The following is a 202,873-nucleotide window of genomic DNA, read 5'->3' on the forward strand; positions in this document are numbered from 1 at the left end:
GAGCTCTCTGGGAAATAGGAGATTCAAATTTAAATGTACTATCTCGATTTAAAGCTGCATTATCCGGGTTGTGGCTCAGATTCTTGTTTACCGATTTCGTTGTACTCGACTCGTGATTTTTGCATATCTGGTTCGATGCTGCTCTTGTTGTGGGTGTGCTTACAGCTAAGGTCTTATAACATTTTAATATTCATTCCCTAACAACTAATAACTGATTTACGCTAGGTAATAATGGTAGATGCGGTGATCTACGCCAATAAATAGACATACATATAAATCCATAATCTGGGGGAAACCTCATAAACTGAGACCTCGTGAAATGGTGTCAAATGCCATACTGTGTCTTAGAACTACAAAATACACCGACTGGACTTTATCTAAAATATGTGATCTCGACTTCAAATATCGGCAATCCGCTCGACTATCCTATATAGACTTTGAATATATTGTAACTTATGCAACATTATGTACTTTTCATGGGAGGTATATCTAGATTCCAAATTTGTAGCGGGTTTCATATATTTGTATCATATCTTTGCTTACGTTCTATATTTCATTCGGTTTTTGTTTTGGTTTGTTTATACTGTGTGTTTGGTTTGCGAATGTGTAAATAAAACGCATGCACAAATTGAAATAATAATTTTATTTAAAAAATAAAAAATAATCATAAAAAATTGTTTACAATGAACAGAGTTGAACTCAAGACTCACTTTGTTTATTTGCATCATCAATCACCAATCATCATAAACAAAATGATATATTGTAGATTTCATCTTCACGTACACATAATAATAATAATAATAGATAAAGGTACTTAGAGAACGCAACTATTAAAGAATTAGATTAAAGAACTAGGAGTTGGTTTTATTCTCTTTCCTATTCAAGGTATCCTTTCAAGAGATTGCACGTTTTGGGCAGTGTTTGGAAATTGTTGTTGAAGTTGTCGGTATATTGCATTGAGGATTGCGGTTGCAGTATTGTTGAAACTATGGGTCAGTATCTCGGTTCGGTTCGATTAAATGTCCAGATCTGTTCCATTATGTAAGGCTTGTTTCGATTTGTGGCAGTGTGACGTTAACAAGAATACGGTACTTAGGCTTTATGCCTTATAAATAAACTTCAGATCGAGAGAATTGAGTTTGGTTTGGTGTTCTAAGACTGCTTAAACGAGGGCTCAAGGAGTGCCTTCTTCGGGTTTATCCTGTGAGCTTTTCTGCTGTTGATGTTGTAAATATACAAAACTTATCAAATAATAATTACAAGAAAGTTTAGACCACCAGTTTGCTGGGTTCTTAGCTCCAGTTAGGATGTGTGTGTGTTTTTGTTGTTTGGGGGAAGTTTCGGGGGATTAGCTGGAGAAACACTTAAATAAATAACCTAAACGTAGTCGTACAAATAGCTAAAACTATGAAATAATAAATTTCCATCTCTCTTCGTTTATAAAATAAGCAACAAAAACAATTAGCCCAAGCACAGACACCCGCGCAGATCGTTCAGATCTGCATATATGTTCATACGTAGACCCATATCCTCTGCACTGAGCTTGTCCTTGGGCAGCGGGTTGGGCTAGGGGACAGTTGAAAGGGCATTAGGCTAGGCATATACATACTCATATACATTTAGATTTAGCATTAGATCAATAGAGATAGAGAAATTCTTGCAGCTATAGGGGTTCGTACTCATTTACATATTACACACATCTATCGAATATCAATATGAATCAATTCGGTCGTCCTTCGTCCTCTTCCTTCCGCCATAGCAGTAGCAATAATAATTATAATATTAATAATAGTAATAGTAATAATAATAATAATAACCAATAATAACAATATTCATTACAGTTACAGTTTACAGTTAAATCTACAGTTACAAGTACAACACTAACGCCCATGAATAGATCATTAATTACCGCCGATTTAGCTGGGTGTATGTATAGGGTACAGGACACAGGGTGTGAATATATATGTATACATATATATATAAGTATATGTACGCGTATTGGGACTATCAGCTATGTGTAACCTACGCTTATCGCTGGCTAACCAAGAAACTCAACGCATGTACAAAGAAATCCCCATCTCGCGTGGCCTTCAGCCACTATTGCCGCTAGCCGGTTGATTTATACCCCACCCAGAACCTATTGCCATTCCAGCTCGATCCGCCTGCGATCTGGGATCGAACTATATTTACAGGCCTCGTCGTCCTCGTCGTCCTCATCACTTCACACACCGTTGCAGTCAATCTCGACGATGTCCTTGGGCACATCCACGAACTGGTAGACCAGCCGCTGGCCATCCACCTTGGCCAGTATGCCGCGCTGGTAGTAGTACCTCAGCGCCCTGCCCATCGTCTCGTAGTTCATGTCCGGCTTGTTCTTGTGCATGCCCCACAGTCGGGACACCGCCTTCGAGTCCACCAGCTTGAAGACGCCCTTCTCCCGGTTCGTCCACTTGATGAAGCGCGGACAGTATTCGCGATCCTGGAGCAGCTTGAGGAGGAACTCCCACAGGTAGGTGGTGGATCCCTCCCGGCTGCGCCGCTTTACGCCCATCTCCAGCTTCGGCTTGCGCGGCTTCTTCGCCTTGCGCTGCTGGAATCCGCCCAGCTCCAGCATGTAGGAGAGATCGTAGCTGACGCTGGACGTCGCCGGTTGGATAACGCTCTGGGATCCGCCCGCCGCAGCTGCCGCCGTTGCCGCTGCCGCTGCACTGGCGCTCAGCATGGCTGCCGCTGCAACGGCGCTGCTGCTGCTGCTGACGACAGATGCTGCTGCTGCTGCCGCCGCTGCAGCGATTGTGGAATGCGTGTGCTGGCCCGCGTGCGGATGCGAATGCGGATGGGAGTGCGGATGTGAGTGCGGATGCGGTCCGTTCAGCTGGGAGTGCGGGTGTTGCTGCTGTTGCTGCTGCTGCTGTTGGTGCGACAGTTGCTGGTGCAACGCCTGCTGCTGCTGGTGCGACAGTTGCTGGTGGGCCAGTTGCTGTTGCTGCTGCGATTGCTGCGACTGCTGTTGCTGCTGCTGCTGCTGGTGCAGGGAATGATAGCCATTGATTGTGGTTCCTCGCTGGGACGCCGCTGCCGTTGCCGCTGTCGGTGCGTTGAAGTAGGACGTTGTCAGGTAGCCAGGCGTTTGGGGGTTTCCCGGACCACCGGGCTGGGTGCCCCCACTGCCGGCGCCACTGCTTCCGTAGTAGTTGTCAGGCACTGCAAGAACAAAGTCAAATATATAAATGAGTACTAGAGAACAAAGCGGATAGCTTCACCAACGGATATACAGGTTTCCGCTAAAAACTTTGGAGTCAATGACTTTGATTTTTATATATAATTATATTATATAATTATATATAATTGTACGTGCCATAACACATTATAATGTCAATATGCCATCATAGCCCACATCATCACCTTGCTCTTTATTAAAGTTCATAGTTAAAATAAACCCTATTCACCGTGCATCAAATTAAAAGTTTTCCTGAAACTATTTTCGTAACCATCATTCTAACTGTGTGCTTTGCAAATAAATTTTTCAAATTCGTGTTGCTTACTTAAAAAGTCATGTTAAAAAACATGTTACTTTTGTGATTTTCAATGCACATGTGTAAATATATTGTAGCATACTTTTAGACTTTTTTTTTTAACGAAATTATTTTATTTAATTTTAGACTCAGTTAAAAGTTATTTTCGATTAGTATTTTTCACTTCTTCACTTAATAAATATATAAAAAAATAGTATAAATAAAGAGCCATAACTAAAATTTAAACTTTTAGGTACAGATTAAAGTCAGAAGGTAAGTACACAAATCTGCAACATTTAAGAACAGGCAATCTCAACTTGGGTAATCAATGTTATTGCATTCCACTTAACATTCAAAATGTAAATTGAAATTATATACCCTGATGAATTTGCCTGGTTACAACACGTTCTGTCCCATTGTACCCAGATCGCAGATCGCTCGCGACTATTTCACACTGTTTCTGTTTCTGTGTGGTGGCACAGGTATAATTTTGTATGCTATTTAGTAAGTTTATTTTTTTTTTACATCCGGCGTTGGCGTTGCCCAATTTCGCGGCTCAGCCAGTTGGCAGTCGGTGGATTTGGATTCGCATTCGTCTTTGGATTCGGTGGACCATTTTAGACGGGGGGTGTGGCTGGGGGGCACAGGGGCATGGGACAGGAAGAGAGTGGGGAAAGACTGGGCTGAATCTGAATAAAAACAAAAGTAAGCAGCGCCACTCTCTCGCCAACTCTCTCACAGACACTTCGCACAGAGAGCAACGCACGCTGTGTTGTTCGTGTGTTGCTCATGTGTCTCGTTCGTGTTGCTGTTGCATTTGCGTTGGTGTTTGGCACTCTTCCACTCTCTCTCTCTCTCTCTTTATCCGCCTCTCCGGGAGGAAGAGGAAAAGAGAGTGGAGCACTCTCGCGAGCAGCATTATTGCCACATTGGCGCTGCTGCTGCTGCTGTTGCTGTCGTTGTCGTTGTGACCTTCACAATTTGCGCAAAGGCAATGTGTCGATGACCACAGATTTTATACGGCAACGCGGACTCACACACACACACACACGCACTCAGTTGGCAGAGAGCATAAAAGCAGCGAGTGCAACACAATCGCATTGCAATTGATTGTGCTGTACGTACACAGGTATGTGTGCGTGCGCCTTGCTTGCCTGACATTTTCGTAGGAAAGAGTACGCTGGATTAGGAGTGCATTATGTATGCAACAGATTATACCAACTTCAAATTGATTGCAATATGCAAAGTTCCCCATTAGGTCATATGATTAATTGGTTGAGATAAAACCGTTCTCAGCTTAGATCGAATCCCCGAAATAAGTGTGCGATTTACTTTAAATTTAACTCATTGCCAATTAGGGTTAAAATCCTTAATCTAAATCGTAAACATTCAATGCACTAAGGTAAGTAGCCAGCAGGGTGCAAAACGTAAGTCTTACAAATGCACATTTAAATATAACTGCAATCAAAACTCTCACTATAAGTTGACGTCTAAAAGTTCCTTCACCATCTTTAAGATTACGATGTTAGCCCTTGAAGTTCAAGCACTAAACTTAAGCACACAGTTGGAATTGGTTGCGTTTTTCTCAGGCATACTCGATACTCACCCCCAACACTGCGGTTCCATATGTTCCGCAGCGAATTCGCCGCATTGTTCTGGTATAAATTCGGATGCAGAAAGGTGCCCGTGTGCAGGTGTGCCGCTGCCGCCGCCGCCGCTGCTGCCGCGGCCGCTGCCGACGCCGAGGTGGCTGGTGGCATCCCGAGCCGCGCCTTCAGCTCGTCGGCGCAGGGCTGGCCGCCGGAACTGGAGCTGTCCACGTCGGAGACGCCGCTGTCCGCGGGACTGGGCGGAAATGAACCTGCGAACGGGATAGAGCCGCGCGGAGCGAGGACGAGCCAAGAAAAGGGGCAATTAGCAATCGATATGGCTCGAATCGAGTCGAGGGCGTGTGCAGTGGTTCACCTTGCTGCTGGACACGCTCGCCTCACTACTGACTGCACTCGAAAAAACAAGATCTCTTTCAACTTGAAACTGGCATTGTTATAACAAATGCATTCGAAGCTATAAGGACGTTAAGTTATCTATTAAATGTCATTTAAAATGCAGCGTTACTTTAATAAAGACTTTTGAGATTAATTTAAAGTAGCAAAGTTAGTTCAAATATAGGTGCGTATTTAAGGGTTGCAATTTTGTACATATGTATGTAAATATCACATTGTAGCTTAAAATTTTAAAAAGTTCTCAAAATGTATACTTTTTTCTCGAATAAATTTAAACAATTTGTTGTAAATATCCTTTAAGATCAAGTTGCTTTTAGGAAGTGACATTAATTTGCGTTGTGTATAATCACCTGTTGTGGCCGTCGTGTAGTTTCTGTGGTGCGGATTGTGGATGGCACCGCCGCTGAGCAGATTGTGGAGCAGCGGGCGTTGCGGGATGGCCAGCGGCTGTTGCTGCTGGTGGGCATTGTTGCCGTTGCTGCTGCCTCCGTTGCCTGCCGCACCGTGTAGACCCTGCTGCTGTTGTTGCTGCTGCTGCAGCTGGAGCGGAGTGAGCAGCGCATTCTGTTCCGTCTTTATGTGGAGCAGAGCGGTGGCGCCGGCGAAGGTGGACCCGTTGTGCGGCTGCTGCTGCTGCTGTTGCAGGTGGTGCTGCTGCTGCAGTTGCTGCTGCGGTGCCGGACTCGTCGATTGTTTGACAATAGGAATTTCGGTGTCTGAAATGAAGGAGCAAAGGAGGAGGTGGTTGAAAATCGATGTCTAAGTTAAGAGGTTGAAAATGTGTCTAAGGATTTATTGCCAAGTTAATGTTATAAAAGTGGATAGGCACTTGATGTTATATATAGTGGTATCTTTTACAGTAAAATCTTATTATATATTAATATAAATACACTAGTTTCATAAATTGATTAAAAAAATGTAATTAATTATGCATTTCTTGGCAAATTAAACTAAAATTAAAAATTGTCATTGCTTTAATGGCCATAATTATGCATATATATAAAAAAATATCCACAAAGGTAATAGCTAAATAATTAAGCATCCTTCAGCAACATCAGTTTAAATTTGCGATTGCTTCAATCACCAGAATAATGCCTACTTTCGAATCCCCAGCCGCCGTTGCTGTTCCAATTAAACGAATACTTGGCCTCATCACGGAATGCTTTGCAGGGCCCTCAGCCACCTCAACCCCCTCAACCCCCTCCGACCCCCTTTAATCCGCCCACCAACCACTTGGCTACGCCCCTGTCCTCTTCACAGCTGTCAAAAATGCCTATCCAACGAGCTAATAATACAAAAATTCGCATCATAATTTCATAGAAATGTCATGTTGAGCGAAATATGCAAAAAGGAAAACGAATACAACGAAACGAAACGAAATGAAACAATTGAAATGCCCCAATTTGGTGAGCCATGAACTCGCAAACGTTAAAAACAACGCCAGAGGAAAGGCAAAATAAAAAAAATTAGCTTCTCACTTTCCTTTGGCCGCTGTTGTTGCAGCTGAAAAGTAAAAGTGCATTTTCACTTATTTCATGCAGCGGCAGCACTGGCAGCAGCGGCATGAAAATAAGCAGAGGCAAAAAAATTGCATTGAATGTCAAGCGGTACGCACACACACACACACACATTCACACGAATCAAATCCGCGGCAACTGCAGTGTGCAGGAAAACGTCAAAGCCAGCGGAGCAATGAAGCTTGCAAGCACACTCACTCTCACAGATACGCGCACACACACAGCCACGCCAAGCACACACACACAGGCCCAGACGAGTGGCAGCAGAGAGGAAGAGAAATCAGGTCAAGGCTTGTCGGCAACGGCGACGAGTTTACAATTTATGCTTTGCTGGCTGCATTATTGCATGTTGCCGCTGTGTGCGAGTGCTTTTTACAGCTTTTTAAATACACGGCGGCCCGGCCGACTTCGCACACTGGCCGATACTGCCTGTAAAGCGGTGTAAAACTAAACATTTTCCATATATTTGCAGATATATCATTTCCACCAAGAAAAAGAGAGGTATCACTTTATGAGAGAAAGTGGCAAGCATAAATACTTGAATACCCTTTGTTTTCAATAACAATACAATCTAAAAAAATATATAAATATATTTTGAGTTATTTCTTTTAAAAAAGGTTAATTATTTTACTCCGCCCTATAGCCCACTTGGCCCACTGTGCGACGCAGTTGTCTCGTTTTGATTGCCGCTCCACTCGTCGTGGGTGAATGAGAAGCATGTAAAAATATATATATAAATGTATATACCCATATATTTTCTTGATATGTAAAAAATTCAAAAGCCGCAGCACAAAAATAAAAAACCAAAGTCGTGACGGAAATCGCGCGGCAACAAAACAGCTGTGCGGTTGCATTGGTTAACCACCCACCCCCACTCCCCCCTCGACCAACGACAATTGGCCTGCTGCTGCAACAGCAGCAGCTTTTTTAGCGGAAATTATAAATATTATTTTCGCCAAGTTTTCGTTGCGAGAATTTCCCTCTATTTACTTGGTGCTTTAATCGCTTGTCGAAGTGAAAATGTCGGAAATGCCCGTCACTTGCCTCGATTTTTTTCGCTTGTCTGCGTTTTTCTTTTAGTTTTTCCGTGGGGAAGTGCTCACGTGTTGTTTTTTACTGCGGCCAACGCGGCGTATGCGTAATTTGTTGCAGGTGGCCGCCGACAAGTTAAGGTTCTAAATGGTAAACGGCTGACATGGAAATGTCTAAATCAATTTACAGCAAAATGAAAACATTCATGTTCATATAGTTTACTTTTGATTTTTTAAAAATCAAGGTAAAAGTTTAATTTATAATTGTAAAATGAATTAATTATTGGGCAACTTAAAAGCTGTAAGTCGTATTTAAACCGTGCTTTTAGCACATATTCCGCGTGTCAACAGCTTGTATTTTGATCGTATACTGCAGCATATGTATTGACTCTAGAAAATTCCTGAGAATTCAAATGTAGATTATTGTATTTATTCCCGTTGAAATAGTTTATTGCGCAAACGAAACGTGTGCGATTACTTCCTGTGCGGCATACTAGGCGTATGAGTAATATACGAGCGTTCAAATTAAGTATACGCCTAGGTGAACAACGGAAGGAAGGCGAAGAATTTAGATTTCCTGGAAGAAGTTCATCGGTTCTCCCCGCGTTTATTCCGCCGAGCTTTCACTGTACCGCATCTGTGGCGCCACCATGGAAAAGAAAACAACGCCATAGAAGCCGACAATCAGACCGCCAGAGGTTCAGCGTTAATGGTGCATAAACAAACACAAACACGGCAGAAAGAAAGACAAATAGCCAGTGGTAATAGAGTCTACAAAACATTGCAATGCTGCGCCAAATGTGCGCTGACCTCTAAAAATGCGGTCTAATAAAACCAGCAGAAACTAACCAACCGACAAAACACACAGAAATACAAGAGAAAAAAATTAAATATATTACGAGAAAACAAAGCAAAATTGGCAAACAACATAAAAAAAATAATAATAATAAAAAACAACTCACACACACAGAGACATGCCAAAGAAATTAACGGTAAAGTCATGTGCATGTGAGCTGGTGGGTTTTGCTATTTTTCTTTTGTTGAATTCGAATTTGGACTTGAACCGAACTGGCTCGTTGATATGTGCGCGGCATTTTGGGACAGTTACATCACAATTCCGGCGGATAGCGCAGCATTTGCCGCAATAGTAGGTCAATGTAGGTACGAGCCATCGCTGCCTGCTTGTTACCTCTAAATGATTAGTTCGCCTTATAGAGCCGATATGCTTTTTGTTTTTATATTCAGTTTGCCTGGCTTCGTTTTCGGCTGTGCGGTGGATAAGGCGTCATCCGTGGTGCTTGAGTTTTGTTTACAATTTTTCGTAGCATTTCCGAAAGCCGTAGAAGCTGCCCGCCTGTCTGTCCGACCCACAACAGCAATAACAATTGCACACCAGCAGCAGAAACAACAATTTGTAATTGTTTATGGCATTTTGGTTATTGGCCTATTTTTGATGTGCCCAACAACCGACATTTGTGAGCTTGTGAGTTGTGGGCGGTTTGGTAAGAAACGGAAAGTGATTTCTGTGTGGGCCCAGCTGAAGGGGGATTTACCTATTGAGCTCAGCCTTTATCACCTATCCAGTATTTTCATCTGACATTAATCAGTGGAAAGTAGGCAAATGAAACTGTATACTTCGGAGTTGTTGGCTGAAATTATTGCTTCGGTTTTGGCAGATCGAATTACGGGGGAAACGAGCTGAAGGCTTGTTATGGCCAACTGAAAGTTCACTTTTTAACTATTTTCGATAAATATCTAGCTTTAACTTTTTGTTTTTTTTTGAAGATTTCTAGATACCGAAATCAGTTTGCAAATTATGCATTTTTATGTTGTTTACATTATATGTGCGCCCTTCCTTTAATAATCAATCATAAAACTAGCCTTGCCCCAATTGTTAACCCGCAAAAAACATATTCAAATTCTATTTAACAAAAAAAAAAAAAAAACATTAAAAAATACCAGTGACGGATGCCAGGCGAATTCCCCAAATAGCTGAAGCCAAAAACGACAGCCACTAGAAATTGCTTTGTATCGATAATTTCACTTGTGCGGCGCAATAATGCGCCAAACCGGAATCAAAATGTTCCCCAACTGGGATATATTTATTTCTTTATTTATTTTCAATAATAATAATAATACAATTTATGGCAGTGCAAATGCGAAAAAGGCAAAGAGAATTATGGGTGTGGAAGAAAGCAAAATTCAAGTTAATTCGAATGCAGCAGCGACAGACGAAAGTAAAATGCACAAAGAGCCGAAAGCAAAATCAACAGGAACGGGCGACACAACAACGCAAAAGTTCTATATTTAAATATTATAATTTATGTGTTTGTTTGGCAATTGTAGTATTTGTTGTTGGTGTGAATGTCTCTTCCCCAATTTTTTATGTGTACGTACATATGTATATATTTTTTTCGGGTTCCGTCTGCCTCGCTTTTGCACGATCCCCATTATTCCCAGTCCCATATTCCCGTTCCCATTCCCATTCCCCTTTTTTCTCTCCCTCCCTCTCTCTCTCTTTCTCGGCGGCTCTCTGCTGCTCTCTAAATTCCTGTTCTGCCGCCTTATTTTTGCTTTTATGCCGCTGCCAACTTCGCTGCTTTCACGGCTGCCTGTGTATTGGTGGCCAGAATAAAAGCCAGTTGTTGTTCTCTCGCTTCTTCGGCGCGCGTGTGTGTGTGTGTGCGCTTTTTGGAAATTCAGTCTCAAGTTCAAGGTCTCGCGGATAACGCACACCAGCAAAGACACACTGCTCACACGGACACGGGATTCTCATTGTTTACGCACACAGGCGCAGGCAGCGAGACATATGCATATCAGGCAATTTCTCATTGTCGTACGAAAATGTGTGTTTATTAGGGCTACATATGCAGTTAATACGAGTCCACACACAAACGCACATTATTCGTATTTATATAGACAACAGAAATTCTTCTTCAATATTTCCGCATTAAGAAATGATACGCGACTCGGTTGCGATCTGTGTGATTTTCTGTTTTTTTTCTGTTTTTGCTGTGCCCGTTTGTTTTTTGCATTTTTTATGACCGCTATTTCTCTATACTCGAAAATTTCTCGTATCGCACAAAAGGAAATATAATGTAATTTTATATACTTTCCGATGATTTGTTTTTATTTCGGCTGAATCTTTCGTTTTAATTTGTCATTAAGTACTTTTACTTGTTTTATGGTGTGGTATAATATGCATATAGATTGACGCATTTGCCCCCCGAGAAGATGGTTTTATATGCCTTTCTAATTTGCTGCGATTGCCTAAATGAGATTTTGTAATGCGTTTTATTTTATGCACTGGGTTATGTTTTAAAAGATATGTTAATGATATGTCGTATTCTGAGCAAACGATTATTCATTTTATATTATTAACATACAATATTTTGTCGCATTGGACATTCTTTAAATTTGCATAATTTAGTATCAACGATTTCGACCAATATTTGTGTTTTATAAATTTCGTTTAATATTTGTATTTTATATTATTTCTGCTTGACTATATTATTTATTTCATTTCAAAATTTTTACGTGTTCAACAGTTGAATACTGACTCAATTCTCGTAGCTTCTGTTTGTATTAACACTTTCTATGCGTGAAAAAATAAACATTTTTTGGTCACGCGCCAACTTTTATGGAGTTACAAGTGCTAATTGGCAGTGAATACTATAATTCTACTCAGATATTGTCAAGATAATTGATTTGTGTTTAACTAGCTAATCAAGAAGTTTAGAAATATAATTTAATAAAAGAATGATTAAAATGAGTGGCGTCTATATCAATATACATTTAAATTTAAGTATAAGTATCCACATTGTAAAAGCAAAATATATTAAAAGCTAAATGCTTGTGGTGTGGGCTTTAGTTGAATTTTGCAGCTGGTTTACCAAGAATCCGCGACCGCAGCCCCAAAAACGGAAGTTTCGGCTAGCGCAGCAAGTTCTAGGTAGCCGCATTACGTATACGACTCGTTGTCGCGAATTTCCCAGCAACAAGTCTTGGGCCTTGACCCGACCTATTGGACTCTCGGCTGTGGCTATCAAGTGACCATATGGCCACACCACATCAGCTGCACTGCGAACGGGAGATATTTGCTCAATTCGATTTTCTGCATTTGCTAATCCGATTTTGTAATTGAGTTACGTTGCCCGACTAGTGACATAATCCCTGCGACTAGGAATCGGGGACTCGGCGTCTCTCCTTGTCTACCGATAAGGAGATAAGTGGCGAGTGAGCAGAACCTCCATTGGCCAATTATGCGGAGAGCAAGAGCGATTACAAAATCTGAACCGGAGAAAGATACTTGTGTAAGTATCGCATAGGCCTACTTCATATATGGGGCATTGGCTTACATAATTCTAATGCGAAAAAATCGCCACTGCCGTATTTGGGTTAAAAGACAGAAAAAAAAGGCAGAAAAAAGAGAAAAAATGGAAAATCATTTGCTAATTTCTTGCCACGAAACGAGAAATTTAAGTTTTTCCGCGCACGCTCTCTGTGTGTGTGTGTGTGTGTGCGATGGCATGTAAGTGTGTGCGTGCGCGCAGTTGTTGCCAATCTATTCCCAACCTACCTCAAAATGTTTTGCGTTAGGCCTGAAAAAAAGCAACAGAGCGCTGAGTTGGGTGTCGGGCGGTGGGCGGCGTTCGGAGGGGGCGCTCTTTTTCACTATTTCCCACAGCGCACTTACACAAGCGAGCGCACACACACACACAGAGACGCCGAGTGAGCAAACACAGACGCTCCAAGCTGGTTTGTCATGTAAAGAAACGCCGCGGAAAAGGGGCAGTGGCAGCGGCAAAGAGAGGAGACCGCTCTCCGCCGCATGTCGCAATTGAAAGTTGCCTCCGCTGCCTCAATGTGTGGGTGGTTCAATATTGCTGCCGTCGAAAGGTTGAAGGTAAGACCAGAAACCAAAACAAAGCCCCACAAAATGAAGTCATGAGGAACGCACACAAACAGCCACAAAAAATGCAAAGAAAAAAACAAAAAAAAAAAAACCGCAGAAAAAGGTTAAAACCCATATAAATAAAAGATGAAAATGCTCGTCGTGTCGCAAGCGGAAAATATATATCATCTAGGAATTTGTGTGCGAAAAATAAATAATAAAACTCCGAAACGAAGTCTGTAGTGAAAAGGAAGCCGAGAGATTTACTGACGGACGGGAATGTTTCGACAGAAGTTGCAAGTTTTTGGAGCGAGGCGGTCAAGTGGGGTTCCAGTTGAAGATTTTGCGTACTACCAATCATTTTAAGCCATGCAATTTATGGGGAATCGAGCCAAATGCATTTGTATCCATATTAAAGGGTTGGGTTCAATGTGCTCTAAGAAAAACTGAACTTTCCATTATAACATCATATAATTGCTTAAATTGTTATATTTCATTATTAATACTTTTCAGTTCTTTATAAATATTTATAAGCATATACTGCTGAAAATGTTAACTAGATACTTGTTAAACGAAACCTGCAAACCAAAAATATATATTTTTTTTTTATGGTTTCTCTGGCTGGGAAAAGTAGTTGCCACTTTCAATTTTACCTTAATCAAATATTATTTTAGATAATATTGGCATTGGATGTACTGCTAATAACATGTCAATTTGCTTAACCATCTTAATTTATTAGCACTCAAATTGTTTTGTATATATACTCAGAACATTTACTACTACATTTAATGTGTATATTCTCCACTTGATTTAGGATTGGGAATTCTACTTTCGTTTTTTGCCATTTGCCAAGAAGAACATTAGCTTGACTTGCACATTTTTCCCCAATCCCCATTCCCACACTGCATAAATCTGTTGGCGACGGCCACTTTGGCCAGATGTGAGATGCGAGAGGAGCATTTCCGCCAGCCACTTGGCCAAGAACTGCAATTGGCAGGCAGCGTTTTGTGGCGGTTTAGTGTGTATCCGAAGCCCAGGGCTCCAGTCGAGCCAAAGCCAGAGCCAAAATCAAAGCGAAAACCCAAACTAAAGTGGGGTAAACTTTGGCAAAAGTGAAGGCAGCAACAGCAGCAGCCCGGGAGTCGTTTTGCTGACGACGACGCCCCGTGTAAAAGTCAAATAGAGGAAACAAGTTGTTGGCTAGGGTTACCAGATATATGTATATATATGCGCACATATATAGGTGGGTATGTAACAAGTGCAAGACACAAACACACGCACACACGGATACAGATACTGCTAGAGATGGAGATACAGAAGACCAAGTCGGAGTCTCCAGCTCATTTAGCAGTTGCCAGTCGCGAGTTGGCGAGTTGCTGTGGCAGTTTTAGAGCAAGTGACTGGGAAACTATTCCACACCACTACATACACTGGCGTCGAAAAGCAAAAGCAGACACACAGATACGCGTTACAAAGCAGCGAATGCAGCGAGCGGAGAGCCAGATACGGATACCCATACACACACACACACACAGGCGGAATCAGAAACCCAGCCAGCTGAGCGCAATAGTTTATAGACGGGCCGCTCTCTTTTCGGCTCTCCGTGTGGCGTTTGCCGCCTCAAGTAATCAATAAAATTGTTGAGGTGGGTTAGGAAACTGTTACGAAGCCGTTGACGTAGACTCGCTGCTTCTACCGCCGCTGTCTCTGCCGCTTCTACCGCTTCTGCCGCTTCTGAACGCAGCGCCGGCGGCGGAAATTGCGCTATTTTAAATAATGTTTATTTCGCCTATGGCTGCCCGACTCTTTTTCTGTGCATTGTTGTTCGTTATAAACATTTCTGGGTCTTGCCAAATTGACATTTCACAATTTTGGCCAGTGAAAGATGGGGGAGTTTCAGACGAGGCTGATTCATTGCCACTTAATGGCCCGTTTGTATGAAAACAAAATTAATAGTCAACAGAAATCGATACAGAATTTAAATGGAAATACCATCTAAAGAGATTATCTCTAATCAAGAGTTGTTTCAAAATAATTTAATATGCATTAAAGTTTTAAATAGAACCATTACGAGGAATATGTTACATATATTCTAAAATTATACGCTTATAACATATATTCCAAATTACATACAAATCATAACATATATTCCAATTAATTGATTAAATGAATAATTAATCAATTTCGAATTCGCGTATTTCTTCTATATTTTATTACGTCAAAATGCGTAAGAAGCATATCAAAGATGATTGTTATTGTTTCAATCAGAAAGTTATCCTTTTTAAGTATTTCAAAGATTCCAACGAAAGGCTTTACAGAACGGAATGATCTATTTCCTCTATCGGAACAATTTAGTTTAAAAGCTTGCAACTTACAATATCGCTTCATCAAGCTCTTCTTGTAGGCCGCCGATCTCTCCGCCTTGCGTTCCGGCTTGAGTCGCATCCTCGCCCGCTCGCACTGCGCGGAGTCGTCGGATTCCGTGCCGGAGTAGGTGCGTCCCCGTCGGCGACTGACCGCCGAGGCGGCAGCGGCAGCTGAGGCGGCTGCACTGGTGGCTCCACCCAGCGACAGATCCAGTGGCGAGTCGTAGCCGTTCTGGTACTGCTCCAGCAGCTCCTCGTCCTCGGCGTCCGCCTCCACGTCCGCATCCGCGTCATCAACATCCTCTAGAGTCTCCTCGTCCTCGATGTCACTCATGGGCTGTTGGTGCTGCTGCGGCTGCAGAGTGGGCGCTGCGGTAATCACTGAGCTGCGCTGCAGCTGCTGCTTTCGCTCCCAGAGGATCTTGGACACATCGTCCAGGGTGCTGCGCGTCTTGTCTGGCGAGGAGGGAGAGTGGTGGTGTTGCTGCTGCCTTAGGTGATTATAGAGCACTTTGAACTCGCGACAGTCGGAGGCTACGGACTCAGACTCCTCTTCATCCTCTTGAACGGGCGGCGATTTGTTGGAAATCTCTTCTAGTGACTCGGGGACTTTGGTGGACGCAACTGGACTTGGACTTTGCCGCGCCATCACTGACTCGGTATCAACTATGGCACCTGGTTCCTCCCCATTAACTGGATCCTTCACCTCCTGCCTCGTCTTTTGCAGCTTGACTTCGTCTTGCACAGTAGGATCCTCCAGAGTCTTGGACTGCTGCTCATCCTCCTGCAACTCAGCTCCTGCTGGCGGTGAGGCTTCTGCGGGTGCGGCGGCTGCCGGCGGTGGAGATGTGGGCGTCACGGGCGAGGCCACCGGCGTGGGCGTGGCCGAGGACAGCGAGGAGCTGGAGGAGGATGAAGACAGCGACAGCGAGGACGAGGAACTCGAACTGGAACTAGAGCTGGAGCTGGACACATTGACAAGCGATGCCGCCGCCTGGCTGGCGAAGTTGTGTGCCGAGGCGGCCACCAAATGTTGCACCATAATCATTTTGCACGACGCGGCGTATGCGTGATGTCTGCGTTAATGGGTTTGGCGATATTGCGTATACGCAACGTTTTACACTCTAGACATGATTCTTATGTCTGGTTTTTTAGGGGCTTCAAATTTTCTTATTAAAGAAATTGCACTAAGTTTTTGCACTCGGTTCGTTGCTTGTTTGTTTGTTTGCTTGTTGGTTTATTGTTACTTCTTTACGCTTGAGGTATTTGTTTGATTTCGAAAATTGATCAGGTTTTGAACTTTTTTGCACTAATTGTGGACGTTTTTATATGCTAACTTTCTGGCTTAAACTTAAACACATTTTGCTACATTAGCTATTACATTTTGTTTTCCCGCGGGTCAAACATTTGCTTGTTGCTTGCTTCTGTTTCTCTGGTATTCTGTGTGTGTTTTGGCTGTTCAGTTTTTCTCTGTTTTGGGCCGCTAATTCGTCGCTCGCCGCGGCACGTCATTTATCTCTTACGGTATCAGCAAAACTAAAATCTAAAGTCAGCACAAAAACCGCTGCGAGTGTTTGTTAGGCGCAAACACCGAACAACAAACGTCGGCTTCGACGTCAGCGCCAGCAGCGACGCCGACTGCGATGCTGCGGCTGCAAAAGCGCGCGCGCGCCCCACTCACCGATGCCCCAATACCAGTGCACCAGTTCCCCGCTCACGCACACACACTTACACGAACGCACGCACCGCGGGAGAAACACACACTTGCACAGGTGCAAAAGAGCCAAATCGGCGGACTGAATGGGGCTCGCTCGCTCGACTCGCTTACGCCGACTGAACGACTGAATCGACGGCACGACGTTGCTGCCGCTGCCGCTGGTGTTGCGAAAAACGTTGCGAGAGAGCGCAAAAATGGCAAACAAACGTAATCGCGGGGCAAAGACAGGGGGAGACCGAGAGAGAGATAGAGAGCACGCGAATGTTTGGAGCTCTCTCTGCTGCGTCTTCCTCTTCACCCCCACCACCTCGCTGTTGCATCGGTGTGTGTGTGCATGTTTGGGGGATTTGTGTGCCACATGCGCATTTGCATGCAATTCTCGAGGGGAATTTGGCGGGTTTTGCGGGGTGGGGATGGAGGAGGGAAGAGGGACATCCACAGTAGCAAGTCCCTCAAGAATGTTGTCAAGTTAGGATTACTTTCAGCTGCACAGCGAAAAATGCATTCCCGCTTGTGAGACTTAATCTTTAATTTGAACCATTTTAAGTTTTTAGTATATGACTAAAGGATTTATGTCATTAACAGATTTTGCAGCCATTGAAATCTTAAGGAATCTTAAAGAAAAACAAAAGTTTTACAATGCAATACAAAGAAACTATCCGAAGTCTCTGGAATCTCCTTCAAGTCAACGCACTAAAAAGGGGTTATCAGCAACCCAAGATTACCTTTCTAGATCCATCCGTAACACTATATAGTGATATAGGCATTATTTCGAAAAATGTCCAATATAAAGTTATTAAATAATTAAGATTGAAAAATAAAATATTAATACATAAACAACGATATCTAAATATTTGCATGTCAGAAATATGTTCATTTGTGAATGGAAAAAACCTCTTTATTAATGTATTAAAACCTATTTTAAGAAATATGATCATCTTAATTTCAATTAACGGAATTACAGCATTTTTCCCGATGCCCCAACAAAGGCTGATTATTTCCCCTTAAAGATCATTACACATCATCGGGAGGGATTAAAACTAAAAGTAACACAACAATCACAACAGCCAGCGACCCAGACCCAGTGCTCTCCACTCTCAGGGCTCCACTGCCTCCCTCCCCCCTTTCTTCATCGCGTCCTCTCTTCTTCTCCGCGATTCTCTGGAGAAGGCTATCGGTGGCTCGCCAAATGGGTCAGGCCCCGTCAAAAGGGCTAAGCGATCATCTGGTCTGTGTTTTTGCACAGCGAAGAGGAACTGAGACGGGGGATGAGCGAAAGGGAACGAAGGACAAGGGGGAGCAGATTGGGTGGCTGCAGAGGATGAGGAAGGGGAAGGGGTGCAGGAGAGCGGACGTCGCTGCTGCAATCGACACGATTATGACTCAATGCAAGTGTATGTAAGCGCTTTTCTCTGTCTTTGTGAGAGTGCCAGCAGCACTCTCTCTCACTCACTCGCTCTCACTCTCTTCTTGCTGTCTGTCAGTGGAGCAAATTTTCACTTTCCGTTTGCTTAGTGTTGTTGGGGGCCTTTCCATTTACTTTGCCGATTGCAATTCAAGTGTGCGAGCGGGAAGGAAGCCCCGCTTGCCGCTTGTTCTTTCTCTCTCTCTCTTCTTTCCTCCGTTGGCATATAATGTATGTTGCAAATAAAGGAAGCAGAGCAAGTAGACGGCGAAGAAGAAGAAGAAGACGGAGGAGCGGCAGAAGGAAGAGTTTTGTTTTTAGAAACAGCGAGGGCGTAGACGCAAGGGGGGTGGGTCGGCGGATTTTAGGGGGCAGGGGGCGAAAAAGGAGGCAGCAGGCAGAAGAAGGAGAAGCTAAATGAGGCGACGTCGACACAGACATACTTTTGCAATAGCTCTTTGTCTGTGTGCGCCCGTTTAAGTGCAAGAGTGTGTGTGTGAAATGAGTCCAATGTACCCACAACTAGGGGTGCACTCACAGAAAACAGGTATGAGATTAGAATTTTAATATGACCTCGTGATATATTGATATTTTATTCATTTCGTTTTATTTCCTTGCAATAGTCATTGTGAAAGTTCTTTTGAATCTATCCCATATACACATCGAATATTTATTATTTGCAAGCACAACCAAAAAACAATTTGACTAAGGAGATTTTGTGAAGAATATACCCAGTTATTATGATAGGAATTATAATTGTTTTAAATATTCTCTTAAAAATGTTGTCTTCTCCGTATTGTATTCTCTCCGTGTAAGATTTAGCAACAAAGGCAAGGGTTTGGGACTAGAAGAATGGATATGGGGGAAATGTTTGGGGCTTGACTGCCGCCGACGGCTCCTTTTGCCAGAAGAAACAGCAAAGCGAGGGGACTGAGACAGACAGACAGCCAGTCGTAAAAGAATTTGTTGAAGAGGAAGCGCATTAGGTGGCTCTGCTCCGCCTGCTGGAAGCTTCCACCTCTGCTGCTCCGTGGCCACAGCTCCTTGACTCCTTCGGCATTGGAATAGGCGGGCTTGGTTTGGGTGCTGACTGTGTAGTCGATTCATGTTTCAGCAGAAGTCATTGAACAGCTAACGACAAATGCTGCACACTGGTTGATTCGAATGGAAACTAATCAACGCGTTGGAGATAAGCAATAGCTTGCTTTAAAGATAAGTATCTTCTAAGGCTGTTAAGACAGTTAAGTATGCTGGAGTAATAAGCCAGAGATAAATTTATCGTGTGAAGTAATTAACGTTGCGTGATAAAGGATTGATAGCATTGAATGAATTAAATTTTAAGCCACAACCATATAAAATACAATGTTGAAACACATTAGGATTAATGCTCCGCACAACAGTTAATTTTAAAATAAATTTAAGTAAATTATTAACTATGATCATAAGTTATCAGTCTTAGTGTTATATCTAGATCCCCTAAATTTGAACGACGGAAGAAAATGATCCTGGCGCCACTGTGCTAAGCTGGACGACAACACAAGCGCCACCTACCGCCAGACAGGCGGACAATGGGCAAGGAGGATGTCGGAAATGTATAAGCAGGGCAACAGTTTGGGGTTTCGGTTCGGGTATAGCTTTCAGCACAGCCCCACCAACACACACACACACACACCAACAGACCGGACAAAACCAACTGTATATTGTATATGGTATATGAGCGCATCGTCATCCAGAAATTTCGGCAACAGAGCAGAGAAAAGCAGCGCAGCAGCGTCGGCGAGACGGGGTATTCGGTGTTCGCTGTAAACAGCAGTGAATGACCTCATATCATCTAATACACGCGCCGTGCACTCAAACCCACCGAATTCTGTCGCACTGGCTGAGTGACAAACCGAACCGAACGACCCAGCGACTAACTGACAAACCGACTTGACTGACTAACCTGCAGACTGGAGCTAAAAGCTGGAACAGAAACAGAATCACAATCGCAATCGCCGCGCCTCCCGCCCCCATCCCGCTCCCATCGCCAGATTACGATGGCAACGTCGAGGCGACAAAACCTGCTGCTCCTCCTCGCTTTCGCACCAAAGAAGTCTAAGTACACAAGGCGAAATGTCAGCCAACAGTTGCAATCAATTGGAAGTTGATCTTGAGTAATTAAGCAGCTATCTCTGAAATATCCATATGTATTTGCAAACTTCAAAGGAACTACTATATTTGCCTATATAATTCTATTAGAATATTTAAAATCTACTTTAAATGACCTGCTAAGTTCATTTCATGTCTAAGATCACAGTCACTTTGTATAAATTATTTATTAATGCGTTCATAAATCCTAAAAATTTCTTTCTAATTCTGTATTTATGTTTTGATTTTTGCCTGAGTGGAGAAATAGAAGCAGAGCAGACTTTGTAATTGTTACGGCTTCGCTTGGGGGAAGTGGGGGCATCTCTTTGTTCATAGCTCGTAATCTTGCCGAAAAATTGTCCGTGTAGTTTCTTTGTCTCTTCAGGAAAAATGGGATGTGATTGCGGGGCAGAGGGATCCTTGTGGGTTAAACGAGCGACGTTTATAATGTCGTCGAATTGATGATTGCGACTTTGATGCTTGACGAGATTAGGAAGATGCTGCAGTCTGATGGATACCCGATATCAACTGCAAACACGTGACCTGTTGTCGAATGGAACTTTAACGCTCGATTTGATGGGAAACTAACATTGTCAAAGAGCGTTTGTGATGAATTGTAGACGAATCTATAGATGGGCTAAATTAACTGATGAGTCATGCATTCTCTATTGAGTCTTAACTGCAACTGCACTTTAAATCCGAAACGAATTGCATATTCGGTTGTCGTTCACAGCTTTCTACAAATCTTCAGGAAGTTTCCACTGCCCTCAAGAGAAAGAGTGAAAACATTGAACACATGTTTAAATGGCATTCACCTTTGGTGCAGAAAATTAAAGCAACAACCAGAAACATCTCAATTCAGCGGTTTTTCATTATCACTCCGCCATGGCCTTCAGCCAGTTTCAATTGTTTCCCCATTTTCAGCCATCAGCCATCAAATTGGCAAAAAAAAAAGCCACAATAGGTGCAGCATGCTCTTGACCATCAGCAGAAGCAAAAAGAATTATGCACCGAGACCGCAGAAGCCGAAAAGCAGCCGCAAGTGTACATATACCGCTGCATCTTTAATGGCGGCAGCCACGGGGCGTATGAGTAATTCGCTTGTTTAATTTGCATGTAAAGCGGCCATTACAAGTGTCAACTCTTTCGGGCCGCCAGCAGCAGTAGACCAAAGCCTTGACCGCGACTTAGGCGTGCGAGTTCTTAACTTGTTATTGAAATGACGTACATGGAAAGAAACATAGCAAAAAGATCAGAGTGCAGTGCAGACTTCTCATCATGATTAAGAATTATGATGATGACAAGTTTTTTGGCGCTGATGCTGGCAAGTTTCGGCCAGCCAATGTCAATGATAAGAAAACCACTGTTTTTCGCTGGCTGTCTGTCACTGCCAATAACGAGGCAAGAGATTGTTGTTCGTCGGGGGCCATCTAAAATCCCATCCCATCCCATGCCATCCTAGGCAATGACATCTACATCCAAGATGGAGTCAACTTTTATGCGTTTTAATTAAACGAAATCGAAAGCGCCAGACAGACAGACAGACGGACAGGCCAGACCGACCAGACGGACTGGACGTACCCGACCGAAAGGAAATTGCTGATTGTGCTGCATGCAACGAACGTTATTCCGCTGTTCGCCGTGGCAGTAACTGTTTTACTGCTCATTTGACCAGCAAAACCCAGCTACACTTGCACTTGACAACGAAAATGGCACAACAACATGAAAAACTCCGAGTGGTAGCTGGAAAAACTCGTCGTTGTCGTCAGCCGCAAAACAATGGCATTCATCCTACATTTTGGCCCGAAAACAAGTTGCTCATACGCCCCATTGGCATTGTTTTGCTTTTCCTTTCTGTGAGCCACCCCCTCAAGTCCCGCCATTTCGGCTTCAGCTGCTGCACTTGCACTTTCTTTTTGCATTATGGTCTGGGGAAAAACTTTCGATTTTCTCGCTTATAAAAATAGTGAAAAAAAAAACATGAAAATATTTCGCTTGGCAAGAAAAAGAAAATGAAAGCGAAAATGCGAAATGGAAACGCGCAGAAAAAAGCAGGCCAATCGATGGGGCAAGGAGGGAAGCTGAAGCTGCAGCTAAAGCTGAAGACCTGAAATGTGTTAGTTGGCGACTTCCAATTGCAGTCTGTCTTGGCCTGGGACCTGCCGTCAATTGCGCTAAATGGCAGCGGCAACAGCAACAATAGCAACAACAGCAACACCAACACCAGCAACATGCAACATCTATGCTCAGCGCAGTTGGCCATTTGATTTGATGTGGCAAGCATAATGGGCTCCAGCTGAGTGCCACATGCAGGTCCATGTAGACAGGCCCTCGGGGCAGCGTCATGAAAACTAATGGAACAGCTGAAGCTCGGACGTAATGGGGATACGGATGGAAGTATCTGCAGATCGGGTTCTTTAGGAAGCAGCTCGAGGGAAACTTTAGAAAAGCATTGCTAGTAAGGATAAATAGTTGCCAGTTTGGGTTACATTGTCTTAAACTTTATTGGAGTAATCAAAAACCAAACAGTTTCTTTGATGTGGAAAATGAATTAAGTTCAATAAAATCGGAATTTAAGATAAAAAATTTAAAGAATGCATAACTATTCTCAAACCAAAATCAGTTAGCAACTACTAATTCACCTCAAAACAAGTAGTTAGTTTCGAAAATCTAAACTTATTTTTAAACATTTTCTATAAAATTTCCAATAACTGACTATTAAACAAATGTAGTTTATCTCTAATCATGTTTCCCCAAGTCTCCCAACTCGATTAGCCGATCAAATCATAATCACCGTCAACTGCAGCGAACTTGGCCCACTGAATGTTGCCGTTGAGCCCGTCAATTAGCGGCAGCAAGAAACAGCGGTAAAAAAAAACAACCGCAGATGTGAGAGAAAGGAAAACCCATGATTTGGCTTTGGCCACCAGGTTGGATGACCAAGCCGCAACTGCAGTGGCCAGCGATCGCGAATCTCGAGCTGCATTTGTATGCAGCGCCACTCGAGCATTCGACCGTTTGGCCATTCATAATGAAAGTGAATTTCGTACGGGTTTCCTCGGTGGCTCTCCGCCGTGTGAAGCCAAGCATCGATCTGCTGGCCAATTTCTAATGCTGTACGTTGCACGGCATGGCTCGGTGTCTTTTGGCCAAGAGCAAGGCAAAACCAGTTGGTAGTGTTGGCCGGGTAAAAGTGTCTTAGTAGGACGCTTTTGGCATCGTCATCGCTCGGATCCGATGGATACGATGGATCGTCTTGGATCGGATCGGGTAACACTGACTGACTAACTGAGTAACAGACTTCTTGGTCATGCAACGAGCGTATGCAGAAAATCAAAGGAAAAGCGAAAAGAAAACGCAGCGGGCCACATGTGGAATGGCCAACAGTTTCACATTCGCCGATTTTCTTTTCTTTTCGTTTATTTTATTTTGTTTACATTATATTTGATTTGATTTTTTTTTGGCACAATCATTTGGCTGCAATGTCCACGTCCGTGGCGGAAAGTATTTATTTTAATTAACAAATCGCGTTGGAGTGCCGAGAGTTGGTTGCTCGATTTTCAATTGATTTCCGAAAGCTATCAATTTGAGTTTTTACTTTCGCCCATCTGACAGTTGATTTGAAATGTCAACTCAGTGCAATGGTTGAACAGAAATGCAGTTTTTAATAAATTCGTTAATGAATCTAAAAGATAAATGTGTTTAGGTATTGCTTTTCTGAGAAGGGAATATATCTCTCTGTTCTACTTAGCATTTTGAAGGATACAAATTTGAACTGTAGGAGTAAAGCTCTTTTGTACGAATATTAGATCCTCCAATGAGGAGGTTTTTCATTTATCCTTATTTGAGAACTTCTTTATTTGAGTCTTTTAAAAGGGTCACATTGCTTTCCAAAAGTATTCTTCGAATGCATTCTCGATTCTCCCCGTTGTATATCCGCAACCTTGTCTATAAGTCTAACAATTGACCCCGTATCACCCCGGCCCACTACAATTATATCCTTCCCAGTGCGAACCCCCCGTAGATGGTTGGCTTCTAATGAATATTGAAATTCAATGGAAACACTTTTCTCGAAGTCTCCCGTCTCCGTCGCTCCGGATTCGTTGTCTCGCTCAGTGTCAGTCGCCAAACAGACAAAAGTTGATTAAACTGCACAATAACAAACGGCAACAACAACTACAACGGCCGTTTTCAAGTTCAACCTATTGTGAGTCCGCCAGATACAAACGTAAATTCAAAAGAGCATTTCGACTGGAAAATTCCCAAAAAAAAAATCAAAAAAAAAAATAGAAACACAAAATAAAGCAAGAAAAACAAAATAATTCATACTAATAATCGAAAGCAGCCAACGAAGCGGGATTTGCAGCAAAAAGTTACATTTGCACAGGCGAACAAGTGCAACATAAGTCCCAAGCGAAATTCTCACACATTATTAAGCGTTGATTACCATCGAAAAGTGCAAAATACGACGAGCTTGTTTATAAAAACTATTAACTAAAAGTGCAAACTCAAAGCCTCTTCTGCTTTGTATCTTACAGATACATCGGTGTTGTTTTTGCGTTTGCCTTTGCCACTGCATTTGCCTGTGTTTTCGTGCGTTTTCATTTTCATTTGGCTTTTCGGTTTTTGTTGTTTGTTTACGTGTTTTATTGAAAACGATTTTCAATGCCATTATAATGCACTTTGTCTGCGTGTGTGTGTGTGTGTGTCCGTGTGTTGTAAACGCAAGCAAAGCAAACGTCCGTCTAACTGTACGGCCGTCAACCGCAGCCATTGGGGCAGCGGCGTTAGAGGCAAGGCGGTACGGGGCTTTTGCTGGCAACGGTGGCGGGGATGGCGGAGGGGGAGGGGCAGCGGCAGGGGTTGGGGCGTACATGACGACGTCGACGGAAGCAGCGCAGCGAACGGCCACGGCGACGACAACGTCGACTGCAACTGCTCATCCGCCAGACGATTGGCTAGTGACTACTACTAGAATTTGCACGAGGGTCGCAGGGAAATGAAAATGTATCTTATCAGTTGTATTTACTACGGAATATTACGTTCCAGAGATTTGTAAGTTTTAATTTCATTTATAATATGTTAGCAATATTCGGTTATCTCCCTCTATGTAAATTCAATGTTAGATAACTTCCTAACAATACAAGGACCTTTTATAATATATTTCTTTGTTCATTTGTGGTTCTTTGAAGCACAATACTTCTTTTTAAATACTGTTCCAAATTCAAACTATTTTTCAATTTCTTTGCTTATGTCTTACTAGCTTAAAGTTAGATATATGTACCTTCATTTATAAGGTTAAATTTTAACACACCTATATATGTGTTATGTACAAATAAGTTAACAACAAATAAATGTTGGGTTAGGTTATGGCTAAGTAAATTACTTAAAAAGTCATTGAGGTAGGTCAGATCTAGAAAAATGCACAAAATAGTGCAACTGCAATCAAGAATTGAGGTAGGTTGCATTCAAAACAAGTGATATATTGTGCATCAAAATGTTGTAGTCGCCAAAAGGTCAACGTATCATTAACCATTTTCCGAATAAAGTTTTTTTAATGAGTCTAAAAGTTATTATTATATGCTTAGTGCTATTTTCCAGCTCTTACTTTTTAGTATGCAGCTAATTAAAACCTTTTCAATCGGCGTAGGATGTTTCTGGATGTGCCACCATCCACTTTGCTTGCCCCACCCAGCAGCCAACGCTAACCGGGTCTTATTAATATGTTGCCAAAGGAAAGTTTTCACCGACATGGATGGCCGGCAAATTGATCGTGCAATAATTACTGCATAGCAGCCAGTTCAGTTGCAAGTTGCAACTTGCTGTTGCAGCAAGCTGATGTCGATGTGGATGCTGCGGCTGCTGCAGATGCTGATGATGGAGTTGTTGCTGCAAATGGAAAGCAACGAGAGGGAAAGTGTTGCCGCTGCCAGTTGGCAGTTTTCATTTTCCATGGCATGCCGCTAATAATACCAATCATAATGGCGCATAATAGACACACTGACATTGAAACGCGGCGCACTGGGTGTGTGGGAGTGAAGGGGGTGGTGGCAGCGGAGTGGAGCGGCAGACAGAGTCTGCTGCCAACACGGTAGCCCCAGTGAGATCGATTGGCATCGTCGATCATAGCCAGCAGCAAATAGCAAACAGAAAATAACAAATAGCAAGCAACGCAGCAGCAAAAGCAGCGCAGCGGCAGCGTCAAATTTTGCAATTGCAATAGCAACTGCAACGCCGACGACTGCAACGACATTCAACCGATAGAAGTCAAAGTTCTGAGAGAAGGCGACAGATAACACGTCACTTGACTCGAATGGGGACATGGACAACATGCGTGCCTCCCCCCAGCCCGTTCGCCCCCTTCCGTTCCGTTCGCCAGCAGAGCAGCAACAACAACAACTGCAGCAATTGCAACTAAAACAGCAACTACAACAGCAACTACTACGACTGCGAAAACGACGAGTCCGGCACTCGCCGCTGCCACTCGAGAATCGCAATGAATTGTCGTTAGCTTCGCCATTACCCCACGGGCAGTTCACTGGGTTCTCCTGGCCCCCATGGACCCCCCCCCCCCTCCCCCCTGACCACCCCGCCATTACCCCCAATCAGGGCCGTTCGCATAGATCTCAGGCACACTGCAAACAATTTTAGAGCAATTAGAGTGCATAACTGTTGGAGATGTTAACTAGTTGGCGAGAATTAATTTAGAAAATATTGCTAATAGCTAATTGAAATATTATAATTTGTTCTTAAAAGATGACTGTTGTATTTTAAAGTATATTTCGTCTGTTTCAAATATTTCCAAAACTTTCATTTTCAGATTAGTTCAATGATTTTTTTTCATTTAATACTGACATTTTTTGAACTGTAGTTTTTGAAAGTAGTCTTAAATGCATTAAATATAAGCTTTTATGTTGTTAAAAATATAATATATGTTTGCTTTTTAATGTTGGTGAACTTAATGTTCATCTAATTATACGAGTAATAGTTGACCTTTTTTCTGCCAGTGCACTTTTTGTTTGTAATTTCGCATTTTATTTGAGATAGAATGTTGCGCGTATCGAACGCTGCCACCGCAAAATGTTGCAACGGGCTGCAGCTGAATCGCGGCGATCGATCGCATGGCAAAAGGGGCGGTGCAGCTGGGGGCGGGGGCGTGGCGCGGTTAGCTGCGTTTATGGCCGTTTGTCCGACGGTAGCAAAAAAAAAAAACATTTTTTTAATTTAAATTGTTTGTTGTTGCTGTTCTGGGTTGTGTTTCGATCTTTTTTTTTTTGCTTTCGGTTTGCCTTTCTATCAGCTTTGTTTTATTTCGAATTCCCATTGCGTTGCAATTGCAGTTAAAGCCAATTGCTGTTGTTCCTACTGTGTTAGTCGCAGTTTCTTGACGTGTATTCAGTAGCCAATGTCTCTGCCAGTCGGCGATTTGTAAGGATAAGGGGTGCCACAAGCACTTTGATTGATCAGGAGTTATGGTTATGACGGTTTCAATAGGATATCTTTCAAAATTCAAGGATCATTCGTAAACCAAGTAAAAGTAAGGTTGGGAAACTTCCGGTAATTCAGCTGCACTGCGATAAAGTGTCATAAAATAATAACATTTTAATGACTGAACTTTAGATATTGGTACTTTTTCTGAGTTAATCAGTTTCCTATTTGGAGCACCTATTAAGTAGCTTATAGGATCGAAAATTGGGAGTCCAGCAGATTAATGCATCATATTTTAGCGGCAAATTGGTAAAATTTCTTGATAATGAAGAACGACCTTAAATAGATATGGTAATGGAATATTTCCCAACCGAAATCCTTGAAAAATATACTTAAAGATACAAAAACTAAAAGCATGCTTTAATGTTTAATCATGATCAAGCATTTTCTGCACATATGTTTGCAATACAGCCAGCTGTTACAGATAGCTAAATACTATTACTTAAAATTTTAAATTAATTTATAACCAAAAGAGTTAGAAGACATTTCCTTTCTGTTAGTGATCCCTGTACCAAAAAAGCACCCTGTACAGTGCGAACTAACGCACAATTACCCACAGACACAAAATGCATGCCAAGAGTCGGACGAACAGCAGTGCTCCTATATGGACAGCGATATATATAAACACATTGAATGCATTTTATTTGCTTAGGCATATTTTTAATTTGCGAGGAAGGAGAACAAATAATGAGTGCCGCACAAAATGGCACACGGAGCGAAAGAGACGGAAGAGTATCTGGTTGGCGAGCGAGTAGCGAACTGCAAACTGCAAACTGCGAACTGCAAACTGCAAAATGCGAACTGCAAGCGAAACGAACGCGAATGCACGAGTGCGGGCAAAATAATAATAGCAACAAAATTTTCCTTTTCTAGGTCTAGGCCAGATGCACAATTACATTCTAAAATATGCACACAGCTGAGTGTCTATACGTATATCTCTCTCTCTTTATATATATAGATATATATACATATAAATCGGTGGGGAGCGAGCCATGTTGCTGACGCTTGGAGCTCCGGCTGCTTTCAGCGGCAACAACAGGTAACCGAAATGACAGCACTTGGGATTTAGGGCCCCCACTTGACTTCCCCATTATATCGGCTTACTGCATATGGGCATTTAGGTGCGGGGAATGCAATACAATGCGATATCCGCGATTATTCACCGACTTGCACTGGTCTCGTTCGCAGTTCCTGCAACCTATAAATATTAATATATGGGGGCACACGTATTTGTGGCCGGATTATAGATGCACACAATGTAGTCAGACATCCGCCTAATATTTTCTGCAATCGAAGTGGCTGCTGGCATTGGAGTTGCACTGCATTTTGTTCTTGCACATTGCTTACGCATAAAATGCTCGCTTTCGCTTTTCACAGACTACGAGTGTGCATACATACAAATGTATCTGTTTATTCGTTTTGAAGGACAAGCCCCGTGTGTCGAAGTGTCTGGGTGTCGATCTGCATACCGAGCTGCAACAAGCGCAGAAAAACAATCTATTTACGCATAGACAATGTTGTCGCCAAACGAGAACGCAATGGATGAAAATTCCCTATAGGTGGCACCTTTCAAAGTGCTAAATACACTCTTTGTTGCGGAAAAACTAAACTCCATCAAGAGTTGCACGTAAGAATTAGCTAACAAAACATTCCCTTGACTTTTACAGATTTCATCTCTAATAGAAATATTTCATTCTTTTCTCCCTTTGCCAGGATTATGCTATAGCATATTGCAGCTTAAAAAAAAAGTATTTAGTTTTTCCTGCTGAAAAGTGCTTTCAATTCGCCATTGCACAGCCAATTAGTCGTTTGCATTTATGACACACATACGATGCGAGACGGTTTTCCGCTTGTTTTCCCCCATTTCCCGACACTCGCTAATTCGCATTCGCCACAGCGAAAAGGAGAGTGGAAAGAGACATGCATATCCGCTGCCACAATTGCATATATGTAGAATATAGTATATAGTGCTTCGATTCCGATGTGTGTCGGCACGATCAGAAGGCTAGACGCACCAGATGACGGATCGTGTCCAAAGGTGGGGGCGTCGGACTGACAGGAGGAAATAATTAGGGGCAGCACGGTGATCAATTGGAACATGCAAAAACATGTCTGATGTTGTTTATTTGGGTAAGGATATCGAAATAGCATGCCTCGAAACAGAATGGCGACATGAGCCCATTAAATGTTAATCATTTTAGCAAATAGAAACATATGGGAGGTCGTGTTTTTATTAAATTGGTAGTTTTATATTAAAAAAACATAACATAAACATAAAATATTATATATAAAGTATTAGCTACATATTTATAATTGAGCATACTGGTAAGTTATGTAATATCATTTTTGGGATTAGATGAGATAACATAAGTGCTTAGTAAATGCCCCAATCGATTAGAAGAATTTGATTAAGTATAATATTTAAACAAATAGCGGAATTGAAAATAAGTGTGAGAAACATTTGAACAAACGGCTGGCGATAAGTGGAATACGGTTCTATCTCAATCGATTATTGAAAAGGTTAATATATGTATGTACATATGTATAATGTTTGAGCAACATGATGGCACCAATGCCACTTTGAACATATCAAGCGTAAAGAAACTAATTTCCCATTGATCATTAACTATTTTTAACGGTTCATAAAAATGTTTATTAAAAGCATTTGCCATAGGTCAAAAGGTTTTGTTCTCTTATAACAATACCCTCCTGATACTAGAAAGTTGAGCGTGCAATCAGCTTGTCACTAAGCAAATACCCCAATTGATCGTCAAATTTTTGCACTGTGCAGCAAACAATCTGTTTGGCAAAGTCGGAAAATGGGATATGCAAACAAGAAGCGACAACTCGGATGGCCCATGTTCGTGTGTTCACAAAATATATACGTATGTATGTATGTACTTTATAGCGCCGCAGTAGATTCTTTCCTTCTACGATTTCGATTGGGATGGCATGGGGTGTTGGGTGGCTTGGCGTGGCAGGGGAAGGGGCTTTGGGTGGCGGGGGGATCGACGAGCATTGCAAAAGGGGAGCAAAGCAGCAACGAGCAGAGCAGAGCAGAGCAGCACAGAGCTTTCGCACACTGCGAAACGCTTATATGGCACTGCTCCCCATGTGCGCGCGTGTGTGTGTGTGTGTGTGTGGGGTTCGCGTGTATTTATATGCGCCGTGTGTGCGTTTGTTTGTTTGTGTGTATGTACGGGCGGGTGCAGCGAACTAATTCAAGGCTGCATACCACACACGCTACGGCAAAAATAAAGCTATCACTGTGTTTGTCGCGCTCTCTCTCGCCGCCTCTCCGTGTGTTTGCTATTGCTTTTGCTATCTCGCCGTCTATCTCTCTGCGGCGCGCTCTCGCTCTCTCGCGCGAACTGCATCTGTGGTCGTGTGCAAGACAAGTTCAGCGCTAAACATTCAAAGTCGCTGCGATGGGCAAGAGCGGGTGGTCGAGCGGGGCTGGAGGGGGTGGTGCGGATGGGGGTTTGTATCGCACCGCAGTCTGCGACTGAGAATTTTGTAAGGTTGTATCATCATCATTGCTGATGTTGCTGCCGCTGCTGCTGCCGCTGCTTTTGTTTTCATTTCTGCCTTTAACGAGATGCGACGGGCGGCACACGCTCTAATGCAATCAAAGGGCCAGCGCAAACTGGATCCGAAGCCCGGTTTAGTTCAGGGACGGTCTTAAAGACCCAAAGGGCCTAAGTCTATAAAAGCTATATGCATTTTTATTAAATTTTAAAGACCCCCTTTTTATCTCTTTGGAAATATTTTCTTAAATACCATTCTTTGCTTGAAACACATTTGTATCTTTTAATCATTTCATTTAATGGGTATAAAAACAGATTTTGATAAAGTTCCTCATAAATCCCTTATTGAATGCTGTTTTTTTGATTCCTTGATAAATAGGAAAGTTTTAAGAACTACCTTTACCTTTACTTTCAACGCTTAACTACATATAAGATATATTATAAATGAAAATTAAGTTATTAATGATATTTGTCATTATTATAGTAATATTTCCTAAATGCTTTATATCGTATTAATGTAATTTGCCAAGTTAAATAAGCGAACATATTATGCTTATGTACATATTTTCCCCGCCACCATTCACTGCACATAAATCGCAGAGAAAATGCAAACATATGTATCTCGCTTCCCCCATCTTTGTCCTATTGCATTATTGTTTTCCTCGCTCTTCACTCGCGCTTTTCCGATGCGACTGCCGTTGTTTTTGTGGCTGATGAGGTGAAGGTGAAAATTTGTAGCCGGCCCCCTTTCTATGGGTCCCAGAAACACAAAAACAGACAATAGGGATGCCGAACTGGTTGCATGCGGCCACTGTGTTAATGGGTTACAGTGCAATTAGGACAGCGAAAGGGGGGAGGGGGGGGATGTGAATGTGGCAGCAGTTGTGTGTGTGTGTGTTTGTGTGTGCTTTATATTGAATCTGATTAATATGTAATGGGAGCGCTTATGTATGCAACGCCCAAGAGGAAAGTCCTGTGAATAAAGATTTCACAATGCCAACGAGATGGGAGGATTTGTTTTGGAATAATAAGAGAATATGCCAAAAGGGTAGCATTTCAATCAATTCTTTTCAAAAATTATCAAAAATACTATGAATGAATATTATGAATATTATTTAAAATACCAATACTCTTAAAGGATGCATATATTCAAATGTTTGTAAATACTTATATAGAGACTTAAGTGTTCCCTAAAATTGAGTTTTCATTACACTCGAAATATCCGAGCCCGTCCCAAAAACTAATTAAGCGTTTCCATCTGTGAGCTCAAAAGTGCCACTGGACCATTAATCAATCTGCAACTCGACAAAATGGCGCTCGGAATGACTTCATTGGCAGCACAAAAGAGCGCGGAGCCATAATGCCGCTTATATAACGAGGCTAAGGCGAGGCTCCTGCCAAAAAAAAAAAAATAACGAGAACACGGCAGCAACAACAAAGACTTTAGCAGCGGCTAACAGCAACAACTAAGCGATATCCGTTAAAACTTGAACTCGGCGGTCAACCTGCAATGCGTACGGCAGCAGCAACAACAGCAACAGCGCATTTAGATAAGTCGCAAAACAAATATACATATTTAAGAAATAAAACAAAAAATGGGAAAACACAACAGTAACAAAAAAGGAAGTTAGAACTGACAAGCCGACAGCTAAATACTCTTGCACGATATGTGCTTAACTTGCTTCAATTAGATATTATGCTATAAATAGCTTTCTAAAATCATAATAATAGATTGCGATTTATAAATAACGCAAGACAAAGCAATCATAAGCATGCAAATTTCAAAACATTCTAAGAATATAAGCTTATGGCAAGTTATTTATAAGCAGCTTTAGTAAATTTATAATCTAGATATTTCCTTATGTCTTTAAAAAGTAGAATTTAGATCCACTGAATGTTTTTAAAATATTCTTAAAAATGATTCAAGATGCATGCTAAGTCCAATTGCTTTTTTAAAATAAATAAAAATAGTAGTACTAATAAAAATAGTTAAAAGAAATTTCCAGGATCAGCGCGTAACAAACTGAAGATCATAACTAAAATACCCCAGCGATGTAAAAACACAAATGCAACAGTAACAACAAATGGCAAAGCAATCAACAAAATTGCAAAGTGCATTTTGCAGTGGCAACTGCAACGTTTGGCACTCAAATTTAAGGTGGCAAGAGGGGGCTTTCAGAGTTGACAGGGAGGGAGGGGAGGCGGTGCCTTTGGGGGTGGGCAGTGGCAAGTGGGGTGCAAGTGGGGGGTTGTCGCTGGTGACAGTGACGTGCTCGGCCCGGTTCGGTTCGGTTCAGTTCGTTTGCTGGCTGGCAATGGACAAATGAACGCCCCTGACATCGTTAGTTGTTTCTGTTGTTGCAGTTCTCGTTGTTTTTGTTGCGCGTTGTGTTGCTGCTGCAAATGTTGTTGTTGTCGCTGCTGCTTGCGTCGTTGTAATTGTTGTTAGACGCTTTGCTGGCCGGGGGCACGCAGAAATCCTGATTTGGTTATAACAACGCACATTTGAAAAGCGACAAAATAAAAGTAAGAAACGGCAACGCAGCAGCAGCGCGATTTGAAATTCAAATTCAAATTGGCAATCCAAATCCAAAGCCGAAAGGCAGCCAAGAAATGCGTGCACTGAGCTTTAGCCATGAGCCATGAGCTGTGAGCCATGAGCCATGAGCTGTAGTGGCTAAAACGCTGCATACTTGCGCTCGCAGTCGTAGAACAGAAAATGTCAGCCGGAGTAATCAAATAAATAATCTGGCTAAGTGCTGCCAGGGATGGCGAAGTTGGCCGAAAGTGAAACTGAATCTGCAACTGCAACTGCAACTGAAAGTGCAATAGCAATTGCAATGCAAAGAAAGTGAAACGCGTGATTGCGATGGGCTGGGAAAATGCATTGCAAGTGAAATGTAAAATTAAGTTGCATTTGATGTATATAGTTTCATGAAATGCATAAACAAAATTGATGAGCAGCAATGAATAACAAAATAATTCAAGAGTTTCCACTAAGACAGTGCATGCAAATTTATTCAGTTTGTAAAATATGAATAAAAACTAAATTAATCAGTTTTAAGGAAGCTTAAAAAACTCTATGAACTCTAAAAGACACAAGTTGTGTACTTAGGCAAGAAATCCTTCTTTATTGCTACTAATATGGAGAAGAGCCCAACGGCACATGGTTAATTAGATTTAAGATTTGAGATAATCTGCAACCGAATAGTAGTACTTAATCATTTAATCCCGACATCAAAACTAACAATTATTCTCTAATTGTGGTTAACAATCGGCACACAAATAGACATGCAAACTGAGCACTTGCAAATGAATTGCTGAAATTATCACCAATCAAATACAATTCTTGGCTAACAATCATGCTGTCGATTGAATAGATCGCAGCCAGCGATTTTCCCACAACACCCATCCCTCGAGTGAGCGGACTAACGCAGAAACTAACGCACTTTTCAAATCTAATGCCAACAAAAAGAACAGAAACAGAAACAGAAACGTCGGCTTGGTCGTGTGGAACCCCTTGACATTAATAGCGAGTCGCAAAGTCTGACTCAAAGAGAGGCCCAAGAGATGGCTGCAGGGGCACTACGAGTAGATGGGGTTCTTTTTTTGTCATAGGGGGGTAGAAGGTGTTTTTGGGGGGTAGCGGGTAGGGGGCTGGCTGTGGCCGCCGCAAAAGAACCTTGGACCGTCGCTGAACTCGCTGCAAAGTGAACAATCTTAGCCCGTCTACGACGCGTCGGTACCGTTGACGACCGCTCGCAATGTCAACGGCTCGAGCAGCATTTCAATGCCTGCCACTGCCACTGGGTTGCGGATCCGAGTTCCAATCCGACTCAGAATCTGTATCTGTATCTGAATCCGACTGCCAGTCCGAGTCCGGGGCGTTGGTGTATCCTTGAAATCGAGAGTTCAATGCTTGGGCCGTGCGGCGCTTGAACCCAGTCGGGGCATCCACCAACGAAAAAGGGCAGCGACAGGACCTGCTCGTCCTTCTGTCACACAAACAAAAAATTCGAGCTCAGTCGAAGAAAAAATATAGCACCAATCGCTCATATTTCTTGTAAATAACTGAGCCAATGTCAAGTTGCCAAAAAGGATATTAGTTTCCGTCTCTAAATTAAACTTAAGACAGTTCAAGAAATCCTAACCTCCTGATCTATTAGTTCAAGTACTTGAACATCTTTATTCAAAAATTGTAAAATCTTAAATCAGCTTCAAATATCTTTGAGCCCCAAAGTATGCAATGATATATTTTCAAATGAAAATCCTTTTGAACTGTAAGATCTCACGGTTCAAAAAGAGTTTTTTAAATATATAAAAAGTGTATAGCAGCAAAGTAGGAAGATATAATGTTGTGCATGTTTAAGGGAAGCTTAACTTTTTAAAAGCTGAAATAAGTTTTTCTTTCCGTGCATCCAAAAAAATTGGGTGGCTGCAGGGCGCAGGACCCAAAATTTAGCGCCTCGCTTACAGGCTGAACTTCAACCAAATTGTTCAAGTTCAAGGTTGCCGGAAAGCCCGATTCGAACCAAAAACCCAAAGCCCATACCCAAACAGTCGGCTCTTTGTCTGCCGCACGCACACACCCACGCCCACACAAACACACAGGCACACACACGCACACTCGCACACTTTATCACGCACACGCACAGCAAAATGGCCGACAAACGGAAAGGAGTGTGGGCAGCCATTTTGTCTGCGGCCCGAAATACCAATACAAGCGCACAGATAGGCAGACGGCAGCCTAAATACATGCACACATATACGGCGAACATTTCCTACAAGCGACCCAGCCGCCACCCACACAGACACACACACAAACGCACACACACAGAGGCAGCAAGGCGAATATCCTTTTGACCTTGAGCGCACAATTTCCACACGCAAAATTTATTGACCCGACTGTCTGACTTGGCTTCGCCGCATTCGGAAACTTTTGAAAACAAAAACGAGCAGCGAAAAGTAGCAGGCCGCCACGACTCCTCGCTGGGTCCTGTCTGGGTTTCATATATATGTATGTCTTTTTGTTTTCCCTTTTTTGCCAAGAAAAGGAAGTAGGTGCCCGCAAAAAAGGGCGGCGGCGCCCAAGGACTGTGGGTGGTTGTGGTGTGGGTGTGGTGCGGTGTGCCATTCAGACGCTTCCCAGAACCGGGGGCTCCGTCTGCCTTTCGTGTCAATAGACGGTTATTTGTCTGCCTCCTGGAAATCCCAGCCCCTTGTGAAATCCCTACCACTCAGCGGGAGGCATCCGCCCTACACCTACAGCACATTTTTTAGGCGGTACGACGACGTCGACAACGACGAGACAACAACCCGAGCGTCGACATTTATATTTTAGTCTGCGACTTTGAGTGGTTGAGTGGCTCGGTGGCTCAGTCGTTAGGTGGTTGACTGTTTTTGGGTGGCCATTGGGGCGGCGCCTTGCGAGGAGGACATCCTGTCGGGATTTAATAAACAAGTTACTGGCCTTTTTATTTATTTCGGGCAGTTGTTGGGCTGACAGTTTCGGTCTTTGGAGGACGAGTTTTAATACAAATTATCCCACGGCCAGATGGGAAATTCAATTAGTTGAAATACACATTTTCAAAGACCAATGCCCAGACTTTTGAGTAGCGTAGTAAAAGCATTGCATTTTTGCAATATTCTTCCATACTTTCATCGTATCTCTGTCTCTTATATATTAGGATATATCATTAAATCAAAAACTTTCAGTTCTTTATAAATTCGAAACAGTAGAATTCTTAGAAATCTGATTTTAAATTATTTGAAAACAAGAGCTTTGAAAGCTTTTAGCGAGCACACAAAATACTTGAGCTTTACAACACAAAAAAACTGTAAGCATGAGTTCAATGCATCTAAAACTGTACTGCTGTAGTTTAGCCTCTTTATGTAGATTAATGTAAGATACATGTAATATACATACAAGCTACATGTAGATATACACCATTATTATAATAGTTACATTGTACTAGCCCTAGATGGCGACACCAGCTTATGTTTGAGCTGTAAATTACTCATGTAATAATAACGTAGAAAAAACAAAGTGGCTTCACTACGAAATCTACGAAAGAGTGGCAGCGCTTGCAAACGCGCCAAATTTAAAAGATAGATTTGAAAATAATCTTATCTGAGCCAATTTAAACAATGAAATATCTATGTAAATTTCAATTGTTCACTCTTGGAAATTTTCGAAAATACTCTTTAATGTACTTCTTAAATTTTAGTTTTTCGTAGTGCAAAAAGGTAATGAAATTTTCGACTTACCGCTGAGCTTGTCCATCCGCTTCTCGATGTTCAGGCACTTGGACATGAGCTTCTCGACGAGCAGGGGATTGGCGGCGGCGCTGGTCACGAAGCGCGGCTCCTCCGCCAGCGGCTGTCCGCCCATGAGGGCGTACTCCAGCTTGGTGGCACAGTCGCCGGCTACTCCGCCGCCGGAACCAGCTCCTCCTCCCCCGCCGACGTGATTGCCATTGCCATTGCTGTTGTTGTTGCTGTTGTTGTTGATCAAATCGCCACAGAGGGCAGCAGCTGCGGCTGCAATCGCCGAGGCCGCCGAGCTGGAGGAGCCGAAGGCCAGTAGCGCCTGCTGACCACCGGCATCGCCGGAATCGGCCAGACTGGCGGCCACCGAATCGACCAGACCCTGTGCACTCAGCTGGGCATTCTCTTTGGCTAGCAGATCATCGTTGGCCACCACGGCGGCAGCGACGCTGGCGAAGTCATCATCGGTGATGACATTGTTGTTGTTCTCCTCCTGGGAAACAGTTGGTTGCAGCGGGAGGAGCAGGAGTTGTTTCAGCGGTGTGGGGGGAGAGATGAGCAGAAAACAGAGAGGGAAAACAAAACAATGATGAAAAATCCATATAGAATCGGCGGGTCTAAATATGATATGGATATGTATATATATATGTAGATATGTTTTATGACAGTTTGTAAACTTCTCTGTTCTATTCTTGGCGGATGTACATTTTCGACTTTCACCTCGACGGTGGCCAAATCGGACAGCAGGCTCTCGATCTCGAAGTTGCTCTCGGAGAAGCTGCGGAACAGCTCGTCGGAGGAGTCGCCGCCGCAGAGCGGTTCCACCACCACGTTCACGTTGCGGGCCGCCGCTCCATTCAGTTCGTTGCCGGCGGACTCCACGGATACCAGGACCTCGCCACCGACGCTCTGCTGCGGGTTGTTTGGATTGCCAGCTGATTGGATCGAGGGGTTCAGGTTTTCCGTTCCGTTCGCCGTAGAATCATCCTGGGATTAAATTAAAACATTTATATTATTAAAAATTTAAATATGTTATACATATATCACTTTCTATAGAATGTCTTAGAAGGGAAGAAGGTAAAATTGTCTGCTCTAAAAGTATGCAACATTATGGCTTTCAAAAACCACGATCTTTTAAATTTTTGATGTCATGCTCATTAGGAATCTTAAATGTTGCTTAATAACATATTATAAAATTTAATTGGATATAATATATGAAGATCATTGAGGGTCCATGAATTTCATAGGTATAAAAGTATCTCCAACTAATCTTTCTATTCCTAGGGAACGTCTAAGTTTCCTAAGGCTGCAGTTGTCCTTGTACTTACGGCTATGCATGTTCCCAAGTCTAGACCTCCAACAAGACGACCATCGTTATCTGGACACCAGAGCAGTGCATCGTCGATAAAGGGCATCGCTGATAGGGCAAAGCCTGCACTGCAAATACTGTTAACTGCCAGCGTGTAGCCGTTTCCTGAATACCCCTGCCAGTCGCGAAAGTTCTGCTCAATCTTGATGCCACCCAGGTCCAGGGTACTCCTCGCGTCTCAAACCAGGAAAGGGTATCTAGTGTCCACTAGTTCTTGGTTTCACTGCGGAAACACTGCTCTCTGCGAACTTGCAATACCTCGATTTGTATACCTATCACACTTGGTATAAAATTTCGATCTCCGTTCGCTTTACAATTTTCTCATAAGATTCGTGTGAAAATGTTGTTTTAGGCACTTTATTTAAGACGGTTTTGGTTTGGTTCTTCAAAATTTGTATAGAGTTTTGACTTCGCTTCTGGATATTAGATCGCACGAAAAGTGAAGTTATAAGGTTCCTTGTGGATGTGTAAAAGTTGTTAGTTCTTCGACGCACTTAACAGTGTAGGGATATTAAAATCCTCTTGTATATATATTTTTAATTTTAATATTATTTTGGCTTGGTTTTGGAGTCTGAAAAGGAAGAGAGAAGTTTAATAAGTATAGGCATACATAAGTAATAATAATAGAATACATAATAATAGAAAACAACATGATGTATAGACATAAAATCGGTAAAACTTCAAAACGTTTTACTTATTCATTAAGTAACATTATACACTGAGTGCATAATACATTTTTCAAATGCACAACTCCCTTCTTTTCAATTTCGCACCACCTTATCTAAAATCAAGGCGTTTTAATTGCACAGGCAACGTGCTTTCTTGGGGAAATTCCGGCCCATCTGAATTTTCATCTGCATCCCAACAATGCCGCATCATTGGGCATCCATTAAAATATCTACATTTATACATAGCCGATCCGATCTGCAGGCAATATATACATATATATTTATATACCGACATATATACATAGTTAAAAGGCGAGAAGAGGATGAAAATATAGAAAGTCGTCTCGTTGCATTGTTTCAATTTTTGCCTTGTGGCTTCCGGTTATAACTAATTTTCCTCTGAATCAAAGTTTTTCTCCTCGCGCCGCAACGTTTTTTTTCGGTTTTGCGATTGTGTTTGTGTTTAAAGTTCAATAACATTAGAAATTGCGAATTACAACATAAAAGCAAGAGCGGAAAGAAAACTCGGCGATCGGGGCAAGTTGCATCCACGGCGGCGGGGCAAGACGTGCGGCACAAATTTTGTGGCAAGCTAAAACTGAAAACTGCATACAAATAATCACAAAAAAAGAAAAAAAAGTGTGCAAAAAAGCAGGAGAAAAACGAAAATAGAAGCAAAGCTGGAAAAACGCTTTTTACATAACATGTTACTGAACTGCGGCAACAACAACAACAACAGCGTGGAGCGGCAACAACAAGTTTTGCACTCGCCAAATTCATTACAAGTGAAAGTCCAAAAACAACAGCAACACCAACAGCAGCATTTGCAACAACAACAAAAACTACAACAACTGCAACTGCAACAACAATCTGCATTCACGGCGCAAAAAGTTCGTTAACATTGAACTACGAAGCAAACGAGGCGGAATACGAAGAGAAAAATGCGCATAGGAAAAAATAAAACTGCAGCAAACTTGAAAGCACTAGCCAACAACAACAACAACATTTGCAGCTTTAGGTGCAAGCGTTAGCTGAAAAAAAAAAACATATTATAAAATAGGAGACTGGAGAAAAACAACATCTGCTATACTTAAACAGGCAGCCGTAAAAAAGTAACAATAGACTCGCAATCTTATTTTAATAACTTCAGACAAGAAGCAGCATCAGCAATTAGTTTTAAAGACCTTCAGCTAAGTCATAAGATTTTATAAAATATATAATTAAACTTATGTAATGTTTTGATTTAGAAAAGAAAGTAAGGATCTTAAATACAGTTCTAGATACATTCCATAAATACATTGACTATACAAAATGGCACTAAAAATATAACTTCATAACATTTGTACATCATTAGCTGAGGACTAAAGCGCAAAAAGTGAGAACAAATAAGATATCTACTATTATCAATAACAAAAACAGATCTTTCGTGTGTTATCTCAGCTGTTAAATAACACCGTGATATGTAGGTAACTAATCAAAAAAAGAATAACATTATTATAAATGTTACCTTAACAAAAGTTTAGTCTATACTAAATGAAAATAAACTATCCTAACTGAAATAAGCTAAGAGAATTACTAAATATTTAGAGAAGCAAAAACACAGAACAAAAACATTAACAAGTTAGTTAAAAAACTCTAATAAATTTATCTGAATTCATTGCATTTCATAAAAGAAATTACATCGGCTATACAAGCAATAGATAATGTTCATAAAGAAAAGCATTAAACATCTTTGCAGAAGCAGTATATCATGTAGATATTAGCATTAGAAGTCGAAAGAACAAAAACAATAGCAACTTTGTGTGCGGCACACGAGCAACAAACACATGCAACATGCAGCAGCAGCAGCATTATGAGCAATAGAAACGGCAGCAACATCAATTGCCGCAGTGCAACACAGGCAACTTGCAGCACAGACATTACAACATTGCGCTGCCTGGCACCCGCGTCATCATCATTTCTCTTTCTCTTTCTCCCTGCCTATCGCCACTTTGCTTTCGGCCTCTTCGGGTTTTCCACAGCTTAGCAGTTGTTGCTATTGCTGTTGGTATTGCCTTTATGATGCGCATGCGCGGCGGAAAACTCGTTTTTCATTATTCAATACAAGCGACTCCGGGCGGCTGCAACTATTTCACTTTCCAGCCAAACTGCAAGTTCAGGCGAAAAGAAAAAGCGAAAGAAAACTCGAAAGAGCTGGGCAACGACAACAACAAACGAGAAGCGCGAAAGGAAAAGCCAATGGAAAACGTCCAGCCTCAGTTTGAGTTTCAGCTGGCGCCAAGTTGGCCATTTGCCGTTTACTGTTCGCCGTTCCCCGCGGGCCAAATCATAATTAGACATTTGGCCCGAGCTGCTCAACATTTATGCAAAATATCGGTTGGGTTTGGATCCACCATCCCCCTTCTTCGATTTTCTTCATGCCTCTTTAGCTTGGCGAGTAATCACAGTGCCACAGTGCGTATACGCAATCTCTGATTAGCGCGGCAATTGCATAGAAAAGCTAAGTTAAAGCGGCTGGGCATGTGTACTTAGCCGAGAATCTACACTGTGCAGCCCGCATTCACTTCCTGGTTTCCCCAGCGACTAGCTGGCAATGAGAATTCCCGATTTGGGTGCGCCGATCGACGACTGACGATCGCCGACTGACCAGTGCTCCCCAATGCGCCCCAATGCTCCCCATCCCCAGTCGCCGGCTGATCGAGTGCTCTCCACAACGGGGTTCTTTCGCGAAAGTTGAAAGCTTTCCAGTTTTCCCTGGGTGTGGTGACCTTAAGGCGGTCATACTGGAATTTGGGTGTAGACCACAAATATATACCAATCACTCTTAATAATAATAATAATTATAATGATAATGATTTATTTATACTTAAATATCTTTATTTGTAGATCAAATGTGAATGGGTCACTCCTTCACCAAATAAAATAGTAAAAATTTTTAGTTTTATAAAAATAAATTTCTATAGAGATGATTTATGAGACATTTTGCAGTATGAAACCCCTTAAAAAATATATTATATATTTTTATTTCATTCTCACCTTTCGCTTTTTGTTGTCGTTGTTCGCTGACGATCCTCGACGTTGCTGAATGTTATTTTCTTTTGTTTTTTTCACTTATTTGTAAAAGGTTTCGTTGTTGTAAATATATAAATTTTGATTGTTTTTTGCTTGCTGTATAGTTTGTATATTGAACTACGCGTAATTTGTAAGTTAATATTTTAATATTAACGATTAATGTTAACCGTAAGGCAGTGTAAAGTTATCAAAAAGTGTTTTTCTGCATTTCTGGCTTGCTACACTTGTTGCACATTGACCGACGTGCCACTCGATGTTGTTGTATTTGCTTGGCCGCGCACTCGGGCGCATTTTATATAGTTTAGTTAGATATTTTGGGCTTTTGTAACCGCCGCACTTGTCACAGGTAAATGGTGGAGTTCGGGGTAGCAGTCTCACAGTTTGCCGACTTGGCCGATTTTATCTTACAGCGAATGCGATAGATGTATAAAGTTTTATTGCCATTAGCATCGATATCGATGGCATTGACCAAATTTGCATTAGTTCCCAGTTTGCTGCTTTTGGCACGCATTTATGGTGTTTGAAGGTGCGCTGGGGCATTTGGGGGCGGGCGGCGGTGGGCGTCGGTGGGCGGTGCCCCGAAGACAAGTGGATCCCGTGGAAGTGGCTCCCAATCCTTCCGATCTGTCGCCCTATGTCGGCTTGCTGTGCGGCCTCTGCAAGTAGAATCGAAGAAGAAACCACACAAGGCCAGAAAAGCCAATCAATAAATATGAAATAAACACAAATTCGCTGCATAAGTTTGAATTGTTTAAAAAACGCGCGAGACATTGACAAACCGGTTGACGACTGTCTCGAAGGCAGAGGCCAAGATAATCTGCTGCTGCGGGTGTTCCCAATAACTATTTTCGCCGGAGATCATAAATTTTACAGCTCGCTTTATTTGCATTTTACTTCTCGAGTTTTCTGAATTTTTCAAACCTAATACCAATTTTCTTAAAACCCAAAGAACGAGCCTTTTCTCAATCGATATTATTTTTTTTATTTAGTTTAAAGATAATAATCTAAAATTTACATTTCCCGGAACACCCCACTTCCGAACGCCCATTTCTGCATAGAATTCGAATGGCACTTGAAAAAAACATGAAAGCTTTTGAGGCCTGCAAATTATGGAGGAGCTTTTGCTATATAGACTATAGTAAAGCTATGCAAAATGCGTTAGTTGCAGAGAATGCGGAATAGAGATAGCTGCAGCGAGTGACAGAGACAGGTGGCAAGGGAGAGCGAAATGCGCCGGCTTCTTTGACTTTTGTCTATTTCTATTGACTGCGTAAATATGTGTGAGCTGTTGTTGCTGTTGCGATTAGCTTTTTGCATTGTTATTGTGGTGGTGTGCGTTCAGTTTCTGAGCGCGTGTATGTGTGAGCGGTGGTGACCTTCTCACACTGTCATGGCTACGAATAAAATAATATAAAAATAAAAGCTTCTGGCTGTATAATTTGTATGCAGCTCTCAATGCGTGTCGACTGGCGCGTTTGTGTGTGTGCGTGAAGAACATAAGCGAGTCGTGCTTAAAAAGCCACAACAAAACTATAAACAATAGCAACAACCACACGGCTTTTCATTGAACAAAATATTATTAACACTCCGCTCAAGATCGCTGTTTTTGCCAGCGCTTTTTATTATTATTGTTGTCGCTTGCGGATAGTTGAAAAACAGTATCGCAAAACTTAGACAAATTTGTCGTATTTCGTATTTCTTTTTGCGTTTTTGCTTTTTGCCAGCAAACTGGAGACACTTCCGATTTGGCAAAAAAAGCTAACGTTTTTCTATGCTTTGGTGACGAGCCTGAAATTGTAAAAACATTAACTTCGTTGGCTTCGTGCTTAATTAGTTTATTTAGTAACAGTCTCAAGGTCGCATTATATAGTTAGCAGTTACATTTCGCACAGCTGTAGCTTTTTAGGAACTATGCATAATTACAGTTCAATAATTTAAATCTAAAAATATTCGATTGCTTTATCTAACTATATAATATTTATGTTAAAGCTGTATCTATTATGATGTTTTATTAATTTACGATTTTCCCAGGACTTTATCCCCGATCAATGGATTAATTTAAGCCATTTCATTAGTCATAGCTTGAGAAACATTTTAGCAGGTGGGCAAATTTTAACCTTAGTTTTGTGCTTTTCGTTTTCAGTTGTAACCACAAAAAGCTATTGTTTTTGCTGTTGTATATATTTTTTTTAGTTTTCTGTTGACCTTCTTTGCTGCTGCTGCTTCTTCTTTTGCTGCCGTTTCTTGTGTTTTTGTTGCTAGTCCGATTCAAGTTTAAGGTCGTCGCTTTGGGGGTCTAGACACTAGACTACAGTCTGTAGACAGTCGCTAATGCCGCACGAATGGCCGAGCTGTAGGGTGCTTGTTGTTGCTTTTACAGGTAGCACCCCCTTTGCCGCCCAAGGGCGTAACGAATGTTGTAGTAATCGAGTCTCCTTCCCGCTCGCACCGATGTATTTATATACATTTAGGTTTAAATTCGGTATAGTCGCACGTCGAATGTATGTCCACGTATGTGGAAAGCAGAAAAATTCAATTGGTTAATGCACCTCATTATGTGTGACTAATTTGCATTGGACGAAACACTACTCCAGCTTAAAGAGGGGAACTAAATTTACCAAATCGGTCAGGGCAACTCACAAATAAGACCAACAAAAGCGGCTGAGAAAATATGTTTTACTAACTGATCACTAGAGAAAAGTAATTAAACTTACAACTTAACCTTTAATTTAGTTAGTTATTAAGCCATAGGAATTTTCCACGCATCAACGTCACATGAAAACCCTTAGAATCACACCTTTAATCCACATTGCGCATACGACCTGTTGGCCCACTGAGCCAATAATTTATAACGCCGTGTTAAATGATTGGGCATTGTCTCTCGGACCGCATTGCCCCCAAGAGCAATTACCAAATTATTATCATCATTATCGTTATGAACATAAAATTCATTCGCATCTGGCGCACGCGGCGTATGCGTTATATTCCAGTTAACTGCTGCTTCTTTCTGATGGCTCCATTGTTACACCAGAACACGAAGCATAAGGTTAAGCTAACCATGGGAAACAAACGACCTTGGGTCACTATTATACAAACTATAGCCGAATTCTTGACGGCTAGCAAACAAGATGAAACCAACAACCAAATTTAACCAACAAAGAGCCAACAACAGAAAATGAATTCTAATTAAATTAACAAAATGAGCGTAAACAACAGCAGCAGAAAAATGTTAAATGGAAAAATTATTCTGCCACCGCCATAAAAAGTGCGATCAAGAAATAGCAGACACACGAGACACAGCCATTATGCATAATGGATAATGGAGATGGAGATGGCGACTGCGCCAGCAAAGAAAAGTTGAGTCAGGTCCCCGAGAGCCGTCGTCTGATGCATTTGTCCCACTCACTGATCCCATTGTTCTATGCTGGCCTCTACACAACTGTAAATGCAGTGGAAAATCCGCGCGATTTTCGTTTCGAAACCTATTGCGTTCCTGTTGAAGTGGTATAACACTATCAAGACAAAGGAAAAAGTGCATTATATACAATATAGAAACAAAAAAAATGGAAAACTATATACTGAATTCAAAGATTGTTATTTTAATGTCGAAAAAATACTATAATATTAAAAATGTATAGTATTTACATAAAAAAAAGTGTTATTTAATCCTTATTACTCCAATTGCACTTTATAACACTTACTTTTTAGTTATTACATTTTATTTTCTTCACCAATATTATTATATTATTGAATAGTTGGGCAATAAATATAAAAATTAACAAATTTATGTAATGACAAGTATCCGAATTGCCCAACATTCATAACATATTCTAATGACTTAATTGAACCAATTAGGTTGATAATATTAGTCAATAGCTTTCTGTGCTTCTGCCAAATATGCATTCTACGCCCCACAAAGTGCATTGAAATATTAAAATAGAAGAACGGAAAGCAAGAGCCAAAATAAGAAACAAAAGCAAGGGGCATATCTTACTACGAAAATTAATGTGTGTCGTTATGTCTATTTCAACGTGCCCCACCGAAGTGCATGTGTGTGTGCGCGTGTGTTTGTGAATAAAATACGCAACCTTCAAAAAAAATCTAACAAAGCAAACTTGTTCAATAGTCATATGCGTATCAGGAAGTCAACATTTCAAGGATTGACTCATTGAAAAAGTCGAATGCGATGGCAACAAAAACAAGTTAGTCGCTGTTGCACGCACACAACTGCAAGCTCAAATACGCTCTCTCTCTCCCTCTCACACATACACTCACTAATGAGCATTAGACGAAAAAAAATAAAGCGCGCCCGGCAAAATGCAATGCAAAATGCGGCAACAACAAATTATTTACAGTAAAGCACTCACACACACACACGGACACTCTGCAAGTCTAAGTCTGTGTATGTGAGATCACTTGCAGTTGCATATTCTCTCCGAGCGAGCTTTCGCTCTTTATTTTACTCTAGTTCTCTTACGTTCACTCTTTGGGCTCGCTCTGATTTCATTCAAATTGTTTAACGCAAAAGTGCAAATACCGCAAAAGAGTTTGCTTGTTTATGTTATTGCTGCAGCTGTTATTGTTGTTTTTGCCTTTACTCCAGCCGCAAAATTTTACTTTTCATTGTGCGAAATTACTCACAAGAAACATATTACAATTTGTGAGGTAATTTCTGGCTGAAAAGGGCAGGGAACTGCAAACTGGCGGGCAAATACAAAAATCGAGTTAATCCTATAAAAGTGAAAATTAACTAAATTTGATAAGGTTTTTTTTTTTTAATTTTTTGTTCAAGAGATTTTAAAAATGGGTTTCTCAGATAATTATTTCTCAGATAAATATTCAATACTGAATGTTAACAAATTTTATGAAAGTTGTATTTAAAATTTAATAACAATACAATAACTATAAAAAATATTTGATTATTTCCTGTCTATTGATGATTTTAGATGTAATGTGTATAAGCAAAGGTATGAACATAAGAACTTTAAAATTTCCCAATAACATTCGTGCTTGGCATTCACAATTGGGTCAAAACATTTGTTAATAACTTAATTTATATTCCCTAAAGACACAACTTCATATCAGCAACATCGACATAAAAAAATCTTGAAAAATTCCCCAAAACTGTGCCCGTGGCCACAAATTTTCCAGTACATTTACACGAGCACAGTAAATCCTTCGGGCTTTAAGCCCATCCCTGACCTCAGTAAAGCGTTCAAAAGCCCCAAAAACGGCGAGGAACCTTCACTCTCGTCCGGCAGGTTCATTGCTCAGATTCAAGGCACTAACCTGGCCAAAAACGCCACTACTACACTTCTGTCAATAACGATAACTCCTTCACGCAAAGGCAACAAGCAGAAGAAAAGACAATAACAAAAACAAAACAAGAAACAACAAAAAATTAAGCGAAAATATGGAGGAGCAAAACAAAAACCCGAAAAGCTTTTCAGGCTTCAGACTTCAATTGAAATTCGCGTCGTTGTCGATTCGATCGCACTGGAAGGTCGTTGCATTAAAGAGTTTAATGACCAAGGAAACTTTTGCCGAAATATGAAACAAAAGCGGGGCCGCACCGCAGCAACAACAACAACTAGGCGCTGCTCTGCGTAAACTGCAGCGGGCAGAGGGCGGGCAGAGGGCGGGCAGCGACGCCGGCCGAGGCAGCGGCGGCGGCAGCAGCGCCCACAACTCACTTACACTCCTTTCATGGCAACAACACTTGGGAAAGGTCAACGAACAACATTGCCTCGTCGGTCAAAAGCAGAGTTCACACGACCAGAGCGGGATGGAGCGTGTGTGCGAGGGAGATGGGGCGTGGGAGCGAGCGAGAGGGGAGCAGATGCAGAGAAATAAATTTAAGAAAGTGCCCGTTATCACATGTTAAATGATCGAAGTTGCAAGGTTGTACTGCACACTATATCAAACTATAGATATTAATAAGAAGTTTTAAAAGTGCATAGGTAGCAATTAAATTTTTGGATGCTAAAAACAAACGATTTTTTTATTATCTACATACATACATATTAAGATTTAAATGAATATTCCTGACAAATTCTCGTTAACTGGGTTTTTAATTTTTATAGAACTGTTGAGTATTTCGTCTTTTAATGATTTGTTTTGAAGTTCAATGATTTTGGGGAATGGGGAACGATGGCCATCAAAATTTGTACAGTGCATGGGGAGTGAGAGGGCAATACGCGAACGCAGGCCGATGAATTTTGTTTTGCTTTTGCTTTCGCATCGAGTGGAGTGAAATGTGTGAGTGAGTGAAAGAGTGAGAGAGTGAGTGAGATGGCGATCGGGAGTTGCTCCAAAAAGTAAAAAGTACAGCAGGCCCCTCCCCCTTCCCCTCGGCGCAAAGACTCATGATTCAACGCAATTAATAATTTATTAATTGTTAGTCACATTCGAGCTATTTTCACGCCGCCGCCAAACGTAACCAGGCAGCGACGCCCACGCCAGCAGCGCAGTCGCGTCGCGACGTCACCGTTTGCATTCATTCACTTTTTCAGCCGAGAGATCAACGCACTTTGTGTTGATCCCACGAAACAATTTGCCGTTTAATGCACCCAAAAAACAAAAACAAAAAAAAATAACGCAAAAATCAAGAGCAGCAACAACACGCTGAACTCGTGCAAACTGCCACAAGAAATGCAGCGCAGCGCGAATTATTTCGTTTTATTGAGTAACTTTTATGGGGAATTTCACTTTTGATTTTAAAACACCCAACCAAATTTCACAGGGGGAAATGCTTCTGACTCAGCTATTTCTCAATTGAAATGCTAATATGCTCTGAAATTGTTAAACCACAAAAAATTTATAAAAAATGTATTAAATTATGTATTAATTTATTAAAGTAAATGCAAATGTTTAGCGCTATGATTTCAAACTTAAATGGTTAAGTGGGTATTTGAAACATTTTAGTTAAAAAGCAAAAAATCCTAAGCAAAAAGAATGATCCATATTTGATTTTGATCGATTCGATAAGCGAGTGAAATAAAATTAAGACTGCAGTTCCACTTGCATTTCGCTGCTGCACAAGCTGCCAGCGTCAGCAGCGACGCCGACTGCGCTGCGGCAGAGGTGCAGCGAATGCAGTCGAAGCAAGTTTTGTCACTGATAGCGCAAAACGAAATAAATAAAAATAAGATACGAGCACAAAGCCATCGAAAGTTGGCCGCTGAGACATTGAAAATATTTCGTCGCCATTGCCGAAAAAAGACCAAAATACCAAAGAAAATAAAAAACATAAAAAATTGTATTTAAGAAAACGTCGAAAAAATGCACAACATGGAAAAATGCATTGCGCTGCCTGCGGAGCAGATAAGCCCGAATAAACCAAATCGGAGTCCGAAAAAGAAACGAAACCATCAGCGTAAATGTGTCGGTCAAATTCCTTGGCCCCAGCGAGGATGCCCAGCCTGGCCAAGATGCCTTCGGACCTGGCCAAAAGGCATCGCAATGGCCATCGCCGTTGCTGGGTGCAAGTACTAAACTCGTTTGAAAGTTGCAACTGCGGATTGGAGGTGGAAGAGGAGGAGGAGGAGGAGGCTGGGGAGGATGGGGTGGCCACAGATCGAATGCAATAATGTCTTTCTTTTGGAAATTATGGATTACCTCAAGAGATGACGGCGGCAAATTCGCATGCAAATAATTTGAAATGTCCAAAAAGGTTCGCCCGTCGAAGGTTAAAGTTCAATGGAAATCCATATCGAAATTTGCGGCGAGCAGATGCATTTTTATACGGAGATGAAAGTATGAATTTGAATGGGTTAAACAAGCGATCGAAAGTGGTGTGGTTGATTCAAATGGTTGATTCAAATGGCCCAATAAATATGTACATGTTTAAATGGTTGGAAGGAAAGTTGTGCGATGTATATCAAACTAAACTTAATAAAATTACTTTAAATGGTTTTTGTATTTTAAATTTTCTAATATTTATATATCTTCCTTGTCATGCCCATTATTATTATATAATAAATAATAAAATATTGTACAACTTTGAGTTTTAAAAGCGGATTAGATAGATTGGATGTTGGTTATTGCTATATATTTATTAACACTTTTATTCATATAATATAAATTTATAGTGCTGCTCTAGTGTTTAAATAATATATGAATTAATTTGGTACGACTGTCTTGAAATCCTTTCCAAAGGGAAAGTGCATCCGATTCTGATCTGCATTTCATAGGCGAAAAAAGGGGAGAGGAAAACGTTTTTGTATATATTTTTGCATGACCAAAAAAACAAAAGCGAATCCAAATGCAGAAGAATACAAAAAATGGAGAAAAAAACCGAAACGAAAACGAGAAGAAAACATTTCTCATTGAAATTGAATGCAGCGACGCAAATAAACGCGAAAGGGACGGCCATAGGAGCGAGCGAGACGGGGCGAGAGTGCAAGCCAAACATTTGAAGATGCACCATAAAACCAGCCAACAACACACAACAGCTTCTTCCCCGCTTCCGCTTCCTCCTCGCGCTGGAAAACTGAAAACCCAACCATGCCCATTCCCAACATGCCAGGCAACATTAGAAAACTGCAACCCAGCGACGCCGACTGCGGCAGAGGCGCTGCAGCGGCAGCAGCAACGAAACTGCAGCGAAAGAAGCGAATGAACCAAGCGACTGCACAGTGGGCATTGTGCACGAAACGCGGGGAACTTTACTGAGATAGTGGATTTATGCTTAATAAGGCGTTAGAAAACAATTTAATGTTAAATAAAAATATTAAAACAAAGACTTATGGGAAAACAAACAAAAAAAGAATGAATATGCCTACATTGTTTCAGAAAATAAAATAAAATTTTGCTTGTGAGTTATAATTTGATACAATATTTTTGTTTAAGCATTTTTTGATTTATATGATTTAAGGACAATTTTCCAAAAATGGAAATATTTCTAGTCACTTTTTAATTTGTGAGTTGATGTTTAAATATAAAAATAAGTGTAATTTTATTCCCATAATCCTATATGCCTAAACAACTCTTTAAAAGGGCCTGAAAAATTCAGCACAGCACCCACTGTGCGGCCAGCGAGTGTATGCATCAAAAAAACAGACAGTAAATCTGATTGTTTGGGGTAATTGAACTTTCTTAAGAAATTGCGACATGTACACTTTGAAAAGCTCTGGATTTGCGAGCGGCGGCAGTAAGGCAGAGCTGCAGTTGCAGCGGCGGCGGCAGCAGCAGCAGAAGCAGAAGCCCAGCAGCAGATACAACAGCAACATCATCGGTGGCAGCGACGTCGCAGCTGAAGCAGCAGCAGCACACAAATGTACGCCAATGACCGAGTTCGGGTGAAAGACCTTCGATAACCATCGTCATCATCATCATCATCGTGTCGTTGTTGCAGTTGCAGAAACTCAGCCGCTGGCAACGTCATTATCATCATCGCAGAGTGCGATGCGGCCAGAGGGGGTGGTGGGTGGTGCCGAGCGGTGCCGAGTGGAGTAACGTGCTTTGCTCTCGGCGGTAGTCAATGCACTGTGCCCCAACAATAACAACAAAACAAAAACAAAGCGCGAGAGCGCGAGATGGAGAGTGAGAGCGCCTGCTAAGAGCTGGGTGAAATGCGAATTCATTGAACTAAATTTAGCATCTCTCTTTCACTGTCGCTCTCTTGCGGGCGCGAAAAAGCGCGGGAGTTGTTTTCATTACGCCAGCGCTCACATACACACACACACACATGACAACACATGCACGCATGTATGCGTGCGTTTCGAGGTGCATTGCATTGCATGGCGAGACCTCAACTAAGGCTAAATGCGCGTGTGTAATGGTGTGAGCATTTGGGGGCTATTGAGATAGGCGCGTTAGAATCTCGAATGTGGCTCTCAAACCGCGGAGCCTTGGCTGCTCGGAGCGGCACGTGTTTACAGTTGTGGCGGCACTGGGCTATCAAACTGCCAATGCAACTGTAAATCGCACGCGCTGTTGTCGTCGTTGTTGTTGCTGGCTCAGGGCAGCGGCGAAGGACAATCAACTTTATATAGTCGCGAGATCCTTGACTCTTCAAGAATATCTTGATATGGTCGAGGAACGCAGGCACAATTGAAATGCATTATGTGGGCCCCATTTTTAATTGATAGTTCTGGTGGAATTTAGTGGTGTTTCTTATTAGATAAATAAATGCTTGTGTTTATATGGGAAAGGAAATAAAATAGAGAAATGAAGGGCCATTTAAACACTCATGAAATAAAACCGTTATAATATTAATAAGAATTTTAGATGGATGTACCACTCTGCGGATACGTAATGTAATGCAACTTATAATCTGGGCTTTTGACTTTTAGTAAAGAAATACCGAAATAAATAAATGCAATTAGAGGTTTTTGGATAAAATACATAAGTTAGAACTAAAAATTTAATATTTCAATTAAAAGATATTCATTATTAACTATTTTTGCATTGAGAAAAGAAAGTCAGATGTACTGAATTGCAATGGATGAAACAATGATGAAATATGTACATATGAACTAAAACTATATAAACAATTTATTAAGCGCCACCTCACGAATGATTTTTAAGAATGGCCCACGTAATCTGTATAATTTTGAGTATTCTTACTTGGATTAGTATTTTTAACGATCTTCAGAAAATAATTGGGGATTCTAGATATTTCTAGGCTATCACTGTCATTATTTGGAGCTGCAGCTGTACCCATTTCTCGACAACGGACTAGGCTGAGCGGACCAGACCAAGAGTGAATTTTTGTATACAGTGTTTTTTTTTTTGGTTATTTCGGCGCTGAAGTGAATGTACGCGGCGTCAATGCACGCTCTGCGTCGGCTGAGAATGACGCGGTGGCAATGTCACTGATCCTGGCGTTGACCTCTGGCGGAGGTCTCGCTGCCTCTCGCTCGCTCTCGCACTGTCTCTCTCTCGCTCTCTCTGTTTCTCGATTTTGGGGGGCTCCAATATTTTTTACACAAAGAAAAATATTAATTTTCGTTAAATTGCATAGGCAATTCCATTATAAGGTCATACATTTTTAAATAATATTTATAAAGTGAAGTAGTATATATTTATATTGTAATTATATATATACATACATATATAATATATAAAAATTAATTGAGGCAGACACATATAATCAAGATATTATAGACAATATTTTCCATAGATTCATTAATTTTCCTCTGTGTATCTTTGCATTTTATTTTTGGCAATGACTTGGGCATTTTCAATTTCGTTTTCGAGCCTGATTTTCGGTTCTACGCGGCAGTGGCTTGGCCCAAGTTATTTAATTATTATGCTCGGAGCTTTTTTTGGGCAAGGTCATTGAAAACCGTGTTGGTTTCGCCGTGGTTGTTGTTGTTTCTGTTTCAGTTGTTGTTGTTGTTGTTGCTACCGGCAGGCGGCACTTCTCTTGCTGCTTCTACTCATTCGGTTTGGGTCTTAATCAAGGTGAGTCACCTTGGCCTTATTTTCGAGCAGCGCACTCTTTGCCTGCCCGTCTGCGAGTGTATATGTGCGCGCGTGAGTGTGTGTGTGTGTGTCTCACTCACGCATTGCCAAAAATACAGAAGTGAACAAAAAAAAAAGCTAGCTCGCTCACGCGGCAACAACAACGAGAAAGGCAGCGCAGGGAGAACGAACGAACCAACCGAAATCAACTCAACTCAACCAAACTCAACCGAACTGAACTCAACTGTTGCTGTAGGTTTTCTGCGCTGGCATTGTGGAAGGTCATGATTTTCGGCACTTGTATGGGTGAGCGACTTGACTCGCTGGCATTTGCCTTGTCTTTCTGCCTTTCTGACTTTGTTTGCCTCCTCCTCTGCTGCCTTTGCCATTCTGCTGCCGAAAAGTTAAAGTGAATCTGATACACGAAAGCGAACTGAAGCCGAATTTGATTTCCTTACTGCGGTGAGCTTTTTATGTGGCGAGTGCTAGCTGCCAAATCAGCAGCACTAAGAATGGTTAATAGTTCTTTTATCTATCGCAGAAAATTCACTGTATCTTGAGCTGTGCTTTAATCAACTAACTAACATAGATACATATTTATAAATAGTCAGCAGATTAAATTATATCTTTCTTAAATGCCCGTTGGAAAGATACATTTTTGAAGTGGCTAAAAACTAATAGTTCGTATGTTAAGTAATACGTCAAGATGTATTTAACTGGCCATTCAAACAGATTAAATTGTAAATGCCAATTTAAACAAAATATTAAAGACACATATTCAAAGTGTTAATTGATTGTGTAAGCTGCTCGTTAAAATAAATATATAAAAATAAGCAAAATTCTTTGGTACTCAGTGAACAGTATACCAATATTTTCTGAGGGAATAATGTTACTCCAGAAAATATTTATATAATTATAATAGCTTCGAAAAATATAAATATATATATAAAATATTATAAAATATAATATATGTTTATATGCTTCTAAAGATTTTGTTTTTAAGCCCAAAAATTTTTTGAAAATAAAAAGTTACTAATTTACTAAAATAGGGTGTTTAATTTGTAATTATAAAATGAAAAATTGTAAAATGTAATTGTAAAATGTAATTATTATTAATTATTAGGCTTGCATAATTAATAAAATGTATAAATATGCTGAAACTCCCGCCCGTTAAGCACTTGCCATATTTCATTGTGGCCTGGCTCTTTGATTAATCTTTTGCTCGATGGCTTTTTGGGCACGTGCCCCGCGATCCACCGAGCCCTTGCCATTTTAGGCCTATTGGGGTAAATGTTTGTCATGGCTACTCTTTATCTTGCGTGCCTCTCGAGCCGAGCAAATGCATAATTAAAACTGAAAACTGAAAACAGAAAACGAACGAAAACTGAAAATCATACGCGGCGTATGGTTAATCGAAAAGCCACGACTGAGTCGGACTTGGACTTGCACTTGGCCTTGCGGAGTCGAATGCTCCGCTCTGCTCCACGCTGCTCCACTCCGTTTTGTGGGGCCGGGGGCCTTGAACCTCAATGTGCCGAATTGTGTGTTGTGGGGGCAGAAGTTTAGCGTTGAGCCAGCAGTATGTGCTTTTGGCTGGGTTTTTTTCGACTGATGTTTTGTTGAACTTGCCGCAAGCGGCAAACAATAACAAAAAACATTGAGAGTTGTACGGCCGTAGTGCCATACAGAATGCCAAGAAAACAACGTAGTTACCAACAAAATTACGCGGTCGCAGACCCACCAAATCCAAACGTGACTTAAGGTTGAAAAGCATGTGTGTTTGTGGGTATCAACTTCATTGGCACGAAGCATCTGCTGTCGGATTTTTCATAGTCATTTTAATATCATTCACATAACTCTTAGAACTAGTTTTTGTCAGAAGGCCTAGGGCCACCATCACCACCACCCCCAACCCCCCTATTTAGACAAGGCTGCGATTGCCCAAGAGCACCCAACAAATATTTCAACAATTGGCCGGGGCATCAAGTGGATTTCTTTTGATTTGTCTAAGGTTGCTTCTGTGTTTGTTCTATTCGATTTTTATCAAGTATACGCCTCGTTGGCCGCTTATCAGTTGGCCAAAGCAAACAAGATCACGGAATGCCATTCACAGCTTAGCCGATTGGCCAGATTACTGGGGCTTTGGCCAAATTTTATGACTCTAGCAGCCATTCGAGTTTTGAGCTAACCGTAAATCATGCTGATGTATGGTTTGAGAATGAGGAAGTTCGAGTTGGGGGCTCAGCAAATAGACTTCAAAATGCACAAAACAGAAGTTATTGTTAGGTACTTTTTGGCTTCAAATGTAAATACATATGTATGACAAGGATGAGAGTTAATGCTTTTAGATAATTGGAAGAATTTCCAAACATATTAAAACATTTAAAATGCCTGCTATTTTCAAGGCTATTTTAAAACTTGAAACTTCCGCAACAGTATGAATAAAATAAAATAGATTTAAAAATATAGAATATTTAATAAATATTAAGCTAGTAATATCATGGGCTAATTTAAATAGCTTTTTCGAGTAATTGATACTTATTATTGATTTGCGATAAGTTACTAAATATCTTAGTGTTTTGCCTAATAACTAGCACTTTTGACTTTGTCACCAAAGAGTTTAGCACTTTCCGCTCCTGCACCTGTGCACCATACCACCCCCATCACTGCCACATAATTCCTAATTATCGGTATATATCCGAAACGATATCCAACGGATACCCCGCAGCAGCAGCAGCAGTAGATTTAGCATTAGTAGTGGAAAAAGGCAAGAAAAGCGAGTACTTTGCGTACAAATACGCCGGCAACTAGTATGATTTGGGCATGTGTGCGCGGACATAGACAATACCTAGTATATATTTTGAATGGTGCGCTTTGTATCGGCCTCCGAATGTGTCTAGAGCTTCAATAGCAGGCCAGGGTCATGCGACATGGGAGGAAAACTGAACTGAACTAGCGCGAAACTGAGCGAACTCGGGCGATTGTATCTGTGTGAGTGCGTGCTTATGTGTGTGTGTGTGTGTGTGTCTATTGATATTCGAGGGTTTGGTGGTGTGCGTGTGCTGTGTACGTAGTGCCCGTTATCGGAAGAAAACGCCAAAAGCTCGCGTTCATTGCCTTTGCAAACGTTTTCGACCCGTCCCTCTCCACTCTCCTCGCTCACGATCTCTATCTCGTTTTCTCTATCTGCCCCCTCCCTCGCTCCATATCACATTAAGATAGTTTTGGAAGAACTTTACTTTTTACTATATTTTTGTAGCTACTAAATTAGGATTATCTTTGATTCAGGCAAGAATTCAACCAATTTTAAGCGAGCGCTCTACCCGAAACTTTCTTATCAACAGAGGGCTATCGGGTTTGTTTGGCAAATCCCATTTGGATTTTGTTTTCAAATTTTTTTTTTTCCTTGTTTTGGTTTTATTTTTGGCAAATGGGAATGGGGGAATGGCAATGTTTGGTGAGGTTGGTCAGTGATTCTGTTGCTCAGCGGCAAATGGAATAAATTTTAGGAAGTACGTATTTTCAGGGCCCTCAGGTCAGGCAGTATTATTTATTGCCCCCTTCGAAGGCCGATCGCCTAACTTTGACTTGCAAATCTGAATAAGTTTTTTATCTCGGCTTGTGGTTAACCAAACGGAGTCGAAAAACGAAACGGATTGACATGTAGCATTTACAAAAACGTAATAAAAATAAAATAGCAAAATATAATTTATTTGCTGTGGCTGGCGCTTTTATTGATCGCTTCTTCACTTTGTATCGAATTCTGTTAATTGGCTAAAACCCAAACTGAACTCTTAACTGGGCCAGCGCTTTGGGCTACGAAATTCTAGAAGGGTGAGCATTATCCAAAATCAAACATGCAAAAAGTTTTCTTGCCAAATTGAAATTCAGCGAATTTGTTTTTTTTTTCCTCAATTCTGGGATTAGTCATGCCCGCATTAAAAATAAATAAAAGGGAAGAGGGAAAATGTGTATGACCAAATATTTATTTCAGTTATTGCAGTGTAATGTAATGCATTACAATTTTTAGATTCACATCTTAATTGCTTAAAAATGAAAAAAAAAAACGATACAAATAAATATGTATTCTTGTTGAAAAAGTTTGCAAGTCATTTCAAATTAATAATACATAATGAATTTCCTAAAAGTTTGTTATGTGTGGAGCCCTAATCAATGCAAAGTGTTAGAAAATTTAACATCACCTAAACTATATTACCAATTGAAAATATTATATTTTATATAATGCAATCTCGTAAACAAAGCAAGCGTTTCGCACATTTTCTTTAAAAACATGTCAAATACTCGATATGTTAACAAAGAAAAGCTTTTACTTGTACTATTCTATAATATAATTTAGCTAGTACACAATATGATCCTGCAGATGTTAGCTACTTTAGTTAAAGGATATTTTTTGGCTGGAGTCCTGGCACTCCTCCCACCCACTTTCCACCCCGATCTTCTTCCTCCAATCATTTCCAACACTTTCACGAACTTTCAAGTATGTAACTATACATGCGTCTATGTGCAATGTATGTATGTGCAGCGATGACGAAATAAATAGAGAGCTTTTTTTGCGCCATTCGCTTCCTGCATTCGAGGCAACTCCGCTGCCGCGGCGAATGCAACGCTGCGTATGAGCGATCTGCTGATCGAAAGGAAAACAAGGTTCTGGAATTAATCACTTACCATCTCAAGCAAAAGTAATCCAATTGGCGATATATCCATAGTGTTCCGGCAACAGCAGAAAAAAATAAAATACCCTATTGCTTCGAAGTTTCTATCAGTTTGCGATTTATCACCTAATTTCTAAAATTCTTGTGTAAATATGTATAAACTTTCAGGCACTTTTTCTTTATGTGGGGGGCGAGGGCGTGGTCAGGGGAGGGCGGGAAAAGCCGACCAAAGGCTGTCAGATGCCACCAGATATTTGGATTAATTAATTGACATTTTAATCAACATGCTAAGGCCACTTGAACAGCGAGATTTCTTCGCGCGATTTTTGCTGCTTCAGAACTCTTTGTAACGCATTTTATTTGTTTGATATTTTGGGATTGCACTTTTGATCGGTAGCAAAGCGTTTAATTAGCGACGCGACGGCGGCGACGACGACGGTGGGCGGGAAAGTGGGCGGGCAGGCGAGCGGGCGTTCGGTCGGTTGGCGCGAACGCTGCAGTTACAGTTACGTTTGAACAATTGATTTTTGTTGCTGCTATTTTGTTTTGTTGTTTTGTTATTTTGTTATGTGTGTTTGAAAAGCGAAGGTTTTCCTCTTCGCATTCGAATCGCTCGAATCTGAGTTGGGGCAAAATTTGCGACTGTCCGTTACAGCAGTCAAAAGACAACTAAACGGCGAACAAGCGTATTTTTGCACACAGGCACTGCGCTGCACTGAGACTCGCTCACGCACACCAGCGCACCTCCACCTCGCGACGACACCGACAGCGGCAACGGCAGAGAAACGCTCAAGTTCACGCTCTGAACTTCAAAGCTCGTTAGCGTAGAGAGCGCAAGCGAGGCTAAGAGAGCGGAATGCAATTGCAATTGCAGGGAGAGCCAAAGAGACTAGTGAGTTACAGTGCATCCTCTGTACGTCGAAATTGTGGGAAATACTTTTTGTCTTTGCTTACTTAATTTCCAACAATGCCTTATTTAATTTCAAGGCCAAAAAATATATCAACATTGCTTTGCGTTCGATTAACGCTAAATTCATTTCAATTACAATGCGGCGGAAACTCACTTAGCAAGTATTCTGCTTTCTCAAAAAAGTAAGCAGTACATTATACTCACTTTTAAGTTCAAAAACTCTTACTTAAATTAAAAATATAGTAATAAAGTGGCAAGCTTCTTCTTACCTGTTCTGCAAGCTCACCAAATTTCGTTTGAAATGAGTTTTTGCCTGCTCATTGACTTCAGTGTAAGTCACGTATACGTACAGTTGTACATCCGGTCAAAAATGTCAAAAAGGGTCAAACAAATTGAAACTATATTAATTGTTGTAACCGCTTTATAAAAAAGAAAGCTTTTACTTATAATATCTAAACTAATAAACCAACATTTCATTATTATAATTTTTTTTAAACACGAACCTTTTAATAAAAACATAATTTCTTTCCCCAAATAAAGTTTAAGTTTAAAGTTAAAATATATTAATGTTTTTACACACTATATCAAGTATATCAAATTTTAGAAATTAACCAATATAATGCGTCATTAGTGTGGCGTGATAACTAAACGGCTATTTATTGAAAAAACAAATGGGTACAAAAGTGAGACTTGAGAGGGAATCTTTGATGGCTCCATTACACTTAAAATATACAAAGCGTGCCCCAGGTTCAACAAAGGATAAAGAATGGAAACATGAGAGCTGGCAGCTGCTTGCCTATGTGGTCTTCAGCGACGTCGGAATCTTGGGCAAGCCGAACTCATCCGTTTCAATGGTGCTCTGTAAGAAATGAACTCGTTAGTAAGCAACCAAGCTACTATCCATATAAGCAGCATTATACCTTTCCAGGGACGATGCTGTCAGCTCCCGGCTCTCGACTCGGCGCCTCCGGAGCCTTGACCACGTCATCCAAATAGCTGGTGTCATCGTCCAGGGCAATCTCATCGCCCAGGGCATCCAACTCGGCCTGCAGGTCGTCGTCATCCACCTCGGGCATGCCGTAGGTGCGACCCAGAGCCTCCTGCACCTCGTCCGCCTGCTCGAACATATCAGCCATGTCGTCTTGGATGTCCTTTAAGAAAGAGGATGATAATTAATATATTTACAGATTTCTGGGATTGTGGTCGATAGCATTAAAGAGCTAACTATGCTTACCTCGATCTGGTCGATGTTGATCTTCTTGTACTCGGTCTTCATCTGCTTGACTCCATCCTTCATGGCCGCCACGGTGGCCTGAGTATCCTTCAAGGATTGCGCCGCGTAGTTGGCCTGTTCCATGTTGAACGACTGGTTGCGCAGAGATTCTGCCTGCTGTTCGTAGCTGTGTAGTAAACAAATAAAGTTAGAAATGGTTTAGAATACACATTTAGAACAGGCCAAAATAAGAAATTGATTGTGGATGTAAATTCCATAAGGTAATGGAACTGTAGATTGGGAAATGATAATTCCAAATGTCTGGAGCAAAGTAACACTGGAGTTATGGAAAATAATCGATACTAGGCATTGGGTGGGGCATTGAACCTACGCCTTCTTTTGTTTGAGCACCCGGAGGGCCTTCTGTTTCACGGAGTTCTTGGCAGGACCTTCTCGCATCTTGGACATTTGCTCGCGGTATTTGCGCAGCTCTGCCTCCAGTTTACTGATCTTCTCTTCGATGTTTGTGGCTCGAGCATCTACCTGTTGATTGTAATAAATCTTTATTTGCTTTTTTTCCCATGATTTCGACACTTACCCCGGCGATGCAATCGTTTAGACTTGGACCCGGCTCCTTCGGCTTGCCACGACCAAAAAGGCGATTCATATTGACTGCTTTATTATTTTTACTACAAAACGCAAAATTTATGGGAAATTTGTGGCTTTTCCACTTTAATTCGTTCTAAAAATTTTGTTTGATGACTAATTGTCTTCTTCTTTTTCCTATATCAATCAGCTGTTTGAACCAGTGATGAGCATTCGTACAGTGTTGTGCAGCGCTGTTTCGCAGGTCTGTTAAACCGAATATTATTGTTCTTAAATTAAACTGTTTTTATTGTAATTTGCAAAGATAATTCATTCGAACTGGACTATAAAACTCCGTATTTAAATTTTTGAGCAGTAGAATATACGTGTCATTTCTACACATTTGATTAGAATGTATGCGATGTACGGAGTAAATCACACAGTCAGAACAACATTTTAAAGTTTATATACAGTGTATTGTCTAATAAATAGAAACAAAGTTAAAATATCGTTAAATTTTAATAGATACAGCATAAATAATAGTTATTTTAACGGTTTTTATATTGTATAGCATTAGTATTTTAGCTTGGTATTTTCATATCGTACAATTGGTGTATTTTAGTACATTTTGGTTGCCCCGCTGGTTTTACTTAACGACCGCGCTGCGGTCCCACCATTCGCATTGCAAATTAAAAACAAAACGCATCGGCGGGCGCTTTTGAGCTCTTAACTACGTTAATTTGCGTTAATTAATCAATTCGTTGACTTGCCAAAAGCAAGTGCTGCGGACTCAAAAATCAGAAATGCGTCGTTCGAACAGATGAAAGTGAAATCAGCCTGCCGGGCATTGCGATTTTCTACCATTCTCGACTATTGAAGGAAAAAAGAGTGCTAAAAATACACAACAACAACCATAAAATTGGCAAAACTTGGGCAAACAAAACTGCGTAGATAAGCGATTAAATAATAGAGCAACATATTTGCAAGCAACTTAAAGTAAAGGTAGTCGAAAATCCAATAAATCCGCAGCTGGCCCTTTGACGTCACGGCCCATCAGCTGTTTGGCCACCGGAGCACCCCACTTTTTCCGCTATGACGCGCAGAGTCGCCCACCAACAGTGAACTCCCACGCTCAGCAGCCACTCCACAGTAGTCCTCAATGGACAGCTCCATGTACTACGCCAGCCAGCGGATAGCGGCCAGCACAGAGGCTAATGTCAGGGTCATCACCTCGACCATGGCCTCATCTTTGGCCAATGGAACGGCGGCGCCACGCGCCGACGACGGGGGCGTCTCCATGAACAACTTTTACCCGGCGTTGGTTCAGTGTTTCGGCATCATCATTTGCGGGTTAGTAGATATATTGGGAAACTTCGCACCTAGATAGTGGTCCCACGCATCCTTCCCCATACGATAAGATTACCCATATATTCCACCCCAAACACCCCTAAAGCTCATTTGCAAGCCTTTGTTTGATTTAGGTACAGTCAAACCGCCCTAATTCGGTTTTATTTACTTTATTGGACAGAACGTTGTGTACACTTTTTATTAGCAAGCTCATTAGTGGACAGCACAGTAGTCATAAACCAATTTAAATAAAAGGAGAATTATAGTAAGTAAAGTAAAGTAATCATTTTTTGCTAAAATATTATAATATATTGAAATGAGATAGTTTTAAGGAAAGAGACAAACTTTCTTTATAGTTCTAGGTATTTCTTTAAGGAATCTCTAATAATCTTGAAATAACACTCATTAAATGTAAAAAAACATTTCAGTTTGCTTAAATATATTTAAAAATCTATATATTACACCTGAACTCTGTAGATAGTTTGAGTAATAGGAGTTACAATGTACAAGCTTGCCACATCCCACGTAGGATCCTAACTCGAACGTATGTATTTTACCTTATCGCAACGATTATTGGGAACGTGCGGTCAAGAAAAGTTGTGTGTGCACTCACTTGTACAGTGACCAGCACTTATGACGGACACCGTCTCAATTCAGTTTCAATTTCTCTGATTTCTTTTCACCCACTTATCAATTGACACTCGAATTTTATTATCTGTGGCAAACTGCTGTCTCACTGTCTGTGCGTACTCCGATTCAATCGTTTGCTTCTTCAAACAAACTGAGCAATTATCCGAAATCAGCTAAATTAACTTTTGTTATTTTTAGAAACGGAATTACCCAAAAGAGATTTATTCGGGCTTAATTTGGCGTTTCCGCAGCAGCAACTAGCATAATATGCCCCGTAAATTTAATTCAATCTATTAAAAAAGATTTACCTATTGGTCAAAGATATACATTAAGATATTCCATAATATTTAAAGATCTTGTTGAACAGCTTTTGTCTCTATTTCTTTAATTTATGCTGCAGTTCTTTTAATTGCGGATGCATTGCGAAAGAATGTTATGCTAAATTTGTCGGCGGTTGCAAAGGTTATTTGAATTACAAAATTTCCGATTAGTCATTGCAAGTCGGTCGGTAACTGATATTGTTTGATCATTCACCTGAAAATCCAAGCCTTTGTAATCTTATGTTCCGGCTATTTAATAGGGAATAACTCTGCCGATGTTAGCTGCATTTTTTCCCAATGTTTACCCACCTATTTATAGCTATTATAATTAAAGGCGGCTTCATAAATCTGAACTAATTCCCGCCGGTCGTGGCACTTTTCCTGGGAAATTGCCGTGAAGCACCTATTAACTTGACACACAAAAAAAATTGCTCAATAACAATGGGGAGCGGCATATGTAAATTGTAAATTTGCTAGCTCCCATATCAATCCATTATACATGCATCTAAGCCGAAACTTAATTGCCAGTGGGCAATAATCGAAAGTAAAACGTTTAGAGAGTGCGAGAAAAACGTACAAAATCGGTATAAACAATTACAGCAATGACCTTGCAAAACAGCGTAAACAGTATCGAGCCACTCCACCTGAGGCAATATTTGCACCTTTTTTGTACGGATTATGCAACCGCAATTACCGATTTGTCTACCGGCCACTGCCAATTACTGGCGATATGCATGCCCAGCTAAAGACCCACCGCCAGGCAGATGCACCTCCTCCAACTGTTCAAGCAAACAACTACTGATATCGCCTATACAAACTCGACTACAAAGTCGGATGCGATTATATGTTATTTAACTGCTCTCACGCCGCGTTCGTTGGCATCTGACTTTAGAATTTCGTACTGCACTTGCAAAGCCGACTGAGGCAATACCCTGCCATTAGTCCCTACCATTATTCAGCCTTTAAAATGTAAATTTAATTGAGATGAGTAGATTTGTTTAGCTTTTAGACTTATCTACAACTTAAAGTTGATATTTGTAATAACTCAACTTCGAATGGTAAATGTTTCTCTTCAACTTTTAAGCTTTTAATACCTTACTATTTTCTTTAAAGTACAAATTCCTAGTATTAGCAAACGTAAATCATATCCCTATGTCAATCAAATGTCTCCCCAAATGCAAATATTTCTGAAACGCTATAATGAAAGGGTAGCAGCGAAGAGATGCACATCATTTCCAGTTTTAAGTGCTGCTCGTAATGCAATTAAAGTTTGTTTACGATTGTTATCACATTGAAATTATATTTAATCTTTTATTTGATGAATCTTTGTTGTGTGTGTTCGCTGTGAGAATTTGATTGACTTGCTGTGATCATTTTTCTTTGTGATTTAGGCTGGGAATAACCTGATAAGCGCTACCAATAATAAAGGGGCTATAAACACCTCGGCTCGTTATGGTTTTAACGGTAGCAATAGTTTAATAAATGCATTAATCGCATTCGTAGTAGCCGTTCTAATCAAGACATTCGCAGGTATTTCTTCTTCGGATTCTGGGCGAGAGTTGCCAAACAGGTCGGTCGCAGTATTAATAAATTAATGAACTTGCACTTTGTTTGGGCACGTAAGATGAATATTTGCGTGCCAATCCTCACAGTTTGCCAATTAAACTTTACTTCTTTTTTTAGAGGTATATATGTACATAAATGAGTTTACCCGGTTGACTAATTTGGCTTTCGTTTCTCTCGACTGAATTCTAGAACAGTTGTTTTGCTCAACAGATAAATGAGCGAGATAAATAAGGAAAAAGTTGTTGACTTTTTCTGTTTAGTCTAGCTTTTTGTTTATGTACAAATACTGTGGACAGACCTTACTCACAGACAACACTTGTTAAAACTTGTATTTTACACCCAAGGGAATGTTAAAGTGGAGACCCATATATAAAGCTTTCATTCATTACTATTTTTACCAAGTATTTCCCTGATTTCTTACCTATAAATACAAGCGAGATTTCTTAAAAGAAGGGCATGATGATTTTCTCTACAATTGCTCAATAAATAAACTATAATTTCATCTTCCGCCTTTATAGCTTTCATATAGGCACACTTCTTTATCAGTCATGTCTTGTAACCTAGATAAGGACTACAAGTGTTTCGCATTCCTAGGAATAAGCATTCTCACAAGAACCTATGACACATGGCGCTTCGCAAACGCAGAAGCTGAGTTCTGCCAATATTAACAATCAGCAGTCTCGCAAATCTTAAGAAGATAAGAGACTCCCAGGTTCTTCCCACAACATGCAATAAATGCAATTAATCGCGTTGAGTCATAAGAAAAGGTCGCTAAACTAGTTCGTATAAGGCAGGGGGAAGTACTCCCTACTCCAGATTAACAGACAACTTAATTTGTCTCGTCGAATGTGACATAAATACAGATACTCGCTCGAAAATAAAAACGTTTACAAATCTTTGTTAGCCAAGAGACAGTCCGAAATAAAACTGGTTTACGAGTGGATCACGTGTGGCTGTGGTGAATGTATTTTATATGCATGTAGTACCCTGTACATATTGATTAAGAGTTTCCGCCTTTCCGGCTGGCTGGGTTATTAGCATTAAAAATAAACGCCTTTTGGTGAGGTGGGCGTGGCCCGACACGCCTTTACAACATGATTAGTGTTGTAATATGTTCCCCTTTTACTCGCTCCTTTTTGCAGTTACATTGCCGGACGCTTCAAGATCATCAGCAATGCGGAAACCAAGGGTCTGGGCACGTTCGTGGGCACCTTCGCCCTGCCCTCGCTGATCTTCCTGTCCCTGGTCGAGCTCAACTGGAGCGCTGTCAACTGGAGCTTCCTTCTGGCCATGCTCGTCTCCAAGGCGGTGGTCTTTTTCGCCGTGCTGATCATCTCGCTGCTGGTCGCCAGGCCCCTGAACTACGCTCGCGGCGGTCTGATGGCTATATTCTGCACCCAGAGCAATGACTTTGCCATCGGATATCCCATAGGTGAGTTCAGGTCATAAGAACCTGAATTTTGCATTCAAAACTCATTTCTATTCAAATTTCTCTCAGTTATGGCTCTCTATAAGGATGTCCACCCGGAATACGCTTCGTATCTGTATCTGATGGCTCCCATCTCACTGGCTATTCTGAATCCAGTTGGTCTGGTCCTCATGGAGATCTCCAAGATCATCAAGAATAAGGAGGATGTGGTTGGTGTTTATCTAAATCCCCTTTCCTCCAAATATACCATAACTTCTGATCTTTTGTAGACCCGCAATCCACCACTGTGTCCAGAAACTTGTCCCGCGGAGCAGATGTCCAAACGGAATCGCTGCCTGGGTGAACGGTCTATACTGGTTTTCAACACCCTTATTGCACTGTTCTTTAACCCTTTGCTGCTGATGACCTTGCTGGGTGTTGCTGGAGGATTCCTGTTTCCCCACGGTCTGCCCGAAATGGTGTCCAGTACGTTGCGTGTTCTTGGCCAGAGCTTTTCGGCAACGGCCTTGTTCCTACTTGGTCTTAAGATCGTGGGGGGTACAGGATCGGAACGAAAGAGTACAGGCTTTCTATTGCCTGGTGTTTTGATACTGGTTAAAATGTAAGTTTCTCCATAACTATGAATTCATTCAATAGATCAACACGTGTACTCTCATTTCACAGATTGGTGCTACCGCTCGTAATCCGACAGACGGTAAACATTATGCAGTCTGGCCAGAACTTCAACGACACCACCGAGCTGAGCACTTTTGGCTTTCTCTACGGCACCTTTCCAGCTGCCCCCGGGGCTTTCGTCATTGCGACACAGTACAACATGGAGGTTGAATTGGTAATTGGATTGAAAGTCAATTCAAATCCCCTTCCCATTATTTATGTATTCCCATCGTTCAGGTTGCTCGAAGCATGGTTTTCTGTACATTCATCTCGGCACCGCTGATGTTTATATCAGCCAAAATGATATCGCTGACGAATCTGAAGCCACTGGACTATCTCCATGAGCTGGATGCCTTTTCGTTTGACATCAGCGTGGCCGGCGCGGCTGCCTGTTGTATTATGCTGGCATTGTTGATCGTGACGAAGCGCTTTAAGCGTATGCCCCAAAGAATAACTTTCTGTCTGGTGCTTTCTCAAGTGAGATATTATTATTAAATACTTCAAGAAGTTCGTTTTTAAAGCATTACAATTACAGCTCATGTGCTGCATAGGTGTAATCCTCTGGTCCAAGATGGAGCACGTGCACCGTTGGCCTTTGTACCTGCAATTTCTCCTTTTTAATATCGGAACCTACAGCACTCGTCTGTGGACTGGTCTTTTGGCCATTTCATTGCTCTTCCTGCAGTGTCGCAGCTTGTGTTTTGTGCTGAAACTATGGCCATATATGGTAACTATCTGTGATTATAATGTTATAGCCTGATTTGACATAACTATTTCTTCCTTTAGTTGGTGTTTGCCTGGGGTGTGCCGGCCGTATTATCGGGCCTTTTGATTGCCTTCGACTCGAATGTGATGTCGGGAGAGAAACACAATCCGAGCTTTCAGTACGGAAATGCTCAGGCGGCCATCTCTGTGTTCATGCTCGTTATGTGCTTTATAGGTAATTGAAAAAGTATTTTAAGAAAACCTTTTGAATCAAAAAATGATGATAGATCTATATGCATTTGAAGAGTTAATCAAAACCTGTCGGATCTTTGATTTAGGTTTGGTAAAAGTTATTTAACCATCCTGAACCACATAGACAGGTCCTAAAATGATGTACCAAAAGTTTTCAATCTGATACAATCAATGTTTCTTATCTCTATATAATCATATTTAATGTTTAAACTCATATCCTGCCTACATTTAAATTTCCAGTAACCGTCGGCTGTTTGGTGCTGCATCAGCGTTATAAGAAACGCTACGAAAAGTACATGACCTATTCACGTGAGTTGTCCAATCCGGAGTCGGGTAGGTCCCTGAACCCTAAACGTATACAAAGTCTTTAATGTTTAAATTGCTACAGAATCATCCGATCTGCACTCGACCATATCAACGACTAATCTGTTGAGTAACACGGATCAATCGTCCATCAGGCAAAGCGTTCGCACAGCTTCATATTCGTCTTCATCCGACGATGAGGAGATGATACCAACCGCTGCTGGATTGCCAACCAGTAGGTCGAATGGTGCTGTCAGTGGAGGAGCAGGATCAGGCGGAGGAGGTTGTGGGTCTGGCAATGGAACTTGCTGTTCGGGCGGAGCGCCGGTGAGCAATTCCTCAACAACCAGCACCGTGGTTGTGGACATTGAGGATCTGTTGAATCGCACACGACAACGAGCCAGTGGTGCCAACAATAAAGATCTGAACAAGATCGAAAGTGCACCTGCCACGGAAGAGTGAGTTATGACCAGATATTTGAAAAGTTAAAAGTACTAAAATTAACTATTCATTTAGAATTCGCAACCAAATGTGCAGCAGCTCCTTTAACTGCGGTCCTAGTACCTCTCGTCAAAGTTGTCAGACTATTATCGAGCGATATGAGGATCAGAACAGAAGGGGACTTGAGCCCCTGGAACACCCGAGCGACGCTGATGAGCATCAAACTTTGAAGCATACCGTCCTCTTAATCATTTTGCTGTGCTCCATGTTTGTCGGTCTGGCAGTGTCCATTTGGACATTGGTCATGGAGGGAATGTCGGGCATATATCTGGAACTCAGTTTCCTCGATGCTTTCCTCAACTTTGGTCAAGGTCTGATTGTCTTGGCAGTGTTCATCACCGACATGGGCGAACTTCTAATGCCAGTTGTGAAAATATGGCGCAAGTTATGGTAAGATCAAACATTTAAAACTTAAGAACGTTTTTTAAATTATTTTTCTTTAAAGGTATGGAGCCAATGTGGTTAGCCTGCCGCACTGGTCAAACGTGCGACCCGAAACCAAGCATATTTGTGAACAATTCCGCAATCATCATTTGGAGAACTGCAAAAAGGATATTGCAAAGGACCGAAGGTGGGCAACGCCAAAACTTAAGTTATTCTTAAGTTAAGCACATATAGGGAACCTTTAGCAAGATATTTAGTTGAGTTTCCTTTGTTAAACATTTTAATTTAACCCTTCTAATTAATGCAACCCTTAGAATAGTAAGCAGCAATAGGAATAGTCATTTGGATGACAATAATTTTTAATTTCAGTTAAACTAAGTAAGTACGTCTCTGTTATGGAATTTTTTTCATGGAACCTAAATAGTTAGACAGCAGCTTTGCATTTCAATCAGCTTAATCCTACCACTTTCAATGCTTATACAGCACAAGTTGCTTGAGCTTGACTAGAAAATCCCGATTTTTTAATCACATACTAAATAAATTCTGTTTTTTTTTTAGGTGGCGCATTCGAGTGTATCGCAGGGTGTTCTACGGCACCGAGTTCGTCAGCTGGCTCATCGAGGTGGGACTGTCCAAGGATCGAATGGAGGCTGTGCATTATGCCCGACATCTGGTCGATGGCCGGGTGTTGCGACACATCAACAACGTTTATCACTTCGAGGATAAGCTGCTGCTCTACAATTTCTGCAGTCGCATATAGATGCAGCCACTGTAGAAATGAAGAAACTACGCCAAATTTAGCTTGATTTCCTGTTTAGTTTATTTTGAATGTAATTTTGACTGCTGTGATTGTACGCCAAACAAGCACGCACACACAATGCAGTCAGTTGTGTGTGGGTAACGGTGATGGCGAGTGGGAGTGGGAGGATGAGCTAGTGAATTTGTTTATATTGCACAAGTAAATTGCTTGGCAAACGAAAGTTTATTTTTTAAATGTTTATTACTAAGTAGTTGACTCAGCTATCAGCTAGAGCTTTATATAGTGCAATATAGAGTACTGAATGTAACAAAATATGCAAGTTTCCTAAATATTCAGAATAACTTTGTACTTTAAGCGCAATTCTGTGTCACAACTAAATGGAAAACTGTGCATAAAACGCTATTAACGAATATGTCTACATACACACACATAGTATAGTAAACACCCATGAATAAATATATATATATATCTTGCATATATACCTCAAGCCGCGAGGCCCAAAGAACAAAACATTTACCATGCATTCGTGTCGCATTCAATTTCAATCTTAATTTGCATTGTTTTCTTTCAACCACCCCTTTTGATATCTGTTGTTTTGTTGACACTCCATCTGAATCTTCAGCTTTAGACATTTTCGATCGGCTTTTGGTCTTGCACGCGTCGCTCAATCTGCGTTTTGCGTGTCCGAAATACCAATCTCCCTTAATTCCGGACACCGGGGCAACTCTACTAATTGTTCGCCAGCCATCTTCGATTTATTATTCTGCTAACGATGCCTAGAGCTATTTTTTTGGTATGCGCCTGTCTTCCATAAACATTCCCGGAGAGAAGTCTCGCCTCTTCTCTGACCAAGTATCGCCAGTCCATTGAAGTTCTGGTTCGTTTGTTATGCTAAATGCAAGTGATTGTAATATGCGTTGGCACACTGACTACCAAAAGCATTCGCTGATAGCAGTTGTACAAGCATTTATGTTTCAACAACTCAACGGGGGCTTAACTCAATTGCATTCCACTTATTAGTTTGATGCATTTTATAGTGTAGCCTGCAGTTTTGCTAACAAACGTTTTGGCCTTCGAGAGAAGTAGTTTATGACAGCCACTGCTCTATATTAACAAATAGGAAGTACTATATATAACATATATGACTGCAGTTCGGCCATGGACAGCAATTATATAAATGCCTGTGCAGGAAATTAGTCATTCTGGGAAGTGTTCCTATCCTGCTAAGGGTCATATATGTTGTATGCCATTATAATTCAATATATACTCTTAGTCAAAAATGAAACAATTCTTTTAACTCATTTTCTCATGCACTTAAAGTTCTGCTTACTGATTTTATTCTGGTTGCAAAAATTTATTAGAGAAATTAAGACATTATTATAGGGCAGCCAAGGTGCCTTAACCCATTTTCTTCTGGTTTTATCTTGATTTTATATGTGCTTCAACAAATATTTAAGTTTACGCAAGCTTTTCAGTGGATGTTTTACAACCTTATCGTTATTGACAGATTAAACAGACTGTCTGGGAATTACCAGAGCCTCGAGGTGGACAATTCGAAACTAATTTGACAGATTGCAGAAGACTGCAATGTGCCATTACTTACTCATACCTCAGTGTCCAAAAATCCTGGCCCATTAATCAGCCGCTTTATGGCCGTGAGCAGTGCTCACTGAGTATAAGTGCAAATAGTGCGTTATTATTTATTCATTTAATTTTGCAAAAAACGCACCAAAGAGGGTCAGAGGTCAGTCAACCCTTGAGCCAGCAAAAAACATTTTTTATTTCTCCCAGCCATCCAAACCAGCCAAGTCACCCCACGCCGAGCAGGCCCAAATATATGAGCTGCTGTCCACGTTGCTTTGGGCATCCAATTTCGAGGCGTACAATTAATAGACACCAAACCAATTGGGTGACGCCTAACGACGATGCCAAGGGACACCCAATTCTGGGCCAGCATTCGCATTTTGCGTTTTGTTGCCTTTTGGGGAATTAACTAAAAATAGTCCGACCGCATGACGTCTGCAGGAGGCAGTGGGATGATGATACTCGAACCGCAATTTCGCACCACAAGGACATCGACATCGTATACCCCACAGGCAGCCGCAGGCTCGTTAATTTCATCCAGCTGTAGATGTAGCATTTTATTTGCAGTTCCTCATACGCCCCGTTGTCGCCACCACAAAGTTCCACCGACCATTCCGCACCATCCAGCCAACCCAATATGGATCTTCACATCGCCGATTGGCGGCTTCCGCCTTCACTCGCAAAATGGCTAATTTCCCATTAAATTTTCAATTTAAACATTACATTCCCAGCAATTTTTCAATAATTGTGAATGGATTCTTTATTTTAATTTGTTATTACAATTTCTTTGAAGAATTCGCTTCCGAAAATTCGAATGCAGCTACTAATCAAAAAAATTCCAACTGCAAGCTAATTGTAATTCCTTATTAAATCATATTAAAGGTACACATTCATAAATACTCTTTCTTTCATGAGAGTTTAATTTTTGCTAGGCAGCTTAAACTGAACAATAAACATTTTTGCCCAACAAAACAGTACTTACATCACAGTAATTAAAGATTATGTGCAGATTTCGGTTCATATATTCTTCAAAAATGGGTTTTCAAATGACACACTTTATACTAAATGTCGAGTGAAATTTAGAATTAATAGATGATGAATCTCAAGTCTCTTAATAATTATTTATCTCCAAAAAAGCTGTTTTTTTTGTTAATTTTGTTAAAAGAAACATGAGCAAATATATTACTAAAGTACACTTTTGAGTATATTATTTAGTTGTAATTTAATCAGCAGTCTAAAATCAAATAAAAACTTAAAAACTGCATAATTAGTTTTCCAGTTGAAAGTGAAATTGAGGTGAGCCGCATTTGGAGAGGGTATAAAACAATAAAATTCGTCGTGCTCTTCCGACCGTTCGCACACGTCCAAAAGGCAAAGGCGCTGGCACGAGCTGTGAATTTTCGATGGGGTGGTCGCCAGTGGGCGTGGATGTGGGTGGGCGCTTCGCTTTGGGGGTGTCTATGTGCTGTATGCTACATCCGATGCGATCCGACCGGCGGCGGCGCCAGCCGAGACGGAGCCGATCCAGAGCCGAACCCTGAGTGTTTGCCAACTGTTGAGCAAGGAGCCATGTCATGCCGTACCCCCAGCCATCCGCCTCGCTCCGATCTGCCCCAGCACCACCCCCACGTGTATATGGCTTGGATGGCTTGGAGCTATGGACAGCAGCCGACGAGTGCGCTGCTCGGCACGGCAGTCATTCTAAATCGACGCCTGGCTGACTGCGGACGCGCTCCTCGGATCGAATCGAATCGCCTTCGAATTGGTCGCTCGTTGGTTGATCAAGTGTCGCGCGCGCTAATCATTAATTAAGTGTCTTGGGGGAAAAAGATCCCAATTTGGCTATCGAAACGGGTTTCCAGCTACCAGTGCATTTGCGAGCTGCCTTGCGCTTTTGCGGCAGGCTCATTTGTGAAAAAGAAATATCGTTAGATTTTCACCTGAATCAGCAGCAGCAATCGAGCGCAATTATCATACCGGCAACATGGAAACCACAACACCTGTGCTCCACCTGTTGATGCCGCACAACTCAACTACTGTGGCGCCTCCGAAAGCCCTCTATGCAAATCAAAATCGCCTGATTATTGGTGTTATTATCATGGTTCTGGGCGTTTTTGGCAATTCGCTGGCCCTTTTCATTTTGGCGCGCAAGAAGCTCAACAAAAACAGCAAATACACGCTCATGCTGCGGTAAGTGCAGCTATTCGTTTAATAATTTATTAATGCAAAATGCAAAAAAAAATTATTAATAATTAATCTAATGTTCCGTAAAACAATTTACAAATTTTAGTAATTTATATTTGTGTAATTAACCAAACTATACAGAATGTTTAAACTGTTCATTCGAATATCTTTATTTGGCTTGCCTTAATATTAGGCATGCAAAACCACATAGTATTATGGTTAATAATATTATTGAGCTGGCATTTTGCATATTTTCTCAGCGTGTAGCTACCGATTTCATGCAGTTAATGTTTGCGACTGTTTGTGTCCAGTTCATGGCTATGTAGGTTTATTCAACCTGCTCTCAACTGCGGCCACTTTGGTGCTCTATAATATGCCTATGCGGGTCTGATTTGCATAGTTTGAATTGTTTTGCTTGGCCGCGGCATTGTTATTGCTGTTTTATTTTTGCATATCTTATCAAATGACGGAATTAGTTCGTTGGCCATGTGTTTTGGCAGTGAGATTTTGTCCATATTCCATATTCCAGTCTGTTTTCTGTCAATCTTATCGGCGACGTGGGAATGCAGCCAATTGCGAATGCATTAAAAGCTTTATGGTGTAACTGAAGACGGCGATCGGTGGTTGACTTGATTGGCAAATGTGCATACTGGGGAAAAGATTTATGTGAATATGTAGTTAAATTAACTTTGCTTAGGTGCAGAAACTGGCAGAACACTAAAATGATAATCTATTCCTTTGTAAATATGTGGGAATTCAAATAGTGTATTTAATTTGATTTTTTTTTTTCTTTTATTTTTATTTATTTTTTTTAAATTTTGTAGACAACTGTTTCTATTATAATAACTTATACTACAGTGAATCATAATTTCTAGAGAGTATATTTACATATGTACTAAATGTGTATTTCACCAAATTCGTTTTAATATTATTTTCTTATAAAATGTTCATATCTCAATACTAATACTCATAAAATAATGACAAAAATTACTTAATAGACTTTGTTAATCATTCAGTAGGGACTTTGCTGTAAGGAAGTGATAAAATCTATGACACACAAGGAAATTCTTTTAGTTCATGAGCCAAATATTTGTCACAATTTATATTACATTTATCAACATTGGCCCAAGGCAAATTCAGTGAGCTTGTTTGCCATTTGCTCCTTTTCCAACATTTTTTTTCTTTTTTGCTGAGACGACAGTGCGTATGCGTAATATGCGTAAATTGCTGTCGCCAGCAATTTGAGCCGTCGCGGAAGCATAAATTCCACTCCAGGCATCCAGGCCTCCTTCATGCAGAGCCTTTGAACTGTAATTTGATTGATTGAACGAACCCGGTGATTGGCACTTGAGCGGTGTCGATAAATCCAGGGTATCCCTTATTGCTTTTTGCCTATGAACGAGAACCGGAATGGCTGTGTGTATTTTCCCATTGCTAGAGTAAACAATGATTTTGCCTTTACAAGTTAGCAAAACGATTACGCATTTCGCACTGCAAATCGTCGAATTAAAGATTTAGACATTTTAGCCCTGTAATTAACAGTTCCGACGTTTTGGCGAAACTTTTACAATGCACCATAAAATACATTTTAATCGCTTGTTCGCTGAAATCAAGTATAAAGGTGCAATGTGCACAAACAAATAATGAAAACAAAAATGAATAAAGTCATTGCAATGCCTAACGATGCACGGATTGTTTGACCAATCCCCGGGAATTGTCAATCCCATTTTCATATTCTATTCTAAGCGTGCGTTTTATATTTATTTCCATTGGAAAAAGGCCTACCATTCATATAGTTTCATTTCAAACGGGAGACAAATGAGTTTCCTGTGTCAACGGCGCCCCAAAAAAAAAACAATCAAATCGAAACACATACGTGCCCCACAAATGCAATCTTTTATGATACCAATAAAAGGAAACACTTAATCTAAGTCACCATTGACAGTCTCACATATTTCACTAAGTAGATAGATACACAGGAATCTGCATTTTAGTTTATATCAGTATAAATACAAATTAATTAATTAATGTTAAATATTTAAACAAATATTTAGTGAATAAATACAATATTCAATGAAGAATAAAATAAAAATTTGTGGAGCATTTTTTATAATATAAACATACACATAAATAAATTAAATTTTTAAATATCCATATAATAGATATTTCCTTTTTATAATTGAGCATTTTGCGAACCAAAATAATTATTCATTGCTATTTGTCGGCATTCGAATCAAAGTGTTTAAGGACCGAGTCACGTCTTAGATAACCAAAATCGATAGTTGTACAACCAAATGGGGCAACTACGAGGTATCTTGATTGAAAGTTTCGGTTTATAAAAGTGGCAATTAATTAAAAGCAATTCGTTATTACATTTTATCGATCGCCCAACTTATATTTAGCTTATAGCTTATTGAAGAACCCAACGAACTGTAGGCAATTTGGGCGCTAATGGCTAGGAAAAGCATTTACTTTCCCATTTATGAGCTTCGAAATGCCATAAAGCTAAGCTTTGCCAAATTTACTGAGCTCTCAACTATTCCAGATGCCTGGCCACCAACAATCTGGTGGCTCTGCTGGGCATGCTGACCACGACGCTGCTGAAAATGTATCTCTCGAAGGAGGTCCTGCAGTCCTTCATCCGACTGGATTGCGTGGGTCTCGTGGTTTGGCGATTTTTCGGGCTCAGTTCTGGATGCATTGCAGCAGTTATGGCGGCGGAAAGATGGATGGCCCTAGCCAGACCCTTTATCTACCACAAGGTATGAACTTGATTGCATTTGATTTCTAGTGTAATTTAATTTTAAGAAATGATATAAGTGCACACAGGAAATCACAAACATTGCCAACTCATTCATTAAATATTCACAAATCTCGTTATAGCACATTACCTACGAGCTCATTCGCAAGAGCATCAACAGCATTCTGATGATCGCCGTGGTGATCACGTTCCTGCCATTCGTTGGTTTTGGTGCATACATCGATGAATCCAATCCGGACCAGCTTAAGTGTATACGATATCGCGATGCGCCGGGCGTGTGGAACAAGTCGTATGCGGTGCTCTTTATGGTCTTCGGTAAATTCCCACCAAATGGGTTACATTTAAGATATTTATTTGACCATCGATGTTATCCAGGTACCCTGCTGTGCATTGTAATCGTGGCCTGCAACCTCTTCGTGGCCCACACCTTGCTCTGTGTGATAGGCAGGAGTCGCACGGCCAAGCGGCACATGCACTACGACCTGGTTTCCAGGGACAAAAACAGTGCCATCAGCATCGATCCCGAGAGCAGCAGCGGCACCACACTCTACCAGACGCAGCTGAGCACCGGAAGCGGAAACAGCCATCGCAGTGTACAGCCGGCAAGGCAGTACAGGCACAGCGTTAGCGTCACAATGGCGGCCACCGACTCCTCGCCGGTCGAGATCAAGTTCGCCAAACTAATGGCGTTCCTCAGCATCTCGTTCGTCATCTGCTGGATGCCACAGATGGTGAGTACTTGGTGGATACCATCATAAGTGCAGATAGCACTTACCACTTACCATATGACCTATATCAACAATTATCTCCGTTTTAGATCGCCATCCCGTTGGCCATAGCTCCAAATCGGGTGCCCGCATCGAACAAGTTCTTCATCATCGCCGATGTTCTTACGGCCCTGCACTTCACCTCGGACCCGTATGTCTATGTGCTGAGTCGCTCCAAGTCCATCAACTGGTCCTTGCTGGGCTGCATCAAGCGCTGGAGGAGCGGATGGCGCCCGGGCGGACTTCGACGTTCCCAGAGCGACCAGAGCCGCATGCGTACGACGATGACGGAGGCGAATACTCTGGAATTCAACTGATTCCACTCGATCCTCATACCGCGCGCCCAAGTACTTAATCCCATTTCCCGACTCAATGGGATCTCACTCAAATAGCGTTTCCGCCTCCCTCGGAGCACTCCTGGGAGTAGCGCCTAGTCTCGTAAGCTGTAAATAATAAATATATCCCACTTTCCTTATATGTATGCTCACCTCACTTAATCTCTGTACCGATTTGTAGCATTAAATATAACGCTTGTGTAAAAAATATACACTGCTACTGAATCTTATTTTGCAACAGATTGAAAGCCAATTTCCATATCCCTCAATCCCTCAATGACAAACAGCAATCGCATTTGTTTTACAACTAGTTTTGTTTATTATAGAATTTATATGATTACATAAGTTGAATGGTTGGTTCGCTGGCTGGCATGGTGTGCGTTCTGGGAGGGGGGAATCGGGTAATACGTTTTTCGATTCAATCAACTTGTTTGTGTTCTCCCTCGTCAGTTTCAAGAAGCTTCGTCGTACAATATATTCAACTGTTTCAACTAAAAGTTGACTGTCTTCTTCTCAGTGTCCGTTCATTCAGTGTATATGCAAATTGGGATGCAAATGTCAAATTGCGGGAAGAGATCGATTTGATCTGTTCTTTCTTCATCCTCCTCCTGGGCGTGAATGTAAACTTTTCTTGTATATTAAGGTTTATGTTATGTTAAATTACGAATTCTTTCGACGTCTACTTAGTAGCGATTGTAGCGACCGCGTGCGCGTTGTCGCTGCGGCGTGGCCTTGGCTCCGGCGGCAGCGCGAGCAGGCGTTGCCTTCTTAGCCGGAGATGGAGAGGCGTCTGCCGGCGTTGCTGCAGCTGCGGGACTGGCAACAGCGGCTGGAGTAGCTGCCTTGGTCGGAGTCTTGGCTGGGGTCTTGGCTGGTGGTGCTGGTTCAGCCGGGGCAGGAGTCTTGACTGGAGCTGGCTCGGGTTCGGGCTCTTGCTCGCCCTCCTGGCCCTCTTCCTCCTGGGCTTCCATCTCCTCTTCGCCGTTGTCCTGGCCGGCGCCATCTTCCTCGACCTCAGCCTCGGCTTCCTCGTCGCCTTCGCCTTCGCCCTCGCCCTCAGCATTATCCTCCGCCATCTCTACGTCCTCGTCGTCGCCTGTGGCTTCCGATGGATCGTACAGCTCACCCTCAGCGCCCTCGGTGGTTTCCTCGGCGGCGCCCTCGGCAGCCGGAGCCTCTGCTTCCTCAATCTTGCGCTTCTTACGCTCATTCTCCTCCAGGGCGGCAGCTGCGCGCTTCTGTGCGATCTTGGTATCGCTTGATTTCTCGTTGATAAACTTCAAGAAGTTGCGGTGATGAGTCGCCGTACGCGAGTGAATCTCGGCGGTCACCTCGGTGTCGAAGAACTTGCTGCACACCGAGCACTCATAGCACTCCAGCTTGGAGATCAGACCGGGACCGACAGCACGCTGCCAGTTGTACTTAGGCAGGCGGGTATCCACCTCGCTGGGGATCTCATCGCCGTCGTTGAAGTCAAGGATGCAGTCCTCGGGGTCCACGGGCAGTGCCACCTCCTCTTCCTCTTGGCTCTCGTTGAGCTCATCGCCCTCCTTGGTCTCGTCTGCAGCTTCCTCACCCTCCTTGGCCTCATCGCCCTCGGCTTCATCACCCTCGGCTCCCTCGCCATCGCCGGCACCGTCCTTCTTAGCCTCGCCATCGGCTGGTTCGCCCTCCTTCTTGACCGGCTTCTTCTTGCGCTTCTGGGGCAGGCGCAAATCGCGGGTCTCCTCTTCTTCAGTGCTGATGGGCAAGGTCTGGCGCTTGCGCTCACCAACCTTGGTGTTATTCTCGGCAGCCTTCTTCAGATGCTCGGCGGACAGCAGATGAGTATCGTAGTCAATGCGAGTGGCGAACTCCTTGTTGCACTCAATGCACTTGGGGTGCAAGAACTTCTTCAGCTGCAAATGTCCCTCCGACTTGCGATGGGTCGAGATGTGACCATGGAAGTTCAGGTCGCACATGGTGCAGTAGTCCAGCTGACGTTGCTTGCTCTTGCCCATGCGCTTCAAGCGGTCAAACTCGATCGACTTGAGCTGCTCTGCGATCTTGGCCTCCTGACGGATCATGTTGGCCTTGAGGCGATAGCTCTCCTCAATGCCCTCGCGCATCATCAGATGGGTGCGGCCCTTGATGTGGTTCTCGAAAGAGTTGGCGTCCCACATGTGCTTCTTGCACAGATGACAGTAGAACATGTCGTTCGGCACACTAGCGTATGGAGACTCCTTGGTAGGGCTATTAAAATTGATCATGGATCATTCGATTTGTTCGAGAAGGAATAGAAAAAGAAAGATTCATTAGTTTTTGCATTTGAAATTCATAGACGGGAATGCGTCTGGTGTGGCTATTGGGAAGAGATTATTATATTAGAGGAGTAGAGTGGTTCTCGCTGCAATTTATACTTATGATACGTACAGTACAGGTGGCGATAGGTGATACAATAATAAATGTTTTTAGCTATGATAAGGATGCGTTACTATAGTGAGTATGATGAGTTTGCAAGGATAAGAAATATGCCACAAAATGATTAGGTATGTAATGTAGGGCATGTTTCTTTTCTTATGAAATCGTACATTTATGATATATTTATTCAACATTTATATTCTTCAAAATCAATCAAAAAGGAGAAAAAATTTAATATTATTCTAAGCTTATACATTTAATTCAAATATTTAAGCTTGAATATGAAGTTAAATTATAAAATTCTCTTCATTTTAACTTTGAAAATATTTTTAAAAAGTTCTTTTTGTGCACAAAAGGCAAAAGAAAGAAAAGGATATTTCTTAGCAATTTCTTTTAAGTTAAATGATATAAAAAAATAGTATGAGCTTGAATGAGTATGTAGTTTTAACACATTAATTTATACATTTACAATTCCCTACCCAAATGATTCCCCGCACAAGGTGCCCCACATACACACACAGTTTTATAAACAGCATCAAAAAATATACTATCCCTAATGAAGAACTAATTCTAATTAATTATACTTTTTTAGAGATGTATGAGGGAACGCAATTAGAGAATTGGAATGCCTAAGAACTTAAGTAAAAAGTTGTTATTAATTATTTGCCCTGCTAAGTTCGTTATTTGTTTTGGTATTAGTGAAAGAAATCAATCCTTTCGATTTTGGGCAGCAAAATATGTATACTTTTTGTTGTGGTTTTGGTTTGTTTGGAAAAGTTGTTGTAAGTCTTACCTCTCGATTTTCTTTTCGCCAGGAGTGGGTTCCTTCTTTTTATTTTGGTTGGCATTTTTAGCCAAAAGTTTCTTGGCACGATCAAAAGCATTTTGCTTGCGAATACCGCCGCCGCCCTGCTTTGGCGGGGGCTTGGGTCCACTACCAGTGGCGCCACGATTTTGGAAGCCACCTCCCTGGCCACGACGGTTATTGAGACGATTGCCGGCACCGCCGCCGCGACTGACCATCTATACATTGTTTCGTTCATCATTTGGGATTGACATTAAAATATTTGCACAATTCGAAATGCGCACATGGGGCATATGTGAATTGATATCGTTTTGATTTACAAACAGAGGCATTAATGATACAAAGCATTTTCGAAAGATCGGAGACAATATGGCGCGGTTGGCCATTTACAATATTGTGTGAGGGGCGGAGCGATCAGATTGAACACATTATAGATAATTGCGGGAATAAATCGTTGATATATAGTAAAGTATACATAAGTACATGGAGCACATGGTATATATATTGATTTTGGTCAGATCGACGGGGCAGTTGCGGCGGCCAATCAGTCGACGGGGATAGGTTGATATATATTTATATATATATATTAATTCGTTGGCGTGTGGCGGCGAGTGGCATTTGAAAATGGAAATCGGATTTTGAGTTTCAGAGGCAGGAACGTCGAAGAAGAATTGGCGATGAATTTGCATTAGACATAAGATATTAATAGGTATTTCATATTGTGGTTTTGGATGTAATTATGTTGCACCATCAAGCAGTACCAGTACCAGATCGGATCAGTTTCGGTTTCAGAGCAGAGCAGATTAGAAGATTGCATGGCGATCAATGTCAATCGATCGAGCAATCGGTCAATCAATCAATCAATCAATCAATCAATCAGTGGCGTCGCACGGGAAGCATCGTACAGTTTGAAGTATCGCATCGTTGGTGAAGATTCGCATATTGGCCACAACGTGTGTGTGCATCGCGTGTGCGTGTGTGTTGAGTGCGTGTGCGTTGCGTTTTGCATTCAATTTTATTTTGATTTTCGAAAATATTGTTGGCCGTCAATGGGGATTAGATTTTCGTTGATTGCAATGGATTATTGCAAATGGGAAGAGTCATCATCGACGGCAACAACAACACGCAACAGCGACAACGACAACAACAACCACAACGACAGCAGCGGCGGCAGCAACAACAACAACAGCAAATATATATGCCGGAGCAGCAACAACAATATGGAATGCATTATTCGAAATATGCAAGACGATGCGGTTTCGATATTCGATATTTGGAGGTGTATTGAAAAGCATCGAATTTTTGAGTTTGGCATTGTTTGGTTTTGGAAGAGAGAATAAAAATAGATAATTGATAAATTAGAAAAGCGTTGTGGCAAATTGAGTTCGGCCAAGAAAGTTTCTTTTACTTGGCAATGGAACTTCGGAAATTAATTAATCGAATTATAAATATGGTAAAAATGTAATTAAATGCTTAAGTACAACTAGTAAGAAAATATTGCATATAAATTACTTATGATTCAATCTTGACATATGGAGATCATCATCATACTCTTTTCATCGTTAAGTGGAACAAGTGTTGGCGGTACATGTTTTAATTGGTACATTTCGCTATCAATACGTGTGTATTATTTTATAAAATTGTCATTTCTTATTTTCGGTGTAATAAACAGGCTCTTATTCGTTTGTGCAGTTTCTACGAAACAAAAAAGCATTGCATTTTAAATGGAATAAATGCGTTTTTATTGAAATCCTCCTAATACCACATCAATCCTAATTTTTGACAACCTTACATCCTGATAACTACACTGCACAAAGTTCTTATTACGTTTTTCAATATTCTTTTTGCTGGTTTTCGTTATTTTTCAGTCGTCGGTTTAGTAAACTACAAGCTAAGATTAGGTTTAAGATCAGTTTTGATTTATCTTTTAAAGGAAAAGCATTAGCTACATTTGGCAATATTACGATCTAACTAAGGGTAAAACACAAAATAAAAGTTTCTGCTGTGGAGAGCAACGTAATTACAAAATCTTCATACGATTTAGACATCCTAAGTTGGGTATATATTGAATACATAAGGAAACAGACAAAATATTTAGATTACTTTGTGCTTTGAATATATTGTTATGTAGAAATTTTCAACTTATTTCAACCTATGACACTCCACAACAGAAATACGATTCGCAGGCCACGAACCCATAAATAATAACAACATAAGTAAGTAAGTATAACAATTCATTCGGTTGGCATTGTCACCATTTTGGAATTTGGGAATAAGTAAACTTTTGTACATACCGGGCCACCACGTTGGTTGCGATTTCCCATGCCACCTCCGCCGCGGGGCAAGTCGAGGAGCGATGGTGGATTCTGGTTCCTGAACAGATTGTTCAGCAGATTGTTGGCCAAGTTGATGGCCTGGGCGTTCATCTGACCGCCACCCTGCCGCATGTTGTTACCAAACTGTCCGCCGCCGGGATTCTGCGACTCCCAGGGCGACATGTTCATGCCGCCCATGCGGTTGGCGCCCATGGGTCCACCATAGTTGTTGTTGCCACCTCCGAAATTGCGGTTGCGGTTCTGGTTGCCACGGAATGCCATGTTGCCGTTGACCTTTGCGTTATTCACTGAACGATTCTGCGGGTTTCCGTTGACCTTTACACTGCAAAAAGACACGAATCACTTATTAGTTTGACTATAACTTTCTTTCAAAGTGGTAGGGGGAACAATTTATTCAATAAAATTACAATTTTCCAACAGACTGAGAAGCAGTTTACGATATTATTTTATATAGGCTGACAGATTTCAAACAAAAATTCAAGGAACAAATCGAAAATATTGGAAAAATATAATTTTACAATTAAACAGGTTGGAACTGGGAATTAGGGATACATAAATAATTTGGAATATTCGGGGTTGATGTGCAGCATACCTGACCATAATTTTGATGGGTTTTTGGGAGTGTTTATGGGATGTGTAATGTAGGGTTTGTGTTTAAGCGAGGAAATTATTTATACAAGCTGAAAGTAAAACGGCACAAAGAACAAAACAAATGTTGAGATGCAAGCGGGAATTCATGAATTTGGGTTAGTAATCGCCGGATCTTTTCATCCACATCTACGGGTAGTTATTTATTATTGAACCCCAAAGAAAACCGTAAAACAAGCCAGCGTGCGTATACACACACCACTTCACACATACATACATACATACAAACACGCAAAGAGATAGATGACATGGGGAAAGAAAAAGAAATGGGAACAATTTTGGCGCTACAGTCAGCAGTTTACATTAATCACTTGTAAAACTGGTTTGTGTGACACCAACACATTCACGCCTTTTGGCCAATTTAAATGAAGGTAACAAAAAACCCATGAAATTTATCATTGCGAGTGGAAAAAAGATGGCGGCCCAGACGGTGAGTGTGTATAAGTAATTGATTCAGCCAGAAAGCCGGCCGGCCATATGAGTGCGAGCGGGAGGGCAATGTAAGGAGTACAGAATAGGAAAAAAAAGCCAGAAATCCATTTAATCGCGATAAAAACATGTTTTGCACCAATAACGTATACTAAACGCATTTGTCTAACCTCTGGAATGCAAATAAATAACGCTTACGACGATAATCAACAATCAAGGCCTCGTAAAAAAGCAGTTACCTCATTATCACATTACTTCATGCACAAATACACGCAAGGAGCCCCAGCAAAATCAATAATTACTATTTTCAGACGCCCGGGTAGCAAGTGAAAAAGTACAATTTTCGCCAACAGATACATACATACGCACCAGTTTTTAGTTTTACACAAGCAAAGCACAGAGGAGCAGCGAAAATTGTGAAATTAGTTATTAACTTACGTGATTCAACGGCGATTTGTCAAAATGACTGGACTACTTGGACTACAGTTTTCCTCACTTCAGCAAGATGGCCGCCCTTGTCTAAATACTCGGCTATCCAAAATTACACTCCGATCCGAACGACGAAAGAAAATCGAATCACGCTTGCCGCTGACCTAGAGATGGTCGTGCGCGAAGTATCGATAAAAGGAATGTTCATCACTATCGAAAAGAAGCACATCGATGCTTTTTAAACACAAAATATCGATATTTTAATTGGCATAGACCGTAATACTCATTTTCAAAATTTGTGTCTTAGCTAAGTTAGCTTTAAACTAACAATTGTTTTTCGAAGGAATATCCGTTTGTAATCCTTGTATACACCCGTATAGAATGGCACTTTTAAAATTACTAATCTTAACGGATCCTTTAAGTGAAATATGCGCTTTAAGACATAAAACGTTTTTCTGTAAAACACAAAAAGCCTTAAAACTTAGTTCATAACTATTCACGCTCATACAAATTTGCTAGAATATTATTGGCGTATAATACCAGATATATAGAGCTCTATTCCATCACGATAGATGAAAGAAAATTTATCCTTTTATTAATATTTTTATTACAAATTTGATCAATTGCATGTATATTAAAAATTGGGTTTGGAAGAAAATTAGTCCGTTATGGCTTGGATTTCCGTTTGAGCGTTGAGTCCTGGATATGATAATCATCCTAAGTGACTTGTGACCTTGTCATGTATGGCCAAGTCCCCTCCCTTGCCGGCAAAAGTACATGTCCATTTATCCACCTTCCTCTCGCAATTATACTTGTATGTCTTGGCCAGAGCACTGTCCTTAAGTTGGCACTTTCTAGCATCGGAACTCGGCACGAAATCATTTTTACTTGTTCGATTGTCATATATCAAGTAGACCGTGCCAAGATGTGGATCGATGGGCGTTCTTGGGTTGTTTTGCCTAAAACGTTTGACCTGAGCACAGACGCCCATGGCAATCATTTCCCTTTCCCTTTGTGCCACGGGGTTATCCCTCTTGGGAGCAATATTTTCATCGTTAAAATATGCGACGTGTTTCTGAACAAAAGAGTCTTGCGGACATCCTTGCGTTTTCGTATAATCTGTTATCCTTCTTGGATCTCCTTGGAAGTTATCCCGCTTGCAGTCGTAATTGATAGTTAGTTGTGTGCCGTCATTAATCGCTGTGCTCATGTAACTCAATGTTTGCCGTGTAAATTTAAAGTTGCAACTCTGCTCCAAATCACACGCCATCTTCGGCGCATACCGTGCATTCTCGTCAAGCTTCCTGCCATTATAATACAAGGTACCCTTTTTAACCACGATATGATACCCTGGATTACACACCAGTCTGCCCTCTGTTGGAGGATTTGTTAAGTGAACCTCCGCATCTTTTGCAGATGTCTGTTAAAAGAATAAGAAATATTTTGTATATATGTCAAAATGCACTATACAACAAAATAATGACCTAGTTTCAACTTACAAAGTGTATCAATAATAACACTAGGATCGAGCCCAACGCTGTTGAAGTAACTGCCTTCATCTTACCCACGAACAATGAACACTGAATTATGTTTGCTCAGAAGAAGGCCTTTTATACTCATTGTCGCAATATGAGACCAATCAGAAAATCTGTTATCAAGCTATATATACATACATATGTACATAGCCTTTGAGTACCTTTCTGGTGACCTTTGGTATGAATTAGAATGTCTGAAATTTCCTAGCCTAGTGTTCTAGCCTAGTGTTTTGTGGTTAACTACGTTAAATAAAATAAATTAAGGTATAATATATTGATAATAATAAATAATAATAATAAATTGACTATACATGAGTTCCTTATCAATATTCCGATGAAATATAAGCATGCTAAAATAATTGCTTTTCTTTGTAAATTTGGTAATTGTTTTTGAGAAATCCATCTTATTCCTTAATCGGTCGGTATTGATAATAAAGTAGGCTTTGTTTATTAATAAAAATATCAAAAGCCAAGTTGAAGAAAATAATTAATTATTCAAGAGGAACACGATGGTTACTCAAACAAAATTACTATTCTATTTGATTCATATTAATAATATTTTATAAAATAAATAATAATCATTTTAGCATACACTCACACTCAAAAGACATCGTTGATACAATTTTTACCTGAAATTAGCTTTGATCTGAAAAAACCCAAAACCTTCTAGCCCTTGTAGTTCTCTAGAACTCGTACTGAAGAATTTAGGTAGTCTCGCGGACAGACAGAAATATATTATTTTACCTGTTACGACGGAAAAGGATACAGAAATAGTTGATTCCGAAACAGCTTGATTCGACTATTAGTTCATAATTTAATGATTCAACAAATTCAAGCTGAAAACTAACCTTAGACATGCGTAGCTTTATTCAAATTGACAGAAAGAAAATCATTCCGATTTTGTAGTGCCTTGTTTCCAATATTCCTTCATTTTGATCAGTACCAAATAAAAGTTCCATATTTGAATGACATCATTCGATTTTTATTGAATTTGCATAAAACTGGCGCAGATCTTGCGACTCTGCACCCTTTGCAATGCATAAGCATCGTTTGATTTACATACAAAGGGATTAAACATAGTAATTTAACGTTATAATAGGCAATAATCATATGTTCTAGCAATAGTTGTTTGTGTGTGTTTAGCATTCGTATTACTGCTGGCTCTTGTGTAGTTAATTAATTAAGTACCACAGCGTAAAATGGGCTCAACAAAAGATATGGGTGGCATACTTTTCTATCTCGACCCTTTATATTTTTGTATCCCATTTATTTTTTGGTTTGTTTTGTGTCTTTGTTTCAAGTGCATGGGCGCCACTAAAAGGCCTAGGGGGAATTTCTGGGGGTGTAGAGGGATCAATAAGGGTGAGATATTTATATATCCATACACATTTCACATACATTTACAATTATAATCGATTGGGGGGAGCAGGCGAAGATGCATTCGCCTTTCACTTTTCAACACACATTTTTAACGTCATTATCCTACAGTTGCCGGTTCCATGGACTAAGTTGCGCTAGTTAACACAGAAACTACAAAAACGCTAACCCACAAATCGGATAGCTCGCGAAATCGATAGGAGTTTTAAAAAAAGAATTGGGGTTTGTGTACGGTGCCAGTTTTCCTTTGCCATATCTAAGCCGCTGCACCGTTTACAATTTACAATTGGCTTAAGGTAAAAGTGTTCAATACATTTAGTTTTTAAAAGAAAATTCTCTTCAAAGCTAATGCAATAAGTTTGCGACTTGAAAGTGTAGTAAACGGATATACAAAGTATATTTTTGAATACCATTACTTCTTTTTTGAAGAAAGTGATTGACTAATACATTTGAGGGAATACTTTCAAGTCCATAGTGATTTCGAGAACTCTCCAAAACAAGTTTGCGTTGATTTTTCGTGTGCTGGGCCTGGGGAATAGAGGGTGTTGGGATCGGGTAGCGTTCGAGCCTCCTAGCCACCCACAACGTATTTACAAGACGGCCACTGGAAAGCCTCCAGGTGCACCTAGTAAAAGAATAGCAGCCGTTCCTGGGCAGAGGCGGAAAGAAGGCGCCACGATCGCTTGATGCTGACATACTGTATTAAGGCGCGTATGCTGATCAGAAAGCCAAAGGCGCAGATCAGCCACCAGAGCCAGGAGTTTTCGTGCGAGGCCAAGTCCGTCGAGTGCTTCACGATCAGCGTCCATTTGGCCAGCGACAATCCGAATCCCGACAATGCTCCATATCGGGCGGCGATTGTGTGACAGAAACAGGTGAGCATCAGGAAGCCGATCCAGTTGAACAAAAAGGCCACAATGAAGGCCGTGATGAACATGATGTCCGTGCCGAGCAAGTTGTCGGTGGTGGACAGACTATTTTCCGGATCGCTGGCATCGATGGCGATGAACGTGAGTGCCGGCTGGGCGGATCGCACAGAAGCGGCTCCATCGCGCAGCGGATTCGGCGGCAGTAGCGGATTCGGCGGCGGCGGTAGCTGCTGCGAGGAGGGCAAAGTCAAAAAGGCGGGCGGCAGCTCTCCGTTCAGCGACTTTTCCATTTGAACCTCCTCGTACGTAGGCAACTTCCCATGTATCTCTGGCGGCAGTTGTGCATTCATAAGGTCCGCCTGGCCCGGCAGCTGCACCTGCATCTGCATCGGGATCTGACTGGGATCGGGTGTGGCTAGGGCCAGCGGTGGCATCTGAGCCGGCAGTGCCACCTGCTGGCCATGGCCCACGTTCGCCTCGTACGGTGGCGGAGCACTGAAGTCCGCCTTTGGAGGTCCCAACTGATCATCCCCGGGAGACGGCTGGTTGTTGTGCGGCATGACTGGAAATTACAAACGAAAATCGGGAAAATTAATTCAGTGCTTAAGGGGTTACAAAGTATATACATTTTTTTGACAGCCTAAGGTGCCGTCTCAAAAAAGAAGATTCTTAAGAAATTCTTTTCTTTCTTACATACTAAATTTAAGATATCCTTTATTTCGTGTAGCTTAACATAACATGATAAGCTTTTCACACAGAAGCCTAGATCATCTGTTTAGTATTTACATGCATCTCTGAAATAAAAGGAAAATCAAGGCCATGGTGAATTCCCAATCAAATTATAAAGGAATTCTTAGAAATTTGCATTATCTAAATTGAAAGTATAGCAGGTGATTTAGTTCTCGCTTTTATTGACGATATTAGTTCACGCGTTTTTTAATAAAATTAGGTGTATAATAAATAAATGGGCGGCTAGCTGCCAAAATTGCATTGAACTATATCTAGATTTATTTTTATCTCTCTCTGAGCAATCAGTTTTCGTTCGTTAATACTTGATCTAAATGTGTTATAGGCACGTCAGTAGGCACTTAGAACTACGGCATTCGCCATCTCAATCAGATGGTAAAAATAATAGTTTCGTTTAGCAGTTAAAATAAACAGTTGGACATGTTAGACATTTAAAAACAAATGAGCAGCCAGGCTAATTAGTTAGCGCAAAAGTTCGTTGCAATGCCTGGGGCGATTGGAGGCTTTCGCTTGAAGGTGGGCCTCCTCCAGCGATAGGATGCGGCAAGGGCCAAAGGGACGTCTCACTGGGCGCAAGGGTTGCAAGCCATCCACCTCGTCCATGCCCTCGTTCTGACAGCCACCGTCGGTCGTTGTGGTTGTGGTGCTGTCGTGCAGTTTTTGTTTTTGCAGCTTATCGTGTCGCAGGTACAAAACCACACAGCACATGGCCATAAACAGAAGTGCCAGCGTTGCTCCGCTAACAATGCTGGCCTTCTCGAGCATCACACGGTTCCTGGTTGGCAGGTACGAGCCATCAATCTCCTTGTACTCGCACCTCGGTCCCATAAATCCCAGCGCACACTCGCAGTTGTACAGGATTTCATTGTGGATCTTCACCGTAAAGCAGGTGGCATCGTTCAGGCAATACCAGGCGGCATAGGTCGGTGGACAGGCGAAGATCGGGAAGGTGACATTCGGCCTCGGCGTTGTGGATATCTCCACATTATCCGGCGGCAGGATCGGTGCAGCTGTGGGCCGCGGCTTAGCGATGGCACGCGAGGAACAGGCGGCGGTGAGCGGTAGGTAAGCGCCGATTAAAGCGGTGGCAAGCAACAGCAGATCCTGGGCTCGCATCTTGATCTTAACTCATGGCAGCTTACTTGGGAATGTGGCAATGCAGTGTGAGGTGTTTTGTAATGTGGAATTCTTGGCTTTGGCTGGCAGGCGGCTGCAAAACAAAAACGAAGTGCAATTAAAAACAAATCAAAAATGTAAGCGCGTGTTCGGGTCTGTGTGGGTTAATTGCCTGCCTAGCACCGCCAGCCGCCTCCTTCTCACAATTACAACCTATGCTCCTCGACCTAAGTGAGAACGAGAGAAACAGAAAATCGAATTTCATAAATTTTTAACAACAAAATGACATCGTTTATTTACCTGGCCGGAATCGCGAGCGGAACCCAAGCGGCTGTGGCACTTGCACAGCCTGCATTCATTATCAATTGGTTTTTCTGTTTACACTCTCACTTAACATAACGTACACTTCCGGCACTTCAATATATAAAAACGGTTTAATACAAAATGTATTTAAACGTATTAAAAATTGACTTAACCTTAGGATTTTGAAACGCCTTGTTATGAACAAGTACAAGCTTCATTAGAATGTAACTGATCCAGTTGGGTATATAAACAAAATAATTAGAAAGATATTCAAAGCTGTTTATATCAACAGAAACGATATTGAGTAATTCTGCTGAAACAAATACATTATTTGTAAGCAACAAGCGACCATTTGAGTGGGCGTATAACAACATAAACAAATAGGTGTTTGTCTTAGTTGTGATTCAGCTTTCGCATGGGTATGTTCACAATAACAGTGTCGTTTTCAGAAACACTCATTTTCGGAATACCACTTAACGTTAATTAAAACTTTCCAGCTGCTCTAACAGATCAAAATGCTTTGAATAAACGCTAGGCATGCCAACTTAACTGTCTATATTTATATTAAGAAATATGTCAGTGAAATTTAACTATTTTATTATTCAAACATGCAATATATTAAATTATCAATCAAAACTAAAGTTATATTCTTCTACAGTTGACTTGGAAGTGAAGAAGTACAATTCAATCAATCACGAATTAGATACAAATATTAGTATTTAGCATTTGATTCCTAGGACTCTCGTCACTAGTCAGAATCTTAATCCACAGTGGCGAGTCCTTGGACTGAACCGAGTCCAATCGCTCTGTAAAGCTTTACGGAGCCCACAGCCCCATAAATCTTTCTCTTTTCCTCCCATCACATGTGTGGCACGCACCTACGTCTAAAAATAACAACAACAATGCTTACGAGTGAAAGTTGACAGCTGAAATGGCAGGAGAAGAGTGCGAGTGCGAGTAGGGCAGTGCGACAGTCGCAACACACAAATGCAATTAAGATGACCTTTCGGTCAATTGAAATAAAAACGGAGCCAAACAAGCAAAACAGAAATAGTTCAAGCCAATAAAGAAACTGCGTGAGTGGGCTTAAGTTGGCCCTAATTTTTGCGAGTGCATGTATGGGGTTTTTATAGTTTTTTTTTATATCTGTGGGTGTGTGGGTGAGCCGGACGTAAGCTTGAATAATGAGCTAATAGACGCCAACGAGCTAAATGAGCACCTGGGGGCTTATCAAAAATTGACCTCAAACAGCAGAGTACACAGAAATAAACTTTGATATCATATGCTAATCAATTGGATTGTTGTAAGTATCGCAATACAAAAGGATTTGGTTTTATATGGACAAAATAATTAACTTGAATAACTTTAAAATACTCCAATAAATATAGGAAAACATGAACAGTACTATCTGTATAATTCAATTTACGGGTTGCCAATTTTGTGCGCAGGAATATCTAAAATAAAGTCAACAAGGAGAAATCGTATTGATAAGGTGACGAATACCATCCACAGGTGCGGAAAGCATGTGGATGCTAGGCAGTAATTACAGTTACCTGTGGATGAGTCAGATGTGCGGGCATTTGAAAAATTGCAAAATTGCACGAAACCGAGAGATTGTATATTGTACAGTTGAACTTATCTGCGTTTTGCCAATACATTTAGCAATATCATTTTAAATTAGAAGATTTCGAGGATTTCACAATTAATCCCAATGTAAAGCGACTGTGCTCAGTCTTATTTCTTAACTATTCACTAACAATGGGGCTCAAGTACACTTATCGTTAACATGCTACAAAGCTGGCATAGAATTAATTTCAATGTAATATATACAAAAACTTAGGTAAGGTTCTCTGGAAAATACGCTTGTTTTTCCATTGCTGAGAATTATTATAGAAGTTTAAACGCGACTAAATCGATATTATTAGTTGTTCGTTTGCTTTTAATGCGTATGCATTCGCTTAAAACGCATTTTGATTCTTTAAATTAAATAAAAAAGCTAATTCATTTCCAAATGTCAACACATGGAATTATATTTGAAACAGATATGAGAATTTTTGAACCCGAACTGTAATTTCAAAAGAGTTTTCGTATTAAAAAACAAAAAATTATAGAACTATTTTTATTTGGTATCTATGGAATAATAGATTGTTTGTCGTAGCCAAGTTTTACTGTCTCTGCGTGTATGTAAAAAAAGGACGGGAGAGGGAGTTAGAGCGCTTGAGAGGGAGAAAGCAACAGGGCCGTGACAAAAGGCGTTGGAAATTAGCGAATTGCCGTGGAAAAGTAACAACGCAGTTTGAGCCAGGTTTTGGGTTTCAGCCGGAGTTTGTTCGGTGATAAGAAATTTAAGCGCGTGGACAGCTGCCAAGCAGCAGGTGTGCGCGAGGGAGAGGGCAATAGAGGAGGCATCACTGGAATAAAGCATGAAGTAAACCAGTTAAACGGGACCGGGAGCACAAGAGAGAGGATGAAGATGCAAGCGGAAGAAGCTGAAGAAGATGCAGATGGAGCCGTCTGAATGGAAGGTCTCTCAAGGGGCAATTTCCTGGATTGAATGAAAAACACACAAACACCGACAGATGCAGTGGTATTGCAATGGAATAGAGAAAGAATAAGAGCAGGGGCGAAGAGGGGAGGCGGGCGACTGCGAGAACGAGTTTCCAAGCAAACGGCGCTTGTTGTTATTGTACAAGGGCAAATGAATTAATTTACTAGTGTAAATATGAATTAAATAAACAAGTACACCGACACACAGGTAGACTTATCAGAGTGTGCACTTTTTTTTAGCATTTAGCACCTGAGTGGCGAAATCTAGCAGAATTAAGATTATTAATGTGCTAAACAAAACATAAACACATGTACACACACAAACGCACAAGTTGGGCTAAAGTGCTGAGGAGGGGGAGAGAGAGCCTTAAATCTTCAGGAGCGCTCCTGTAACGGTTATTTGTTTCCCTTTCTTCGCCCTTTCTTTTGACGTCTATTTCTGTACCCGATTTTAATTCGATTTGATTCTAGTTCGTCTTTTCTGTGCCATGTTCTATTTATTCACCTTGTTTTCTTCTATGCGTTGGTCGATTGCGATTGCGTTCGCTTTTCTCTTTTGCGCAGCGCTCTCTCACGTTTCCGTTTTATTGATTTTGTTCGAATTTTGTTGACTTGTTGTTGCCAAACACGCACACAGCTAATACTGTTGGTTTTTTGGCTGAACTGCGACAGTATGCGTTTCGCTATCGAGTGGCTTCACTGTACGCAATTAAACTAATTTAAAACTGGGCTCACTTCGCGAGCGAAGCGAAAAAAACAAATGCACAACCACGAATAATCTTCGATTTCTGAGCTAGTGGTGGCCAGCTGCTGGGGAGTCCGTATCGATTGTAGGGATGAAAGCGTGATAAGCTATCGAATCACAGGAAATTAGGCATTAACATCGGAAAATAAGCTTGCGTAGTTACAAAAGTGTCAAATTGCTGAAATAGATATCTAGAAATAATATTAATAATTCTTTTAAAGCTGTTGAAAAATTGGTTTAATTTTCCAATTCAATAAGCCCTATACTGAATACCCTAAACGATGAAAAGACAAGGCAAACCGAAAATAATCGATAAGTCTGAATAATGTTATTTTCCGTTCTCCACATCACTAAGCTAAGAAAATTTTGTAAACAACGACGTGGACGTAGTAAATTTAATTAGAATTTAGCCACAAAAATGCATAAATATGCGATATTTCTTCTACTGGCGTTAAGTGTAAGTTATGTCTGAAGCCAAGACACGTTTATAATCTATATTTTATTCCCTACAGTGCCAGCAAATCCAAGCCGAATTGACGGCCGCCGACTGCCGGGCGTTGGGTTTTATTAAGGCCCAGTTAATGTGCTCCAGTTGCGAGAAACTGGATGATTTTGGACTGGATACCATCAAGTGGGTTCAATAACATTTAATTAGTCGAGCTTGCTTTAATCATTCCATATATACACATGCTAATTGTTTTAATTAATCTCAAAATCTAATTAGATCAGATGCCCTTTTTTTATTAAGCCGATTTTAATATTTCAGACCTCAGTGCAAGCAATGCTGCACTTTGGACCAACAGCCAGCGGCACAGAGGACATATGCCAAGGCCATTCTGGAGGTGTGCACCTGCAAATTCCGGGCCTATCCGCAGATTCAGGCCTTCATTCAAAGCGGCCGGCCTGCCAAGTTCCCCAACCTGCAGATCAAATACGTAAGAGGACTGGATCCCGTAGTCAAGCTCCTAGATGCCAGTGGCAAGGTGCAGGAGACGCTGTCCATAACCAAGTGGAACACGGACACTGTCGAGGAGTTCTTCGAAACGCATTTGGCCAAGGATGGTGCCGGCAAGAGTTCGTACAGCGTGGTGGAGGATGCCGATGGAGATGACGATGATGATTACCTGCGCACCAACAGGATATAAAATAAGCATTCCCAAAACTGTAGATTAATAAAATCATAAACAAAATTATAGACAGTACCATTTTCTCTCAAAATTATATTATATTTTGTTAAATATATTCTGTCGAAGAGGTTTAACTTATTTAATAAAATAAAAACTTCTGGGATATCAAACCACTGAATTTAAAGAATAAAAACATCAAGATCAAGGATATAAATAAAATTTACTTGCAATATGAGAGATTATTCTATAACTTTACAAATTAGATTTAGTTTTTAAAAGGTTTTAGAGCCACTGCAAGGTGGCGCATATTTCCGAGCTTTTCTACGCGCCACCGCGGAAAAGCTGTGCACACAGTTTGGGAGTAACTGGAAAGCCAGTTACTGCAATGCGACGCCGTGGGAGTTTTGGATTCATAAGTACAAATTAAATCATTTTATTTGTTATCTTGTTATCGATGGCAAAGGAAAGTTCCCGGCTGAGGCAACAAATTCGCGGCATTGTAGCCGAAATTCTTATCGCAAAGACATCACACCACCCCCCTCCCCCCTTTGTGGCCGTCAGCAGTGACGTAGTGGACTCACATGGTGGGGGTCCTCAAGTCGATCAATATTTGATCAGCCTGCTGGAGTAATTGTGGTAACTGAAACGGCAAACAGCATATTTCTGCCCGCCAAAATCGTAGCTGATGTCTATTTCCGATGTGTGACGCAGCCTTGACATCGCCGTCTTTCCGCTCTCTTAATCTTGTTTTTATCCGGATAACGCGCATGAGCAAACAGTTCCTAAGTCAACCACAATCATATTATAATGGGATCGGTGATCTGAGGAAACATCACCGATATGTAATGACAATTTAATAATAATGTTTTGCCTATCACTTTTACCTTAATAACTTCATCCTACTTTGAAATACTTGGATCAAATGTTTTTAAAGTAATATGAACTACAATGTTTTAAAAGCAAATCCTGAAAAAGAGATATATTTCTTAAATGTACTAAAAATGCTATTTGATATTGGGTTTGGAAGTAATGTAATGATGTAAGCTGTGAAAAGTTTAAAATATTGCACAATGTGGATCATGTTATAACTGATCTCCATCAAGTTAACTTAATATAAATTGTATTACGGCATGCAGTTTATTTGGATGCGATGATTATAAACAAATACAACAGTATTTATGCAAGTAAACGACTAGCTATATTCGAATTTTGAGAAATGCATAACAAATTCCATGATGCTCCTACAACTGATTACAGCATCACAAATTCAGCATTTCGAGCGGTAGAGCGAAAAGCAAATAATATTGTTTATAGGTCCACTATCGCCTGTTTACGTTTAATTACAAGTATACACTACTATACATTATTAATTCTTAAGTGCTGTCCTTGTTGTTTGTTGTTGCAATCTAAGACGCCTTTCATGATGCTACAATGGAATGTAGTACGTCGAGTTTGGAGAATGTTTCATCGTCCTTGCACCACTGTGATGGACCCTTTATCAACGCTGCCCTTGAAGGGACTGCAGCCAGTACGTGTGCCAATACAATCCAATCCAAATCCAATCTCTAACGTCAATGCTGGGCCCCTCTGATGCGTATAGATTATTTTTAGCCGCTGCTATCACACGCAGACCCCATCGTACGGATATATGTACAGTACAAATGTATATCCAGGGACAATGTACCCCCAAATGTACGCACTTTGGGCACGTGCCCCGCCTAAATGAAAAGAACAACAAATGTACTATTTTATTTTAAAGGATCTGGGGGGAAATGTGTTGGTGGCAGCTGAGTAGGATGTCAATATGCTTGCTAAAATCTGAAAGTATATGTAAGCTGTTCAAGAAACTAAAGCTAATTTGAATATTTTCAAATATTCTATTATATTTTTGAAACGGTTATAAGAATTTGGAGTTGAAGTAAAGAAGTAAGCCATTCTCACCTAAGTATGTGTACTCAATTTGGATGTCGTCTCCCAATTAAGTACTATTAAAAGGGTAATTACTAAAACATTGACGTTCTAGCAAATATAGCATTTTCTGTTTTGCATACTGTTATCAATCAATGGCGAGGCGCTGTAATCAATACTAATTATTTGCTATTATGATTACTCTTGCGCACGCACACACACACACAAACATACAAAACCGAGGTATGCATTACAATTGGAATCCGAGAATTTCTTGCGTTCTTATCAATTGTGTGCCATATAAGCAACTAGGGTGCATTCAACTGGTCCGTGTTGCAAAAACTACGATATATATGTACTTTCTGTATATAAAATGAATTTACAACTGGCATCAAGAAAGTAGCAAAAACTAAAACTAGATGCCTAAAAGCTGTAAAACCCAGCAGGACTTTCATTGTTAAGGGCCAATAATCGACGTTGCTATTGAAATATCTAATGTAAAAAGAAAAAAAAATTGGTGTTTATGTGAGCCACAATATCAATTTCCTTTACCGCTGCTTACTATAAACGTATGACTTCTCAAAAATAAAGTTACCTAAGATAAGTATATATATAATTTACGTGATTTAAAAAACCTATTTGCTTGACCGCTGCTGTGCCCGAGGCACATTGCCAGCTGGCTGCAGTAAAAGCAATAGCAACACAGCAATGTAGCATTGTAGAAACAGCAATGGCAATGTCCCCAAAGACCCCCCGGGAAGTGGAGAGATTGGAGGAGCATGGACGGATGCCGAGTGCTGGAGCTGAAGCCCCCATGCTGGAGGAGCTGAATAATGTCGGCCGATTCTGGGTGCGGATTGTAAACTGGGAATCGAATCTGTTGTTGTTTCTGCTGTGCGAATGCGAATGGGAATGCTGATAACATTTGCGCCTTTCGAGTGGCTTGGGGGTGATAACGATAATGACGTTATCGTCACAGCGTCATCACTTCCAGCTAACCACACACTCACAGATTTAATTTCATGCCATTTTAACACTTAATTAAGATCTAACATGAACACGAAATAATAATAAACAGTCAGCTATCTCGCCCTAACGTTTTCCGTTCGTTTCTGGCGCTTTCAGTCGGTACAGTCGTACCCCCCGAAAGATGAAGATGCTCGGTACGCTCAACCTTTGTTAACATAACAATTAAACATGCGAGTGTGAAAAGTAAACATAAGCAGCCATAAACGCCAGCGAAAACATTTCAATTAAAATGCTTCGATTTCAGGTCTAATATGGAGGCTTGACTGTATTGGCGTTATGCTTTTCGTTTACTACATGTGGGGATTGCCCTTTACCGTTATACCTCCGATATCTGCTCTCCCACGCAAACTGCCGTTTTGCTCTCTCTAATCTAAACTCTCTCTCTCACTGAGAAAACAAATCGTAATTTTTCAAATGAGATCTGGAGATATTTATGTTTCAAAACATTAGCTAATAAATCAAATACCAAATAAAATCTAAGAATTAAATTATTTGCGTTAACAACAGGTAAGTTTGTTCGCAAAAAATATATGAAATATGGAAAGACAGCTAAAAATGTTTCATTTGATACATGTTTATCCAGTTATTCAACACAACCTATGCTACTTTTATTAAGAGTCAATAGCTCTCTGAAGGTTTTATCAATATTTTTCAACGACACCAGTCAGATTCAATAAACAAAATCAAATATGTCAATATAATTATGGAAAAGCTGTATTCTAAATATTATTTCTAAATTGGAGTATAACTTTTCTTTCTGTGTGGTTCATTAGTTTAGTTCCTGGCTTGGAATCTCTCTCTCTCTCTCTAGCTTTGTTTATAAGTTTAAGGCTGTAAAGATCGAAAACTTGATTTTGGAATTACGAGCAGCTTGTTTAATTTATTAAACCCAGCTGACGTCTTGCGCATTTATGTGAATAATTTGTTATTTGCTCTCCGGATCCCTCGATCCGTGGCACATGTGCAAATATGTACCAAGCAGTCTGGAAAGGTAGTAGAATCCGAAAGAGGAGTATTTTGCCGTAGTGCCCCTCCAGTTATTCAATATGCCGCATTGAACTTTGACTACTAATTTAGCACACACAAAGCGCAAACTGCGTCGCGCCTTTTAACAAAGACACAAACTACTCACTAACACACACACACATGCCTTTTGGGAGAGCGGGCGAGCAATTAATGAATGTGCTCGATTACTATTTTCTATAATTTACATAATTTTACGTGCCATCATTCGAACACCAAGAAATGCAGTCGCCCACGTAAATGGAATTTCGGAGCAACAGGTGGTTGGCTTGTTCAGTACAAAGAAAAATTAGCTAAGATAATACTGATAATTCATCAAAAAAAACATTAGATAATATGTAAATTCATAACACAACTCTTGGTAAGATCTAAATAAAAACTCGCAGTTTTTTCTGGACTTTAAAATCAAATTTAAGATTTATTTGAAACAAATAACTGTGTTATTACATTGAATATAATCTTATGGCTTATTCTCCTCGGTTCTGCGGTATTTGTTGCTGTTGTTGATGTACCTTTATTTTTATAAATGTAATTATATATTACATACACAATTACTTAGTACGTATCGTATAATAATAATAGTATAATTTATAATTAGCATTTCTCTCTCACTTATCTAGTATTATTATAATTCTTCAAGATTTTCATTTTATTTACGTGTATATTTTAACACAAAGCAGCAGAGACAAATGTTATCGATCTATATATATATATTTTGCGCGTTTCCCACATAAATTACATTTTTAAATTACATTTATATATGTATTTTTCTTTTTCGTCGCTTTTTGTGTCGCTTGTAAAGTTTTTCTCGTCTCAATTAAGTTTATGTTATAACTAGAGTTTTACATCGATAATTAGAAAAAGGAAATTTTTTGTTGGGGCTGTATTAGCAAAAACATCTTTGTTACTAATATTTACCATTATTACGAATAGTTATGTATGTATGTATATATGTATAAGAAGTTCTGGTACTCGAATTAAATAAAACATTTTCTCTTTGCACTTTTGAAGCTTATTGGTTTTGTATTTTTTATCCCACTTGTATGATTTTATAACAATTGTTAAGTAGATTTAGACTCAATGATTTGTGTGTGTGTATATGTTTTACAGATTTCGTATTATTTATAAACAGTACATATTATGCAGGGTTTACGATCGCCTTATACTAACTATTTCATTCTCCTTATTGTTGGTTGGTGGCCATAAAGCTTTCTTTGATTTGATTCTTAAATTTTTGTTGACGTTCGTAATAAAATGATTTGAAAAAACAACGGATTGAAGTTGATTTGGGTATTATGGTAGTAGACAAAGTTTCATGCTTAAGTGTTCGGAAAAAGTTTTGTTTTTTGAAAATCCTATCTACTATTGGTTAAAGACTTGTAAAAAATTTCTTTATTTTTTGAGTTCGCTTTTGATTCTTGTTGATTTCGTAAAATTTGTCGGAGCAGAAAACTGGATTCCAATTGTGATCTGCACTTGTGCCTGGACTATTAACTCTATATGCATAGACATATACTCTATATCGTTACATATGCGTTTGTCTGTATGGTTATATACTCGATTAGTTTGTGATACTGCGTTTATGAAGAAAGGTCTCGAATATACATCTATCTATCGTTTTTCTATTCGAAATATTTTCGCGGGGGGCTCTGAAGACTTTGCAGCACTGAGGGGATCGGTTTCGTTATCGGCATCTTAAACTCTAGTAATTGCTTCCACGGCACATTGGGATTATAATATGGGTTGGGTGTAATTTTAATTAATGTGTAATTAGCTAACTATTATCTGGATCAAACAAACGAACGGAGACGGGTTGAATGGCATATCCGAATGGATAGTTATCAGGACTTCCAATGCTCAGAGGGGCTGGCTGTTCCAAATCCTCCTTCCTCTTTCCAGCATTCATCATTTTCGTTTAGAGAATATAATTTTGGTCGTTGGTCTAAGACACTTTTTGGTTTCAATCCTTTTCGCTTTCTTCCCCATAGTTATTGTATTATATACAGAAATTAGAGCTTAATTGTGTAAATTGTATAGTGACTTATGTGCGTAGTTAAGTAAAATCTGAGACTCGCTGTAAAATATGTTTCGCTTTTTCAGGGTGCTAGGGATTTTTGAGGAAAGAGGGTGTAAAAAGACACTCAAGTACACTTAAGGGTTAACAATTTGTTAATTTTTTTTATATTTTTTTTTTTGTAGGAGCTAGCTACGAAAGCACGGACGATAACGAGATAACAATATTGAGGACTGTTAGAAAACTTTCAGTTTCAGCATGAATTTGCGGAAGTGAATTTATATCAATTTTGAACTTTGCAATCACTCTCGTCAGCATTTCCGAAATTAACTTAATTCACATTAAGCTTGTAAATCCTGAGCTTAAGTAATATGGCATTTAATCGAGAAATGGCAAGTGAATGCGTTTAAGAAACTTAATTCACTTCCTCATCTGTGTTAAAAACGAAAATTCCATCAGTTGTGTTAACGACAAAAATGACTTGCTGCCTGCCTAAAAAAAGAAATTGCGCACTTCCTCGTCCAGGTCACTGGAGTCCACCAGGTCATCCATAACACCGGACACCAGAAGTTCCACAACTTCCAAATCTTTTTTGTCCTTGTCGCTAACTTGGGCTGCCTCTTCAACTGTTACTACTGCTGCTGCGGCTCCGGCGGCCTCGACTGTGACCACCTGTTCATCCGCCAGCGCCTCTGAACCGAGCAGCGCCTGGTAGTCCTCCTCCAGCAGCACTCCGCTCTCAATGGCCGCAACAGCCTCCTCATAGTATCAGTTGAGGTCGCGTCGAAAACTATCCTCGATGTTGGGATCGGCGATCATGATGGGGTTCTGGTCGGACAGCATCTGCAAGCCGGCTACGTCCATCTGGCCCAGATCCAGGTCGAGGGAGTCGAAGATCTCCCTGGTATAATCCGCGTTGGAGGAGTAATCACTAAAGATAATCGAGGGTATATTCGCTGTGGTCGGCGTGTGACTTTGCGAGGAGCCCTGATGATGATGTTGCTGGTGGTGATGTTGTTGTTGCTGCTGCTGCTGGTGGTTCATCACCACATTGGAGTTGGAGCAGGCATTGTGACTCACTGGCGAGCTGCTTGAAAGCGGTGAATTCCCATGGTGCGGCGAATGCATCGGCGAATGATGCGGCGAATGGTGCAGAGATAATGATAATTGCTGCTGCTGATGGTGTTGCTGCTGATGGTGTTGCTGCTGATGATGCTGTTGTTGCTGCTGCTGATGATGGTGGTGTTGCTGCTGTGGCGAGCTCTGCGCCGACATCGGAATCGGTATCGGCAGCGGTGAACTGGGGCAGCCCAAGGGTGAGGGCACAGGCGAAGTGGTTATTCCCAAAGGATCCTGCGCCGTGCCACCTCCACTACTACTATTGTTGTTCCCCGCTCCATTTAGATTTGTGCTGCCGTTGTGCGTGGACCCCACCACACCATTGCTCAACCCGTTGTTGTTCAGGTTGCTCACTCCTCGCCGCATGTGGTTGTTGTTCCCACTCGCCTCCGGGCTGCCACTCAGCTCGCTGAAGTCCAACATCTCCGGCTTATTGTAGCCGTTGGTCAGACCTCCCCCATTGCTGCCGCCCCCACCGCCCGGGCCACCACCTCCGCCGCCACTCAGGTCGTCAAAGTCAAGGGCCACGAAATTATTTGCGAAGCCCTGCTGTTCCGGCGAGGAATTGCTGTCGCCCAGCGAGAAAATCTCAAACTGATTGTGAAACGAGGTATTCAGACTGTTGTAGGAGTTATCAAACTGTTGCTGTTGTTGCTGCGCCTGTTGCTGCTGCTGTTGCTGCTGATGGGCCTGTTGCTGCTGGCGTATGGGACTGGCCGGTGCACTGGAGTGCAGATCCGTGGCCGATACGCTGCTCAGCAAGCCGGGCGAAGAGCGTGGACTAGGAGGATTCGGTGGCTGGCGGTAGTCGGTGGCATTGTGCGGTCCCAGCGTGGGAAGCGGGTTAAATGTGGTAACAGCTGCCTGCGTGGTGGCCAGATTGGTGAAGGACAGGTGCGGCGAGTTGCTGGGCTGTTGGTGCTGCTGCTGTTGCGTGTTTCCGGTGGGCGAGTGCTGTTGCTGCTGATAGGGCGACCCGGGACCTGCCCCGCCTCCTCCACCCGCCGGACTAAACGGACTGGGCGACTGATCCCGCTCGCGGCGGTGATTGTGCGGAGACATGACTGGCGACAGGGTTTGCTGCAACTGCTGTTGTTGCTGCGACTGCTGTTGCTGGGATTGCTGCTGCTGCTGCTGAGGTCCATAGTTCTGCAGGGCCGTGAGATCGGGCAGGGAGCCGGTGTTGGCAAAGTTGACCTGATCCTGCAGCGGCCGGAACACAGGATTCGTGAATTTGGCGTTGTTGTATGGCGTGTTCTGTTGTTGCTGCTGCTGCTGGTGCTGTTGCAGCTGCTGCATTTGGAGCTGCTGGTGCAGCTGATGCTGATGTTGCATCTGTTGCTGCTGTTGTTGCAGTTGCTGCAACTGCAGCTGATGGGGTTGCAGTATCGGCGACTTCCTCCGTTGCGCCTGCGGACTCATGGTCCTGTTTATCCCATGGTGCGGCGAGTGAGATCTTGGCTGGCCCGGTTGCTGATGTTGCTGCTGCTGATAGTTGGCGCCCATCGAGTTCACGTCGCTGTTGAAGCCCGCCACCAGCGCGCTTTGGTGCAGCGCCGAATCGGAGCTGGACCGCCGCCACAAACTCTCCGCCGTAGGTGGACCAAGAAGATGCGGATTTAGCTGGCCGTTGTCTAGGGTTTGTTGCGTGCTGCTGCTGCCGTAGGGCGAACGATCCTGCTTGCGCTCCGAGGGTCTGCGCATGGGACCCACACCCACGCTGCGTCCTCGGGATTCTCGATAAGCCGTCGGAGAACCACCGCCGCCTCCCAGGCCATCTGGCGAGGCTCCTCCGCCGCTGGCTCCACTGCCGGAACCACTGCCACCTCCGCCCGTCCCGTTGCCTGCGCCTGGCGAGGATTGGCTTACCTCCTGTCCGCCGACCAGGCCGTCTAGGATCTTTTGATTCGCCGGCGGCTCATCCCTTTTCGTGGCATAGACCTCCTTCATGATCCGCTCGAATTCCGCTGTGCCCTCCGCCTGCTTTTGCTTCTGCAGCGCGATCTTCTCGCTGAACTTGCGCGGATTGGCCATTGTGGAGATTGTGTCTGCGGTAGGAAGCTGTTTAGAAAAAGAAAATTATTAAAATAAGAACTATAATTTGGTGAAGGGATAAGATTCTTTGGGGTTTTTACTATCGTTTTGCTTTTGCCTACAACTTTATATATAATTTATTATTTAATATGGAATGCATTTGTTAGATACAGAAGATTATCTTGTATCTTAATATCTGCACGAATTTCTTATGTTTGAAAAGCGTTTATGATTTACATAATATTACCGAATTTACTAATTAATACATTTAATTACTAGTTTTCATCGAGGCTGTTTGGCAATCGACTATTATGAAGTTAGTTCACCGGTCTTAATTGGTGGTTTATTCTTGCTACTTTAACCAAAAATATTAATAAGCTATAATCTCGCTTTGTTTTGGAACCGTGAAAAGGTGTAGTATATGGCAATCTGTTGCCATAAACTAGCTCATCCATCTCAAGGCATTTCCGCTCCCCGAGCGCACACCTTTAGCCCCCTTTTTTTATCTGCCGGCGAAGGGCATGGAAATGTTTTGACAGGGGGGCGGCATCCAAACCGCCAGTAAAACCCACCCAACCCCCGCCAGCCGACTTGTTTTATCAATTTGTCAGTCGAGCGAGCGGCTTGCTGATAAGCCAGATACAGATACAAAACATTCGCCCGCTTGTTGTCCGATTCCCAGTCGGAATTCGCATTCGCATTCCCCCATTCCCATTCGCTTTCGGGTTCGGATTCTCATTCCGATGGCGATGCCGATTCGGGTTCAGATTCGGATTCGGATTCGGATTCAGGTCCACGCCATGCGTAGTAATGTTTGCCCGGTTGTCCCGGTCTCGGGGCCCTCTCTCTTTACTCGATTTTCAATGGCATTGCATAACGAGTGTCATATGTACGAGCATGTGTATATATGCGATATATATCTGCCGAGCGTTCAAAAAGGGCGGGAAAATGCGACGAGCAGGGCGCGCAAACAACAAGTTTTTATAGTTCTTTGAAAGCGACTGTTTGGGTTTGGGTATAGTCTTTGGGCTCCACGAATGGAATGGGGGCATTTATCAGGGGGGGGAGGGGCCGACTTTCGTCGCCACCTGCAGCTGCATTATGCAAATGTCGCGAATTGCGTAGCAAACGAAATAATCTTTCTCTTTCTTTTTGCTTTTTGTGTTTTTTCTTTCTTTTTTTTTTCAATAATTTATTCCGGTTCCGCGGCAGTGCAAAGTTGAAGCTCACAAGAGCGTTGTTGTTTTGGTTTTTATATGCGCTCACAACTGAAGGGCATTTTTAAAAACAACTTTTAGCCACGTTTTCCCAAAATTTTAATCCGATACATGATGCTCAGATTATGCTCCACATATTTGTAGCTTCGTTTAGAGTTTAGACTAAACTGATACCATAAACCAGTTTCGCAGCTTTTGTCATCTTTTCGATGAGTTTCGATCAATTATGATGATGATACTACTCGTGCGAACTGGTGACCAATAACCGCTCAAAAAACAATCTCAGCGAGCTAAATACAAAAGATACTCTTTATCATTCGCAGACACAAAATGTATCTACAGATATTTCATTGAAAAGTATTTGTTGCCGAGCAGATAGTTAATATACTTAGTTAAGAAACAGCAAAATAATGATATAGCTTACGATGTAATAATGATTGGGCTTAATGGAATGGCAACATAATTATTAAGTAAGGATTACAGAGACACGCACATTTTAACTTTATCAAATTGAAAATATTGCTCACAAATGCGGGAAATATTTTGAATGTCACTGGCATTACTCACTACCACGTTGATTGCTTTAAAAGCTGGGAAATTCAGTGCTTTCCCAAGACATTCCCCACTGCTAAGGTATTCTAACAATCTTATATGTATGTAACTAACTTATTGAACTCCACCCCTTCTTCAAAGCCTCATTAGTTTCCACCATTAGCTAATTTAACCTTATCGATTTCTTATTCAGGCTGAGAGAAGAATGGCTCAATTAAATCGATTAAGGTAATTCCTTTTCTTAGCTGTATCCACTGCATAACTTTTTATCGCAGATTTCTCTTTAATTCTAATTTATCATTTTGATTTGTTTGCTCGGGGGGTTCTTGGAACTAACGTTTGAGTTAAAATATTTTGCATAAAAGTTACTCAAGTGTTCGTTTGGTTGTTTTGTCGACGTGTTAATTCCAGCTAAATGCTTACTCATTTTATATATCGTAACTTTATATTTATTTAATGTGCGAAAACTTTGCTTAGTGATATACTCAGAAAGTTTAGTCTTTTACTTTACTGAAGACAAATCGTTAAATTATTTGCGAAATAAACATATTGAGTAATCATCTTATTTCTTCAAAACTTGTGACTTGAAAGGCGTTTAGAACGTCGAAAAAATTCAGAATCAGCTATTCAAGTTGTTTGTATCCTTGTACGGGTAAAAATGCACCCATAGTTTGCTTATCAATATCCAAATGAGATACCCCATTCTCATTCAAATGAGTCCCACTTCGTGACCATCTCTATATCTCTATATATATCTCTGTAGAACCCTATGCGATGACTAATCCAAGCAGATATCGGAAGTGTAAGGCCCATTATGGCTAAAACGCGATGCAGGAGCAAAGAGATTTGAATGCGGCTCACACTTTTGGCCGAGCCGGCAATTGCGGCCATAAAAAGGCCGAGCACGCCTCAAACTAAACAAAGGTAGATATTACTTTACTTTTTGGGAGGGACTGGACTTTTTTTTTTTTAGGGGGTAGGCAATCAAAGGGAGGGGTGCTGTTGGGCAAAGCGGAAATATTCCCACGAATCGATAATGACATTTAATAATTATTTAATATATTGCGGCCGATAAAAATGGTGGTCATTTGCCACAGGAAAAAACAGCTGTATATTTAATCGATAAGAACAGACAAACAAATACTATACTTTGTAAAGAATCATTTATTTATGTTGAATACAAATGAATTATAATTGTGTTAATTTACGAACATAAATCTTTAAAAATAATGGTATTTCCAACGGAAATGAATTATATATTTGGCTTGTTAAACACAATTAAATAAATAAATAAAATGCTATAATTTAATGTAATTATTATTATATTGGTCAGCATATTTCAAAACAAAAAGTAAGTTTTTTTTTCTTTCCGTGCAAATTTTTGAGTGTGAATGGCCCATTTTTCCGGGCGCTCTCTCTAGTTGTTCCTTCTTCTCCCCACTTATCCTTCCATATCTCTCTCCCATTCTCGTTCTCCCCGTGGGGAGATACTCCTGGGAAACCCTTATCAGCAGTTTTTTTATAGCCACTCGCGTTCCTTGGAATTTTTGAATAATTTCGATGTTTGTTTATTTATCGCGCGGCGCAACCGCAACAGTTGAAAGGAAAACTGAGAGGGAGGGGGAAAACCATTTGCAGAAACGTGTGCGAAGCGAAGAGGCGGCAAAAACAAAACGAACTGCAAAGAGGGGGCGGGCGAGGGCGTAACTTACATTCTCTCTCGTTCGCCGCTAACTCCGATTGGATCTCTTGCTCTCTCTGTCGCTCTTGTGCTATGCAAATTGGATTCTTGCTTGATTAAAATCTCATATAGAAGAATTAAGTTTTTGGCGCTTTTTATTTGTTGTTATTGTTATGGCCTTTTGCGTTATTTTTTTTGTGTTTTTTGCGTCGCTTAATAAAACCAGATTTGATTTTGAGTTGTTTGCGAGCCGAGAGTTGTTAAATCCAAAAATCGGTTTGCTGGGGGATTATTTTAACAACTGATTGTTTTTTGTGTGTTATTTCTCCTCGCTCTTACACACACACACACAGCCGCACGCGCACGCACACTTCGAGAGGTTTATTGTTTTAACGCAAAACTGCGACGTTGTTTTTTTTTTTATTTTGCGCTCTCAGCTGGTTGGCACTTTTTGCGCTATTTTTTTTTGGTTACCGCATGAAAAGTGAAAAACTTTCGTTGCGCCTTTGACCTCTTTTCACACAGACACACGCACACACACACTGCTAGGCGGACGAATGTGCCTCTAATTGGGTGTCCAATTGGGATTACAGCACGCAGCAAAAGCGGCGGCGTCGGCCGATTCTATATTGCATTTCCTTGATTTCTATATATTCTTTGCCCCGATTTTTTGGCTTTTGTTTTTCGCACACCAATGGAAAAGCTCACCAACACACGGACACACGCGGGCACACACACTGGCACGCGGGACTGTGGATTTTTGCGGGCAACGGGACTTCTACCGTTGTGCACACTCACTCCGCAGCAATCTCGTATTCTTATTTTCGTTTATTTCGCGTTTTTTATGCCCCTATTTTGCTCTGCTGCACTCTCTCACTCGCACAGAGAACAACTTATTATTGCTGCTGCTGCTGCCTCGCTTCTTCTTCTTCGCTCATCTTCGTCGCTGTGATGGCTCTTCACTTTTTCGCTTTGTTCTGTGGTTTTTCCGCTTTTCCGCGCACGCCGTTTTAATCGCGTGTTTGTCGTGCACTCGTTCAGCAATTGCGCGTCGCCTTTTTCAACGTTTTTTCCACGTTTGTTTTGTTATTTTTCCACTTTTTCTCATATTTTCCTCTGCTTCTTCGATATCAGGAGGTGTATTGGTATGAACCTATCGGGGCCATCGTTCTCCGATACTAGCCAGATATCGGCTATCGAGTTTAAAATTGGCCAGCCATGCAGTGTGACCAGAATTTGATTGAGACAAAATACATCGCTGCCCAGCGAACAGGTGATGTGTTGGAATTTCTACCAGATATTTACAGCCAGGGTTGTCACTTCTACTTTATATAAGTGCACGTATATGATATTCTAGACATATTTTTAAGTGCATCATATTGAATAAAAAATACAGCTAAGTGCGTATCAACATTATCAACATTTACTTTTGACTGATCAAATATAAAGTGGGTTAAAACATTATAATGTGTAACATAAATTAATTATAAATTGTTGGAAACAGCCTACTGCATGTTTATGTTACGCGTATATATTTCTTAATATAATATTCTTAATATATAATTTTAACGGGAATCGATATAAATAGAAAAATACGTTTGAAAATAACATATCTTGGGTTTCGATGTTTTTGATCAATCGTCGTGCTATCGGTGCGAGTCCTCACTTTTAGTTGCTGGACGGGGTTGGTGTCTTGGCATTTAGTCCAATATGGTGTCTCCGCTAATTTAGATTCGCAACGGAATTTTGAAAATAAATATTGATTTGATATAACTAAATATTAATTATATAATATACCTTTATAATATATGCTGTCGTCTTTGAAAATAATTAATATACACAACACCTTTCCTTAAGCAGGAACATTAAAAATAGATAAACAAATTTTATTATTATTTTGCTGTCTCAAACTATCCGTTTTGTTGAATTTGACAAAGCATATTTGTGTGGTTGCATTAGTTATTCTGCCAGCGTAATTAATGTATATTAAATTCAAAAGTTCTTAATCTATCATATTAAATGAACCAAGTGGGCGGAGCAATCATATAAAATTAAATGCAATTTAATATGCCCATTAGAAGCTAAAATAAATCATCAAAAATGATTTGGATTTCGTTTTTGGGCGCTTAAATTGCATCAACCAACACATTCAAATGGGCTTCGTTTGCGTGTGTGCGTGCGGGTGTCTGTTGTGTGTGTGTGTGTGTAAACGTCTGTTTCCCTTTCCGTTAACATTTTGTGTCTGGTTTCCGGCGTTTTGTGTGCGCCATTTAAAATTGTTTTCCACGATACGAATCTGCCCAACGCTCTCTCTTTCTGTTTCGTTCCCGCGAATGGCGAAAATTTTGCTTCTCGCAGACACTTGAAGCAGGAATTGGTAGCAAATTGGCGGCCTCGGGGTTACGAAGACATTTAAGGGCCGACAAGGAAATGGAGAAATAAAAAAGAGGGCCAAGAATAAGGCCAAGAAGTCTGAAGAAGTAGGAGGTACTAGGTAAATTGTGTGCAAGCGATAGAAATCTCTCAGAATATTTCCTGTTTTTTTCCTTCTTTCATTCCTATTCAAAATATTTGCCCCTTTATTTGCCTCTTTCCTTGTTCCTTAAACTTCTCTGTTACCATTCGTTTCGTGCATTTATTCCAAATTCTTTCATAAATATTTGCGCCCTTTGTGCGCTTAATTCATTCATCAAACTGTCAAATGAATGTCAAAACTAATAGAGCCACCACTTGCCCACTTCCTCCCCATAAAAAAACAGCCACGAAAAGGTGCTCAATTATTGAAATGAATTAGTGGGCGCCAGTGGGTGGGCTTAAGCCGATTTCTCCTCTTCATTTGCTTTTTGTCCAAACATTTTCCTACAGCACGTTTTATGACATAAAGAGTGGGTAAGCTCCTTCAATGAGCTTGGACACTTAATTGGAGTTAATTTCGATTTAGGGGTGCTCAGTAAGCAGTATTATTGGATTCGAAGAAATAATATATAGGTAGTCATATTTTATTTAATTAAAGTGTATACGATATTGATATATAATGAAATATAATATGATGAAAGTATTATAACATAACACACACGTTTAATTTTTTTGAAATAATAGGTAGTTTAAATTCAAATTTTAGGATGCTAGCTAAGCATTAATACAATGTAAATATACTGCAATATATATAATATATATATATATACTGCAATTTTCATAGGCAATTTTCTGTACAATTTTCCCCAAACAAATGCGATACTCACTAGCAATTTATTCAATTCTGTAATTACGTAAGGCTCCAATTACTCGATTCCAATTTGTTAATGGATATTTCGACTAAACAAGCGGTATTACCCATTATGGGCCCTGTTCTTCACCATTATCAGTTTTATTTTCGCTTTTCGAACAATCGCTATCTCAAGGACCGTTGGTGTTTAATTAGACAAACAACTCTGCGCATTTAACGCATATTAATTTTCAACTACTCCAAGCTCGTCGTTTCACTCTTGTGAACTTTGAACCCAGCGGCATAGTCCAAATTATCATGGTTTTGCTGGCTTGTTATCATCTGATATCATTTCATCGCCCCCGCACCGACGTACTTGACTCTATATGGCAATATTCGCGCATTGATTTCTCAGATTTCAATCAATGTGTTTTTTGTCTTTGGTTCTGCCTTTCGAATTCTGTGTGGTTCAGTCGAGTGATTTCATTTTTCGGCAGCGGTAACCATTAAAATCAACGACCAATTGGCCCAGCATTAAACGGTACATCTATATATATACAGATAAATACTATATTCTGAGCGGAACGTGTAATAAAAAGATAGCCAGCTGTGAAATTAAATGTTATTTCCAAGATAGCCGGCAAACAAATACTAATCGACGAAATTGGAAACGTAGAATCTGCAACTGACAAGGCAGTCAAATACAATTGTTTCAGTCGAATGGCAATTTAATTGCTAAAAATATTTAGCATTCAATTTAAATGAACAAGCATTTATTGGTCTTATTTACCTGTGTTATTTATTCAAGTGCTTTAAATACTCCAAAGTTGAGTGTGTGTTGATTCTGGCGTTTTTGTGTGCTTATTGGTAAGCTTTTCGGGTTTTTCACTGAATTAGGATTGTCAACAACTTTACGTGGCGTTGTCATGCGGTTGCTTAGAAAGCAAATCTAAATACAGATAAGTTGCTTACATTTATCAGGTATTTTTAAAGTAATTTTGTTTATTTTGAATTCACACACATATGGTCTAATGCTGTGCTTAGTTACTTGGAATTTATTTATTTAACCGCGGATATTTTCAAACAGAAATCATGACTAAGAGAGCTAATAATCCAGATTATTAAGACGTAACCATTTTATATGGATAACATAAATAGTAAAATTAAGAAAAATAGCTTAAGATCCTAATAATTAGCTAGACATTTAATAAACATCAATATATTTTATATCTTATTAACTACAAATCTACACAGATTTCACTTTCAACTTATATATGGTCTGTTAATTTGCTAGTTTTAAACTTAGGACAGACAAATTAGGTTCCCTGCCATTTTGGTCCTTTCTGAGCATTGTGCACCTATTGAAGCTCATTATCTTTTGTTGTTTGCCGAAGCTCCTGTTTTCCCCCAGAAAATGTTTTTTTTTCACCCTCCCTGTTTGCTTTTCCGAGGCCACAAAGACAAAATGGCAGTTGCAGTTAGACAATCGAGAGTGGCTTTAAACAGAGCAAGTGGACGAGTGCAACGAAGAGGTTTTCCTCCCCGAATGTTTTCCTTGTTTTGTCTGTGCATTTACGCTCATTTTCCCAGCCACACATCCCATTGACAGTGGCTGCTTTTCATTCAGTTTTTCACCCACTCATTAAATGGCGCGTTAAGCGAGAAGATGGCAAAAGTGAATGGTGGTAATGCTTTTTAAGCTGCTTAATTGTTGCCAAATACTTGCAGAATTCACTGCACTTAAAAAAAACTATAGTACTACTGGTACTAAATAAAAAATTTTAAAAGTTTTCTACGTGCAAATACTTTTAAATCCAAATACTTGGAGTAACTGGTAGCTTGTGCAGCTCATAAATCTCTGACCGCCGCCATTCAAATCGCCCAATTGATGGCGCTCAACAATGGCTGTCGATGCGAAGCCGCCTTCACTGTCTGCGGAAAAAAGGATTTTCCACATTTTCCATTGTGCTAGTCTGTCTGCTTGGCGAAGGAAATGGAGCAGGGTACATTCGCTCTCTGAAGCGGCAATGACAACTATGGCAGCCAATCTATGCTGGTTGTCAGTCTCGTCTTAGAGAAAGTAGGGTCAGATGTACCAGATTATAACCAATTTTCTGATTAACTCTTACTAACTCTCTAAGAGCCATAAGTTATTACCCTGTTTTAATTTTTGTTTTCTCATGTGGCTTCTCAAATCAAATAAGTCAAATAAAATTAATGAGCGTAATCAGGCAATGTTGCAAGTACACTATGAATATTCGCCCATCCGCTTGTCTTTCATATAAATTGACGGAATAAAGGCCATTCATGGAAATTGTGTGCCCACTCGATGCCTTTGTTTTGTAGTTTATGCGCCAGACAATTGCATTGCACCCCAGTCGGGATCGTGCTCCTTCGCACAATGGTCTTGCCAAGGAGCCCCTTCATTGTATTAATAACTTGATGCCGCCTGAATTGAAAGCAAATTTTCTAATCCTTCGTTGCAGCCCAGGATGGCTGAAATCAGTGGAAGTTGCCAGCCGCGTCTGCAGCTATATATATTCTTGTGCCTGCTGGCGTCGGTGTTTGCTTCATTACCGGAGGAACTGAGAGGAGTTGCAGGACCTGAATCGAGAATGGATGTTCTAGGACTCTCGCCGGGACAAAGAGTCCTGGCTGCAGTGCCTGCGTCAGGTGAGCTTCGTTAGTCATCAGTGCTGCAAGTCTGATTGTCTCTGCAAGACGTTGAGTGTAGCATTTAAGGAATTTCAATTCAATTTGAACATAACATTAAATATTTAGTACTGAAAGGAATACCATATATACTAAACTGAATATCATTATTATTGCACAAGTTGATGCCATTTTGTGAAAGGATTTAAATGTTTATACAGTAATCGCACAACACTATGTGATATTTTCAATCTTGCCAGCACTGTCCTCCGTTTGGGACTCTATATCTCTCTTGGTTTTCCAATTAGCGTTGTTTATCACGCATACGCACTGTGGTCTGCGCTGGAGTGCCAGGTGGAGTGGGAATTCTAGGGCGGGGAGTACTCCAAGTGGGAATGTCAACGCATTCTTAATTGGTATTTCGCTTTCCACCTTCACTTAGTTGCGCCTGTTCGCAATCTGCGCTTTTCCCATTCGGATTCCTATTCCGCTGAGAACCCGAAAATAACTCAAGTGTCACTGCCTCTAAGCTCACCACGACTCTTCAAGAAGCTGAGAACTAAGCGACGGGGAGCAAAAATGGGGCAACAAGGGGCTGAGGGGGCGTTTTGGGGACAGCAAGACAGTCAAGAGCAGCTGCAGCGAAACGTAGGCACTCAACCGAGCATGAATGCCACTGAAATGTGGACGCTGGCTAAGTAGCAAATGGAATATTTATGAAATACATTTCTCAGCGAAGCTATACTCAAATCAAAGTACGCCTTAGTTTTTATTCAATTCTTAAAACTTATATAAAGTCGCTTAGCGAAATACTTTCAGCACATTTTTAGCCAGTTTCTCTGGTCAATATTCTTTATTTAAATGGTACTAAAGGATCATTTTTAGATGCATTCTACCAATGAATAATATTTCTCTAAGCATCGTACTCAACTCCGTCAGCTTCTGTTAATTTACTGCTACAAATCACTTTGAACACTTAATCTCTCAGCTAATATTTATATACTTTTTTGCCACTTGTAGCTAGTCAACACTGTAGTTTTATCACTTGCCGAGCGTTTTGTGTGACACTATTATCCCTCTTCTTTTTTCCCACTTTCTAGTCATTCTTCTCCTTTCTCCTTGTTTTTTCCGCTGCTGGCAGTCGACAATCGCTATATCCGCTTGTTGCCTGTTCCAGTTCCCTGAGGTTCTCCCATAGCCCCCATTACTGGCCCGCATCCTCAATTCCTTGCCGCCCCCAGCAAATAGTTACCGCCTGAAGCGTTTCCGTTGCAACCAGCGTTGCAAGCGGAATTTGATGTCGCTGGTGTCATTTGTCACGCTTTGTCGCTGCCGTCGTTTGTTTGTTTACCGATGCGTTGCTTCTGGTTGCCACTGCTGTTGTTGCTCCTCTTGTTGTCAACACAGATGAACACAGGTGCACTTAAAGAAATGCTGCCCAGTTTGCATGCCAATTTAATAAATATAGGTACACAAATTACTCTTTTAAGTTGGAAGAAGGCATTTCAAATTATGTTTTCCTAAATTAAGACTTACATTACATAGCATGGTCACACTGCAATTTAAAAAACGCATTACAAGGTATCAAATGTATGTTATGTAATAGAATAATAAAGATAAACTGATTATTATGCTGAAATGTGATATTACGCTATAATAATAATATAATTTTTTTAATAATTTAAGGACTCGGATAGTTTCCTCGTTTTATAAGAATTTATAAGAAGCTTTTCGATACGTCGTGACGTTGCTCAATCTTTTTAGAGCTTGATCATGCAGATGCCTTTTTGAAGAACCCAAAGTGGATATTTAGTTTCAAAACTAAAAGATTTTCAAGTGGCGATAAATTCTTTGAGTTTTATGACTGTGTACTTTTTTGGTTTCTCACCGCCTGAACGCGGGCGCGCGTGTGTGTGAGTGTGGGCCAAGTTTATTCTTGGCATCATTAAGCGCCGACATCAACACTTAACACATATTGTTCCACTGGCCGTGCTCCTCCTTGACACCGCCTGCTCGACCTCTTCCTTTTTCAGCTGCCACTCCACACAATTGAGGATAAGTAGTGCCAAATGCCGGGGAAGCCATTAAAATGCAAATTTCTAGTGGTCACGTGATGATGCTGCAATTCAACTTGGCCCACATAAACAGCCAGCGAACACAAACAGGCCGCGAACAGCCAAGAACGACCGACTGACACTAACTCAACAGCAGAGGCACTGCATCATCGGCGACTTTCGCTTTTACAAAAAGTGGAAAAAGGGCAAAAGAAACGTTGTCCTTACTTTGTTTTGGCCTTTCCTCTTTCGTTTTCCCATTTCGCCGCTTTCCATTTGCCCATCTGACATTTTGGGTCAGTTGTCGCATTTGTTTTCCGCTTGCTGTTGTGTTTTTCATCCGCTTTTCGGCCAACTTTCAACTTTAAAATGTGTGATTTATTGCCGAGATGCCGCGGCGAACTTTTTTCGGTGCGTTTAACATGGCGTATGATTAACGTCAACGCGGCGTATGCGTAACGCGCAATTCTGGGGAAATGGCAGCAGCACTTAGCGACAGCTCAAAGCAGCGGAAAAAACGAAACGAAACGAAAAGTTCTTGGCCAAAGCGATTCGAAACTGCAGTTCAAAATTAGTTTCGAGTGACAAGCGCGTAATTCGTACACAAGTTAATTAAATAAGTTTGCAGTCGCAATGCGAACCGAGGTGGAAAACTACTTCTAATGAAATCCCCAGGAATGAAAAAGAAACGATAAGTTTATGAGAAAAATCTCTTCAAAAATAGTGAATTGCTTTTAAGAAAATATATTAATTGCACAGAACCTTTTTAAAAGTTTGAGAAACTAACTAAGATTATTATTGGAAAAGAAAAACAAGTTTTCCCCTTTTTTTCGCTGTTAAAAGCCCAAGTATTTGTAGCATTGAAACGGAAATTTGAGAGTCATTTAAAGCTCAATGGCATTTGCTCAATAAAAAGAACCCCTTTCAGACACTTTCGTCAATCATCGGCACTTTCCTTCATTTTCCCAGGTGATTGCTAAACAATTTGATTCTGTTCGTTTGGCTTGATGATTGGGCAGAAGAATTGTTCTCGTAAATGTTCAATTGATTGCCAGCTGCCATCGACATAATGGCATTCGAGCCCAAAAATTGTCTAATGACTGCACTCCGAGACGCTTATCAAAGATTCATGTGCGCATTTGCCAATCACCTGCAGAGCGGATCGCATTTCCCCCGCCCGCTTTTCCCATTTCCTTTGCCATTTTCCTGTTTTCTGTGGCGATTGCACTTAACTGACAGTAAGTAGCTAGTTGAACTCAAACAAAATGCTTAGCGCACAATCTGAGAACAAAACAGCACTCGAGGAGGCTTCAGATACTCGAGTACTTTGGGGTTTTCGGGTGGAGGCTTGGTGCTTTCGAGTGTTTTAAAATTAAATTTCTTGCTTAGTCAGACACTTGAAGAATTGGATGGAGTTAAACTGGGAAAAATTACGTAATAATCTCTAAAATTTAGAATTTAATTGAGTATTTTAATCGAAATCTATCACAACTCTATTAAAAAAGGTTGATTCATTTTTAAAAATAATCATTGGGCTTAATTAAACTTTAACTTTAAGAACAGATTAGTATTTAAAATTTATAAATTAATATTTATTGAGTTATATAAATTTCAACCCACTACTATTAGAATTAATTATTATTTCTAAGACCCTTTTCTGAATTTGGAATATAAATAACTTATTTTAGATTTTTTAATATAGTTTTATATTTTTTAATAAAAGCTTGCCGTTTTTTCTTGTGATTGCAGGACGCACGAGTTTTTTGCTGTACCAATTAGCTTTGGCAATAAATTCAGCCGCCGGCTTGGAATCGCCGACCATGCAGGAAGTGGAGGTGGTCGATGTGGTGGAGACCCAGGAGCAGTTCCTGCCGGCGAGCCCGGATCCCAACTGGCTGGCCGCCATGGCGAATGAGTTTCAGGTGAGCCGCGCCTCTTAGCCTTGGTCCCGAAATCGGAAAGCCAGATAACTCCTGCCAACATAAATCACGCTGTTGTTGCTGCTTAACTTTTTGGATGGTGTTTTTTTTTTAACTTGGCGCCGGATATCTGTCAGAGCCTGTCTGCATTTGGGTTGAGGGTGTCCTTTCTGGTGGAGTTGTGTAGGATTCGGAGGAGCGTCTTCAGGCACGTGACCGCATGGTGGTCACGCTCCACCGCCGCCGGATTTCATTTACAGCCAGCAGGCACGGCACGTCGCTGCCAAGGATTGAAAACAATCAGGGAGCAGCTAAGGATTTATCAGTCCCGTCAACTGCCATCGAAACGAAGGGCAATAACCGATTAAGCTCGGAGCCAAGTGCATCATTCGGTTTGGGATCACACCCACTCCAAATAATTGCTGCGGATTATACATCTTGACGGGCATTGAAGTTTCAATTTTGTAAACGATTTTAATGGTTAATAAGGTGGTATAAAATGTTAGATATCCATATTATGGATTTTCGAACTGATTAAAATTTTAAATCCTCTTTATTATGTATTATCATCCTCTATATACCATTCTATATACATGGTGTGGTCAAAAAGTTAGCTTTGCATTTAATTGAGATCCTCTGGAACAACTTTTCGCACTCAATTTTAAGGAGGATATCCGTCGGACTCCCAAGAAGCAGTTTGATAGAAAATTCATATTTTCCCGTAATAATCACATCATCAACTTGTCCGAAATTGCCTCAAAGCAATAACCAATTTTGCTGACCGAGATTGCAGCTACATAAGTCTGAAATAGCCTGTATTAAAGCATGCATCGAAAGTTTCCCATTAGCACTTGCATAAAAAGATGGTATCTCTTGCATAGCCAGCACTGGTCTATTTTCGAGCATATATTTTTCAAGGGTTTTGGCCAAAAAATTTAAATATCTGCTATGCAGCCCCCTCTGGGAACTTGGACTTCGGAGTCGATTTTGGTCACCCCAACTCCGATCCTTTTTTGGTATTGCATTTTCCGTTGTTGCCGCTGGTGTGGCTTCTGTTTTGGCTGGTTTGCTCGCTTTGAGACATCTGCTTTCAATTTCGCAGATTGTCTCGCACAAATAAATGCAAATTTTATGCAAAACAAGCGACACTGATAGTGGTAGATGTATGGTTTGGAGCCAAAGAGCAGGGAAGTTTGTTTCGTTTTTTAGTTCGTACTGATACTACTGGTCTATTTTCGAGCATATATTTTTCAAGGGTTTTGGCCAAAAAATTTAAATATCTGCTATGCAGCCCCCTCTGGGAACTTGGACTTCGGAGTCGATTTTGGTCACCCCAACTCCGATCCTTTTTTGGTATTGCATTTTCCGTTGTTGCCGCTGGTGTGGCTTCTGTTTTGGCTGGTTTGCTCGCTTTGAGACATCTGCTTTCAATTTCGCAGATTGTCTCGCACAAATAAATGCAAATTTTATGCAAAACAAGCGACACTGATAGTGGTAGATGTATGGTTTGGAGCCAAAGAGCAGGGAAGTTTGTTTCGTTTTTTAGTTCGTACTGATAAGCGTTTGGCTGCTTGAAATTACGGTATTTCATATTCGTAAGGCACCACCATATGGTCATTGCATGCATTTGTAGTCTCTCTAAATTTGATATAATATATGGATAATATTCCAAATTGGACATGTTCAACATTACATTACCTAACAAGAGTTCGTTAAATTTCTAAAAATGTACATTTTAGAACTTATCGTTTGAGTAACAATTGTGCCATAGAATTGTTTTTTCTATCCAGACAGCTTTTGCTTGAATATTCTTAATAAATATTGGTTGCAGACTTAAAATATATAAATGAAATAAATTTAAATGAATTGTTTATGAATTTATTTAGACATCTTTCCAAGATTTCAAAGTCCTTTGGATTTCTGTTTAAATTTGTTGTGTCAAAGTTACACGATTTCATCTTGAAGTTGCAGCCCGTGTAGAAATATTTTTTCTGTTTTAAATTCCATTCACAGTCTTGAGCTTTAGACTCTTAAGTATACAAGGCTTTATTATTTCTAACTAGCTTGGATACTTTTGAGAAGCCAAAACCACTGTTCATTAGGCTGTTGGAGGAAGCCCATCCAATCCGACTGCAACCACCGTGCCAAGTTTGCTTCTGAGGCCGAGAGAAGTAAAAAACAACGAGAGAATGTCCACTGGGGATTACTTTGCTTAATTCAACTGCAAATGAAAATTGTTTGTTCTGTAAATTCAATCTCTTGGTGTCTTGTTGACGTTGTCATTACGCCGATGTCTGGCTCAGCCGTTTGTCGGAGGCCCTGGGCCCTCGCTTGGCACCTCGCCAGCACCCCCGACCTCGGCAACAGCCAGCTCCCACACCTAGCCCCAGCATTTCCAGTGAGTTCATCAAAGCGTAATCTGCACAAAATGGCGTCACTTCCTCAGCCGGAGCGTCCTGGGGAAAAAACAAGACGGAAATGGCCGGGAACTTTAAGGCTAACTATGCTGGGGACTCTCTAAGCATCCGAGGCAGGCTCAAAAAACCCCTCCTCGCTCACCTAATGGAGTCATAATTCTTCAGCTCGTTAGCAATACATGCAACGTAAATATGCTTGCGCCGAAAAGTATGCCAGGCATTTCTTTTCGTCCTTTCCACGTTTTTAAGGACCATACCCTGCAGGCATTCTAATCGGTTGTGCCGGGGCTGGCCGATGGCCTTGTAACAGTCAGAGGAGCTCAGTATGGGAGATTAATTGATTTTAAAGGGGTGTTCGGAATAGGAAGGGGAGTTTGAATTTTGCGGATTTTTAAAAAAGGAAAATAACATAATTTTGTTGTTATAACCTTGCCCTCATATAGAGATTGTTTAGATATTTATTTATTTTGAATTTTTATATAAATGATTAATTTATTATTAAACAAATGGTTTATTGCATGCAAAAAACATCCTTTTACTTAGTATGGCATTTAAGTTATAGACGACTGCCCGAAGCCGTATTTTTCGTGTATGAAATTTGATGAATTTAATAAATATTTCTATTTCGATGCCATCAATCAATTGAAGTAAAAATGCCTGGCCAAAAAACACATATACATTTACCGCTAGAGGGTATCCTTTAGCTTTAAATTCTCAAAAGCTACCTCCATCAATTTGTTTGCCATATTCCCTTAGGCGACTTCCCTTTCGCATCTGTGTTTGCAGCGGTGTGCGTGTGTGTGTGTAGGGTGTGTGCTTTCCATGGTATGTGTGTGTCCGTCGGTGTTAAACCTTTTCGCCTTTCGGGAAGCCGTGGGCGGTGGGCGTGGTTCAACAGAGAAGCCGCCTTGGCAGTGGCCGCTGGCCTGACAAGTTGCTTAATTGAAAAGTGTTTTGTTTGGCATGCCTAAGGCAAGGCCATACACTTGTACACTAAGAAAAATTGGAGACTCCAATAACTTAACTTTACATATCTATTGAGAATTTGATAAGATAATTATGACTGTATTGAGTTCGCAGTCTCTTAGTTACAGAAATCACTTTGGTTCTGGTAACACAAAGTTTTCCCTTATGAGTGTATATTGCATTATTTTTTTTACTATAAGTGTAAACTATATTTTGACCTAGATAAACATGATATGCGTATATTTTCTTTTATTTTGTGTTTTACCTAAAAGAAAGCGAATTTTGCAAGTGCTTTTTAGCTTTTAGGACCTTTGCCCCAACTGCTGATTTGGCAACTTTTACGTTCAATAATTTGCTGCTTATTTATGCGCTTGCTTTAAACCCGGCCGAAAAAGCAACAAAGGACTTCCGCTTCTTTTTGCTCCCCCAAAGATCCTTCAAGGATTCTGTGATTACGCATGGGGTGGAGAAAAACTGCCGCATATTTATCACTTTCCTACTTTTTATTGCTTCCTCTTTCGCATGTCGCCGCCCTCCCTCGCTGTCATAAATAATTATGTTATTTTAGATACTGTATCTTTTTTTTTGGCCTTCTCGCGTTGAGTCGAGATAAATTGTGGCAATAATTATCGCACATTTTTCAACGACTCTCAGCATGAATTCGGCGACAGTTTTCGTAATTAAGTCGACATGGTGACTTAATGACGCTGCCACGCCCACTCGCATGATAACTCGGCACTTATGTTTATGGCTTTTATGTATTTTTAATTAACTTTGATGCTGATTTGGCAGATGCTTACGAGGCCTTGCAGCCAGTCAAATTAACTTAATCAAAAGCAACACTCAACTTTGTCTGGAAGATCCCTCAAGGACCTTCCGTTTTCAGTCTGTGTTTTGGGCCAGCTCGCTCCTTTGTGTCTCAAGTGTTTGTCTGTCTAATTGGTAAATTTAATTAGCCGGCCACCGGTCACCTGTTTGTGCTAAGTTCTCCTCGCTGCAGTGTGAAATTCCACTTTATGCTCAAATTTAATAAGCACGCTGCCAGATTTCGACCAGCTGCATAACATTTACAGACCCACGATCCTGGGGCAAACTCTGCCGTTCGTCCTTGCCTCGCAAAACGGAACTTTAGTTTACCTTTTGCTTTAACTCTGACGTTAACGGAAATGCAACACTCTCTCGGCCGACGTGCCACGCCCCCGTTTGGCGCCCCAGCCAGTCAACTGAGGCCATTCCAGGTGGTTTGATAGTGAAGTTTATATTGAAAACAGTTTGAAATTGTAAGCTCTAGTTATGCTATTAGTTTTCCTTATTTAATTTCCAAAAAATCTAAAAATAACATTTATCTTTGTAAAAATTAATATATATATATGCATTTATCTTGTGATTGCGATTAAGATTTGCATGAATTATTAAATTAATTAGATGACATATACTGACATTCTATTTTCCCCAAAAACCCTATATAATTATATTTTATTGATTTTAAAACAATAATTGAAGGCGGTAAACTTTGACATCGCCCCTCGTTGCCCATAAAATATATAACATGGCTAAACTGCTTTGGAGCTGTTTACTGCAGTTTTCAATTAAGTTGCCAATGTCCCTCTGCCGGCAATTTCCCTGTTCCTCAAGCTGAAACTCATCCAGGTTGCTGCTTCCCTTTTTAATTAGTTGACAAACTTGCACATTTTTATCGCCGCCCGTTCGTTGTACCTGTGCTAACTCGTCCCGGTTAGCACATCTCCTTCCATTTGGACGTCACTCTCTTATTAATTTCATTTTGCACTTGTAATTGCCAGTATATATCGCATCGCATCGCTCATACGCAGCGTTGCACCGGAAATTAATTTCCGTGCGCTTTGGCAAAGAAGGGGAAGAAGAAGAAATCGGACTGTCGAGTTGATTGCTTAACAATGTCAAGAGCAGCGGGGAAATAAGCAGGAGATAGATAAAATATACTTAGAAAAATTTGAATTGGTGTTTTACAGATTTAAAAAAACTAATATAAAAATCGGGGATTTATAGCACTTAAATCCAACTACTTAAGCTATTTTAGATCTTGCTTATTCTTGTTTTTCCAATTTTATAACTACCAAATGTATCCTATGGCCCATTTGTTTTCTAATTAGGATTCTCAATAATAATCGAATACTGATTATATTTTCGTATAATTTTTGTACCTTTTTTTAGTGTACTTGTTGATGTTCTGATCATCTGGTATACAATCCAGTTTCGATTCCCTACTAGCACTAGTAACCGGAAATCTGTAATAATAATCTTGTCGCTTTGATTTCAGAGTGTGCCTGTGTACGAGACCTTTCCGGCGGACTTGCAGAACTGGCTGATGGATGGCTATGGGATCAGTGCCACGGATTTCTACCACAGCTGGAGCAGAGCAGGATTTGGCAGCAGGAGCAGCTCCCGCACCCAGCTGATCTGTACGGCAGATGGCCAGTGCTACGAGGTCAACAAAATCGTCACTGCATGCTGTCCATTCTGAGCATCCAATAAAGGCATTGAAAACAATCGAGAGGAAATCATAAATTTGTGGCACACACGCAGCACGCAGAGAGTCATCGATTGACAGGCAGTTCCGGCATTGTCCGCAATGAGACCATTAAATACCGACGCTCCTGTGGCCGACCACGTGGTCAATGGTCGATAGTCGTTGGCCGGTGCATCTGGCCAACAGATTGGGGGAATGTACAGGGAATGGGGTCCGTAATCGAAAACGGAAGCTGCCAACTGCAATGGTCCCTCTGTCCGTTAAGCATTTTTTGCGGCACGAGTAGTTCAGTTAACTAACGGAGATTTTCCGTCATGCGAGCTGGTTTATTTTTTAAGTTTTTTTTTCAGATTTTACAATAGCACCCATGAAAGGAAAATATCTTTATCAGTAAGAGAATGTATATATATGTATTTTGGATTCACAGCAAGTTTAAAGAATTAAAAAAAATTTAAGGTCCATATTTAAAATTTTAAATGTAATTTGTAGAGATGGGTTTTTCAAAATTTTGAAAATAAGTTTTGAAAATAAGAAAAGTTTACATTTTTATTTAAATAACTTGTTTTTATTAATATTTCATTTGTGGCATAACTTCATTATTGATATATGTTCCTTACACCCTTAAACCATATAAAACCTAATACAATTTTGTTTGCCATAGCCATGCACACCTTAACAAATAGAAATTGATTTAGATTTAATGCTTCTTAGAGCCCACGCTCTTCTAAAATTGATGCCGTCTTTTTCCTTAAATAGGACTCATATACAAAATTATAACCATTTTAGCTTAAGTCAAGGGTATTACCACGTCGACTCTATTTGTATGTTTTCCACTCCCTTAGAGCTTTGAGCTCTTTATGCGTGTCTGCAATCAGCGACAACGAATGTTTCCATGTACGAAACGCGTGCCAAAAACAAAAGGAAGGGAAAAATGCAACAGCAAAAGCCGGAAAAGCGACGACAACAACAACGGGCTGCATCAGGAGGCAAAATCAACATGCAACAGCGAAAACGAGCAGCGGCAACAAATGTCAGTTATTTTCACATTGCTCTCATTTTGCCCTCGCCACCCATACTCCAATATTATTTTCTTTTTTTCGCATTTCATGCCCGAGACGAGACTTTTATTTCGCATCCCATAGTCGGCAATTGTTTCGCTAGTAAACAATGTGATTTTCAGCGTGAAATTTCATTCAATCGGCTGGGGTATATGACCATATCTGGCCATAACCCCTGTTAGCCCCTCTATACCACAGTTACCAACTCATTCGACGGCCTTTGGTGGGCAATTTGTGTGTGCGAAAAAGTGTATGGCCCAAAAAAGATGTCGAGGTGCCTTTTTGTTTCGATATATCCTTTTTTATTGCAACTATTTGAGCGAGTGAAATGCTTTTTATGCATATATTGTTCGAGGATTTGCTGCCTTTTTCTGCGCAAAATTGCTTTTAATTGATCAAATTGTTTAAATATACGGCATGCATATATGCAAATACGTATATGTGTTCTATGGATTCATGCTTCCTTTTTTTTATTGTTTTAGTATTTCAATTAAGGTTGTAACATTTTTTGTTTAGTTATTTATACTGCATAAATAAAAGAAAACGTATAAAAAATATGTTTGATGGAGTATGCACGTTTGACAATGTTATTATTATTTTTTTGGGATAATTATTAAAATGGATTTATGGGGTTATCATATTTAAACTACTTGATGCGATGAGTTCTATAAAATCGAAAAGTTAATAGTATTTTCGCATTTATATTTATGGAAATAAGAACTTATTTTATCAGTGCTTTTTTTACTCTTCGCATATAAAGTGATGAAGATGTTAAATTGATTTTATTGTACTTTTTCATACTCTATGGTTGTTCAAATTAAAGCTAAAAAATAAAAATAACGGAAGCAAACGAGTGGACAAAATGGATCAGCGTTTAAGTATCAGCGGTGATTAAGAACAAGTTTTTAAGTGCTGCAAAAAGAAATCAAATAAAAAATGCAGTCCAAAACTATAGAATAAAGTAGAACAGAACTATGTGCTTACCTAATATTTTAATATTTAAGATGTGCAATGGAAATTTAATTAAATTGTATTATTGACTAAATCCTTATCACATTTCTTCAGCCCTCTATCCTTTTGTATGTGCAACTTAAGAAATAATATAAAAATTTTTCATTAAGAGTTTTGCAAATAGCTTATAGGCCATGGAGTGGAAATACCATATCCAATGCCAACGCAGTTCTTTATTCAAACTGCGCTGCAATTTAATTAAAGACACATACCGATTCAAATGAAACACATATAAATACGTGAGGAGGCAGGCACTACCGAAAATATTCGCGAGCATAAATGCCAGCGATTTTCCGGCATTCATTCGCAGCCTCCCCGTGTTGCAACCCGCCCCCCCCACCGCCCCTCTTCCCAATGGCTTTAAAACTTAGCACGGGGCGCCAGTAGGAAAATGTTGGCTCAAAGCTTCCCGAATCTGGCCATTATGGCAATCTGTCTGAGTGCCCCACCCACCCATAGATCCGCCATATTTCCGCCCACACACGGCGGAATGCATATAGGTAATGCATGTAAACGATATTGCTTCACTCAACTGTCAGAGGGGCATTAAATAATATTTTACGCCGGGGAGACGCTGGGTGGCATCAACGTGGCCTGTGACATTTCTGACTGCAGGCTGCCCGGGAAACCAAAAAAGCCGCACCATGGCAACTTTTGCCGAATGGCAAATGGCAGACAGACGGACAGGCAGGCATAGATGTCATATGCAGAATTATGTAACACGAGCGGTATTTAATTTTTTAAGCAAACTAACATGTCCTGCCAGCTTTTGGCATCATCTGCATTCAGCATTTAGCATGTGTGCATAAATAGTTGCATCCTTTGCGGTTGCAGCTCTTCTATGGGTTTGATTACATCTGGTAGCCTAGACCCCGTTTATGGCTTAAAAGCTTGGCTTTCAAGTGAGTTTGGCTTATAGTTTTTCCACTTTTTCCTGTTAAAGCCCATTTGAAAGGCACTCAATTTGAGTCTTTAGTACGGGGCCTTTAAAGCTTTTAGGCTTACGCTTTTTACTATCAACCTGCATTCGAGTAACTACCATTATATTTATTTTACCAAACGAAATCCATGGAAACTTTGTAGTTTTACTTAATATGCATCGCCTTTCTTTTAGGCAAAGTAAAGATATACCTTTCCATTACAACTAATATTCATCAGCAATTTGATAGCTGACTAAATTTATAAGCAATGCATTGGAAAAGCACTTAGATGTGAAATTTGAGTAGTTTGCTAGACCTTTCCTTTTATGTTGGTCAACAAAAGCCCAAAAGGCGTCGTCCCTTTGGGAAGTTTTTCTATGCTGATGACACGAAAGACGTGTCCAAAATGCGGGCTTCAATAATTTGAGGTAAGTTTATTATGCAGATAAACAAAATGGGCTCCTGATTTTGGCTGACTCAGCATTGAGTTTTTCCATACCACACATGGATACGGGGATAGCCCAGAGCCTTTTGGGCCAATGGTCAACAATTGCCGGCAATCATCTAGGCAGTTACCTTATTACAACAACAATGGGCCAAAATGGAGTGGCTGGGAAAAACGTTGGCCATAACGGGAGTTATCTGACTGTAAATACATAATCTGCCATCAAAGTTGGCTGACTAGATGGCCCAAAGTGAACCCGTCGACGTTGCAGCTTCCTGGTTCCCAAAAGATTTGAGACGGCTTTTGCACCTTGAATACGGATTTGCTTTTATTGCCGCATCTTCCTGTTGCCCACTTCTGTGCACTGCAAAAAAAACAAAGTATTTGATACAAATATATAGGAAATATCTAAATAAAAAAATACAAACTTTTAGAGAAAGGTTTCAGTTCTAAAATTTCGAGCAAATATATCTTACTATTTTGGGTGATTTTATGACTATATATTTCGAAAGTTGTATTGTTGATACTTTAGTGAACATCTTTTTTTTCAGTGTGGCTTCCTGCTTGCGTATTTTTTTGTTGTGCTTTCCGCTTTTAGGGTTAAGCAGGTGCTTTATAAACCAAGCATCCAGGTGGGCGGCCTCGAACGGTAAATAAGGACAAATACCACGTAATGGGCAACCTGTGCGTGGCTGAAGCCCCATCGAGAAAAACTAGAGGGACAGAATCCCTTTATTCCAGGACCAGAAGCAGGACGCTGGTAGGCTGTAAAATTTTCACCTTTAAATGGGTCCCCCAAGCGCAATCAAACGACTCTTGTCAGTCGCATTTGTTATGTTTTCGAGGTGAAGACGGCAACGTGTCGCCCAAATATTGCTTCCATATTCATAATTACTTAAGCGGCGTGGTGATGTCAAGTCTGCCGACATCTTTACTGGGTCGTGAAATATTTATTAAGTGGCCAGAGTGGAGTGGAGTTGAAAATACTTTTCCCATAAATTTGACGCTATTGCGTTGCCTTGGATTTCGCATTCAAAGCAAAGTTCTTATGGCTTATTAAGGTCGAAAGTTTGCGATAGTTTCGGCTATGCGAAAGCTTGTTTTAAGAGGCGATTAGCTTGTGCGTTCAACTTTATAAATTAAATGAAAGTTTAAAGTTTTTAATTGCACAAATGTAATTAGATTACGGTTAGAATTCACATCTCATCCTATTTAATTACTATTAAATATAAGAATATGTGAAACTAATGCTCTTCCAATTTCACTACAAATGTTCAGATCATTTTAAATGTAAATTTTGTTATAATAATTTTATAAAATTAGAAGAATTTTAATAAAATATTTAAATACCTCTTTATTATGTTATATTACTATTTATTTTTGTTTATACCAAACTAAATGTGAAAATAATTATAAAATCTGCAGATATTTTTAAGAATTATCTGAGTATATTTTTTTTAATTATGTTTTGTACATTCAACAAAACTCAAGTAACACACCGTTCAACTGGTCAAATATCAACTATGACCCACCACAAAGCAAATATAAATTGCCTGGCGTAATCCAAACCAGCACAACCACTACCAACAACAGCACAGGCCACCAAAATCACATAATTCATACATGTGTATATATGATTTAGAGAGCACACATGAAAGACAAACAGAAAACATGGAGGAACTAGAGGGTAAGCCCGGCCGACATATTGAAATTCATAACTACATACAGAAACCAATTACAATATCAATTTAAAAGGGATTAAAATGGCCCGGCCGGAGGCTTAAGCGGCCACCCAACGCCACTCGCCATCTAAACTGCCGCTCCTGTTCGTTCTCCATGGTCAGAAGATGGCATACTTTGTGGCGTATTTAAGATTTGTTCCCTTGTAAAATTTGTGAAATTGCAAATTGTATTTGCCTGAGCCGTGGCGAAACCCACGCAGGGAGCCCAAAACTTTTAAATTAAATTCTGAGCTAGCAGATTTTCGTAATAAATAACGAGTCTTACACGAGCATAATCAGCCATAATGCCATTGTGTAATGTCAAGATACACTGTATTCAACCAATACCGGGGCGGAACTCTTAACAAGTGGCGAATTCTTTGCGATTCGGTGTGTATTTTTGCATAATTTATCTACCCTGCTTGTTAAATCAGAAATGCTGTACACAAAGAAGCGCAATTTATGCGAGAGTATTGCCGTCCGTATACTGGACCAGGCCAAGATGCAAATTGGCTAAGTAAAGATGCCGATAAAGTGCAGTATTCTGGTGTGCAAATAGACTAAAAACATAAACTGCAGACGAGGCTAAGCAGCTCTAATGCATTAAATTTAAACGCTCGACTAAGCGGTTTAATTTGGAAAGTAGCAAAAAGCTTCGCCAATCTTTCATCGGTCCAAGAATTCACGTCCTGCCCCTCCTCGACCACGTCCATTCATCGATTCGTCCATCCATCATGTCTATCAATGGTCTTAGCCATGAGACAGATAAATCAGTTAAGCATCGTCATGTCAAGTTAACAGGCGATTACAAGGGCTTTACCTGACCAGATACGCAGCTTAAGACCATTGCGAGAGGTCAGCAGGGTTTAAGAGGATGTTTCAGTGAACCAATCGCCCTGTTACGTATAATATGCAATAGTTGCTTAAACATAATGTTGGCCTTTTTCATTGCAGAAAAGAAGCACAAATTTAAAAGTGGTATACTCCCAATTAACTTAAGTAGATATGTACTTGTAATCAGAAGCGAGAGCCATGTATCACATTAGCTGGCGATTACAAAAGGACGTCTGCATGCGAATATACACCGATATTTGATAACCAATCGAGTGTGGGCGACGCAACAAGAGGATATAACGCAGGACACGAAGGATGGAAGCCTGCAGACCTCGGCTTGTTGATAAAAGAAATTAAACAGACAGCGCTGGAATAAAAGGGAAAACACAGAGGCAAAGGAGCATTAAGCCCACAAGACAATTGACAATGGGTGGGCCTGAAAATGGTTCAGGGATTCGAAGAGGGGTGTCCTTTTGGCAGGGGATCTGTGGCATTTGTCTCGACTGTCTCGTTGACATGACGTTGCGCGAATTGTGCGCCACGATTGCTGTTGTGCGTTCTGTAGGCTGTGTTTTTGGTTTGCGAGTCGTCTGCCAACAAAGTGAGCAACACGCGCCGATGATTATGTTGCCGCTGACAACGACAACAACCACGGGAACAGCAGCAACACCTAAAGCAACAGCAACACCAAAAGCAACATCAGCAACAGACTTCTCCGAAAACGAGTGCCGTTTTCGGAGTCCTGTTGGCGGCAAATGTCTTGTGGCACGAAGCTTTTCATTGACTAAAAGTGACGCATGCGCAATTGCGTCAGCCAACTTGGACTCCGATTTGAATTCAGTCCTCCGTCCTCAGTTTCAGTTCGTTTTTGTCACTCGTTTGTGCTGCACAGCACACGCGTCGTATGAGCGATATCACCTGGTCTTCTAAGACTGTTTTATTGGATTTTGGCGCAAGAAGGCAAAAAAGCCGGCTAAAGTTTCCCTCGTGGGTGTGTGTGCGTGTGTTGCCGGAAATACTTTGAGCAATCCAAACGACAAAAGGCGAAAAAAAAGATAGAAACCAAAACAAAAGTCTAAGCAAATTAACTTGGCCCATTCGTTGTATTGCGAGCATTGTTCTAGTGGTTATATTATGTTTGGGGTTTTTTGCCCAGCCCTCCTGCCAGCACGAAAGTAGGTTAATTGACGTGTGTTGTGGGCGTATCTACAAGGAAAATAATAAAAAAAAGCGTACCTACGAGTAGAAAAACAAATACACGAGCAGCCAGTGAAGTGGTCAATTGCCACTGCCAGGGGCCTCTGAACCCCCTCGATAAATCAAAAGTGTGGGCAGAAAGTGCGGCTAATTTAAGGTATGTCGTTGAATATTTTATTATGTCAAAATATAATAATGCTAAAAATACAAGTTTAATCAACACTGACCGCAGTGTTAATGCGTTTATTTTGACGTTTGTGCCATTGGCTTAAAATAAATCTACATAATGTGGCAATAGCAGAGGTTCAATGCACTAGCAAATATCTATTGTTTTTGAATTTTGTGCTGATTATTTGTTTCCACGTTGGCCAATTTTAATTAGTTTGTGCACTGAGCAAGCATCGATTAATAGGTAATATATAACCCTAAAAAAATATGAAGCACAAGTGTGGAAGTAATTTTAAACGAACGTCATTGTTTTATTGTTTAAAAAGCTAGCATATTAAAGCGATAAGCTTCCAATTAAAAGTTAATGGGATCTAGTGTTAAATATTTGTATTAATGTGATGTATTTAACATTTTTTTTACCAAGTTTATTACTCTCATGTGGTATGAGTTCTCAACTATATGAGATAAATAGTTTCTTTTGTTATTATAATGCGGTAATTTATGTATTTCTTTTGATAAAAATAAAAATGCGGTATATTTTTTCAAATTACCCATCGAAAAAAAGTTTCGCATGCCAGTGCGACAATTGACACTGCAGCAAACAGAAAAAAAGGACATAATGCAAAGGGGAATAACATTGCGTAAACAAAAATAAACATATGCAAAATAAACTTCAAACAAATGTTGCCGCACCGAGTTTTGGGCCATCAAAACAAACACAAAACACAGAAAAAGGATAAAAACAGAAAAAAATTAAACCGAAGTGAGCAACGCGGGGAAGTGGGTTCATGGTCGGTTGCGAATCGGTGCCTTAGAGGCAACTTTGTTGCACAAAATTTATTAATTTTTTTGTTCGCCAAGTGCGTGCTTGTGTGTGTGTGTGCGGTGTGTGTAGGGTGTGTGTCAAATTTAAAAGCATTCTTGCCAGTTGCCTTTGGACGGACGATGTCCTGGCAGCTGCCTTTTTGTTTTATTATTTTGCGGAAGCTGCGAACCAACATTTATAAAAAGGTTTTTCTTGCTCGTCCTGCTACGTGAGCCATGCACACACAAACGCAACAACACACACACACAACAAACATGCCCACACCCACAGACGCACATTGCTGTGCATTACCGTTATTTTATGACGGAAGTACATTTAAGCAGATTTTTTCTCACAGAACTCCCGCTCCCTTCAACCGAACTGGAAAAAAGGGCTGCCAAAAATGTAAAAAAAAATTGGGAAACCGAGGAAATTTAAATATTTTCTTTTACGCTGTGCTTTTCATTTGCCAGTCTCGCTAAAATTTATGACCAACAAAATTGGAATATTCCCCAAAACAACAGTAGCAACAATAAAGCCAAGACAAAGTTCGCTTCGATGGCCGTAAAAAATAAGAAACCTTTACGAAGCGTTTCGATGAAAAATAACCATTCAGAATTTGAATCAAGTAAAATAACATTGAAATACTCAATTAAATAAACAACTTAATACTGAAAATATAGAAACAGAAACCTTATAGGTTTCATGATTAGTTTTTAATGTTATGGTTAAATGATTTATTATGCTTTTAATTTGAAAACAGAATGTTTGATAGCATATCATAAAATGTATATAAAGCCATTCCGCAAATTGAACTGGAGAAGTTATGAATATGATAAGCATCATAAACCAAATACTTTTCAAATGCACTCCGCCACACCCAAGGCACATATTATATTAATTGAAATTTAATACAATTACCAGGCGAATGTGTGGAAAGCCAAGTGAAAGTCGGCAGCCAAAACACACATAAATTCAAGCCACACACACACACGCATTCCATGTTGGTAAGGCAAGGAGATTTCTTGCCAAGTAAGTGACTCAATAAATAAATTTAAAATAAAATAATAATAAAATAAACTTTTTGCCTTGCTGTTGCGGCCTTGGGGGACTGATTGTTGCTTTCTCAAGGTAGATTTGCGTTGGCAGGCTCTCCCCGTCGAAGGATCTGAAAAATACTGTAGCCGTAATAAACAACACTTGATCGAGGGGACGGGGGCACAAAGTTAAGTGTGTTTTACTGGGGCACGCGAAATAAATTTTAGGAATTTAACAAGATGAACGAGAATAGCAGGAGACAATTCTTGTTCTTAATAAGATGTTGTTGAAATAGAAACTTAAGTAACATGCTATATCAATAAACCAAGTAGTAGAGTATTTCACACCAACTGCCAATTTAAATCCCCGACTTTTCGCTTATTTTTCATGAGCCACTTTAAGCTGTGAATTACACCAAGCCAAGTATTATGATCTGATCTGAGTGTCGAGGGTCGTAAAGCGGAATACTCAAGAATACGAACTTGAATTTGCACAGCATTAGCACAGAGCATCTAGAAAACAAAGACTGGGTGGGATGGGCGTAGCTCGCGCTTTTATTAAGTAAGTGAGCTATTCAAAATCAAAGCAGCGGAAAAATCCGCATCGCCCAGGGGCGAACGGTGTGGCAAAATGTGTCCGCCGATTGTCAGGCAAATGTCAAGCTCAAGCTGCAGGCGGCTTTCAGCTTGTCTCACGTCTCGTTTCGGGCCCTATTCCGCATTTCCCGCAGATTTTCCCAGTACCAACACCAACACCAGCAGCAGAAGCAGGCACTTGCACCTGCACCTGAACCTGCACCTGCAACAATGTGCAGACATTTATGGCACCAGATGCCGCCGGCAGCAGGCAAATGCCTTGCCATCCTTGAGTGGCATTGCGATGGCATTTCCATGGCATTTCCGTGGTGCGTTTGCCGGAGCGATGAAAGCGCATTAGCTTTGTCATTTATCGTTGCATACAATGCGCCATCTTTGTTGCCAATTCGAAAGGGCAGGACGAGTGAAAGCTTTAAAGTGCACACAATCAGAGTTAAAGCCTGTATTTTTAAGTTAAGGCTAACTTTGACCTTACCCCTTTGTCTCTGGGGCAATTTACATCTGAATAGAGTAAATTATACAGTGGGGTATTTCATGATTTTTATGAACAGAGCTTTAGCTTATTCATATGGTTTAAAAATGTAAAAAAAATGTGATTTACAATATTAAAAGTCTATAAGATCTGTAGAGGCTATTATCGGCTTATTGCTATAGCTTTAAATCATCAGTTAATAGCCAACAATTATGCAGACTAATTGTAGCTGCCATGTTTGTTTTCAACTGTGTTTTAAGGATTAAATTCATTTAATTTCTGTAAAATTGGTTCAGCTTACCCCCACTGTCCGCATTAAGCGCATCTGCTATTATTTTCAATATGCATTGTATGGCGTTTCTTTGTGTCGTCGCCGTTGATGATGTGTGCTGGCATATTTTGCTTATCAAAGTGCCACGGACAGACATCGACCGTAGAGAATGTTGGTTTTGGCCATCGGAAAATGTCAAGGCTTCACATGCTTCGTTAGCTGCGTTTTCATAATGCATCAAGGCAATTGGCTGCAGGCTAGCCCTAATTAAAGGCTTGAATTTTCACTTTTCATGCATTCTAATACATTTTGTATGGACAAACGGACTACCACCACCCTTACACATTTTCACCTGTCGCCCCTTTGTGCATAAAAAGTGTGAGCAATTTCATTGTGTGGAAAATTCGCTTGCTCACAGGAGACGGTGGGTGGGGCAGAAAAAACACGTGCATAATTTAAAAATGCATGCATCACTCATACGCAGCGTTGCACGCTCCTTGTGGGCAGATATTCCGTGCCAGGCGGCCAAGGTAACAATGGAAAGGTCGCAGTGTCGACGTTGCCAGAGTTTGTCTGCCATTTTGTTAGCTTTTGGTTTTCCATTTTTAGTTTAGTCATTGTTTGCTTTTAAACTCTCTCTTTTTTTCTGAACGGTTGCTTAGCTTCTGGGATTGGTGTGGGATTTATAGAAATGTGTCAATTTTTGGTTTGCACAAAGTTTTGATATGACTATAAATCATTTCAAGTTGATGGAGTGGGCAACAGCCGGAGGTGTGTGGCAAATAGTTGAGGCTATTATTTGTTTCTGGTTGCAATTAAAGTTGAATTTGAAAATAAATCATCTTCTTGATGATTTTTCCGTGAATTATTTAAATCCAAGAGCTCTCTTTGGTTGGTCAACTTATCTTGCTAAAAAATTCTTTAATCCTCTTTTTGAACAAAGCCCAAATCCTTTTCAATTGCCAACGAATCCCCGAGTGCCGCCTGACAATTAAAACGCCCCGAAAAATGGGAAATAAGAGTGGTTAGTGAGAGAACCCCACTTGAATGCAGCTAACCATGAAAGCGCGTTAAAAAAGCATTGCATGCACATGGCCGTTTTGTAGCCCCCAAAAACCCCACGACCCCATCAAATATGCATGTAAAACACCGCACAGCAGGCAGAATGGAGCAGGAGCAGCTCAACAATTTCGCCTGCGGACAAGGTCCCGCAAAAAAATCGAGAAAAAATATAAATCTTAAATGCCTTGACATGTGTTCACCGAAAAAAGCTGAAGCTTATAAAAAATCAAGGAGCGAAAGGTAAACTGAAACTCCAAATACTCTTGCAGATTATGGAGCAGCTTAGTTTGACCAAAAATAGTGCAATTCAAGGGAATTGATAGTTTTTCAACACTTGCCACTTTGCAAACATTAAAACTTTTGGTTATATGCAAAAAAAAATCATGTTCAAAGTTAGTTTAATGGAACTTCATAAGTTATATATATCATTATTTATGTTTGATATTAATACGATAAAAGAGAAGATGCTAGTTGAATAGCCTCACATTTTTGTTATATAACATGATTGTATGTTAAAAATTAATGAGACTCTAATTAATATCAAATTCTTTATATTTATGTATACTTTATTACAATAATATTTTGTTTTGATATTAATCAATGGCTATTTCAAGTTATTTATTGAGGAGAAAGGAAAAGTGGAATACTTCAAACTACGATTTCTTGCCCATTGAATGGCTAAAAATAGTGAAATAATAGCCCCAAGCGGTTTTCTGGCTCTGCGAACCCTGTGAAAATCCCGACTCAGTGGGTGGGAAAGTGTGTGGGTGGGTCGTTGGGTGGTTTGCTGGTTGAAGGTCGTGGGAGTTTTTCGCCTTTTGTGTTTCGGTGGGTTGCTTAGCAGCAAATTACTTGCATGTCAATTGATGTTGATGACGCGTTGACAAATTTCGAATATGAGCGAATAGTTTCGTGCTGCTTTTCCTGTTTTTCCCATCGCAGCAGGTAGCATTTTATTTAATAAACCATTTTTGGAGCTGCAAGTATGGGCGTACATAGTAATATTTATGTGTTTATTTTGGTGCCTTGTGTATAATATGTAGATTTCGAAGGCAAAAACCGAAGCGGTAAATCAAAATACATGCATTGCGTATGAGTGTTGAGGCAACAGGAGGAGGGCGGACTTTCTTATGATTTATAAGCACTTACTCATGTTGCATGAAATTGTGTGTGCTGCAAGCAGTTTTCGGCAGCAATCAGTGATGGACTTAAGATTAAGCTTAAAAGAATAAGTCATAATCCATTTTTACCAAACAAATTCAAAATGAGAGAGACACATTCAAATTATTCAAATCTAAAAAGAAGCTTAATAAAGAGCTGTGTTCTTTTTATTGAAAAATATTAAATTTTAAAAAGAATGAAATCAATCAATTTCATTTAAGCATACACGTTTAAAAGTGGTCAACGTCTATTTTTTAAGATAAGATAAACTTTAGATTTGTTAAAGCCAACTCGGATTTCCCATCTCTACCGATGGCTTTGGTTGAATGGGCAAATTTCTAGACCTCTGCAGACTGTGACTACACACACAGAAGACTTACACTTGGCTGTCAGGGCACCAATACATTTGCATCTAGACAGCCTGGCAAAAATGCTTAGATATTTTTTATGCGCAAAATAAATTGAACTTGGGGCGAGGTGGTTGGATGGTTTGAGGGATTCGGGTCGGGACTTGGGCAAAGGCAAATCATTTGGAGTAGACGAAAAGCGACGAAGCGCATAAATTGTTGGCACACACACACAGGCGTACACCAGCGGTCATACATATAGGGCTCAAGAAGTTTGAAGCAGGCGTCCAAAATGCTTGAGTTGTGCTTCTGCTTTGAGGGATTATACCTGCCGGAATACTGAAGGAAGACCACATCCTACATTCCTCGGCCAAGTCGACGCTGAAAGCTCATCTCTAGAGATTTCTGCCTCAAAATTATGATTTATTCTTACGTTATAATTTTCTTTCTCTTTCGCCGTCTCTGCCTCGTTTTCCTGTAGTTACTGATACTGAATTTTGGATTTAAGTCGAAAATTCGTGCCTTGTCGTGGCCCCCAAGGCAGTATTTTACCATTTAATCGCCGATGCTATTTCTCTATATATATATACGAGTCCCGTTTGTGTGCTTGATATCCCCATAATGTGACGCAAAGTGGAACCAGAGGTGTTTCCTGTCCCTCGGAGCACATCGATTCTCCTTTCCTGTCAAGCGAAAAGGTTCGAACACTGCAAATCGATAATACACCTCAAGCTCCCATATACGTGAATTCAATTTTATTGCACGCCGAAGCACTCAATGTTTTTTTTGGATAACTATTCCCGTACTAAAACCGTTTTCTATGGGTGAAAGTTTTAACTTTTTGTCACAGCCAAATGTCGATATGATGATGATGTTGATTGCTAAGATGTTAAGGGGATGTCAATGGATTTGGCCTTGCCGAGTGTCCTTCCACGAACCGTTGACATTACTTGTGCATAAAGATCGACGTTTGAGGAGCACGAATACAGCGCACAGGTAACGATGTCGCAGTTAAGAGTGTTTACTTATGGAAGAAGATTGCATAAATTATATTAATATATGCACTAAAGAATAATAAACTATAGGGTATATTTATGGATCCTTTTGTGGTTTGTGCAATACAGTATATCTACTACAACTTACTTATTGTGAAAGTTTATAACTTTTCTTTAACTTTAGTTGTATGAAAAATTGTAAATAACCTTAAAATGAAGAATATGACTAATACAACCTTTAAACAACTTGTAACAACATACATTTTTAATCTTTCTTGTGTGAATAAAGAAGGGCAGTATGACCCCTTTTTGGGTCAATCAATTTGTGTACCTTAGGTTATGAGCAGCAGGGGTTGCCAGGCTGCCTTATTGACCAACTATGCTGACATAATGGAATCGGAAACTGGCCACCAATGGCGGCAGCATAAGGACACCTGTTTTGCCGCCGCTTGCTGAGCGGCTAAAATCGATTTGCTTAATTATTGCGAGAGTGGGGAACTGCAGGCCGATGCAAGTTTAATGCGCCAACTGCAATATGCCGTAATCTCTTTGGCCAAGAACTTTAAGGCCAAACAATGCTTTCTGTGTGTGCGGAACCACTTTCATTTTGTTTGTAATGTGTCCAATAATAGTGGCATTACGCTCATTGAACATGCACGAATACAGTCAAACGCAGATGGGCAACACACACGCCGCCGATGGCCGATGTGTGTGTGTGTGGGCGCACATACATAAAAATGTCCTTAACCCACTATCACTAGTGGGGGTAATATTAGCATAATGTGCGTAAGCTTTGCATGATCCTCTTTCACTCGTTGTGCGTGTGCTGCTGTATGTGTGCGTTTGTGGGTGTGTGTACGGTGGATAACAAACCCAAAACCGCTTTGGTCCTGCAAACTGTGCCGCTGTTGCCATAAACAGACAAGCCACATCAACCGTAAATTCCTTTGTATACCCTTTGCCGCAGAGCCTATATGACTAATTGCTGAAGTGGGTTAAGGGTTCCATTATGCTACTGAATGTTAATTAAATCTGTAATAGTAATATTATATAATTATAATTATATTTTAAGTAATTAATTACAATTGACTTAATTTAAATATCAAAAATAGCTAAAAACACTAAATGGCACTAAACACAAAATGAATTAAATTTCTCCTTCCTCCTGTTATCTTTTTTAAGGGTATATGCGTATTCTACCTGATGATTAATTTCTTGGATCCTTCGCCATATTTTCTCCATTATGCTGAGTCAAGATCTCTCATAGACATTTTTTGTGTCATTAATGCGTTAACTTGAGGACATCTTGTCTTCCGCCGATTCACATGTGGACACATGCATTTCGAGTCCTTTTTTGCCCGCCGATGTAACGCAAAATGGCAAAACGAGTTTGCTGCATCCGTTTTCCGGTGGCCATTTGTTCCATTACGCTGGCCCCCATTTCCTCCATCCCCTATCAATGTTATTGTGGAATTCGGCGATGTTGTGGCTAGGATACCATGTGCGGGAGCATGCCATTCGGGCCTGGTCGGTCAAAGATTAAACACATAATGGACGCGTGCCCGGGCGCTTCTATGGCCGCGTTTTTAATAACATTTTATGTCGAGCTGAAGCTCGAAACGGAGGCTATGTTCCGCAATAAATGAGCCGTTAAACGCTTTAAGTTGGCCCGGCCCACAAACACACACACACACACACATCAGCGAGTGTGTGTGCTAGCCGTTTTATTGCTGCTTTATTGTGCGGCGGCGGGAGGTTTCGGCCAACTTAAGCGTCATAAACGGGTTAATGACTTGGAAGTTGCCTTTAATACGAACAAAAAATGTTCACCAGTGTAGTTCCAACCACTCAAGTGTTTCTTCTTGCCCGCTCCTTGAGCCTGTGGAAGCATCTTTATTGCTGATCCGGTCCTCACATGCTGCGTTCTTTATTGGCGACCTTGCCCCTTTTGCCCATTGCCTTTATCAATTTAATGTCGCTTGTTTGTTTTGGCCCAGGCCGCAATATGATTATTTTTTTATGGCCAATTTTTAATTTGTTTACACACATTTCGGGGCCAGAAGCTCTGCCGCTTTTCTTTATCGTCGTTTGTCAGTGCTCGCATTTATTAAACCTTTTTCAAAGTTGTTTTTGCCCTTTTAAATTGACAACCAGTTGCGTAGTTTTTTCTCCACTCCGGATTTAGATTGCTTTCCCTTCCCGTACAAATGGTCCCTCATTTTTATTTAACACTTTGGAATGTGAGTCCCACCGTTTTGTTGTGAGTTTCGCCGAATGAGAGGGTGGGCTTAAATATTTAATGAAGCAAGTTTTGATTTATGCCTGCATGTGGCGGGCGTTTAGGTGCTAATAGTTGCGTGTTATTTGGGTAATGTTTCGTCCTTCTCGCCCATTGCGAATGTATGTAAATACCTTTGCTGGCTGCGGTCTGTAATTAAAAATAGATAAACATAATAGTTAGGGAGAACCAACACAGACTGGATTTTAATTGGCCTGCTGAAAAAAGGGAACTAGACCGCTTTGGCTTATCTAAATAATCAAATATTACACTTTTGCTAGTAAATACTCTATTTTTTGTAGTTTTGTTTAAGTGATGTTTAAGCATGTTATTTTTGTAAAATTAAACAAAGCAGCGGAAAGATTTTAGTTCAAAAACAAGAGAGACTGCTATACTCGAGTTCCCCGACTATCAGATACTCGTTACTCAGCTAGTGTGAATTCAAACGCGAAATTTCATCATTTTTCTGGAATATCGATAGATATTGGGCAATAAAATAAGAAAACATTTTAAAATTGTTCAAAAGTGTGGTTTAGCGGCTTTAGGGCGTTAGAGTCGTCTTGGCAACATGGGTGAACAAATTTGCACTGCTTCTATGTCTCCAGAATCTGTATGCTGAATCTCAACCCTCTAGCTTTTATAGTTTTATAGTTCTGCCTGTAACATACAACTTTTCAACGAATCTAGAATACCCTTTTACTCTACGAGTAACGGGTGTACTTAAAGTTTTCTGAGAAACTTGTTTCAGCATTAAAGTATATTCCTTTCCACTTTAAGAAATCACGGCTCATTAGGCAGGATATGTTCCTTTGCAGGTCGTAATAAGATTTCAAGCAATGCAAACCATATTTGAGAACCGCTTGCGGCGCGGAAATGCGACAACGGTAAAAGACAAATTCATTTGACGTCTTTTATATGAGCCATGCCGCCTGTCGCCTTTCAATCCCTTTCATTCTCATTTTATGACTGTCTTTTTATTTGGCTTCTTGCCGCCTCTCACGTGCACTTCATTTTGTAATTACCTCGGCCCAAAATGCGGCAACGTTCTAAAAATTTGTTGACTTAATGACAAAATGTTGGAAATTGCCCCTTATAAAAGACATCAGTGAATAAATTTACACATGCACATATATAGAAACACACACACACACAGACAGACAGACAGACACAGGACTTCCGGTTGCCATTTGCATTGGTGGATGGAAAGTCACGTCGCAGCATTTTGGCCCGGTCTTTTTGCTCGATTTTCCTTTGCGCGCCTAAAAGTGTGCACAAGTTAATTTGATTTCGCTGTAAGTCAGACACACAAAACTAAATTCACTGGGACCCTCGACGCCTTTGCCAAGTCGGGCGAAAAATCAAAATTTCCGCACATTGCCTATTTTTCAAAGCAACACTCAGACGGCACCAGGATGCGTCTGTGTGTGTGTGTGTGCGGGTGTGTGAGTGTGTGTCTGGGGGGCGAATTTATTTGGAGTTTTGCACACGTATGGGTCCTGTCTGTTTCTGGGCCAAGTCATTCCTCCTTCTGTCGCCTCGATAGCCTGCAAATATCACATGCTCGCCAAAATATTTGTATCTGCATGTGTGTCGATTTTACACGGAAAACTTGTGCTGATGAAATAACAAATTCACTTTTATCTAAGGCAGTTTCTAAGGTATTTTTTATATAAACGTATTGAAAATAATATGTAATAATTGGAACTGCTTCGTTAATTATTTATAAATATTAAACATATAATTATATTTAGAAATAGGAAGGATACAAAATCTTCTTCAGAGTGTTATCATTTGTGTCACGTGCTGCATGCCACTGTCGTCATTCAATGTTGTCAAAAATTTATACCAATCCGCCAGCGAAATAAAAAAGTAAAATTCGTTGGGGAAAACGCAGAACGAGGAACGAGCAGGGCACTTGAACATCTAAAGAAATGAATAAAAGTAAGGCATAAAAGCATGCAAATAAAATTAACAAAAAGGAAATACGAGCAGCATTTCCTGCAGTCCCCCATATTTTCGTTGCCTTCATTTCATTTCGCTCGTTTTTACGTTCGACAAGTTGTTCAAACTTTGGCAAAGGTGTTCTGAAAATTTCGCGGGGCGTGGGTTAACGAAACGAATCGGAATTTTTGTATTGTGTTCACACTAGAGGTGAAGTGATAAAAAGTTTTGAGCTAATAACTTGAAGAGAATATATTAGCTTAAAAGGAAATTATTAAAACGACTTTTATGGACAAGTGAAAATTTATTTCGGAAAAATTTTAAATGAAAACAAATGGAAGCAGTTCTAAATTCGTACTGAAGATTATAGCTTAAATGTTGGTTTTGAATATCGGTCTAATTATATATAATATAATAATTTATATATGTATTTTATAATATATTTATTTATTTATTTACAATAATTTATTTAATAATATTTAATATTAAAATATTTTCGTAAAATTCCAAGGAGATTTAGAGCTTTGGAATGGATTTCGCCAGGTGTGGGCAATTGCTGCAATATGTGGCTGGCTTGAAGTGGCAATTGCTGGCATATTTTCCGATGGTGCCGCCACATATTTTCCTGGCCACGATTTTCCCTTTTAATTTTTCTTTGGCACCTGCATCCTGGCTGGCAGGAATATTCTCGCATTTCCTTTGTTAGCATTGAAGATAAAAATCAGTTGAATTTTTTATGCAGGCGGCGCGCCATAAAAACCAATTACGGGCACAGTACAAGTTTATTTATTTATCTGCTTATTTGCCGAGTTTCGTTGAAAAATGAATTTCAAGAAATGAATTGAATTATGTCATAAATGCGCGCAGACAGAAAGACGCAGGCAGGGGCCTCGCCGCCGACTGTCAATAATCCCATTTAGCTCCATCAAATGGTTATTGATTTATTATTTTGGTAATGCAATTTGCCGAACCAGCCGGGTCCTGAATTATGAGCCGCAAATGGCGCCCAGACCGCGAATCCTGAAACGCTCAACTCGAAAGAGCAAACGTGACCAGTGGGCGGTGATTCGGACACTCAATGAAATGTCTGCGGTTTTGGGATTGGATTCGGTTTGCTTTTGGTTTCAGCTTTAACGGCAATCATATTGACCGGATTGAAAAGTTGGAGGGGGCAGCGGTAAACTGAGGATGCAATCAGTTACATCAGGTTGCATGCGTTTCAAATTAAATTATTAAAAATTGTACATCCTAGAAATGAGTCTTTAAATGCTTTTACATTTTATTGTTTACTTAAAAGAAGAGTTTGGGCATCCGCAAACTTTTTCCTGATAATATAGTCTTCTTCCCAATATGTTTGCCCACTTTTTCCAGCTTTCCCTTTTTTGATATCCATTTTCCAGACTCGTTAACATAAACATTTAAAAGTTCGACGGCCCTTGAAGTCGACCAGCAATACCTTAACAGAAATGTAAATTACTGAACAAAAATTAAATCGTGCATAAAAATATTTAAACGCAACCGACTCGAACCGTTTACACTGGGCGAAAAGCCGCAAAAACAAGTTCCTGGCCAGCCGCAAATCGCCATAAAGGACCACTCAACTTCGTAACCCTGACCGGAGACCAGAGTTGGACCTTGTCTAGTTGGCTGGGAAAACTGTCATTTCGGGACTCGAGTTCTCAATGGGCCGTGCAGGGAAATGGGATGATGGAGTGGGCGAAAGCCTGCAAGGACCTTCACCTATCTGCCGAGCTCTTGCCTCCGGTTAAATGATGTGTGCATTAATCCTTTCAACATGCTTTTCACATTTTTCTTTCCTGCCTGCTGCTCTTTTCGGCTGCTCGAGAGCCGTGAGCTGGAGCTCCATCAGTCAGGTCCTCGGCACCTGTGTGACAAATGTTCCGGGCAGGTGGATGGGCCAAATGGAAATGGTATTGGGCCATGGCAACAAAGGCAACGGCGCAGTCACAAAAACTACTCGCACAAGGTCATATATTTTCGTGTCGCTTTGTTGCTTTGCATGCTAATGAAAAATTAAAATTTCCACTACAAAAACTGTGATTCATTAGGCCGGAGCAGGCAGGCAGGCCAGGTCGGCAGTCAGGCATTGCCAGTGCATAATAAATAAGGCCGCTGGCTAATTAAGTGAGGAGGGACTGCCACCCCCTTCAGTCAACCAGCCCCTCCCCCATCCACCCATGGGGCACACCATTTGCATTATACTTTTGTAATTTACATGGCACACGTGTCCTGGAGTGTATTTTGGGTGTGTGTGGCGTGTCCTGTGAGAACAGTGCCCCGCTGCAAGGACCATTCGACTGAAATGGCAATCGATACACGCGGGAAAATAAGAATAATTGGTGCTCGAAGTAGATATATGCCCTTATTAAGCTTCTAAGTCTAAGCTTCATAAGATTAAAATCTGTATCCAGCAAAATATTAGTTACAATACTAAAATTCAGAATATAAGAATTTATAGGGTTATATAAATTTCCATGTCATGAACTAGTTGAGCATTATTGTTGCAAGCTATCCATTTTATTTACTGTGTATGGTCGCAAAATGAATGGGTGGCACTATAGAAAGCTTATCCAGTGAATTAACCATGACCAGCAGCTGGGGGCCAGCTGTTACCAAGTTGCTGCTGTGTGGCGTCAGCTGCTGGTAAGTTATGAATTATAAATTGCAATTCAACTTAATTAAATTCACACATTCGCCTATGAAAATGCAGATATTTTGCTGCATTGCCGGGTCTTAATTTATGTTAGTGCACTATTCCCTTCGAAATCAGAGCCGCAGAATTGCAGTTAATTCGCCGGGCAACTTTATTTGGTTCGGCCATCATCATTTGCTTTCCATTTGGGCCGGAATAGCAACGCATAACAGCATCAATTAGCCATAAATTCTCGTTAGCCAACAGGCAAAGTACTTTCATAAATAAGGGGCCTGGCGGGGTGGAAATGGAAGTGGGCCGATGGAAAGCCATCGCTCAGGCGAAGGCGGCAAACCGAAAATAATATCCGACACTTTTCACACCACAAGCCCAAAACGAAATAACTATGCTTATAAAGGATGAACGAGGACGTGGGTGCCACCACCATTCACAATTACAAATATTTTGGCTATGTAGTTTCCGAACCAACTGGCCCAGATTGGCGGCTCAGACGCATAAAAATCGCAGCTGTCAGTTCAAAAAGCCAAAAACTTCAGCAACAGCATCAATTTTCCACACGCCAGCGAATTTTTCGCCACCAAACCGGCAAATAAATACTATATACTCGCACACACAGACACAATTGCGGAAGACATGTGAACGCAATTTTCACGTGCAAACTTTGCTCTTCCAAAAGGCAACAAACAAGCGAAGCAAATAAACCAAGTGAAATGTGTATTTGGGTATTGATTTATACGAAGTCGGAATACTCTTTCCTGGGCGGAAATACCCATGGGGTTCATTTCAAGTCCCAGATGCACTCATTAGAAGTATAAATGGTAAATGGGCAAATTGAAATACTAAATCGTTTTGGCAAAAGTATTGTTGATGTTTTGAATATTAATCTTTCAAGAGTTTCTAGACATATTTATTAAATAAAATATTAAGTGAATTCACAATCAATGAAATGTATTTCAAAAGCGATGCAACAACTACTTACTTTAGTTCATATGTAAATTATGTTAATATGTAAAAAATAGAATAGCTTGCATTCTACAAGTTCCAAATCGGGAATGCCAAATGAACCCCAATGAACGCTCTTTGTCGTTGAATGGCAAACTTATGGCATTCCCCCACAGACTTAATTGCAGGGCATCCATAAAACAAGTGTAGCGCTGTGGCGTGGCATAAGTTGGCACGAATAAAGTAAAGTAAGCTGCACAATTTTATTTCGTTCGGTGGGAAAGCTCAGTTGGGGAGCTGTCAGCAGGAGGGGATTTTGGATGGGCGGGGTGGGACTGGGGAAGTGGGTCCTGGAATTGGGATTGGGGTGGGTGCTGCCAGCTAATCTCAACAAACAAAGCGTGAAACTAACAATTCTGCAAATACAGACAAAACCGCACACCCGCACACAAACGAGCGAGACAGAAGCGGGGTAGTGGGCGGAGACACGCCCACTTGGAGGGTGGTCATGGGGTTTGGGGAAAAGTTTGTCTTGCTCATTCGCGGGCCAAGATGAAACTTTATTTTAGCGCGGCTGAGAGCTACAGCCATCGAATTTATTTTCATGTCAGAGCAGAAAAGCACTCCCACTTCTTCTACTCCCACTACCAATTCCACTCCCCTTTAAGCTAGTCGCATTTAGGATTGGCGTTAAATTGGCAAAAGGCGATGGCTAAGCAAATAATGAACTTGCTAATTTGGCGTGGCAGCGTGGTTTGCTTTGGCGCCCGCTGCAACGCGGCGTTTGAGCGATGTTCGGGCATAAATTGCGCATACGCTGCGTTGCACATCTTAAGCGCGTTAAAGCCTCTTGAACGCGCTGCCCAAGTGGCCGCATAATAAGGCTGGAAATCTAAGGGCAAATGGACGGACGGGGGCGAGCAACAAGCGGCTGTGGCTCGAAGAGGCTAAGCTCTAATTTTCTCACGTACTTGTAAATTTTGCGGAAAACCGCAACAAATTCACTTATAAAAGTAATCTAGAAAGCGCGTACACAACCGGAAGCACGCAAAAGGCGCGGAAAGCACGGCAAAAATCCTGGCCAAAAGGGGATGCGAACAGAAACCTAAAAGCGGAGCAAGAAAAAAGGAAACAAAAAGCGCACAAAACTCGTCGTCGTGTAAAGAATTGCGTTTGTCGCGACACGGCGACAACTTTTTCTCCGCAGGATGTGGAGGGGGAATGGCACTCAGGACGAAGGACCAGGCTTAAAGCGACCTCCACTTTATCACAGATTTAAAACGAAATGAATGTAAGCACATTAAATGGCTTGGACTCGGGGCTCCTATTAAAGGTTCATAGTCAAGGACTTGAGAAGATATCATCCGCGGGGTGGCCTGTTTGTCCTGCAGGGCGAAATAAAAAAAAAGTTTCAAATGCAAAGTTAGCTTACGGAGAAAACAGAAAAGGATTTAATTGGAGAGCGATTTGTTGGGCGGTTAAGGACAAGACAAGTTGCTCTTATCATTTCGGTTGATTTCGGGCCCTCAGGGGAAAGAAAATGCTCAAATGGTTTGTGTTCCAGAGAACTGGATTCGAAATTCATTAGACATTTAAAGGCTTTGAACTAAATCATTCCAAATGTACCAAAAGTATACCACCAATCAAAAGTTCAAAGTATTATTTTTTCTACCCAATACGGACAAGATCAACTTAGTTAAGTGAATTAATTAATTTGATAAGGTGCTCTAAATATGAATTGGCTTACTGTTTAAAACATGACCAAATGATTTTGCGATTCCCAGCTTATATCTGTCGAAAAGTTTCGGCGTTTTACCAAAGTTTAACCCGCTTATCTGGGCTATTAGTGGAAATTCCATTTGAAGTCACACAATTCCAATTGTTGTGGCTTCATTGTGTGAATTGTTCGGACGGTATGTTTTCCTGTTAATTTCTTTGATATCTACGCACAATGGCAGGCTTTTGGGTAACTCGAAATGTTCAGCAAATGAATATTAAATAACCTGATAAAGTTGTACCAAATGATTGCCCCCGGCCGCGACCCACTGCCCAACCACGAAATATTCCCCCAGCCCCAAAGGCGACGACTGCAATTAGAAAAACAACTTTTTCTGCTGTTCAACATTCGTTACAAGCGTTGAAAGTCTGAAAGTCGGTCGCAACAAATCCAATTTTCAGCGGCGAAGAAAAAAGTTAAATTATCAAAAGAAGAAAATAAATTGTAGCTCAGCGAAAAGTTGGGACTTCATCCAGGACAATGCCAGGATAGGGCAACCAATCCTGTAGTTCACTTCACTTCACTCCATTCCATAACGAACCCCGCAGCTATGTGTCACAATTTTCCGGCACGGGCTCCTCCGTCGTTATTAACAGCTGATGGCGGAAAACAGGAAAACTTTCGGCTATGCTTTTAATAAACTTTTCCTTGGCATTTGCCATTTGGTATTTATGCAAATAGCTAGCACACAAATATTGAGTGGAATGGCCCCGGCCAATAACAACAAATTTCAATTATGCCATCAAATCTATTTAGGTGCATAAATATTTTGGAGTTTCCTGCCCCCAACTCCAATTCCATCGCCATTCCCATCCCACCCATCATGCTGTAATTGTGGCGTGTAATTTACAGATTTTCTTGTTAAGATTGTGGCCAAAGTTTGGTTCTGCTTCCTCGCCATTGTTGGTAGTTTTTTGGCCCTCGAGCAGGCCTTAATTGGCTCGCCGGCCTGAAGAGTCAATAAGCGGCATGCAAAGTATACAAGTTGCACATAAATTTCCCGTTGAATATTTTAGAACTCATTGTTCGAGTGTTTGTATTGCGGCAACCCTAAATTTAGCTTGATTTGATTTGGTTTCAATTGTACTCGAGTCGAGAATAACCGTCTCCCCTCAAGAGACTTTTTCAAGATCATTAACGAAATGAAGAAGGTCCTGGGCGAAGGGCCAAATAAATGTTGCCTACTTACAGGAGCACAAAATTAATCAATTATGCGTGTGTGTGCAGACTTTCGGTGCCGTACTTTGGCCCATTTCGTTAATTAATAAAAATCTTAACAGCAAGTAGACGGTCTTAAAAGGACACATTTTTCTTTTCTTAGGAAAAACATTCTTATATTGCTTACCTTTACCCAGAATTTAATGCCTTACTTACTTTATTTTATTTTACCCTTGCCATAAATGTTTATGCATTAAATATACTCTTTGCTTACAATTATTACTGTCTTCAGGTTGCGATTAAATCTTTATTGAATTGTTTCGTTGTATATTTAACAACAGTCTTTACAGCTAGAAATCCTGTTTCCCAATTATTATTAAATTCTAACAGTCATTACCATTTTCTGCCTATGTTTTGTCGAAACTAAAGCCAAGTTGATTAACTAAATATCTGGTGAGATTCCTTATGTTACCTTAAGTAGCACATCTCATCTGTACACTTCGTAACGCTTTTTCCACTCCAAGAAATCAATCATAGCAACACTTGGCCCATTCGCCACCACTGCCCTCTATTTGGCAGGATATGTTCTCTGGTCGTCCTGAAGTGCCTGGGTCATTTACTTTATTGATTACAACTTTCTCTTGTTTTTCGCAACTTATACAAGAACAAGAAGAAGAGCAAAGCAACAGCAATTTGAGTTAAGCGTGGCAGCTTCCGTGGATATATCCACAATAACTGGCAGGATATCCCCATAGATGACTGAATGGGGGTTGGGGGCAAATGGTATCTTCGTTTACACACAAGAACTTGCCACAAATGTGGGTTTGATTAAAGCTGCATTATTCCGGCGATAAAGGGCGGTTCGGTGGAAGGGTAAAGTACCTGTTCTGACTTCTGGTCTTATTATGTAATGCCATGGAATGGCATAAATACAATTTCAATTCGCTTGCAATCACTACAAATAAATAAAGCGTAAACCGAGCACCGGGAGAAGCATAAAACTGTCATAATTTATGAAGTTTATCATTTGGTCTTTTTTGCGGGGGCCACCAAAACGCATTTATGTCAATTTAAATTTATGTAAACATAAAATGGCCAACCAAAAAATAAAAACATCCCGTGTGAGGGATGTGGTCCTTTCGACTGGTGTATCCCATTTTTCATTCGCTTTTGGTACTCTCTTTTGCAAATGGGGTATCTTATTGCAATATTGTGATTGTAACTTTAAACAAAAATGGTATTGTGGTTTCAAACAAAAAAATATTACTAATTTGAGTTTTTAGTTATAAATGAACATTCATTTGATTTAATTTCTAATATTTTGATTGTACGACATTAATTTACATCCGCTTAAATATATTATATTTTTTATTGTGTCAATGGTCTCTGTTGCCTGTCTTATATGCCATTCCATAATGATAATCTGTTCCCGATTTTTAAAATATAACAATATTTTAATGTTTTTGATAAAACTGAAAAGAGTAAACAGAAATCCTCAAGCCGTAGAAATTCCAGGAAATTTGTGCCTCCTCAGTTATTCTGCAGCGAGCCTCCTTTTCTTCTTTATGATTTAATGCGCGCGGCACGCCGTGACGTTCACTTAGGCATGGACAACACAATAAAACTCCACAACAGCCGGAGGAATATCAATATGAGCCAGGGAAGGGGGGTCTGGAGCGGAGGAACCAGAGGAGCCAGAGGACAGGACAGCGGGATACGCTTTCCGCCTGCGCACTTTTGACATTTCATTATCCTGTTAAGTATTCAAAAGTCAAGGAAGCAGGCACAGCGAGCAGGAACCGGGACGAGATTGGGGATGGGGACTTGGTGGGGCAGACGAGGGGATGTCTGGGCCGTGGCCAAGACCTTTAAGAGGGGAATGTCCTGCTGCGTTACCAGCTTATCAGTTATGCCAAACGCGTTCTTTTTGGCTTTTAGTCGCATCCCGCTCCCTGGCTTCCTCCTTCGCCATTTGTTTTGTCTGCCCTTAATGCCATGCGGAATTGCCTTTGTGTCCCTGCCGTTTATGACATTGTATTCGAATCTCTGTCTCTGTCTGTATGGGTTTGTATAAATTACATTACATAACAAGCAATATAACAAACGATAACAAACACCTTGCCACACACACTTACACATGCGAAAGCAACAAAGGAAACGACAACGAGCAAATATGAAAAAATGGTGGCAGAAAGGCAAAAACAATTTAATGAAATGTTTCAACGACTTCGATTCGAAAAGATCTGCTTTATGGCCTGTCATTTGTTTGTGCCAAATGTTAATGATAGCTCAATATCTCATTTTTTGTGAGTGGCTGATAAAAAATCATACGACTCTCCTCCGGGAGTTTAATTTGCTAAATTTGTTTAAATAAGTCTTATATCTGTTGATTGGAAGTTAAGTCAGTAATTTAGTTAGACCGCTTTTTAATTGGGTTTGAATAATCCAACTAGCTTAGTTATAAATGGATTTATCAAGCATATAAAATACTTTTGCACGGCCTACTGATTTCAAGCCAAAATGGATCAACAATTTCTTAATTTAAACAATTTTACGTATGTCAGATGCATTACTTCTTTCAATGAATTCTGTTTCTATGAATTTTTACTTGACCAACCAGATTGTCTGCCAAGTGAATTAAACAATCGATTCAACCGCAAAAAGTCAATTAAAATCTTCACAGAAACTCCAGTTGATAAGTGGTTTCGGGCAATTTGCCGGCGCACCCGCTCAACGCCTCTCTATAATCCTCGATGAGTCCTGGAGATCTCTGGCCGGCCATCTCAATAAAGCAATCAGTGTGTACCAACTCGCAGTATAAATTTCATTTTCCCTTGCAGGTCACTCGGGGAGGAGCCGAATCCTTGGAGCGGGAGCAGCCAATGCAACCTGCACAGACATCATTAGACGTGAATAGCAACCACACGTGAGTAACTCGGGGCCTTTGCGCCCGCAGACAAACACAGACTATATCGACACTGTATATCTCGGACATGTGTCGGCCATCAACTTATGCAATCAACGATTTGGCTTTGACCGGGCAAACTGACTGCCTGCCGCTGGGTGCTATGTAAACGGGCCAAAGACGATGGCCCAAGGAGCAGCAGCAGGACGAAAGGCCCGAGCGAATGTTTATTTAAGCATAAAGCCACGTACGCCCTGACACACACATGCCCATCCCCACACTGAGACTAATACTAAAAAAAGGGGCTAGGATAATATAGTATTCAGATTCTAAAAACCAAAAGATGGAATATGTTAGTAGCTTTAATATGACAGTGGATATATTATTTAAATAGTTTTTAGAGATTCATGCTTCGATACCATCATAAGTTTGCTTATTATAAGGATGTCAAATAGATGAAACCAAAAATCTCTTACTCTTACTCTCTTAAATAATATTTAAATATATTCAGTTTATCTCAGCTATAAGCACTTTTATCAGAAATTCAAGTTCAATATTTTCAAAGAATTAGAGTGTGGAAATTGTGCTCTCTGTACTTCGACTGTCCTTTAGTGTGTTCTTTGGGAGCTATGTACTTAGGCACAGCTGTACTTGCAGTCCTTGCCTGGTAATTACATACAGACTACGGAAAAGGACTCCTCTCACTGCGAGCTCCAACCGAAGCCGGACCATTTCCCCTGCTCCTTGGGCGGCTGGATAAATATTTGGTTTAACCTTTTTCCTTTTGTGTGGCTTTGTATTTGCCTTTGGTTTTATGGCAGCGCCTGTGTCACTATTTCATTTCGATTTGAGCCGAGTTTGCCGCAGTCCTTAGCCAGATTTGTATCCTTAATTTATTTGTTTGCGATTTTCTGATATTTTGTAATTGAGTTTTTCCTTTTTTTTATGCTGATGAGGGTTTAGCCAAAACGCCATAAAAGATGTCAAGAAATAGGGAAAGCAAACTGTTGATATTCATTGGACAGGACACGTTCACAGGCAGGATATTTATATCAGGACGTGAATGTGAACGAAAATATGTCCCCTGGGAGGCTGGGAGGAAGTACTCAGCATCCTTAGTAGTCTTAATTTATCGCTATGAATGAATCACTTGGCCTCAGACTTTGTTTCTTGAAAGGACACGTACCTTTGGCGACAGGATATACTTTTGACTTAATTTGATTTCGCCAGAATGAATTTCAATTAGCTGCAAATGAAATTTCGGGTCGTTAAGTGATTCGCACTGAGATAAAAGGGTTTTTAACTAGCTCAAACGGATGATGTCTTAAATTAAAGGCAAATTTCTCTTTCTTCTTTGGCCCCAGATGGATTGTGATTTGTATCTCAGTAGTTTTCCACACCCTACTTCGTTTTTCCTGCCGTAAGCCTTTGTTAAGCACCAACACTTAACTGTGTCATGCTCGGATTTATGGCTCCATGAGGATCCTTCGCATCCTTCAGATACCTTCTCCACATCCTCCAGCTTCTGGCTCTGCACTCCACGAGCTGTTAGTTTTCCCATTCGGGCCCAGAGTTGATTGATTTCTGTTCTAGTCGGGCCAAAGAGCAGTCTAAGCCCACCCACTCACATCCACCACTTCACTAGTCTGACAGTATATTGACGCGCAGTCATAAATAAAAACACTCAGATATTCATGCCAATGATTCCTTCTATTTTTTGCGGCTCTGAATGCGACTATCGGCTGTTGTTGTTCGTTGAGTAGAGCCTGCGGCAGAAAACCCCCAACCAAATACAAATTGTATCACTTAATATTGGTAGACTCCAGGCTCCATTGATCTGCACCGAAAAAAAAGGATTCAAGATAGCGAGGCACTGTTATACATATATACGTATATTAATACCATTGTGATTGATTGAAGTCAGTTCGTAATACGTCTTACTTAATATTTTCTTGTCATTTAAATACTTTGCCTTGGCTTGATGGCATTTTAATTGACTTAATTATCTTTTGAAACTATTTGTATATCTTTACTTTAGTCCTTATTCTACCTGTGTAGCCTTGTTGCATGTTGACGATGCCTGCTTTTGATACATTTGCAGTGTGCTTGGGATGGGATTGGTGTTTTTGGCATCCTTGAATGCTGAGCGTTTTGTTGATGATTTGCGTGTTCGTGAATAATTGATGGAATGACAATCTTTCGATGTGTCAGCATTGTTGTCACGCGTTGTTATCATCCAGAAAAGCGGCATAAACATGCCGATGATTGTGTTCATCATCATTATGAGCCGAATGCCAGTGTTGTCATCGTTGACAGCGGTCGTTGGCATCGTGTGTGTTCTGAATAATAAGATGCCAACGTAGCAATACTCAGATACCACGGTTTATGACTGATGTGCAGTCAAACAATCAGCTATGCCCTCCCGAAATCGGGATTTGTACTGATTTGCATGAGAGTGCGGCATAAAATGGGGCATCAGCTGCTAATGCCTGGCCCATTATGCTCAACTTCAAAAATTAAACAAGATTAATTTGTTGGCTCGTTTAAAATGGCTTAACAATATCATTAATTTCATTGGCCAGGCCCGAACCGAAAGTAAACATATTCGGGCGGCCAAACATGGCTTAAAACCGCTTTAAACCGTCGAATTATGAGGGAGTGGGGTAAATGGCCATTTAAAGAGGTCATAAAATCCCGTCAGCAAAGCCTCAACTTGAGGTCAGATTTTTGCAAATTGTATTTTTAGTGGGTCAAACTTTTTGCTGCATAATTTTTTGGATCCTTTTGGGGCAGCTCCGTCATTGTTGTTATCTATTCATTAAATTTAATGATATAGCTCCCCAGAGTTGTGACACCCGGCTCTGTTTTGAAATAATCAGAACTCTGTGGCAAGCATTTTTAAACGGACTTGCTCATTTCCGAAGTGACACACACATTTGGCCCGGATCGCCTCGAGATGAATGGTTGGTCTAGGGTCTGGATCTGCTTCCTTCCCTTTCATCATAATTATAAACACAAAACAGGCAGCAGGATGGATGGATGGATGGCTGGTAAAATGGATGGGTTTTCAGTCGTTTTTTGCCACAACCCATGTTTTGCTCCTTTTTCCTTGCACTTTTCCCATTCAAGGCGAGCAACATGTGGCGATATGTGTTGGCCCACATTCGCCTCGCAATTAACAGATCAGAGAGTTGCATCCACTGAGCTCTGAGCCACATACATTAAGGGGTTCTTCTAGGACCTGTGATTCCGGCCCTCCTTTGTTAACTGCTCTCATGCGCCTCGTTGGCCTTTATTATTGTTGACTGTGCTGTCCTGCTGAAGTCTCCATGTCCATTTCCATTTCCATTTCATTCCCGTTCCCATTCCCATTGCCCATTTACATTTCCCCCGTCATCGTTCATTGTAATTGCGATAATTACGACAAGGACTGGGGGTAGCTCCTTGGAGCGACACCTTAATGAAGCAGCATTCAATGCAGTCCATTGATGCAGTGCCTCCTGCAACCGAACGGTCGTTCCACATGAGTATGCTATGAGTGATGGCCACTCATCCGTCGCCGTGCCTCGATGTCCTCGTCCTGTTTATCCACTTAGCAGCGCTCGAGGTCCGTGTCGTTAATTGAAATCTTTCGCATTAAACCACCTCCCCTTCGCCAACTGCCGCCCGCCCTTTTGCTTTTCCACTTTGTAGCCGACCGCTTATTGTTTTTGGTATTAAAGTTTAATTAAATACCTTTTCGAAATGCTCACGCATGAGTGGAAAATATTTTTTAATGAGCTTTTGCGCCTTTTGTGAGCAACATGAAAAACGCGCCGCTTCGAAGTTGGCCACACGGCGTATGCGTGTTCTTAGTGCGTAAATTGATTGCAAACAAAGGCGGCCACAGACAACAAGCAAGCGAAATAATTACCACTCCCAGACGTAAAAGATCCGCCATAAATATATAGCTTTTCACATTTTTCATTTATCGCGAAAGTGTGAAAATGCGGGTGACTTTTGGGGCGGCTTAAGCCTCGGGGAAAACGAGAAAATTATTAAATGTGTTCATCCGCATCAATTGCAGTTTCCTCTGAAAAAATATGTAACTTCCGCCGTTCGGTATATGAATACAAATCAATTAGCACTACTATTGAGTGTTGTTTAAACATTTACTTGTCCTCCAATAAAACTTTCATAGGAAAAAAAATGAATTTTTTTCCAGCTCTTTGATATTTGATGCACATAAATACCATTTGGCAATTAATCAATTCAACCTATTTGCGTAATGATAAATTAATTCTTAGGTTGAGGAATAATTAATTAACTGCAGCTTAAGTGATATAAGTATAACTACATTTTTAGTACGCAAAACCTATAAATTCAAAAATAATATGATAAATTTTGATTATTTTTATTCTATAATGAGTGTATATATTTTGTTAGAAGTATTTCATACTTTAAAAATAATTTTACTGATTTTTCCTTGAAGGCCAATTAAAAAAGAAACATACTGCTATCTCCTAAATAAGGCAGAATAAAAGCAATAAAATAACTATGCAAAAACTTTTTCAAGTACCTGTTCATTGAGTTTTTTATCCTAGTAACCAGATTAATAACCCCTCTGCCAGTCTGCCGAAACGAATAACATAAAAACTTCGTCTGCTGCCAGTGGAAAAAAAATGATTCGTGCAAATATTAAAGGTGGGTGCGCAGGTGTGAAAACCTGTGAAAAGTGTAAAAAAAGACGAAGGAAAGCCAAACTGAAATGCAAAACAAAAACTTGAGGCTGGGGTTTGAGGAGCCGTAACCATGGCCGTAGTCGTAACCATTAGCCGTAACCAAAAACCGAGCCAGACATTGAATTGACCTTAATAAAGTCGACTGCGACTGCTTCGACCTTTCTTTTACCTTGTTTCGCCAGCCAAATAATCCCATCTCTCTACTTACAGAAAATGCTGATACTGCTGCCGCTGCTTGGAATTTTTGGTAATGGTTTCGTTGCTGAAGTCGAGGCGAATCTAAGTCTGGGCTTTAAGGCCATCAAAGTGAGTTTTTGAACAAAAGCGACGCAGCCATGAAAATCTTTATGAATACCATTAATGCTCTTTCCTTAATTGTGCAATCCCATCCGCCGTCCATGGATCAGTTGCCCAGGCATCCGAATCCGGGTAAGTTCCTTAGGATTTTGGCAGTCCCCACGATTGAAATTGAATTGCACGAAGTTGATGCGTATTTGCAATTGATTTGGGGAAAAAAAAGATTTACGAATCACATTTTCGGTTTGCTTCATTTATCAAAGGCCTGCCATCTCATCATCATCATCAGCAGCGTTAAATGGTCCACACCAAAATGATTTCCTTAAAGTGCAATTCCTAGATACAAACTTAAAAGCTACAGGAAAATTTGATTTTTTCTGATATGTTCTTTTTTGTACCTAAATATCAGAATTTTCCCTTTTGGTGCAATTCAAAATTTTACTAATTGTTTATTGATTGTACTATTTTGCCACTTTGGAAGCTCTTTGGCAGTAAACGAAATAGAGTAACTATTTTGCTCAATAAAGTCAAACTTAAAAGGAAATAAGGGAATACCAAATAGCCGTGTGCAATTGAAGAACGAACCATTTCATTAAAACTTGCAGATAGGAAATGTAATTTTTTGTTCACATTGCCCCTGTGCTTTTGAGAAAGTTGTAGACCCGTTTCCGAACATTTATTGGGCACCTATACCCATTATATCCCGGCTTAGCAGATCCCATCTCCTGGACGAGAGTCCCACGCACACCGGCTCAAATGCCTAACTAACGAGTAAAGTGATTTTAATGGTTTTATGTTCGATTCTCTTTCTTCATTTTCCATTTGGCCCAACATTTTTTCGACGGGATGTGTGTGTTCAATTCGTTTCGACATGTGCCATTTTCCATGCTCTTTTTCTGTTCCCAATGCTTTCCATCCAGTGGCCCCCACCTCCCACCACGATGTCGTAGAAAGCTGTTCAAAATTAAACAGCAGTAGTCCGAACTGTGCCAGAAACTTTTCGATTCGAGGGCGTTACAACAAATTCAAGCCATATCGTGCTGCCGAAATAGCTGCATATACACTTGTATATGTATTATACTGGACCTTTATTCCCACCGCGCCCCCCGCTGGAGTCAAAAGTTTTGAGTTAAATGCCAATACAGTTTGTGTATGGCCGGCTCCAAAATAAAAGTTCTCCGACCAAGCTGAGCTGAGCTCCGGGCTCCCTGGCACGTAGTCCACCGACCAGTTGTGCCCCGGGTCCATATCAATGGCCCACACGATTGGCTGGCTTGAACACATTGAAAGAAATCACAGGAAACGAATATGCTGTAATCCTTTAAAGAATGTTTGTAGCATATTTCTTATTTCAGACTAAATCAAATATCGACGGAGCATAGTAGTAAAATATAATTGATAAATAATAAAAACCAGAATCCTTTATCTCAAGGATTGTACAGATTTGCTTAGAGCTTAAGCATTATTTTTTTGTAATCTGTATGTCCAAAAGCTTTGGTTTTGTGGTGATAAACTACAATTTTAGCGACTTTTTCGTCTGTGCAGACAACAATTGCTCAGATGCATTGTCCACTCAATGCGGAACAAGTTTATTTAAACTCAAGACTTTGCCCTTTACTCGCATCTTTTTTCCGGCTAAAATCGGAAAGTTATCGGAACACGAAAAATTTAGAGACGCTGCGAACTTTGCCAAACATATTTGCGAATACGTGAAGCAATGAAGAGTCCTGGCAAACAAGTCAGGAACCAAAAAGTTCACTTCGAATGAGCTGCAAGGATATCGTTTGCAGACGCTTCCACAGTAAGGTCAATTCATATGGAGCTAATGTTTAACAGAGTTCACTACCAGGGGAAACCCACTTTTCATAACTTACTTGAAATCATACAAATTTTGATTCATGGGTGTTAAGTTCTTCTGAGTGTAATGCACTTTAAATATATCTACAACTTAAGTTTCAGCTATTAATAAATTTCTGTTTCGTAAGACTTTAATTAAATTAGCCAATAGTGTTTTGGCAAGCTCTTTTGGGGTCGCTGAACCTTACAGTACTGGCACATACTTTTTATTCACTTCGGAAATCCCTGCCAAGTGTGTTCAAACATACCCTCGGGCCATTGGCAATCTTTAGTGCAGATTTTAGTTTTTGAAGTAGAATTGGGCACAGTTTTCAGCTCTCAATCACAACATGTCCCAAGCAAACACTCGAACGGCAAAAATTGCGCATACGCAGCATGGGCTGCAGACTGAAGCGTTCTTTTCGAACTTTTGTTCGGACTGCCTTTGCCGTCGTAGCCTTTCCATGATCCGCTCCGGGGCCAATGTCGGATGGCACTCAAAACTTGTCGCACACGCTCGAGTGTTGTAAATCTTTGCACAAAATGAAACTTTATTTGGTCATGGTCATCAACGACTTAAGTAAATCTAAAACTCTAAGTAAAACAAACACTGCACACAGCCAAAGATGGAACGAGTCCGAAGGCAGAGCCTCGCAGAGGCCGCATAAAACAAATAAACTGCGCACACGTGACCCCAAACAGGGCGCAGGCGGTGGGCGGGGCCGGTGCTGATGACCCCAACAAAGGAAGACGGGGTCGCAAAAAATGTGTCAAGCCATCAGAAAGGGTAGACAACCAGAGGCTAAGAGTTCATTTCGCACGGCAAGACATCGAGCTTAAGCATGCAATAGTCGGTGTACATATGTACTATGTTTATAGATGGGGGGGTGCACTTTGCCAACTAAATAAAAGCCCTATATTTTGTCAGAAATCGAAAGAGAAAAGCACTGATAAAGAAAGCTCATGCGTCATGTGATAAGGGATATCTGTAAAATAATATATTTCTCTTGAGCAGATACTATTATCCTGTCATTGTAAGTAATTTATACGGAATATAACATATGCCTAATAGAGTCAATAAAAGTGAAAATAGCTTAAGATTAAAGCTTATAATTAATTTAAAAACTTATTTTTGGTCTTATTTGGAATATTTATATATCCAAGTATAGAGTCGCTTCCTTCATTTCGTTAACATGTTATTTATTGCTTATTTTATATTAAAAAAAGGGAAAAACACTTAGTAACTCGTATTAATAAAAAGCAATCCATTGTGGCAAATAAAAGGTACTGTTATAGATCAGTTATTCGATTTTAAAAAAATCCCCTTCTATCTCAAAGCAAATTCCATTTGGTCGCGTAACATTATTCTCATCAATTGCTACCAAATTGAACACCATTCGATTTCTTCCAGAAGGAAGCGTCAAACCCAATCCAAAATGCATCTGTAAGGTATATGGTTCCATGAAGTAAACAGTCTGTAAATAAAAACATGTAAGAATAGCTTTGAATAGCATTGAACCGCACATACTCCTTTATAGTTTAGACATTTTTGTCGAGCCTCGTCCCTGTTTATAATATGTTTTGGAAAAATATTGTACCAATATTGATTGGGATCCAAAAATGTTTTGCAAAAATCTCTGGACACCATATTTAGTACCGTCGGTTGCCAAGTACCACGGTCCATATGAACGACATTTAATCGACCCTCAATGCGATCCGTTGGTTGTATATCCCACGAGGAGGTTAGGTATCCGTCGACGTGAACTCCTTCTGGCCCCATTTCAAAGTTAATGGTTGAAACATCAAACAGCCCGCTTATATTCGCATATCCAGGTGGCATATCAAAACATTCCGAAAACACTGATTCGTCATCCAAAACATACTCGAAGTGACCTCCAATCGAAAGCTGTGCAGCGGCAAGAAAAATTAATATTTGACACAGCACCGAAAATTGAACAGCCATTTCACACTTTTTTCGAAATGATAAAACGTCTATTTGATGAAGCTTATATACCCAAACTCGTTACTCGTAAAAGGGAAGGGTATGTTGTGCTGTGAAAAAGAATCTAATAAGTTGATTGGGAATAAACATATTAAAAACATACTGATATATTTTTAATCCTTACAAATGCAAAACAAATATTTAGATAAATTATTTATTTTGTGTTTTAAAATTACCAACAGCCTTCAAAATAGTTAAAACAAATATAAGCATTTTTCCATTTCGGGTACAAAAGTACTGGGCATTTTATTGTCGTGACGACGATAACTCTAATATTAGTTTTATATTATCAAGATTTTCCTGTATAGATTGTTTTACATGATTGTGTAAAGTTGATCTTGATAATAACTGATGAAAACTGCAGTTGTAAATTGGTGGAAAAGATTTATGATAAAAAAAATATGTTTAACCTAATATTGAAAATCAGATAATCGAATAAAGAAGGAAGGTTTTTGAAAACCGTTATTTGATATATTGATTTAGATAAATAGGAGAGATAAATCACCTAAATACAATGAGCAAAAAAAAACAATAAAATCTACACCGAAATCTTGTCAAATATCCTTCTGCAGCTGTGTCTCAGCCTGCCCTGATTTGCCAAGGATAAGGTATCCTTGCAGAAATTTCACCCAGACAAAGCACCCACACAGATGCCTATTCAGAAATATCCTTGCCACAAGGGTTGCATGTGTATGCCGCGTACGAGGAAAACACATTAAGATGATTGCACTCCGGAAAATGACGCGATATTGCAGGAGTGAAGGGCGCATCACACGTAGATACTTCCGGCATTGTCCGACCCTCGCTTCGAACTTTTCAATAAGAAACGTAGATTGCTAATGTCATAAAGATGCGACAACGTGGCCATATTCATTACAATCAGCTAGCAATGCCAATTTTCGCATTAACCATTGATGCCAAATGAATGATGATGCCCAAGGAGGCGGGCGGCCACGTCTGCCTCGTCCTTTCTCAGAAGTCACGTCGCCAGTGAAATCAATTCAAAGTGGAAAAGTACAGGGCACGTACCCGATCCCCTTGCACACAAAAACACAATTGGGTGGCTCCTCTTTCGCTCGCTGCCCCCACAATCGCTATCTATGGGCCAAATTCAGCACCACTGTGCGATTGCAAATGGTCCGCCACAAGCCCGAGTAATTGTGATTGGCGGCAACACATACGAGTTTTTGGCCAGGCCAAAACAAGAACCTGCTCAAGGGCAGACACAGGAGCAGTGTCTGTGAAAGAGCACTGCAAAAAATTTACCCAAAGTCCTTAAAACAATTAATTTGGTTTTAATAAAAGGTATTAATATATTTACACTTTATGAATGATGGGATTGGCTAACGTCCATTATTATCAAAAATTAAAAATCAACCCACTTTTTTTTCTGTGTAGAACAAAGAATGAGGCAAAAACAAACTTTAGCGGGCTAATGGGATGCCATAAAGCAGCGGCATTTGTCAATATCAATTTTGATGAGACACGAAGGCAAACGGTGGAATGGTAGCAGGTCTATTGTTTGCGCTGCAAATATGCGATTCTGGCGAAATTTGTAACAAACAGCACTGACATTAATTGGGTTCCCATTCATTGGAATTACACATACGACATGTATTACGCATTTGATGACATAAATTAGCAGTGAAATGAAGGCAAACTGAAATGAAATGAAATGAATTGTATAATAAACAAGTCAGAGGCACTGATTACCTAAGAAATGTTTGAACCGCGCACTCTGACTTTAAAGATAAAAGCTCTTTCAATTCACTTTGTCTTGTAGAATTTCCCATTTTCATACTCATTTGAATCTTCTATTTTCTATTTTTTTCCATCTACATTTGCTGGTGACAACGATGGCATCCAACGCAACATCTGGATGCGCACATGGTCTTCGCTTCGGATTCGCCTGCAGCCAATTGCAGTGTGGGCAACACAACATTCGCACATGGAGTCACATTCAAATTGGATTGTAAAACCCAATGCGTTTGCGAGGTGAGTCGCGGGTACCAAAACGCAGGTCGCAGGTCGCAGCCGTTGGCCAAATGCTTGGGGCCATCCGCACAAAAGTTCGCCACAAACCACAGACATCCAGAGATACGTACTACGTATACATAGATACAGATACAGATATTGGGACACAGAAGGCATTCCGGCCAAAAGCCAAATGCAGTTTCGTTAAACGCTAGTCGTTGCCATCGCTGTTGTTTAACCCTTGCTTAGTCTGGCTCCTAGCGCTTTTTAGTTCCAGCCTTCATTTTGACCTTTTTTTTTTCTCATTTTTGGTGGGATTAGAGGCGGCACTTGCAGCAGCTAAAACCAAATGGCTCTGCTGGGTTGCGATTTTAATTAAAATTTAAATATAGTGTGAAATGCCCGGAACTACAATTGCGAAATAGCACAGTAGAATTTGATAGAGACTATAATGGGGGAAAACTATATATCGCTAATGAGATTAAAAGAACGCTTAGCAGGCATTATCAAACTTAGATTAGGGAGGGGAAGTAAGGCTATTTAGTTGGATATAAATACTTAATACCTTTTAGCTAATATCATATATTAAATTAAATTATGTTTTTAACGTTTCAAAATTTTGAAAATGGTCAAACAATTTGCTGTAAAATATATGTAAAATATAAAATATAACATAGATGGAGCTATAGGTTTGGCTAAGATGAATCCTTGCATATAAAACTACGATTAAAGTTCACTGTAGCTGTAGCCCCAAATCCTTGACATTGCTTTATGGCCACAGAGAAGTTTTTTAACTGCTCCTACGTTCCTGGGCATCCATGTCTGGTTTGGCTTTTGCACCTTATTTCCAGCTGCGCTGGTAGTTTATCATGTGGCATAATACAAACACGAGCATTTGCAATTTATGCAATGCAATTTCGTGACAATGCGAAGGACTCGGAATGGGTATAAAAAAGTATCATCGGGCTGTGCGACCGCTTAGAGACGAAAAGTGGATTACAAACAAAGCTGCGAGGGTCTGCACGAAATGTTAATTTTGCCATATACCAAAGCACACATAAGGAAACAAACACCAAGCAAAAGTTCGTGGCCAAGTCGAGGACCCTGCCAACTTTCGGTCGTCCTTGTGCGATTGGGCCAATATTTTCTTTACATTATGACTTTATTTTCGGCTGCCCGGCCAAAGCTAAATAAACAACCCAACAGCAGCAACAATGGGCCACATTTAATGTATTTTAATGTGGCATTGCAGAATGGCCGCCACGCCTGCTCCACGCTCTGCCCCAACGAGCAGCTCCCGGCGCCGGAGGACACGATTTCCTGCCGATCGCCGCGCCTCGTCGAAGTTCCCGGCCACTGTTGCAAGATGTGGCTCTGTGAGAATCCAACAGCTGATGGTAAGTTGTCCTGTGCACTTGGAGAAAACTTAAGAAAGTAAAAGTTCAATAATTTATTTTAATGTTTGATTTTACAAAAATATTATGTATTTAAGATAATTTAAATCTATTCATGCTGATTAGCTGAATAACATTACAGCTTACGAAAAATGTGCAAGTATATTGCTCTCAGTGCATCCTTATTTCCACTGCCATGGCCTTGTTATTGTTTTATAAGTGTGTTTATGGCTGTGGCCATCCCATTGTGTCCACTTCGTGCCCCACCCACCGCCCACTGGCCTGAGTTAATGGCGCTCAGGGGCGTGTCGTGCTGTGTCCGATGCGCAACTTAATGCTTTTTAAGCGCCCGGGAACCCACATCCTACCCAAAAACCGAGTGGAGAATGCAGCGCATATTTATGAAGATGAATTATTCCATCACGAGACTGGAGGCCACGAGCAGGAGTAAATGCTGGAGCAGAAGCGTAATTACTTACACAGGGATTAAGTGTTAATTAAACGCGCAGAATGCAATAAATAAACAAGATATTAAGCGCTCCTGCCAGCAGCTGCAAGGAATAGCCTGTGGCGAATTAACTGGGAATTCGAGCATTTGAGACATCTTGTGAGGGGTTGGCAGGACCTGAGGAGTCGGTCCTGGTCGGCAATTAGTACACATGGCATTGAGGAATGTTTTCACAGACAGGCAAATGAAGAAGATAGCTTAGGGGCTTCTAATAATCAAAACACGTCCAATTATGAAAAATGTATAAAATGTATTTGAATTTACAACGCAACAAATTATTTAGCAACACCAACGTTTCCTGAAATAAGATACATTTAAAACATAACTGAAATATGTATTTATACGCACCCACCGTTTAGTAAAGATATCTGAACTATGTCGTTTTGACGCAAAATCCAAAAAGATTTCCTCCAGCCGTGTTTGCATAATTAGGTAATCTTCAATATTCAGCCTATGTGAGTTAGTTTCAAGGAGTTGAAATATTTTCGACAATGTTTTTGCGTGTGGTATATAGTATGTAATCAGTCCATTATATTCATCTTTGAGTTCTGCGTCAGGAATCTCTTTTAATATAAATCGATTCACCTTTAAAATTCGATCTGTTTGAGAACTTTCCATAACAGAAGCCCTTTGAAGAAACTTAAAGTCAGTTTCTGAAACGGATTTTTTGTCATTTGAGGAAGATGAATCTTCCACAACCCGTTGAAAAGTTTTCTTTTTGTGTTTGACCTTAACTTTAAGGATCAGGCCCTTCGAGTACTGATTCTTTAAGCTTTGCACCGATCCTAAGCACATGAATTCGCCATCGACCATTATGGCCAATCGGCTGCACAGAGCCTCGCACTCATCCATACTGTGCGAGGTCAGAACAATGGATTTTCCAGCAGTTCGAATCAGGCCTATTATTTGCCATAGTTGTCGTCTTGCGGCAGGATCCATGCCACTGGTGGGCTCATCCAGATATAAGACCGATGGATTTCCAAGTACCGATATGGCGGTGCTCAACTTTCGCCTATTTCCACCACTGTAATGCTTCGTTTGCTTATCCATGTGCTTGGCGAATCCGAAGGATATGGCCAGTCCCCAACATATGGGCTTTACATGTCGGCGTCGCACTCCTCGCAAAAGACAATAAATATTTAAGGTTTCGCGACCAGTTAAGTCCTCGAACAATGCATCAAACTGGGGACAATAACCGATTTTCCGATAAACCTTATGAGTTGATATATTGATGCCATCTATATAGGCTTCGCCAGAGGTTATTTTCTCATCCCCAGCTAGCATCTTAAAGGTTGAGGTCTTACCAGCTCCATTGATACCCAGAAGTCCGAAACATTCGGCATGGGGCACATGAAACGAAATGGCCTTAACTGCAAGTTTGGTTCTATAGCGTTTGCTTATTTTGTAGACCAAAAGAGGTACATCTTTTCGTCCTGAGTTTATCATTTCTCGGACTACACGTTGTTCCGCTACTACATTATCGTTTTCGACAGACGTTCCTCCTTCAACATGTTTTCGCTTCGAAAAACAATTGGCCAATTTTTCGACAATAAGATTGCATATCTTGGCGTCGTAAATAACTAATAGCAAAAATAATGTAGATCCAAGCATAATCATATATGTGATTTCTGCCAAAACACCAGGCTTTCGCCAGCCATAGTAGCTTGGAATATCACAGCAAATGGGAATATTTCGGCAGCGCAGTTGTTTTGGTAACTGTCTGATGCCACTCATACTGCAGCCGCGTCGAATATTATATCCTATGTGGATGCTGTGAGTGGAGCTGGCCAAGCTGTAGTGTGGAGATAATCGAAAGTACCAGGCTAGTTGTTCGGCCACATGCTTCAGCTGAAAGGCCTCAAAATTCAGGGTCATGAACATCAAAAAGAGCCCAGTTCCCATTAAGACATTAATAATGGATATGCGAGTAAACCCTGTGGCCGCATCGGAGAAGCATCCTGATGCAGCATAACTTAGCATAATACCCGGAAATCCAAATACCAGCAGCATATAGAAGTACCGACTTAGATCTAGTGGTGTTATGTAGCCAATCTCCTTGAATGCGGCAATGGTGAGTATGGAAGATAACGCCGAGAGAACAAATACTAGGTAATCCCAAACAATGTGACTTGTCCAGTAGGCACACACATCAACTCCACTCAAGAATTGCAAGAGTTTGGCTCGAGTTTCTCGTTCTCTTATGATGGGAATCGCATAGAAGGCTGTGATGAAGCACATGGTTAGGGATAAATTTATAGATATCTCAGCGCCCAACACTTGTCCCTTATTCAGTCTCAAAGTTCTTGTATCATCGCTATATGGCAAAGGCTCATTAGTTACGTAAGTAGAAGCATCCTGGCCGAGCAATTTAATAGCCAGGGCGTTGTGCAATAAATTGAGCGTCAAAGGAGCCGTGTGCAGGGGCTTGTTGTTTAGCCACACGGTTAAATTTTTATCCGATACAGTGAGTCCTGCTAGGAAATGGAAATCAATACGCCGACTTTGATTTACGTTATGACTTAGTATGTAGTCCTCAAACTTCAGATCGCCAGTGTTTAGCAACGTGCACCTTCTGCCGTAGTGCTCCAAGTGTTTTGAGTAAGCATCGGCCAAGGACGAAGATTTATCAGTTGTATTATCCTCCAGTACAACATAGGCGGAACCATACTGATTGATAGATATGGGCATAGCAGGTAGTTCGTAGTAAATCCTACCACCTCGTGAGTTCAGAATTGTCAGAGCCATGACTGCTATGGGCAGGATCAGCTGAATACCCAGCAGCCAGTAATTCCTAGTGGTGGTATAGAACTTTTTAAGAAAGAGAGCCTGCCAAAACATAAAACAACGGCGGAAACGTCTGTTCTCTCTCGTTTTGCTATCAAAAACTAGTTCTTTGAAATCAGTACTTCCGTCTGCCGGAGGCACTTCTGCTCCACCTTGAACCCTTTTATCGGTATTGACTGCCATAAAAACATCTTCCAAAGTGGCTCCGCTCAAGCCGTAACCCACCAGCTGCAGTTGGGCACACTTATCATCCAAGTCCTGTAGTAATTCTGCAAACTTCTTTGAGTACTCGTTGGGCAGGCGATAGGTTAGCTCAGTGCCCAACACGCGCTCCGGTTTAATGGGAGGAACGTACTTTCGTATCAACTGGGTTACGGCTCCAACATCACAGCCACTCTGCATTATACATACCAATAGGTAACCAGTGCCAAATCTCTTCTTCAAATAAAAGGAGGTGCCGTGGCACTGGAGTTTCCCTTCAGATAGGATAGCTATGCGATCGCCCAGGACATCAGCTTCATCCATATAGTGAGTGGTTAACAGTATGGTGCGTCCGTCTTTTTCGCTTTGCAATAGATCCCAAAGACTCCTGCGACCGGCTGCATCGATTCCAGAACTGGGCTCATCACATAGAACCACCTTGGCATTTCCACATAGAGCACAACATAGGGACAACTTACGCTGCATGCCACCAGATAGCTTTTTGGCAGCCACATATGATTTATCCTGCAATTTCAGCATGGTCACATACTTACCCACCTCATTTTCCACAGCCTTGGCACCTCGAATTCCTTTCAGCTTACTAAAGAATATAATATGATCCCGTACGCTCATTTCTTTAAAGAGTATATTATTCTGAGGGCAAATTCCTAAAGATTCACGAGCTTTTGCCAGATGGGTTCGTATATCATACCCGTTTACTATGGCCGTTCCACTTGTGGGCTTAACTATACCAGTTATCATATTGATCGTTGTGGTTTTACCAGCACCATTGTGGCCGAGTAACACGGTTATTTCGTTACGATACATCTTTAAACTTATACCCTTGACCGCTTTTAGTTCGCCATAGGTTTTTTGCAGGTTAACCAAATGAATTCCCACCTCCCTTGGACGTCGACAGCTCCTTGCCTTTGCGGATCCATGTAGGATGGTTTGGAAACTGGGAACAATATTCAAACTTGGCACGTATTGTCGCCAATAGTTTTTGTGGCACAAGAAGTTCCACCTGCGGGGTACACCGTATTCTCTAGGGAACACCTGCTCCACATACAGGCAAATAGATAAGAATATTATTGATCCCAAACTCATTGTCATGATTATATAAAACAGCGTAAGACTATCATCTGTTGAGACGGGGTGAAACATATTCGTCCAAGTGATTCCCTCTCCGGTTCCTTCCCACATTACTATGACGTGGATGCCAAATCCCAAGGCCGAGTTCGAAAATATCAGCGATATGAGCAGCTTACTCATGAGGCTAAGACGTTCGTAATAATAGTAGCCAAAAGAATAGGGTATATAGGTGAGAAACCAGAAAATGGCAGCCACTGCCGAGGCTGTAGTGGCTTTTGAAAATAAAACGGCTAGCATAAAGCATAGACATACGCTAGTAACAACATAGGTGTGTAGAAATAATAGAACCGGAACCCAGCTGGAAAATGGAAGTACGGCTACGGAAGCGTAAAACTTCACCATTATCAGGCTCATGATAAGAAATACCACCAGCATGAGCATTATGTAACTCTTGACGAACCACGCTACCCAATGAAGCCAGTTGTGAACTCCGATCAATTTCATTATCTCCTTGAGCTGAAGTTCCTTTTCGCTGGTCACATACTTGGTCACAGTCGAGGCGGGATAGATGAAGCTCAGCAGGATTACGAAGGGCAATAGTTGACGCAGGCCACTCAGCAATTGGTCATAGGTATAGGCCCTATAGGGAAAGCGCTGAAGGTGTATGGCTGGCATAGCATTATCCGTAACTCCCGATGCCAATGCCAGCCAGGACATGGTTAGGGCATGCTGGACTGGCAGAAAGCCCTCCCTTATATATCCGACCGGAACTCCTCCATCGTTCTCCAATCTATTACGGGATCCACTTGTGTCGTAGGACAGAAATAAACGGGAAGTACGCCAGGTTTCTATGATTGGGCCTTTCATGGTTCGCAGCTCACTGGGAAATCGCAGCGTGTAATTGAGATTAAGTGGATACCCTGCATCATTGGTTTTCACGTTCTCGCTCTCTTCAAACTGAACTCCTGCCAAGAAGTTGTGCAATATCATATCCTGTTCCATGTGCAGAGCGGTGTCATAGGGTCTAATGCCCAGAAGTCGTAGTCTTATCGCAGTGGCACCCACGATGGCACTATTGATAGGGTTATTTGGAGTATAGCAAATGAAGTTTCGAGGTATATTAACTGATCCATTCTCGTGCAATATCCTATTTCCAAGTGGTACCATCCTCATATAAAGGTTCAGGTCCGATATAGATACGGTTGGGTAGCGGATCTCATCCTTCTTTTCGGGCAAAACAATTATGCGAAGAACTAGAATAAGACAAAGAAACAAAACTGGCAGGACCAGGGCAAATACAATTTGTATTTTTTGGTTCCACTGAAGAATCCAATTCTTCCACATAAGCAGCTTTAGTTTATCCCAATCTCCAACAGCGTATACTTCACTGGTTGAAAATGATTCTCTCTCGGGCTTCATTATGCAGAAGAATTAATTCGCTCAAGGTTTTATTAAATTTTTGATTTTTTGATATAATTTTCTAAGCACTATATATATATATTTGTTAAGAATTTTTCAAATATTTGAAATATATTCAGTGCAAAAATAATAAGGTTTGGTCTTTATTGCACTAAGAATCATGTTTCCTAACTGCGTTTCTGGCGGTGATTAATGAGCACCCCGATCATGAGCTGGCTCATTAGTAATCCTCTCCAACTTCCCACTCGTTGCAGTTTACGCCACCTGCCACAACAGCACCACCAGCGGCAATTGGACGGCCTGCAGCAGGAGCTGCGGCCTTGGCACCGCCACGCGGCACACCACCACCCACGCGGGCTGCCATCAACTGAGCAATTTGCGGCTCTGCGAGAATCGCAGGTGCGACAAGGACGACCACGAGGACAATAAGTGGAGCAAGAGCCGCCCGTTGACGCACAAGCGGAAGGAGCATCGCGCCCACAGCCACTCCCATCAGCATTATCATCACCACAAGGAGCACGAGGAGCCGGCCCACAGGATACGAGTGAGTGTCCTCTTAATGACGAAACACTTTTGCCACTTTGGGGAAATACCCACGAAACGGTTAGAACTGAGGTTTAAGGAAAGTGTATCTTAAAGTGCAGAAACTAGTAAAAGGAATTTCATTGATTTGACGATTTCGGGAAATAAATAGAAAATATGATTTTCTTGATACCTTTGACCGGTATTTCCCAGGACATTTGGTTAAGTTTATATTTAAAGGTTGATTAAATAAAAAAACAATCGATGTTGGACTAGCTTATTGGTTTTCAAAATTCTGAAACAAAATTGAATATATTTATTTGATAGAATATCACGCAGTTTCACTTAAAGCTTTTCAAATAATATCAACCTTTTCCCCATTTTTCCGGCATCTTTCTGTCGCAGAAGGGCCACGAGTGTCGGAGCATCCAGCGCCTAGGTCCTGCCAGGATACGACTGGGCGAGTGCGTCTCCCGAAAGCTGTATCGACCGAAGCTCTGTGGCCGTTGCCATCGCGGGGTCAAGTGCTGTGCCCCGGCGGTATCCACTACGATACAGGTGAGTGGGATGGGCATTCCCCGGGTACATATCCAACACCTGCCAAGTGGCAACTGGGCTAAGAGGGGCTGAGCTTAAAGTCCGACCACCACCTGACGCCTAAGGAGGAGAGATGAAAATCCTCGCGGATTGAGTTTGCTGCATTTCCTTTCCTTTCCATTGCTGCTCTGTTGCAGCTCGCAGAAATTTGCATTTTCCGCATCCTTGCTTGTTTTTCGCCATTTGTCCTTTTCAATTAGATTACCGTTAATTTGAAAGCAATCCCATCGACAGCCAATCGACAATGTTTTGTGAAGCATGTACTGTATTTACTAAAATTGTGATTAAAAAATGAATAAAGAGGAAAATATGCTTATTTTGTTAGCATAAAAAGATAATAGCACAGATTACAACATATTATTTCATTAGTTAATCAAATCAAAATATCTTCACATCCGAAGCCAACCAGGCAAATAATATTTTCCATCAATTTTATTTGACTGCGCATAAGCAAGTCAATCGGAAATATATTATTCAGGCTTTATTATTTAAATATTCTGCTGTTTATATAGCCGCTCACCGCGATTTTTGTACCTTTTACAATATTTGTTTATGCACTTGCCATAATTTGCGGCCGTATATATTTGATAGCCGGGAATTTAATGATAGTTTTTCCTGCCGGTTATACGCAAAAGACCATTGTACAATGCCGTTGCTGTTTTGTTTATTGGCTCTCCTTTCTCGCCTTTCTGCATCCTCTTGCTTTTAATTAAAAGGTAAATGGCATTAAAACGTCAATTTGCAGAGCTGCAACAACAAGAGCCAATGCCGAATGGCAGCAAAATTAAAAGTCAAATGCTACCCAGATGTCAAAATCAATTAAACAACTTTTCACCCGCCCGCATTCTACGAAATGCATTTTTCCCCAAGAAATGGAAATCCTCTCTGCTGAGATTTCGACATCTTCAATCTTTTTACAAAAATTCTCTTTTTCCTTTCTGCACCATTTTTTTGCGCTTCAGGTTGAGTTGCTGTGTCCTTTAAATGCTGTCGATCCAATTAACTACGTACAGCGACGTCAACCGAACAAAAAAAGGCAGATGAAGGAGCCCCAGGATGATGAAGATGATGATGATGATGATGGGGGCGATGATGTGGAGCCTGAGCCGGTGCTGCAAAGTGCACAGTTATGGGACACGGTCGCCTTGGAGCCAATCGATCAGGAATTCCTGCAATCACATCAGATACAAATCGAGAATAAATTCATTGCCGTCGAATGGATACTGAAATGTGAATGCAGCACGAAGGTGAGTAAATGCAGGGGCTGGGTTTTGCTTTTCTGGGCTGTTCTTGTCTTCTTGCCTTCGGTGTTTCTGTGGCAGCAGGCCCATAATCGATGTCATATTACACTGGCCAACCGAATTCGCATGCCATTTGAGGCAATCATTCGGTTGGGTATCTACCTCGACAATCATTTTCATCCTACTTCTTCTTTTTCCCCCGAATTTTCTGTACCAGATGCACGAAAATTGCTTTCACTTGTCATTTTAATCGCATCTTTTGTTCCCTGCTTGCCATAGGAAATACCCTTTAGATTGCAGGGAGTAAGGGAATGATGGGCTCAAAATGGGAACTAAATAGTTTCTTAACATTTTACTTTAGCAATTAGATTTATTTTAAATAAGATTTATTATTCTATAAGAAAACCCAAAGTCATAATGAATATTTAACCAATTAAGTTAGTTTCTTTTTGGGTATCAACCAGTCTGCTCTTGTTTATCGTGTTTATTTAGCTCTTGTTATTTCCCAGTCTATGCACAAATGTGTTTTTGTTTTCCGAAAAAAAAAATTATTGCTGCAATTTTTTTGTTGACTGCTTGGTTGCGAGGGGCTTTCGCATTTCCCGTTCCCGCGGGTAAATGGGCCAAAATGGGCGGTGGCCGTAGGAATGGGGGTTTTTCTGCGCCCAGCTGTCTGTTGTGTTTTCCCATTATTTTGGCGTATTCATCTTGAATGCCTTTGCCTTCGCCGCCCGTATGCGCTGTGCAATTGCAATGATTGGATTTTTATGAATACATTCATCAAAGGACCTCGCTCACTGCGCCACTGACAAACTGAACGATAACATTTTGTTGCATACGTTCAGGCGGTAACTTTAAATCGCTGTGCGGGGGTGTGTGTGCGATTGTTTGTGCGCCTAAGCTGGCGCTTTTGTTTTGCCCTATCTTTGTAAGCTTTGAATGGGTTTTTTTCAAAAAGAAGTCGAGCACAACAGCTATTGATTGACAAAGTAATATTAAGAATATTAGAACGGACTATTTGCCCTCCGAATAACTATTATTCACCAATTTATAGCTTCGTTCGTTAGAGTGAATTTGTTCCAAATAATTAAAAAAATATATGATTTAACTTATAAGACCTTGACAAGGTGAGGCGTAAAGTATAAGATATTTTAAAAAATTGAACTTATGCTGAATCTATATAATTGATGAACAAATAAATTTTAGGATGCAGATATTTACTTGAATGCGGTATTATTTTGTTGTAATATGCTCAAAACCACTAAGTGCAAAATTAAAAAAAAACAGATTTCTATTTCTTGCTAAATCATCATAAATTACAATTAAATATTCAGATTTATTTATAAGCTCGGGTCATAGTTCTTGCATTTGCTGTCAGCTTTATTTGATGCTAATTTCATACACGTGAAATATCGAGAAACGAATGCTATTTTTGCTTGTGAGCAAAATTTAAGAGAGAGCTAGCACTCTCTTTTGATTAAGGTTCTGCGCGCTTTGTTCTCTTTCGCTCCCTTAGCAAACTGATATCAAAATGCTGATATTGCAGCGTATGCTTGCCAATTGCTTTATTCTCGGTTTAATTGCATTGACATAACACCAATTCGCCGGAGCAACAATGAAGGCCCTCTTATCAGTAAATTACGTCTTATCGCCAAGCCCCGTAAATATTCAGAGATAGAGGAAAAGAGGGCAAAAACTAAAAACAGTATATGGGAGAAGCAGGGAAAGTGAAAAATCCCGATTCAGTTGCCAGCCGAACGTCGAAACGTGAGGCACGGTCGGTTGTTATAAGCAATATATATCTGTTTTGCCACCACCATGAGTTCCGCGTCATTGCGTCTGCTTAGTAAAACCAGACAAACCGCTCGCATTGTGATCGTGGGTGCGGGATCCGCTGGAATAGCAGCGGCCACCAGGCTTCTGGATCTCGGTTTCCGGAATGTGCTCCTCCTCGAGGCGGAAGATCGAATCGGCGGTCGCGTCCACACGATTCCCTTTGCCGATAACGTCGTCGACCTGGGCGCCCAGTGGTGCCATGGCGAGAAAGGAAATGTGGTATACGACAAGGTCAAGGACCTGAATCTCCTGGAGGTTACGGAACCGCACTATGAAACCTTTAGATGCGTTCGATCCAACAAAGAAGTCCTACCCGACGACCTAGCAGATCAACTGAAAACTGTTGCTGATATGTCAATACCAGACCGGCAGGCAGAGCTCCTGGACTTCGAGGGCTCGTTGGGAGACTACATCAATATGAAGTACTGGAAGGAGCTGGCCAAGCTACCGCCCATAGATCGTACCATCGCGGAGGAGTTCCTGGAGGTGTTTCACAAATTCGAAGCATCCGTGGAGGCAGCGGATCACCTGTTCGAAGTATCCGGAAAGGGTCACTTGGAGTACTGGCTATGCGAGGGCGAGCTGCTCCTCAATTGGAAGGACAAGGGATATAAGAGATTCCTCAAACTACTCATGAAAGCGCGAGAGGATCAGTCCGAAGATCTCGGTATCCTCAAGGGACATGTGCGGCTGAACAGACGGATTGCTGAGATTAACTGGGAAGGAGCTGATGAGCTTACCGTGCGTTGCTGGAATGGCGAGGTAATCACAGCGGATCATGTCATTTGCACTGTTTCCCTGGGAGTTCTGAAGGAGCAGCATCCGAAACTTTTTGTTCCCGCCCTGCCAGCTGCCAAAGTGAGAGCCATCGACGGTCTCAAGCTGGGCACCGTGGACAAGTTCTTCCTGGAGTTTGAGAATCCTCCGCTGCCAGGCGATTGGCCTGGCTTCAATTGTCTTTGGCTGAAGGAGGACCTGGAGGAGCTGCGGGCTTCGGAACTCTTTTGGCTGGAGAGTGTGTTCGGCTTTTATCCAGTCTCCAGGCAGCCACGCATCCTGCAGGGCTGGATCATTGGCCCACATGCCCGGCACATGGAAACGCTCACCGAGGAGAAGGTCCTAGAGGGTCTGTTGTGGCTCTTCCGCAAGTTCCTGCCCTTTGAAACTGCCCATCCAGTGCGAATGCTGCGCACTCAGTGGCATGCGAATCCCAACTTCCGAGGCAGCTACACCTTCCGCTCCACCTACACGGATGCGCTGCGCACCGGTGCCTGGGATCTGGAAGCTCCGCTCCAGGATGTGTGCGGCAGGCCACGCCTCCAGTTCGCCGGAGAATCCACACACAAGCACTTCTACTCCACGGTCCATGGAGCCGTTGAAACGGGATGGCGCGAGGCAGAACGATTGCACCTCTACTACCAGGCGCGAACATCTCAGCTATGAGCTCACACCAGGTCATTCCGGATGTATGTTCTCCGAAGCTGTGAAATCAAGATTGGCCACAGGCAATGGAGCGTAGATACTCAATATTTGTCTAGGCACAATTTATTATTGTGTTTCGCTCAGCCGTGGCGAGGAAAATATTTGTGTGCCTCCTAGGAGGCACTGAAGAATTTTTCACAGTACAGAATTTTATTAGTGCATTACTATGTATAAAAAAGTGCGTAAATAAAATATAAATAAGGTTTTATTATTTTTTTTAATGATTTTTCTTAGAAAGACTCGTTGAGTCTTTGTAAGATAGTAAATGCAGGAAATGTAAGAGGCATTTAGTCAAGTCAAATATCTAATCGTTTAATGGCTATATTTTTGGCACGTTAAGGGGGTTCTAAAGTGAAATTGTCGGACTATACCTTATCAATACTTGGTAACTATTTTATAACTACAATTAAGACTTCTATTTATGGCAAGATTAGATATACGCTTTACATCTCACGTGTGGTTGAGAAAGGCGTTTAGTTTTATTAGCCTAACAACAATGACTGTACTCAGAAAACGACAAGAGAATTTATAAATAAAATTTTTAGGTAAAGCAATACTTCACTGTGCACTTCAATATTTTTACTGTTGAAATTGAAATACAATGCTCTCCATGCTCGTAAATTAATTTACTGGGTTTCCACACTTTATTTGTATTATTAGACAAATTTTAAAGGCTGAGCCCAAACACAGATATCTGCTTTTCCCGTCGAGTCATAAAAACTATAAACCGGTTTCTTAAATTTCAGGCCATTCAGTTGGTAAGGAAATTCAAACGCATTCTAAAAAAGCCGAAATAAAAGCCAAACATGTTGACCAACTCATTTGCAGCGAACAGCAAACAGCATTGTAATTGCGCCTGTTTTTCGGAACATTTACAAACACTCGATTCAAAATAGGGTGTGTGTGGGCGGTGGGTAGTGTGCAGGGGGCTGGGGGGGCGTGGCCACTGAGGTCGCACACATGCAAAAGTTCAGATTACGTGCGGAGTAGGGAAAACTAAAATCAGTTTAGCACATACACCAGTATTTTGTGCTGCAAAAACGCAGCCCAAAGGCCAAGCAGGCCAGACCAGCCATGGATGGCCACAAAAACCACAACAGTCCAACAGGAGCCAGGAATCAGGAGCAGGAGCGAAATCAGGAGCAGGATCAGAAGCACTGGCCATGTGATTTCACTGCACCAATGTCCCGGCAATTGCCGTCCGGCAAAAGCAGCAGAAGCACTTTGGCTGCCCATGTTGAAAATTCAAATTTATGCCAAGCCGGGGCCAAAACATTCAAAATATCCTTGCTCTGGCTTCATCCTTCTGGAACCACCTACCATTCCACAGCATACGACAGAAAGAAACTTTCTCAAGTCGCTTAAAGTTGAGATTTTGAATAAACAGCTTTAGATTAATGGACTTTTATTTTAATTGAAAAGCAATACAACTTTTTAAGCTATTGGTAATCCTTAAACGCTTAGATTGAAAAACCCCATAAAAAAATTGAAGGATGTAATTTATACATATATGCAATTATTATAAAATTAAGCTAAACAATTATTCAAATTTAAAAGTATTGAAAAGATGGAACATGTAATCAGCATATTGTTTAAATATATGTTTTGCTAAATTGGAAAGGAATTTAATATACTCGCTTAGGGAATCTTGTGGGTACCAACGAGAAAATGAATACACCTTTTTTTCCAAGTGTATGTTCTGACTGCCTTTGTGTGTTTGGATTCGTTTGTTTGTTTGCATGTTGCCCTGGTGGTCGTAGTCGTATCCTGGCTCATAGTTCATCGCCCCCTTCCCGAATCGCCACCTCTCAATTACATATGCGACTTTGTCGCCCTTCGAGGCAAAAGAAGGAAAGCCCGAGTACAAGTTGGTCACATCTGTTGTAGCTTTTCCGTTGAACCTGCCCCTTTCCGTGCCTGAAATCCCAGTGCCGATCCCTCGCTTAATGCGCTGCAAGAGCGTCAGCCGTTGGTTCCGTTGCCTTTAGTGTCTAGCCAGCCGGATACGTGGTTTTTGTACCTATACACTGAGAAAACAGAGGGTATAGTACAAAAAACTTTATTATTAGCTCAAAAAAGAGGGAAAAGATTCACAATTCATGATCTCAATAAGCCATGTGTCCTCTCTTTGGAAACTTAAAAACAGTACTGAATATCAAGGACATTGCTAAAATATTAGGATTTCAAAGAAAGGCATGTAGAATCACTAACAATTAAAGGAGTGGATTTGTGTGTAAAAGCCAACGTAGAGCTTTGTTTCGACTTCAGCTTTTTTTTGATGCTGAATAACAATTATTTTTGCTCAGTGCCTCCATATTCGTCCACGTGCTCGTGACTCCTCGAGTGACAATGTTAAACAAGTCTGTGTTTGACCAAAGGACACACATTTGCCTAGCTAGCGGAGCAGTCGTCCTGTTCCCGTTTCCGTTGCTGTTCTTTGCCCGACTTGTGTTATGGCCCAGGTAATGGTTGTTATGACTGGCAAAGTATTTCTCTGTGTTTGCTGATTGCATTGGCGACGGGAATGGGAAAGTGGATGTTCATCGAGATGGGGATAGTGAGCAGGATAGTGAGTGGCTGACAGGTGGAGCCAGTTCACTTCACGTGGTTGCGAGTGGAACATTCGGCTTAATTGCACAACTAACTCACTTGCGCCGGGATTAAATGGGTTTAGTTGGGATTCCTTTATGCAGAAGCACGGGGCACGCCCTTGCATTGTGAGAATTAAATTCCTGAAAATTCTCGGTATGTATTAAGGTGTGTTATTTGCTTTGGAATTTTAATTGGGTGCTAAAATGATATATGAAAAGCGAACTAGCAGTGTTGTCCAACTCTAGGTGCCCGTGGATTTTAAAACTTAGAACTTCTGAGCTCTTTAATAATTTATTCTTGTTGCTAGGAATTCGTCTAATTATTAAGGGAACAATATAATTTGATTATTTCTTTGGAAAGACATACAATGCTTGATTGTGAGACTAATTATAAGTTGTTAAAATTTTTGAAATTTTCAAATGTCGTGCATCATGACATTGGAAAATGTATTGCAAGTGAATGGCAGTTCCTAAGGGATCCCATTTATTCGCTTTCAATATTGCCTTAGTTTGCAGCTCGTCCTTTGTAGAATTCATTGAGTCGATCTGCCTCGCGCCATCCCGATTCAATGGCTCCGTGAACCGAAGCGAAGTGGTTCCGGCTCGAAGCCTCTCCGGCGAATTGTATCCTCGGTCTTCCAGTGACATCCACCAAAGGTGATTCCAAGTCCGTACGTCCCGTATGGAGTTCATCAGCGTACGTGGAGTAGTAACTATAAGAGCCGCGGAAGTTCGGATTAGAATGCCATTGAGAGCGCAAAAAGTTTTTTGGGTAGGGTACGGAAAACTTAAGGAACTTCCTAAACATCCACATGATACCCTCGAGGACCTGCTCTTCGCTGATGGTTTCAATGTATCGCGCGTGGGCCCCAATGATCCAACCCTGTAGCAAACGCGGTTGACAATCCACACGATGAAAATAACAAGCACTCTCCAGCCAGAAGTATTTGCCACCTCGTAGCTCCTTCAGATCTTCCTCCAGCCAAAGGAACGCCATTTCTCTAATGTTTTCCGGCACTGGCTGCTCCTCAAACTCCAAATAGAACTTGTTCACAGTCCCCAGTTTGAGACCCTCTATCGACCTGATCTTGGAGGCTGGCAGAGCCGGTACAAAGAGCTTCTGGTGCTTTTCCTTGAGAACTCCCAATGAGACTGTACAAATCACATGATCCGCTGAAACAAATTGGCCGTTCCAGCAGCGGAGAGTCAATTCACCATCTCCTTCCCAATTGATCTTAGCAATTCGTTTGTTGAGACGCACATGTCCTTTAAGAATTCCCTGGTCGCCGGGCTGATTGTCGCTAGAATTTAGCAGGACACTCAAGAATTTCCAATAGCCCTTTTGCCGCCAGCTGAGATTTTGATCCCCTTCGGAAATAGCGAAGTTCCGAAAATTTCGGGAAGAAAGCTCGGACACATTATCGCAGGCATCCATGCTGCAAATGACCTTTTTCAGGCAGTCTTGGGCCTCCTTGGCAATGGCCTTATCTTTAGGGACCAAATGATGGTTATCCTCCTTCCAGTAGGCATTAAAGGCATCACCTACGGAACCCTCATGTTCGCCAGGCACATCGAATTCGTCCACCAAATCCGTAAGATTCTTGTTTTGATCCTCAGTGAGGACTTCCTTGTTGGAGCGAAAAAAGTGAACGACATAGTCGCCGGTCCTGTCGAGGACATCCAGGTCCTTAACTTTCTCATAGACAACATTTCCTTCTTCGCCGTGGCACCATTGAGCCCCCAGATCGATTAAGCTGTTGGCAAATGGGATCGTGTTGATGCGTCCTCCAATCCGGTCTTCCGCCTCGAAGAGCTGGACATTTTTGAATCCTTGTTCCAAAAGTTTAGTAGCTGCTGCTATTCCGGAAGCACCCGCACCGATTATAACGATCCTGGCCGTCTCCTTGGTTTTTAAAAAAGTAGTTGGTTCTGAACAGGCACTCATGTTTTGAGAAACCGGATTAATTTACGTTGTGGATTGCTTAAGCTTGAGTTCAGAAAGCTAAATTGCGATATGATGTTTGGATATGCAGCCTTTTATAGGTGTGTTTATCAGTACTTTCGTATCAAATTAGTCCTTGCATTTTTGCGGTTTCCATTATCTATACATTGGCCGCAATGATTATACACGTTACTCGTAAATTAAAAGGGCATGCTGATTCGTTGAATAAGTTCCACAGGTGAAAAGAAGCGTTTTCGAACCTTTTAGAATTGGAATTCTAAAGGATCCGACGCATCAATACCAAAAGATTCTTCGTTACTCGGCTGACGAACGGGTATCTGATAGTCGAGAAATAATACTAAGGCGTTCGGTTTTTTCCATATTTTCTGATTCCTACATACTCATAAGGACATAATAGTTCCCTGGCACTTTATCTTTAATTCTATATGCTTTATAATTGAATAATTGTCAATAAATATACTTTTAATTTTTTAAAAGTCATTCTGTAATTTGTATTGTTCCTACAAGTATTTCAAGTGCATTTTGTGGTTTAAGTTGTACCTTATCAACCCAACAAGCTGAAACCACTTTACTAAGTTGACCAATACATGAAATCTGTAAACTCAAGTCATAGTAAATGAATGCACTGCTTACAAGAAGCTTTTTATAAATTTATCAATAATAGTAATACTAGAAGAACAGTGAACTTGCAGCTTTATCATTAAGACAAATAACTACAGTACAAACACAAATAGGAATGCTATCATTGGGAAAGTAATTGCTGAACAATAATTAAAACACGCTGCATGCCAACTATTCAAAAAAGAATACATTTTCTTTAGCAACGGGGGACAAGAATTTAATTAAGCGTCCATTAAAACGAAATATTTTTATGCCACAAATTTATATTAAAATTTCATATGGGTTTCCCCTTCTCTGTACTGCCCCACAGAATTGCAACGCGGCCAGCAGCAACATCAGTGGCAACAGCAACAGCAACGACAATATGGCTAACACGAATAAATATGGTTATTACAATTACAAAAACAATAACCGAGGCCGGAACCACGAAACTAATGGCGAACCAAATGAGCCGACCAACAACAATGCTGGCAACAACAAGGACAACGAAGAGGATGTGGTCGACAGCGGCAACAACCTCGACCACAACGATGTGGACAACATGTCCTCGGAACAGCAGCCGGATATTATACCCTATCCGCCAAGTGTGGGCGAATCCAGTTGGAAGGGCGAAAAGCTGCGCCAGCAACACCACTGGCAGCAAAACACATAGCGTAAACGTTTCCCACGCAAACTATAAGATAGAATTCGATCGGCCGAGGGCAAGGATATAAGGCAGTTGCGTAGCGGAGAGTATAGTTTAAGATTTGTACAGCATAGCGATACTTAAGGCCCCATGGATGGTTAGGACTGTGTAAAGGGAAGTGGGAGAGGCGATGCAAGTTATACTTAGGATTTGAACATATCGAGGCAGTAAGTTTAGGTATGTGAACGATAGGGTTAGTACTAAACCAAGGGCAAACAACAAACACAGGCCGGAAATTAAAAATATTTTTGCAAGCATCTATACACACAGAAAAAAAGCGCGACAAAAAGAGAATAGAAATGAAGTGAAAATGGAACATTTTCAGAAGATCATTAGAATGGAATGCTGCCCAATAATGACGTATATGGTAATAATAATTTTAATAATATAGATGTAAAAGGCTTAAGCAACTCTAAACCAAACAAGCAAATGCGAGATCCGTGTGCATTCAAGTTATATCTGTGCTATATACTCACTTGTATTCCGATCTACACGTACGCCTAAGACTCTGCTTGAACAAAGAATTTAGCTGGATGTAAATGGACAGAGCCAGGATGATCGCCAACTACGAGGATCCTGGTCATAGTTTCGTTATCCCCCAACCACACATATCCCCAAAAATATCCCGAATCGAGTTCTCTGATTTAGGTCATGTGACGAGCGAGGCTTAGCCATCACCCATATCAAATGTATCGATGTAAGTCAACTCTTAGCTAGCGTCAGAGTTATCCGTGTGCCGGCGAAATTCAAAATAAATTAAATGCGAAAATAAAACATGAGTTATTTACTAAAGGGGGTTCACTAACAGTACTTGTTCTCCACCACATCGTCGATCCACTTGTCCCACTTCTCCTGCCATTTTCGGTACCCAACACGCTTTTCCTCGCCAACCAGGGCACTGTACCGGATGGAGTTGATGGCCAGGCTTTTGAGGAACCTCAGGTCCGCCTTCATCGGTGCAATGCCCAGGAAGGCGAAGTAGAAGTCGTGGGACAGCGGAGCACAGTGCCAGAAGGATGGATCGTCTGAGGATATAACAATGGGCACATTGGCGGCCAACAGCAGTGCCGCCGGATGATTCCGATAGTCCACGCCCAGTTGCAGCACTTGATTTGACACCGGACACACCTCGATGGCGATGCCCAATAGTTTGGCCAGTCGCATCATCATCGGATGCTTGGTAAGGGCGTATCCATGGCCGATGCGTTTCGTGCCCAACAGGATGGCGTCCACCAGGTTCTCATCGATGGGCGATCCAAACCAGTTCGTCTCCCCCGCGTGGAAGTAAAAATTAATGTGCTCGGGCATTTTTAGCAGGGGCTCCACAAAATCAATCAGCGGTCGTCCCAACTCCTCTTGACCAACCAGATCAAAGCCAACCATGAAGTTTGGAAATTCTTTCTGTTAAAAAGTGTAAAAAAAGGTAAATTAAAGCCATCTTAATTATTTAACTTACATTAAGTTCGACAGCTGTTTTCACATATTGCTCGACTACACTGGGCTCCACTCCTCTGAGAGGGGCGTATATCAGCTTGGAGCCAATAAAATCTGGATGGTCGGCCCGAAAGCGTTCCAGCTCCGAGTTGTAAATGGCCACTGTGTCCCGAATGGTCAGCATATCGCCATCGATACAGTAGAGTGGCGGGAGCAGGGATCGCAGTTCCAGATATTGAACTCCGTCCTCGGAAAACTCCTTGAGGGCATTGTAGTAGTACTCAGCCCAAATGGGGGCATGGCAGAGCAAACCGTCGAGCAAAATAAAGATGCCCATGAAGTGTGCCCAGGCTTGATTGTTTGAGATGAACTTGGAGAAGGGGTACATGCTGAATCGACGTGTGAGATATTTCGTAACATTCTTCTCGCCTCGCCGTTCACGGAACTCCTCCATTGGCTCCCAGATAGATTCTTTGACAGGTTTTTCCTTGGGCTCCTCCTTGGAAAACCGGAAAGCAATGGCCTTGCAGCCCTCCTCAGCGGTACAAATCCAAAGATTCTTCCGGTAGGTCAGACTTATGAGGTAGTCTGTGCTGCAGAGCGCCGTATCGTGGGCATGAAGGGCGCCGCCCTTCGGCATCCCCTTAATCAGGTTAAAGATCGGCGACTTTTGGACCTCGGTCAGGGTTTTAAAAATGTGCTGACCCGGCGTGAACTGACTGGGATCCAGAATGCCCTTGGATATCTCTTCCTTCTTGACAGCCATGATCACCTTGTTTGCCGCCAATTCCCGATCGTTTAGTTTGATCTTCTGACCCATGATGTTTAAGTGCCCCACCTTGGCGATTGCTTGTCGAAGTGTCTTGAACGCCGTGGGTGACAGTTTCCGGAGGGAGCGACTAACGGACACTGTAGTGTGGCCAATTTTGGCACATTTGGTCAATGCTCGGCGACAGGAGATGGCCACATGTTTGATGGCCGTCATATTTGCGTGAGCTCCCTTCGCTGGCCGAGGGTTTCATGGAGAATTTAGTCGGGATTTCGTTAGCCGAACATGAGATTTACACAATTTATTTACCCTACGAAATGTGTCACGCCGAATGTGTCAATAGGCCGCACATTTGTTTGCGCCCTGCCATTGCCGTTATACACACACCCTGCTCACAAAATGGCTCCCAACGCATTTCCGCTTTAACACACTAAAGCCGCGACCCCGTCAACTACACACACATGCGGCTTTTATTAGTAATTTATGGCCTCGTTGAATCGCGGACTGGGTTCAGGCATCGGTTTTTTATGCATCCGCGCGCCCTCAACACCACATTAAATGTGCACGACATCAAATTGATGAGGCTGCCACGGCCGGCGGCAGATAGAGCACCATGGATGCCGATTTGGCTTTATTTAGACCAAACTGGCTAGCTAGCCAGGTTCTCTTACAAATTTTCTGAGAAGTTGCATTTAAAAAAAATCTAATCGAAAAATAGGTTCAATAGTGCAAAGGGACTTGAAGCTCAAGTCACTAGCAGCAGTATTGTCCAAAGCTGACAACACCAATTTTTTGAAATCTTCAATACACAGATTTTAAGAAGTTGACTTAAGCCACATCCATCCACATTTCCAACTATAGTTCCCATTTCAAGCCAAACACAATGCGTTGATAAGTTGAGCTGGCAGCACCAAATGCCTCATCCACACACTCTTGCGATGGCCCATCAATTTTATGGTCGCATACATGTTTGCAGGACCCAACCTGACTGCATCCGCCGCCGGCCCATAAAACTCCTACAGCTCATTACGGGCTGGAGCCAAATCAAAATCGAACCCAGTGCCGGCAGCCGCAGCACTAAACAGTGGCACGTAAAATTGAAACATTTGCAGGATTCGGATGGCTCGATCCCCGGCTCAAAGAAGGCCGAGTGATGAGTGGTTATGTGCGGACGTGGCACTGGAGGCGGGTGTGGAGGTGGAAGTGGACGGGACCACGACGACCATATAGCGCATATTCATTAAAATTCGCATCCACTCTTCTGCGAACTCGACACACCCGCCGGCAATGAGAGATTTATGCGGGCTTAGTCTTGAGTGCACTCCCCGAATGGAGATGTCATCGTGTCGGCAAACTGAGGATAATGACTAGGTTGAGGTAAAAGATTAGTAGCCAGGGCAACGGCGATTTGTTTATTGTCATTTGTGGCGCGGTTGAGAAATATGGATTTTTCTGTTTCTATAGATTTTTAGTTGTATTTATTTTATATTTTTTTTTGGGCTTCACCATAAGAAAAAGATAACAATAGCGAACAATAGCCAATTTACACTGCAGCTTTAATAAGTTAACATATTTTCTTTAGGTTCTTACTCCTTATAGACACATGTTAATATGTATATTACTCACGAGCTTAAATGCAAATGCATTATTGTAGTAGGAAATAAGCATTTAATAGGAAGGAACTCCCCCTTTACAATTTTAGTCTTCGTACGCCTCACGTTCTCATCTCTGAGTGATTCGGAACCGCATGGCTGGCTAACTCATTACGATTACGTTCAGGCTTCTTTGAGCTTTGAACATAAATTGCATGCACTCTTATTTCGGCTACGACTAAAACGGTTTCTTTATTGCTCTCGGATTCCTCGGCGCAGCAGCGGATTTTAGCTTGGAACAGTTTCAGGGGCGTGCGACAGAATCTCATGGGTTTACAGAGAGGTATTAGCCTAGATCTAACTAAGGACTAGTCCATAACGATTAGCTTACAAAAATGGTTAGATATTGAGGATGTGGGCATGGATATGGCTCTGAGTGGATGCGAATGAGGATGCGATGCATTAGACCCGCTGCAGCCTGTGATCGAGTTGGAGTGGAGTGGTAGGAGCAGCGGACGGAGGGGTGTATTTCGACTAGCGCCAAAGGTTGGAGGTCATCAGGGAGAACGCAACCAGCAACGCTGCCACCACCCGTGCTAGTCAATCGATCCGCTGACTGGGGGATCCCCGGTTGGAGTTCGGATCATTGACATCGGCGATGAACTGGTCCCATTTCACTTGCCACTTTTCCAACGCCTCGAACTGGGCGTCTCCCGTCAGCGAACTGTATTGAATGGAATTTAGGGCCAACTTCTTCAGCAGACGCAAGTCGGAGTGCTGCGAGGCGATTCCTAGGAAGGCGATATAGAAGTCGTGCGACAGGGGAGTGGCCTTCCAGAAGGAGGGATCATCCGAGGATATAACCACTGGATAGCCATCGGCGAAGAAGTGGGAGCACGGATGGTTGCGGAAGTCAGAGACCAGCTGGAGCACTTGATTTGAAATCGGGTTCACTTCAATGGCCACATTCAGCTTTTTCAGCATGTCCAGCACCACGGGATGCTTGACCAGTCCGAATCCATGACCAATACGCTTTGTGCCCAGCAAAATGGCATCGATCAGGTTCTCATCCACAGTGGAACCGAACCAGTTTGTTTCTCCGGCGTGGAAGTAGAAATCAATGTCCTCGGGGATAGATAATATTTCGTCGACGAAGTCCCTCAAAGGACGTCCCATCTCCTCCTGGCCCACCAAATCGAAACCAGCTACGAATTCCGGGTATTTTTCCTATCGATGGAATCAAATCTTAGGACCATACCTCTAAGCTTTAAATAAATCTTACCTTAATTTGTTTAAGGGTTTGGATATAGCCAGTTACGCCCTCAGCATTCGTATTACGTATAGGAGCGTAGATCATCCTTGAACCAATGAAATCTGGATGAGCCTCCTTGAACTTCTCCAAGGTTTCCACATAGATGCGCACAGTATCCATAGGAGTAAACTCATTTCCATCCATGTCATATAGCTGCAGAAAATTGCAATAATGTTGTGTACAAAAATTACTATTGTCGGTATATATTGTTGCCCAATAAGTATTGTTTATAATATACTTACCGTGGGAAGAACTGATCGGAATTCCAAGTATAGAACACCATCTTCGTAGAACTCCTCCAGCGCTTTGTAGTAGTAGTCCGCCCAGACGGGGGCATACATCACCAGACCGTCGAGCAGATTGAAAATGGTCATGAACTTGGACCAGGCGGCGTTGTTGTCCTCGAACTTCTTGGTGGGATACAGGGTGAGCCTCTCGGCCAGATAGTCGTCGACCTTGTCAGCTCCGTATTTGGCTCGCACATCGGAGAGCAGACTCCAATCGCAGTCACTCAGGGCCTGTGGCTTATCCTTTGAAAACCTAAGGGCGGAGGCGCTAAGATCTCCATCCTGCTGGCAGGACCAGAGATGCTCATAGTAGGTCAGGTTGATGATGGCCGCTGTGCTGCAGAGCGCCGTATCGTGGGCATGAAGAACCGCGCCCTTGGGCATCTTTTTCAGCAGCTTGAAGAGATCGGTGTTCCGGATGCCGTCCAACACATCAAATATGTGCTGTGAGGGCTTGAAGAGGTGAGGGGTTACCAGGCCTTCGTCAAACTCATTTAACTTGGCCTTCATAATGGTTTCGTTAGCCTTAATTTCCTTGCTGTTTAGCTCCAGGTCATGGCCCAATGAGCGTGATTCCTCGTACCGGAAGAAGGCGCTTCTTAACGTCTTGTATGTATCTGGCGTGGGACGACCTGGACCCAGAAGGGCTTCCACGTGGGGCGTGCTGCCGTAGATCGTCAACAGCTTTCTATCAACCTGGTTCTTCGGGCGAGTGCGTGATTCCACCGGACCCGGTCCGAAGCTAAGACAGACGCACAGGCCCAAAGTTAGCCAGGCGATAAGATTACGGCGGATGACTGGCGACATGATGAGCGGTAGATTCCGTTAGGGTCCGATCGCGACTAGGTCCACTCAGCAACTGACGTCTGCGGCGATTGAGGAGCTCCGATTTTGGTTTCGATGTACCGCCCTATCTGAAACGATTGGCGGTTCGGCATTATCTTTGATTTAACACGCGTTCGAATGGATCTCGAGGCGATAATTGCGCGTGTGGGTTGGCAACCTGCCATCCAGATAATCGCCCACAATCGCCCAATCTGGCATCTTGATTTACGAGTAGCCGGCGATTAGATTACTTAACCCTGCCCTTGGCTATATCCCTGACATTCAAGTGCCGTGCTGTTGGTCACTTTATTGGCCACTCTCGATAAACCGGAAAGCCATGCCCTCGAAGGCAAAATAACCCATTCTTATAAAATTATGCATTGATAAAGCCGAAAAAGTTGCTCTACATATACATATAAAGAACTAAGGCCTCTTATCATAACTAAATACGTATTTAAAACGAATATATAACTTAAATTACTTCTAATTATACCAAGAATAAAAGAGGTTTTTCCATTATGTAGTTAATTATGTACAAATTGGCTATATACATAAAGTAAAATATAGCCCATTAATTTTTTAATACAATTTTTGTTAATGATTCGACAATTACTTATTAGTATCCGCTACTATTGACCAAGTTTCTGACCCATCGGTTCCAGCTGCACTGCCACTTCGATACGGCCATATTCTTCTCCGTTTCGCTGAGTGAGCTAAACAGAAACGAATTGAGGGCAAACTGCTTTAGGAGGCGCAAATTGCCCCACCCACTAATCACGCCCACGAAGGCCACATAGAAGTCGTCGGTCAGAGGGGCGGAGTTCCAGAAACACGGATAGTCCGACCCAATTACAATTGGAAATCCGGCGGCAATCAGATACGCCGCCGGATGTTGACGAAAATCGTTAAAGTATTGCAGATAATGGTTGGACAGGGGACAGATCTCCACGGCTATGCTAAGCCTTTTCATGACCTTCATAATCTCCGGATGAAAGGGTAGATTCACGGCATTCCCGATCCGTTTACTTTGCAACAATAATGCCTCTAAAAGATTCGCATCAGGGCGGGAACTATCCGGACATCGGGACTCTCCCGCATGGAAATAGAAGTCAATGTTTTTGCCGATCCTTAACAGTTGAGTAACATTTTCTAAAAGTGGTAAATTGCACTCGTCACCAAAGGTGTTAAGATCAAATCCAGCAAAGAAATTCGGATAATGCAACTGTCGAGGATGAAGGTTAAATAAAGATTCAAAGGGCTAAAGACAAAATCTTTGACTACCTTAAGCAGGCGTGCATTTTCCAAATACTCATCCATGCGACTGTCATTTAAGTTCCTAGAAGGAGCGTAGATCAGCTTAATTCCGATGAAATCTTTGAAGCTATTCTTAAAAATATTCGATACTGAAACTAAGGCATCCGCCGTTTCCAAAATAGTAAAGTTATTTCCATCCAGATCGTACATCTAGATAAAGGCAGGGAAAAATTTTAAAATTGAATGATTGCCAAGCTATGAAAGCATTTTTAACTGCTTTTCAAGAAGTTTACAATGCCAAAAAGTAAATATTCCAGATTGGAATAAATGTTGCTGGGATATAGCCAGCTCATATCCGCACTTACAATTGGCAGCGAGGAACGCAGCTCTACATATTGCACCCCGTCGGCATAGAAATCGCTCAGCATGGTAAATATAAATTCACTCCAGATCGGGCGGAATGTGATCAGTCCATGGATGATGCGTTGGTGGCGTCTTAAGTGTCGCGCCAACTCGGAGGAACTGTTATACCCCTCCGGCCGGACAGTGAGAATTTTCCTCAACCTGTTCTCGAATTCTAACGGAGACTCGAACTGGAAGAAGTTGCTCATCAGCATCCAATTGCATTGGTAGTCCTCAGCGGGCGGGATGTGAGGAAAGTTTTTGGAGAATCGGAAGTCCTCGAAACCTTGTTCCATGTTAACGCAGACCCACAGGTTATCGCGGTATGTCAAATCGATGAGGACTTCCGTTCTCAGCATTCCCGAATCGTGGACGTGAAGGAGTCCGCCCTTGGGCATGCTCTTAAGCGCCGCATAAAGATTCGTATCGATGATGTTCAGATGTTTGAGAAACGGCGGTGGCTGGGAGTGGTAGTTCCTCCAGAGATTATAAAACTCCTCGTCCACCTGCCTAATGGCCATGAGCCGATCATTGGCCTCCTCCTCTAGCGGACTTAAGCCCATCCCGCTGCCAAGTCTCTGCCGGCGCTCTTTCTCAACGTAAATCTGCCTCAGGCGAGCGTGCCGCTCCTCGGGCGTAAGATTGGACATGTTTTCTCCAAGGGGAGCCGAACAAATTAGCACCAACACCATTACACAAAGCATGACGGCTATGGCCACGTGAAAGCAGACGCCACCATATTTACTGGTCGACATTTGCCGGCGATTCTCCTCCTCGTCGAGTTCCATGCGGATCATTCTCATTGCACTCTGTGGAGTGCGCCTTGTCTCTTGGACATCCTGAAACTCCACATCCCCCATTGTCGCGATTAATAAAATCAAAGAATTTTGAGATCTAAGCCAATTTTTGTTTAATTTTGTGCCCTAAAATGCCTAATATGCTTACCAAAACATTTTACCTGACATAATATTCAAGTGTTAACATCATGTAACATGAGCACTGCACTCCACTTAGTGACGAATCGCAAAGGATTCCTTTTCAACAGTTAGATTATAAATTACGTTAAACATAAATGGTAACATACCATCAATTTGGAATGATGACTATCATAAAACAAACTGATTTCAGAAGAACATTTTTTCAGTCTTTATTGGTTAGTAACAATACAAGGAAATCCACTACAAAGGGTTTAAAGATTGCCCTATCAGTTGTCAGTGTAATGGCAGTGCTTTGTTTACGACTGTCCCATTATCGAATTTTAAAACAATTGTGATTTGTTTCGATCCAGGTCTGTTATTCAGAAGCACTTGAAATTTGAACTCCCCGTCTCCAATAAACATCTATGTGTATCATATCGCCTTGGCCTTGGCCACATGTGTAGTTCGAGTTGTGAGGGGGATTTATAAAAATAGACCAACTCCCATTTGTTCGCTGAAGAGGTCTCTCCATCTCATGTTCTTTGCCTTTCGCCTATAGAGCGATAATGCACAATCTGAGAGAGAGTATCGCTCTGAGAACTCTCTTCACCCGTGGAAAGTTTGTCAGGGGTTGTACTTATCGACCACCACCATGAGCGAAGGGAAAAGGGGGTGGTGTTTACAATTGTGCAGTGGCTACAGTGTGCTTGAAGGTAATTGTTATTTACATATTCATTATCAAATATTCTTGTACTTCAAATAATTATATTAGTTAGTATGTCAGGTAAACTTACACTGGACAACAGTGGTGAAAAAATTATATGTAAATGTTTGTAGCTCAATAAATTAAGCATAGAAATAATTTACTCAAACAAATTAAAATAAAATTCTAAAACAAGAAAAAAAATTATATATTTGGCAAATTACAATCTGTTATGTTTAACTAATTAGAGAATTGACCCTCAAATGGTGGTAGTAACGGATAGTATATACATATATTGCATAACATATATAATACGTATACTCCTACCCCTTTCGAGCAACCCTTGGCCCACTGTGCCACGAGATCTGTATAATCGGGGACACATGCGCTGGTTGCACGCACTGCCAGCTGCGATTACATGCAACCGCCACAGGCGACCCTGATTCAGACATAACGGGGGTTCAGACAATGGACATATATAGCTCAGAAATCGGCCAGACACATGCCACGCGCTTCCTACTCAGTCGAGCGGGCTTGCTCAGCTGCAGCAGATCGAATAGGATGCGATTCAAGACGAGCATAACCATTGCCCACGGAGAGCCACCCAGGAATCGGCGGCTAATGGAGCTGGACGACGACTGTCTGCTAATGATTTGCGAACATCTAGCGCTGGGAGACCAACTGAGACTGATGGAAGTGCAGGAGGAGCGATTTTCGAGCTTGATACTCCAATTGTGGTCCAACAGATACGCCAAGCTATTTGATTTTCGCCGGGAGCAGCAATTAAACCCGCTAAAGCCCGACGAGCTGGCTCAAATATTGGATCACTTAGGCTGGCGAACAAGAGCCTTAATTAACCTGCCAGGAACCGGCGAAGGATGCCGGAAGTGGCTCAAGCGGATGCGACAAAGCCTCACCCATTTGCAGATACTCAGTTTCACGAAAAGCAATACATTGGTAATACAGAGACTCCCCCACCTGTGCCCCAATGTGGTGGACCTTAAGCTTGACGAGTGTGAGGGTTTAACACCCCTTGATGTGGATTTCATGTTTGAAAATCTTAAAAACCTAAGAGCATTTGAAATGCGCTCTAGTTGGAACTGCAGCCAACAGAGGTACCAGTATCCCAGAAATCTGGAGATCCTGAAACTACCAGCTTGTATGGTTACCGCCTGCGTTTCTCAGATCTTTCAATTGCCCCGACTGCGCCTATTGACAGCTTTTCTGTGTCAAAATTCCGAGCACGCCCACCTGGACAATGATGGCAAGGCGAATTGCAGTGGCACAGGAACTTTGTCCGCGTGCCTGCAGCAAATTCGGGGTCGCAATTGTCGGATTGTGGGTCTCCGTATGCAGTGTCGACTGGATGACTGCCTGCCAGTCGTCGACGTGGAGGAGGTATTCCGGCTGCAATCCTTTGCCTGGCACTCGCAGCTGACGGTGCACTATGATGTGGCGGACAGCAGCGTCAAGTGGATGCCACAGCGACCGCAGGCCGTGCGGTCCCTCCTCCGCTTCCTAGCCACCCAGGCGGCCAGTTTGCGGGAATTGGATTTCACGCGTAACGCACATGCCACGCCCACATTCCTCGCACAACTGGACGCCCACTTGAAGCGGGCCGGCGGATGTCCTTCCATCCAACTGACAAACACGGATGCGGATGTAGAAGCGGATAGGGGTGCGGATGCGGATACGGCTGAGACAAACGATTTGGCGTTTGTCGAGCTGAAATTGCTGCATTTGCCTAATGAACAAACGGAAGCGGGCACCGTAGAGATGACAGCGATGAGGGATTAGGCCAAAAGGATAATGGATTGCTGATGTAGGGAGAGAATAACAGCAAATTAGGTAAATCTCGTGTGCTCCCCCTGAGAATTTAAAGTCAACATGTACTCATGGTGTAATTTCTTTAAGCAATATTTAACAATAAATATGTTCTGAAATTAGAGCAAAGTAAAACATTTTAAATAGCATTTTGTTGAAATTTATTTCGGTTACATGGTAAAAACGCAGTTGACAAAACACGAAAAGCAAAAGTAGATGCGCTTGAAAACAATTCAAATCGTACTCAAGCATCAACCTTCCTTATCAAAAATGTTCAACCAATTTCCAAAAAACTTTTGTAACTTTGCACATACCATGTAAATTCAGAATTTAAAAGGTTATTGCAAATACTATTTTTGCAACAGTTCTGGAACCCAATTAAGTTATTCTAAATATACCAACACTTACACACATATTTTTGGTCATCCAATTGATTTTAAGTCATCAAAACTGTTCTCCGATTTTTTAGACTGTGTGTAAGTATCGGAGTCTTCGTCTGATAATTAACAGATTATAATCTAAAAAGCATGTGTGTGTTTATGAATGGGTATGTTTAGGAGTTCTGTTCTGCTGCCCGATGAGCTGTATTTGGCATTCAATCGGTTTTTGGGAAACCAGAAGGATCTGAACGAAGCAAGTTCAACCCGAAATCCCAGCCAGAGGATTTCTCAAGGGACGGATCCCATCAGCGACGACGACAGCTTCGATCCCTGTCCTACCGTTAGTCGGTTCTCAATGCCACGCAACCCTGTTGAACCATTTGAAAAACCCCAATACCAACATACCCTCGATGGCAGCAGACAGAACGAGTCGTCAGTGACACAGGATGTGGTAATGATTCATTAAAAAAACCTATACTTTCTAAATTATAATGTTAAATTATAGCTCTCGCCCAGATATAACAAGGACGATGAATATGTGAGTATAATTCCTTATTTACAAACATTTTTTATGCGAATCTTTGAATTTTAGCAATGTTGCAACATGCCGGAGTGCCCGAATAATAGCACACCCATTCAGATTCCACAAAATTCTTTACCTCTCTTTCAACCTCTAGTCAACCTATCTCAGCATTCCCGATCCCATAGCGTCCCCAGGTACAATTATAGAAATGATAAGTCTAATCATCAAAATACCACCCACAACGTAAGTGACTAAACTAAAAGACTTAAGCCATTCTAAAAAATATAAAATTTCAGCACTCGGTCAAACGGATCAAACCGCATACACCGGTATGTTGAAAAGTAAACAAATATATTCGTAAATTGATATTAAAATACTAATACCAAAAGTGTGAGTTAAAAGTACCGAGAGGAAACCGTTGTCCCGCCGATCAGAGCAATAATCATGATACGGCTACTAGCTGCAGAAATAACACCTCAATCGATTGGAATAATAGTTCTCAAGTTGGCATGAACTATGGGGAGTTTCAAAGACGCCAATTGCTGTTGCAAAAAATTCAACAACAGCAATATCAGGAACAGCAAGCTAGGCAGCAGAATCAAGCGAATATATCTTGGTTGGAAGATGAAGATCCTATTGTATTTGTAAGTTATCGAAATCCGAAGTCTTAAAATCTATGCAATTTTCAAACACTTTAAACAGGCACCTGATCTCAATAGCACGAGAATAAATCAAGATGATCGTGACCAGCAATCCCGCCTGCAACCAAAACCAAATTGTCAGAAATGCAACTCTCGCCAGCAACAAAATGTATGTAGAAAATTATTTGTACTTACTAAGTTTAAATATTTTTGTATACTTTCAAAAAGGCCTCACGATCAATTCTTGAGTGCGATCAAACACCAGAAATGGTGCGCAATCAAACGAAGGTATGTTCCCATATCCCAAAAATCATAACATTTAATATAACTATTCAGTGTTACATTTTTTTTTAATTTTTAATTTCTCTTTAATATCCAGTACGAAACCACAACTAACGAAACAAGTTATCTTCAGCCACCAGAGACTTTGCGAAACGCTAGATGTAAACCACAGACAAACCAGAATCTCAGAAATGTAAGTTTGATTATCCAAGCAAAATTTTGTGTTTTTGAATGAGGTTTTTAAAAGCCTCATGAAAAATGCTAGATCCGAATCATAATTTTAAACCCTTTTCTTTATCAATGTACATTATAAGCAGTCGCAAGGCATTTGCCAAGATGTCTCTATGAATCAGGCATCCACTTGTGAGCAATCTATGAGTAAGAATACAAAATATTACTCGGATTCCCCCAAAAGTCAATATGGTTGCTGTAGTCGTGGCTCTACTGCCTGTGACAAAAGTATGGGAGATAGTCAAAACTATGCCTGTTGTGTAGGCACGTCTGCCTCCAGAAATCAAAGCTTTATGGAAATGTCTCAATTAATGTCAGGCAGGTCGCGCTCGTCTGTAAGTTCATAATTTGCGTGGTAGCGTGGTAGCTAGCCATCTAAAATAATCCTTGTTTTGATAGCCAACTTTGCTGGAGAAAACTAAGCGAAGTTCTTCCGTGGGAAGACGTTCAATGCGAGTGCCCGTTCGAACACGTAGGTTTACTATAATTAACTCTAATAAATCAATATAACTGATTAAATCTTTAAAAGCTGAGGATCGTTTGGTTGAGCGCATTCAGAACGAGTTTCACGAAACCTTTGTAAATGATCTCTATTGTCCTGGCGTTATACAAGCCAGTCTCGATGGAAGTGAGAATTTCAACGAGTACTCCAGGGAGATTGCTTTTGCAGGACCCGTTCCGGACAAACCATATCCGGTGGATCCCATCACCATGATAGAAGCAATCAAGTTGCGCATCGACCACGAGCGCACAGAGATCCGCAAAGAAAAGGATCGAAATGAGGGGGCAAATAAAGACTTGAGAAATCAATCAAAGGAGCGCAGGTCGAGGCGTCCACGGACAACATTCATTGAGGACATTGATTCTCATTTTAGCCCGAAAATTAACTCGGAAGTCAATAGAAGTGTGGCTGCCTATCTGAAAGCCGAGACCGAGTATCACACCAGTATGGAAATAGTGAGTACTACAATACATTGTGTTGCATACACTACTTTTTATTCATTACTCACATAACGTAATTAATCGTAGCTCATTTACATCACAATTCGATTGCAATATAGAATAACAATTTTCTGTTTACAGGATTCCGCCTTTGATGCCCATATCAATCGCTTTGAAACTAATCTCTTTGATGAAAGAATTAAAGTCCATTCCTATTCAGCCACAACAACGCCCACTCATCGGTAAATTTAAACGGATTTTTAATCGGAAAAATGCATTTATCCGTTTCACTGGACTTCACTTTGCTCGAGATACAATATTTTTAATGAATGTAGTGCGTTTCGTATCAACAGAACCAAGATATGAGTGATTTATTATTTTTTGCAACTGAACCATTCTTAATACCAACAGAAGTCACTACAATAAAGTTTCAAAAAAGTCCCTAATTAATCTATAAATTTATCGGTCAGGACAAGGAAGTGAATATTATAAAACCATTCACTTCCATTCGGTTCAAACTACTTCAGATTGGATTACAACTTCTGACCGATAAGGGCAAATTGTTAAGCAGTTAATCAGACTTATGAATGACTTGGAAATGGGCAATCTATACACGTTTAATCTTTATGGTATGGTCCGACCTCTTTAGAGGGATTCGTCAGACTCTGCATAAATAATTGAATGTTCACTATTTATGGATCAAATGCAATGTTATAAATTACGTAATTTCCACCATAATTTTTTTTTCACGCAAATCATTAGATTAAATTCTTTTCAGAGCAGTGCACTGAAGAAGATTTAAAACAATAATAAATAATACGCATAAGCGGTAAACATTTTGCCAGAATCAACGGGGGCGTAGCCGAAAAACAAAACTTACCGGAAAAAAATAAACACATTTATTTATTACTACGTAAACTTTCAATAAGCTAATTGTATATTATTCATTAATGTGGTTAAGCATAAATAATTATAATAATAATTCAAAGACTAAATATGAATATATAAGAATATAAAAAAAATATAATAGACTAAGAATTTTAAAAATAAAGCTACAAAAGACCACTAAAAGAAAAATGTCTTTGGTTCGTTGAGCACAAAATTGTGAGTACGTACATACATATATCACGTGTGATAACACACTCTCCGAAACATTCCATTTTTTAAGAGACACAACTAAAGAGAACTAAAATTTGGACATAAAAGAAAGCTGAGTTAAAAATAAGTAATCAGCTGGTGGTTCTCAACAACACAAAGACATCGCCGCACGCTCTTTTTTAATATCTAAATGATTTTCATTCAGCAGGCTGATTTTACAACAAATAAGCAAACATTACAAAGAAATTAAATCAAATAAACAAAATGTTAAATGGCCAATCGGTTGAAGTTTTTGTTGGTTTTAAATGGCTTAACATGTTGAATATTCATAGATTAATTTCGCAGAGTTTGCATAAACGAATCATTTATGCGATTTACTCCCTTGTTTTTTATGCCCTTTGTCTTGCTTATTGTTTGCATTGAACAATATTTATGGCGCATAATCAACAGAGCTTCATCTATATTTAATTAGTGTTATTTAACAATCTAAATTTGTTAGCTGTCTTTAATTATATTTTAATTTAATTTCAACACCATGCACATAATCAAACGAAACTTTACCACAAAAGCGCAGGCACACAATATGACTGAAAATTCCAGATTCCGAGCACTTCCTCGCCGCGATCTTCACGCGAAAAAGGCCTCCCAACGACTGATTCCAACGATCCCGAACTGGAACCGGAGAACCTCCATCTACGATCCCTCGTCGGAGCGCCGACGTCGACGTCGGACTTCAATCAATCGCTAGCTGCACAATCAGCCCTTGGTTTTCTTTCTTCGCGTTTTATCAGTGGGTTAGAAAATAATGAGAAGGCAGCAAAATCAGATAATTCACAGATAAAGTTCTCGCTCCGGTTCTCTTTTTAAAACCAAGAGACCGGCCTGAAAACGGCTAAACGAGGGTCGTCTTTAATGTTCTGCACATATACATAATCTCACATATACATAAAAATGGTTTTTTCATAAAAATAAATATTAAGAATAGCTTGCATTTATTATAAGGATATTTATTTACAATTAATATAGAACACTTGCTTATCAAATTGCTTGCATCTACAAGCTCAACATAATTTATAATTGTTTAATTAACCAGAAATCTTAAATTTCTTAATTAAATTAATGAAAATTTCCGTATATGTGCACATGTATTACATATGAAATTATATTAAATAACATGTTAATTATTTATTTATTTTATGATAAGCGAATACATTCTTAAGGTACATATATATTTTTCTCACACTTTCTTTTCAAATTCCATTAAAAAAAAACAATTATTCAATCAGACAATTTTCGCAAATGGTAATGTACTTATATATGCAATTTTTTTTGTTTTATAAACAAAACGCATTTGCTTGAGAAATGGAAAAAATGAATAAAAAGTTTGGACCACCCATCCTGTGGCAAATCTCACAACAAATTATGGGAAAAAACACAGACCTGCCCACGTAGATAGCAAAGATCTATAAAATTTAAGTGATATTTTGTAATGAAAAAGTATAAAAATTATTTATCTGAATTGCCAAAAGTACAAACAAAAGCAGTTTTATATTTTGAGTAGTATCATTAATTTTAATAGGTAAGTGCTAGGAAATAAGTATCTATCTCTTCAATGCTAACCGTTTTCCAAGTTTAATACAATCAGAGTATAAATATTCGAATATTTGTGAGACATGATGTTGTTGGCTAATTTTAACACAACCCGTGCATTCATGAATCCCTTTAGAATGAATGCAGTGCAAACTGTTAATTTGTTTATAATAAAATTTCTGTGATTTGCCTTAGGTTTGAATTAATGGTCTCACAACGAATGTGTTGCACATTGCCCAGATAGTAAAGATATATTTTTGGCTCTGCTATTTTTGGTCATGGCTGTGCAAATGTTTAAATGTGTATATGGAAAGCAAATAAAATTCTGAAAAGGATTAAAAAACTGAGGAGGACAAAGGAGAGGTAAACACGAGCACAGGCATCCGGAGAACAAGAGTCATAAATAAATTCATAACTGCATCCCATGCAAATTTCACAGGGCAATTGCTTTGGGCCAGAATTTCCGAGTAAAGCTGATTCAGATCATGAGCACTGTCTGAGCTAATGTATGAATGTTTTACGGTTATGGCCGGCTGTGTTTGTGAGGAATGGATTATGTGGACACAAATGAATTTATGGCATGTGCTAATCTCGAGGGCTTAGAAACACCCATCCGCCGTGTCTATAATATAATTATACCTATTGCCCCTGCACTTTATGACAAATTATTTTTGAAGAACCTAAAACCAAGTGAAAGGTAGTCGTCAGTACTGACTGCACTTCAATCAGCAAGTTTTTTTATTCACATTCACTGATTTACTGATTAATTGTTCCGTTCGAACTTATCTTTATATTTTTTGTTTACGAGTTTTATGCAATCATCGATCAATTAAATAGCGGAATCAAGGGATGTGTGAATTAAGACAGCTCATATTAACGCAAACAAAAATAAAATGAGCAGCCAAGTTCATTTACATTAGTAATGCGCAAATATTTTAAGAATGATTTAGAATGTGTTGTAAAATTGTCAAATGTAAAATATGATCTCATTTAAGTAGCTCTGCTTAGTTTCACTAAGATTATGAAATGCTTTACTGTGATTAATCTGTGATTTTTGCGGTAACCCAGAGTGTATATGTTTATGCAACCAATTTGTGGCAATCGGATCTTTGCGCACAGCTGATACAAAATTCGTTTAGTCGCATAAACAAAAGACCACCGCTATACAAAATTGTTTAGCTGTATAATTAGTTTACTCGATGGGTGGGCGAGTGGGTGTGGCAAAATCGGGATATTCGATGGGAACTTAACCAGCCCAGTTGCATTGATAATGGGGTGAATTTCCAGTTTGCAACATTTTGCGGTAGTATGTATGTTAGATGGCGCTGCATTGGGAACGGAATTTAATTCAGTTACACGAAGAGTGCTCCTTAACCTCACTGAAATAGACCTACAATAGGGTAAGGGGTTCATGGAAGTTGATTATGCGTTGTTTTGGCACTTAATGTGATGAAATATGCAGAGAGCCATTAGCCCAGGTTGGGATTGGGAAATGGTGGCGGTAAATAGCGGCAGTACACGATTGCAAAACGCACAGTGCCTGCAGTAAATTATGCAACACGATTCGCCAACTTGCTTCAATTTCGAAGCAAACATTTGGTTGCGAAGGAATAATTTCCAAATCATGGTTTAATTTTTGTTCAGCTGCATATTTTTGTGCGCAACTGGAAGATGATTTGGCTAGCAAAGTTTGAACTGGCTTCTCACACAAAATATTTTCGTTTTTGCCGCAGGCAAATAGAAAATATAGAATTTTTTCCTAAACATACATACGCAAAAAATAAGAAAAGTAAAATATTTCGTTTTTAAATCGAATCGATCGGCAGCTTAATAGTTAATTAAAATACGAAATTGGTTTATCAAGGCGCACTATGAACCATTTTCGCACATAATCAAAAGCATGCGAGCAATTTATGAGTGCTGTAGACAGATGTGCTCCCTCTCTTTCTTTGTTTGCTCCTCTATCTCTTTCATTCAACGTCAAAGGCAATTAGCATGCAAAACAAGTCGAAGCCATGAATGCACATCTTACGCACACACACGCCTGACATTTATGTGAAAATGCATAAATATTATCCAAATACAGTAGTACTTATGTTGGCTTAAGTGTGCATGACTGCAGAAGGTGCGCGACATAACAAAGCAGCTATGTATATGCCCCAAAAATTATCTATTTATTGTCAGATAAACTTCTATTCTAAACACCTCTTCTATATTCTATTTTCTATATAGAATTTAATGGTTTGCTATCAGGTATTGACTTATAACCTTCCTTAGTTTGTTAAGTGAAGTATGAGATGCTCATTGGACTTTTGTTAGCACACCAGTTTTGTGACGCACCTTCTCACATACATTCTGGCTTGCTTGCATATTTGTGCGGTGCTCCTCATTTCGAAACAATACCAACAACACCAGCAACAGAAGCGGTAATAACAGCAGCAAAAACAGCAAATAGTGCCAGCTGCAATAAGCCCGCGGCACTGCCGCCAACCGCTCCAAATGTATGCAACATTATGCGGCATGTGCACTAAACAAGTCATGAATTTCAAACAGTCGCCGGAGAATCCCGCCCCCAATATCCCCCAACCACACCCGCTCTCCCTTGGCGACCGAAATACGCTCCTTGGTGCATTCTTTGCATGAGTAATAAATGCGGAAGGGGTACAAAATGCAACCGCAAATGGCGGTGTGGTGCGGTGGCCTGAGTTTTCCTTCATTTTCCGCACTGACTTCTGCCATCGGCGAAAGAGACCGCGAAAATCGCTCGCCGCCTGGTTGGCACTTCCGCTTTTCATTTGCCTCATGTTTAATACATTCACGCAGATGCAAATGGCTGCGGGCGTGTGTTCGTGTGTGAGTGCCACTGGCGCAAATGCATCACCGCAAAATGCCCCAATAAGTATGCTAAGCAAGGCTCCAAATATACTCCACTGCAGTGCACTGATGCAAGCTTATCGGACTCGGAAACCCATAGATTTCGGATTGATTTGACTTTTTTTTTTACACAATGGAGAGAGATGATTAGCTTAAAAAAAATATAGTTGGTGTGATTACAGGTTTGTAAACAAATCAATTAAATAATAGTCAGTCCTTAATCCACCTAAGATTAAAATGTGTGGGCAACTTCAGAAATAGAAAACTTTCAAACGTATTTCTATTTTTAATAGAGAAATATATAAATTAGGTCATAGAAGTCAAATCAATTTTGATTGTTTAGGAGTTAACAACTTTCCAATTGTGTTTTATTCATTTAATTTACTTGATGCGAAGCTTTTAGACTCAGATTCATTTGTACAGCAGCAATTAAATATTTAACTAACACATGTATATTCATGTGATTTCCCCTTCAATTTCAATTGAAATTTCTGTTCTCCCACTAAAAGTACACTTGATTGTTTTTTGGGGCTCTACCTGAATTTGCATATCAGCGGCAAGTTGCAAGAAATGTAAAATATCAGGCAGGTGGAAATAAAAAAGTGAACTGAGCAACTCCTAATTGCGTGCTTGCTGCATGCGACAATTTGCCACCACACAGCGACAAATATGAGTATATCTGAAATAGAATGCATGTAAAGGAGGTGTGCACGAGTGTTGGTGAAAGCAACGAACCGGAAGTACGTCACACACACACACCCAAAACGTATACACCCGCAGAAGAGAACGGGAAATACTCGTGAGTGAGCTGATGCAAGGACCCAGACAGCGTGTATTTAGTTTAACAGCTTCGCAGGCAGCGACATGCGACACTGACACTACAAGTGTTAATGCCAGCCACGCCCCACCGCCCCCACATCCGCTCACAGACACACCCACACACACACATATTTAGCCGCTGAAGTGCGTGGAGCAGTTTTTGCATACTGCAAATAAAATGATGTTAAAACATTTGTAAGGCCAAACTAACTAGAATTTCGTTGGCACTACAAACGAACCCACCATTTTGCACCCTTATGGAAATGCACCCCGCATTCGTACTTGAAAATCCACTTTCTTGCTTCCGCTGCGGCGGGGCAAAAAACTTTTTAATCAAATTTTTCAATTTAGCTTCGTACATCGTTAATTAAAAACAGGGCTCCCCTCGTGCCAAATCGTCGGCCCTTTTCCTAGTTGGGCATAAGTTTGTTAGTTTGACATGTGCTGCAGTTAGTTGCCCTTAATTTAATTTCCTCAACGGCGTTTAAATGGTACGCATTCGCCGCGTAGTACAACTTAATCATTTCACCCCAAACACGATACACCAATGTTTCCGTTTACTTAACTTTCTTCAAAATCAGACTATTTCCTATATATATTTAAACAGGATAATAAGGGATATGTATTATGAGCTCCCCTTAACTTTTGTTTTTAGTTTCCCGCAAGCTTTTCGAAATCAGCG

The 202,873-nt window shown here is 41.0% G+C and overlaps 21 protein-coding genes across 32 annotated transcripts; 8 read left to right on the plus strand and 13 right to left on the minus strand.

Moving 5' to 3' along the window:
* Window positions 1-628: 628 nt before the first annotated feature.
* Window positions 629-43,305, minus strand: LOC6738482 (ecdysone-induced protein 74EF). Of its 2 annotated transcripts, XM_016169338.3 has the most exons (7): window positions 42,931-43,305; window positions 39,186-39,797; window positions 38,563-38,844; window positions 37,858-38,350; window positions 5,869-6,234; window positions 5,122-5,376; window positions 629-3,204 (listed from the first exon to the last, which is right to left on the minus strand). In XM_016169338.3, the coding sequence occupies exons 2-7, from the start codon at window positions 39,270-39,272 to the stop codon at window positions 2,222-2,224; spliced, it is 2,466 nt and encodes an 821-aa protein (XP_016032325.1). In that variant the 5' UTR covers window positions 39,273-39,797; window positions 42,931-43,305; the 3' UTR covers window positions 629-2,221. The 2 variants fall into 2 exon arrangements, with proteins under 2 accessions (XP_016032325.1, XP_039149504.1); XM_039293570.2 differs by lacking the exons at window positions 37,858-38,350; window positions 38,563-38,844; window positions 39,186-39,797; window positions 42,931-43,305 and adding an exon at window positions 15,336-17,183.
* Window positions 43,306-60,585: 17,280 nt separating this feature from the next.
* Window positions 60,586-61,987, minus strand: LOC6738485 (charged multivesicular body protein 5). The gene is made up of 5 exons (XM_002085255.4): window positions 61,770-61,987; window positions 61,563-61,714; window positions 61,193-61,358; window positions 60,879-61,109; window positions 60,586-60,817 (listed from the first exon to the last, which is right to left on the minus strand). Exons 1-5 carry the CDS (start codon window positions 61,836-61,838, stop codon window positions 60,755-60,757), a joined length of 681 nt encoding a protein of 226 aa, XP_002085291.1. The 5' UTR covers window positions 61,839-61,987; the 3' UTR covers window positions 60,586-60,754.
* Window positions 61,988-62,405: 418 nt separating this feature from the next.
* On the plus strand, window positions 62,406-71,117 carry LOC6738486 (integral membrane protein GPR155). 4 transcript variants are annotated; one of them, XM_016171674.2, is made up of 14 exons: window positions 62,406-63,106; window positions 66,762-67,051; window positions 67,118-67,257; window positions 67,318-67,649; window positions 67,712-67,877; window positions 67,940-68,179; window positions 68,238-68,429; window positions 68,489-68,642; window positions 68,900-68,992; window positions 69,048-69,420; window positions 69,479-69,853; window positions 69,909-70,034; window positions 70,162-70,225; window positions 70,406-70,545. In XM_016171674.2, the coding sequence occupies exons 1-13, from the start codon at window positions 62,916-62,918 to the stop codon at window positions 70,208-70,210; spliced, it is 2,721 nt and encodes a 906-aa protein (XP_016032329.1). In that variant the 5' UTR covers window positions 62,406-62,915; the 3' UTR covers window positions 70,211-70,225; window positions 70,406-70,545. The 4 variants fall into 4 exon arrangements, with proteins under 4 accessions (XP_016032329.1, XP_016032327.1, XP_002085292.1 ...); XM_016171672.2 differs by lacking the exon at window positions 70,406-70,545 and having other exon boundaries at window positions 70,162-70,165; window positions 70,217-70,225; XM_002085256.4 differs by lacking the exon at window positions 70,162-70,225 and having other exon boundaries at window positions 70,406-71,117.
* Window positions 71,118-73,879: 2,762 nt separating this feature from the next.
* Window positions 73,880-78,448, plus strand: LOC6738487 (prostaglandin D2 receptor). Its single transcript, XM_016171675.3, has 5 exons — window positions 73,880-74,381; window positions 76,921-77,137; window positions 77,259-77,451; window positions 77,512-77,867; window positions 77,954-78,448. Exons 1-5 carry the CDS (start codon window positions 74,176-74,178, stop codon window positions 78,218-78,220), a joined length of 1,239 nt encoding a protein of 412 aa, XP_016032330.1. The 5' UTR covers window positions 73,880-74,175; the 3' UTR covers window positions 78,221-78,448.
* An 85-nt stretch (window positions 78,449-78,533) lies between these two features.
* Window positions 78,534-85,468, minus strand: LOC6738488 (zinc finger protein on ecdysone puffs). 3 transcript variants are annotated; one of them, XM_016169329.3, is made up of 5 exons: window positions 85,295-85,467; window positions 84,372-84,459; window positions 83,738-84,101; window positions 81,432-81,661; window positions 78,534-80,470 (listed from the first exon to the last, which is right to left on the minus strand). In XM_016169329.3, exons 2-5 carry the CDS (start codon window positions 84,377-84,379, stop codon window positions 78,922-78,924), a joined length of 2,151 nt encoding a protein of 716 aa, XP_016032331.1. In that variant the 5' UTR covers window positions 84,380-84,459; window positions 85,295-85,467; the 3' UTR covers window positions 78,534-78,921. The 3 variants fall into 3 exon arrangements, with proteins under 3 accessions (XP_016032331.1, XP_016032334.1, XP_016032332.1); XM_016169330.3 differs by lacking the exon at window positions 81,432-81,661 and having other exon boundaries at window positions 80,225-80,470; window positions 85,295-85,468; XM_016169332.3 differs by lacking the exons at window positions 81,432-81,661; window positions 84,372-84,459; window positions 85,295-85,467 and having other exon boundaries at window positions 83,738-83,876.
* Window positions 85,469-85,833: 365 nt separating this feature from the next.
* Window positions 85,834-86,935, minus strand: LOC6738489. The gene is made up of 2 exons (XM_002085259.4): window positions 86,785-86,935; window positions 85,834-86,705 (listed from the first exon to the last, which is right to left on the minus strand). Exons 1-2 carry the CDS (start codon window positions 86,842-86,844, stop codon window positions 85,998-86,000), a joined length of 768 nt encoding a protein of 255 aa, XP_002085295.1. The 5' UTR covers window positions 86,845-86,935; the 3' UTR covers window positions 85,834-85,997.
* An 845-nt stretch (window positions 86,936-87,780) lies between these two features.
* LOC6738490 (NEDD4 family-interacting protein 1-like) lies at window positions 87,781-94,424 on the minus strand. Its single transcript, XM_016169328.3, has 2 exons — window positions 94,285-94,424; window positions 87,781-89,628 (listed from the first exon to the last, which is right to left on the minus strand). Exon 2 carries the CDS (start codon window positions 89,624-89,626, stop codon window positions 88,823-88,825), a length of 804 nt encoding a protein of 267 aa, XP_016032336.1. The 5' UTR covers window positions 89,627-89,628; window positions 94,285-94,424; the 3' UTR covers window positions 87,781-88,822.
* LOC6738491 (protein spitz) lies at window positions 89,958-94,424 on the minus strand. Its single transcript, XM_016169327.2, has 2 exons — window positions 94,285-94,424; window positions 89,958-91,023 (listed from the first exon to the last, which is right to left on the minus strand). The coding sequence occupies exon 2, from the start codon at window positions 90,927-90,929 to the stop codon at window positions 90,276-90,278; it is 654 nt and encodes a 217-aa protein (XP_016032337.1). The 5' UTR covers window positions 90,930-91,023; window positions 94,285-94,424; the 3' UTR covers window positions 89,958-90,275.
* Window positions 94,425-94,823: 399 nt separating this feature from the next.
* LOC6739659 (selenoprotein F) lies at window positions 94,824-95,719 on the plus strand. The gene is made up of 3 exons (XM_002076517.4): window positions 94,824-94,981; window positions 95,037-95,155; window positions 95,291-95,719. Exons 1-3 carry the CDS (start codon window positions 94,943-94,945, stop codon window positions 95,667-95,669), a joined length of 537 nt encoding a protein of 178 aa, XP_002076553.1. The 5' UTR covers window positions 94,824-94,942; the 3' UTR covers window positions 95,670-95,719.
* Window positions 95,720-100,397: 4,678 nt separating this feature from the next.
* Window positions 100,398-109,495, minus strand: LOC27206216 (alpha-protein kinase 1). The gene is made up of 2 exons (XM_016169326.3): window positions 108,260-109,495; window positions 100,398-104,805 (listed from the first exon to the last, which is right to left on the minus strand). Exon 2 carries the CDS (start codon window positions 104,776-104,778, stop codon window positions 102,394-102,396), a length of 2,385 nt encoding a protein of 794 aa, XP_016032338.2. The 5' UTR covers window positions 104,779-104,805; window positions 108,260-109,495; the 3' UTR covers window positions 100,398-102,393.
* A 2,372-nt stretch (window positions 109,496-111,867) lies between these two features.
* Window positions 111,868-123,970, plus strand: LOC6738494. Of its 4 annotated transcripts, none has more exons than XM_016171678.2 (4): window positions 111,868-111,974; window positions 113,920-114,106; window positions 117,889-118,061; window positions 123,741-123,970. In XM_016171678.2, exons 2-4 carry the CDS (start codon window positions 113,926-113,928, stop codon window positions 123,942-123,944), a joined length of 558 nt encoding a protein of 185 aa, XP_016032341.1. In that variant the 5' UTR covers window positions 111,868-111,974; window positions 113,920-113,925; the 3' UTR covers window positions 123,945-123,970. The 4 variants fall into 4 exon arrangements, with proteins under 4 accessions (XP_016032341.1, XP_016032340.1, XP_039149530.1 ...); XM_016171677.3 differs by lacking the exon at window positions 111,868-111,974 and adding an exon at window positions 112,057-112,300; XM_039293596.2 differs by lacking the exons at window positions 111,868-111,974; window positions 113,920-114,106 and adding an exon at window positions 116,454-116,550.
* A 6,824-nt stretch (window positions 123,971-130,794) lies between these two features.
* On the plus strand, window positions 130,795-182,271 carry LOC6738495 (basic-leucine zipper transcription factor A). Its single transcript, XM_016171679.3, has 10 exons — window positions 130,795-131,293; window positions 151,662-151,747; window positions 156,658-156,753; window positions 156,855-156,876; window positions 162,498-162,577; window positions 163,809-163,953; window positions 170,209-170,498; window positions 170,882-171,034; window positions 172,036-172,320; window positions 181,118-182,271. Exons 3-10 carry the CDS (start codon window positions 156,661-156,663, stop codon window positions 181,457-181,459), a joined length of 1,410 nt encoding a protein of 469 aa, XP_016032342.1. The 5' UTR covers window positions 130,795-131,293; window positions 151,662-151,747; window positions 156,658-156,660; the 3' UTR covers window positions 181,460-182,271.
* On the minus strand, window positions 159,743-160,654 carry LOC6738496. Its single transcript, XM_002085266.4, has 2 exons — window positions 160,109-160,654; window positions 159,743-160,055 (listed from the first exon to the last, which is right to left on the minus strand). Exons 1-2 carry the CDS (start codon window positions 160,541-160,543, stop codon window positions 159,882-159,884), a joined length of 609 nt encoding a protein of 202 aa, XP_002085302.1. The 5' UTR covers window positions 160,544-160,654; the 3' UTR covers window positions 159,743-159,881.
* Window positions 164,595-169,966, minus strand: LOC6738497 (phospholipid-transporting ATPase ABCA3). The gene is made up of 2 exons (XM_016169325.3): window positions 164,811-169,966; window positions 164,595-164,756 (listed from the first exon to the last, which is right to left on the minus strand). Exons 1-2 carry the CDS (start codon window positions 169,952-169,954, stop codon window positions 164,738-164,740), a joined length of 5,163 nt encoding a protein of 1,720 aa, XP_016032344.1. The 5' UTR covers window positions 169,955-169,966; the 3' UTR covers window positions 164,595-164,737.
* LOC27207409 (spermine oxidase) lies at window positions 173,635-175,840 on the plus strand. The gene has a single exon (XM_016183099.3). The coding sequence runs from the start codon at window positions 174,133-174,135 to the stop codon at window positions 175,591-175,593; it is 1,461 nt and encodes a 486-aa protein (XP_016032345.1). The 5' UTR covers window positions 173,635-174,132; the 3' UTR covers window positions 175,594-175,840.
* On the minus strand, window positions 178,535-180,447 carry LOC6738500 (spermine oxidase). The gene has a single exon (XM_002085270.4). The coding sequence runs from the start codon at window positions 180,166-180,168 to the stop codon at window positions 178,729-178,731; it is 1,440 nt and encodes a 479-aa protein (XP_002085306.1). The 5' UTR covers window positions 180,169-180,447; the 3' UTR covers window positions 178,535-178,728.
* On the minus strand, window positions 182,254-184,037 carry LOC6738501 (adenosine deaminase 2). The gene is made up of 2 exons (XM_002085271.4): window positions 182,949-184,037; window positions 182,254-182,893 (listed from the first exon to the last, which is right to left on the minus strand). The coding sequence occupies exons 1-2, from the start codon at window positions 183,909-183,911 to the stop codon at window positions 182,294-182,296; spliced, it is 1,563 nt and encodes a 520-aa protein (XP_002085307.1). The 5' UTR covers window positions 183,912-184,037; the 3' UTR covers window positions 182,254-182,293.
* A 1,030-nt stretch (window positions 184,038-185,067) lies between these two features.
* Window positions 185,068-197,599, minus strand: LOC6738502 (adenosine deaminase 2-A). 2 transcript variants are annotated; one of them, XM_016169322.3, is made up of 4 exons: window positions 197,470-197,599; window positions 186,842-187,796; window positions 186,570-186,752; window positions 185,068-186,514 (listed from the first exon to the last, which is right to left on the minus strand). In XM_016169322.3, exons 2-4 carry the CDS (start codon window positions 187,691-187,693, stop codon window positions 185,888-185,890), a joined length of 1,662 nt encoding a protein of 553 aa, XP_016032346.1. In that variant the 5' UTR covers window positions 187,694-187,796; window positions 197,470-197,599; the 3' UTR covers window positions 185,068-185,887. The 2 variants fall into 2 exon arrangements, with proteins under 2 accessions (XP_016032346.1, XP_016032347.1); XM_016169323.3 differs by having other exon boundaries at window positions 186,842-187,800.
* On the minus strand, window positions 188,220-190,342 carry LOC6738503 (adenosine deaminase 2). The gene is made up of 3 exons (XM_016169321.3): window positions 189,331-190,342; window positions 188,993-189,175; window positions 188,220-188,933 (listed from the first exon to the last, which is right to left on the minus strand). The coding sequence occupies exons 1-3, from the start codon at window positions 190,225-190,227 to the stop codon at window positions 188,328-188,330; spliced, it is 1,686 nt and encodes a 561-aa protein (XP_016032348.1). The 5' UTR covers window positions 190,228-190,342; the 3' UTR covers window positions 188,220-188,327.
* LOC27206302 lies at window positions 191,255-192,955 on the plus strand. Its single transcript, XM_016171680.3, has one exon. The coding sequence runs from the start codon at window positions 191,456-191,458 to the stop codon at window positions 192,782-192,784; it is 1,329 nt and encodes a 442-aa protein (XP_016032349.1). The 5' UTR covers window positions 191,255-191,455; the 3' UTR covers window positions 192,785-192,955.
* On the plus strand, window positions 193,507-196,686 carry LOC6738505. Of its 2 annotated transcripts, none has more exons than XM_044923106.1 (13): window positions 193,507-193,642; window positions 193,697-193,729; window positions 193,784-193,957; window positions 194,011-194,043; window positions 194,104-194,358; window positions 194,417-194,524; window positions 194,584-194,643; window positions 194,735-194,830; window positions 194,952-195,203; window positions 195,268-195,340; window positions 195,398-195,825; window positions 195,952-196,532; window positions 196,589-196,686. In XM_044923106.1, the coding sequence occupies exons 1-12, from the start codon at window positions 193,547-193,549 to the stop codon at window positions 196,054-196,056; spliced, it is 1,713 nt and encodes a 570-aa protein (XP_044779041.1). In that variant the 5' UTR covers window positions 193,507-193,546; the 3' UTR covers window positions 196,057-196,532; window positions 196,589-196,686. The 2 variants fall into 2 exon arrangements, with proteins under 2 accessions (XP_044779041.1, XP_039150223.1); XM_039294289.2 differs by having other exon boundaries at window positions 196,594-196,686.
* Window positions 197,600-202,873: the final 5,274 nt, after the last annotated feature.

Source organism: Drosophila simulans, chromosome 3L (genome assembly GCF_016746395.2).
Source record: "Drosophila simulans strain w501 chromosome 3L, Prin_Dsim_3.1, whole genome shotgun sequence".
Taxonomy (NCBI): Eukaryota; Metazoa; Arthropoda; class Insecta; order Diptera; family Drosophilidae; genus Drosophila; species Drosophila simulans.

What these genes read in the sequence shown, in the direction of transcription:
- LOC6738482 (XM_039293570.2), bottom strand. Translation starts at nt 16,374, where the DNA reads ATGATTATGGTGCAACATTTGGTGGCCGCCTCGGCACACAACTTCGCC. An exon ending in CTACACGACGGCCACAACAG is followed by an intron (nt 5,377 to 5,868) that starts GTGATTATACAC and finishes TCCCGTTCGCAG; the next exon opens with GTTCATTTCCGCCCAGTCCC. An exon ending in ATGGAACCGCAGTGTTGGGG is followed by an intron (nt 3,205 to 5,121) that starts GTGAGTATCGAG and finishes TTGTTCTTGCAG; the next exon opens with TGCCTGACAACTACTACGGA.
- LOC6738485 (XM_002085255.4), bottom strand. Translation starts at nt 61,838, where the DNA reads ATGAATCGCCTTTTTGGTCGTGGCAAGCCGAAGGAGCCGGGTCCAAGT. An exon ending in TAAACGATTGCATCGCCGGG is followed by an intron (nt 61,715 to 61,769) that starts GTAAGTGTCGAA and finishes TACAATCAACAG; the next exon opens with GTAGATGCTCGAGCCACAAA. An exon ending in GTGCTCAAACAAAAGAAGGC is followed by an intron (nt 61,359 to 61,562) that starts GTAGGTTCAATG and finishes TTTACTACACAG; the next exon opens with CTACGAACAGCAGGCAGAAT.
- LOC6738486 (XM_002085256.4), top strand. Translation starts at nt 62,916, where the DNA reads ATGGACAGCTCCATGTACTACGCCAGCCAGCGGATAGCGGCCAGCACA. An exon ending in GTTTTGATACTGGTTAAAAT is followed by an intron (nt 67,650 to 67,711) that starts GTAAGTTTCTCC and finishes CTCATTTCACAG; the next exon opens with ATTGGTGCTACCGCTCGTAA. An exon ending in TGAAACTATGGCCATATATG is followed by an intron (nt 68,430 to 68,488) that starts GTAACTATCTGT and finishes TTCTTCCTTTAG; the next exon opens with TTGGTGTTTGCCTGGGGTGT.
- LOC6738487 (XM_016171675.3), top strand. Translation starts at nt 74,176, where the DNA reads ATGGAAACCACAACACCTGTGCTCCACCTGTTGATGCCGCACAACTCA. An exon ending in AAATACACGCTCATGCTGCG is followed by an intron (nt 74,382 to 76,920) that starts GTAAGTGCAGCT and finishes CAACTATTCCAG; the next exon opens with ATGCCTGGCCACCAACAATC. An exon ending in GGTGCTCTTTATGGTCTTCG is followed by an intron (nt 77,452 to 77,511) that starts GTAAATTCCCAC and finishes GATGTTATCCAG; the next exon opens with GTACCCTGCTGTGCATTGTA.
- LOC6738488 (XM_016169329.3), bottom strand. An exon ending in GCAACCAACGTGGTGGCCCG is followed by an intron (nt 81,662 to 83,737) that starts GTATGTACAAAA and finishes AACAATGTATAG; the next exon opens with ATGGTCAGTCGCGGCGGCGG. An exon ending in GGCGAAAAGAAAATCGAGAG is followed by an intron (nt 80,471 to 81,431) that starts GTAAGACTTACA and finishes CAATTTTAATAG; the next exon opens with CCCTACCAAGGAGTCTCCAT.
- LOC6738489 (XM_002085259.4), bottom strand. Translation starts at nt 86,844, where the DNA reads ATGAAGGCAGTTACTTCAACAGCGTTGGGCTCGATCCTAGTGTTATTA. An exon ending in TGTTATTATTGATACACTTT is followed by an intron (nt 86,706 to 86,784) that starts GTAAGTTGAAAC and finishes TTCTTTTAACAG; the next exon opens with ACATCTGCAAAAGATGCGGA.
- LOC6738490 (XM_016169328.3), bottom strand. Translation starts at nt 89,626, where the DNA reads ATGCCGCACAACAACCAGCCGTCTCCCGGGGATGATCAGTTGGGACCT.
- LOC6738491 (XM_016169327.2), bottom strand. Translation starts at nt 90,929, where the DNA reads ATGCGAGCCCAGGATCTGCTGTTGCTTGCCACCGCTTTAATCGGCGCT.
- LOC6739659 (XM_002076517.4), top strand. Translation starts at nt 94,943, where the DNA reads ATGCATAAATATGCGATATTTCTTCTACTGGCGTTAAGT. An exon ending in TTCTTCTACTGGCGTTAAGT is followed by an intron (nt 94,982 to 95,036) that starts GTAAGTTATGTC and finishes TATTCCCTACAG; the next exon opens with TGCCAGCAAATCCAAGCCGA. An exon ending in TTTGGACTGGATACCATCAA is followed by an intron (nt 95,156 to 95,290) that starts GTGGGTTCAATA and finishes TTAATATTTCAG; the next exon opens with ACCTCAGTGCAAGCAATGCT.
- LOC27206216 (XM_016169326.3), bottom strand. Translation starts at nt 104,778, where the DNA reads ATGGCCAATCCGCGCAAGTTCAGCGAGAAGATCGCGCTGCAGAAGCAA.
- LOC6738494 (XM_016171678.2), top strand. Translation starts at nt 113,926, where the DNA reads ATGGCTGAAATCAGTGGAAGTTGCCAGCCGCGTCTGCAGCTATATATA. An exon ending in GGCTGCAGTGCCTGCGTCAG is followed by an intron (nt 114,107 to 117,888) that starts GTGAGCTTCGTT and finishes TTGTGATTGCAG; the next exon opens with GACGCACGAGTTTTTTGCTG. An exon ending in CCATGGCGAATGAGTTTCAG is followed by an intron (nt 118,062 to 123,740) that starts GTGAGCCGCGCC and finishes CTTTGATTTCAG; the next exon opens with AGTGTGCCTGTGTACGAGAC.
- LOC6738495 (XM_016171679.3), top strand. Translation starts at nt 156,661, where the DNA reads ATGCTGATACTGCTGCCGCTGCTTGGAATTTTTGGTAATGGTTTCGTT. An exon ending in AAACCCAATGCGTTTGCGAG is followed by an intron (nt 162,578 to 163,808) that starts GTGAGTCGCGGG and finishes GTGGCATTGCAG; the next exon opens with AATGGCCGCCACGCCTGCTC. An exon ending in AATGTGAATGCAGCACGAAG is followed by an intron (nt 172,321 to 181,117) that starts GTGAGTAAATGC and finishes ACTGCCCCACAG; the next exon opens with AATTGCAACGCGGCCAGCAG.
- LOC6738496 (XM_002085266.4), bottom strand. Translation starts at nt 160,543, where the DNA reads ATGGCTGTTCAATTTTCGGTGCTGTGTCAAATATTAATTTTTCTTGCC. An exon ending in AATGTCTAAACTATAAAGGA is followed by an intron (nt 160,056 to 160,108) that starts GTATGTGCGGTT and finishes TTTTATTTACAG; the next exon opens with ACTGTTTACTTCATGGAACC.
- LOC6738497 (XM_016169325.3), bottom strand. Translation starts at nt 169,954, where the DNA reads ATGAAGCCCGAGAGAGAATCATTTTCAACCAGTGAAGTATACGCTGTT.
- LOC27207409 (XM_016183099.3), top strand. Translation starts at nt 174,133, where the DNA reads ATGAGTTCCGCGTCATTGCGTCTGCTTAGTAAAACCAGACAAACCGCT.
- LOC6738500 (XM_002085270.4), bottom strand. Translation starts at nt 180,168, where the DNA reads ATGAGTGCCTGTTCAGAACCAACTACTTTTTTAAAAACCAAGGAGACG.
- LOC6738501 (XM_002085271.4), bottom strand. Translation starts at nt 183,911, where the DNA reads ATGACGGCCATCAAACATGTGGCCATCTCCTGTCGCCGAGCATTGACC. An exon ending in AAACAGCTGTCGAACTTAAT is followed by an intron (nt 182,894 to 182,948) that starts GTAAGTTAAATA and finishes ACTTTTTAACAG; the next exon opens with AAAGAATTTCCAAACTTCAT.
- LOC6738502 (XM_016169322.3), bottom strand. Translation starts at nt 187,693, where the DNA reads ATGTCGCCAGTCATCCGCCGTAATCTTATCGCCTGGCTAACTTTGGGC. An exon ending in TCCGATCAGTTCTTCCCACG is followed by an intron (nt 186,753 to 186,841) that starts GTAAGTATATTA and finishes AATTTTCTGCAG; the next exon opens with CTATATGACATGGATGGAAA. An exon ending in AAACCCTTAAACAAATTAAG is followed by an intron (nt 186,515 to 186,569) that starts GTAAGATTTATT and finishes TTCCATCGATAG; the next exon opens with GAAAAATACCCGGAATTCGT.
- LOC6738503 (XM_016169321.3), bottom strand. Translation starts at nt 190,227, where the DNA reads ATGGGGGATGTGGAGTTTCAGGATGTCCAAGAGACAAGGCGCACTCCA. An exon ending in TGCGTTCCTCGCTGCCAATT is followed by an intron (nt 189,176 to 189,330) that starts GTAAGTGCGGAT and finishes GCCTTTATCTAG; the next exon opens with ATGTACGATCTGGATGGAAA. An exon ending in AAAATGCACGCCTGCTTAAG is followed by an intron (nt 188,934 to 188,992) that starts GTAGTCAAAGAT and finishes CATCCTCGACAG; the next exon opens with TTGCATTATCCGAATTTCTT.
- LOC27206302 (XM_016171680.3), top strand. Translation starts at nt 191,456, where the DNA reads ATGGACATATATAGCTCAGAAATCGGCCAGACACATGCCACGCGCTTC.
- LOC6738505 (XM_044923106.1), top strand. Translation starts at nt 193,547, where the DNA reads ATGCCACGCAACCCTGTTGAACCATTTGAAAAACCCCAATACCAACAT. An exon ending in ATGAAGATCCTATTGTATTT is followed by an intron (nt 194,359 to 194,416) that starts GTAAGTTATCGA and finishes CACTTTAAACAG; the next exon opens with GCACCTGATCTCAATAGCAC. An exon ending in GCGAGTGCCCGTTCGAACAC is followed by an intron (nt 195,341 to 195,397) that starts GTAGGTTTACTA and finishes AATCTTTAAAAG; the next exon opens with CTGAGGATCGTTTGGTTGAG.